Source organism: Schistocerca nitens, chromosome 4, assembly GCF_023898315.1.
Source record: "Schistocerca nitens isolate TAMUIC-IGC-003100 chromosome 4, iqSchNite1.1, whole genome shotgun sequence".
NCBI lineage: Eukaryota > Metazoa > Arthropoda > Insecta > Orthoptera > Acrididae > Schistocerca > Schistocerca nitens.
The window spans coordinates 732734207-733022564 of record NC_064617.1 but is presented as its reverse complement, the minus strand read 5'-3'; the positions used below and the strand labels follow the sequence as shown (position 1 = coordinate 733022564).

Below are 288358 nucleotides of genomic sequence, written 5' to 3'. Positions count from 1 at the left end.
CCCGAGCGGCAGGGACGGGCGGGGGGTGGGTGGGGGAGGGGGGGGGGAGAGAAAGAGAGAGAGAAAGAGAGAGAAAGTGGAAGAGAAACCGAAAGAGAAGAGAAAAAGAAGCAGAATCTCATATTAATGGAAAAAAGAGCTAAAACGTCTGCACTAAACCTCTGGAACATAGATACATCCAGAAAGCAAATGCTGCTACACAGCTGTACTGAACTCCACTGATACAACACAGTTTACGTAATTTATAACTTCACACTAGATAAAACTACAGTATACTGTTGTACTCGGTCTCAGAATCAAAATGTGCTTCCTCATTTATCTGCGCTGTTAGCAGCTAGCGAACTCTAGCATAATTCAAGATTGATAGGGATAGTGCTGCCATTTCACCTAAGGCGTAAAGATTGGGAAGCGGCTATTAATGTCTCAGAAAATGCTTCCTGGGTTTTCATGAGACGCGTCTGCTCGCTGATTCGGGAAGTATGTTGTGGTTGGGTGTTGTGCCCCAGTGTCTCTTGATCAGGCATGCTTGCAGTTCGTAACATTACATTCAACCTGTCGACCTATCACAAGATTCCTCAAAAATTACCGTTTTCGAACGCCTTTATCGCAAATGACCTCTCGCTTTGCTGCAGTAGCTCGCGTATATAAATTCTTGCCTACAGGATGACCTGTCCCCCAGCAACTATACAATGAAATCACATTTCCGTGGACCGACATTTGCATGGACCGATAGTGCTATTTCTCCGCGAGACATAATACACAGAGGCAGTCTTCAAAGGGCGCCACACACCAGGCAGTCTACTTCTACATCTCCATGGCTGCTCTGTAATTCACAGGTAAGTAACTGGCAGGGGGTTCTTCGACCCACCATGAAGCCACTACTTTACCGTTCCGCTCTCGAACAGCGCGCGAGAGAAATGAACACTTAAAGTTTCCCGTGAGAGCTCTGATTTTTCTTATTTTATTACGATGATCATTTCGTGAAAAGATCCTGCTTCAACGGAAAACGCCTTTGTCTTAATGATTATCACCCCAATCCGCGAATCAATGACAGTGGCACTCTCTCCCCTATTTCACGATAATACAAAACGAGCTGCCCTTCTCTGAAGTTTTTCGAAGTCCTGCATAGAAATTTTCCAGAATAGGACGGACAAGTGTAGTGTAGGCAGGCTCTTCAGTAGACCTGCCGCATCTTCTAAGCGTTCTGCCAATAAATACCACTTTTGGTCAGCTTCCCCCACAACATTACTACGTGATCGTTCCAGGTTAATTCATTAGTAATTGTAATCCCTAAGTATTTAGTTGATGTGATGTATTGCGTAACCGAAATTGAGCGGATTCCATTTTGTACTCGTGTGGGGACTACACACTTTTCATTACTTAAAATTAATTGCCACTTTTTCCATCACACACCTATCTTGTCTAAATCATTTTTCAAATATTTTTGATCATCTTATGGTTTTATAAGATGGTAAATGGCAGTATCATCTGCAAACTCAGATTGTTTCAGAACTGTTTACATAGATTAGGAACAGCAGAAGGGCTACAACACTTCATTGGGGAACCGCAGATATAACTTCTGTTTGACTCGTTGACATCAGTTACTACGAACTCTAAATTTTCTGACAGAAAATCCCGAATCTATTCGCACAACTGAGACGATACTCGACGCAAGCAATTTGATCAGAAGTCGCTTGTGAGAAAAGATGACAAAATCTTCTGGAAATCTAAAAATAAGGAATCAATTTGAGATCCCCTATCGATAGCATTCATTACATAATGTGAGTAATGGGCTCGTTGTGTTTCAAAAGAATACTTTTATCTGAATCGATGCTGACTGTTTATCAATAAATCGTTCTTCGAGGTAACTCATAACGTTCAAATGCAGACTGTTCCAAACTCGTACTGAAAGTCGACATTACTGATATGGATCTGTAATTCAGAGGATAAATTCTATTTCCTTTCTTGGGTATTGATGTGACTTGTGCAGCTTTCCAGTCAGATTTCGAAACGGAGTTTCGTTGTGGAAACTATTGGAAGCATCTCTCTCTGAAGTCCGTAGTAAATTTCGAGCTTCAGTAAAATACCGCCAATCTAGGAGATTTTAAGTTCTTGTCATTTGGCATATATTTTCGTTGCTTCTGCAACAGTATTCTCATCTGTTTTACACACCACTGGGTTCAAAAATGGCTCTGAGCACTATGGGACTTAACATCTGAGGTCATCAGTCCCCTAGAACTTAGAACCACTTAAACCTAACTAACCTAAGGACATCACATATATCCATGCCCGAGGCAGGATTCGAACCTGCGACCGTAGCGGTCGCGCAGTTCCCGACTGAAGCGCCTAGAACCGCTCGGCCACAACGGCCGGCCGCACCTCTGGGGATCAGTACCATCTCTTATTACGTTATTTAGGATGTGTCTTTCAACTGCCATCGACATCATTTCTTTGAATTTTAGCCAAATTGGTCTATGCTTACATAGTCAGTTGGGAAGGAGTAGAGACTGCATCTTTGGAAGACGTCAGGCAAATTTGTATCTGATTTTTTTGGATAGATATATTTTTCTTTTAGTTTTGATGGATTTGGATGTTACTGTACTTAGTGTTGCTACTGTGTGGTTATAATTAAACTGACGGTGTTCCGAGTGCAGCAGCGCGGGTTTTATACATCGCAGGGCGCTGGAACACCGTAGGTAGGGCCTACTTTCATTAACCGGTGCGCTCGCGGATTATGCTGAAAAATAATAGTTCCACTTCGTGACACCAGGTGAAAATATGGACCTGTAAGCAGTCAAAATGTCATGTTGTTGCAGGAAAAATGAAGGAACGATCACACACAACGGTAGTTCTGGTAAATATATTAAGATATGGTCACACATTGCAACATAGGTTCAATCGGTCTCCCAACTCAGCAACATGCCGCAACCGTAACATGGCATGATGGCAGTATATCTGATGTAATCAGAGCAATATGTCGTCGTCCAGATACATCCCTGACAGACACAATCTTTCACACCCCCACATCCTGAAGTCACATGAGTTAAGGTCGGGGGATGTGGAAGACCACACACCTTGAAACTGCCCTGAGTTGATGCGGTCGTTACCGAAGATTTCTCGAAACAAATCTTTCACCTGACAAGTGACATATGGTGTCGTCCCATCTTCCATGAAAATAGTGACGTGGACAAAAAAATGGTTCAAATGGCTCTGAGCACTATGGGACTTAACTGCTGTGGTCATCAGTCCCCTAGAACTTAGAACTACTTAAACCTAACTAACCTAAGGACATCACACACATCCATGCCCGAGGCAGGATTCGAACCTGCGACCGTAGCTGTCGCGCGGTTCCGGACTGAGCGCCTAGAACCGCTAGACCACCGCGGCCGGCTGACGTGGACATAGTTACGTTCTTGCAAAGCTAGAATCACATGTTGCACGAGGAGTTACTTATAACGTGCAGGTGTCTGTGTACACCTAAAAGGACTATGAGGTGTCATCTCTTCGAAGAAAAGCGGACTCTTCACTTCTGGTTCTGTCGGCACTATTCTTGCAATTCACGGCTGCTATTCCTGCCGTTTTGATAAATCGACTTTCATTCTTGCCAATAGATATGGCGTTTCTTACGCAAAACTTCAACCTTCTTAACTCTTTACACCACTTAACAAAAGAAATCAACACACGCCGCCAAGCGATAAACAGCATATTGAAGTCAAAACAGAAAACATTTCACATTATGACTGCTTACAGTGTCAATTTTCACCTGGCGGCGGAAAGTGGAACTACTACTTTTTTCACTGTACTCTCTAAGGACATCAATTAACGAACATATCTCTCTACCATGCATATAGCCCGCCCTGCAGCTCTCGGAACACAGTCAGTTTAATTATAACCCTCCAGTACAACGACCTCGTGGTCAATAACCCCTACATCCGTCATGATACTCCCTATCTGCTCAGAATTATTTGTTGCAGTCTCAGTGTAGCGCCATAGAGTGTGGTCATTTAGCTGCTATAGAGGGCACATATACCCAGGACCTATTCATGTTTTCGTTACAAGATATTTGAATAGCCCGTTCATCTGCCAACAGTTACGCCAACAACCACAGGCAGCATACAGCCCCATAATTGTTCGATACATCCGCCAAATAGACAGCATTTGCACATAAACTCGCCGAGAACTATATTTTGGCGGCTGCACGCCGATACTTTGCCGGTTATCACACACTTCCAATTGCCCACAGTTGTGTACAGTGATTGTACAGTTCTCATCTGCAGCCATCATTTGCCAACGAGTTCCAGTCTTCGGCCAGTTATCACTAAGCGTCGAAGATTAGCCAGAATTATAGTCAAAGTGTTTACCCCCAAGATACCGAACTTAAACGCTCTGAACTGCAGTTCATACTGATCTACAATTAGATTTGTTAGTAATTACCTACTGTGTTAGGTTAGATTATATTCAGCACTTTGCATCTGCGTCATGCCTTCTCTGCAAGCGAAAAGTGAGTATATTTTGATGCGATCTATTTTCATAAATGGTTGTTCTTGTTACTCTTGAATTTCTACAGTTATTCTGCTTTAGATATATATTGTCCTGTGTCGTGAGCGTGGTAAACATGCAAGTAGGCGACTTTTCTGTGGTCACGGGACTTCGTAGCTGGTGGTTCAGTATTTGCAGGCGCTCGTGCTATGAGGAGTAGTCAAAGAGAAACGAACACAACAGGACCATGGAATGGTTCCATTCAAAAATAATCACCAAACTGGTTAAGACACTTATCCCACTCGGAGACGAGACGATCAATTCCTGTTTCGTAGTACGAGGTCGGCCGCTGGCGGATCCACAGCCGCACTCACTCCTGCACATCCTCGTCCTAATGAAACATTCAAGCGTGTCTTTTCCATGTCGCTGAAGATGTGAAAATTACACAGTGAAGGATTCGGGCTGAACGGAGAATGTTGCAAGTTTCCCAACGAAACCTTTTAAGCGCATCCTTCGTCCGATTGGCAGTGTGGGGGGTGGGCATTATCGTACAACAGGATGACCCCGTCCGACAACATTCCGACAAGCCGAGAGAAAACGGCTAAGTCAGCAGTGCAAACATCTCGCATCTCTCCCGTCACAGAAATCCGAAACTGTTCACACAAGCTGCGTACGGTCATGATGACTTTTTCAGATGCAGGGGCCCTCTGGTAGTCGAGTTCCTCGACCATGGGACCATAACCAATTCACAGCACTGCGAAGACACTGCATAACCTGACACCCGCCATACCCGCCATAAAGACAAAACGCCCAGGAATGCTGTCAGACGGAATCATCCCTTTGCACGATACCGCAAGCCACCACGCTGCCAATCGGACGAAGGCACCGCTCCAGCTATTTGGTTGGGAGACACTGCAACATCCTCCGTACAGCCCGGATCCTTCAACAGGTGATTTTCACGTCTTTGGAGACCTGAAGAGAGACATGCGAGTACATCGGTTTCAGTCAGACGAGGAAGTGAAAGAGCAGATTCAGCTGTGCATCCGTCAGAAGCCCCCCGTTTTCTGCGAAACAGGAATTGATCGTCTCGTCTCCCAATGGAATAAATGTCTAAAAACGTGTAGTAATTACTGCTGAATGAAACCTTCCATGGTCCTGTTGTGGCGGGTGTCCGGCTTTCATTTGACTGTCACTCATAATACGAGGGTAGATACTTCTCAACTTCGGTTTGACATTGTTCCTGCCACCGATAGTTTGGTAATTGCTAATGCTGTAAGCAAAGGGCTTCTTGACGGCTCGAGAAACAGACGAGCCTTGTACTCCTATATATGACTTTCTACTCGCCGCTCTTCACTTTAAAGAACATATTTAGTGGGAATACCAACTTTTGGACTTGACTGAAGATCAAAGGAGATTCATTCACTCTTTTCACAATTAAGTCAAGATTGTGTTATACAGTGGTGACAGAAATGTTTTGTTTCTACGAGAAGCTGAAATCGTTATCATTCCGCAGACGTACGAGAGCTGGAACTTCAATAGTGGCAAATATTTACTTAAAAATTATAGTAAGTAAATAGGTACATGTGTCGATGTTTTATTATCCTTCAGAGTTATCAGCGGCAGTGAGTATAACGCGTTGCCAGCAATGTGGAAGTCGTTTGTGGTGATGATTCGAGTGGAGACTTCTTTTGCCTGACGAATCTCTGTAACAGTTCTGAAGCGAATGTCATGAAGTGCTTCCTTCAATTTAGGAATTAAGTTAACGTCACTAGGGCTTAACTCTGGAGACGGTGGTGGGCGGTACAGCACTTCCCAGTCCCATCGACCGAACAAATCAGTCACAACTTGCGCCACATGCGCCGGAGCATTGTCTTGCAAAATGATGGGCCAGTCCTGTAGAAAGTGCCCCAGATTCTTTCTCTAAGCTGTTCGTTTTTGGAACAGAGCCTGCAAACAGCTGAGAGAAAATTGCGACGACATTTGCGGTTGGTCCCGTCCACCATTTTGCAGGAAAATCCTCGGGCGCATATGGCACAAGCTGTGACTGATTTGATCGATGGTGCTGGAAATTGTTATACCACCCACCACACTCCCGAGACTGAAGCCCTCGTGACTTCAACTTGATTCCTAACGTGAAGGAAACGCTTCATGGCTTTCACTTCAGAACTGTTTCAGTCGTCAGGAAATAGATGCTCTACACGAACTATCAACACAACTGGCGCTACGAAGGGTATCCTACAATTTCTACATCTTTTGCTACGGCTTATACACAATTCTGCTGACTAATTTGAAGCACAGTACAAATCTGAAACATGTATTCACTTTCTGTCAGTTGTAGATAAATATTTTCCACTATTGAAGATCCAAACTGAGTATGTGTAAAATGGTTCAAATGGCTCTGAGCACTATGGGACTTAACATCTATGGTCATCAGTCCCCTAGAACTTAGAACTACTTAAACCTAACTAACCTAAGGACATCACACAACATCCAGTCATCACGAGGCAGAGAAATATGTGTAAAAGACGTATTCTGATGAGCGTCATAACTTCACGTGCCACAAGAATCTACATTCATTCAATATGCAACTAGCATTTCGTAGTTTTATGGACAGAATGGATAATAATTTCTTCGAGAGGGACGTCAGACCACGACCTAAATTTTTGAAATCATATGGGACTTAACTGCTAAGGTCATCAGCCCCTAAGCTTACACACTACTTAATCTAAATTACCCTAAGGACAAACACACACACCCATGCACGAGGGAGGACTCGAACCTCCGCCGGGACCAGGCACGACCTTCTACATCTGTATCTATAGCTACATGACTACAGCGTAATTCACATCCAAGAGCTTGGCAAGCGGTAAACGGAACCACTTTCAGATTATTTTTCGGCAATTCCACTACTGAATAGCACGTGGGAAAAATGAACACGTAAATCCTTCCACGCGAGCTCTGAATCTTCTTATTTTATTATGATGGTCATTTCTCCCTATGTCGGTGGGTGTCAGCAAAATAATTTGGTGTTCAATGGAGAAGATTATTGATTGAAATTTCGTGAAAATATTTTGCTCTTTGCTTTACTGATTGCCACCCCAACTCGTGTAGTATACGAGTAACCCTTTGTCCCCTATTTCGCGATAATACAAAAGTAGCCGCCCTGTTCTGATGTTTTTGGAGGTCCTCTGTCACTCCTATAGTGTAAGGAACCTGTACCGCACAGCAGTACTACATCTACATCTACATTTATACTTCGCAAGCCACCCAATGGTGTGTGGCGGAAGGCACTTTACGTGCCACTGTCATTACCTCCCTTTCCTGTTCCAGTCGCGTATGGTTCGCGGGAAGAACGACTACCGAAAAGCCTCCGTGCGCTCTCGAATCTCTCTGATTTTACATTCGTGATCTCCTCGGGAGGCATAAGTAGGGGGAAGCAATATATTCGATACCTCATCCAGAAACGCACCCTCTCGAAACCTGGACAGCAAGCTACACCGCGATGCAGAGCGCCTCTCTTGCAGAGTCTGCCACTTGAGTTTGCTAAACATATCCGTAACGCTATCACGCATACCAAATAACCCTGTGACGAAACGCGCCGCTCTTCTTTGGATCTACTCTATCTCCTCCGTCAACCCTACCTGGTACGGATCCCACACTCATGAGCAATATTCAAGTATAGGTCGACTGAGTGTTTTGTAAGCTACCTCCTTTGTTGATGGACTACATTTTCTAAGGACTCTCCCAATGAATCTCAACCTGGTACCCACCTTACCAACAATTAATTTTATATGATTATTCCACTTCAAACCGTTCCGCACGCATACTCCCAGATATTTTACAGAAGTAACTGCTACGAGTGTTTGTTCCGCTATCATATAATAATACAATGAAGGATCCTTCTTTCTATGTATTCGCAATACATTACATTTGTCTATGTTAAGGGACAGTTGCCACTCCCTGCACCAAGTGCCTATCCGCTGCAGATCTTCCTGCATTTCGCTGCAATTTTCTAATGCTGCAACGTCTCTGTATACTGCAGCAACATCCGCGAAAAGCCGCATGGAACTTCCGACACTATCTACTAGGTCATTTATATATATTGTGAAAAGGAATGGTCCCATAACACTCCCCTGTGACACGCCAGAGATTACTTTAACGTCTGTATACGTCTCTCCATTGAGAACAACATGCTGTGTTCTGTTTGCTAAAAACTCTTCAATCCAGCTACACAGCTGGTCTGATATTCCGTAGGCTCTTACTTTGTTTATCAGGTGACAGTGCGGAACTGTATCGAACGCCTTCCGGAAGTCAAGGTAAATCGCATGTACCTGGGAGCCTGTATTCAATATTTTCTGGGTCTCGTGAACAAATAAAGCGAGTTGGGTCTCACACGATCGCTGTTTCCGGAATCCATGTTGATTCCTACAGAGTAGATTCTGGGTTTCCAGAAACGACATGATACGCGAGCAAAAAACATGTTCTAAAATTCTACAACAGATCGACGTCAGAGATATAGGTCTACAGTTTTCCGCATCTGCTCGACGACCGTTCTTGAAGACTGGGACTACCTGTGCTCTTTTCCAATCATTTGGAACCTTCTGTTCCTCTAGAGATTTGCGGTACACGGCTGTTAGAAGGGGGGCAAGTTCTTTCGCGTACTCTGTGTAGAATCGAATTGGTATCCCATCAGGTCCAGTGGACTTTCCTCTGTTGAGTGATTCCAGTTGCTTTTCTATTCCTTGGACACTTATTTCGATGTCAGCGATTTTTTCGTTTGTGCGAGGATTTAGAGAAGGAACTGCAGTGCGGTCTTCCTCTGTGAAACTGCTTTGGAAAAAGGTGTTTAGTATTTCAGCTTTACGCGTGTCATCCTCTGTTTCAATGCCATCATCATCCCGGAGTGTCTGGATATGCTGTTTCGAGCCACTTACTGATTTAACGTAAGACGAGAACTTTCTAGGATTTTCTGTCAAGTCGGTACATAGAATTTTACTTTCGAATTCACTGAACGCTTCACGCATAGCCCTCGTTACGCTAACTTCGACATCGTTTAGCTTCTGTTTGTCTGAGAGGTTTTGGCTGCGTTTAAACTTGCAGTGAAGCTCTCTTTGCTTTCACAGTAGTTTCCTAACTTTGTTGTTGAACCACGGTGGGTTTTTCCCGTCCCTCACAGTTTTACTCGGCACGTACCTGTCTAAAACGCGTTTTACGATTGCCTTGAACTTTTTCCATGAACACTCAGCATTGTCAGTGTCGGAACAGAAATTTTCGTTTTGATCTGTTAGGTAGTCTGAAATCTGCCTCCTATTACTCTTTCTAAACAGATAAACCTTCCTCCTTTTTTTATATTCCTATTTACTTCCATATTCAGGGATGCTGCAACGGCCTTATGATCACTGATTCCCTGTTCTGCGCTTACAGAGTCGAAAAGTTTGGGTCTGTTTGTTACCAGTAGGTCAGAGATGTTATCTCCACGAGTCGGTTCTCTGTTTAATTGCTCGAGGTAATTTTCGGATACTGCACTCAGTGTAATGTCAGTCGATGCTCTGTCCCTACCACCCGTCCTAAACATCTGAGTGTCCCAGTCCTTATCTAGTAAATTGAAATCTCCACCTAAGACTATATTATCATGCTCAGAAAATGTATGTGAAATGTATTCCAGCCACTAATGCTGCTGAGTCGGGAGGTCGGCAAAAGGAGCCAATTATTAACCTAGCTCGGTTGTTGAGTGTAACATCCAACCATAATAATTCACAGGAACTATCCACTTCTACTTCACTACAGGATAAACTACTACTACAGCGACAAACACGCCACCACCGGTTGCATGCAGTTTATCCTTTCTAAACACCGTCTGTGCCTTTGTAAAAATTTCGGCAGAATTTATCTCTGGCTTCAGCCAGCTATCCGTACCTATTTCAGCTTCGGTGCTTTCTATCAGCGCTTGAAGTTCCGGTACTTTACCAATGCAGCTTCGACAGTTTACAATTACAATACCGATTGCTGCTTGGTCCCCGCATGTCCTGACTTTGCCCCGGACCCTTTGAGGCTGTTGCCCTTTCTGTACTTGCCCGAGGCCATCTAACCTAAAAATCGCCCAGTCCACACCACACAACCCCTGCTACCCGTGTAGCCGCCTGCTGTGTGTAGTCGACTCCTGACCTATCCAGCGGAACCCGAAACCCCACCACCCTATGGCGCAAGTCGAGGAATCTGCAGCCCACACGGTCGCAGAACCGTCTCAGCCTCTGATTCAGACCCTCCACTCGGCTCTGTACCAAAGGTCCGCAGTCAGTCCTGTCGACGATGCTGCAGAAGGTGAGCTCTGCTTTCATCCCGCTAGCGAGACTGGCAGTCTTCACCAAATCAGATAGCCGCCGGAAGCCAGAGAGGGTTTCCTCCGGTCCATAGCGACACACATCATTGGTGCCGACATGAGCGACCACCTGCATATGGGTGTACCCGGTACTGCAGAAGAGAATCGACAAGCGTAATGAAGGTAGTTCCTTCCTGGATCCTGTCTCGTGGACGATCATGTTCAACAGGAAATAACTTAGTTGATGAAGCGGTCATCTCAACCAACCGACTTAAATCCTTTATAGTATCTTTGCGACTCCCCCGGAAAGCGTGTTATTATTCCCATTCCTCCATCCCGCACTACTGCCACCCTGGGGTGACATCACTAGCAGATTGGTATTCAGTTCAGGTAACATCTTATAACCCTAACGAAACGTCCAGCAACTTAATGCGCCGCAACAATAGCGATACAAATAGAAAATTTCATCACACATGAGGATGAGCCTTAATACACGGGAGTGAAATTAGGTAGCACTCGAATATATAATTCACACCTCGACGATATAATACAGAAATTAAAATCCCTGTCGAAACTCTCGGGAGCGACACGGGTTTGTGGAGTGAGCAAATGCAGGACTTCATCACTAGCCTTTGTCTACAGCGTGGCTGAATAATACTGTTCGCCAGTCTGGATGGGCAGTGTACACAAGGCCACTTTGGTGCCCCCCCCCCCAATCTACCAGGCTCCCCGCTCCCCGCTCCCCGTGCTAGCAAACACAGAGCCCCTGTAACTAGGCGATTACAGTTAGCCACAAGATCATACAAAAAATTCATAGACAACTCAGATCTTCCTATACACCAAGACCTAGTACCCACAAAAAAAAACTTAAATCCAAATCACGTTTATGGAAAATCGGCGAAGAACTGCAAGGCTTCGGTTAGAAGACAGCTTGCAAAGAACTGTAAGATGTAAGTTGACATAAAAGCCGATACTCCAACAACAAGAACGACGGATTGAACCTCCGGAGGAAATTGTCGACAACTCTGAACCGTGTCAGAACGTGTGTTCGTAGGTGTAAGCGACTATTGAAGAAATGGAGCCTGTAGGACAGTCCTAAGTGAGCGTGTGGTGAAATCCAATCAATGGATCATTTACTTGTGTATGAGGTGCATTATGAGGCTGGTTTGAAGAACATACACAATCTCTCCGACTCAACCACAGTGCGGCCAAGAAATGTATAGTGTTATAAGGACAAATGTGAAGAATATTGTAACTCAGTACGGAGCTATAACATTACTTTAGTCAACAACTTACTTGATTAACGCCATCGAAAATGTCGAACGACTACATAAATAAACATCATATGTACTACAAAATCACAATGAATGCAGCTCACCCACTACAAATCATAGATTCTCGGAATATGAACACATTGTGCAAAAGTTCACGATCCGCGTCTCACAAGAAAGTGCGAGACAGGAATTTGTCTGCTAGTATAACGACTTGATCTAGACAGGACAGTATGCATGCACTGTTGTACAACATTTTTCTTAAATATAACGATGAGTACATTGTAATCGTGACTGATTTGAAGAAGTTCGAGTGACGTAAATTTGTTAAATTTTCTCATGTCCTCTGTGCAGTGATACTTCCGAAATAATGCTCGCAAATTCTTCATTTGTTTACATTGTATCGGTACATGTTGTATCAATAATTCATTAATATTGGTACTGTATATGCAACTACTGAAATGTGCTTTTTCGTAACGATACATGTTTCATTTCATTCTGTTAAAACATCGCCAATAACAGGATTTTCTGGTACTTAAAACTCCTAAAGCGTGCCAATTTAAGCGTGGATTACAACATATATTGCGACTACCGAGTACAAAAAATCGCCAGTTTGTGAATCATTAGCATCCATTATGTCCTAAAACTTGTAGGAAAGAAAACGGAAAAATAATATGTATAGAACATAACAGATTTTAGAACATAACAGATTTTAGAACATAACAGATTTTCAGATCAGTTTAGAAACCACTTGATAAATTCCTACAACCTAGGTGTCCTACTATACTTTAGTGGTAAAACTGAGTAAACTGGAAAATGTTTCGTAATAATCATTCACTTACCATCACTCTTTGCCTTTTAAAGAAAGACAGTGTTAATGAATTGCCTTGAACTGTGTTCATAGCAATTCCTCTTGAAAAACATACTGACTAGAACCTACAACTTTATTGTTATACCAACATCGGCCTGTAACTGATTGTCGCGTTACGTTCGACTGTTTGCCATGTACCTCCTGACCACCACTCTTACAAACGTAGTAAAACCAAGCAGATTTCTACTTATCTACCCCTCTCCTTCACCACTCGTAGTCCTAGCAACACAATGTATTGAAACTTAGAATATTGTCTTTTTAGTGAAAATATAAGTGTATTTGATCTAATGGCACGTTACTGAATCCTACAAGCCATTAATTCTTGTAGCTATTTAGTTTTAGTGTGTGTAATTAGTAAAGCTTGAATATCTTTTTTTCTCAAGTAAGACTCAAAATCTTGAAATTGTTTTTCACAAACATTGGAGGAATGGCCGTCGGTCTCCATTCCTGACATAATTTTATGAACACATTTAAGATGAGCAAATTTTTTATCTTGCTGATATGCAAATAAAATGGAGGAAACATTTATGTTGTGCTCTCTTCACGATAACTAGAAACAAGTGTGAAGTGCTGCAAAGACGGTTAGCCGTGCTATGGTCAACTCAAACAAGCAACACAGCTGTTTGTTTTCTGCTGTGCATGCTCTGATGTGATGTCACCCATTCCAGAACTGTGAGCGCTATGTTGCTCACGGCACGGGTTCATTATTTTTCTTTGAAACTGTGTGTAGCCTATTGTGCAAGTGTAGAGTATTTGTTTCCCGTCTGACCCAAAATCTCAACTTGTCACACGCTAGTAGCATCGACTGTCCATTCACCTACTTGCTCGCAAGGAGTCCTGTATTTAGACAAGCGGTACAGGACCTCTTGTGCATCTGTACTTAAGTTAACAAGGCAGACGTACCTACATATACTCGTATACTACACTGAAGAGCCAAAGAAAATGACACGCATGCCTAATATCGTGTAGGACCCCCGTGAGCACGCAGAAGTCCCGCAACACAACGTGGCATACACTCGACTAATGTCTAAAGTAGAGTTGGATGGAACTGACACCACAAATCCTGCATGGCTGTCCACAGCTCCGTAAGAGTACGAGGGGTTGGAGATCTCTTCTGAGCAGCACGTTGCAAGACATCCGAGATATGCTCAATAATGTTCATGTCAGGGGAGTTTGGTGGCCAGCGGAAGTGCTTAAACTCATAAGGGTGTTACTGGAGCCACACACAAGCAGTTATGGACGTACGGGGTGTCGCATTGTTCTGCTGGAATTGCCAAACTCAGTCGGAATGGACAATGGACACGAATGGATGCAGTTAATCGGACAGAGTGCTTACGTATGTGTCAGAGTCGTATCTAGACGTGTTAGGGGTCTCATATCACACCAACTGCACACGCCCCACACCATGACAGAGCCTCCACCAGCTTGAACAGTCCACTGCTGACATGCAGGGTCCATGGATTCATTAGGTTGTCTGCATACCCGTACACGTCCATCCGATTTATACAATTTGAAACGAGACTCATCCGACCAGGAAACATCTTTCCAGTCATCAACAGTCCAATGTCGGTATTGACGGGCCCAGGCGAGGCGTAAAGCTTTGTGTTGTACAGTCATCAAAGCTATACGAGTGGGCCTTCGGCTCCGAAAGCCCATGTCGATGATGTTTCGTTGAATGGTTCGCACACTGACACTTGCTAATGGTCCAGCACTGAAATCTGCAGCAATTTGCGGAAGGGCTGCACTTCTGTCACGTTGAACGATTGGCTTCGATCTTGCAGGATCTTTTGCCGCCCGCAGCGATGTCGGACATTTGAATGTTTTACCAGATCTCTGATATTCACGGTACACTCGTGAAATGGTCGTACGGGAGAATCCCCACTTTATCACTACCTCGCAGATGCTGTGTCCCATCGCTCGTGAGGCTACTATAACACCTCATTCCTACTCACACAAATCTTGTTAACCTGCCCTTGCAGCAGCAGTAACCGATCTAACAACTGACTTGTTGTCTTATACAGGCATGGCCGACCACAGCGCCATATTGTGCCTGTTTTCATATCTCTGTATTTGAATACGCAAGCCTATACCCGATATCTAGTCATCATACTACTGGTCAGTAAATTTAGACAAATCGTTTATGGAAATATGGCGACCAATCATTAAAAGCATTGGAACAGTCCAAGTCGCATTTTTATTTATTCCTGGTGACCGTTTTCGGTGAATCTTACTTCAGACCAAAATGTGATGAGGTGGCACCCTTGACATCATTGATTGCGTAGTACTCCATATTAGGGAGCTGTCAGCTGGGTAAAATAAACAACTTGTTTTTAGAAATCGGTGTTACTTTACCAAATTTGCAAAGAACGTGGCGACAAGCTGGGTGACAGCTATAGTAACTGGTCCTTGATATGTTGAATTCTGGCACTCGGATGGATTTTAAGTACGAGCAGTTCCCACATATTTTCTGTCGGTGACAGATCTGGACATCTTCCTGGCCGCAGGAGCGTCTGAAACTCACGCAAACATTTCATACAGATTGTACCATGTGTTGTCCTGTTGAAAAACGACACAACGATACAGTCGCGTGAGAGGTAACACGTGAGGATGCAGGATGTCCGTGACGTGCCGCTCTACCATCCGTCACTATCAGCCGTGACCTGAAATCACATGCGATGGCTCCCCGCACTGTGCCTCTCCAAAATAGTGAGAGACCGGAACCTCTCTCAAGTTTTCCGTAGCACATTCTGACGCGATTCTTTGCTGAATACAATAGGACGCCATTCATCAGAAGTCGGTGCTTCCCGCTCACGGCACCACTACAAACGTAGACTTTAGTGTTCTGGAATTAACAGCGGCCCATGCATGGAAAAGTAATTTCCAAGTCCGACTGCTGCAACTCTCCAACCAACCATGTGTGGTGAGACAGAATAATAAATGAAAAGCACCAGTTTGTTTTTGTTCTGCAATATTACTTTTATTGTTAACCGGTTTTCGGCTTACAAGGCCATCTTGAGACATTTGCTGAGTATTATCACCAAAGAAGTTAAATGTTTGCAAACAACATTGGAAGAGAAGTTACACGTCTAGACTGAAGTAGAAACATACAGTAACATCTTTGCAAAGACAAGATCCAGTTATTAGCCAACAGTGGGGTATACAAAATCACCTGTTCTGATTGTGACAAATTTAACATTGGTCAGTCAAGCAGAGACATATCAACTAGGCTGGCTGAACATGAACGCAGCTGGAGGTTGCAGAATTCAGACTCTGCATTTGCTGAGCATGTACTGAGTGAGGGTCACAACTACCAGCCAGTGTCCCATGTACTTCACTTAGCAAACAGAGGCCATAGACTCAACCTGCTGGAAGCCCTTGAAATTAACAAACATCTTGCTCACAGTCCAGATCTCATCCTAAATGACCAGACACAGCTCAACACTTCCCCTCTCCTAAACTTCATGTAATCATTTCTGTTGTTCACTACTTCCCACACTCTCTCTTCCCACATATTGCCATTTTCCTGTATTGATTAAGTTGTTTTGTTTTGTTGAAGTTGTCTTTGTATTCCACATAGACTGTAGTTTCAATAGCTAAGGCTTTCTTTTAACTAGTACTTATATTACTGTCCATGTTTAATACCCCTTGTAGTTGTCTCATCAAATACTGTTCATATTTTACTTTGCACATTTATTTAATGAAAACTGTTACACAGCCACTGCTTTGATTATAATGTTAATGTTAAAATGCAGTTCCAACACAATCTCAAACTGTAGGTTCCCTCAAACACCTCAATTATCCTGCATTTATTTATTTCTGTTTATATTATTGATATTGCTTAAGTTTCTTATGTATTCTGTAGTTACATAGATAATTGTCACTTCTTCTAATTGATTTGTGTATCACTCTCCATGTTACATACCTCCTGATGTAACTTTGTCTAGTACTAATTTTATTTTATTTTATTAGTTTTGTTTATTAATAGAAACTGTTATATAGGCATGCTATTTCTATTTTGTGCTAAAGGTTTTCGTGTTTACTCCATTGTTATTTATTTTTACTTTTTCATTGGAAAGATATTACTTACTGTATGTTTCTACTTCAGTCTAGATGTGTTACTTCTCTTCCAATTTTGTTCGCAAACATTTAACTTCTTTGGTGATAATACTCAGAAAAAGTCTGAAGATGGCCTTGTAAGCTGAAAACCGGTTAACAATAAAAGTAATATTGTAGAACAAAAGCAAACTGGTGCTTTTCATTTAATATAATGTTGTTCTACCAAGAAATGACGGAAGATTCTGTTAACGTGAGACAGAATGTTGCAGAGAGTCCATTACCTTTTCTCGGATGGCAGGCACAGACGTGAAGGGGTGCACAATGCCGTGATCCACCCTTGTGGTGCACAGGCATCAACGGCCTCAACCTTGACCAGGTACGCCTACTTCTCGTTCTCATGCACACGAACACCTGGCCACTGTCATATTCGAATGCCCCACAAATCTGGGTATTGCAAGATTCGACTAGCCATCCATAATGGGGAATGTTTCAAACTTGCTGATAACACTGACTCACACGAGTGTGCGTTATCTCGATGTCCTTCATAGTGATGACTCAACGTCACGCTGTTCACGCCTCTTATACACCCTACCAGGCCTGGTAACAACATTAACCACGAAGAACACTAATGCACTCTAGTGGCCGTTCTAAATGTCACGGAAAATTGCAACTGCGATAATTTAACATCTGCTGACCACGTGTACTTGTACAACGCTACACTGAAATCCGACCGTGACTTCTCGATGCTTGATTTCCTGCTTTTTTTTGAGGCAATATACAACACTTTGTTTGAAATGAAAGTAATACAGCGATACACAAGACGAAGTACCGAGCGAGGTGGCGCAGTGGTTAGACACTGGACTCGCATTCGGGAGGACGACGGTTCAATCCCGCGTCCGGTCATCCTGATTTAGGTTTTCCGTGATTTCCCTAAATCGCTCCAGGCAAATGCCGGGATGGTTCCTTTCAAAGGGCACGGCCGACTTTCTTCCCCATCCTTCCCTAATCCGATGAGACCGATGACCTCGCTGTCTGGTCTCCTTCCCCAAACCAACCAACCAACCAACCAACCACAAGACGAACATGTCGTTGGTAAATGAAGGTCAAGTAAAGCTATCATCATTCCCAAGACACCACAGAGCTTTATTACGCATGGTCCTGTTGGCGACGGAATGCCTTTTGCTTCCTCCGATCTTTGAACTTGTTACACTTATGTTCAGTATCGATTGTATTTCTTCATGTAACTCCCTTGTTTTCTTACACATAATGTAATATCTGTGTTTCATTGTTCTTTGAGTCATCATATACTGTCCAACCTTTAATTCCTTTAGTAGGAGTAACATTATCGGGGACTTTCCAACGCGATAATAACGGGTAGTGTTATAAAGTGAGTTACCCAGCATTTACAGGGATCTACAGTTTTACGTGGACTTCGAACCACAGTACGATTTGACATTTTTCATATCAACAAACGCTGCCAGAGAACTGTCAATATCTGATTCTGTCCATGCCCCTTATATACCTTCCCTGGCCTCATGACAGCACTAAACACAAACATCATTAAACACTCTGGCAGTCGTTCTACCTGTCACAGAGAATTGCAACTCTAATCATACGAGTATATTGGCACATACTCGCCGATGGTGTGTACGTGTACGGAATTACATTGACATCCAAGTATGTCTTCTGAGTATCACTTTTTTTTTGTCACGTGGAGTATTTACTATCTCGAACAACACTTTCCTGACTATGTGGGGTCATCGACAGTTAACAGTCATAAATTTCTCTCAGCATACTAACTGATGCTGCACCATAGATGTACTAGCTCTCTTTGCCAAAAGAAAGCAGCGTATTTGCTTGACTCAGCTTGTGTACTCAGGAGTAAGAGAAGATACCGTTACTATTTAGCGTCTCTTCTCTTTCTCAAAAGACTTTTTAAATAATACTATACTAGACACACAAATATTTTGGAAAGCTTCTTGAATAATTTTATGCAACTTCTTTTCTGCTTATTTAAAATACACATCTTAGTAATCTAACATATAAGTATCTGAATCACTCCTCTATATCTGATCATCAGAACAACACATGAAACTCGGAACATTTTCTGGTTCCTCACGAAGCATAAAGGGCATCAGCCAACAGCTTTACCTTTCCATTGATAAATTTTCTGCATTGTGTCCTAAAAGTTGCGACAACTAAAACCAACGTAATACTCCCATTACAGAAACAAGAAGAAAATTAAACGTCATTTATTTGATTTTAAAGCATTATTTTTTATTTTATTTTTTTTTTTCCTAACGCAGAAACGCCTGTCCCTCCCTTGCATAGCAGTAGGTAATAATTAAAACTGGTTGGATATGGAGTCTCTGCGTCGTCAGATATCAGAGAGACATATCTCAGTTCTACTTTCTTCCGTATAAAACAACTATATTTCAACAATGCAAGCCGCATTTCACTCATTCATGGTGACCGATTTCGGTTAAATCACTTTAGACCAAACTTTGGCTTTAACAATTAGTTCAGAAGTCCTCTCTTGATAGAAATACCATTATACTCTAAGCGGCAGTCACATGAAAACGAGAAGACGAGAAAAAGTAACTAAACTGTTTATTATTTCAAACGTTACCACCATAACTGTTAAAACATTAATCGCACTATGAGAAAAGAAGATCAATGCTTTCTTGGAGAAATATTTGCAGTTTCCTATGGAACCATGTTTGTACCCAGGCGTGCATCTGTTCAGCCGGAGCAGATCGACGGCCACGACTAACTTTCATCGAGACTCCAAAAATAAGATCTAAAAAAAAAAATCGCAACATCTAGAAGGAGGTCTGTGAAAGTTAGTAGGCGTGTATCTACATTTTAAAGTTGATGTCTATTAAAATGTCGCGCCAGTCGCATAAGAGTGGTTGTAGTAGGGTCACTATGAGGATGTAAATCAGGTTTCTTTTAAATACATGCTATAACTGTCGGGGCTGGTAAGTTGATGTTAGTCGAGAAGGCCTTGAATGACAAAGACGCCATTATAAACACCTCATTGAGTTTGAACTCGGTCGTGTAATAGGGCTACAAGAAACTGTATGTTGCTTATGCAGTGCTGGAGAATAACTTGACAGGAATGTAGCCACTGTACACAATTGCTGATAGCAGAGGTCCCAGAATGTAAGGTCTCAAGAATACCAAGCTCCGATCGGACACGTGACACTACTGACAGGGAAGACCACTGTGTTAAGCGGATGGCTCTGGCGCATCGTACTGCATCTGCAGCTGAAACGTGAGCAGCAGCTGGCACCACGGTGACAAAACAAAGTGTAACAAACTGATTACTTCAAGAACAGCTACAATTCAGGCGCCCTATAGCGTGCATACCACTGAACCCAAACTAACGCTATTTACGACTTCAATAATGTCAAGCGAGAGCTCATTGGAGGGCAGGGTGGAGGCCTGTTGTGTTTTTGCTGATAAAAGCTGGTTCTGTCGGTGTTGGTGTTGGTGTTGGTGTTGGTTAGAAGGATGCCAGTCGAGGATCTGCAGCAAACCTATCTGTGTTCTGGAGACACTGGAACTACACTTGGAATTATGGTCTTGGACGCGATTTCGTATGGCAGCAGGAGTACTCTCGTGGTTATCCCACGCACCCTGACTGCAAATTCGTACGTCAGTCTGGCAACTCTAACTGCCGAGCTGCCAATCAGGAACAGCATTCCAGAGGATGTTTTGAACAGGATAACACTCACCCACATACTGCTGTTGTAACCCAACATGCTCTACAGGTTGTCGACATGTTGCCGTGGCCTGCTCGATCGCCAAATCTGTTTCCAGTCGAACACAAATGGGACGTCATGGGATGTTAACTCCAGTGTCAGCCACAAACACCACTAACCGTCCCTGTATTGACCGACCAAGTGCAATAAGAATGGTACTCCATCTCACAAACTGACATCCTGCACCACATCCTGCACATGTACAACACAATGCTAGTCCGTTTGTGTGCTTGCATTCAACATTCTGGCGCTTACTCAGGTTATGAATGCACCAGCATTTTTCATTTGCAAAGACTTACCTCGTGCTTAGATTAACATGAGATTTTGCATCGTTACTCACTCAAATATGTTACCTAGACAAATTTATTCCCGAACTTTCAATACTCCACTTAATTATATTTTGGTGTTATCAGCCTATATAAATCACATTGGGAGAGATCGCGACTTTGTGGAGGATTTGTAAGCGTTTTCCAGCATAACTCCTGCAACGTAGTCGAAACAACTGTAGCAACGCGTGGACGGGCATTATCTTGCAACAGAATGGTGTCGTCCGTCAGTATTCTTGTTGGATGTCACGAAGTGCTTCCGTTTTCGCAAAGCGTCCATGTACTGTTCTGCGTGAATTGTGACGCCGTGTCCCAAAAGACAATGAGCAGTGGGCCCTTTCAGTCAAAGGAAAAGATCATCATCACTTTCCCGGAGCTGGTGTGCCTTCTGTTCCGATTGTGTAGTAGAAGTTTCACTGGGAAGGCCTTACTCTTCCTCCATACAGTCTCGATCTCTCCCCAAGCGATTTCCATATTTTTGTGTCCTGAAGACATTCGTGGCCGTCGATTTGCTTCGAATGCCGCACGGGGTAGCCGCGCATTCTAGGGGGTCCCGTCACAGTCCGTGCGGCTGCCCCCGCTGGAGGTTCGAGTACTCCCTCGCGCATGGGTGTGTGTGTTGTCCATAGCATCAGTTAGTTTAATTTAGATTAAATAGTGTGTAGTCATAGGGACCGATGACCTCAGCAGTTTGGTCCCATAAGACTTTACCACAAATTTCCAATTTCCTTCGGATGAAGAGCTGCACGCTTGCGTATAATCGTGTTTCTGTAGGCAATGGCAAACATTTATCCATGAAGGCTTTGGTCACCTTTTCCTAAAGTAGCATGAATTTTAACACTGATGGCGATTTCATCTGAAATAATATATATATATATATATATATATATATATATATATATACCACAGCATTGTGCATGGCGGAGGGCACTTTGTAATACTAGCCATTTCCTTTCCTGTGCCATTTGCAAATAGAGCGAGGTAAAAAACGACTGCGTAAAAGCTTCTATACGAGCGCCTATTTCTAGCATCTAATATTCGTGACCCTTATGCAAACTGTACTTTGGCGGCAGTAGAATCGTTCTGCAGTCGGCCTCAAATACCGGCTGTCGAAATTTCCGCAATAGTAACCCTAGAAAATCCCTCCACGGATTCCCATTTGAGTTCATGAAGCATTTCTGTAGTACTTGCATCACGATCGAACCTAAATGTCATAAATCTAGCATTACACCTCTGGTTTGCTCGATGTCTTCCCTTAATCGACTTCGTGAGGATCCCAAACCTCCAACAGTTCTCAAAATGTGTCGTAGTAGCGTTCTATAAACCGTCTGCATTGTGGATGGGCTACACCTTCCCAAAATTCTCCCAATAAAATGTAGTTGAGCCTTCACCTTTCATACTACCAAACTGACGTGTTCATCCTATTTCATATCGCTTTGCAACGGTAAGCCTAGATATGTAATCGGTGTGACTCTGCCAATCTGCACCCTACTAAAGCTGTATTTGAACGTTATAGGGTTCTTCTTCCCATTCATCCGCATTGTCTTACATTTTTCTACATAAACACATTGCATACCGGCTGCCGCGCCGCAGTTGTTGTTGCAGTTCCCGGTGATTTTCGTAGAACGCGCGCGATATAAGCGCGCCTTCCTTATTTGACGTAGCTGCAGTTACCAGTGTCTGATCCTCGTGAAACTTGGTAGATTGTCCACGTTCCTGCAATTTCCTTTTGGAACATTTTACACATATATTTTTTGTATCTCTAAGTTTCTGAATACTTTGTACACGTTAAGCAAATCACAATTTATAAGAAGCAAATCTACTTTTTTGTCCATGTATTGGTTTTCTGCATTATCCCACAATACGAAAGTTATCGATCAGTTTTGTCCACGCGTTTTATAAATTTATTGTACATCAGAATACATTTTGGTTTTTGTAAGATTTCCCTTTGTCATGTTCTTTTTTTTCTGTTCGCAACCACGGGCGCATCGTGAATCGTTGTTATCACTCTCACCTCCCTTTTATCTTTCAATAGATGCACCAAAGTGTCATCTTCTCTTCGAAATGCAGTGTGCGATACCACTACCCGAATTTACTGTATTATTATTAGACCATGCGGCGTCGGACTTCCAGATAGCGGCTCTCGCGTGTAATAGGTTTGAATAGACACCATATCGCGATCCTACTACTACACGAAATTTTTGGAATAAATAATAATAATGGCGCGTAATTAGTTTTACGTCTATATTTGATTACTAGTAGCACTGATAATCTCTTTGTTGTGACTGAACAGGGAGCACTTAATTCTGTATGTTTGATATTGCCTAGCAGGAGGCCATTATTCATTTAATACAATACCACAGCCTGAAATCGTTTCACAATACATAAACACACATGATGAACACGAGAACTTGTTTTAGGTTAATGTAAACTACACAAATTGTAATTACTGAATTTAACGTTATTGAAGCTTGCATTGTGCTGGAGGCACAATGAGTACTGTGGTGGCAGCAATTTCCTTGAATGCTTAATTAAAGAACAATATAGATCTGCTTGTCAATATAGGTACTGAAAACACTAATTGAGAATCACATTGCTCGGACGGAACCGAGTAATTTTTGACTGTGGCAATGTACTGAAAAGCCTCTACATCGAGCTGGATAGTAATTAAGGTGGCACAGTACATGGCATCTTCCATCCGTTGCATGAAGCGGCATCTGCTGGCAATTTCGGCGTTAATTCGGACTGTTTTCTCTTGTAATATAGCTACACCGATACTCACGCACCATGACTTTTCATTGACGTTGCAGCACATAGAAATTACTGTATATGGGGTAATAATGAGCTATCTCCTTTAAATAATTGATTACACTCGGGGAATGCAATTTAAACCAGAAATTATTAGTGCCTCCAAACTTTACACATTGTAGAGAACTTGGTTTGACTATTACACAAACTGATTCACAAAATATAAACGTACTGGTAATGACGTTGGTATAACAACCACTGTTCATAATAATACTCTTGTAAGATAACTTCTAGTTCGTTGCTACTGAAGTGAGCTCACCAATGGACCTCATCAGTCATTGAGATCACAATACGCCGTTGGATGCGGCTCCTGGTCCGTTCACACCTCGCCGTTGGTACAAGCAACTCGTCGCAATTAACACAGCATTGCACCATGCAGTGCCATGTACCTCAGAGTGGGAAACCGTACTATTTTGCCGCTCACAACCCATCTTCGTCGAGATATTGCGTCTTACAAGCCTTAGTGTCAATTTAGCTTGTAGCCATACGATAAACGAAGTCCATATCTGTTTTCAGCTCACTTCTAAATGGTCTGTTAGCAACGTTACCGTAGAGCACACCGGTAGTCCCTTTTACGCCATTTAACACTTATCTGCCTCAGAGCTACGCCAAGTTACTTCTACCACCAATATTACGCGCCAACCTGTACACTGTTCTCATTCTCGGGGATTCCCCTCACACCTAAACATTATTTTACATTACGCCAAGTTCTCTATTTACAATTAAATATACCGTAGCATTACACTATTCAATTACAGTCATTTTCATATATTAAAGTAATATTACATTTATATTTTTACTACACGTAACAAGATTATTTAGTTTAATTCTTTTGTTATTTCGCTGTCAGAGTGCAGCACAAGCCAGACGCTGTCTCCTGCATGGCGTTCTTTAGTTTAGCTGCCACCAGGCGGAAGCACTTCTGCTTTGCCTTAGATTCTGGCCCACAGATGGCATAAGCGTCCACTTTCTCTACCGTTGCGCCTTGACTATGCCTGGCATTCACTAGACGGCATGTAGTCACATTACAAGTGCCACCGTTCTTTAGAGATTTGGCTTCTGTTTGTAGACACAGAGGGAGACCTCTGTGAATTCGTATTATACTAAAAACTCTTATTTTCCTTTCTAGAAGTATTTTGGCAATAGCTGTACTGTTGTAATAATTGATAAACTTTGTGCCACATGCCAAGCTGTATATATTTCTAGATTGGAAATATACCCACTTACACTTTCCCAAACCATACGAACAAGCAAACCATATCTGATCAGTTTTTTGGGATTACATGTCCTGAAATGTATCATTGCTTCTTCAACAGAAAGCTCCTGTTCAGGTTTATATACAGCCTGAAATTTATCTAGAAGATAATTTAGCATGAGTTCAGTTTTGTAGAGTTTTCCTCACCGCTCTGTAAGCCATTGAAATGCCATGATTTGCATAACTACTCAAATCAATTTCTACTCATTAGCTTCCCAAAAATGGGTTCTCTATTAGAGGATCTGTTGACCAATAGTCCTTCAAATGATCTTTTCTTATTTACCATATAAAGATAATCATGACCAGAAATTTTTTCAGTTCAACAGCAGTGATATTCGTAAATTTGGGAAACTTGGGAGATTGTATATAATGGTTTTTGCTTTGTTCATAATACAAGTTTCATTGTGTCATCATCTGATCGAACAATTCACCCCCTAGAAATAATTCCAGAGTGCTTATAACGTTGCTGATCTCACTGGGAAGGATTCTTACGAGTGGAGTTGCTCTAAACGTTTCTAAAGTAATGATTTTGTCCAGCTTCAGTCAACTTTCACTTCAGAAGCTTCGTCATCAAAATCGATCACAATTATCGCACTTTAGTTGATTACAGCTGTGTTGTCTTCTTCTTCATTTTCACTACTACTTTCAGTAACATCATTTGAATCACTTGGATCATCAGAACAACTGTCCGCAAACAGTTCAGCAAGAACCTTGCTTTCCATCAACTGCTTTCGTGTCATAAGGCAGAAGACAACAACAACAACAGTACTGGCTATTTCGCGGTACTGATTGTTGGCGGTAAAACGGAAAATAAAAATAAGTTCATACTGTTGTTCACTGCACTGAACCCTCCACTTCATATATAACCTTTAGTGAAACTAAAATAGTTACTGGCATGAGCAACAGGGCTCAGAAAACGCGCGCAGAACGAAAAACGTAAAATTTACGTGATCCGTACACAACAGTTGGACGTGGAAACACGTAAATCTATGTGAGTGGTACGCAGTGTGTTAACTCTACCTGCCATACATCACAGCGACTAAAGATTTTGTCCAGGTCACCTTGTATACTCCAGCAGTCACTCAACGACGACTCCTTCCCGTACACCACAGTGACACCAGCAAACAGCCTCAAATAGCTGCTCAACCTGTCCGTCAAGTCATTTACGCATATACAGAATAAAAGAGATCCTATCGCACTTTTCTTGGGTTTACTGTTGAATACTGACCGTCGATGTCAACGTACTGGGTTCTACTACGTAAAACTCCTCGAGCAACTCACGTAATTGGGAACCTATGCCCTACTCTCGGACGTACAACAGTCCGCAATGGGACACAATGTCAAACGTTTTCGAGAAATCTAAAAACATGGAATCTTCTTGTTGATCTCCATTCATGGCTTGTAGGATATCATGTGGGAAAAGGGCAAGCTGAGTTTCGCACGAGCGATGCTTTCCAAATCCGTGCTGATTTGTGGACAGGAGCTTTTCCCTCTCCAGGAAATTTATTATATTCTAACTCAGAATATGTTGGAGATTTCTGCAGCAAACCGTTGTTAAGGATATTGGTCTACGCTTTTCTTCCAGTTTACTACCCTTTTTTCAATCTGTCCCAATTTCATTTCACTGCCCCTTACTGATCCAATGACAACAAACCGATATGATATCACGAAATGGATTCGCAATTTGTGAATACGTGTTAACGACAGCTGTTTGTCAGACATAAAAATTTGTGCCGAGTAGGGTTTCAAACCCAGATTTCCCACTTATCGCGAGAGGTCGCCTTTACCACTTCGACTGTCCGTCCATGAAATGTGCTAGCATAATATTTGTGGACAATGTGACATACGAAGGTTTGGGTCGGTCGTAGGAGGCGTGCACGGATTGATAAAGAGGTTAAAGCGACCGCTCGCAGTAAGCGTGAAATTCGGTTTCCAGTCTCAGTCCGGCACAATTTTCATTTGTTACAGACAGCTGACGTCAATACGTATTCGCAAATTTCGTTATATTTACAACAGCTGATCGTCAAGAACAGTGTCTTGTCCTTCAGACATGCATGCATTTCTGAGGGACGTTGCAATGTAAAGATACAGAAACTCTTAAAAGACAGACATTGTAACCATCAATCAAAGAGATCAGACCTCTTTGAGGATGTCTATTTTGAAACCGGTGTAGTGACCATGAGGCGATTGTAAGAACGATGATTACCGAACTACAAAAGGCAACTAAAGAAGCAGAAAGATCTGCATGTTCAGCAAACTGGATTCAGAGGCAGCAGTTTTTTAGCGAGGATCTTGTAACATTTAGCTCTAGACAGGAGCGTGTAGAGCATCTGTCGCTTAGGTTTAGAAGAACAGTTTACCGGGAAATGGATAGATATGAACCTAGTAGAACAGTTCATGATCGAAAGCACCTTCCATGGTATGCAGTCACTGTAAAGGATTTCTAAAGAAACGTCGACTACTGCACAATATGTATTTAACATATCATACAAAGATGCCAAATGGAACAAGTTTGTGTGTTTAAGACGAAATTCGTGAACCGTTTAACGCCTAACGCTGCAAATCTTATCGAAAGGCCTTTCACAAAACCCAAAGAAAATCTAATCGTATGTAAGGGCTGTCATTGGCACCAAATTGAGGGTCTAGATACTCATGGATGATATAAGAATCGATATTATGTGCACGATGCAAATACGTAAATGCATGGCTCCATTATGAAATGTTCATTTACAATGGAAACCCTAGTAGTATTGTGTTAATTTAAGTCTTGCACTACCACAGTGGCCCAGAAAATCAATTGAAATTGTTGAACTTAACAACAGGGTGTGGAGGAATCCCTACCATGTTGTGTGCAGGATGTGCTGCTGAGCTAGCATCTTTTATAACCCAAATATATCATCGATCACTCGGACAAAACACTACAACCAGTGGTTTGAAGATAGCACAATAAAAGTAGCAGAAGTGATCCACAGAACTTCATTCATATATTTTTGACATATGCTGTAGAATCCTATATTCAGAGCTCAAAACGTAATGAAGTATCCCGAACAGAATTGCCTTGTCAACCAGAATGGACTTCAAAAACATCGGTGATGCGACACGCAGTTCGTCCTTGTCTCATACGACATCCTTAAAACCACACTTCAAGGTCACAGGTAGCTCCAGTCCTTCTTTACATTCGAAAAGCGTTTGACTCAGTAACTCACCACGATGACGTGGGACAACTGAAAATGAAAGCTGTTATTAATCCGAAGACCGATTTGAACCCCACTGTCTTAGTAGGCAACGTCCTGTTAGAGATGGTGTGCCGTTGCCTTCCTCTGACCCAACTGCCAACATTAGCGTCCCTGTGCATGTAACGAGCAGCCGTTATCCTGGAATACGGCTTGTATGGACATGACCATCGACCTGGTGAGGCAAGAAGAGTGATCCATCCAACAAACTGACACATTTCCATTGATCCACGGTCCAGTCTAGATGGCCACAACCATCTTAAATGACCATGGCATCGAGTCAACATGGGAACATGCAGGAGTCGCATACCCTGGACCCCAGTGTTCAACACTGTGCGCCGAATGATGTGCTCCGAAACACTCGTGACTGCAGCAGCACTGCACTTTGTCGTCAGATCTGCCACAGATCGCAGCCTGTCCCGGTTTACAGAGTATGGAAGCCTCCGGCTGCCCGTTCCGTGACGAGGTGTGGACGCTCTATGCCTTGTCCTCTGCTCATGGTTTCACCGCCCTTCATCCAGTTTCCATAGGTGATCACGACAGTAGCACGCGAACAGTCGATCAGCTTCGCAGTTTACGAAATTTTTGTTTCCAGGCGTCGGCATTAACAATTTCCCTTTTATCAAAGTTGTATATGTCAGCGTATATTTCTGTTTGAAGACCCCATAATCACTAGAGTAAGTCTCCATTCGCCTCTGCTTCATTTACACTGAAGCGACATAGAAACTGGTACAGGCATGCATATTCAAATACAGAGATATGTAAACAGGGGAGACGGCGCTGCGGGCGGCAACTCCTATATAAGACAACAAGTGTCTGGCGCAGTTGTTAGATCGGTTACTGTTCCTGCAATGGCAGGGTTTCAAGATTTAAATGAGACTGAACATGTTGTTCCACTCGGAGCACGAGTGATGGGACACAGCATCTCCGAGGTAGCGATGAAGTGAGGATTTTCCCTTACGAACATCTGATGAGTGTGCCATGCATATCGGGAATCCAATAAAATATTAAATCTCCGACATCACTGCGGCCGGAAAAAGATCCTGCAAGAATGGGACCAACGACGACTGAAGAAAATTGTTCTACGTGACAGAAGTGCAACGCTTTTGCAAATTTCTGCAGATTTCAGTGCTGGGTCAGTAACAAGGGTGTGGTGTGCGTACTGTAAGACCTTCAATACACACACCATCAGATTATTTGCCTTGTCGCTCTAACGAAGTAGGCGAGTGTCAGCAATATGTCTCATGGTCTTATCGTGGCGTGTTTATCTTCTGCCGTTAGGTCAGACGATAGAAATGCCACTTGCAGGCTTAGAGTAGCAGATTGACTTTAAACAGAACTTGATGAATTTTCACATACATTTATTAAAATAATAAGAAGCATAAAAATTACTTAACTTGGTTCTGGATGCTATATACAATTGACATCTGAAGTTCCTTTGGTATTGGTACGTTAATCTTATTCTCACATATATCTCTGATACTTGAAAAAAGTGTCTATTTATCTTCATGGCTGTGTACAGGAATATGGTAATCTTATTAGGCGCAGACTGAAACTTGACTATAGACTGGTGCAGACAAATGCAGACTGGTACTGACTGGTGCAGACCAATGCAGACTGACTAATCGGAGTTCTGTGCACTCGTTATACTACCTCGCGCGTTCATGTATCACTGTGCGAGTGTGATCTGTGAGGAGAAAAGGTTCTACGTTAGCAGCAATCTCATTGGCTGCGTTACATATTAATACGCGGATCGGCGGAAGCAGAATTTGGTCCGTCTCTGTGGCAGCGCCATCTCATAGTGTGGAGACGGACGAGCGCTGCGCCTGTGCTGTTGTGCTTAGCAGGGCACGCTCTAGTGGGAAAGTTGTGTACGCGCTAACTACGCGGAACTATGTACACAACAAAGTGTCAGAATGCGAATCATTCAACGAAACATTATCGATAAGGGCTTTCGGATCCCAAGACCCACTCGTGTACTCTTGATGACTGTACGACACAAATCTTTACGCTTCATCTGGGCCCGTCAACACTGACATTGGACTGTTGATGACTGGAAACATGTTGCCTGGTCATAAGAGTTTAGTTTCAAATTGTATCGAGTGGATGGACACGTACGGGTATGGAGACCATCTAATGAACCTGTGAATCAATGGACCCTGCACGTCAGCAGGGGACTGTCTAAACTGGTGGAGAGTAATGATGTGGGGCGTGTGCAGTTGGAGTGATGCCGGATCCCTGATGCTTCTAGATACGACTCTGAGAAGTGACACATACGTAAGTATCCTGTCTGATCGCCTGCATCCATTCATGTCCATTTTGCATTCCGATGATGTTGGGCAATTCCAGCAGGACATGCCACACTTCCAGAATTGCTACAGAGTTACTCCAGGAACACTCTTCTGAGTTTAAACACTTCCGGTGGCCACCAAACTCCCCATACGTGAACATTATCTAGCATATTTGTAATGCCTTGCAACGTGCTGTTCAGAAGAGACCTCTACCCCTCCTACTCTTACGGATTAGTGGACAGCCCTGTAGGGTTCATGGTGTCAATTCCCTCCAGCACTACTACATGTCTGAAAGAACAGACACCATATCCATATAAGTATACAGCTCTGGCAACACCGGCCATGACCTTCTTCTTCTGTGCGGATGCACACATATTCCCCGAACTCTTACGGGACTTGGTAAGAATGTCTTCCACGAGTTACGAGTGTGTTGGGGTGGGACACTACGAAAGTAGTGTGTCGACATACAAGATGAGAATGTGGGTCTCGCGGTGGCTCAGATGGATAGAGCGTCTGCCAAGTAAGAAGGAGATCCCGGGTTCGAGTCCCGGTCGGGGCACAGATTTTCACCTGTCCCCGTTGATGTATATCAACGCCCATTAGCAACTAAAAGTATTAATACAATTCTAATTTCGTTCTAGATTGCTGCTGGTCATCAATGGTGTCTGTTCTTTCGGACATGTTAGAAAGAACAGATACCATATCTATATAAGTATGAAGCAGTAGAAACTCTCGGTGTGCTGGCGGGCATTATCTTGCTGAAATGTAAGAACAGGACGGCCTCCCACGAAGGGCAGCCAAAAGGGGCGTAAATACAATCAATGTACCTGCTGCGAAATAAAATGCCTTCCCAGACCATCACTCTTGGTTGCCAGGCCGTGTGGTGGGTGACAGTCATTGTGTCCCCCGTTGTTGTCTGGGGCGTGTCCAGAAATGTCTTCGCTTGTCATCGGGACCTGGAATTCCATTGACTGAAGTATAGTTGTCTTCACATATGAAACCCACTTCGAACTGAGCCCCAATAACCAGCAAAGACTTCTCTGGAGACGCCCCGAACAGTTACGAGATCCATATTCACTTAGTGTGATAGGAAAGGAGTTAAGGCAACTTAGTTTGTGAAATAACATCTTGCTAATATTGAGCTCATTACAAATGGAACACTTTCTACGTTTGATGTGGTTAGAGAAGAAAACAAGTCCCAGCCTTATTAAAGAAGTTAGAAAGACATTCACTTGAAGCTAGCAGACAACACAAATCCCAGATCAGGATAGAATTAGAACCCAAGTGCCCACGAATGCGAGTCCAGTATGATAAACACTGCACCACCTCGCTGTGTGGAACAACGAGGGACTTCTCTCTATTGGATTGAGTGCCAAAACCCATTGACTGTCGTTTGTTGAAACAACATGACAGCTCAAGAGAGCTATTACTCTCTTCCCCGACAGGGGGCGCTGACACGAGCTAAAGGGGAAAAAAGTTATCGTCAGTATTTGGTGAGCTAGTTTAAAGTTCCTGACAACAGCACCTTACAACATAAACTCTGGATGACGTTACCAATCTTCCCCTGTCTCTCACACACTGTTTTTTTCCATTTTTTATCTGTTCTTTTGTTTACTTGTTTTTTGTTTAGACTTCCAACTTCCCTTATCATTTTCTCTCCCCCGTCGTGTTCTTCAATGTACATTTTCAAAACATTGTAATTCTTCTTGATTATTTGTTAAAAGAACTAACTAACTGGGCTATCGTCTTTGCGAAATATACTGAGAATAAAAGAAAATAACAACTAGCAAAGACTACAAGAAACACTACTCTTAACATCTTTCCTTTATAGTGATTCTCACTTCAGAACGCTGACAGTTGAAGGTGGTAGGTTGTCGGCTGGTGATATTAAGCTCTTCATATCTCTTGTTGATAGTTCCATAAAATTTCGGGCTTGCAGCCGCATGAATTTCACTTCTTTTTCTGATATTTCGACTGTAAACCGTCCAGTCATCTTCAGAGTGAGCCGATGTGATTGACACTCCAGCACTTGCTCCGTTCTTTTAACCCTCGGAACGCACCACTACGCATGCGGCCACAGATACACAAGGCCCTAGAGACGTTGACCGGCGGCAAAGAGGTAGGACATTTGCATGGAATTAGATCTATCGCTACCCTTCCGATCCACACGGTGATATCGATGTTCCACTGCGATCTGCAGTCGCGACGTCTTTGTGAGTTTATCACAGAAAGTGCGGATACCACGATTTGTCCAAGCTGAAGCCGCTACCTCTATTAATTAAATTCATCGTCAACCGGATTTCAATTGCGTCTTTCGCTACTGAGTCCCAGAAAGATGAAGTCGAGGCTAAAATTTTGACATTATGGTATACCATAGAGCGCCCAGTCTCAATACAGTGGTCTGCTACCGCAGATTTATTGGGTTGTAAGAGCCGGGTTGACCGGCGGTGCTCTGTGCATCTTTCATGGACTACACGTGTTGTCTGTCTGATGTATGAACAGCCACAGCCACAGGGGATCCAGTAAACCCCAGGCTTCCGAATCACAAAAACATCTTTAACGGAACCCAGGAATGCTGCTGCCTTTGGTGGAGGGCGAAAAATCAGTTTAACTTTGTGTTTGCTGATGAACCGTCCTATTTTTCACGATAGGCATCCCACGGAAGGCAAAAAATCCATGGTTTTCAAAATTTCCGTGTGTTGTTTTGCATTCCTTATTCCCACTGTAGTGCCTTACATGTCTGCTGTGGAGAGAACCTGTTAGCTTCAAAAACTCCTCTCAAGTGTAGGAGCTCGTCCTCCAGACTGCTCTCGTCAGCAATGATTGCGCTCTATGCTCCAGAGTCCTGAGCAGACTCACCATCTGCGACGGATGGTGACAGATATTTGCACGTAAATATAAATCCATATTGGTCGGTTTTTGATGTACTGCATGTCTCAAAGAGCCATCATCTTTGCGTCGTACCAAAACATCCAAAAATGGAAGGCATCCATCATTTTCGATTTCCATCGTGAACTGAATTTGTTTGTGGATGGAAGCCAGTTGATTTAAACATTATTTTAGCCTGTCTTCACCATGGACCCATATTACAAAACGTTTTATCTACATACCTCCAAAACACTGTGGGCTTCATGCTAGCAGATTCCATCTACTTCTCCTCAGATCCTCTACAAAAAAGTTGGCCACCAAGAGCGACAAAGTACTACCCATGGCGACACCGTAAGTCTGTTCATAAAATTCGTTACTGAATAAAAAATATGTCTAGGTCAAAGCATATGTCTAGGTTGTTCAGACAAAGCTCAAATCTCTTTATCGAATATTTTGGCAATGAGTAACAATGATTCGATTCTGAAAAAGTAACCTTTGTAAACAACGACGCAAGCCTGGCGTTTGCAAGATCCCCAGTGACTGTGGCCATTCATACATTGGACAGATGACACATACAGTCCATGAGAGACCCGCACAGCACCGCAGGTACACCCAACTCTTACAACTTAATAAATATGCAGTGGCAGAGCACTGAAATGACACTGGCCACTCTAAGGTGTAACATAATGTCGAAATTTTAACCTTAACTTCATCTTTCTGGGACTCAGCAGCGAAAGAAGCAATCCAAATTCTGATAGCGAAGAATTTAGTTAACGGAGGAGATAGCGGCTTCAGTTTGGACAAATTATGGTACCCAGCAGCTTCTGTGATAAATTCACAAACATGTCGCGACTGCGCAGCTCGCAGTGATACATCGATATCAACGAGTGGATCGAGCGTGCAGCCATTGATCTAATTCCATGCATATGGCATACCTCTTTGCCTCCAATCAACGTCTCCGGCGCCTAATGTATCTCTGGCCGCATGCTCAGTGCTGCGGTCCGCGAGTTTAAAAGGACGGAGCAAGTGCTGGAGCGGGGACATCTAGAGGGTTGGATCCCCTCCTTCGAAAGCGTCAGATTGCAAAGCCTGGGCTACTCTCAGGGTGGAATCTCCGTCTTCGAAGATTGTGTGTGTTTGTCTGTGTGCCCGCCGCTTGTTGCTGTCGCTGTTCGTTCGTTCGTTCGTTCGTCCGTCCGTCCGTCCGCCTGCCTGCCTGCCTGCCTGCCTGCCTGCTCGCTGTCCATCGCCGTCGTCGTAACCGCTGCCGCCGCCGCCGCCGCCACCGCCGCCTGCTGTTCGCCGCCGACCATCGCCGACGCCGACGCTGACGCCGCCGCTGCCTGCTGCACGTCCGTCTGTCCGTCGCCGTTCGTCTGCAATGAGTACTCCCACCTCCACCGTCATCTACACCTCCCCCTCCCCTTCTCCCACAGTCACTTCCTGGAGTGCCGCCCCTGGCCTCCCTCCTTCCGCCTCCCCTTCCCTTCCCCCGCTCACACATCCCCCTATATCCTCCCCTGCTGTATACCCACACCTCCACACCCTTCCTCCAGCTTCCACGCCCTCAACAGCTCCCACTCCTACCCCCGCCCTCACGTACGCCTCTGTTGCCGCCTCTGCTGCCGCCCCTCAGGTCGTTGGCTTCCCCTCTCTCACCGACCCCGTCGCTTCGTCTTCTGCATCTCCCGCACGCATCACGTCGCGCCGAGCCCCCATCGCCACCACTGAACCAGCTGCTTCTCCCGGTGCCTCCGCTACGCCACAGGGATCTGCCACCCGCCACCTCCCTCTCCTCCCCGTCCCTCTCCCCTCCTCCCAGCCTCCAGTCTCCAAAAAACCCCAAAAGCGCGTCCTTACCGACTCTGCTCCCGAGACTTCCCACAAAAAATCAACACCACAACCCCCTCCCCCTCCCCCTGCCGTCACCATGGACACCACCCCTCCTCCTGCCACCCATACCTTGGCCCCCACCCTCCACACCTTCGTCCTGTCAACTCCCGATCCTAAGTTCCTCGACGCTCGTACCCTCACCAAGGAAATACGAAAGTACTTACCTGGTGCTCCCATTTCCCAACTCATTCCCCGCAGGGACTCAGTCCTTATCAAGTCCCCGTCCCCATCCTTTCACACAGACCTCCTGCGAAAACTCCCACGAGTTATGTTTGGCCCCCACGCCTCTCTGACACCCTTCCTTTCTGCTTCCACTCCTCGTCAGCCCCAGCCTCCCCGTCGCCCCCCCACCTACACCGCTGTGATCACCAAGCTCAGCCCGGTGATCACAGAGGATGAAGTGTTGGTAGAACTGAACTCCCACCCGGACTTGGAAATCCGCTCTGCCCGCCGTATCCACAATGCCTCTGGTCCCACCTACCTCATGCGGGTATTCTCTGAATCCGCCCCATCCATAGACCATCTCCTCACCCAGGGTGCCCTGATATACCACCGTCGCCACCCTGTTGAATCCTCCAAATCCCCTCCCCAATCCTACCGTTGCCAGCGGTGCCTGATGTACAATGACCACCTGACTCCCAACTGCAAAAACCCCCCCACCTGTCCCCATTGCAAGGCCTCCCACTTTCTTAAAAACTGCCCCAACCTCGCTGCTCCTCCTTCCTGTAATACCTGCAATGGCCCCCATCCCACATACTCCCACAAATGTAAAGCTAAACCCCCTCCAGCCACCCCTGAACTTACGGTCCCAGTTCGTCCCGTCGATCCCCCTGTCCATCCCAACAATTCCCTCCGTCCACCCCCCACGGCCGAGGACATCATCCAGTTCATTACCGTTGTCCTCCAAAACATTCACCCTTTTCAGTGCCCCCACACCTTCCAACAAATATCCCTTGCTGCTCGCTCTGTTTTCCACCTGAACGCCTTCGCCACTTACTCCCACAACCAAGCCCACTTCACCTTCACCCGCCTCGACACCCTAGTTTAAGTCTCTTCCCTTCCCTCTCTTCCCCCCCTCCTTCCCGTCATGGCGCGGCACGAGTCTCGCATCCTCTTCCAGAACATTCGCTCCTTCCGCTCCAACAAATACCTCCTCATGCACACCCTCTCCCACCACCAGGTCGACACCTTCCTCTTGAACGAAACCTTTCTCCAGCCCCACCATTCTATCCGCACCTCCCCCTATATCCTCCACCGCACTGATGCTCCTGGTCCTCGTGCGCAGGGTGGAGTCGCGATTGGCCACCTTAAGCATATCCCTGTCCGGCCACAACCTCTCCTCAATGACCCCACTGAACACCTTATCCTTAGCGTCTTCTTCCCCTCCCTCACCATTACCTGTGCCACCATCTATGTCCGCCCCACTGCTCCTCTTCCTTATGACTTCATCTCACACATTGACCACACCTTCTCCACCTATGTGATTGCCGCCGACCTCAACATCCATAGCCGCACTCCTGCTGCCCTTCGGCGGTGGCATCAGTTCCTCTCCACACTTCAAGGTGACCTTGTTCCTCTTCCCCAGCACACCCAACCTGAAAGTAACACCACCCCCGATGTTGTCATTGCCTCCGCCAACCTCCTTGGGCGTATCACTGTCGCCGTCCTTGACCCCACAGGTAGCAATCACCTCCCTGTCCTCCTCACCATCACGTCTGCAAACCGCCCCCCTCCGGCTCCGCACCCTGCACCCCCTCCCAAGGTCGTCCATGACTATCGCCGTGCCAACTGGGATGCCTACCGGGACTCCATCTCTGCCCAGGTCGAAAGCCACCCTCTTACCTATCACCATCCTGACGACATCAACCACGCCTCGTCCTTCCTTCAGCAGGTAATTACTGACGCCGTGGAGGCCCATGTTCCTACTAAAACCATCCACCCACACCGTCCCACTCTCCCTCCGTGGGCTGTCCTCCTCCTCCGTGAATCCCGCCACCTCTATCGCTCCTTCCTGCGCACTCGTGACAGGGATACACTCCAACGCCACCGGCAAATACAGCGACACGTACGGAACCTTATTACAGCAACGAAACGCCGAGACTGGCGCCAGACCTGCACATGACTCAACGCCACCCTCCCTATCAACTCCTCCAAGTACTGGTCCGCCTTCCATCGTCTTACTGGTTCCCTTTCCGCTCCCCACTACCCCCTTCTCCATAACGATCGCCCACTTCCTGACAACCTCAGTAAGGCCAACCACTTCGCTTCCCACCTTTCCGAGGTCTTCTCCATCCCCGATGATCCCCACTTTGATTATTCTCTTTTCCCCACGGTCATGGAACGTGCCGATACCTCGGTCGCTCCTCTTGCTCCTAGTCTCCAGTACTTGGGGCAGTTGCCCCCCTCCGACATAAACACTCCCATCACAGCACAAGACATTAAACTTATCCTCCGGTCCAAACGCAACACGGCCCCTGGTCACGACTGTGTCACCTACCGTCACCTTCGCGAAAGCCCCTATTCCTTCCTGACTGTCCTCGCCCATCTCTATAATGTCGTCCTCTCTACTGGCTTCTACCCTGACCTGTGGAAGACCTCCCGCATCCTCTTATTCCTCAAACCCAACAAACCCCCTTCTGCCGCCTCTTCCTATCGTCCCATCTGCCTCACCTCCGTCTTCAGTAAGGTCTTTGAATCCATCCTCTCCCGCCATATCCATCAGCACCTTGCTCAACACCACCTCCTCCCCCTTACCCAGTGTGGCTTCCGACCCTCCTTCTCTGCTGACGACCAACTCCTCAACCTTGTTCACCTTCTGTCCCTCCAGCTCAACTCCCGTCGCTCCGCCATTTTTGTTTCCCTTGACCTCCAAAATGCCTATGACCGTGTATGGCATCCCGGTCTCCTCTTTAAACTCCAAACCTACGCCCTGCCTATCAATTTTGTCCGTCTGATCGCTTCCTTCCTCTCGCACTGTCCTTCCTATGTCACCCTCCACAACACCAACTCCCGTATCTTTTATCCCACGGCTGGCGTCCCCCAGGGTTCTGTCCTCTCCCCTCTCCTCTATCTCTTGTATACAGCTGATATGCCCAAGCCACCCCCACCAGTCCACCTTCTCCAGTATGCTGATGACACCGCCTTCCTGGCTCTCTATCCTACCCTTCAACGGTCTCAACGTACCCTCCAAACCCACCTTAACCAGTTCACCACTTGGTGTAACCAGTGGTTCCTCCGTCTCAACCCCTCCAAAACCCAGGCAATCATCATAGGCCGCACCACTCGCTCCTTCCGCCTCCATGATTTCTACCTCACCCTTTATGGTCGTCCTATCCAACTCACCCCCACCCTGAAATACCTTGGCCTCACCCTTGACCGCCACCTCACCTGGACCCCTCATCTCCTGACCATCCAGCAGAAAGCCCATTCCCGCCTCCGCCTTCTGAAACTCCTGTCTGGCCGGACATGGGGCTTGCATCCTTCTACCATCCTCCACACCTACAAATCCCTCATCCGTCCTATCCTCTGTTATGCCAGCGTTGCCTGGATCTCCGCCCCCACCCGCTTTTACAAGGCCCTCCAAATCCTTGAACGCCATGCGCTCCGCCTTGCCTTCCGTATCCGCCTTCCTTCCCCCACACGGCTCCTGTATGAACTGATCCCCTTCCCCCACCTCCTCCTGTTCCTCCAACATCTCCGCATCCTTTACATTGTTCGCAGGCTTGATCCCCCCCACCCTCTGGTTTCCTCCTTCCTCTCCACCCCCCGCCCGTTGCCGCGCCTCTATCGCTGTATCCCTCCCTCTCTCCACCTCCACACCCTCCATCTCCTTCGTCAGGGCAATTTCCAACGCCTCCCCCTCCCGGATGACGAACTTCGCCGTGACATCTACCCTTCCTTCCAACTATAACCTGGCCTTGTTCCCCCCCCCCCACTCCCCAGGGCCCCTTTCCCTCTTTCCTCCTTCTCCCAGAGCGGATTTTCCTCAGTCCCCCCCCCCCCTCCCCTGAGACCCTGCACCCCATACTTGCCTCTCTCCTTCCCACATCCCTCCCTCCCTGGCCCTCCTCCACGCGCCCCCCGGTCACCTCCCCCATCTCTTCCCCTCCCTCCCTTCTTCAGGTCTCCCTCATCTCCTAGCGCCTGGCAGATCCTCTGTGTTGCTCTTCATCAGTGTGCCACATCAGTGTTGTTTAGTACTGTTTCTCGTGTGCGTCAAGAGGTGTGATTTTAATTGTGTCCTGCCTTGAGGTTCGCCGTCAGTGTTACATTATGTGCTATGCCATACGTCGCTACCTTTATGCTCCAGTCATACTGTGCCTCGTGTTCTTTTAACCGTCGCAGTGTGTGGCTTTTTGTGTGTGCTACTTTTAAACAGTTTTTTACCTCCATTTTACAGTCACCCCGTTTTTTGTCTATTGCCTTCCATGATGTTCCCCTTTTTTATATCTATGTTCACCTTATTCTCTCCTTTGCTGTTTTTAAATGTCTTCTATTGTTTTGTTCTATGTCTTTCGGCTGAAGAGCAGCGCCTATGCTGCTGCCAGCCCGCCCCGATGGGGAATTGAAATACAATAAAGGAAAAAAAAAAAAAAAAAAGCTGGAGCGTCAGTCACATCGGCTCATTCTGAACATGGCTGCACGGTATGCAGACGAAATATTAGAAAAAGAACTTATATTCATGTGGCTGCACGCCCGAAATTTTATGGAACAATCACTGTGCCGCGAAAATATGAAAATGCACCTCTTGTTGATACTCTTTGAAGGTTATGTGCTGGTACCAGATTTCAGCCTCTCCCTTCAGTCTGCCACTGTCATCAACAACAGAAAAGCGGTATTAGCTTCAGCATTGATCTATCCTAGCGAAATACGATAAACAATCACACGCAAGCCACAAAATTCATATTTAGTGAAGGTAAAGTGCTCAAAGAAAGAAAGAAAACTTCGATGATACACCTGACCTTACTGTGGGGCGTCATAGCTACCAGTGCCGTACTGCTGCCCTTCTTCTCCTCCAAAATATTCAATACTTGGAACTGACGAGCAGTGAAACAAAGAGAGCATCAGTGCATTTTGTAAGAATGGGTTGCATACATTCACAGGTGCTGCTACTAATGACATCATGGTTTTTCCCTAGCCAGCCTGTGAGTCTCTTCCCCTCCCTCCACCACCACCACCCCACCCCACCTCATCCTTTTCATTCCCCTCTCCCCTGTAAATGGCAGGAAATTTGTAATTTTGGCGTTAAATTCAAAAAATTGTAGGTAATTCATATTCATTGGCAGGAATATCAAATTTTGTGTGTTTACCTTGCGCAGCACCACCACCAGAGGGCACTGTTGGCTCTTGCCATTCCCACCACCGCCCCTCCCCCTACACCACACATCACATCCCCTCCTCCAGTTGTGAGGAAGCTTTAGTCTGAGCTGAGCCATCAGACAGGAATGATGAAAGATTTACCCTGTACTATGTGCTCAGTGGACAAGATGTCTGAGTCTCTCAAGGAATTTAATGTTGATATTAGCTGCAATCATGTAGTTGAAAAATGGTTCAAATGGCTCTGAGCACTATGGGACTTAACATCTGTGGTCATCAGTCCCCTAGAACTTAGAACTACTTAAACCTAACTAACCTAAGGACATCACACACATCCATGCCCAAGGCAGAATTCGAACCTCTGACCATAGCAGTCGCGCGGTTCCGGACTGCGCGCCTAGAACCGCTAGACCACCGTGGCTGGCTCATGTAGTTGATGACTGCACACATACCTATCTATACACTGCTTGGAAAGTGATGATACTGAATGAGAGTATGAACCACTCGAATACACTTAATCAAATAATGAAGATGCAGCAGGATGGGACTAAGTTACACGTTGCAAACTCATGCAGATAAATGTCTGTGCTGGAACTGGAGATGATTCAAGAAAAGCCCAGTCAGTCTTCTGAGGTGTAAGAGGCAAGACATTCACCCACTGCAGCACAGGCATCCTTATTTGCACGGTGTGCTCAATTGAAGAGATATTGGTTACAAACAGAGAGGAGTTCAGTAAGTGCACTTCATACAAGCATGTAACTGAGGACTGCTCCCTCAGCCTCCTACACAAAGACTTGAAAGAAAAGGTAATGGATGAGTGTAGGGTGAATATTTTTCGACAAATAATGGCGATGCAACAGAATGGGTAAATATGCATTTCAAAACTCACTCAGATAGATGATTGTGCTGGAATTGCTATTTTTTCTGAAACTGCTAGAGGTATTTGGGTCTTGAGTGTGTTAGTTCATAATATCACCACCAGAGCACTCATTCACCTGCACCACATCCCTCAGGATGCTCAGTATATATATATATATATATATATATATATATATATATATATATATATATATATATATATACGAGGGCCGTTCAGAAAGTAACCTCCGGTTGATTTAAAAAAATACACCAAGTTAAATAAAAATATTTTAATATATACATCTTACAACTACATCTTTGCACTATTTTTCTACATAGTCTCCATAGCGATTGAGGCACTTATCGTATCTCTTCACAAGCTTTGAAATTCCATCTGCATAAAAATCACCCGCTTGTGCCTGGAGTCAGCCTGTGACCGCATCTTTGAGCTCTTCGTCGTCATCAAACTGCTGTGACCCGAGCCATTTCTTCAAATGCATGAAGAGGTGATAATCACTTGGCGCCAGGTCTGGGCTGTAAGGTGGATGGTTGATGTCCCACTTGAAGGACTCAAGAAGGGCCGTTGTTCTGCGAGCAGAGTGAGGACGGGAGTTATCGTGCAAAAAAACGATACCGGAAGTCAGCATACCACGGCGTTTGTTCTGTATAGCCCGTCGTAACTTTTTTATTGTTTCACAGTACACGTCTTGATTGATGGTCGTACCACGTTCCATGAATTCAACCAACAACACCCCTTTGGCATCCCAAAACACCGTTGCCATCAGTTTTCTGGCAGAAAAATCTTGCGAGGCTTTTCTTGGTTTGGTAGGCGAATTTGAATGTGCCCACATCTTTGATTGTTCTTTTGTCTCAGGGTTCACGTACTTAATCCAGGTTTCGTCACCGGTCACGATTCTGTTTAACAATGGTTCTCCTTCGTCCTCATAACGTGACAGAAAGTCTAATGCAGAGGCCATTCTTTGAGTTTTGTGGTGGTCGGTAAGAATTTTGGGCACCCATCGTGCACAGAACTTACGGTAACCCAATCTTGCTGTCACTATCTCGTACAAGAGAGTCTTAGAAATCTGTGGAAAACCAGTAGACAACTCCGACATTGAGAACGTCGATTTTCACGAACTTTTGCATCAACTGTCTGAACGAGTTCGTCAGTCACCAATGATGGTCTACCACTCCTCTCTTCATCATGAACGTTTTCTCGTCCACTTTTAAATAAACGTACCCATTCACGGACAACTCCTTCACTCATAACTCTTGGCCCATACACGGCACAAAGCTCACGATGAATAGCTGCTGCAGAATATCCTTTGGCTGTAAAAAACCTTATGACAGCACGCACTTCACATTTGGCGGGGTTTTCTATTGCAGCACACATTTCAAACTGCCACAAAAACTAAACTAGCGCAGGTACGACGTTCACTCGACCACGGCTTGATGCCGACTGACCTGTTGAGTACGTGAACGCACAGATGGCGTCGCTACTCCCCCCACAACCCGCACTGTGACCAATCGGAGGTTACTTTCTGAACCGCCCTCGTATATATATAGTGTGTGTGTGTTGTTCCATTTTCTTTGTCTGTATGGATGCTTACTGCGTCTTTGTCTCTGTTCAGTGGTGATCTCTGTGTCCAGAACAGTAGCAACAATGACCACTGGTTTGTTAGTGCCTGGAGTGACCTCCACTGTGTGAAGACAAGCATCGGCATTGCCACCATGGGATACTGTTGCACAATTGGGTAGCATGCTGGATCAGGACAGTGATGTGCTGTTTTGTATACCACTCAGTGACGAATACACTCAGCCTGTTCCTGACTTGTAGAAGCGTGCAGGTGGTCTCACCATACGTGGCACAGGTCAGTACTAGCTGTCAACGTATGATCCATCTCAGAAGATTCTGATGACACTGCAAGAAGAATGAGATGTAAATATTCTAGATGAGAAGCTAGCAATTCCACATAGCACTCTAACGCCTTTCGGTTCAATATACAGTTTCACAACTACAAGTTCAAAGCGTTTAAATACCGGTTTACTAGCAGCTGGAGTAGCCAATGACTAGAATGTGTTGTTAGAAGTTGAAAATGTATCTGAAAATGTTAAAGTGCTGTTTACTGAGCATGAGTGGGATGATGTACTGAAGCCTAGATCAATCAGCAGATGAACACTGAGTATTATCAAACTCATACCTCACCAGACATTAATTGTGTGTCTCTAACTCTCTCAATTACAACAGTGTATTTTGACTCAGCACTCTGTGTGAAATCAGGGAATACAATCATTTATCTGTGACACTCCACTGTTACATACATGTTGGATCTAGGATAGCAAAAACTGAAGAGACAGCTAAATTGTGTTAAAAGTGTTTATAAGGACATTGTAGATTGTCTTCAATAAATAGTGTGCATGTTGACTATTTACACTTATGTATCAACACAGTGCCAAAAGAAACTAAAGGAAATGCTTAAGTTTGAGATATCTTCAAACTGAATTTTACACATACAAGAAACCATTATTTGGCAAATTCTGTACAGGAGAGAAGGTGAAGAATGAACCTGTTGATTTTTCAGATGTATTGAAGCCAATATATATATATATATATATATATATATATATATATATATATATATATATATATATATATATATATATATATATATATAATGCAGCCACAGTAGCTCATCATGTAAGGTCATTACTATAGTGCCTACACATATTATAACAAGCATTCATTTTTCTATAAAAGGCCATTCCACATCATGACCTGATGTAGTTGGTATCATGGCAATGTGGATCAACCATCAGGTCTTTGTTGTAAGTGACTAGTCCTGTGATGGTGTGTAAGAAGACTAGTAGAAGAAGAATAGGATACACCTTCCTGATAACATACGAGCTGTAATTGTGGGTCAATCCAACTGTGGCAAGACAAATGTTCCTATATCTGTACTAACACACCCAGATGGAGTGAGCTTTGAGTATAAGTGTGTATTTTCAAAAACGCTCTTTCAACCCAAGTACCAGCTACTACAAAAGATACTGAAAGGTTTGGATGGTGTAACATACATGACATTCAGTCAAAGTAGTGAAATCGCCCCTTCCAGAAAAAGTAAAGCCAAACACAGTTTTCGTATTCGACGACGTTGCTGTTGAAAACCAAGGTCAATTTCTATGATATTTCTGTTTCGGTCATCATATGGGTATTGACGTGTTTTATTTGAATCATACATACTCCAGCATCCCGAAACAGTTGGTGAGGGATAATGCAAATCTCATTATAGCTTTCGAACAAGACAATTTGGATCTAAAACCCATTTACCAGGCGTGTGTTCGAATCAACATGTCATTCAGTTATTTTATAAAGATATGCACAGATCACTGGAATCACACACAATACAGGTTTCTTGTTACTGATAAATCAAGAAAAGTGAATGACAGTTGATATAAATGGAACTTCCAGGAGTTTCTATACATATAGCTATGAAAACAGTGATGAATATCTTAGTATACATCACACCATGGACACACCAGCCACTCAGCCAGAGAGGATAGGTGTGCATAGACAGATGGTTCAAATGGCTCTGAGCACTATGGGATTTAACTTCTGAGGTCATCAGTTCCCTAGAACGTAGAACTACTTAAACCTAACTAACCTAAGGACATTACACACATCCATGCCCGAGGCAGGATTCGTACCTGCGACTGTAGCGGTCGCTCGGTTCCAGAGTGAAGGGCCTAGAACCGCTCGGCCACTCTGGCCGGCTGCATAGACAGAGAATGTGTCTGTACATAGATGGAAAATTTCAATCTCTCGGATGTAGTGTCATGGAGCTGGAGACGTATGGCCATACCCTTCCGAGACTGATCAGTAAATTGGATCCTAAGGTAAAGAAACTAGAGATGTAAAACCACGTCATTCTGAGAAAGAAAGTAGACGACTTAGCTGTAAAAGTTGATGGACATGAAAGGAAAGTACATGATTTAACTGTAAAGGTTGAGCGAAATATGATAGGGTGCAGCCTGTGAAGCTGCAAGATGTCGACTAAGCATAACGTCATCACTGCATGGAAGGTCATTAGAGAGAAGTTACGCTTGCTGAGGTAAGGACATTGGATCGAGAGCAGACATGGCGAGAGATATTTGAACCAGTTACTGAATTTCAAGATTAGCTCTCAGTGAAATTACACAACGACGACGATGACCCTAAACTTTAAATGAAAAAAAAAATACAAACAGGGATTTGGGAATTACAAAGAAAACCGGATCTATTGAAACTCATTTTCCTAAAACACTCAAAATTAGTAAAATTTTCCCCCAAAAGCTATGGATTCGTATGGTGAAATACTACAATTGACCAGTGTACACAGGAAAACAGGAAACCAATGCAGTGAAAAAATACACAGACATTATAAAATCACCATCGTTAGACGGTCGGTATAACAGTTGTGATGTTATTGACACTCAGCATAAAAGAACCAGAAAACAGTCTCCTCAGTATACGTACTACGACGATCCCAATGAGCTAATAGATCGACTACGACTGCTCACGGCATCAGCTGCTGTGTGCAGTATCGCTCATTCGAACGAGGTTGTCTCAGTAATATCAGAGAGGGCTATAATCGAATGAGGATGGAGACAGTAGTTCGTGAACTGCACAAACCAACACACAAAACACACCCTTGCAGGCATGTTATGATTAAAGGTTTGGATGGCTTATGGCAGGCTCATCTTATGGATATGCGGAATGTTCACATGAGAATAATGGGTTCAAACAAATTTTAATGGTTATTGAAACATACTCCAAATTTTTCTGGGCATTACCTGTTAAAACAAAAAGGAGAGAAATTTAGCAGATGTGTTTGAATATCTGTTGCAGACAGGGGCGAATCATGCCTGGATAACCTCCAAACTGATCACAGAACGTGATGAAGTGGTATGGAATACATCACTACTCAACATTCGCCCCCCTGAAGGCGAGCATCGTGGAACGTCTGAACAGCACAATAAAAGGTCAAATGTGGATACCTTCTAATCTTCGTGGCTCATAGAAATTGACAGATATCCTCCCAGAAATAATTAAGCAGTATAATCGAACCAAACGTGGTACAATAAAATGACACAAATCGTTGTTCGTGATAATGAACTCATGGATACGGTGTATTATATTAAAATGCTGGATCCACGTAAACAGAAATTTGATGTAGGTGATTTGGTATGTGTTTCAAAGCACAAGACACTGTTTGAGAAGTCATACCTCCCAAACTGATCGAGTCAGATATTAACAGTTTCAAAAGTGCAGAGAACAAATCATAGAACTTACGCTGAAATTCCGAGGTGCTTGTGGATGTACTCCTCGTCAGTACAATGCATGTCGAGTGTAACATCGCTACAGACTCTTATCTTAACTACAGATTGTCTCACACAATTTACGAATTCTTCCCCTCAGTGGAAAATCATTGGACTATCTGGAGCTGCGTCCTGTGATCCTGGATAATCAACTTGTCGCTTTACACAGCGAGGAAATCATTTCACAGTTACATCTCAAGCAGAACCAACAGTGACCTTGAACATGCACAGACCCAGAAGCGGTGGCAGCCTTCATCCAACCAGGACCTGCTGGAGGCAGAATCGACAGCCTTTAACTTGCCACTTCTGGCAGCGAACTACAACCAGTCAGGGATCACAGCAGCCTCGAATTGTCAACGAAAACAGAATGGACTTTGGTTTTATACCTAAGTGCAACATGCAGCGCAGCACTTCACAACAGAACAGCAAGGTAATAATACACTCCTGGAAATGGAAAAAAGAACACATTGACACCGGTGTGTCAGACCCACCGTACTTGCTCCGGACACTGCGAGAGGGCTGTACAAGCAATGATCACACGCACGGCACAGCGGATACACCAGGAACCGCGGTGTTGGCCGTCGAATGGCGCTAGCTGCGCAGCATTTGTGCACCGCCGCCGTCAGTGTCAGCCAGTTTGCCGTGGCATACGGAGCTCCATCGCAGTCTTTAACACTGGTAGCATGCCGCGACAGTGTGGACGTGAACCGTATGTGCAGTTGACGGACTTTGAGCGAGGGCGTATAGTGGGCATGCGGGAGGCCGGGTGGACGTACCGCCGAATTGCTCAACACGTGGGGCGTGAGGTCTCCACAGTACATCGATGTTGTCGCCAGTGGTCGGCGGAAGGTGCACGTGCCCGTCGACCTGGGACCGGACCGCAGCGACGCACGGATGCACGCCAAGACCGTAGGATCCTACGCAGTGCCGTAGGGGACCGCACCGCCACTTCCCAGCAAATTAGGGACACTGTTGCTCCTGGGGTATCGGCGAGGACCATTCGCAACCGTCTCCATGAAGCTGGGCTACGGTCCCGCACACCGTTAGGCCGTCTTCCGCTCACGCCCCAACATCGTGCAGCCCGCCTCCAGTGGTGTCGCGACAGGCGTGAATGGAGGGACGAATGGAGACGTGTCGTCTTCAGCGATGAGAGTCGCTTCTGCCTTGGTGCCAATGATGGTCGTATGCGTGTTTGGCGCCGTGCAGGTGAGCGCCACAATCAGGACTGCATACGACCGAGGCACACAGGGCCAACACCCGGCATCATGGTGTGGGGGGCGATCTCCTACACTGGCCGTACACCACTGGTGATCGTCGAGGGGACACTGAACAGTGCACGGTACATCCAAACCGTCATCGAACCCATCGTTCTACCATTCCTAGACCGGCAAGGGAACTTGCTGTTCCAACAGGACAATGCACGTCCGCATGTATCCCGTGCCACCCAACGTGCTCTAGAAGGTGTAAGTCAACTACCCTGGCCAGCAAGATCTCCGGATCTGTCTCCCATTGAGCATGTTTGGGACTGGATGAAGCGTCGTCTCACGCGGTCTGCACGTCCAGCACGAACGCTGGTCCAACTGAGGCGCCAGGTGGAAATGGCATGGCAAGCCGTTCCACAGGACTACATCCAGCATCTCTACGATCGTCTCCATGGGAGAATAGCAGCCTGCATTGCTGCGAAAGGTGGATATACACTGTACTAGTGCCGACATTGTGCATGCTCTGTTGCCTGTGTCTATGTGCCTGTGGTTCTGTCAGTGTGATCATGTGATGTATCTGACCCCAGGAATGTGTCAATAAAGTTTCCCCTTCTTGGGACAATGAATTCACGGTGTTCTTATTTCAATTTCCAGGAGTGTACATGCAAACTACGAGTTTCTTAAATCAGTGAGTCTGAAGCCACGCAATGTCATCACTCGATATAATTAGCCTGGTGGAATATGACGAGAGTATTATAAGCCGGGGATACTTCTCACATTAACCTTATGCACCAATCACGTTTACAGGGTGACAATTGTTAAACTGGATGAAATAAAATCGTCATAGCTTCTGAATGGTTTGCGTTAGAACGTTCAAACTGCACGGTTGGCTGCTGGGCTTGTTGGGAAGTTAGTATGCTCATGCGTCTTGTTGTTGTTGGCCATTTGCACGTGAAAGCGCCTGAGCATACAGTACTTGTGAAGGCCTATTATGCGTGGAATAACACTCCAACTGTGGCTCAAAGGAAGTTTGCGACCGAGTTCAAGCTGAAGACAACCGGTCCAAGTGCGATAACAACCAAGAATTTGATTCGCAAGTCTGAGAGAACGAGTCGAGTTCGTGATTGCAGTGCTACCAATGTCGGTCGTCCAAAAAGGGTGAAAACGCCTGAAAACATCGAGAAGACACACGCTGCGTTTCAAACCAGTTCCAAGAAATGGATCAGACGAACTGCACAACAGATGGGAACCAACCAGGAGGTACTGCGACAAATTGATGTTGAAGGCCTTCTAACAATACCACCACTTGCAAAGTAGGTTAGAAATCAGATTAAGTACAACGTAACTCATTCGGGAACTCGTTCAGTTAACCAGTGGACAGTTCTCCAGCCTTTCTTCATCATCAAATATTAGCTGTAGTTTCTCTGAAGCTTAGAGGGCCGTCTTTCTCTCTGGTTCAAAACGCAGACAGAATGTCAGCACTACTGAATGCCTTGACCCAATAAACTCGATTGTTATTTGTAGCCTTATAGCTACGCTTCCGACACTGTCTTGCCAGGGGAAGGGGGAGGGTGGAGGGGACGTGTGGGTTTCTCACGTTATTTGTCCTGTCAGCTTTTCCTAGCTCACTTTGCACCGAGCACGGGTTTCTAGGCCAGTTAAATTTACTTCTTGTCAGTTTCTCTGTAGCACACAAGTGCTCCGAATAACAAAATGTTGCTTCACTATCTGTCACGCTGAATTGCGGCGTTAATTGTTCTCTCCCCTCGGCTATGACCTTGTCGCAAACTCCGTCTGGTCGGACTGTTTTGGTGTACTGTCAACAATACTGCCCACTGGCTTAGTTGATTAGCACATTGCCCAAGCTGGCCTCTACTGCCTGGCCTCGGCTGGAGTAAAATTTTAAAATTTACAATTCGCTTGCCGAACGTTTTCGGGGAGCAGCAGCAAAATGTAGCATATCACGTATATATCTGTCCCATACGAATGGTGGAGGTTAAATTCTATTAAAACATCGGCAAAAGCAACATAAAGAATTTCGGTACACGAGTTGATAATACCCTAAATGCACTGCCGAAAAGTTATAACAGGGAAGAACACCTTACATCTGGTTTTTTTTTTTTTTTTTTTTTTTTTTTTTTTTTTTTTTTTTTTTTTTTACTGACAACTAAATGATGGCACAAGGCTTAATGTAACTGAACATCAACGGGATTTGCAAACTTTATACTACCCACAACCATAAATAATACTCCACAGCTACGGCCTGAACTAACCTTATTGCGAGATATTAATGGTTAGCGGAGTTTTGGGCCCTTATTACAATAACACATACATCAAAAAAAGTTTTGCATCACCCCGGTTCCCAGAACGCCTGAAGATAAACGTTGACTGTGGATAATGTATCACAGGCACAGTCGCTTTCACTGGTCAGAGATGTCACTAAACCCGCCCAAAGATGTCAACAACCATGAATGAGCAGCGCCTATTACACGGACGGGGTCCGACAGCCGATCACTTCTACTCATTCCACCAGGAAGGAGGTACACGGCTCGTGTTGCCTGTACTTCAACCATGTCTAGAATGTCAATATCACGGTTCGACCGCGTCCGCATTGTTACTTTGTGCCAGAAAGGGCTCTCAACAAGGGAAGTGTCCAGGCTTCTCGGAGTGAACCAAAGCTATTCTTTTCGGACATGGAAGAGATACAGAGAGACAGGAACTGTCGATGACATGCCTCACTCAGGCCACTCAGGCCACCGGAGGGCCACTACTGCAGTGGATGACGGCTACCTACGGATTATGGCCCTGAGGAACCCTGACACCAACGCCACCAGGTTGAATACTGCTTTTCGTGCAGCCACAGAACGTCGTGTTACGACTCAATCTGTGCGCAATAGGTTGCATGATGCGCAACTTCACTCCCGACGTCCATGACGTGGTCTATCTTTGCAACCACGACACCATGCAGCGCGGTACAGATGGGCCCAACAACATGCCGAATGGACCGCTCAGGATTGGCATCATGTTCTCTTCACCTATGAGTGTTGCATATGCCTTCGACCAGACAGTCGTCGGGGACGTGTTTTGAGGCAACCCGGTCAGGCTGAACGCTTTAGAAACACTTTCCAACGAGTGCAGCAAGGTGGAGGTTCCCTGCTGTTTTGGGGTGGCATTATGTGGGGCCGACCTACGCCGCTGATGGTCATGAAAGACGCCGAAATGCTGTGCGATACGTGAATGCCATCCTCCGAGCGACTGTACAACCATATCGGCAGCATATTGGCGAGGCATTCGTCTTCATGGACGATAATTCTCACCCCCATCGTGCACATCTTGTGAATGATTTCCTTCAGGGTAACGACATCGCTCGACTAGAGTGGCCAGCATGTTCTCCAGACATGAACCTTATAGAAGATGCCTGGTATATATTGAAAAGGGCTGTTTATGGACGACGTGACCCTTCAACCACTCTGAGGGATCTACGCCGAGTCGCCGTTGACGAGTGGGACAATATACACCAACAGTGCCTTGAGGAACTTCTGGACAGTATGCCACGACGAATACAGGCATTCATCAATGCAAGAGGGCGTGCAACTGGGTATTAGAGGTACCGGTGTGTACAGAAAGCTGGACCACCACCTCTGAAGGTCTCGCTGTATGGTAGTACCACATGCAATGTGTGGTTTTTCATGAGGAATGAAAAGGGCGGAAACGATGCTTATGTTGATCTCTGTTGTAATTTTCTGTACTGGTTCCGGAACTCTCGGAACCCAGGTGATACAAAACTTTTTTTGATGTGTGTAGTAATAAAATACAGCTCGACTTCTGCTTACACAAGATGTCTGAACTGGATCCTTTCCATGATATCCATGGTCCAATAGCTTACTTACATCATTATAGGAAAAAAGGCGTGATTGCAGCGCGTGTTAATTACAAGGACTAAATCTATTCTTTATAAAGTTTCAGACGACCAATAAGCGATACGACGGAGCATGATTCGATTACAAAAATGAGGATAGTTCCACAAATTTTAGTCGATTACAGTCTATAAACAGTGGTAGCGTATTGATTAAGCTGCGGAGTTAATTTCAAACCTACAGTCGGTCTTCCAGAGTAGCCCTTAACCACTGGGCCGGTTGCTCCCCTTTGCTCAATGTTCCGTCTTCAAATGGCTCTGAGCACTATGCGACTTAACTTCTGAGGTCATCAGTCGCCTAGAACTTAGAACTAATTAAACCTAACTAACCTAATGACATCACACACATACATGCCCGAGGCAGGATTCGAACCTGCGACGGTAGCGGTCACGCGGTTCCAGACTGAAGCGCCTTTAACCGCACGGCCACACCGGCCGGCGGTTCCGTCTTCAAAGACTACATGATGACAGATGTCTTTCCTTCCCTGGAAGCTTCGAAAAAACACAATGGAACCTGGTGCACGCGCTTATCACGCACGACTCTCATAGTACTCAACAAAGTCGAAGGAAACATTGCTCCTTAGTGCTCTCTCTCATTTAGCTGGATGTTTTCTGCACTGTTGTACGCGTTAACGAGGGTACGTCAACACATTAAGAAGTTTTTTCATCAGAGCAAACATAATTACGTTGCCACATTCAGCAGGAAGGAAGAAAATTACACAGGAACGCCCAGCGAGGAAGAACTGCCGTGAACAGCCGGATACAGTCAATGTAGACGCGTGCTGTTGCACTGCAGTTGCTTTACCTTTTCGCCAACTGCTACGTTTCAGTCACACCCAATTAAGTCCTGCTACATGTTTACTGCTGTGTACTTCGTGTTCTCGTACATCATTTTCATTGGCAGCTTTTACTGAGAGCGAACGAGGCAATAAAATATTACAGTGGTAGAAAGAATAAAAAAAAAAGCTTCAGTTTTCCGGTTCATAAAAATAGATTGTGAAACGCGAAGCGTTTCCCTTTATCAATTTCATATTTTAATTTGGAAAGCATTTCAGTGTAACAGCATCTTCGATGATCGCCTAGAAACCATTCGAAAATTGTAAAATAATTAGCCGCTTTTTTGAAACGCCGTAATTATCTCCAATTGCGAAGCAGAACTTTGAAATTTCGTCAAAGATGTCTACAACCTTCTTTTGTAATAGCACCAAATTGTGGCGCTCTGCGACGTCACCCTCGTGCTCCCCAATGTACCAAGAAACAAGGCGTCGAGCCAGCGGGAGTGGCCTAGCGGTTCTAGGCGCTTCAATCTGGAACCGCGCGACCGCTACGGTCGCAGGTTCGAATCCTGCCTCGGGCATGGATGTGTGTGATGTACTTGGGTTAGTTAAGTTTAACTAGTTCTAAGTTCTAGAGGACTGATGACCTCAGATGTTAAGTCCCATAGTGCTCAGAGCCATTTGAACCATTTGAACAAGGTGTCGACAGATGCAAAGGGTAGGCCGCAGTTGAAGTTGATGTGAGGTTTCAGGTAGTATAATGATGTATCGTTGGCACGAAATTTCACCACATTCTGACCAACGCCACTGTAAACGTGTCACACAGTGGTAAGGTCGTCACAACCTCCCCCCGCCCCACTTACCCACATGTCACCCCCTCACTTGACGCCTTTGCGATGGAGATCAGAACCGTGACGCCCAGGGTTGAAATAAAGCTGGTTTCGCATGTATATCAGAATAAAACATTTCAGACACACCACCGCTCAGAATCCACATGAAAAGGCCTCAAGAGGTGGCATAAATAACGTCAATGAGAGCACCAATTCGCTTGTGGCATACACTCCCACATATTTAGCGGTCGAAAATTACAGTTCGCAGTGCGATGAGCAACAGGACGGGGTTCTCGACGCTGCTGAGAACCCCCGGACGATTCAGCCATTCTCTAAGGACATAATGGGCCTGCAACCACACTGAGTATGATCTCACCCTTCTGGAGTGAAGCACAACTGACTTTTTTGCTCTGGTATACAGGATGCAACCACCAGAGACGTTACAAAACCATTTGACGAAATTTGAACTTGATTAGAAGCAGGAAAGGGTGTTTATGCTGTTTCATCACTCATTTTTCAGCCCTCCTCTGCGTGTGCACGGGGGTGGGGAGTGGCGGGGGGCTGAAGGGTACTTAAAAGATCCGCCGCCTGTTCGGCAACACTATCGGTGTCACCTGTGCATATTTATTGGGCACTTACAAAATGTCTCTGTACAGACACCCAGCTACCAGTCCTTGCATGTCAGTGAGGTGAGCAGCCCTTTAGACACCCCTCCAATTTTGCATGCAGCCAGCAGCCAGTATTGTGGACTGGGTTGTCTGTTTCACTAACGGGGAGGGATCGGTGGGGGTATTGGTGGGGGGGATTTTTCGACTGCCCACTAGAGTAGTGCAGGTGGCACCCAGAGTGTTGCAGAACTGAGATGGGAGGAGTATCTTAGAGGGGCCCATTGCCATTCCATTCAAGTACTTTACAATGTCACAACTCATCCCTTCCCCGCCTCTCCCCCCCCCCCCCCCCCTCAGACACACGGCACAGGACGACTGCTTCGGATCATGTACAAATTCCTTCAAATGCTTTTGAACGCTGCCCAGTGTTCCACACTATATACCAAAGCAAAATTTGCGGTCAGGCTATACTCCAGTGGGGTGAAATCACGTTCAATGGGGCTTCGGTCCTACGATGTCCTAAGCGAAGGGTTGGAACTTCCGGGTTTCAGCAGTGCCGAAGGTTGTGGAAAACGACATATTGTCGCTCATAGCAGTGCGAACTGTGTGAGAAAGTTCGTCCCTAGGGAAATGTTGGTCTCATTGACCCCATATACGCCACCTCCTGAAGCCTTTTCGTGTCGATTCTGAGCAGCGGTGTGTCTGAAACTTTTCCCTCGGACATTCATAAGAAACCCATGTGACTACAACGCTGGACATCGTGGTTCTCACCTCCATCGCATGGCGTCAAGAGAAGGGGTGAGATGTGGGTAAACAGGGGTGCGACGACCTTCCCATTGTGTGACACGTCCACATTGGCTTTGAGCAGAATTGTGGTGAAATTTGCTGCCCATATGGCATGATTTATTTACTTTACACCTCACGTGAACTTCTGAGCACTGGCCTTTTTTTTCCGTAAGTGTCGACATCTTGCTGCTTTAAGTGACGCTGAAACAGAGGGTAACGTCACAGGGCTCCACGCTTTGGTACCGTTGCAGAGGAAGGTTGCAAGCACCTCTGAGCCAATTTCAAACTTCTATGTGTCTTAATTTGGGACAGTTACAATATTTCGCATAAGTGACCCTTTAATTTTTTTGCGGAGTGTATAATCGTGAAGAACAATTATGGATGAAAATAAATGCTATTTATTCCAACAGCTCATAGCTAGCTAGAATATCAGGCGTCACGACAGCGTAAGGAGTTCGTAGAAAATTCCGTCTACTGAAGCGACGACATAAAAGGATTGTTCGCCTAATAAGACCACTACAAAGATTTTTACTCTTGAGCGTGATATGCGTCTAGAAAACATAGAGTGAACGGAAATAATTCACGTAGAACTGCTTACAAAAACCAGATTGTTTTCAGCCAGGAGTGAAACACAATGCTAGACCTGGTCGTACAGCTTATTTCCAGCTTTCCAGAGAAGGAAGTGAACCATGTTAAAACACGATAACAGAATTAAGTTTACACGATGCCCAGATATGGCTTTCCTCCATTAAGTTAACTAACGACTGTGGCCACAGGATAGGCATCTGATAGCAAAGTTAAAATAAAAATAAATTTACGAAATCATTAAAAACATCGGGCGCAGAACGATGGGATAAAAGTTAAGAAAAAACGAGAGAGACTGAAACGTAGCGGAAGTTTGTAACTGTCAGCTCAGTCACAGTGCAAAATACAGCAGCTTCTAAGACTCCAAAATATGTAAAAAAATTTAATGTGACCATGATCATTTAAAGGTGATGTCTTTGTTACCGTTGGGATTCTATCACAAAAGATATTGACTTCGCCACGTACAATGCTATAAATGGCAAACACTGATTTGATAAGCATAAACTACACACTGGGGTCGCATTTGGGAGGACGACGGTCCAATCCCGCGTCCGGCCATCCTGATTTAGGTTCTCCGTGATTTCCCTAAATCGCTCCAGGTAAATGCCGGGATGGTTCCTTTGAAAGGACACGGCCGATTTCCTTCCCCATCCTTCCCTAATCCGATGAGACCGATGACCTCGCGGTTTGGTCTCTTCCCCCAAACAACCCCAACCCCCAAACTACACAGTCCAATCACATTAATGTCATCACCTGTCAAGAGCCTGAATAAACTCCTTCTGCAGCGCAGACCACAGCGAAAAGTGCAGGAATAGAATCAATGAGATTCTGGAAGTCACTGTCAGGGATGTGGAACCAGACCGACTCCACTTGAAGGCCTATGGCGCGAACAGCCCGACTGAGGTAGTCCCATAGAGTCTCGATTATGTTTAAATCTGGGGAGTTGGTAGGAAGGCGGTTACGGTAAAGTCATTCTGGCGGTCTTCCAACCGCACACGTACACTGCAAGCTGTGATACACATACACGTTACATTGGTCTGCTGGTAGATGTCATCGTGCCGAGGAAAAACAAACTGTGTAGGGGTGGACATGGTTCCCAAGAATAGATGCATATTTGTGTTGATCCACTGTGTCTTCCAGAATGACAGGATCACTCACGGAAAGCCACGATTATATCCTCTGGACCATAACGCCTCGTCCTCTGTCCTGGACCCTTCTGACGATTGTTAAATAATGCTCACTCTCAGACGTTACATGCCGTGTACTCCAAAGGCCATCTGTCTGGAGGAGCATAAAACGTGGTTCATCTGAAAATGCTACCTGTCGCCACTCAGTGGACGTCCAGTTCAGTATTGGCTTGCAGATTCCAGGCCAATTAACAGCATCAGCATGGGGGCATGAACCAGGCGCCTTCTGCGGAGACCCCTAAGCAGCAATGTTCCCTGAACGGACGTTGAGGACACACTGTTGGTAGCCCTTGATTCATCTGGGCTGTCAGTTGCTCAACAGTTGCAGGCTATTCTCCCGTACACATCTCGGCACCCGTCGTTCAGCCCTGTCATCTACGGCCCAGGTGAACCATAGTTGCTCCAGCGCCGGTTTTGGACAGCACCATTCTGCCACGCACAACATTCTTTAAACACGACGGCATGCGAACTGTTTACTGGCTTAAGCGTTTCGGAAATGCTTCCACCCTTGGCCTGAAAGATAGTGATTTACCGCTTTGGACGTGAGATAAATTGATCCGTTGCCGCAATATGATTACAACTGCACTGTTTTCCCGTTCCGCCGACACGCTTTATATACCCCCCCCCCCCCCCCCCATCTCCTAGTGATACCACATTCTGTCTGTGAGTAGTTATTTCATGTTTACGTCGCACATAGGCGGCGGTCATATTAATTTATATTAATGTGACTGGACGTCTTCCTTGATATTCTCGCCGCCCGGGTTTAGCCGAGCGGTTAGCCGGCATGGTAACTCAGCGTGCTCCGTCAGAGGGTTAGCTGCCCTCTGTAATAAAAAAAAACTGAGTTAATGGAACAACGACGAACTGAAATTGGTGTCTTGTGACGTCCTCCTCGAGCAGATACAACGAACGAAAACGAACAAAATGAGATTTAAAAAAAAAAAAAGCGGTCTAAGGGGGCTGCAGTCGTGGACTATGCGGCTCGTCCCGGCAGAGGTTCGAGTCCTCCCTCGGGCATCGGTGTGTGTGTATGTCCTTAGGATAATTTAGGTTAAGTAGTATGTAAGTTTAGGGACTGATGACCTTAGCAGCTAAGTCCCATAAGATTTCACACACATTCTCAATCGTTGGCTTCGTATATTATGACGTCAATGAAATTAAGAGGCCGTTAGCACATTGCATTCATTCTAACGTGTGTGTGTAAAGGAACTGGAAGGCTTGTTCATGATGTCTGGTATAAAATGCCATTGACAACACTCTGATATAATGTGTACCAAACTCCAGAAGGATTCAACTTATTGTCCTGCACAATAGTGTATGGGTGTCTTGTCAAGCTCTGGTTGATACTGCAAGAGACGTAGTAGTTTCCAATAGCTCTCTCTTGCGAATTGCACAGTAGCTGGGCGTCACCATGTTGTACCGACCCGATGCATAGTAATATATGAGTGACAGCAAAGGGCTGGAAAGGAGCACAGGAGAAACCGGCGGTACGCACCGGCGGGAGCGCTGGCGGGCCACGGCCACGCTCGTCGAACTCCTAATGAGGCGTGGTGGGTGCCTGCTGCCTGCTGCCTGGCCCCGGTGGGTTTGACAAGCGCGGCACGTGACGCCGCATTAGCGATGCCAGGCCACGCAGCGCCACGCGGTGAAACGGCCTACCACCGGACCTCACGGGGCCAGGGGGAGCTTCGGACGGCCGACCTACGCAGCAAGTGTTACTTGCACGAACCGTGTGCCGTTAATGGCTGGCTGGTTTAGAGGGAATGCCAGGCGAGCACGAGTTTGTCACTCCTGAAGAGAGAGACGGGGAAGGTCTAACGCGTACAATGAACAGGGCAGCCGAGGTACAGAGTGTATCAACACTGCACAGGACGAACAATTATTTGCACTGCCCTAGAAGACATCACAATAACACCGCGTAATTTTGCCTCCAGCCTCATTAGAAGTAATAGAAATCACTGACACTCAAATCGTTATAGGCACTGAAAGCTGTCTAAAGCCGAAGATAAGTCCAGCCGAAATTTTTTTGAACAACCTAACGGTGTTCCGAAAGGACAGGCTAAACACAGCTGGCGGTGGCGCGTTTGTTGCTATTAGAAGTAGTTTACCTTGTAACGAAATTCAAGTAGGTAGTTCCTCCGAGTTAGTATAGGCAGAGTTCAGATGGTTCAAATGGCTCTGAGCACTATGGGACTTAACACCTGAGGTCATCAGTCCCCTAGAACTTAGAACTACTTAAACCTAACGAACCTAAGGACATCACGCATCCATGCCCAAGGTAGGATTCGAACCTGCGACTGGAGCAGTTGCGCGGATCCGGACTGAAGCGCCTAGAACCGCTCGGCCACCGCGGCCGGCGGCAGAGGTCATTCTTGGCACCAGAATAAAATAATAATAGGATCCTTTTACCAGCCTCCCAATTCAGATGACACAATTGTTGAAAAGTTCAAAGAAGACTTGAGTTTGATTTCAAATACGTACCCGACTCATACTATTACAATTGTCCGCCCCAGGTAGCTGAGTGGTCAGCGTGACAGAATGTCAATCCCAAGGACCCGGGTTCGATTCTCGGCTGGGTCGGAGATTTTCTCCGCTCGGGGACTGGGTGTTGTCATGTCCTAATCATCATCATTTCATCCCCATCGACGCGCAGGTCGCCGAAGTGCCGTCAACTCGAAAGACCTGCACCAGGCGAACGGTCTACCCGACGGGAGGCCCTAGCCACACGACATTTCATTTCATTTTTACTATTACAATTGGTGGTGACTTCAATTTACCCTCGATATGTTGGCGAAAATACATGTTTAATTCCGGAGGTACGCATAAAACATCATCCGAAATTGTGCTAAACGCATTCTCTGAAAATTATGTCGAGCAGTTAGTTCATGAGCCCATGCGAATAGTAAACATTTGTGAAAACACACTTGACCTCTTAGCAACAAATAATCCTGAGTTAATACCGAGCATCAAAACGGGTGCAGGGATTAGCGAATACAGGGCTGTCGTAGCGAGATTGAATGCTGTAACCCCCAAATCCTCGAAAAATGAACGAAAAGTATACCTATCCAAAAAAAGCAGATAAAAATTCACTTGAAGCCTTCCTCAGAGACAATCTGCACTCCTTCCAAATTAACTACGTAAGTGTAGACCAGATGAGCTCGAATTCAAAGAAAAACTATCGGCAGCAATTGAGAGATTTACACCAAATAAATTAACTAAAGACGGAACTGATCCTCCTTGCTACAGAAAGCGCGTCAGAATGCTGTTGCAGAGACAACGAAAAAAACGTACAAAATTTAAATGGACGCAAAATCCCCAAGATTGGCGATCTTTTACAGACGCTAGAAACTTAGCGCGGCCGTCAATGTGAGTTGCTTATAATAGTTTCCACAGCAAAACTTTGTCTCGAAACCTGACAGAAAATCAAAAGAGATTCTGGTCGTCTGTGAAGTATGCTAGCGGGAGGACACAATCAATGCCTTCTCTGCGCGATAGCAATGGAGATACTATCGAAGACAGTGCGGCCAAAGCAGGGTTACTAAACACAGCTTTACGAAATTCCTTCCCAAAATAAGACGAAGTAAATATTCGAGAATTCGAATTAAGAACACCTGCCAACATGAGTGACGTAGAAGTAGATATCCTCGGAGTAGTGAAGCAACGTAAATCACTTAACAAAAGCAAGTCTTCTGGTCCAAACTGTATACCAATTTGGTTTCTTTCAGAGAATGGTGATGCAATAGCTCCGTACTTAACAATCAGATACGACTGTTCGTTTGACGGAAGATCCGTACCCAACGACGGGAAAGTTGGACAGGTCACACCAATATTCAAGAAAGATAGTAGGAGGAATCCATTAAATTACAGGCCGATATCATTAAGGCGATATGCAGCAGGATTTTGGAACATAAATTGTGTTCGAACATTATGAATTACCTCGCAGAAAACGGTCTATTGACACACAGTGAATATGGATTTAGGAAACATCGTTCTGTGAGACATAACTAGCTCTTTAATCGTACGAAGTGTTGAGTGCTATTGACAAGCGGTTTCAAATTGATTCCATATTTCTGGATTTCCGGAAGGCTTTACCACACAAGCGACTTGTAGTGAAATTGCGGCTTTTGTTATGTGCTGGATTCGTTATTTCCTGTGTGATTGATTACAGTTCGTAGTAATTGAGGGATAGTTATCGAGTAAAACAGAAGTGATTCCTGACGTTCCCCAAGGTAGTTTTATAGGCCCTTTGCTATTCTTTATCTGTATAAACTATTTGGGAAACAATCTGAGCAGACATTTTAGATTGTTTGTAGATGATGCTGTCGTTTATCGACTAGTAAAGTCATCAGAATATCAAAAGAAATTGCAAAACTATTTAGAAAAAATATCTGTATAGTGCGAAAATTGGCAATGTACCCTAAATAACGAAAAGTGGGAGGTCATTCACATGAGTGCTGAAAGAAATCCGTTAAACTTCGATTACACGATAAATCAGTCAACTCTAAAGGCCGTAAATTCAATTAAATATGTAGGAATTACAATTACGAACAACTTAAATTGGAAGGAACACATAGAAAATGTTGTGGGGAAGGCTGACCTGCGCTTTATTCGCAGAACACTTACAAAATGTAACATGTCTACTGAAGAGACTGCCTACACTACGCTTGTCCGTCCTCTTTTCAAATATTTCTTCGCGGTGTGGCATCCTTACCAGACAGGATTGACGGAGTACATCGAACAAGTTCAAAGAAGCGCAGCACGTTTTGTATTATTGCCAAACAGGGGAGAGATTGTCACTGAAATTATACGGGTTTTGGGCTGCACAACATTAAAACGAATGCGTTCTTCGTTGCTGAGGAATGTTTTCACGAAATTATAATCGCCAACTTTCTCCTCCAAATGCGAAAATATTTTGTTGACACCGACCTACATAGGAAGAGACGATCACCATGATAAAATAAGGGAAATCAAAGCTCGCACGAAAAGATATAAGTGTTCGTTCTTTCAGAGCCCTATACGAGATTTGAATAATAGAGAATTGTGATGGTGGTTGGATGAACGCTCTGCCAGGCTCCTAAATGTGATTTGCAGAGTATTCCTGTAGAAGTAGGTGTAATGCCATCATTTCGGTGAGGAGAAGTGTACACAAGTTTCTTCACGAATGCCAACATCCACAGAAGCCACTCATCGATGATCACACAACAGAGGGCTACCAGATTGTTTAAATGTTGTGTCAGGCGGCCATACCTTCGAAAAACTTCCATGTCACCTCACATTTTTATTGATCTACAAATAACTAAAACTGTTGTATAGGGAAATACACACACCCTGAACTCAACCCAAGTTTTATGCAGAAGCAGAAGAAAAGGAAACTGTTGGAAGAGCATTGTAGTTATCGGCAAATCATATAAAGCCACTTGATGCAAGTCGCTGAAAAGCATAGCACGCGATGCCAGGATGCAATACATTTGGAGAGGGGATGCTAGCTCAGCGTCAGCAGCATCAGGCCGAACAGAGTGGCTTAGGACGTCGAGAGTAGTGGACGTAAGCGTGACAACGACGAAAGACATGGGAGTTCTATTGATATAATTAATAATTTTAAACAGAATACTGAGACCGAGTGTGACTCTTGACTAATGAGATTGTCGAGCTAGTTACATTTTCAGAATGATATTTTCACTCTGCAGCGGAGTGTGCGCTGATATGAAACTTCCTGACAGATTAAAACCGTGTGCCGGACCGAAACTCGAACTCGGGACCTATGCCTTTCGCGGGCAAGTGCTCTACCAACTGAGCTACCCAAGCACGACTCACGACCCGTCCTCCTGTGAAGTTAGGAAGGTAGGAGGCGAGGTACTGGCAGAATTTAAGCTGTGAGGACGGGTCGTCAGTCGTGGTTCGGCAGCTCAGTTGGTAGAGCACTTGCCTGCCAAAGGCATAGGCCACGAGTTCGAGTCTCGGTCCAGCACACACCTTTAATCAGTCAGGAAGGTTCATAGTTACGTTTTAATTAAGTTACAGTGTATTGAAATCGATGGCGAGGTTGTATGATAGCAGTTGATGCCGACAATAAATCGGAAATAATAAGAGACAACTTAAAGGGATAATTGTGTGTCTATTATTTAATTTAATCATTTAACCTACGAAATGACGTGAAGAGAAGATGGACACCCTGAAGACGAGCTCGCCGCCATCTTAGAAGTTAACAAAGAGGAAATTGCACACATATGTAGCAGAACTGTACGTAAATCTTATGCTTCTGGCCGCCTATATGAAACCACTATTTGAGATTCTGCGGGAGTTCCATATTTCGAAGTTGAAATGTGGTTAGTAGTGTACGCTGTACGCAGTTTCTGAAGTCTGCAGATCTGACACAGATGTGATTGTTATATCACTCTATAAACTTTATACATAATCTTTATATTTGAGTTTCTAATACAAAATTTATACAGTCTTTGAATTGTACAATATCGGTACATTTGTTAACTAGGCCGATGTTCCATACGTAGAAATGCAACATTTTTGTATCGTAACTTAGCTAACCATGGAATATGAAATGTGTAAGCTTTCTACGTAATTACCCTATACATGAAATACTGAATATTCCTTTTCAAAATCTATATCCTCTTTTAATGTGTCCTTAAGGTATCATATTCAATTGCTATGCAAAACTGACTGTCAGTTGACCCTGCATTGTTCCTGTGAACAATGTCGTGAAACAAAACTTTAATCTTAGTGATTTGCTGAATTGAAAATAAAGAAAATGAATCAAATTCAATTTCAAAAGAAAGTAATTATGTACTTAGTGAAAACTATTTTACTGAAACTTAATACTTCGTTATGAAACTTATTTGACATGAAGTGCAATGTCTGACTTGAAATGTCTACAAAATAAAGCAGTGCTCAACTTGGAAGCAAATAACTGTTTAAGGTTACCTTCAATGTTCACTCTAAATTAATCTGCTTACTTGGCACAACACATAACAATTATAACTACGAACGGTTTGCTCACGAGGATGTAAAGGGAGATCTGCCCTGAAGGAAGAGTAATTTACTTCTTGCCCAGCGTGCTGTTTTGCATCTGTTGTACTGACGTTCTCGAAATAAATTGAAAGAAGCAAACGCAGCAGCTAACGAAAAGTAATCTGATCACCAATACACTTTTCTTTGCTTGTCAGAAATATTCCAGACAGGTTAGTTTATTTCATAAAAATATTATAGGATTGAGTCATAAGGTAGAAGAGCTTCTTGCTTGTTTGGAAGATTTAGATACCTCTGAAAAGATAGACGTCCTGTGCCTGTCTGTGCACCACATAACCACTGGGTTAAATAACTAGATCACTATTGCAGCTTACCCATGCAAAAAAACATGGGAAAAGGAGGTGTTGTTACATACATTGAGACACAACACAGGTTCAAAAAGACTGAGACAAGTAGGTTCTCTAGTGATCAGCACATAGAAGCGTTTGCTTGTAAATTAATGTTGAAAAATAGCTTTTAACTGTAACTGTGTCTATATCCTCACCAGGAAATTTTGAACTATGTTTGATGAATCTAGATTCCTTACTGTGCTATCTATCGGACACCAGCAAGCATTTAATAGACTGCGGTGACGTCAGTGTAGATTTTCTGTGGGATTCTGATAGGAAAAATGATCAAGAAACCTTATTTTTATCCTTCAATTTCATCTCAGTAATTAACTTTCCAATACATGTGGAGAATAACAGTAGGGTCCTAACTGATAAAGTTTTCTTTGATAGAGCTAAAAGCAAGAAAATAACTGTTTACCTGGTAAAAAATGCTGTCTCACTTCATGATGCACAGTCAGGCAGGATAAATAACATGGCGCCTTACAGTATGAATACTCTTCAATGGAAGTAAGTTAGAATAATTAATGACTCCACCACAAATGTTTTTAAGAATAATTAACAGGAGATTATATGGGCCATAATTTATAATTAACCAAATGCTAACATAAAATTTAGCATGATAAATTCATGTCATTACTTGAAAATTGTTTTCAGCATAAGCTAATCAGAAATGACACTAAAGAGTCATGTAAAAAACTGTGGATCACTAGTGGGTTTACGCTATCCTGTGGAAGGAAAAGGAAAATGTATCTTTCGGCAAAAACAAGTAGTGATCCTGCAGTTGTTGTACACTATAAAAACTACTCAACATTACTAAGAATTGCTGTTAAAATATCAAGGAACATTCACATAAAGTCAAAAATCAGTACTTCCAACAACAGACTTACGGCTATATGGAACATAGTGAAACGAGAGACAGAACAAGCAGCCACAAAACAAGACATCACTATTGAACTGAGTGGCCACAAATGAGAGTCACAGGTAGTAAATTTATTTAATAAACATTTCTTAAATATGGTAGAGAGCATAGGCACAAACAGTTCAAGAGCAAAATCATAGCAGTATGCTGAAAACATAGTTTTCATAAAGTTCTGTCATATGAACGTATCACCAACTTCTCCTTCTGAAATTAACAAAATTACATATTCCCTCAAAAATAAAGGCTCATCTTGTTTTGATGGCGTTTCCAATAGAGTATTAAACATTTGTTCCTATAGTAAGTCCAGTGTTATCAGAAATATGCAGTGCATCACTAACTCAATGCATTTTTTCAGCGATACTGAAATATGCCGTTGTTAAATCCGTCCTTAAGAAACGTGATAAGAGAGATGTCAGCAATTACCGACCTGTTTCACTTCTGACATCACTTTACAAAATTTTTGAAAAAGTGATGTATTCTAAAAAGTGTCTCAGCTTAGCAACAATAGAATCCTTAGCAAATCACAGTTTGGGTTTGACAAGGGTTGCTCTGCTGAGAATGGCGTTTACATGTTTACTGACCATATTTTACAATCATGAAATATTAAACCAGCGCTGGTTGGTATTTTCTTCGAGCTCTCTAAGGGATTTGACAGTGTGAATCACAGTATTCTTCTAGATAAATTAATGCTCTGTGAGACTGATGATATAGCTAACCAATGGATAATGTCATATCGAGCCAAAAGAATGCAGGAAGTTGTTCTTAGTAATTTAAGCAATATAGTCTGGGGACTTAATTCTGAAAATGACATATGGGATTACCCCAGTCCTAGCTTAGGCCCACTACTGTTTCTTGTATATGAAAATGATCTTCCATCTAGTATACAACAGGTAGAATTAGTCCCTTTTGCAAATGACAGCAGTACTGTAATCAATCCAAACATACATACAAAAACAGAAGAAATGGTAAACAGAGTTCTTAAAATTATGATTGACTGGTTTTCTATGAATGTCCTCAAACTCAATTTTAAAAAGACACAACATATTCAGTTCTGCACATCTAGAGCTACTACACCAATGATATGTACAACACATGGTGAGGAAATAACAGATTGAGCAGAAACTTCATATTCTTAGAGGTCCAAATTAACGATAATTTAAACTGGAAAAACTCCTGATTCATCCACATGTTTGCTTAGAATCATTGAAAATCTTAGGGAGAGACAAATCAGTAAGTTGGCATATTTTAATTCAGTAATGTCATGTGGACTAATGTTTGGAAGTAACTCATCATTAAGAACGAAAGTTTTCAGAATGCAAAAACATGCCGTAAGAATAATATGTGCTGCCCGCCCATGATCATCTTGTTTAAGGAGTTGGGGATTATTCCCTCAGTTGTAAATAATCCACTACAGTGCAAAAGGAACAATGAGATATATAATTATAGTAACAGAAGGAAAAGTGACATTCATTACTCCACATTAAGATTGTCTTTAGCACAAAAGGGTACACAATGCTGCCAAAAAAAATTTTGATCACTTACCCAGTAATATAAACGTCTGGCAGACAGTAAAGTACAGTTTGATAATAAACTGAAAAAGTTTCTCCATGACAACTTCTCCTATTACATAAATGAATTTCTTATTGCTGGAATGTGTAAAAGGTGGCGGATAGGAATTTCTAACTCACATCTGTATACCATTCTCCCTTTTTGTAAAAAAGAAACATTTATGAATGTTCAGGATGTAACTGTATGTGCAAATTAATTTGCTATGTGAATGTAAAACAACTCGTTCCACAACATTATGATCTATCATGCAAAATGATCCATGTAATTAATTAATTAACTCTATGGCTGTATGTGGCATAAGACGCAAAGCACACAAGGTAAAATATTTTACAACCCTACTAAGAATGATGGAGGAGGGTTTTACTTTAAAGAAAAGTGTTCTTGAAAAATTAAACTCTGGCTATCGTCAAAAAAGACTGTATAAGATTAGAAGACTCTAACAGTTACGAAATTCACTCATTACAAAATTATAGACCTTTACACCAATTGCATTATTTGTGATGTAATGAAAACGGAAAGATCAAATCAACTCTAATCATAAATATTATTGGTCACCTAAGAGGCAAAGATTTACTTCAATTAATAGTTCTGACAAACAAACATTTCACTCTTGTGTGTGCATTACATAAATATATCTGCAAATATTTTCTCCATTCATACAGTCAAGAAAATATCTTTAAAAACAGGGTTTCATCTCTGTGATAAAGTATTCCAAATAATTTCTCCCAAATTCAGAAATATCAGATCTCCTTCTATAAAAATGTACTACATGCTATTATATCTCTAATAAGAACGCCCTAGCACTGTACAACTGACTGGTGACCAAGCACATCACAGATTTCTAACCCACTAAGTCCCAAATTAATTTTTTTTAAATTGAATTTTTTATTCCTTAATTATGATGTACATAGTGTATGAACCACAATAAGTACAAAAATAGCCAAAGAATATTTATACATGCTGATATAATGGCCATCCTCAAAATAGGACGCTGGGATTTAACAGAATACTAGACTGTATTCAAGTCTTAACTATTTATTTCTTGTGAAATGGTACAAAACACTTCACACACAGAGTTACACGACATTTAACACAAATTGTTCTTGGTTTCTCGCTGCATTTAGCTCTTACACATCTTCTTTGCGTGCTTCTTTTGTTATATGACCAATTCCATCAAACCTGATGTCTGGTATCACTCTCAACTGACTTGATGGGTATTCCATTAGATGTCCAATATTCGGTCTTCCAGTGTCCAATTTCAGGTATGCAACTGTAACAGTACGTCTGAAATCCAGTAAATCCTGTGCATTTTTCCCATGTGCTAGTCTGTTGAAGAGCCAAGCATTTATGAGGGCCATTTCCAGCATACGTGTAAATAGGATCCAGTACAATTTTTTACCTCTAATTACCGTCGCATATTTTACAACTAACCAGTCATGGTGGTCAACACCCCCCATGTACGCGTTATACGACTTTAGAACGGCAGGGTGTTGCTCTTGTGTCTTCTTATTTGCTTGTCTACTGTACTGCGTAGCTGCTCCCAAAGGTTCAACTTTGTCAAAATTTGTACCAATTGTAACACATCTGTTGTCGTGCCATCGAACAACTAAGACTTCACCATTCCTGTCGAACTGGTTGTCATAGTTTCCTCGAACTGTCTTTTTCAGTTCGTTGCTGCTCAGTAGTGGACAGTCACCAACTCGATTCTCTCTGACAGTCCCAGTTGCTCGAAAACCCAAATTTCTCAGATGAATGAGAAGATCTCTACTAGTGAAGAAATTGTCAAAGTACACACAATGATTCTCGGGTTTTTCAATGCAGTCAAGCATGTTTAGTACTACTCTTGATCCCAATAGTAGGTCATCCCTTGCAGTATTTTCTGGATCCTTTCCACAGTATAAATCAAATTTGAAACAGTAGCCACTTGCTCCACAGAGAGACCACAACTTATAAGCAAATCTAATAGGCTTGCACTAGCAGAGTTTCATATTCGAACGTGCAGCAATACAAATAGCTGAAATGATAACACCAGGTCCCAGTGTCCTATTTCGAGTTCACCAAATTTTATAACAATGGAAAACAATGAATATAACTCCAATTGAGCTAACAAATCAAGTAGTTTAAAAGACACATTGTTGACTATAAATAATCACAAAAAGATCTAAATTGTCGATAAAGTAAATACCTGTAATAACAAAAAGGGTGCCTTAGTATTCAATAATCAATTAATGGTAGGATTTATTGCTTTTTTAATTTCCTGTAAGCATACATTTGTTAGAAAAAGCATCAACAAATGACATAGTAACAGTTTCAAATTAATAATTTATTGTGTATTTATAAATAAATATGTGCGCTGTCCTCAAAATAGGACACTGGTACTTAATGGGTTAAACACAACGTCATAGATTTTATCCATAGTTCACGCTGGATGCTTGTGTGTCTTTGTCCGAGTATAGTAAAAGCAAAATATTAACAATGGCAGGAAAGGTATAAAAATCTCACCTTATCCCCTGTCCCCCCTCCCTCCCAAAAATCATTCGGTTTTCCTTGGCTGTAATAAGACAAGGAGAACGAAATTTTAAACGAGAAAAGAAATTCAAAGAAATAAATACAATAAGCCAGAATTATGAATAACATTACAGATGTTATGACATAAGGTTACAAAATGCATAATAGAATGCTCTTGTTAGTGTTTTACATATGAGGATTAGTCTTTGCACAGGCAGGAAACACACACAATATTTGCCAAATTCTGTACATTATAGGTAAATACTGTATCGCTTGTAAGCATCGAAGATTTTCTTTGACATCTCATGTCATTAATCCTGTGGTTAGTATGGGACTACAGTTTGATGGTAAATATGTTGCATCACTTAGCATAAATGAAAATTCTGTTTATGACTCTGGACATTAATCCTGTAATTAATGAAGGGAATGTAACCAGCACAATATTGACACAAATCTCGAAGCATTGATGAAGTCATATCAGAGGTAGGCACAGTAAGGCAATTGATAATCCATCACTGACAACACTCTGAAGACTGGTAGTAAATTTATAATCAAATATGATCAGATTCAGGGAAGTACTTTTCCACTGACAATTCATATGTCCATTTGAAGTCTCTTAGATACCTTCAGTGTATGGTATGACGTTATGACAAATGCTCAACAGTCTATTGTTTGTGGCTGTCAGAACCACTAAAATTGACAGTCGATATTTCCTTTAAGTATGGGCAAAAATTAGTTGAATTCCTGCCAACTTCACTGAATTTGTGGTTTTACAATACACTGAAAATAAATTATGAAACTAAAAGTACTGAGATGTGTCGTATTACAAAAATCTGAACACCATATACTGTATTGTCTCTTTAAGGAAAAGTCTATTTGAAATAACCAAAAAATATGAAGCTTTCATCCATATTACAAACATGACCATATTCCTAGCAAATATGTGCAATGGTACAAGAGTGTTGCTTGAAAATGTAAGATGAAGCTTACGTACAGAACATGAGTAATGGAGTCTTATCATAATCAGTATGATCAGAAAGCATCTATATACATAAATAATTTTGCAATATTCCGTGCAAGATACAAAAATAAAGTTTAACAAGTGGAGCAATGGAAACAGCATCAGAATTTATTGTAGCAATGACAAATGTCCTTGGAAATGTACAAGAAAATCTAGTGTGCATATGATAATAGATCTTGTTACCTGATCATTCATAAAATTGCTGTTTACACACAATTACGACTAACATTTAATGCATGGGAACAGTCATAATTAAAATACATACATGGAGAGCTGCATGAAACCAACATGAAAAAAACATGTACCATGTAAGAGCATACCACGCATCAGAAGACAGAATCATCTGAATTGTTAGCAATAAGAAAGGAAAGGGATTGGCTGATTCATGGAAAGCTGCATCCATTGGGGCATTGACAAAGCAGCATGAGGCTTTTGTAAATCTTTTGGCTGCAGTGTTGGATAAAGAAAACGCCAATGGCACTGGACAATAAAACTTCAGTTGCACAACTTTTTGAAGACAGATTCTTTTAGATGAAGTACTACAAAAGTTATTTTAGTTTATCCTTTCATTAATATTTTTTGTAACATCCTGTTTTGTAGGATTTTAATTTGTACACATCTGCTCATTGTAATCGGTCAACACCAAAAATAAATAAATAACTTAAAAATTAATTTTATAAAAAGAAGAATTATAGAACCGTGGATCTTATCACCTTGGGAGAGTTTTTTGGAATAATTAGGGGCAATACCTGAAGAGCGATAGTTCATTTTCTATGGTACGGCAAAAGAGGTGTTGCCAAATAAACAAAAAAAGGAGGTAGCGTCTTTGATTGGTAGTCAAAGCGTCTAGGTTCCGGTTCGGAACCTCGTCACTGCGTAAAGTTTGAATAAAAATCATCAGTAATGGCGGGTGAAGACTTCCGGCAAAAGAAGTCACCCCCATTCAGCCCACATTGTCAAAGAGAGAGGAGGGGCGGACATAAGTTCAGGCAACTCTCTTGCCCTTGGGATCGAAAACTACCCCTAAAAGGCGAAAAAACCAGTAATGATCAACTGCATGGCGATGCAGAAGGCAATGGAAACCACTGCATTAGAGACGCATACTGTGTACCTGCACGACATGTGTCCTGTATTGCAACTCTCATAATGATCTCTTCATTGGCAAAAAATTGTGGGCTAGTCCCCTATTCGACTCTCCAGGAGGGGACTTCCAAGGGAGGATGACCAAGAAAGGGTAGCGTTCTACGAGTTGCGGCGTGGAATGTCAGAAGTTCTAAAGTGGTAGATAAGCTAGGCAATCTGATAAGAGAAATGCAGAAACTCAGTCTACATATAGTGAGTGTCTGTGAAGAGTAATGGAAAAAAGACAAGGACTTCTGGTCAGACAAGTATAGGGTAATATCAGCAGAAACACAAAAAACTTATAACGAGCATGAACAATAAGGAAGAGCAGAGAGTCAGTTACTGTGAACAAGCCATTGATAGGGTTCTTCTCATCAGAATCGACAAAAGTAGTTCAGGTATTCATGCCGTCGTCGCAAGCACAGAACAGAAGATAGAGATATTGTATGAGGTTATTGAACCACTAATTCAGTATGCAAAGGAAGAGTGAAACGCAGTTGTATGGGAAGGCGTAAATGAAAGGGTTGCGGGAGAATATAGGCTTGATAGTAAGAGCGAGAGAGAAGAAAGACTAACTGAGTCCTGCAATAAATATCAGTTAGTAATAGCGAATACTGTGTTCTAGAATCACAAGATCACGACGTGTACTTGGAAAGGCGGGGAGATACAATGCGATTCCAACTTGATTACGTCGTGGTCATACACAGATTTCGAGATCAGATATTGGATTGTAAGGCTCATATAGGAGCTGATATAGACTCAAACCACAATTTAGCAGTGATGAAGGGCAGGCGAAAGTTTAAAGACTAATCGCGAAGGATCAATGAGCAAAGTAGTGGGATACGGAAGTACTGAGGAATGAAGAGATATGCTCGGAGCTCTCTGAGGCTATAGATATTGCAGTAAAGAATAGCTCAGTAGGCTGTTTAGCTGAAGGGGAATAAACATTTATAAAAAGGGCAGTCACAGTAGTGGGACTGAAAAACATAGGTACAAGGGAATTAACTGCGAAGAAACAGTGGATAACACAAGAGAGACTTCAGTGGATCGACTGAAGAAAAAAGTACAAAAATGTGCTGGGAAATTCAGCAGTAGAGAAACACAGGTCACTTAGAAACAAAATAACTAGGAAGTGTAGTGAAGCTAAGGCGAAATGGCTGCATGGTAAATGTGAAGAAATCGAAAAAGAAACGATTGTCATAAGTACTGATTCAGCACACAGAAAAGTTAAAGCATTTGTCGGTGAAATTAAAAGCAACGACGGTAACATTAAGACTGCAATGCAAATCCCACTGTTAAATGCAGATGAAGATCAGGGAACTGTAAAAAATACATTGAAACCACTATGAGGGGAACACCTGTGTGATGACGTAATAGAAGAAGAAAAGGAGATGACAGTGAAGAGACAGGGGATCCAGTATTAGAATTTAAAAGAGCTTTGGACATCTTACAATGAGATAAGGCAAGAATGGGTAGATAACATTCCATCGGAATTTCTACAATCATTGGGAGGGAGTGGCAACAAAACAACTGATCAGGTCGATGCATAGAATATATGAGAGCGGCGCTATAGGCACCTGACTTACGAAAAAATATCATCCACGTAAGTCCCAAGAATGCAAAAGTCACAAGTGCGAGAATTAGCGCACAATCAGATTAACAGCTGAAATGAATAATATACAGAAGAATGGAAAAGAAATCTGAGGGATTTTAGGTGACGATCAGTTTGGCTTAAGGAAAGGTAAAGCCGCGAGAGGGTAGTTCTGACAATTTGGTCTATAATGAAGCAAGACTGAAGAAAAATCAACATATGTTCACAGGATTTGTACACCGTACACTGTATGATGTGATATCACGTCACCAGCACCAGCCATAAGTGTCCCAGAAAATCTGAAGATGGCTTTAACATAAGCCGAAGCCGGTCATAATAAACAAATGTTATTGCGATCTCGACTGTTGCTGTAACCAAAGTATAGCACCATATCGCTGGGCTCCATGGACAATGTTGTCTAAATTTATGAACATTAGGTATGGTAACAGAATATTGTAATACTGATAGCTTATATGTCTGATATTAACTACTGCAATTATTTTTTTTTATTATTTTCTTAGTCGCTTTGACAAATTCCTTCTGTCACAGGCGATGAAGAATTAAGATTGCCTGCGATGGGAGGAACATTGACCTATCACAGAGTGTGCCACAATCAGAGTTACAGTTCCATGGACTGCACATCGAAAATGGTTAAGAAATTGTGTAGTATCAAGTTATGCTGTGCAAGGACAAATACAGAATATATTGGTAGCAATGTGTTGTCTCCATCGTACAAAGAGCTTCCTACTGAAGACCTTGCTGAAGTGAATTTTATAAGCATTTCAATCGGCACCAGCAATAATAAATCTACTAAATTACTTCCTCTCATTATCAGCTATTTCAAACCTGAAAGAGGGGTACATGTAAAGTTGTTAGATTTTCCTTCTGTCGAAAATGAAACATCAGATGTCTTACCACAGCGTGTACAGCATGTTCTACAGGCCCACAATTTGGAGTCAAAATTTCTGTGTCTCTCAGCTGAAAATACAAATACATACACCAAAAAAAGTTTTGCATCACCCCGGTTCCCAGAACGCCTGAAGATAAACGTTGACTGTGGATAATGTATCACAGACACACTCCCTTTCACTGGTCAGAGATGTCACTAAACCCGCCCAAAGATATCAACAACCATGCATGAGCAGCGCCTATTAGACGGACGGGGTCCGACAGCCGATCAGTTCTAGGAGGTACACGGCTCGTGTTGCCTGTACCTCAACCATGTCTAGAATGTCAATATCACGGTTCGACCGCGTCCGCATTGTTACTTTGTGCCAGAAAGGGATCTCAACAAGGGAAGTGTCCAGGCTTTTCGGAGTGAACCAAAGCGATGTTTTTCGGACATGGAAGAGATACAGAGAGACAGGAACTGTCGATGACATGCCTCACTCAGGCCACCGGAAGGCTACTACTGCAGTGGAGACGGCTACCTACGGATTATGGTTCGGAGGAATCCTGACAGCAACGCCATCATGTTGAATAATGCTTTTCATGCAGCCACAGAACGTCGTGTTACGACTCAAACTGTGCGCAATAGGCTGCATAATGCGCAGATTCATTCCCGACATCCATGGCGAGGTCTATCTTTACAACCACGACACCATGCAGCGCGGTACAGATGGGCCCAATAACATGCCGAATGGACCGCTCAGGATTGGCATCGCGTTCTCTGCGCCGATGAGTGTTGCATATGCCTTCAACCAGACAATCGTCGAAGACGTGTTTGGAGGCAACCCGGTCAGGATGAACGCCTTAGACACACTGTCCAGCAAGTGCAGCAAGGTGGAGGTTCCCTGCTGTTTTGGGGTGGCATTATGTGAGGCCGACGTACGCCGCTGGTGGTCATGGAAGACGCCGTAACGGCTGTACGATACGTGAATGCCATCCTCCGAGCGATAGTGTAACCATATCGGCAACATATTGGCGAGGCATTCGTCCTCATGGCCGACAATTCGCACTCCCATTGTGCACATCTTGTGAATGACTTCCTTCAGGATAACGACATCGCTCGACTAGAGTGGCTAGCATGTTCCCCAGTTATGAACCCTATCGAACATGCCTGGGATAGACTGAAAAGGACTGTTTATGGACGACGTGACCCACCAGCCACTCTGAGGCATCTACGCCAGATCGCCGTTGAGGAGAGGAGCTATCTGTACCAATAGTGCCTTGACGAACTTGTGGATTGTACGTCACTACGAATACAGGTATGCATCAATGCAAGAGGACGTGCTACTGGGTATTAGAGGTACCGGTTCGTACAGCAGTCTGGACCACCACCTCTGAAGGTCTCGCTGTATGGTGGTACAACGTGCAATGTGTGGTTTTCATGAGCAATAAAAAGGGCGGAAATGATGCTTATGTTGATCTCTATTCCAATTTTCTGTAGAGATTCCGGAACTCTCGGAACCGAGGCTATGCAAAATATTTTTTGATGTGTATAGTTTGTTTGGTGGGTGTAGGAGAGGAGGTAAGGAATTTGTCTTCAGCAAATTAAAAGTAAGTCTGAAAAAGTCTCATGTAGAGATTGGTTGCATGGCACATATAGTTCACAGCAGCGGAGAAACGGCAGTAAACAAGTTACCAATTGATTTAGAAAACAATACGTGTAAAATTTATAAGTATTTCCATTTATGCCAGTGTTAGGGTGGAATGACTACAGGAATTCTGTGAATTTGTGGATACTAAATTTCAGCAAGCACTGGCTTACAGCAGTACAAGGTGGTTAGCGTTCCTGCCTACACTGGAGAGGATTGTGAAATTGTGTGCTACTTTAAAATTATTTTTCCTGTCAGAATCAGGGTGCCTGCTGCTTTGCACTCATTTTTCAGTAACTAGGAATCAGAATCATGGATATGGTTTGTGCTGTGTACAGTCGGCTAAATATCTTTCAAAAATCCATTCCTGAAACTGAATGTCAGAATACTTGTGTTGCAGACGTTTTAGGTTGTTATGAGCTACTAAAAACAAAGATAAGAAATAGGAGAGATAATAATTTTTTGAGTGTCCAAGTTAAATCCATGTTACTAAAATTGTATGAGTGTGATCGGCTAGCTCAAAATAGATTTCATTCATTTGTAAATATGTTCTACAGTACAGTGTATGACTACCTAGTTTCAGGGGGTCAGAAATTTCCACATTACATCGACTTCCGCTGGTCTACTTTGAAATCAAAACCAAAATGACCAGATGTGGAGGCCAGTATTTTAACAACACAAGACATAAGTAACGTAATCCTTGACTGTTCACTGCTGTTTGATGAATTTTGTATTGCTGAAACAATTATAGTAGAAAATTTGTGTGTATGGAATGCTTCAAATGGTTCAAATGGCTCTGAGCACTATGGGACTTACCAGCTAAGGTCATCAGTCCCCTAGAACTTAGAACTACTTAAACCTAACTAACCTAAGGACATGACACACATCCATGCCCGAGGCAGGATTCGAACCTGCGACCGTAGCAGTCTCGCGGTTACGGACTGAAGCGCCTAGAACCGCACGACCACCGCGGCCGGCTATGGAATGCTAACAGTATAGTAGTACAGGATATATGTGTGAAAATTTTCAAAGTATTCAAGCAGGAAAACATCGCAATAACAATCCTTCAAAAGGTTCTAGAATTTATTCTTTGCCTTACAGGTTCAAATGCACCCATAGAACGTTTTTTTTTTTTTTTCAAAAATGGATAAGTACTGGTCATGTGAAAAGACCACTATTTTGGAATCTATGATTGCAAATTCTTCATGCTATAATGTAATTTCACTTTTCTACGGACGGAAATGCATGACAGATTTTTGCGTCTCAGAAAGATTTGTGAAAATATTCACTTCTGTGCAAAATATGTAAATAAGCAAACTTGAATGACTGCAAGAGGTTTGTTCTATGCGTGAAAATTTTGGATGCCTGAAGCAAATCGACGGCCAAGAATGTCGTTCTTCAGGTTTCCAAAAATATGGAAATCGCTTGAGGAGAGATCGAAATTCTGTAGAGGATGCGTAAGGGCTTCGCTGCGAGAGCAGACATTATCCTGCAACAGAATTATGCCGTCCGTCAACATTCCTAGGTTTTCGGACTTCATGGCGGGCTTCAGTTTTTGCAAGTGTCCGCGTATCTCTGTGCGTTAATTGTGACACCCTGCTCCCGAAATTCAATGAGCAGCGAACCCTTCATCCCAAAGAAAAAGGTCATTATGATTTTCCCAGACCTGGCGTGCCTGTTATTTTGACAACGCTGCAGAAGTTTCGCTGAGAAAAGTATTTTTGGAACCTGTGAAAGACATTCATGGCCGTCGCAAATCATTTTTCCTTCAAGGCATTGATCGTCTCCTATTACAGTTGGATGAATTTATTCTCAGTTATGGCGATTATTTTTGAAATAATAAACAGTTTTCTTACTTTTTACCTTCTGTCCCTTTTTCATTTCGCTGCCCCTTATACATCAGATGCATTTCTTACCAAATACAAAATTGTAATCCACGAAGTCTTGATAATATACTGAAATATGAAATTTATGTTTACATGTACAGACCATTGTCTTGAGTTGATGATGATGATGATGATGAAGTCCCATACTCCGTGACGGAGCGTAGGGGAACGATGCGGGAGACCTGCGCCGCCGTACTAGGCAAGGTCCTAATGGAAGTGGTTTGCCATTGCCTTCCTCCGACCGTAATGGGGATGAATGATGATGGTGAAGAAGACGCAACAACACCCAGTCATCTCGAGGCAGGAAAAATCCCTGACCCGTCGGGAATCGAACCCGGGACTCCGTGCTCGGGAAGCGAGAACGCTACCGCGAGACCACGAGCAGCGGACTATGATTACAAATCTGGCAGCCTATTCACACACATTCAGGTTTTTCAGGATATGTGTGCGCAGTTACAGTTGACAACAAAAAGTAGACATACAACTGAGTATTTTAGTACAAATTTTTTCTCGAATTTAGGAACTGAGAATGATTTATTGATGGGCTTTCGCTCTCCTTTTCCTTCCTGAGAGAGTCCCTGTCATTCGTTACATTACCGCAAACTAAAATAAGGTGGTCGATAGTTCAGATTCGACCATTACATGTTCACAGTGCATCATCAGTTATTATGAAACATTTATAACAGGCTTTATGTTTTACATGTACGGTTAACATAGCTATTATGTTCGTGATACTGGTAGTTTAAGCCTTAAACGTTGGTGGACCGTAGGAAAGTGGAATTTTGTTTCTTCCGTTTTTATTTCTTTGCGATTCAGTTTGCTTTCTAATTCTTCTCTTAATTTTTCTTTATTGCATGTAGATGTATTTGGCTATAGCTTCATATTTTCAGTGGTTGGGCTGCTCTCTTAGTCAGATTATCCACTGGGTCATTCCACGACACTTCTGGTAAGCTTAATCCATCTTAAATCTATCTGCCAGTTCTGCGTCTGCAGCTTTCTTATATTGCACTGTCTTCATTCAATCAAGATGTTATGATTCTTTGGATTTCGTAGTGAACCCAATATTCACTATAGCAGACATATTTGTCTAGTGAGAATCAGAGACTGTACTGATGTTTAAAATGTTCTCATTTGTTGTTGGTTTCCGTTGCACTTTTTTAAATACATAAGATTTTTCATTCACTCAGTATCATCTTCAGATCTCACTAGTTGCTTCAGCAACCCATCTTATATATTCAGAACCTCATACTAGTACTCTGATATGAGGTTCTGAAAAGACAAGACGGGTTGCTGATGCAACTTCATAGTTCTAATACTCTAATGTGAGGTTCTGAATGGATAAGACTGGTTGCTGACGCAACTACTTAGATCTGAAGATGATCCTGAGGGATCGAAACATGTCATCTACCTAAAAATGTGCAATCCAGGCTGAACGATAAATGATAATTATCCTAAAGAACCTAACGTTATCCACCGATTCGGGTTACAGCTACTCTATCAAAATTCATTACGTTATTCATTAACTCAAGCACGTTTAGACTGGCACGTGCCGCTCGTAGCCGCGTGGTCTGGGGCGCCATGACATGGTTCGCGTGGCTCCCCCCCCCCCCCACCCCGTTGGAGGTTCGAGTCCTCCCTCGGGCATGGGTGTGTGCGTTGTCCTTAGCATAAGTTAGTTTAAGTTCGATTGACCTCAACAGTTTGGTCACACAGGAACTTACCACAATTTCCAAAAAATGTTACGTTGTTCTGATTACTTGAGAATACATTACGTAATTTGATCTGTACTTCGTGAGTAACTACGGAAAGAATGATATAACCTATCCTAGCAAGTCAGAAGAACAGGACATGAAGCCCTCCTGCAAGTAGGTTAAGAAGTCTGAATTTGTTGTAAATGGATACATGATGTAATAATTCTCGTTGTTTGTGAATTACGCAGAGCACAGAAATATTTCCCAGAAGACTGTTCACTTCCTCATGCCTCCCCTCCACCGTTCGCATCATCGCCCCCGCGTTACTGGAATATTATTTGGATGGAATGATCTCAAAGTACAACATTTCAGTTACGTGAAAACATTAGAACACCATTAACGGAAAGGAAACATACTTGAGGCGTTCACTATGTATTGGCTGGTTCAAATGGCTCTGAGCACTATGGGACTTAACAGCTATGGTCATCAGTCCCCTAGAACTTAGAACTACTTAAACCTAACTAACCTAAGGACAGCACACAACACCCAGCCATCACGAGGCAGAGAAAATCCCTGACCCCGCCGGGAATCGAACCCGGGAACCCGGGCGTGGGAAGCGAGAACGCTACCGCACGACCACGAGATGCGGGCCACTATGTATTGCAACATTATTTTTTTCTGAACGCCGGTTGGTTTTATTCATGATTCCAGTTCACCATATTATTCCCCATTAATTTCCCTTCAAAACCCTGTTTTTCAACATGGTCTCCGTTCAATCGACGGCCGTACGCCACCTTGTGGGTGGGCGCGAATGTCCGCATGGTACCACTCTAGTGGTCGACGCCGGAGCCACAGTCTCGCTGCATCAGTATCCTCCCCATCATCCACGTACTGCTTCCCGCGGAGTCCATCCTACATTGGGCCAAACAAATGAAAGTTGGAAAACGCGAGATCCGAGCTGTTGGGTGGATGAGGAAGAACAGTCCAATGAAGTTTTGTGAGCACCTCTGGGATGCGCAGACTTGTGTGAGGCCAGTTACGCAGCGAGTTGTTTTATCGTGATCCATCGATCGGCTCGAATGAGAGTGTCCGTAAGTCCATACACTGCAGGAGTCACAGCTGTGTGCGGCAGGCCGACACGCGAGAGATCGGGCAGGTTTGCCTGACATTGTTGCGATGAAGATAGACGCCTCGCCCAACGACTTACCATCTTTTGCTCACTGCCAAATCTCCGTAGACATTCCACAAGTGCCTGCAAATACCTGCAGTGCTTTGGTTTTCCACCAAAAGAAACTCAATGGCAGCTACCTGCTTGCAACACACCTCTGTTACAGACGCCATTTTGAATGTTACTTATAGCGCGATAATCTATCGAAGCTTCATGAAACTATAGGGGCTGGAGTGGGAATATTCCACGATGTCCCACAACAAATTCCGCATTTTTCACTGGAAACTGGACAAGAAAAGAAGTGTTGCATTACTCACTGAACGCCCTTTGCAGATGGCAGAATTACACCAGTGACAAAGTAGTAGACCGTACAAATAACATATGGTGGCTAAGGAACTGTCATGAATCATATAATTGGTAGAATTCTTCAAAATTATAAAATATAAATCGAAAATCATCAGAGCATAAAAACCTAAATACAAGCCCACCATAATGGCAGAAACCGATTAAGACTTCAGAAAAATTAACGACCACAAAAAATTCAAAGAAAATTATTAAAATTACTAAGCCTTCCGTTTATGCTTCAAATGTCCACACAGAACACTGTAAATAAAAAAATAAGAAATTTAAAACTTCTCGCACAGAGTTTTCAAAACCTAATAAATTGCGAAATTTCCAAAGATCAACTCACTTTTAAAAAACACTCGCCATATTCTGTCGCAGAACCTCTCATAATGGAAGAAATCAAATAACCCTAACTCGACAAATAATAAGAGGAATAACTGCCAAATAGTGAGTCGATGTGTACTAGCTCTGATTTTTCAAGAAATGTTACAGCACATCTTTTGTGGTAAGAAAATCTCCAAAGTGTGGAAGTGTATGTTAATTCAGTCACTTGATAATAAAGGGGATAAATGAGATACAAAAAGTTAGAGAGATCCTTATTTTCAGTCAGCTATAAAGTCCTCTTTACAGCCCTTCCTAATTAGAAAAAGAGCAGACCGATTAATTGGAGAATATCACACGGGCTATGATTTAAAAATAGATCGCGTGCAGAAGAAATCCTCCAAATTCGCAAAATGAGACAAACAGTAATTATAGTTGTTAATTTCAAAAAGGCATATGATTCCAAAGATTTCTTCTTCTTCTTCTGTATCCGGATGCACCAATTATATCTTCCCTTCCCAGTACTTAGCAACGTAGTTTGCTTTGTCATTGACTTTCAAAATATCATCTTTAGTGCATGTTATAGACATATCTGGGCAAATCAGTAGGTGGTCCAAGTCCTGTATTGCTCCGCATTCACACCTATCGCTATCACTGTAACCCCATTTAAATAGGTTTGATTTGCACCCAGTTACTCCAGTGCGCAGCCGGTTTAATGACCTCCAAGTTGTAAAAGGTAGTTGAAATCCTGCAGATCCCTCCTCAAGTAGTTCCATTGTGGAGTGTGGCACCATTTCTTCCCAAAGAGATAGCCGCCTTGCGACGGGCTTGGTGGCGAGCTCTTCAGTAGTTTCAATGAAACTCCTGCGGGATTTCAGCCGGACACGTTGTTTTCGGTGCATATGCATCGGGTGTCGAGGATCATTGTTTTGTTTTGATCTTTCGATCTCGGCGGCTACTTGTCTGCGGATAGTGGGTGGTGCTATGCCTATGATGGGATAAATGATGTCTGCAGGAGTTGCTTTGAGCACCAAAACCAAAGATGGCAAAATTCCAAAGATAAACCGAGCGATGTGGTTCAGTGGTTAGCACAATGGACTCGCATTCGGGAGGACGACTGTTCAAATCCGAGTCCGGCCATGCTGATTTAGATTTTCTGTGATTTCCCTAAACCGTTTCAGGCAAATGCAGGGATGGTTCCTTCGAAAGGGCACGGCCGATTTCCTTCCCCATCCTTCCCTAATCCGAGATTGTGCCCCGTCTCTAATGACCTCGTTGTCGACGGGACGTTAAACACTAATCTCCTCCTCTATTCCAAAGACAGAAGGAAACGCACTACAGCAATTCGAATTTGAGAAAGGAAGAGAGAGACAGAACAGTGCTCAAACATACTCTGACCAACACGAAGTCAAAAGTTAAGTTTATAAAACTTTCTGAGCCGAAATCAAAACAGAGGCCATGTAATGGAAAGAAAAGTACTTTGGTTATTACTTTTCAGTTTAGTTCTGGAAAAACTGATCAGGAAATAGAAAACTGAAACGAAATTTAAAAATTTTGGCAGAAGTCTTAAAAATATAATCCGCTTTCATTGTTTAAGTTTGCTGATAACACTACAATATTTTCCAACAACAGACAAGAAGCAATACGATCTGCAGAGAAATAGCAGCAAAAACTCATCTCCAAACTTTATATCTGAAAAGATCCACTATATGATAGGGAGCACAATTATCAGTATTCAACAGTAGGTCTTTAAACACCAAAGTCGACAAAATCTTCCAACTAAAAAAGTTCAAATACGTCAGAGAAATTATTAAACCGACAGGCCTGAATTGACAAAAAAAAGTATTTACGAACTTGCAGCGTGCTGCAGATGAAAAATAGGCCCACAACTTGTTTTACAATTGAAATAAATGATTATAGCTCTGCCATATGTAGCACTGAGAAGCATCTTTTTTGTTTCATGGTGGTGAATGGCTTTCAAATAAATAAGAAAATTTAAAACTTCTCCCATGATAAATTTATACAGACCAGGCACATATCTGCAATACAATTATAGTACGTTAATATACATGCGAGGTATACAAATTTCACATGGTAATTTAGTTTTCACGAGTTGCCATACTAGTTACATACCGTATCGTAAGTGTGACAATACAGGCGGTAGCCTATGTAGAAAAACCGTCCCTGCAGCGATGATCAAAGCGGCACTATGGCCGACTCAACAAAAGTAAATACACCTCATAGGACGGACACTAGAGAACTAGTGTGCAGTGACACCAGTGGTTACCACGTAATACCCTAGAGACCACTGACAGAGGCGCGCGTCGAAGACAAAACTTTTACAGACTGGACAATACATCGTTTTTCTTTCATTGACTTAATACTGATTTAAAAACCATACAATGCCAAAAATTATTTTTGTAATACCAGTCTTTGGTCTCCAGTGGGTCGAATTAAACTGAACTGCTAAAGTTACGCCAAGACATGACGTCAAGTGCAGAAGACGCTACAGTTTTATGAGCTACGCTAGTTATACTGTTATTCATTACACATAATTTATATCCAATCCGTGAAAATTTACATGACCCTACCACAACTCGAAACCATATAGTGCGGCAGCCCCCGCTCCAAAAATAAATTAACCTGCCAATTTACAAGAAGAATGTCCTCTAAGCAGATCCTATAATTAGGCGTCTGACGGAGAAGAGAAATGTCTTGCTTTCATATAAAACGCAATAAAATAGTTTTACATACAGTGACAAACAATTATATTTAATTATAATAACCTAAAGCCAGAAAGTGCGGCATTGTGCTCAAAGACTAGAAAATAGAATCAGCAAATCACCCACAGAAAAGCCATTTACTCATACTCACTGCTGCTAGCATTCCTATCTAAAATATGTCTCTATCATAATGTACAATTATAGCAGTGCTTCTCATCTACGAATATAAACTGTATATGTATGTATTTTTCCAAGTGTGCTTTGTAATGGTTTATTTCACATTTTGTACTACATGTTGATTAACATGCTACTAAAACATATGAAAGTAAAATAAGTAGAGTGCCTGGTTAGATGTAAGAGAGGGCCTGAAGGTCCCAATCTTGCCAGGTTAAATAAATAAATAAATAAAATGACTATCGATTTATATAGTTCTACTTATAGTTTTTTTTACAAACCAAATCCATAGCACAACTAATGCGACAGTACTTCCAATATCGAAAACTTGCTTTCTACAGATTAAATCTCTTACTATACAACTCAACTTAGATCCTCAGTGAAAACTGGTGCGAGAGCACACCCCCTGCATTAAAACGAAATTAAGTTACGATAAAACTGTCGATTGGCAAAACCAGATAAATAAGCAAAAATTGTACTGTTTAAAAATCTTTAAAATACGTTATACAAATAACAATTCCTTTCTTAATGCTGATTAAACTACTTATTGTGCGGCTAAACTTCTCCATGGAAGCGGCGCTTTAGCAAGCGCAGTATTGCATAGCATCGTTTGCATACAGTTCCATACGCTTGTCTTAAGTAGCTAGAAACACACCAAAGTACTCTTGCGCTGCAACAGACATTGACGCCACATGTAGTTGACACTACAGTGTCAGAGACTAAGCTCAGTAGTCACACTATTGTACATACTCAGAGCGAACCCTGCGAATGGAACTGCACACCTCAACAAGAACCAGAAAGTTCACTGCAACATTCTTCGTGGTCGCACATTCTTCTACATTTTCATGATGAGTATCTACTGATCACTAGCGTCTTCCAAAAAGACAATAGCGGTGTTTGTACTACTGCTTCCGCTTCAACGAGGGGCAAGTGGAGGAAGCATAAGGATAACGAGGCGAAGTTAGTCTTGCAGGATTATGTAAACTATTATTTGAAGTTATTCAGCGAACTCGCTCACTTTTTGCCATAAAGTAGAAAAAGAAATTTTTCTCTTGCTTTCACTGTTTCTTCCTGATCTTCTTCACAGTCTCTAAAACTCTCTTCAAAGCATCGAGATATTTAATCATCCTCTGACTAAATAATGCAGATGCGGTATCACATTCAATAATGCCATAGAAAATTAATATGTGGACCGCTACAGTTTTGTCCAAATGAATACAATGTTATTAGGAGTACACAGGCTAATTAAGATGACCATAGGATCAACATATTAAACTAACACTATTATCGAGTCACGCAATGGCAAGAGGTGAGAGCTGTTGTTATGATCACGCTATCCGCATCCTCCTTAGCTTGTTCACATACCATATTTACTTTTGTGTGTTTTTCCATGAGCCTGGATATCTTCGGACGCTGTGGGCACTATTACGAGTACTTCAGTGAATGCTACCCTAATAGATTTTTTCTTAGAACTTATCTTGCACGTTCCTCTCCTTTTATACGTGTATCACCGACTTCAGTGGAGCAGCAATCAAAAACTATAATAGCATTTCCCATGTGTTTAGACTTTATATACATTATGTAATACTGCAAAAATTATGTAGATGCGTGTCCATGGTGTCTCATGTCCCAGTGCAGACAAACCTAACAATCAATAACGCACAGTGTGTTAGAGATATATGTGCAGACATTTTTATCGCTGACTGAAGACAGTCTACTGAACAACATTACATAAGTATTTACTTCATTTACCGACTAATAATTATAGTCATTAGGTGTAACATGTTTTTAGTTTGGTTAGTACTTCCAAGTACGTACTTGTGGCAAGAGCAAGCCATTAATGCTTATTTCTCCCTGGGCAGGAGGTTAGAAAACGTGGACACAAGGTTTTATGTACTGAAAGGTGCAGCTACGACAGTGCAGAAATCATCTTGCAGGAAACTACGTTATATTTTTGCGGGAAGACTGTGAGATGCAGGGAAGAAACAACTAACCCACTGAAATGGGTATATACCAATCATCACGATGTCTGCACTACCCTGCATCTGGTTCAAAAAATGGCTCTGAGCACTATGGGACTTAACAGCTATGGTCATCAGTCCCCTAGAACTTAGAACTACTTAAACCTAACTAACCTAAGGACATCACACAACACCCAGCCATCACGAGGCAGAGAAAATCCCTGACCCCGCCGGGAATCGAACCCGGGAATCCAGGCGTGGGAATCGAGAACGCTACCGCACGACCACGAGATGCGGGCCCCTGCATCTGGTATCGTCAGCTTCACATTTTATTTATAAGGCTCAAAAGAACACTGAAATCTTTATTTAAGATCTTTCTTCATCCCACTGATGAAAGAAACTGGTATAGGCCGGGGTATTAAATACAGAAACAGGTAAACAGACAGAATACGGCGCTGCGGTTGGCAACCTCATATATAAGACAAGTGTCTGGCGCAGTTGTTAGATCAGTTACTGCTGTTACAATGGCAGGTTATCATGATTTAAGTGAGCTTGAGCGTGGTGTTATAATCGGCGCACTAGTGACGGGACACAGCATCTCCGAGATAGCGATGAAGTGGGATTTTCCCGTACGACCGTTTCACGAATGTACCGTGAATATCAGGAATCCGTTAAAACATCGAATCTCCGATATCTCTGCGGCCGGAAAAAGATCCTGCAAGAACTGGACCAACGACCACTGAAGAGAATCGTTAAACGTGACAGAAGCGCCACCCTTCCGCAAATTGCTGCAGATTTCAATGCTGGGTCATCGACAAGTGTCAGCGTACGAACCGTTCAACGAAACATCATCGATATAGTCTTTCTGAGCCGAAGGCCCACTCGTGTACCCTTGATGACTGCATGACACAAAGTTTTATGCTTCGCCTGGGCCCGTCAACAACGCCATTAGACCGTTGATGAGTGGAAACATGTTGCCTGGTCGGCCGAGGCTCGTTTCAAAAAGTACGATCAGATGTACGTGTACAAGTATGAATCCATGGACCCTGCATCTCAGCAGAGGACTATTCGAGCTCGTGGAGTTTCTGTAATGGTGCAGGGCGTGTGCAGTCAGAGTTATATGGGACCCCTGATACGTCTAAATACAATCCTAACCGGTGACACGTACGTAAGCATCCTGTCTGATCGCCTGCATCCATTCATGTCCATTGTGCATTCCGGCGGACTTGGGCAATTCCAGCGAGGCAATCGACACCCCACACGTCCAGAATTGCTACAGAATGTCTCCAGGAACACTCTTCTGAGTTTAAACACTTCCACTGACCACCAAACTCCCCAGACATGAACAATATTGAGCATATCTGGAATGTATTGCAACGTGCTGTTCAGGCGAGATCTCCTCCTCTCGTACTCTTACGGATTTATGGACAGCCCTGCAGGGTTCATGGTGTCAGTTCCCTCCAGCACTACTTCAGACATTAGTCGAGTCCATGCCATTTCGTGTTGCAGCACTTCTGCATGGTCACAGGAGCCTTACACGATATTACCGTAGACAGGTATACCAGTTTCTTTGGCTCTTCAGTGACCCGCCGCTGTGGCCGAGCGGTTCTAGGCGCAGCCGTTTGAACCACTTTGGCCCTTCAGTGTTTATTACTAAGCGACAGAAAGTGGTGGCACTGGTCACAGACTGAGAATTGTTCCAACTCTTCAACTGACTGTTTAAAAAGATGATTCGTTAGAAAGGTAGCTGGACTGACGACTATTACTTTTTCTTCAATTTGTTTAGCGCTATTCGCAGCTGGAAGACGCTGTACTGTAACACTCCATTTGAATTTTATTGCCAGGAAGTTACCTTTTGTATAGTTTCCTATATTTTCTTTGACTCAATTGATTTACATTAAATTGAAATGCACGTACTCACCACCCTCAGTCTTCTTACGGGATTCGGTAATGTTCTTTAATTCCCGTTTACCGACTTCCCTGTCATTAATGTTTTGTGAAACCATCCAACAACTTATTCACATTATACTATCTCCGACAAAAGAAATTCGCAGCGACCACTTCCATGGTCAACACTACAGAGCCAGTGGGATAGGGATTGAACAACCCAGCATTCAGCAGCGGAAAATCGGTTCTTCACGCTCCTGGGCGCTTCGCACAGGACCTCTCAGACCGCTTTGGTTCAGACATACGCACTTCCTACCGTGTAGTGACGTCATCAGCGAGCGCTAAGTGGCATCAGCCTGCTCAAGGACGGTGAAAGTACGCAACGCGTGCTTGCCGCTAAACGGGAAATGCCCAGACTTGGGCGGCGCCTGCTTTCACTAGAGCAAAGTATTGCTGGATGTGCGCTGATCGATACGTTGGGAGAACCGTGAACAGCATGTCTGCAGCAAAGGGAAGCAGCAATCGCGCGTCAGACTTCCACCCAGTGAGAGGCTATCTGGTGGCCGCATAGGTATTATTATTCATAGCAGAGAAGGAATACGAAATAAAAGAAGTTTTCAGTATGATTTTGCGACAAAACGCATATACACGCCGAAACAGTTCTGTTGCTTCGAATCTTTTTCTGTAGTATAACCAACATCGTAACTATTCATCAGCGATGCCTACATCCTCCTTGTTTTGTTTAGATAGTTATGTTGGTACTCGCATTGTTCTGGGATATAATAAGACTAAAACACTAAGCTGAAAAATTGGTATTATTCACGGAAATTTTAGGGCATGTTCAAAACAAATACTGTTTATGTTAGAAAATATGTCAAATGATAAGAAAACTCGATGTCAAACACCTAAAAATTAAGAAAAGAATGCCATTGGAATGAGAGGGTGCAGGTCGTTGCTATATCGAAAAAAACATATATCTCTGTACAGACTACATTAGCGTATCAAAATATATACTACTCGTATACTAGCCCAAAATTACTAATACAAGCAGGAATTAACTTTATTTCCCGAAGACATGCTGACACTGTGATAAATTGCTTTCTTCAGGCAGATGCTACCATCTACTGGGAACATGCAGAAACAAATGAAAATGATACGCAAAAAGCACAAGGTATGTGCTACAACAGGGCAAAGCGAGTTTAGTTCATTCCCCGAACTATAAAGAAATAAAAGTTCGATGTAGCACATGTGCTACATAAGCACTGGGGAGGACAGTTGACAGTGAGTCTTGGTTGGTTGGTTGGTTAGTTGTTTGAGGTTTAAGGGACCAAACAGCGAGGTCATCAGTCCCTTGTTTCAAATATACTCCATTCTGCTAACGGGACATCTCAGAAAAGTCAGAACAATAAAACGGAAAAAGGGAAAAAACGTAAAAGGGCAGTCACGTTGTCATTGGTAAAAACAAATGAGGGAAGTCGGCAAGAGAACGAACCCAACACTATGCTGAAGCAGCATAGGCAAGACCACCTGTGACTTAAAAGGTACAACTGCTATAATGCAGAAAATACGTATGGGAATAAAAAGACTAACCAAGCCTTAAAAAAGGGTAAAAAAGAGTAAAAGGGGAAGAAAAGAGGATTCCGGTCAGGGAGGTGAATCGGGAATCTCTAAACACTGCCTACAGTGGGAGACACCCAAACACTCACCGCCCTGCCCCAACACCAGAGAGATTAAAAACCTTAAAACTGAGAATAAAAACCACTCTCCCGGAGGAAACCGAGAACCAGAGAGACCATCCGGGAATCGTCAGCCAACATCAAATGTAAAGTGTGGGGGAGTCTGTACTTAGCACGCAGAACCAAAAGAAGGGGGCATTCAACCAAAATGTGGGCCACTGACTGGAAGGCTCCACAACCACATAGCGGGGGTGGCTCATCACGCAAAAGAAAACCATGGGTCAGCCTGGTATGACCAATGCGGAGACGACACAGTGTGGTCGAGTCCTTTCGGGAGAGGCGAAAGGAAGAACGCCATGGGCCTGGTGTCACCTTAATTGCACGAAGTTTATTAGACAGTGGAGCAGCCTCCCAAGAATTGGCCCATGACTGCGCGAAGTGGGATTTGATGTGAAGCCGTAAATCCGCTGCAGGAGGGGTTACAGGAAACGGGGGGTAAGTAACTGCTCCCCCAGCCAAACGATCAGCGAGCTCATTTCCCGGGATACCCACATGGCCAGGGACCCATAGGAAGTCAATGGAACAAGCAGCACGGTGAATATCAGCGAGATGGTCATGGATGGCAGAGACCAAGGGATGGCGCGAAAAACACTGGTCAATAGCAAGAAGGCCACTCATCGAGTCCGTACATAACAAAACGCGGTTGTGTTGGGATTGTTTAATAAAGGTAAGGGCCCGGGAAATTGCCATCAATTCCGCAGTAAACACCCCACATGTAGGTGGCAGCAGATGATTTTCCGTTCCAACAGAGGACGTGAAGGCATACCCAACATGATCAGCAGATTTAGAGCCATCAGTGTAAAAAACAACAGCATCCCGAAACTCCCATAAAATTTGGCGGAAAAAGGAACGGAACACCACCGGGGGGATGGAATCTTTCGGGCCGCGGCGGAGATCCATCCGAATTCGAGGCCGAGGAACTAACCAAGGAGGGGTGGAGGGGAGGGAGCGAGGAAGACAGGACAAAGAAGGAAGCTGAAAATCACGGTAAAGAGACGCAAGGCGCAGCCCAACCGGTAAACCCGCCCGAGGGCGCGAGTCGGGTGGGCGACGTCCATGGTCTGGGAACAGGATAGAATAGGAAGGATGAGAGGGAGAAGAACGGATAGTGAGGGCATAAGACACCAGAAGCTGGGACCGCCGAACAGAAAGGGGGGGGGGGGGGGGATCCCAGCTTCAACCAGGAGACTATCAACAGGGCTAGTAGGGAAGGCACCGGTGGCCAAACGGATACCACGATGGTGGACTGGATCCAGCACGTGCAGTGTGGAAGGAGCAGCTGAACCATAAACTTGACAACCATAGTCCAAACGAGACAGAACTAGAGCACGATAAATTCGGAGGAGGAGGGAACGGTCCGCACCCCAAGAGGAGTGGGCAAGGAAGCGAAGGACATTAAGTTTACAGAAACATCCTACCTTCAGGAGTCGGATATGGGGCAGCCAAGTGAGCTTGTTGTCGAAAAGAAGACCCAGGAAACGAAACTGTGAAACCACAGGTAATCGTTGTGCAGCGAGATAGAGCTCTGGATCAGGGTGGACCGTAGTACGGCGACAGAAGTGGACCACCCGCGATTTTAAAGGAGAGAATTGAAACCCGTGTGAGAGGGTCCATGCAGAGGCACGCCGTATAGCCACCTGGAGCTGCCGTTCTGCAGATGCCATCGAGGAGGAACTAACCCAAATGCAGAAATCATCCACATACAGGGCAGGGGCGACCAAGGGACCGACAGAGGCCACAAGTCCATTGATAGCAATGAGGAAAAGAAGGACACTCAAGACAGAACCCTGTGGGATGCCCGTCTCCTGGGTCCGTGGAGAACTAAAAGCAGTACCAACCCGAACTCTGAATGACCGATGGATCAGGAACTGGCGGATAAAAGTCGGGAGTGGGCCCCGAAGACCCCACTGATGAAGGGTTAGTAAGATGTGATAGCGCCAGGCCGTGTCATAGGCCTTGCGAAGGTCAAAAAACACTGCAACCAAATGGCGGCGCTGGGAAAAAGCCTGCCGAACTGCGGATTCCAAGCGAAGTAAATGATCGATTGGAGATCGTCCCTCTCGAAAGCCACACTGGTAAGGGGACAATAGATCCCGAGATTCGAGGACCCAAGTGAGCCGACGGGCTACCATCCGTTCAAGTAACTTACAAACAACATTGGTCAAACTAATTGGCCGATAGCTGTCAACAGATAGGGGGTTCTTACCAGGCTTAAGGACAGGAACCACAATGCTATCCCTCCACTGAGAAGGGAAGTCACCCTGGAGCCAGATACGGTTAAACACCCGAAGAAGATGTTGCCGTTGTGGAGCACTGAGATGTTGAAGCAGTTGGTTATGAATGGAATCTGGGCCAGGGGCCGTATCATGAGAAGAAGATAGAGCAGAAAGAAATTCCCATTCAGTAAAAGGTTCGTTATAAGATTCTGACTCACAAGTGGTGAAACATAAGGTGAGAGCTTCAGCCTGCTGTTTTTGATGAAGGAAAGCAGCGGGATAGGAGGCTGACGCCGATGCCACTGCAAAATGGGTCGCAAGATGTTCGGCGATAACTAATGGGTCCGTACAAATGCCATCTGGGAGGTGAAGGCCTGGTAGGGTGGACTGCCGATGGCAACCTTGGAGAGAACGAAGTGTAGCCCATACCCGTGACAGAGGGACAGTGGAACCAAGGGAAGAAACGAATCGTTCCCAACATATCCGCTTGCTCCGTTTGATTAAATAACGGGCTTTAGCGCGAAGCCGTTTAAAAGTAGTAAGGCTGGCTACGGATGGGTGCCTCTTGAAGTGTTGCAAAGCTCGACGGCGATCACGGATGGCAATGGCAATGGCCGGACTCCACCACGGGACTTGCCGGTGACGAAATAGTCCAGATGAGCGCGGGACAGCAACGTTAGCAGCGCGAACAATCGCGTCAGACACGTCACGTAGGACGTCATCAATACAACCCGACAAAGAGGGAGAAAACTCGACCTGTGCAGTGTATAGAGGCCAATCGGCGCGGTGGAAAGACCAACGAGGTAACCTGTCCATCGGGGAGCGCGAAGGGAGCGTGATAATCAACGGGAAATGGTCACTATCACAAAGGTCGTCGTGTGGCGACCAGTGTAATGAAGGGAGGAGAGAGGGAGAAGAAAGAGAAAGATCAATGGCAGAAAAGATACCATGACCAGCACTGAAATGAGTAGGGGAGCCATCATTAAGAAGGCACAGGTCGTGGTCTGCAATAAATTGGTCTATAAGAAGACCTCGTCTAGATGGAAAGGCACTGCCCCACAAAGGATGATGAGCATTAAAATCCCCAAGGAGGAGGAAGGGAGGAGGAAGTTGCTGAAGAAGGGTGGTTAAGGCAGCAGGTGTAAGAGCCCTGTCAGGAGGAAGATAAAGATTGCAAACGGTGACTGCAGAGTCTAAGTGGACCCTAACAGCAACCGCTTCCAATGTAGTTTGGAGAGGAATCCACGTGCTAGCAATGTCTGTACGGACCAACGTACAAACGCCACCAGAAGCCCGCAAGGGTCCGACCCGATTTCGACAGAAAACACGGTACCCACGGAGGGTCGGTGAGTGAGCATCAGTAAAATGAGATTCCTGGAGAACCACACAAGCTGCAGAGTAGGACGAAAGAAGGGATTGCAATTCCGGAAGGTGTCGATAGTAGCCATTACAATTCCATTGGAGAACCACAGAACGATGGTTTAAATGAGGGCTGAACACGCTAAATCCAGTCATACTGCCGGGTCCCCACCCGTCACAGACAAGGAGGGGGCGACATCCATAAACGACAGGTCAGAATCCAGTTGTGAAGTCGGGGAAGGGACCTCCGGTGACACCAGAGGCTCTTTGTCCCGGGACTTATGTTTCTTCTTCTTTTCAGGCTGAGATCGAGGAGGGCTGTGTGGCATAAAGGAGCCAGCTGCAGCAAGATCAGGAACAGAAAGAGACCGGGCGACCTGGGGGCCGACAGACCGCGGCTCTCGCGGTCGCCGCGCGGCAGCAGACCTTTGACCTGGAAGGTGCCGGGAAGGGGCATCCCGGGAGAGGCGCCCTTGACCGGCAGACGCCGAAGGAGTGGGACACTTCTCCGGCTGGGGAGGGGGAGCAGCACCCAGAGGAGAAGGTGTGGGAGCCGCAGGGGAGGGGGGGAGGAGTGGGGTCCGGGATGGGGGTAAGGAAGGGGGGGGGAAGGGGGGAAGATGTAACCAAGGCGTAACTTGATGTCATGGACACAGGGTGCAGTCGTGCATATTTCTTACGGGCCTCTGTGTAGCTTAAACGTTCGAGGGACTTATACTCTTGTATCTTTTTTTCTTTCTTGTATACTGGGCAATCTGGTGAACGTGGAGAATGACTACCACGACAATTTACACATACAGGAGGGGGAACACAGGGACGCCCCTCATGGAGTGGACGTCCACAGTCACCACAGAGAGGGTCCTGGGAACAGCGAGAAGACATGTGGCCAAAACGCAAGCACTTAAAACACCGCATAGGAGGTGGGATGTACGGCTTCACATCACAGCGATAGACCATAATCTTAACTTTCTCAGGAAGGGTATCCCCTTCAAAGGCCAGGATAAAGGCACCAGTATCAATACGGTTATCTTTAGGACCCTTCTGAACACGCCGAACAAAGTGAACACCCCGCCGAGCGAGATTGTCCCGAAGTTCCTCATCAGTTTGAAGGATGAGGTCCCTGTGGAAAATCACACCTTGTACCATATTTAGAGACTGGTGAGGGGTAATAGACACAGGAATTGTGCCAAGATGGGTACAGGCACGAAGGGCCGCAGATTGGGCAGCTGAAGTAGTTTTAATCAGCAACGAACCTGACCGCATCTTGCTCAGGGAGTCCACTTCGCCAAACTTGTCTTCAATGTGTTCCACAAAGAATAAAGGCTTGACACTGGTGAAAGTATCTCCATCAGTCCTGGTGCAAACTAGATAACGGGGGAAAGGTTTTGCCCCTAGACGACGGGCCTGACCCTCTTCCCAGGGGGTAGCCATGGAAGGGAAGGCCGAATGGGCAAGAGAAGCAGCACTTGAGGAATCAGTACCACGCAGAGAGACGGCCGCAGAACGGCCAGAGTTTTGGACCCGTATGCGTTTCATCTGCATAGCGTCTGCCCTGATACCACCCACTCCGATCAGGGGCTCTCCTCACGGGCGCCACCCAGCCACAGCAAGGGCCGTCTGGCACGGCGGCCATTGCCGGGAGTTCCGATGCTCCAGGATGACGAGCAACCACTCCAAGGCATGCATGAGGAGGTCACAGCTCAGGTATCAGAAGTGTGATCCCTGTGTGTTCAGGGGGCTCAACCAAAAGGGTACATAGCGACCCCACCACACGGGCTGGCTACCGTGCTGGCTATGCACCCTAGCATCAGACCACGACGTGAAAGAAAAGGTGGAATATACTAGGAGGGCGCACGTCGGAGACACTAGGTAAGGTGCTCTTCCCCAAATGGCTCACACTACGGAAGAGAAATTTTGGAATGGAGGTCAAACCCCAGAGGGGGACCAAGGAATGCCAAAAAGAGGAGATAAGTACGCAACAAAGCCGGAGAGTAAAACCAACAGAACCAGGAGGATAGCGGGGCCAACATAAGCAAGGACACCAATAGAGAGAGAGGAGAGGGCGAGGGGAAAGGAGTATGGAGGGGAAAGGAGGGGAAGGGAAAGGAAATGCAGCCCGGGAGAGAAAGAAGGCTGCAATGGCTCGGGGCCCCGTGCTCGCCACGCACGTATCCACAAAAGAGTTGTGGACCCCCTGGGGGGGACAGTGAGTCTTCACTTGAACAGACGTTGCGGATACGTCTGTGAGTTAACTCAGGACGTATTCGCATAATCTGATTATCAGGAGTCTAACCACACTGTAACGTCTCTTGTGACCAACGAAAGACAAGTGAAGAAAATTCCGTCCAACGTTAGGATAAGACATGATTACCTCTGAATCGACCTAGGCAGAAATAGGCAGCAGAGATGCCCACAGGACAATCAGAAAATTTTGAAAAGGTGCCTGATGTCACACTGGTACGTAACGAAGAAGGCGTACTGATAATGGGATATACAGAGTATTGCCCATGGGCCATCACTTAATTAATCAGATTCAAAGACAGAAAAATGTTTACTTATCGTCGAATTTATAAATGTCTTTTATAAGAGGGGTGACATCGTTTGCCGCAAAAGTGATACAAAGCTGTTAACATTCAATATGCACTCTAAGAAGAAGCAGAAAGGGGAAAAAAAAGAAAAAGCTTCGCGCAGGAATGATCCTATTGGGACAAAAGTGGTAAGTCGGATGCAGATGCATAAACAAATGATTATAGCTTCAGAAAAACTGGATGATTTATTCAAGAGAAAGAGCTTACATATTGAGCGAGTGAATAACACGTTGGTTCACGTCTCGCACTTATGCAGACTGTTATTCGGCTTGACTTGTTTTGACAGAGTTGTTGGATGTCTTCCTGAGGGATTCCCAGCCAAATTCTGTCCAATTAGCGCTCTAGACCGTCACAATCCCGAGCCGGGAGGGGGGGGGGGGGGGGGTTCAAACCTAGAATGCTCCAGACGTTCTCAGTTGAGGAGATATCTGGCTACCTTGATGGCAAATGCAGGGCTTGGTAAGCACGAAGATAATCAGTAGATACTCTCACGGTGTGCAGCCGGAAATTATATTTCTGAAATGGAAGCCCAGGATGGCTTGCCATGAAATACGCGCAACAAAACGAAGAGTAGAAGATTGTGGCCGTACTGCTGTGCAGTAAGAAAGTAGCGGAAGACACCTAAAGTGATCCTATTTTGAAAAGAAATACTATCTCAGATCACTCTTGGTGCTCGAATCGTATAGTGAGTGACTGTCGGGTTGGAATTCTATTGCTGTCCGCAGCATCTCCAGACACGTCTTCGAAGGTCATCGGGCCTAAGTTCGAAGCGGGATTATTTACTAAAGACCATTACGCTGCAATCAATGAGATTCCAGACCGAAAACGTGTCGGAGAAGCTCCAGACAGTGGTGGGATACCGTCCTGACTGTCGCCTGCCATACGCCTACAACCATGACTGATGGTGTGGGGCACCATTTCTTTTCATAGCAGAGTCCCTTTGGTCGTCATCCGCGGTACCCTTACAGCACGGCGGTACGTCAACGATATTCTACGTCCCGTTTTGTTGCCATGGAAAGCCATCATGGGCTTACGATTCAGCAAAATGATGCCCAACCGCACACTGCGAGAGTTTGTAGAGCTTGTATTTGTAATTGCCAAACCCTACTTGTCCAGCAAGGTCGTTGGATCTCTACCCAACTGCGAACGTCTGGAACTTTATGAGCAGAGTTCGCCCACCACCTCGGGATTTTGACTATCTAACACGCCAATTGCACAAAATTCGGTGTGCTATCTCTCAGGAGGACATTCAGCAACTCTATCAGTCAGCAACATACCGAATAACTGCTTGCATAAGGCCAAGAAGTGGGCCAGCGCGTTACTGACTTCCTCAATTTGTGAAGTCCTTGCTCTTGAATAAATCATCTATTTTTTATGAAACTGTAATCATTCGTTTATCTGTATGTACATCACATCTATTTCCGTCCAATTCGAATATTTCCTTCGTTTTCCGTCGTGTTTTTATTTTTTTTCCTTACACTGCATTTTTGTAGGTACACTCAGCAGCATACGTGTATAGTGTCTGCGAAACATGTTGCGAGTAGAGTTATTAGTAGAGAAGTAATAAATTAAAACGTTATGCATGATCAAGCAGTTTCTCACGCATCTCAGTATTAGACATCATATCTCCTGAACTATGTGTCATACAATGATATATTTTTATGGATACATTCAGCAGCATATGTGGATACTGTCTACGAAATATGTCGCGTATAGAGTTTGTAGCAAATAAGTAATAAATTAAAACTCATGGATGATGTGGTACCTACTCTCACATCTCAGTATTTGACGTCAGATCTCCTGAACTATGCGTGGTACAATGACATATCATTCAGAAGATGTGAAGGAGGTGCTCGACGTGATGGGCAAAAATGAAGCAGCAAGTATGCTGCAGTTAGTACTGACAATCGGAAGAGTGTCCACAGTAAATTAATGTTTATTAACACCTATTTCAGTAAACTCTCAGGCGCAAACAAGCTCTTGGAGGAAAAAGAAATGCCTGTACCTTCCGCCCTGCAGGTATTAAAAACAGCTGTCGCTGAGACATAAGAGGAGAAATACGGAAGCGTAACAAAATTGAGAAAGTTCATGTAAGGAATCCATGTTAAATGTTCCTTGTAGATGTCAAAAATGTGCTACAAAGAAAATCTGAAAAACAGGTTGATGCTGATTCTGTAAGTGACATAGCCTCTTTTCGGTACAATCAAATGGTTCAAATGGTTTTGAGCACTGTGGGACGTAACTTCTGAGGTCATCAGTCCCCTAGAACTTAGAACTACTTAAACCTAACTAAACTAATGACATCACACACATCCATGCACGTGGCAGGATTCGAACCTGCGACCGTAGCGGTCGCGCCGTTCCAGACTGTAGTGCCTAGAACCGCACGGCCACTCCGGCCGGCTTTTCGGTACAGTCCCTAACTTCCTGCGAAGGAGAGAGATTGTTCTCTCCATTTAAAAACATTATTAGTGACAGAAGGAAATCGTTTATTCTAGATAACTGTGAAAAATATTTAACTGTTTGTTGTAATAAAAACAGCGAATTCTAGAATAGATTCGGAGAGAGGGAGGGAGAGACAGTTATAGATATTAATTTTGTAAGAGACTGAATTTAAGAATAAATTTAGAGTTTCATTACTTCATCAAGGTTAATAAATGTGAAAAATATGAAGTAATGTGTCTTATTTTCATGCTTATTCTAAAGTTTTTATAGCATATGTACCAGATTTTTGTGCATAGAGGCATATTTTATATTTTCGTACTCCATAGTGCAAACAAATCCAGTTCTAAAGTTACTTAACAATCATCGGACACTGCCATTTGGATCTTACTTTTGAAAAAAACTGTTCATCATTCTCTTTGTGCTCGTTGTCACTGTCATCATCTCATACAATCTGTGATACCATTAGGTGGGAAGATGTAACGGAAAATGACGGAGAGAAAAGAGAGAGAGACCATGCGGGTACGATATTCATTCCATTCGTCTCTGTTATTATTTCCTGAATCAACACTGCAATCAGCATATTTTTCTTTCCACCCCGTACAATTTCCTTTCCATCCTTCTTTACAACTGCATAATTTTTTAAAACTTATTCATCGTTGTCAACAAACATAGACATCGGTGACAGTAAGGTGTTTCTTTTTTCTTCCACTCCGATTTTTGCCAGGCGTGAACATTCACAATGCTACAGTCGTTGTACTCTTTCCAAAACGCCGATTCTATTCCTTTACATTTCTTAAAAGTAGCTATTATTTAATAATACCTTAGTTTCTTGGGCTTATACACCTGACAAGAAGTCATAAATCATAGACTGAAAGAAAAGGAAGTATAGAGGTGAAATAAACTGCTTGTGAGAACAAAGACAGAGAAGGAAGGAAGTTACGATAAAATATTTTAGATTCATGCTCCCATCTAAACTTATTTCGGCGTAATTTCCTTCCTTCTCTGTTTTATTCTCATGGCCAGTTTACATCACCTCTATACTGTCTTCTCTTTCAACCTATTAGCTACGACTTTTTGTCAGGTATTTATTTTAAGCCCTATAATACAGAGAAAGAAAGGTAATATTAACAATCTGCATATTGAACAAGCAGTAAACCGTAACTAAAGAACAATTTGGGGTAGGGATTGAAGCTCAGGGAGAAGAAATAAAAACTTTGAGGTTTGCCAATGACACTGTAATTCTGTCACAGACAGCAAAGGACTTGGTAGAGCAGTTGAACGAAATGGGCAGTGTTTGGAAGCAGGATATAATATGAACATCAACGAAAGCAAAACAAGGATAATGGAATGTTGTTGTTGTTGTGGTCTTCAGTCCTGAGACTGGTTTGATGCAGCTCTCCATGCCACTCTATCCTGTGCAGGCTTCTTCATCTCCCAGTACCTACTGCAACCTACATCCTTCTGAATCTGCTTAGTGTATTGATCTCTTGGTCTCCCTCTACGATTTTTACCCTCCACGCTGCCCTCCAGTGCTAAATTTGTGATCCCTTGATGCCTCAAAACATGTCCTACCAACCGATCCCTCTTCTAGTCAAGTTGTGCCACAAAATTCTCAACTCCCCAATCCTATTCAATACCTCCTCATTAGTTACGTGATCTACCCACCTTATCTTCAGCATTCTTCTGTAGCACCACATTTCGAATGCTTCTATTCTCTTCTTGTCCAAACTATTTATGGTCCATGTTTCACTTCCATACATGGCTACACTCCATACAAATACTTTCAGAAACGACTTCCTCACACTTAAATCTATACTCGATGTTAACACATTACTCTTCTTCAGAAACGCTTTCCTTGCCATTGCCAGTCTACATTTTATATCCTCTCTACTTCGACCATCATCAGTTATTTTGCTCCCCAAATAGCAAAACTCCTTTACTACTTTAAATGTCTCATTTCCTAATCTAATTCCCTCAACATCACCCGATTTAATTCGACTACATTCCATTATCCTTGTTTTGATTTTTTTTATGTTCATCTTATATCCTCCTTTCGAGACACTGTACATTCCGTTCAACTGCTCTTCCAAGTCCTTTGCTGTCTCTGACAGAATTAAAATGTCATCGGCGAACCTCAAAGTTTTTATTTCTTCTCCATGGATTTCAATACCTACTCCAAATTTTTCTTTTGTTTCCTTTACTGCTTGCTCAATATACAGATTGAATAACATCAGCTGTCTCAGTCCCTTCACAACCACTGCTTCCCTTTCATGACCCTCGACTCTTATAACTGCCATCTGGTTTATGTACAAATTGTAAATAGCCTTTCGCTCCCTGTATTTTACCCCTGCCACCTTCAGAATTTGAAAAAAGAGTATTCCAGTCAGCATTGTCAAAAGCTTTCTCTAAGTCTACAAATGCTAGAAACGTAGGTTTGCTTTTCCTTAATCTATTTTCTAAGATAAGTCGTAGAGTCAGTATTGCCTCATATGTTCCAACATTTCTACGGAATCCAAACTGATCTTCCCCGAGGTCGGCTTCTACCAGTTTTTCCATTCGTCTGTAAATAATTCGCGTTAGTGTTTTACAGCTGTGACTTATTAAACTGATAGTTCGGTAATTTTCACATCTGTCAACACCTGCTTTCTTTGGGATTGGAATTATTATATTCTTCTTGAAGTCTGTGGGTATTTCGCCTGTCTCATACATCTTGCTCACCAGATGGCAGAGTTTAGTCAGGACTGGCTCTCCCAAGGCCTTCAGTAGTTCTAATGGAATGTTGTCTACTCCCGGGGAATTGTTTCGACTCAGGTCTTTCAGTGCTCTGTCAAACTCTTCACGCAGTATCTTATCTCCCATTTCATCTTCATCTACATTCTCTTCCATTTCCATAATATTGTCCTCAAGTACATTGCCCTTGTATAAACCCTCTATATACTCCTTCCATCTTTCTGCCTTCCCTTCTTTACTTAGAACTGGGTTGCCATCTGAGCTCTTGATATTCATACAAGTGGTTCTCTTCTCTCCAAAGGTCTCTTTAATTTTCCTGTAGGCAGTATCTATCTTACCCCTAGTGAGACAAGCCTCTACATCCTTACATTTGTCCTCTAGCCATCCCTGCTTAGCCATTTTGCACTTCCTGTCGATTCATTTTTGAGACGTTTGTATTCCTTTTTGCCTGCTTCATTTACTGCATTTTTATATTTTCTCCTTTCATCAATTAAATTCAATATTTCTTCTGTTACCCAAGGATTTCTATTAGCCCTCGTCTTTTTACCTACTTGATCCTCTGCTGCCTTCACTACTTCATCCCTCAGAGCTACCCATTCTTCTTCTACTGTATTTCTTTCCCCCATTCCTGTCAATTGTTCCCTTATGTTCTCCCTGAAACTCTGTACAACCTCTGGTTCTTTCAGTTTATCCAGGTCCCATCTCTTTAAATTCCCACCTTTTTGCAGTTTCTTCAGTTTCAATCTGCAGTTCATAACCAATAGATTGTGGTCAGAATCCACATCTGCCCCTGGAAATGTCTTACAATTTAAAACCTGGTTCCTAAATCTCTGTCTTACCATTATATAATCTATCTGATACCTTTTAGTATCTCCAGGATTCTTCCATGTATACAACCTTCTTTTATGATTCTTGAACCAAGTGTTAGCTATGATTAAGTTATGCTCTGTGCAAAATTCTACAAGGCGGCTTCCTCTTTCATATCTTCCCCCCAATCCATATTCACGTACTATGTTTCCTTCTCTCCCTTTTCCTACTGACGAATTCCAGTCACCCATGACTATTAAATTTTCGTCGCCCTTCACTAACTGAATAATTTCTTTTATCTCGTCATACATTTCATCAATTTCTTCATCATCTGCAGAGCTAGTTGGCATATAAACCTGTACTACTGTAGTAGGCATGGGCTTTGTGTCTATCTTGGCCACAATAATGCGTTCACTATGCTGTTTGTAGTTGCTAACCCGCACTCCTATTTTTTTATTCATTATTAAACCTACTCCTGCATTACCCCTATTTGATTTTGTATTTATAACCCTGTAATCACCTGACCAAAAGTCTTGTTCCTCCTGCCACCGAACTTCACTAATTCCCACTATATCTAACTTTAACCTATCCATTTCCCTTTTTAAATTTTCTAACCTACCTGCCCGATTAAGGGATCTGACATTCCACGCTCCGATCCGTAGAATGCCAGTTTTCTTTCTCCTGATAACGACGTCCTCTTGAGTAGTCCCCGCCCGGAGATCCGAATGGGGGACTATTTTACCTCCGGAATATTTTACCCAAGAGTACACCATCATCATTTAATCATACAGTAAAGCTGCATGTAAGGAATGTAGGCTAATTAAATAAGGGGATGCTAATCGAATAAGATTATGAAAAGAGCCACTTAAAGTACGTAGATGAGTTTTGCTATTTGGGCAAAGAAGTAACTGATGATGTCCGAAGTATAGAGAATATAAAATATTGACTGGCAATGGCAAGAAAAGCATTTATGAAGAAGAAAAGTCTGTTAACATCGAGCATAAACTTAAGTGTTAGAAAGTACTTTCTGAAGGTGATAGTGTAGCCATGTATGGAAGTGAATCATGGACGATAAACACTTTAGATAAAAAGAGAACAGAAGCTTTCGAAATGTGGTGCTACAGAAGAATGATGAAGAATAGATGAGTAGATTGCGAAACTAATGAGGATGTACTGTACAGAAGTGGGAGGACCCAAAGTTTGTGGCACAACTTGATCAAAAGGAGGGACCGGCGGATAGGACACGATCTGAGACATCAGCGGATCAGCAGTTTAGTATTAGAGGAAACTGGGAGTGGTGGCCAGGTTATAATCGTAGAGGGAGACCAAGAGATCAATACAGTAAGCAGATTGAGAAAGATATAGGTTGCAGTAGTTATTTTGAGATGAAGAGGCGCACACAGGATAGAGTAGGATGGTGAGCTGCAGCAAATCAGTCTTCGGACTGAATACCACAACAACAACAGCAGGAGCAGGTAATGCCGAAACTTTTTGAAAATGATGATTTTACGATTTCTCAGGACATGACTTGTCAGCTTCCGGTAAATGAAAAACAAACTACGCATCCTTTATTCGAATAAGTTCATGCAAAAGGTGAAGGAAGAACAGAAAAACTAATTCAACCGCTGCTGAGAAAGATATTCAACAAGGTGGGGCAGTGTTTTGTGTTGATTGTACTGAAAAAAAATGGTCAAGTGCGAGTAGGACTCGCTCTCTTAGGGTTCCGTACAATTAATTGTACATAAAGATAGGCCATCAATCCCAGAAATCTAGAATCTCTATGACTTTTGTCTGTTATCATCATCGATACTGGAAAGATAAAGGTCCCAGGAATTCCAATATTTTCGAGAATATTTTAACTTTAAATTTTAAGTCTAAATTTTTTGGGTAATTTCGTATTTGTTGTTGTAATTCCTGAGAAACAGAATCTTAACAGGTGTACAAATTGACAGTCGCATAACAAATGACAAAAAGCAGGTTTTTTTCTTGTGATGTAATTACAAATTAACAATTTTCTGATTTTTTTCCCTTGCTTATACTGCGAATCCTTCCTTCTTACCAATTTTCATGATTCTAAGCCAATGGGCAGTACACTATAGGTTTGGCCCTTCCCGGTTAGCCATGCGGTCTAACGCACTGCTATCCGGCCGGGAAGGCTGCCGGTCTCCGGCACGAATCCGCCCGGCGGATCAGTGTCGAGGTCCGGTGTGCCGGCCAGCCTGAGGCTGGTTTTTAAGGCGGTTTTCCATCTGCCTCGGCGAATGTGGGCTGGTTCCCCGTGTTCCGCCTCAGTTACACTATGTCATCGATTGCTGCGCAAACACTTTCTCCACGTACGCGTACACCATAATTACACTACCAGCCAAACATTGGGGTTACACTCGTCTGGTGTGAGACGTTCCCAGAGAGGGGGTGGAGGGGGGGGGGTCCACTGGGGGCGGAACCACACAATATTCCTGGGTTCGGTGTGGGGTGGTCGTGGGGTGAGTGGACTGCTGTAGCCTGTTGTCGGGTTGTGAACCACTGAGAACTACGTCGGGACCAAGCCTCTCCGTCGTTTCTAGGTCCCCAGTTCCATACAGTACAATACAATACGCTATAGGCTTTGAAAAGTGAGTTTGGGAGTATCAAACATACCTTACATAAATGACGATATCATTTGGTTGCATTAACTTAGAAATTTAAATTTTTTGAACCGCCAGGGAACCGTCGACCTTAGTAAATAACACAAATTTCAACTTCCATGAGGAAACGGGGTCTTAAATGTCGAACAGAGTGACAGTCGCATAGCAATGACCAAACAGTTTTATTTCATGTGATATAATTACAATTTAACAGTTTTCGGCTCACTTACTTTACTTTTATGTGAAACCTTGCTTCTTGCCAAATTTCATGGTTCTAGGCCAGCGGAAAGTAGCTAATAGGTTTTGATGAGTGTGTTTGGGAGTGTCAAAATTTGTGGAGTAAATTGTCATATCTTTTGATTCTATTGACTTAGAAGCTTATATGTCTTACGTCACCAAGGGACTGTCAACCTTAGTATGAGACATAAATTTCAACTTGTTCAACAAGTTCCTGAGATAAAGAAGTCTGAACAGACGGACAGATAGTCGGTCGTATAGACGGACAGCAAAGCGATCCTATAAGCGTTCCGTTTGAATTGATTGATCAAAAATTTACATGAAAGATGTGCACATCGATTCCCTGTGGAGTAGTTCTTACAGCTCATTTTAGTGTTTCTAATGTATGTGCTGACTGCCCAGGAAACGCCCCTACCTTTGCCACTTTTTTTCTTCTCATTTAAATATTAATTTATCTTGCGGAATTTTTTCTACTAGGTCTTTGTATACAACTCCTTCTTCAGGTATATTACATTCTCTTTATAAATAGCACTAGCCTATCGATATAGCCTGAAGTTAAAGATGATATTGACTATGGTAGTAAGTACGGTACTTCTTTGAAGTTTGGAAGGTTGGACACGGGCACAGGCGGAAGTAAAGTCGTGTGGGTGGCTCCTGTGTCGCGCCTGGATACCTCAGTCGGTAGTCTGCTCTCAAAAAGGAAAGGTCCCGGGTTCGAGTCCCAGTCCAGCACACAGTTTTAATCTACCACGATGTTTCTTGATGCTACAGTTTTAATATTCATTCACATTCAATTCTTGTTATTACAGTGATAACAGGGACAGAAAGAGCGACACTAGAACAGTCAAGTGGTCCACCGCGTTTTGAAACATATATAAACTATACTCAACAGGATCACGGTTTCATAATGGACCATGGGTAGTGAGATGGCTAGGCTCTGATTTCATTGAACACCTTTGCTACAAGTTCATGACACGGAACTCCTCTGAGTTTGCCGCCCGTCTACAGTGACACTGATTCATTTGCATTTGTGTTGCGGTACAACACTATCGACGGCGTGAAACGATGCATATGGGCAGAGAAAGTTATGTGCGCCCCGCACACCGTTACTTCCGGTCAGGTGGACGACATATTGAACAGCCTGAGCTGCGTTACTGTACACTAACCTTTAACTGCAACAAGTTCAGAACAAGTTGGTTCCTCCATTTATCACAAGATAGCAAGTAAGTCTGCAGTTGTTCCTTTAAACAAATTAACACCTATAACCTATCTCCGTTCTGAAGATATCTGTCATGCAACGCATTTCCTCAGCTGTCATTCATCTCACACTATGTAAGAGCGCCGCTATAGAATGAAAAAATCGGCGAGATACGAGTGGGATCCACCCACTGAAATTTTCGTACAAACTTAATTATCTGTTTACATAGTTCAACCATTCTGGGAATCGAGAATGCTGACCATTTTTGCCTCTTATCGAGATTGATACTGGAAAGATATCAGTCCCAAGGAGACCCAGATTTTAGAATGTTTTAGTTTCAATAAAATAAATGCGACATAAAATCATGCAGGACTCAGGCGACCATATTTACTTGTAGTAATAGCTCCTGTATATCTAATTATGGGTAAATTCCGAAACACTTCATTTGAACAATAAAGTCATTTCTTGTCTGACGTTTGACTCTTACCACTGCCATCCAGTCAGGATGAACGCAAAACATAAACACCATAGAACCTCACACACACTATAGCACATACGGAAACACAAAACATTAACACTCATGACATGAACAACAGAAAGAAAAGGAACACTTTAACACACAAAGAAAAATCAACACACAGGATGGCAAATATAGTGAAGAAACGGGGATTGCGCATTGCTTACAGAACGAGAAACACACTTCGAGCATATTTGCAACTACCAACAGATAAACCAGATAAATACCAACGACCAGGTATATACCAGTTTTTTATGCCAAGTATAAGGGATGAGAGGCAGGAATTTCAAAACTACGTACAAAGAACATGTAAGAAGCAGGAGGCATGTAAAAAATTCATTCTACATCTGCTGAACACCTGATGAATATCAGCCATCCAACATGGAACAAACCATGATAACTATTAGAGTGCACAATCACAGCAAAAGAACTTCTGTCATTGCAGGAAAACATTCTGATACAAAGAGACCTTTCAATGAAAAAGAAAGTAATTAATGAGGAAATCAAAATAAGCAGTAACTTACTGATCATGTTAGTCACTAAAACGGTAACAAACAGAAATCTAAAATTTAAACAAAATAAATAAATAATTAATATTTCCCTTCCCCCTTCTGTCTCTCTCTCTCTCTCACGCACGCACGCACGCACGCACGCACACACACACACACACACACACACACACACACACACACACACACACACATAAACCACAAAAAACACACACACACACACACACACACAGATATCCACTCACATAAAGTATAAGTCATAAAAAAACCGAAACGTTCTGACAAGGAACGACACATTCACGAAGAACAAGATACACACACACAAACACGAAAGAAATGCAAAATATGAAACTACATACAGTACAAACAAACGACGAAAGATAAACACACAGCAATAGTTGACAGCGCTACACATTGTAAATACACATATGTTGATAGCACAATGAAAGGTTCAAGTGTTGTGTTGTAACAAATGTGGGTGCAAGAGAGCGCCAGAAATCAGCCAGTTAGAATATGGTGACAGACTGAACACATCTCAAGGATCACACATGGTCTAACGAAACTGGAAATGGTAAGTAACAAAAGTTGTTTCTGAATCTGAAAAACAAGAGGAAAACTTGAGAAAAAGTAACATAGCAACTTAGCTACACATAATATATTTATTATACATATTAAAAGAAACATATATTACGGGCCACTGAAGATGCTTCATAAATAAAAGAAGTGAAACGAGTATGGCAAAAAACAAACTGCCTTTCATTTGTTGCAAAAACGCAACATGCCTCCATATATTTAAAGCAACTAAGGGACGACTGAAAACGGACAAAATGACGATAATACAGCCACGTCAGGCATCTCCCGACAATTTATCCAACAGTGTCAAGAATATCCATCTCAGACTCCTTAAGACCCTTCAAGACATCAGATTCAACCAGACTTGCAAAATAAGTTATGTAATTCCACGTTATAGTAATGTGAAGGTCAGAACCAACTCTTTGGTAGCACAAAGAACGAAATCATTTGCAGAAAAGACATGATAAAAAACAAAACCATATAGATTTACTCCAAGAAATTCATGGTTAATAGAATGTTATATCATGCAAATCCCGAATTCTCTATATTTATTAACAGTCAACTGCGATGATCAACATAATACAGAAAACTGAACACATCACACCAAAAACGCTGGAATGTACACAGAACAAACATAAACCAAAAATCAGAACACTGACTAACAGAAATAGCCAGGGAGAAAAACATGAAAAAGTACAGCACACCCGCCACCACAAATTTCAACCAAAACTAATAAACCTCGCAGATACAGAGTTGACAGCTATTAGAGAAAGGGCTCAAACACAGCAGGAGTACAAAAGCAGGCTACAACTGTATAGAAAATCTGATTGTGAAAACAGAAAGCATTCTGACAGAGGAAGAGAAACAAAAAAATAACATTGTGAATTTTGGGCTAATACAATAACTTGTGAAAAAAGAAATAAACAATATAATCACCATGTCAAAGAAAGAGCAAAACAGAAAACTTCAAACACAAAACAACACTTCTACGTAATTAAAGGAAATACTACAATCTAACAATATCATAGTGATAAGAGCTGATAAAGGGAAGTGCACAGTACTCATCAATATAGAACGATACATGGATAAAAACCAAAGATTTTTTCTCCTCTAACAATATCACACAACTGATATCTGATCCAACAAGACATTTACAGACGTACATAAAAAAATGGTTCAAATGGCTCTGAGCACTATGGGACTCAACTGCTATGGTCATAAGTCCCCTAGAACTTAGAACTACTTAAACCTAACTAACCTAAGGACAGCACACAACACCCAGCCATCACGAGGCAGAAAAAAATCCCTGACCCCGCCGGGAATCGAACCCGGGAAGAGACGTACATAAAAAAGACATCAAACATATAGTCACAGACAAACAAAACACTAGATCACACAGAAGAACACAAAAAACCAACACTCAGGAGCAAACTCAACGTTGACAAACTCCTTATTACGTTGAGGACAGTTATTAATTTCATGAATGCATCATATTACCATCTGGGAAAACACCTGAACAGAAAAGAAGAACAGCAGGACAGTGAAAAATTCAAATGAACTCATAACACAAATAAAAGACTTACACATTCCACAAACAGTATCACACATCTCTTTTGACATAGAGAACATGTACCCTTGATACCCATGATGGACATAATGAAACAACTGAATAAAACCTACTCACATACAACACACTACCAGCAGACACTATTACTGAAATAACCAAAACCCTTAAAGCAACCACATCCCCAAATTACTTCAAACACAAAAAGGCATTTTACCTACGAAAAGATGGACTACGGATCCCCAGTATCAAGAACATTGGCAAGCATATTCATCATTCACAATGAAGACACGATTTTCGATACAGTCATCACAAAGGAAGGAGACAGAATGGTTTACTGGTACTGTGGGTGACATAATCTGTATGGTAGATTAACCAATCGAGAAAATAGATCTACATCTACATCTACATTCATACTCCGCAAGCCACCCAACGGTGTGTGGCGGAGGGCACTTTACGTGCCACTGTCATTACCTCCCTTTCCTGTTCCAGTCGCGTATGGTTCGCGGGAAGAACGACTGTCTGAAAGCCTCCGTGCGCGCTCTAATCTCTCTAATTTTACATTCGTGATCTCCTCGGGAGGTATAAGTAGGGGGAAGCAATATACTCGATACCTCATCCAGAAACGCACCCTCTCGAAACCTGGCGAGCAAGCTACACCGCGATGCAGAGCGCCTCTCTTGCAGTCTGCCACTTGAGTTTATTAAACATCTCCGTAACGCTATCACGGTTACCAAATAACCCTGTGACGAAACGCGCCGCTCTTCTTTGGATCTTCTCTATCTCCTCCGTCAACCCGATCTGGTACGGATCCCACACTGATGAGCAATACTCAAGTATAGGTCGAACGAGTGTTTTGTAAGCCACCTCCTTTGTTGCTGGACTACATTTTCTAAGCACTCTCCCAATGAATCTCAACCTGGTACCCGCCTTACCAACAATTAATTTTATATGATCATTCCACTTCAAACCGTTCCGCACGCATACTCCCAGATATTTTACAGAAGTAACTGCTACCAGTGTTTGTTCCGCTATCATATAATCATACAATAAAGGATCCTTCTTTCTATGTATTCGCAATACATTACATTTGTCTATGTTAAGGGACAGTTGCCACTCCCTGCACCAAGTGCCTATCCGCTGCAGATCTTCCTGCATTTCGCTACAATTTTCTAATGCTGCAACTTCTCTGTATACTACAGCATCATCCGCGAAAAGCCGCATGGAACTTCCGACACTATCTACTAGGTCATTTATATATATTGTGAAAAGCAATGGTCCCATAACACTCCCCCGTGGCACGCCAGAGGTTACCTTAACGTCTGTAGACGTCTCTCCATTGATAACAACATGCTGTGTTCTGTTTGCTAAAAAATCTTCAATCCAGCCACACAGCTGGTCTGATATTCCGTAGGCTCTTACTTTGTTTATCAGGCGACAGTGCAGAACTGTATCGAACGCCTTCCGGAAGTCAAGAAAAATAGCATCTACCTGGGAGCCTGTATCTAATATTTTCTGGGTCTCATGAACAAATAACGCGAGTTGGGTCTCACACGATCGCTGTTTCCGGAATCCATGTTGATTCCTACATAGTAGATTCTGGGTTTCCAAAAACGACATGATACTCGAGCAAAAAACATGTTCTAAAATTCTACAACAGATCGACGTCAGAGATATAGGTCTATAGTTTTGCGCATCTGCTCGACGACCCTTCTTGAAGGCTGGGACTACCTGTGCTCTTTTCCAATCATTTGGAACCCTCTGTTCCTCTAGAGACTTGCGGTACACGGCTGTTAGAAGGGGGGCAAGTTCTTTCGCGTACTCTGTGTAGAATCGAATTGGTATGCCGTCAGGTCCAGTGGACTTTCCTCTGTTGAGTGATTCCAGTTGCTTTTCTATTCCTTGGACACTTATTTCGATGTCAGCCATTTTTTTCGTTTGTGCGAGGATTTAGAGAAGGAACTGCAGTGCGGTCTTCCTCTGTGAAACAGCTTTGGAAAAAGGTGTTTAGTATTTCAGCTTTACGCGTGTCATCCTCTGTTTCAATGCCATCATCATCCCGGAGTGTCTGGATATGCTGTTTCGAGCCACTTACTGATTTAACGTAAGACCAGAACTTCCTAGGATTTTCTGTCAAGTCTGTACATAGAATTTTACTTTCGAATTCACTGAACGCTTCTCGCATAGCCCTCCTTACGCTAACTTTGACATCGCTTAGCTTCTGTTTGTCTGAGAGGTTTTGGCTGCATTTAAACTTGGAGTGAAGCTCTCTTTGCTTTCGCAGTAGTTTCCTAACTTTGTTGTTGTACCACGGTGGGTTTTTCCCGTCCCTCACAGTTTTACTCGGCACGTACCTGTCTAAAACGCATTTTACGATTGCCTTGAACTTTTTCCATAAACACTCAACATTGTCAGTGTCGGAACAGAAATTTTCGTTTTGATCTGTTAGGTGGTCTGAAATCTGCCTTCTATTACTCTTGCTAAACAGATAAACCTTCCTCCCTTTTTTTATATTCCTATTAACTTCCATATTCAGGGATGCTACAACGGCCTTATGATCACTGATTCCCTGTTCTGCACTTACAGAGTCGAAAAGTTCGGGTCTGTTTGTTATCAGTAGGTCCAAGATGTTATCTCCACGAGTCGGTTCTCTGTTTAATTGCTCGAGGTAATTTTCGGATAGTGCACTCAGTATAATGTCACTCGATGCTCCGTCCCTACCACCCGTCCTAAACATCTGAGTGTCCCAGTCTATATCTGGTAAATTGAAATCTCCACCTAAGACTATAACATGCTGAGGAAATTTATGCGCAATGTATTCCAAATTTTCTCTCAGTTGTTCTGCCACTAACGCTGCTGAGTCGGGAGGTCGGTAAAAGGAGCCAATTATTAACCCAGCTCGGTTGTTGAGTGTAACCTCCACCCATAATAATTCACAGGAACTATCCACTTCTACTTCACTACAGGATAAAGTACTACTAACAGCGACAAACACTCCACCACCGGTTGCATGCAATCTATCCTTCCTGAACACCGTCTGTACCTCTGTAAAAATTTCGGCAGAATTTATCTCTGGCTTAAGCCAGCTCTCTGTACCTATAACGATTTCAGCTTCGGTGCTTTCTATCAGCGCTTGAAGTTCCGGTACTTTACCAACGCAGCTTCGACAGTTTACAATTACAATACCGATTGCTGCTTGGTCCCCGCATGTCCTGACTTTGCTCCGCACCCTTTGAGGCTGTTGCCCTTTCTGTACTTGCCCGAGGCCACCTAACCTAAAAAACCGCCCAGTCCACGCCACACAACCCCTGCTACCCTTGTAGCCGCTTGCTGCGTGTAGTGGACTCCTGACCTATCCAGCGGAACCCGAAACCCCACCACCCTATGGCGCAAGTCGAGGAATCTGCAGCCCACATGGTCGCAGAACCGTCTCAGCCTCTGATTCAGACCCTCCACTCGGCTCTGTACCAAAGGTCCGCAGTCAGTCCTGTCGACGATGCTGCAGATGGTGAGCTCTGCTTTCATCCCGCTAGCTGCGTGTAGTGGACTCCTGACCTATCCAGCGGAACCCGAAACCCCACCACCCTATGGCGCAAGTCGAGGAATCTGCAGCCCACATGGTCGCAGAACCGTCTCAGCCTCTGATTCAGACCCTCCACTCGGCTCTGTACCAAAGGTCCGCAGTCAGTCCTGTCGACGATGCTGCAGATGGTGAGCTCTGCTTTCATCCCGCTAGCGAGACTGGCAGTCTTCACCAAATCAGATAGCCGTCGGAAGCCAGAGAGGATTTCCTCCGATCCATAGCGACACACATCATTGGTGCCGACATGAGCGACCACCTGCAGATGGGTGCACCCTGTACCCTTCATGGCATCCGGAAGGACCCTTTCCACATCTGGAATGACTCCCCCCGGTATGCACACGGAGTGCACATTGGTTTTCTTCCCCTCTCTTGCTGCCATTTCTCTAAGGGGCCCCATTACGCGCCTGACGTTGGAGCTCCCAACTACCAGTAAGCCCACCCTCTGCGACCGCCCGGATCTTGCAGACTGAGGGGCAACCTCTGGAACAGGACAAGCAGCCATGTCAGGCCGAAGATCAGTATCAGCCTGAGACAGAACCTGAAACCGGTTCGTCAGACAAACTGGAGAGGCCTTCCGTTCAGCCCTCCGGAATGTCTTTCGCCCCCTGCCACACCTTGAGACTACCTCCCACTCTACCACAGGTGAGGGATCAGCCTCAATGCGGGCAGTATGCCGGGCAACCACAGTCTTAGTCCGATCGGGGGATGCGTGGGACGAGCTGGCCGTCCCCGACAAACCCCCATCCGGACCCCCACAGTGATGCCCATTGGCAACAGCCTCAAGCTGTGTGACCGAAGCCAACACTGCCTGAAGCTGGGAGCGAAGGGATGCCAACTCAGCCTGCATCCGACCACAGCAGTTGCAGTCCCTATCCATGCTAAAAACTGTTTTGCAAAGAACGTCTGAACTAACCTACAGAGAGCGCAAACAAATCGACAAAATTTAAACGGTTATTAAAATACAAGATTGCCTAGTAAATGCAGTAATGCTGCTACTAACGCACTGCTGACACACTGCTCGGCAGTGGAAGGAGACTACGCGATTTTACACTATTCAGGTACTAAAACGCAATGCTACAACTCGCAAATACTATAATACGCCCGAAATTTATGTATCAAACAATGCAAGTACCAAAAACACTCAAAGAAATTAAGAATTAAACTATGTAAGAAATGAGTGAGCTAGGAGTATACGACTTGCTGCTGCAGCTGCTTATCCAACGGCGGCAGGGAGCACACTGACTGTGACCAACCGACACTGGCCGTTCAAAACAAAAACAAAAGACAAACGACTACGCGAATTTACACTATTCAGGTACTAGAACGCGATGCTACAACTCTCAAATACTATAATACGCCCGAAATTTATGTATCAAACAATGCAAGTACCAAAAACACGCAAAGAAATTAAGAATTAAACTATGTAAGAAATGAGTGAGCTAGGAGTATACGACTTGCTGCTGCAGCTGCTTATCCAACGGCGGCAGGGAGCACACTGACTGTGACCAACCGACACTGGCCGTTAAAAACAAAAGACAAACGACTACGCGAATTTACACTATTCAGGTACTACAACGCGATGCTACAACTCTCAAATACTATAATACGCCCGAAATATATGTATCAAACAATGCAAGTACCAAAAACACGCAAAGAAATTAAGAATTAAACTATGTAAGAAATGAGTGAGCTAGGAGTATACGACTTGCTGCTGCAGCTGCTTATCCAACGGCGGCAGGGAGCACACTTGATACAGACTTCAAAGGTAATCATAAAGACACTCAGTTTCCCATGGAAAAATAAATGCAAAAGAAATAAGATTTCTTGATTATAACAATAAAGAGAGACAGAATAAACACACTTTTGACATCTTCAGAAAGCCTACAGCCACAGATACAGTTATACATACTTCATCCACCCGCTCACAAAATTTAAAATTAGTGGCCATATGACACATATTACAGACAAAATAATATCCCCCAACGCAGATAAAACTATGAGAAAGAATTACAAACAACACAACTCATAGCCACAAAAAATCATTACAACACCCATATAGTAGAAAGACTAAACAAAACAATCAGAGCACGACTAAAGAAAAGTGAAAACAAGCAGGGCACACTAACACCAAAGAAATCCAAATAAGGTACACCACACACGCAAACACAAAACAGTAACGCTCATGACATGACTAATGAAAAGAAATGGTACTCGTTAACATACAAACACAAATCAAAACACAGTATAGCAAATATACTAAATAAATGGGGATTTCACATTCCTCACAGAATAAGAAACACACTTCAATCACATTTACAAACAACAACATACAAACCAGATAAATACCAAGGGGCAGGTATATACAAGATAGAATGCTAAGAATCTGAATCAGTATATCTGGGATGCCAGGCGAGAATTTCAAAACTACATATAAAGAATATATAAGAATCTGGACGCATGAAAATAGCCATGCTACCTTTGGTGAGTACTTGATGGAACGTACACATGAACCAGCCAAAAAGGAACGAGACATAAAAGTTATTAGCGTACATAGACACATAAAAATCCTTACATTACAGGAAAAAATTCATATACAAAACTAGTTGGGAAAGGGGCGCACAAAACGCAATTTTTACATCAAGTTGATATGCAAATTAATTAAATTGATAAATTAATTACCCACATCCGCCACACCCCAAGATGACGTCATGGGTTTTTCTTCGCCATCATGTGTATCTCCACCCATCCTCCCTCCCCATCCCTCCACCTCACCCGTCCAACTACCCTATTCGTGGGAATTTTAGTTTTGGTTGGAAATTCTTTGTGCCAACGCTATGATAACATCGCACAACCCCCCCCCCCCGCCCCCCGAAGAATAGTCGGGAAATTGAAAATAGCGATGCCCTTTCCAAGACTTGAACTGTTCATTCTGGATGGAGAGCCCAAGTCCACCACCCAACACATGGTAACTGTCCAGATGCTGGAGAGCAAGGTTAGGTTAGTGTACTTTAGTTATTTTGGTTGGGAAACTGAAGTAAACATTGGTCCTAATTATGTAATTCATCATAAATATTGGCCCTAATTACACAACTATATGCGTAGTGCTATATAAGGAGTGCCTAAAAAGCAATACAGTTCAAAAATTGACGATGCCATACAACTGGTATTATCCTTCTGGTGAAAAATTTCGCAGTACCTCTCTGAACAAGTGACAGACATACTGAAACCCTACCTTTCACTTACAAGTTGATGGGAAAAAGGCTGGAGTTGGAGGTACTATCTCCATTTTATTGAAAGGAAATATGTTCAACTGACAAGATACTGGTGTTGGACAGAGAGGAGTTTAATGAGTGTATTAGCTGTAAATCTACAGCTGAGTACTGTACCTATCACTGTCTGAAGTCAGAGTTCCCTACAGACGCCTGCTCGACTTTCACCCTAGAGATCAGGTAATCAAAGCCAATACACGCTACCACTACTGATGGCAAATGCTTCACTGCTCTAATTACACGCCACATGCGGTAGCCATGCTGTCTAAGGCGCCTTGCCATAGCTCGTGCGGCTACCCCCGTCGGAAGTTCGAGTCCACCCTCGGGCATGGATGTGTGTGTTGTCGTTAATGTAAGTAAGTTCAAGATAGATTAATTAGTAGACTCTCTTTCAAATTCTGAAGGTGGCAGGAGGAAAATACAGGAAGCGAAAGGCTATTTACAATTTGTACAGAAATCAGATGTCAGTTATAAGAGTGGAGGGACATGAAAGGGAAGCAGTGGTTGGGAAGGGAGAGAGATAGGGTTGTAGTCTCTTCCCGATGTTATTCAATCTGTATATTGAACATGCAGTAAAGGAAAAAAAAAGAAAAATTCGGAATAGGAATTAAAATCCATGGAGAAGAAATAAAAACTGTGAGGTTTGCTGATGACATTGTAATTCTGTCAGAGACAGCAAAGGACCTGGAAGAGCAGCTGAACGGAATGGACAATGTCTCGAAAGGAGGGTATAAGATGAACATCAACAAAAGCAAAACGAGGATAATGGAATGTAGTCGAATTAAATCGGGTGATGCAGAGGGAATTAGATTAGGAAATGAGACACTTAAAGTAGAAAAGGAGTTTTGCTATTTGGGGAGCAAAATAACTGATGATGGTCGAAGTAGAGAGTATATAAAATGTAGACTAGCAATGGCAAGGAAAGCGTTTGTGAAGAAGAGAAATTTGTTAACATCGAATATAGATTTAAGTGTCAGGAAGTCGTTTCTGAAAGTATTTGTGTGGAGTGTAGCCATGAAGTGAAATATGGACGATAAATAGTTTAGACAAGAAGAGAATAGAAGCTTTCGAAATGTGGTGCTACAGAAGAATGCTGAAGATTAGATGGGTAGATCACATAAGTAATGAGGAGGTATTGAACAGAATTGGGGAGAAGAGGAGTTTGTGGCACAACTTGACTAGAAGAAGGGATCGGTTGGTAGGACATGTTCTGAGGCATCAAGGGATCACAAATTTAGCATTGGAGGGCAGCGTGGAGGATAAAAATCGTAGAGGGAGACCAAGAGATGAATACACTAAGCAGATTCAGAAGGATGTAGGCTGCAGTAGGTACTGGGAGATGAAGAAGCTTGCACATGATAGAGTAGCATGGAGAGCTGCATCAAACCAGTCTCAGGACTGAAGACCACAACAACAACAACAATTAGTATGTAAGCCTAGGGACCAATGACCTTAGCAGTTTGGTCCCATAGGTACTTACCACAAATGTCCAAAATGTTCTAATTACGCACTGACATAGTCGTGAAAAAAACCAGCAGTCATGAGTGAGTCTTAATACAACAAATGTACTGGGGTAAACCATCGCCCCAAAAGATTGCAGATGGGTGGCAGCTGAACTCGGGTTCTTCTCAATGTAAGGCCGAGAACTAGTGGAATTGTAGGTACTCCTACCTGGTCACATCCCTCCCCCTACCGCTCTCCTTACATCCCTCAATTTTCAAACAGTCAACTGCTACCGAACGCCTTGTGGTTCTTCTGTGGTCTACTGCCCTTCCACAGGTGGACAAATGGTACCCAGCTCGCTTTGAGACAACAGTCCTTCGCCAACACAAAAGGATGTAAATCCAACTAAACAATGAGATGAATAAGGGTAGACCCAAGTGCATCTTGTTTGTTTGAAATGTAGTAGCACCACCTCGTCCCACACGCCGCTCCCTGGTCAGTGTAGAGCTGCCTAGAGCAAACAAACACCCTGCCCCTGCAAGTGCTTGCAATTCTAAATGTGAAAGCGCAGCACTGTAGTAACTGTATTCCATGTCAATGCATCTCTTATGATTGAGCTGATTGAGCACCTATTAAAAAGGAAAACACAATCGTGAAGATAACAGATGTCCTCTTTCCACGAAAATAGTTGCAGTCTTTTTTTTTTTTTTTTAGTTGAACGAGAAAAATCGATATAGCTTTTACGTTCAACTGCTGGATTGCAGGATACAATTATACAATTCCCATCTCATTATTTCGCGACATCAAACAAAGTGGAAAAAAACTATAGCACTGCTGCCTATCACAGCTCACGAGATTTCAGAGGTCTATAAGCAACCACCGTGCATCCTACTGTTTTCTTGTGGAAACTATCCACAGAATGTTCTCGTTATTTCGAAAGCATCATTGGAGTAAAGAAACAGCGAGAATTTAAACTCCAAAGCGAAACATCTGTGTTAAGCAATTTCTTTCAGTTGATGGACAGATTACACGACCTGAGACCATCTCTTGTGTTCAGATGAGGGTCTGTAAATAAACTGTCATGCACATGTGTGTTAAAAACATTTCAGACACGAAAAATAACACTACAAAATAAGGCCTCTCACGCTGTTTGCTCAATGTCAGAAAAACCATAATCATTTCACATTCAATAACCAGAAGCTATAATTCAAGAGGAAATTGCTGTTATGTAACTGTGGTAGGTCTCGTTTTACCAGTGCGATGCTATATCACACTGGCGTTAATGAAACACATTGTGGAAGCCTATCTTGTAATAAAACCTCCTATAAGATTTAACATGTCTATCTCGTTCAATACATTGCAACCAGTTACCTGTCTGCATGCTTACATTTGAAATTTTTGCTCCATAACTTCCCTCAACAATATTGGCTGTAAGGTTTCTATCATACAACAAACAATCATTTGGAATACCAGAAGATTCCTGCAACCTAGTTTAGTAAATAGTTTGATTATCACAGGCTGTTTTACACAATCTATTCACATGTCGGAAAAAATACCGTCATTTTGAGGTTCCACAACAAGCTACAATTCAAGTGGTGTCTACTTTACAATTAGTGGTTATGAAGTATGAAGTAACATAGGACTTTTAGGAACACCTATTTTAAAACACACAGTCGTGACGGCAGTAATAAAAACAGTCATCATTCCACAATAATAGATACATCCAATTAATGTTAGTTTTATCAGCAAAATCGATGTAGTTTTGAGAAAACTATACACATGCAAACTTTAATGAGTTATACCCACTCTGTATCACAGAAACTACTACAAGATTTTACTGCGTCTCTCTATCTCTCTCTCTCTCTTCCGATATACTGAAACAAATACCATTTGGGTGATAACAACGAACATATTACATATACATATACTGCTCCACTGGCTCTGGATGCCAGTCGTCGAGTCACTGTATGGAAGGAAGACCACATGCCAAATGTTCAAATGTTCAAATGCGTGGGAAATCTTATGGGACTTAACTGCTAAGGTCATCAGCCCCTAAGCTTACACACTACTTAACCTAAATTACCCTAAGGACCAACACACACACCCATGCCCGAGGGAGGACTCGAACCTCGGCCGGGGCCAGCTACTCAGTCCATGACTGCAGCGCCTGAGACCGCTCGACTAATCCTGCGCGGCGACCATATGCCACAGACTATCAATCACAAGAGAGGGCTCCTGTATTGTTCCTTAATAATCAGCTTAATGCATTGTTTTTTTCAGCTGTAACACATCCAACCAGTGTACGACTACTGCTTTGTCCATCGCCATACACTTCATTTTTCTACCATCACTTCGAGGTCTGAGTCAGTTGCTAAACTGACATTAACGCGTTTAGATCCATTGGTTGTCTCAGAAAGCTAAACCTCACATGGTGTAAACTATGCAGCTCCCACAACAAGCAGGGTGGTGGAAATAAAACACAGAGGCGATGTTTACCATTGACAAAAACGTGGAAGACGTCGCAGCATATAAAAACTGGAAGAGTTTGCAGCATTGTAGAGCGTCTCCAACAGCTATCCAAATGAGATGACCTATACAGTTCATGTCATCTTCCACAGCGACGGGGTAGCGGATGTCTCGGCGTTCCTTTTCGAATAGCAGTCTTATACATGATTACTGGTGTTGAACATTGGTGGAGAGTGCTGTTCACAACATGTGCATGTTAGTAGAAATAAAAAGAGGCACTGTTTGTTATCTTATTGGTGAAAAAACAACAAAAGCATTTGGAGAGCTTCACAATATTTGGATATAGGATGAGCCTATAGAATGGAGGAACGCTTCCAAACAACTGTCTGAGGGTGATGACCACTACATTTAAACCAATGCTCCACAGCAACAAGTGGCAGATGTTCGGTGTTCCACCAGGGCTCTCTCCATCTCAGCCAAGTGGTTTCAGTCAATCATTATGTAGTAATCAACAGCATACCAGTGGACGGATGGTTTAGGACAGACACCGTTGATAGCGGATGATGTACTGTAATATGCACCACATTTGATAGTGTGATCAATTTTAGCAATTTCACAAGTTGTTCCCCAATTTCAAAGCCAGCCATTGACACAGCAGATTGCTTTCCAATTGCTCTATCATCGCTTAATTATTCCTCCACTACTTTGCAAGAACCATATACTAGTTTGTGAATGCTGATAGGTGACTATGCAGTACGTCCATTTGAGCTATACACCACAGCATACCAGACAGCGTCCTATACTGATGCAGTTATGCTAGCCACGTATTGCCGGCGCATTGATCATACTGCAGAATTTACGATTACGCGTGGCCATCTTTACCTGTGTGGATGGGCATCACAGATTATTGTCACGCTCGTAGGATGAAGTCGGAGGTTGACAAATCCTTCCCGTATTGTCCTTGATCAATCCTTCTTGCAACACGGCCGCCAATGTAATCTGCAATTAACCTGAGGTATGAGGTGCTACACCCACATTCCATGTCTCGTGAAGGAACAGGGTTAGTTGTGTCCATGGCTTCTGTTCATTGAAGACTGTTGCTCTCCAATCTTACCCACAGCACCCATCCAAATGCGCAAGATCTCTCCAGATGCGCGCACGTCGAGGAATGCAGCAGCTTGTAAAGGTGTATTCTAGAGATGAGAGTGTTGCCATGATATAATGGACGGTTAAGAAGAAACATGTGGTTTATACATGATGGAGACCCAGACAGATGGAATTTGAAACATTTCATGTGAATCAACTGGGCTATCAATTCTGAAGCATTACTCCACTGTGTGGAGTCAGTACCAGGAACGTAGCAGCGTAAGGCAAGTGATCATAGAGCATAAACGCACACCAATTCCCCGCATTTCATGGCAGTTTTTCTGTAATATTATGTATTCTTAGTCAATTTACGGAATTTTGTAAGTTTTTTCGCGATTTTACATATATGGTGGTATTTTCCTCAATTTTACGTGTTCCCCATCAAACTGACGTAATTATACCAGGTTTCAATCGCTTCTTGATTTTTTATATATTTTTCTATACGTATATTGTCATACTTCTGTCATGCCCAACCGTCCTTTGATCTTATACGAGTATGTTTGCTTATCCTATACACCAGCCTACCAAAAAATCCTAAGAATTCCCCTGTTTCAGACGATATACCTGCATTCCTTTTTGCATACGAAAAGCATGAAAAGTATAGTAACACTCGCCTCGTACCTAGATGAGACTCAACCAATGGTGCAGATTGGAATCTCGTAGTCTGGTAAGAAATCCATGTACTGCTATGACACATCAAAGAGCTTGTCTGCAGACTCATGTAGTGATGCACTTCATGGAAACTCAAGGTCTGGCACAGTTCTACACTTTCATCTGACTCCCACTCTACCATGTAGAGATGTGCTACAGGGAGCTGACGTCTGTACAGAGTCGATGTCTGCTGCTGCTCTGATATTTTTTCCCATTTACACCTTCCATCTCTGATATTTCCCCACAACAATTTCAGGACATCTAAAAACTGTAGATATCGGGTATTTTTTATGATAGTAGTAAGTTATTCGTTAGTCGATAGTGTGTCAACTGCACTAAGAAAACTGGAACATAAGAGTTTCCCATCTCCTTAGTTACAGAGTGTGCACCCCCAGCAACGTAGCAACGTAATTTATAGACGAACATTAGAAAGTTATGCATTCGAACCTTAATTGTCCGCCTCTGAGAATTCTGCACAAATGCATTTAGAGACTATGCAAGCATATTATCAATCGCAAAGTCCAGATTTCAATCGCTTGTACGTTATTTTCAACAGAGCTACAGCCACACAAATAGCGAAAACCTCTTCTCAAAACGATTCTGTAGGGTATGTAAGCACATTTAAACTGATCCTGCTAAAGAGCATAACTTCTTCGATGCAAGTTATATTACCGATATTTCGTAACAATATTCTCAAGATTCTCCAGTAATAACAACAAACCAAGGCATCCTGCTGCGGCTATTAAATCTCCTTTCATATTCTTGAAGATCCATTCGATTGCACATAATCATCCCAGTTTCATTGTTTTGTGTGCTAGATGTCGGTTGGAAGAATTGTGACAGTCCTTCATGAGTACTGTGATACAGAACAGTTCATTAGTTGGACGGTATAGTACTGTACTCGAATGCGCCCAGTCACCAACCAAATATTCTACAGATGCAATGCATTTGCTCTATTTTTTGTATTTCTATGTCCAGATCCACCACGCATTATATCCGGAACGGTGTCTAGAGAATAATCCACAATGCAGTATGTCCAGGATAAGATTCGGAGGTGGATCCACCAGTGAGAGGACTGGTTTTTGTTTATGGCTGTCATCCATGGAACCAGATAGACATACAGAAAAAAAAGCAGATGCACTGCATCTGTAAAATTTATGGTTGTGAGCGATTAGGTTCATTCGAGTACAGTGCTATAATTTACTGTCTCGTTAATGTGCTGTTCTATCTTGTGCATGAGAATAATAATCATGAAGGACTGTTTCCTTCCATCCAATGGATATCTAGCACACAAAATAGCGGAGTTGGAATGATCATGTGCAATCATCTGGACATTTAAGAGTGTATAACGAGGTGTCACAGGCGCAGCAAGATGCCTTGGTTTGTTGCTATTACGGGAGAATCAGACAATATTGTTACGAAATATTGGTAATATAACTTGCATCGAAGAAATTATGCTCTTCAGTACGAAGAATTTCAACGTGCTTACAGCCCCTATAGAAGCGTTTTGAGAAGAGCTTTCTGATATTTTTGGGGCAGTAGCTCTGTTGAAAATAACGTACAAGCAGTTGAAATCAGGGATTTGCGATTGGTAATATGCGTGCATAGTCTCTCTATGTACGTGTGCAGAGCTACATCGGTGGTTGCAATTTGAATGCATAACTTTCTATCTGTCCGTATATAAATTACGACGCTCGGGGCGTGCACTCTATAGCTATGTGGACGAGAAATTCTCATGTTCCAGGATGCTAAATGCAGTTGACACAGTCAACAAATAAAATATTTATTACTAGGATAAGATACCCGATACGTACAGTTTGTAGATGCCCTTAAATGGTTGTGGAGAAGTATCAGAGTTGGAAGGTGTAAACAAAAGTAGCGAAGCTCATCTGGTAAGCAATAAGAGCATATACTTACGGGAAATAAATATTAGAACAGCAGCAGATATCAATTCTGAACACACGTCAACTGCCTGTACCACATCCCCACACGGTAGAGTGGGAGTCAGATGAACATGCAGAACTGTTGAGTGACATGGCTGTTGAGTTTCCATCACGTGCATCGCTACTTGAGTCTGTGGACAAACTCTCTGATGTGTCACAGCAGTACACAGATTTGATTCCAGACTATGAGTTTCCAATCTGCACCATTCGTTGAATCGCATCTGGGTTCAAAGAGAGTGATACTATACTTTTCATGATACATTATGTTAGAGAAAAAGTACCATGAAATGCAGGGAATTGAGGTGGTTTGGGGTTACCTGGACACTGCAGATCTAGAAAAGCTTAAAAATTATGCTCTGGCTGCATTCACCTTTAACCCTCCCCCTCTAAACTACGTGGGTTTTCGTAACACATACTTCAACAAAGGCGACTTAAGTATTACACAGAAATGCTACATTAGGGCAGGCAAAACATATGTATCCCAATCCATATCTGTGTTCTCACACATGAAGTCGAATTACGCTTGGTTCTCACAAACCAATTTATTCCTCGAGTATTATGAAGAAGAATTAATGCGTTTTTCAGGCTTAAGCCCTTCCCTAGAGTGTTCTGTAGGAGAGTGCAACGATGCCACATACATCACCATTAACAGTGTGAGGTGGGTGTACTCAAGAGACATGGTGTTGGGCAAAAATTCCAATCCTACACATGAGCAAAATTACCTAACATCAAATGAGGGCTACCTTGTGCCCGGAGAATACTACCAGAGCTGTGATGATGCAGCTGTAAATAGCAACAAGATGTTACATCTCCTTTGGCTACTGACCGTAGTGCTTACTCCCTCATAAGAAGTTGCTGGTGCTTCATGTGCATTTTCATGCAGCAGTGCGTGAGTAGCGTCTCATTTTATCAGCTATCGAAAATATTCATGTCGGTTCTTCTTCGCTCTGTTTCCTAGTGACATGGCTGAATCGAACAAAACCAATACTACTACTACTAATAACAACCACGACTGATGCAGGAGTTGTGATTGAGGATATCTACGTTCACGACTTAAAAGGACGTATAAAATCCATTAATTTCATAAGACACAGAACAGTAGTCTCTGTACTTTGTTCTGGTTGGTTTATAAGCAGCTTCACTGGCGGATATACATTGACGAAAGTGTAGAAGGAAGTATTTTGTTATTTTAAAGCTTGTCATCATAGTGATTGGTGTACAAAACTAGCGAAGTGGTTGTCCACATGACTAATACTTTGGAAACCATATGGCTTCAACAATGTAGCAATTTTGGGTGCAGAACTATGTAACCATATGAGTGTGTGTTTATGGTCTATGAACATTTGTCTTGTGCCGGTACCTTCCTGCCAGCCAGTGTGGCCGAGCGGTTCTAGGCGCTTCAGTCCGGAACCGCGCTGCTGCTACGGACGCAGGTTCGAATCCTGCCTCGGGCATGGATGTGTGTGATGTCCTTAGGTTAGTTAGGTTTAAGTAGTTCTAAGTTCTAGGGGACTGATGACCTCAGATGTTAAGTCCCATAGAGCTCAGAGCCATTTGAACCATTTTTGGGAAGGGAGAGCGGTTTGGAGGTGGGAGAGGCGGGGCTGAGGAAAACACATTACGTCATCCTGGTATGCGCACCTGTGACGTTATCCAGGGTTGGGGGGGGGGGGGAGGGTGGGCGTTGGTGGGGGCAGTTAATAGATCAATTTAATTTATTTGCGTATCGATCTGGTATCAAAATTGCAATCTTTCCCCACTTACCCTAATACTTACAAAGGGCCTTTTCAATTAAAAGGAAAGTAAATAATGAGCAAATGAATATAAGGAGTAACTGAAACATAAACACAGTAAATAATTAATGAATCTTCCCCTTTCCCTTCTCTCTCTCTCTCTCTCTCTCTCTCTCTCTCTCTCTCTATCTATCTGTCTCTGTCACACACACAAACAGATATCTACCCACATAAAGAATAAAATAACCAAAAAGTTGAAACTCTCTCACAAGGATCGACACATTCACACATAACAAAATACTCACACAGACAAACACATGCACACACATATAAAAAAATGAAAAATATCAAACCAAAACCAAATACAAACAAAAGACGAAAGATAAACGGACAGTGAGAGTTGATAACAGTAAAAACTGTACACACTTGTTAATCACGTAATGAGAAGCGCAAGTGATGAGTTGTAATAAATGTGGGTCGGAGAAAATCGTAAATCGGGCAGCTGGAGTATGGTGATACAATTAACACATCTCCAGGATCACACACTTAGACTAGCAACGTTGGAAATCGTAAGTAACATCAAGCGATAATTTAACCTCATGTAGCTCGCGCTACGAAAGTTGTTTCTAATCTGGAAGACAAGAAAAAAACCTGACAAATCATAACAACATGTCTGTAGCTTCTACACAATACATTTATTGTATATATTAAAGGAAACATGTATTCCAGGACACTGAAGAAGCTTCATGAATAAAAGAAACGAAAGACGTATAGAAAAAAAACTGCCTTTCATTTAGACGCAAAAATGGAACATACCTCCAAGAAATTTAATGAGTGAGTTTGCAAGTGTCAAAATATGTGACCTAAATGACCGTAGCTTTTGGTTGCCGTGACTTAGAAGCTTACATTTACTACACAGCCACTTTGATATGCGAAATTAATTTCAACTTCATATGTATAACCGTTCCTGAGAAAAGGGTTTTGAACAGACGGACAAACAGACGGAAAACAAAACAATTCTTGCAGACTGAGGCACGGAAACCTAAAATTATGCAATCTACAGTCGAAGACTTGTCTCACAAAACCATGTTGCAATTTCGCTGACATGCACTTCGTTCCATTGTTCAAGTCACTGAAACTCTATGTCAGGATGGTAATTGTGTTTTTCATATACACTCCTGGAAATTGAAATAAGAACACCGTGAATTCATTGTCCCAGGAAGGGGAAACTTTATTGACACATTCCTGGGGTCAGATACATCACGTGATCACACTGCCAGAACCACAGGCACATAGACACAGGCAACAGAGCATGCACAATGTCGGCACTAGTACAGTGTATATCCACCTTTCGCAGCAATGCAGGCTGCTATTCTCCCATGGAGACGATCGTAGAGATGCTGGATGTAGTCCTGTGGAACGGCTTGCCATGCCATTTCCACCTGGCGCCTCAGTTGGACCAGCGTTCGTGCTGGACGTGCAGACCGCGTGAGACGACGCTTCATCCAGTCCCAAACATGCTCAATGGGGGACAGATCCGGAGATCTTGCTGGCCAGGGTAGTTGACTTACACCTTCTAGAGCACGTTGGGTGGCACGGGATACATGCGGACGTGCATTGTCCTGTTGGAACAGCAAGTTCCCTTGCCGGTCTAGGAATGGTAGAACGATGGGTTCGATGACGGTTTGGATGTACCGTGCACTATTCAGTGTCCCCTCGACGATCACCAGTGGTGTACGGCCAGTGTAGGAGATCGCTCCCCACACCATGATGCCGGGTGTTGGCCCTGTGTGCCTCGGTCGTATGCAGTCCTGATTGTGGCGCTCACCTGCACGGCGCCAAACACGCATACGACCATCATTGGCACCAAGGCAGATGCGACTCTCATCGCTGAAGACGACACGTCTCCATTCGTCCCTCCATTCACGCCTGTCGCGACACCACTGGAGGCGGGCTGCACGATGTTGGGGCGTGAGCGGAAGACGGCCTAACGGTGTGCGGGACCGTAGCCCAGCGTCATGGAGACGGTTGCGAATGGTCCTCGCCGATACCCCAGGAGCAACAGTGTCCCTAATTTGCTGGGAAGTGGCGGTGCGGTCCCCTACGGCACTGCGTAGGATCCTACGGTCTTGGCGTGCATCCGTGCGTCGCTGCGGTCCGGTCCCAGGTCGACGGGCACGTGCACCTTCCGCCGACCACTGGCGACAACATCGATGTACTGTGGAGACCTCACGCCCCACGTGTTGAGCAATTCGGCGGTACGTCCACCCGGCATCCCGCATGCCCACTATACGCCCTCGCTCAAAGTCCGTCAACTTCACATACGGTTCACGTCCACGCAGTCGCGGCATGCTACCAGTGTTAAAGACTGCGATGGAGCTCCGTATGCCACGGCAAACTGGCTGACACTGACGGCAGCGGTGCACAAATGCTGCGCAGCTAGCGCCATTCGACGGCCAACACCGCGGTTCCTGGTGTGTCCGCTGTGCCGTGCGTGTGATCATTGCTTGTACAGCCCTCTCGCAGTGTCCGGAGCAAGTATGGTGGGTCTGACACACCGGTGTCAATGTGTTCTTTTTTCCATTTCCAGGAGTGTATTTGAGTTCACGGAGGAAGGTTTGGAAGAATGGAGGTTTATATGTTGCTGATGAGGTTTTAATGGTCTGAATTTAGTTCCTCGGATGTCGTGGCACGTTACTCGTAGTATGAAGAAAAATTTTCGAAGATTCTGCCCTAAAAACTGATTTTTTCAGTTTTTTAATATTAGGCTTTAGTTTGATATTTTTCATCTTTTATGTGTGTGTGCCTGTGTTTGTCTGTGTGAGTATGGCTTGCGTGCCTCAGCGATACAGATGGCCATACCGTAGGTGCAACCACAACGGAGGGGTATCTGTTGAGAGGCCAGACAAACGTGTGGTTCCTGAAGAGGGGCAGCAGCCTTTTCAGTAGTTGCAGGGGCAACAGTCTGGATGATTCACTGATCTAGCCTTGTAACATTAACCAAAACGGCCTTGCTGTGCTGGTACTGCGAACGGCTGAAAGCAAGGGGAAACTACAGCCGTAATCTTTCCCGAGGGCATGCAGCTTTACTGTATGGTTAAATGATGATGGCGTCCTCTTGGGTAAAATATTCCGGAGGTAAAATAGTCCCCCATTCGGATCTCCGGGGGAGACTACTCAGGAGGACGTTGTTATCAGGAGAAAGAAAACTGGCGTTCTGCGGATCGGAGCGTGGAATGTCAGATCCCTTAATAGGGCAGGTAGGTTAGAAAATTTAAAAACGGAAATGGATAGGTTAAAGTTAGATATAGTGGGAATTAGTGAAGTTCGGTGGCAGGATGAACAAGAGTTTTGATCAGGTGAATACACGGTTATAAATACAAAATCAAATAGGGGTATTGCAGGAGTAGCTTTAATAATGAATAAAAAAATGGGAGTGCGGGTAAGCCACTACAAACAGCATAGTCAACGCATTATTGTGGCCAAGATAGACACGAAACTCACGCCTATTACAGTAGTAGAAGTTTATATACCAACTAGCTCTGCAAATGATGAAGGAATTGATGAAATGTATGAGTAGATAAAAGAAATTATTCAGGTAGTGAAGGGAGACGAAAATTTAATAGTCATTGGTGACTGGAATTCGAGAGTAGGAAAAGGGAGAGAAGGAAACATAGTACGTGAATATGGATTGGGGCTAAGAAATGAAATAGGAAGCCGTCTGGTAGAATTTTGCTCAAAGCGTAACTTAATCATAGCTAACACTTGGTTCAAGAATCATAAAAAAAGGTTGTATACATGAAGGAATCCTGGAGATACTAAAAGGTATCAGATAGATTATATAATGGTAAGACAGAGACTTAGGAACCAGGTTTTAAAGTGTAAGACATTTCCAGGGGCAGATCAGGACTCTGACCACAATCTATTGGTTATGAGCTGTAGATTAAAACTGAAGAAACTGCAAAAAGATGGGAATTTAAGGAGATGGGACCTGGATAAACTGAATAAACCAGAGGTTGTACAGAGTTTCAGGGAGAGCCTAAGGGAACAATTGACAGGAATGGGGGAAAGAAATATAATAGAGGAAGAATGGGTAGCTCTGAGGGATGAAGTTGTGGTTCAAAAATGGTTCAAATGGTTCAAATGGCTCTGAGCACTATGGGACTTAACAGCTATGGTCATCAGTCCCCTAGAACTTAGAACTACTTAAACCTAACTAACCTAAGGACATCACACAACACCCAGCCATCACGAGGCAGAGAAAATCCCTGACCCCGCCGGGAATCGAACCCGGGAACCCGGGCGTGGGAAGCGAGAACGCTACCGCACGACCACGAGATGCGGGCATGAAGTTGTGAAGGCAGCAGAGGATAAAGTAGGTAAAAAGACGAGGGCTAATAGAAATTCTTGGGAAACAGAAGAAATATTGAATTTAATTGATGAAAGGAGAAAATAAAAAACGCAGTAAATGAATCAGGCAAAAAGCTATACAAACGTTTCAAAAATGAATCGACAGGAAGTGCAAAATGGCTAAGCAGGGGTGCCTAGAGGAAAAATGTAAGGATGTAGAGGCTTATCTCACTAGGGGTAAGATAGATACTGTCTACAGGAAAATTAAAGAGACCTTTGGAGAAAAGAGAGCCACTTGTATGAATATCAAGAGCTCAGATGGAAACCCAGTTCGAAGCAAAGAAGGGAAAGCAGAACGTGGAAGGAGTATATAGAGGGTCTATACAAGGGCGATGTCTTTGAGGTAAATATTATGGAAATGGAAGAGGATGTAGATGAAGATGAAATGGGAGATACGATACTGCGTGAAGAGTTTGACAGAGCACTGAAAGACCTGAGTCGAAACAAGGCCCCGGGAGTAGACAACATTCCATTGGAAGTACTGACGGCCTTGGGAGAGCCAGTCCTGACTAAACTCTATCATCTGGTGAGCAAGATGTATGAGACAGGCGAAATACCCTCAGACTTCAAGAAGATTATAATAATTCCATTCCCAAAGAAAGCAGGTGTTGGCAGATGTGAAAATTACCGAACTATCAGTTTAATAAGTTCAAATGGTTCAAATGGCTCTGAGCACTATGGGACTCAACTGCTGAGGTCATTAGTCCCCTATAACTTAGAACTAGTTAAACCTAACTAACCTAAGGACAACACAAACATCCATGCCCGAGGCAGGATTCGAACCTGCGACCGTAGCGGTCTTGCGGTTCCAGACTGCAGCGCCTTTAACCGCACGGCCACTTCGGCCGGCTAGTTTAATAAGTCACAGCTGTAAAATACTAACGCGAATTCTTTACAGACGAATGGAAAAACCCGTAGAAGCCGACCTCTGGGAAGATCAGTTTCGATTCCGTAGAAATGTTGGAACATATGAGGCAATACTGACCCTACGACTTATCTTAGAAAATAGATTAAGGAAAGGCAAACCTACGTTTCTAGCATTTGTAGACTTAGAGAAAGCTTTTGACAATGTTGACTGGAATACGCTCTTTCAAATTCTGAAGGTGGCAGGGGTAAAATACAGGGAACGAAAGGGTATTTACAATTTGTACAGAAACCAGATGGCAGTTATAAGAGTCGAGGGACATGAAAGGGAAGCAGCGGTTGGGAAGGGAGTGAGACACGGTTATGGCGGAACTATGAGATCCTGAAGATGAATGCAGCATACCTCCAGGACCTGGAATGGCGTCAGATTATCGCCGCCACGTGGGCGGATTGCAAACGACGTCTTCCGCGATACCCTTCGACGTTGGCGTGGTGGACGGAATGTGCAAAACAAGCATTCCAGCAGGTGCTAATATAATATGGGAAGGATATCGCTGTGTGGCATCGTCATCCTTTGGATATTTATTACGCAGTGCTTCACGAACTTGCATCCCAACCTCCGACATCAGACCAACATATGGCAAGCCGCCGAATTAAAGACAAAATATTGTTCCATATGTGGTGTCACCGCCAGTCATCACACTTGCTAGGTGATAGCCTTTGAATCGGCCGCGGTCCGTTAGTATACGTCGGACCCGCGTGTCACCACTATCAGTGATTGCAGACCGAGCGCCGCCACACGGCAGGTCTAGTCTAGAGAGACTCCCTAGCACTCACCCCAGTTGTACAGCCGAGTTTGCTAGCGATGGTTCACTGCCTACATACGCTCTCATTTGCAGAGACGACAGTTTAGCATAGCTTTCAGCTACGTCATTTGCTACGACCTAGCAAGGCGCCATATTCAGTTACTATATGTCTTCTGAACAGATAATATTGTGAATCATGTACCGTCAAGAGCGACGTTCATCATTAATGGATTAAAGTTAAATATCAAACTACTTCCGTCCGCTTTCTGAATTCTAATTCCTTGTCATGTTCGAGACCTCACGTCAGTACAGTTCTTCCCTCCTCACACCAGCCTGTGTGAGCTAAAACGCGTGCATTTCGGCCTCCTCTAGTAACACGGTGTTGGCTCTTCAGCCAACACAACACCATACGTGGCGAAAACTGGGACGGGTCGTCGTACGGTCACGGCGTCAAGACCGAGCGAGCGGCGAAATCTCATGGTGCTCATTGTGCTCGAAAGCTGTCAACGTCAACGACCTCACTCTGTCAGATGGTTGATTCTTAACGACCCAAGCGGATATTCTGAAGCCCTTTGCAGAAAATTATCGACAATTTTTCCAGGAAGAGAATATAGAGGAAGGCTACGATAACGGCATTTTACGGCTCGTCACACACCATCGACGACACAGCAGTATCGGAGCAGCGGAAATTACGCAGGACGACGCTGAGGTTGTGCCAGATAAGGTTGCGCTTTGCAAGTCGCCTGGGCCAGATGGACTGCTCTGGAATCCTATCAGACTTCCCCCGCTTCCTGGTGATGCCACGTTGAACCACCATATACCGAGAGCCAGTATCCTCTCCACCCGTTTTTGCATGCCACCTGCTTTCGTAGATGGACTACTCGTCCTGATATACAAGCCTTCAAGAGGTCAGACGATCGAGGACTACTACCCAATTATAATGTTAAATTCGGACTCTAAGTTCTTCACCTGGATCCTGCAGCAGCACCCATAGAGAAGGTTCTGCCACTAATCTTCTCACTGGAGCGAATGAAACAGGAAGGAGAGAGAAACATCCAAACGGCCACTGGTGAATGTAGGGATTTGATAGCTCTCGCCACATCCTGTTGACTTCGAGCTGCTGTGATCTCAGTTCATTTTGACCACGCTTCCGCAAGAGTGTACCCCAAGTTTCTTACGTCACTACTGGCCTGCATGGACTTCCCACCTGACTTCCTCAATGTGGTTTTCGCGTCGTTACATGGAGCATCATCCCATGTATTGGTAAATGGACATACAGTGGGACCCTTGCCAATATGGCATTTGGTTCGACAAGCATGCCCTCTCTCCACGATTTATAACACGTTCAGACTAGACCCACTCATTGGAGGTCTGAAACCCAGACTCTCGGGGATTTCATTGAGGGACCATAGTTTCCACTGCAGAGCGTTTGCTGATGACCTTTTACTACTGGGCTGATCATGCCTCCATTCTTGTATGGGTCAAGTGATGAATTGGTGGCAAGAAACCACATGACAGTCGGTAGCAATACATGCTGGGATGGTGTTCCAGGAGGGTTGCATTGTGCCCTTGTGACAGGTGGATGTGATAAGATATTTTGGAATTACATTCACACGGGATGTGTGTTGCACAGCTACTATGAGTTATAGAAAACTATTGCAGGCGATGCACACAGATGTTCACCAGAACCTACTTGGATGCATCGATCAACTACAGTGTGTTGAGTATCTTGATCTTCACATGGCTATCACATGGATTCACATGGCTCTGACTCTCCTAATACTGACACCGATGGTATGCAGAATACAGGTGACGTTTGGATCCTATCTTGCTTCTGGATTCCTATTTAAAGTTCACTTCGATATCCTCACCCTCCCTCTGCGTGAAGGCAGACTGGAACTTATAAATATAGAGCGGGGGCTGCAGTCTTATATTTGTGCACAATGGTGAAACTTTGGACCTGTCAACATACTTTGCTTATGGGCTGTCTGTTTGGGGAACTGATGCCAGATTCCACCCTGTTACCTGTTATGACTGCCCACATCGCTCCCTCTCTTTCCCACATCTCGGCATTTACGCTGTAATATAATTACATGAATCCCGATGTCGCCACCATTTGGGCTCTGAAGGTGATAGACATTTATCATTCACTGCTGAGGTCCATTCCTAGTCATGTGATCGAGAATAAAATCCCTGCCACGCTATAGCCTGCGGTGTGGAGAGCAGTCCAACAGCACTTCCCTCCTACAGCATATAAACAACGTGGCACCATGTAGTCAATCGGAAATATGTGATGAGACACAGGTTGAATGCTATTGGGCTGACTGGCTTCCCCTCTGCCAGCAGTGCTGCTTCCCGGATAATGGCGAACCCAGTTTAACATGTGGATCAGCGTTTGACATATGGATGCTGGTACAGAAGATTCTCGCTTTCTGCCTCGACCCGCTCCTCCCGTGCCTGGAGGATACTTCCTTCCCAACCGCGAAACTCATGTACATACTATTTATTCCGAGATGATGAGAAGATGGTTCTTGACCATTTTTAGTATATCTGACACAATCATGAAACACTTGAGTGAACTCCTCGCTATCAATAACTCTTCGGAAATTATTTGTGCAATGTCTTCGTAAAACCCTCGCTGACCCCTCCCTAAGCTGGCGAGTACCTAGGAGGGGACGACTCCTGTAATGGACCTTGACACAAGGTGAAATATTTATCTATTTGGTACCAATGAACATAGACCGCAGGTGGCAAGAGTGTGTGGGATGGCGAGTAGGATTTTGCAATATCGTTAATTATAGCAGTTTCCATTTTGTTATTTGTTCTTTGATGGTTTGAGTTCACAAATCTGTTGGAAGACAGACACACGAAGTAAGTGAGCTTCAATTTTATTTCGTGTTGATGTGATTTAATGATATTTAAATTGTTTACAATGTCTTCTCTCCGGCAGAAACAATTTGTATTAAAATGATATCCCATATTTTGAAGTCGAAGAAAAAAAATTCGGAGGGGGCGGTTCAGCGACGGGAAGAGGGAGACATCGTGACCAGCCCTCGGGTTTCGACCCCTGCCTACCCGTCTCCACCAGCCTGCAGCTGACCATTCCACTTCCTTATAAAAAGGAAGAAAACGGTTAAGATGACAGCTCTTTTAAATTTGGAAATATGTGTTCGAGTATCGGTCCGGCACAAAATTTTCAACGTTCGCCTTTGAATTTTTGCAATTCCCATTTCTAGCTGACATTGAAACGTCCCTTGAAGTATTAATAATTACGGTTGTTGTATCAAAAATACTGGTGTCATTTCTGCCGGATATGACCGACAAAACAAACACCACACGTACAAAGTATTTAGTGAGATGTTATGCGGCCTTCTAGTGCTGCTGCCTATCCAGCTACTTCATCATTTCTATTACTGACGTCAGTAATTCAAACCTGTAGCTGCGACGATTAGCATATGTTTCCTTTCTAATGCCCGCCTTAATGTCCTCTGAAATGGATCACATATGTTAGGTCAGCTTTCACTGATGGCCGTACTAGCGTTTTGTCAACCAATTCTGTCGTGTGGAAATTGCAGTTTATCTGCAATACACTAATTAATCGAGCTCTACCATGTACTTCATCCATGTTAGAAGTTAAATGATCGCCTCTTAAAACATCCCTTCTCGTTTAACAGCTCTAACACAAAGTATCACTCGTAATTATGAACTACTTCTGAGGCAATACGTCCGACAATAATGAATGAACATTAGGGAAGTCTTGTGTACAGAGTTTTCCGAAATTTATGATCAAAATTATGTAAATTGTATATTTGAGGTAAAGAGAGTATGGCCCGCCGGAGTGGCCGAGCGGTTCTAGGAGCTACAGTCTGTTGTGTATTTTTTCTTCCTTCTCATGCTGCGTCATTTCGTGATTTTCGGAAAAATTCTCCAGAGCATATTTGCTTTTGCTTCTGTTTTTGTAGTCTCGAGATGTCACATCCGAAAGATATGGAACGGGCTGAAAATCTTCAATTACTTTCAATGTCGCCTCGAAGGCAGGCAAGTAGAAACTGATTCGTAAAACGCACAGACTCCAGTACGTAGCGTAACTTTGCAGCATGTTTCCCATTTCGATGCGGAACCTGAGACTTGCGACTTTTGAATCGCGACAGCCGTGGAACGAAAGAAAAATGTCGCAGAAAAGCCCTGAAACTTGTTCCGTGACTCGTGTTCTGCGACTTTGTCGTTAGGTGTGTGGTGTAAGAGGCTTTAGGAAAAACAAGGTACTCCACTAGGTCAAACAGTAGTCAGGTCTTGAACTGATGTTTCCTGCTGTACCTGTTGCAGGTGTTGCGTCATGCAGGACGTTGGTAACCCTGGGTCGGTTGCCTACTGGTCCACCTTGACGTCTTTGGGCTACTTTTCTCCGACCTCAGGTGAAGGTCAGAAGTTACGGATGTCAATGGACTTTTACAAAAACTTGTAGCTTCGGCTACCACTGTAGCTAATGGTTTTTCACACCAGCAGGTAGTTTTGGAGATTAAATATTTGGGATAAACTTGTTTTATCCGCCACGCAGGTGTGACAGTGTCGTAAAGACCAGTCCAGTACGAGCCTCAGTATGAGGTTGTTTTGGTATAAGTCCTTATCTATTGTTATAAGAACCTCAGCATAAGACTTATACCACTACTTATGCAGAAATTATGTCATCTACTATTTAAGATGCAAGATTCATATGTATTGTTGGAAATCCTGTCTCGTACTGTAATCCTCCACATGTAGTCTGACACTTGTCAATAAAGGCCTACGTTTTTACAGGCATTTACTCAAGGTATGGGTCACCTACTATTCAAGACGTGTGTCACCTCTAACAAGAGATCTAAGTATCAAATTTTTAACACCACGATTTAGTCATCTGGTAATTGAGGTGACATTAACCATCGCCCGAGGTCTATGTTCCATATAAACAGGCATTTAAGGTTTAAATTCTACACAAAAGTTTCAAAATATAGATTACACTTTACTTGTGATTTACATCACCCATCAGTCGATGTCTAGGTTTCATGTTGTCTATCACCTGAGGTCTAAATGGTTCAAATGGCTCTGAGCACTATGGGACTCAACTGCTGTGGTCATAAGTCCCCTAGAACTTAGAACTACTTAAACCTAACTAACCTAAGGACAGCACACAACACCCAGCCATCACGAGGCAGAGAAAATCCCTGACCCCGCCGGGAATCGAACCCGGGAACCCGGGCGTGGGAAGCGAGAACGCTACCACACGACCACGAGATGCGGGGCCCTGAGGTCTAAGTCTCACGTTTGTATCATATGGCTATTGAGATTTATTGAACCTATCACTTAAGGTTGTTGGCTTGACGTCATGTTACAAGGTGTAAGATCAAATTTATTTTGGGTTTTTGCTGAAACTCTCTGCTAACAAATAAACAGAGTGTACGTGCCAAGCCGGCCGGTGTGGCCGAGCGGTTCCAGGTTCTTCAGTCTGGAACCGCGCGACCGCTACGGTCGCAGGTTCGAATCCTGCCTCGGGCATGGATGTGTGTGATGTCCTTGGGTTAGTTAGGTTTAAGTAGTTCTAAGTTCTAGGAGACTTATGACCTCAGATGTTAAGTTCCATAGTTCTCAGAGCCATTTGAAGCATTTTTATTTTGTCCATGCCGATTTCACTCTCTCATATGTTAAACACTACCGTCAACAGCTAGATACATTCAGTGGTATGACCACTTGTCTACATTTGCCAAACCGAGATCATTCTGCAGGATCAATCGTTTATAACATACAGAAGTTCTCTACACCTCTTTCCAGCGTTTTTCATACCTTTATTGTTTTTGCAGGTCTACATATACTAATAACATCATCTACAATTTATCACATAGCATAATGTTTCCAAATTTCTGCTCTATTATGATTCTCTAGATTGATTCCTTTCTCAGTTGCAATTCAGATAAATACACTATATTTAATTCCCGTAATACTAAGGTCGACATAAGACATTCTTTCAGGTTCTGTATCTATGTTGCTTTTCAGAGAATGGACACCATGTCATTACCATATATTTGTTACTGTAATCTTTGACTACACAGAAGAACATCTGTAACCTATTAGGTATGGTCACTTTGTATTTGTTTCAAATGATCTCTTTGACAATCATTTAATATTTGTATCTTGGTTATTTATTAAATGTGAAGTTCTCACCAAGTATTCATTGTAGTAATTGCGACAATATACACCACCTTTATATGAATTATATTCAGACAGACTCTTATGTTTATTCTACATTTGGTTGTGTCTGTTTCATGAAAATATATTTTTGATACATTGAAATATACTGCGTAAATACTACGTTTTTAGAAACCTGTTTTTCATTTCCCCGATTCTGGATGGTTTTCTGTACATATTTTATATTTGCCTCCTTTTTGTACCTTGTTGTTTTCCCTTGTGAAGGTGGTTGTTATAACTGAAACCGGTAGAGAATAAATACATAGTGCTGCAGCTGATGGTACAAATATGGTTTTTTCACGATATACTTGCGCCCCCGTTTTGTTTTTCTACCGAAATTCGACAGCTGAAAGTGCGGGGCAAAGCGTTGGAAGCTAGACATCATCTTACAATGTTCATAACAAATGGTTCCTCACTTTGTACAGTGGAACTGGTGATAATCTGTCACAAAAATGACAACGGACTGTAATTTCTACAATTGTTCCAGAGCATAACATCTACTGCGAGCCTTAGCTATCTGAATCCGACAGCAGACGATATCTCACACGCTCTTGATTACGTTCGTGTCAACTAAAAACTAGTGTGCAAAACCTTAGCATAACGGGAAAAAAATTGGAAATTTGAAAGATGAGTAACCACTGTGAATGAATATCAGCTTTTCCACCAACATCTGGAATTGTGCTGTTCGTATGAGATACACTCCTGGAAATTGAAATAAGAACACCGTGAATTCATTGTCCCAGGAAGGGGAAACTTTATTGACACATTCCTGGGGTCAGATACATCACATGATCACACTGCCAGAACCACAGGCACATAGACACAGGCAACAGAGCATGCACAATGTCGGCACTAGTACAGTGTATATCCACCTTTCGCAGCAATGCAGGCTGCTATTCTCCCATGGAGACGATCGTAGAAATGCTGGATGTAGTCCTGTGGAACGGCTTGCCATGCCATTTCCACCTGGCGCCTCAGTTGGACCAGCGTTCGTGCTGGACGTGCAGACCGCGTGAGACGACGCTTCATCCAGTCCCAAACATGCTCAATGGGGGACAGATCCGGAGATCTTGCTGGCCAGGGTAGTTGACTTACACCTTCTAGAGCACGTTGGGTGGCACAGGATACATGCGGACGTGCATTGTCCTGTTGGAACAGCAAGTTCCCTTGCCGGTCTAGGAATGGTAGAACGATGGGTTCGATGACGGTTTGGATGTACCGTGCACTATTCAGTGTCCCCTCGACGATCACCAGTGGTGTACGGCCAGTGTAGGAGATCGCTCCCCACACCATGATGCCGGGTGTTGGCCCTGTGTGCCTCGGTCGTATGCAGTCCTGATTGTGGCGCTCACCTGCACGGCGCCAAACACGCATACGACCATCATTGGCACCAAGGCAGAAGCGACTCTCATCGCTGAAGACGACACGTCTCCATTCGTCCCTCCATTCACGCCTGTCGCGACACCACTGGAGGTGGGCTGCACGATGTTGGGGCGTGAGCGGAAGACGGCCTAACGGTGTGCGGGACCGTAGCCCAACTTCATGGAGACGGTTGCGAATGGTCCTCGCCGATACCCCAGGAGCAACAGTGTCCGTAATTTGCTGGGAAGTGGCGGTGCGGTCCCCTACGGCACTGCGTAGGATCCTACGGTCTTGGCGTGCATCCGTGCGTCGCTGCGGTCCGGTCCCAGGTCGACGGGCACGTGCACCTTCCGCCGACCACTGGCGACAACATCGATGTACTGTGGAGACCTCACGCCCCACGTGTTGAGCAATTCGGCGGTACGTCCACCCGGCCTCCCGCATGCCCACTATACGCCCTCGCTCAAAGTCCGTCAACTGCACATACGGTTCACGTCCACGCTGTCGCGGCATGCTACCAGTGTTAAAGACTGCGATGGAGCTCCGTATGCGACGGCAAACTGGCTGACACTGACGGCGGCGGTGCACAAATGCTGCGCAGCTAGCGCCATTCGACGGCCAACACCGCGGTTCCTGGTGTGTCCGCTGTGCCGTGCGTGTGATCATTGCTTGTACAGCCCTCTCGCAGTGTCCGGAGCAAGTATGGTGGGTCTGACACACCGGTGTCAATGTGTTCTTTTTTCCATTTCCAGGAGTGTATTATATATTCCCCGCGACTAATAAAGACGTGGTGCAAAGTGGTGCATCAGGCACACACTGTCTCTTACCTATTTTCAGTTATATTATGAGTAAAACGCAGTGTCATTTGAAGTTCTCACTATGAAATTGAGGAGTAACGCAACAAAGACTCAGTGTGGAGAATGTATTGAACAACAGATAATTGAACACCTTGAAGTACGTCAGATGAAATCAACAGCGTCAGTAGCATTGACTATGTCGCAAAATGTCGTCTCATGGCTTTAGTGACAATTCCGAGAAAAAGGAACTGTTCGTGTGGGGGAAGTACACGGTTCAAGAGCAATAACTACACAACGGGATCGATATTTAGCCATAAAGGCACGACGAATTGCAACTATGTCAGGAAGACAGTTGTCCACATGCACTACAGCTGCAGATTCCCCTCAGACTGTCTCGATGCCAAACGTCCAGCGGGACTTCTTATTGCGCCCTTAATAACTCCGGGACTGGCCAATAAATGAGTGCATGAATGAAGTAGACACAGATGAGTGCCGCTCTTGCTTGTGCAGCTACCCAGCTATTACTCACTCATCTGAAGAAAACGTCGATCTGATACAAATAGTGGAAAATGACGACGCTCTTGTGGAGAGGCATCTTGTTAAGTGGATTAACGAAGCTAAAACTCTTCATCGATGGCTGGAAGAATACTGTTAGCGTCAAGACGTACAGAGATGAGACACTCAAATCTCATGTGTGCCTTAGCAGAACTACATCTAGTCCAGACTTCCACTTCGTAAGCATGCATCTGCAACAAACAGTTGCGGTGATTGAATTTCTCGCAGGTGACTACATCCGTAGCCTGAAGTAGACAGCGACGTCTTAATACCTGAATTCTGTAGCCTGTATAACACATGAGTGGGATCGAAACTACAGTGAATTAGACGCAATTAAGGCCCTTCCATATCTCTGCTCAGCTGCATAATAGAAACGACATCGATCGCAACAGAGCTGTTGAACAACCTAATAGCGAGGAGGCATGCATGTGTGTCAGCTTGGGATCACCATAACTTCTGTCACTAATTTGTTTCTACGGATGAGATTATCTGGCTTTGTTAGTCTCTTTTTGAAAAAAGTGTCTGCAGAATCGAATTTGGAAGTCTTAGAATTAAATGTTTTTAACGCTGTTGCATGTCATGTTCTCCATCATCGAGCTTTAATTTCCTATTACCTTTCTACGCCCTGTTTAGGATACAACATTTGTGGATTACGCTCTACTTCAGGAGACTACTATCGAGATCACCTGTAGTGAATACACTATGTGATCAAAAGTATCCGGACACCCTCAAAAACATACGTTTTTCATATGAGGTGCATTGTGCTGCCACCTACCGCCAGGTACTCCATATCAATGACCTTAGTAGTCACTAGACATCATGAGAGAGCAGAATGGGTCGCTCCGCGAAACTCAAGGACTTCGAACGTGGTCAGGTGATTGGGTGTCACTTGTGTCATACGTCTGTTCGCAAGATTTCCACACTCCTAAACATACCTAGGTCCACTGTTTTCGATGTAATAGTGAAGTGGAAACGTGAAGAGACACGTACACCACAAAAGCGTGCAGACCGACCTTGTCTGTTGACTGACAGAGACCACCGACAGTTGAAGAGGGTCGTAATGTGTGATACGCAGACATCTTTCCACACCATCACACAGGAATTCCAAACTGCATCAGGATCCACTGCAAGTACTATGACAGGCGGAAGGTGAAAACTTGGATTTCATGGTGGAGTGGCTGCTCGTAAGCCACACATCACGCCGGCAAATGCCAAAAGACGCCTCGCTTGGTGTAAGGAGCGTAATAATTGGACGATTTAACAGTGGAAAAACGTTGTGTGGAGTGACGAATAACGGTACACAATGTAGCGATCCAATGGCAGGGTGTGTGTATGGCGAATGCCCGGTGAACGTCATCTGCCAGCGTGTGTAATGCCAACAGTAAAATTCGGAGGGGGTGGTGTTATGGAGTGGTCGTGTTTTTCATTGTTTTTCATGGAGAGGGCTTGCACACATTGTTGTTTTGCGTGGCACTATCACAGCACAGGCCTACATTGATGTTTTACGCACCTTCTTGCTTCCCACTGTTGTAGAGAAACTCGGGGATATCGATTGCATCTTTCAACACGGTCGATCACCTGTTCTTAAAGCCTGTGGAGGAGTGGTTACACGACAATAACATCCCTGGCCTGCACATAGTCCTGACTTGAATGCTATAGAACACCTTTCGGATGTTTTGGAACGCCGACTTCGTGCCAGGCGTCACCGACATCGACACCTCTCCTCAGGGCAGCACTCCGTGAAGAATGGGTTGCCATTCCCCAAGATACCTTCCAGCACCTGACTGAACGTATGCCTGCGAGACTGGAAGCTGTCATCAAGGCTAAGGGTGGGAGAACACCATATTGAATTCCAGCATTATCGATGGAGGGCGCCACAAACTTGTAAGTCATTTTAAGCCAGGTATCCGGATACTTATGACCACATAGTGTGTCATCAGCCATTCGACTTCCAGTACTCATAACAACCTCCTCCCGGATTCACTTTAGCGGACATAATGGTCTTCTCTAAGCATTATGGGTTTCCGGCAATGCGTCCACGTTGATGCTGCATGTTATACAATGTTACCTCCCAGTGTTCAATACCTTATCTTCAGGAATAGTGTAAAGACTAGACCACTTGGTGTCACATCAGTATAGAGGAGGCGGGAAGTGTTGTGTTGTCAGCAGAAAAGCAGAATGGGTCGGTCAGGAGATCTCAGCGATCTCGAACATGGAGTGGTCGTCAGATGTGATATAAGTAACATATCCATCAGCTTCACTTCAACCCTTCTAAAGCTGCCCAACTCCACGGTTGGTGACATAAAATGGAAACACGGACGAACAGCACAGCTAAACTAAGACTACAGCTAAACCAAACTCAGGCAGACCTCAAGTCGTGACAGACAGGGACCGTCGAAAATTGACAGAGGTAGGTGTGAGATCACATGAAATTAGCGGATGGAATCACTTGTGCTACCACCGGTCCAGCTGTGCGTAGAGAATTAAAAAGAATGAGGTAAAATGTTGGAGCTCCTCCTCATAAGTCACACATTTCTGTAGTCAGTGCTAAGTGACACTCGAGGTGGCGCAAAGAGCGAAGCCACAGGAGAGTGGCAGTCCAATGGAAGAGTTTGTGTTCGGCGGACGACGAGAACGTTACCTGTCACAAAGTGTAGCGCCAACAACAAATTACGGAGGAGGTGGTGGTGTGGTATGGGGGTATCTTTAGCGGTTAGGGTGCGGCTTCGTTATTACAATTCAGAAAATGCTAAATGTGGAAGGATATGAATACATCTTACAATATTGTGTTCTGCGTTCAGTAGAGGAAGAGTTCGTAACGGTATGACGGTACACCAGGTCATAGAGCAGCACTGGAAAGCAATAATTGGTGGACAGTAACATTCCTGACATTAGCTGTCCTGCCCAGAGTCCCGAGCTCCACCCATTCGAACACCCTTGCGATAAGTTCGAGCATCGACTTCGCTCCAGATCTCAGTATCCAACATCACTACTTTCTGTTTTCGGCTCTACTACATCTACATGGATACTCTGCAAATCACGTTTAAGTGCCTTCACAATTCTCTATTATTCCAATCTCGTATAGCGCGCGGAAAGAATGATCACCTATACCCTTCCGTACGAGCTCTGATTTCCCTTATCGTGGTGATCGTTCCATCGTATGTTGGTCGGTGTTAAAAAATATTTTCGCATTCGGAGGACAAAGTTGGTGATCATAATTTCGGGAGAAGATTCCGCCGCAACGGAAAACGCCTTTCTTTTAACAATATCCAGACCAAACCGTGTATCATTTCAGTGACACTCTCTCCCACATTTCGCGATAATACAAAACGTGCTGCCCTTCTTTGACCTTTTCCGATGTACTCCGTCAATCCTATCTGGTAAGGATCTCACACTGCGCAGCAGTACTCTAAAAGAGGACGGACAAGCGTAGTGTAGGTAGTAGGTAGTCGGTCTGTTACATTTTCTAAGTGTCCTGCCAATAAAACGCAGTCTTTGGTTAGCCTTCCCCACAACATTTTCTATTATGTTCCTGCAGTTTAAGTTGTTCGTAATTGTAATTCCTCGGTATTTAGTTGAATTTACGGCCTTTAGATTTGACTGGCTTAGCCTATCGTGTAACCGAAGTTGAACGAATTCCTTTTGGCACTCATGTGGATGACCTCACACTTTTCGTTATTTAGGGTCAACTGCCAACTTTCGCACCATTCAGATATCTTTTCTAAATGGTTTTGCAATTTGTTTTGATCTTCTGATGATGGTTCAAATGGCTCTGAGCACTATGGGACTTAACAGCTATGGTCATCAGTCCCCTAGAACTTAGAACTACTTAAACCTAACTAACCTAAGGACAACACACAACACCCAGTCATCACGAGGCAGAGAAAATCCCTGACCCCGCCGGGAATCGAACCCGGGACCCAGTGCTCGGGAAGCGAGAACGCTACCGCGAGACCACGAGCTGCGGACGATCTTCTGATCACTTTATTAGTCGACAAACTACAGCGTCACCTGCAAAACAGCCAAAGGCGGCTGCTCAGATTGTCTCCCAAATCGTTTATATAGATAAGTAACAACAAAGGGCCTTTAACACTACCTTGGGGAACGCCAGAAATCAGTTCTGCTTCACTCGATGACTTTCCGTCAATTACTACGAACTGTGACCTCTCTGACAGGAAGTCACAAATACAGTCACAATAACTGAGACGATATTCCATAAGCAAACGATTTCACGACAAGCCGGTTGTGTGGTACAGTGTCGAAATCCAGAAATACGGAATCGATCTGAAATCCCTTGTCAATAGCACTCAACACTTCATGCGAATAAAGAGCTAGTTGTGTTTCACAAGAAAAAATAAAATGTGTGTGAAATCTCATGGGACTTAACTGCTAAGGTCATCAGTTCCTAAGCTTACACACTACTTAACCTAAATTATCCTAAGGACAAACGCACGCACCCATGCCCGAGCGAGGACTCGAACCTCCGCCGGGACCGTTTCACAAGAACCACGTTTTATAAACCTATGTTGACTGTGTGTCAATAGACCGCTTTCTTCGAGGTAATCCTTAATGTTCGAGTGTTCGAGCACAATACATGTTCCAGAATCCTGCTGCATCTCGACGTTAATGATACTGGCCTGTAATTTAGTGGATTACTCCTACTACCTTTCTTGAATATTGGTGTGACCTATACAGCTTTCCAGTCTTTGGGTACGGATCTTTCATCGAGCGAACGGTTGTATATGATTGTTTAGTATGGAGCTAATGCATCAGCATACTCCTAATTGGTATACAGTCTGGAACAGAAGACTTGCTTTTATTAAGTGACTTAAGTTACTTCACTACTTCGAGGATATTTGCTTCTAGGTTACTCATGTTGGCAGCTGTTGATTCGAATTCTGGAATATTTACTTCTTCTTCTTTTGTGAAGAAATTTCGGAAGGCTGTGTTTAGTAACTCTGCTTTGGCAGCATTGTCTTCGATAGTATCTCCATTGCTATCGCCCAGAGAAGACATTGATCGTTTCTTGCCGCTAACATACTTCACATACGACCAGAATCTCTTTGAGTTTTCTGCCAGGTTTCGAGACAAGGTTTCGTTGTGAAACTGTTATAAGCATCTCGCATTGAAGTCCGCGCTAAATTTCGAACTTCTGTAAGAGATCGCCAATTTTGAGGATTTTGCGTCTGTTTAAATTTGGCATGTTTGTTTCGTTGTTTCTGCAACACGGTTCTGACCCGTTTTGTGTACCAAGGAGGATCAGCTCCGTCGTTTGTTAATTTATTTGGCATAAATCTCTCAATTGCTGCCGATACTATTTCTTTGAATTCAAGCCACATTTGGTCTACACTTATATTATTAATTTGGAAGAAGTAGAGATTGTCTCTCAGGAAGGCGTGAAGTGAATTTTTATCTGCTTTTTTGAATAGGTGTATTTTTCCTTTATTTTTGGAAGATTTGTGCGTTACAATATTCAATCTCCCTACGACAGCCCTGTGTTCACTAATCCCTGTATCCGTTTTGACGCTCATTATTAACTCAGGATTATTTGTTGTAAGAGGTCAAGCGTCTTCACAACCGTTTACTATTCGCGTGGGCTCATGAGCTGACTGCTCGAAATAAATTTCTGATAATGCGTTTAGCACAATTTGTGATGATGTTTTATGCGTACCTCCGGAATTAAAAATGTATTTTCGCCAACATATCGAGAGTAAATTAAAGTCACCAACAAATATAATCGTACAAGTCAGGTAAGTGTTTGAAATCAAACTCAAGTTTTCTTTGAACCTTTCAGCAATTGTATCATCTGAATTCAGAGGCCGGAAAAATGGTCTAATTATTATTTTATTCCGGTGCTAAGAATGACCTCTGCCTATACTAACTCGTAACCGTGTTTAGCCTATCCTTTCGGAACACCGCATCCATTTTAGGAGGTAGTTTATGTTCCGCCTACATCAATTTCACTTCCATTAGTATCATGATTACATTTTTGTCTCCCGTCTTATCCGACGTCTATTTATTCATTTTCCTGTCTCTGCACAGAGGGCTGAGCAACATTAAATTTTGAATGATCTTGTCACTGAAAGGCCATATTTTACTCCCATAAGTGGTAATCGGCAATAAAAACTGATTTCAAACTTTACATCTCGGAAAATCAGAAAATTAGTTTTGAAAACTTAATTTAACTTATCACAATCAATCTGTGGCATTTCTATGTTGCTTCTGTTTATTTAGATTTCTGTCCGCCCAATCTTCAACGTTCGCAGGCACAAAAAGAAAACGTTTCCACACTTCGTTGTTTCATTGTACAACATACCTTGTTCTATTTAGTTTTTCCGTTCTGTGTTGACTTTTATCTGTACTAGATGCAAACACTATTATGTCATCAGAAAAACCTAGGCGATCTACAAATGCTTTGCTAACGCTCATTTGCCCTCAGTTTTCCCTTTTTAGAGATCTGAAAACTTCTTCGACAACTGAGAAAAGTTTCAAGAAATGGCATTTCCTTCCCTTTTAGTTCGCAATTTTCCACTATCCTGGTCAATCGTCATGAAATTTGTAGCGTTGACATGTAGATTCTTCAGTAAACTTATTGAAGTAATACCGAGTTTCTTTAAGGTTAATAGTACACACTGTGTTGCTATTGAGTCGAAGTCTTCCTTCGAACCTATTAATCTCACATAAAGTAGTCATTCTCTTATGTAGCAACGATAACGCCATCAGCTGTATATAGTGGTTTTATCCATACGCAATCGCTTTCGATGTCGCGATACACCATCTTCAGGCCCCTGTGACTCTGGGTGATCACTAGCAGCAATCATCATCATATTTTCTGAGTCATCACTCTTCTGACTGGTTTGATACAGCATGCCGTGGATTTCTCTCCCGCGCCAAACTCTTCATCTCAGAACAGCACTGCATCATACATCCTCAATTATTTGATGGTGCATTCCAATCTCTGTCTTCTTCTACAGTTTTTACCCTCTACTGCTCCATCTAGTACCATGGAAGTTATTCCCTGATGTCTTAACAGATGTCCTATCATCCTGTTCCTTGTCCTTGTCAGTGTTTTCCACATATTCCATTCATCTCCGATTTTGTGTAGAACCACCTCATTCCTTACCTTATCAGCCCACCTAATTTTTAACATTCGTCTCTAGCACCATATCTCACGTGTTTCGATTCTCTTCTGTTCCGGTTTTCCCACAGTCCATGTTTCACTACCATACAATGCTGTGCTTTAAATGTACATTCTCAGAAATTTCTTCCTCAGGTTAAGGCCTATGTTTGATACTAGCAGATTTATCTTGGCCAGGAATGTCCTTTTTGCCAATGCTTATCTACATTTGGTTGAAATGGCTCTGAGCACTATGGGACTTAACTTCTGAGGTCATCAGTCCCCTAGAACTTAAAACTACTTAAACCTAACTAACCTAAGGACATTTTTTTTCTTCATGTCCTCCTTGCTCTGAGCGTCATTGATTATTTTGCCGCCTAGGTAGTGGAATTTTCCTAAACTTCGTGCTCTTCTTGACATCAGTCCTAACGTTAAGTTTCTTGTTGTTCTCATTTCTGATACTTCTCATTACTTTCGTCTTTCTTCGATTTACTCTCAAACTATACTCTGTACTCATTAAACTGTTCATTTCATTCAGAAGATCATGTAATTTTTCTTCACTTTCAGTGACGACAGCAATGTCATCCACGAATCTTATCTTTCATATCCTTTCACCTTGAATTTTAATTCCACTCCTGAACCTTTCTTTTGTTTCCATCATTGCTTCTCCTATGCGTAGACTGAATGGTATGGGCGAAAGACTACAAGCCGGCCGGTGTGGCCGAGTGGTTCTAGGCGCTTCAGTCTGGAACCGCGCGACCGCTACGGTCGCAGGTTCGAATCCTGCCTCGGGCATGGATGTGTGTGATGTCCTTTTAAGTAGTTCTAAGTTATAGGGGACTGATGAACTCAGATGTTAAGTCCCATAGTGCTCAGAGCCATTTTTTTTAAAGACTTCATCCGCGGGCGGTGGACTTTTGCGACTGGAGCGCCGACATTTATATCTCAACTATCATTGTCAGTATTGGTTTACTGTCGATTCTGATGAGAACAACCCTATCAGTGAACTGTGCTGCTGTTGATGATACCCTACAATCACTAACCCCCACTAGATGTAGATTGAGCCTTTGCATTTCGCTTTTCGGATTTTCTAGCTTTGCATGGGGGCTTAATTAAAATATAATGCAAATAATTTTAATTTTTTGATTTAGTAGCTGTCTGTTCGATTACGAAGTCTCGTAAACGGTTGGCCCTGACTAGTATTATTACGCAATCTGACTGCATAGAACAATAACAAGGAATGAAATGAAAATTTTCATTAACACAATTAATTAATTAAGTCCCCAGCAACTATAAAACCTACGAAATCAAAGCACAAGTATAACTGTTCTGTGTGTGGAAGTATGACTCAACGTACGCATCTGGCACGGTTCTTCTTCAACAACACAAGAAATTTTAAATATCATTTATACTGAATTAATTAAAGAAAATAAAAATACCATAATTACTCAAGAGAACCAGAATTACACTCTAATCCAAGAACACAAGCCAGATGCTTTGTTGACTGAACCTGTAATGACGCATTATTTAAAACATGGAAATAATGAAAAATAAATCAAGTTTCGTTACCTTCATATATTGACCAAAATCACTCTAATCATTACAATATATCTCCACACCGACTCGCTATTACTACATCTCAACAAGAACTTTTCAGTATCACATCTCAGCAAGTACTCCCTACTAGCACATCTGAACACGAACTGACTACTACGAGTCCTCGACAAGCACTGCCCACTACGAGTTCTCAATAATCACTGCCAGTGGAGGCGGCGGAACAATGCTCTCTAGCGATCTCTGGCGCTGTGGCTCAGTGTAGCCACCTTTCATATGCCCTTCCTCCACGGCTAGAATTTGATGGTATTTTTGCCAGCATTGGTGGTGAAAATACCACCAAATTCGTCAAAAAAATACAGACAAAAATAAAAGATAATATTAATACGTAAATATCATATAACTAGATAAAATTTTGGCTTTGCACTGACCTTTCAATAACCTATTATATAGAATACAGTAAGCAATACAAATTCTTTCATACATGTGACTTTACATAACAGTTTACACAAGTATTATGTGGTTAAACAGTTCAATCAATAGCGTCAGCAATGACGAATATGTGCAGATAAGAGTCTCATAACTTTTCACAAACAGTAATACACAAAAAAAATCAGTTTATACAAATATTCACATAAACGCTTTCCATAGCTCAAGAATAAGCAGTTGACAGTTCCAGCAGTAGCACCCAGCAATGGTCAACAGGTGCAAAAACCAACAAGTGACATTTTTTCAATAGAAACAGTCCATCAGTGGCACCCAGTAATGTTGAATAGGTGCAGACACCAACAAGTAACACCATTTCAGTATAAGCAGTTCCATTAGTGGCACCAGCAATGTTGAGCAGATGCACACAGCAACAGGTGACATCTTTTCAGTAGAAGCAGTCCATCAGTGGCACCCAGCAATGTTGAGCAGGTGCAGACACCAACAAGTAACACCATTTCAGTATAAGCAGTTCCATTAGTGGCACCAGCAATGTTGAGCAGATGCACACAGCAACAGGTGACATCTTTTCAGTAGAAGCAATGTTGAGCAGGTGCAGACACCGACAAGTAACACCATTTCAGTAGAAGCAGTCCATCAGTGGCACCCAGTAATGTTGACCAGGTGCAGACAGCAAGAAGCAACATCATTTCAGTAGAAGCAGTCCATCAGTGGTACCCAGCAATGTTGAGCAGGTACACACAGCAACAAGTCACATTTCTCAGCAGAAGCAGTTCCATAAAATTCAGTATCACTGATCACACTGTTCATCAGAGTTTATAAGCAGAAATTAAACATGTCCTAGTGGCACCAATCATGTAGAAAAGGTACAAGTAACAGTCCATAATTTTTACAATCGCTGATCACACAGTTCATCAGCAGAAATTAAACATGACTAAATGTCACACATCATGTTGAAAAGTGCAGCACCATCACTAATCAGACAGTTCAGGCATGAACAATAGTTTGAATACACATACAATGCTTTTACACTAAACATACAAATCATAACAAACACACAAATGATATCAGATAATTGTCCTATTAACTATTACAATACACAAATACCAGTAAACCTATAACATTTATGGGTGTCAGTGCAAGCCACTACCAACAAATAAAATAATATTTAGGAGATAGGTGGGTAGGATTAGGAAAGGAAAACACACAAAACACACTCACTCATCTTTCATCCACATTAAGTACTACTGTGTAATTGAATAGTGTTAACTGTGTAAATGTAACTCTGTCCAAGATTTGATGTTCATCATGTGTACCAAGTAGTAGTGGCAGCAATGTATAACAGTCAATAATAGTTAAGTCAACGTCATAGTCATCATGTCTAGACCAATGTTTGCCAAGCCAGATCAAAATGTACGGTTGCTGAACAACTGTCAGTGAGCCAAGATATGCAAATACTTCCTCTCTTCAAAAAAAAATGTATACTGCTTATTGATTTAACAAAGTGTGTGTATAGGCAATCTTCTTTCTACTTGAGTGTTCTAGTCTGCCATCTTCATCCTCCTTGTTCCATATGGACCAACAAAAAAAAAAAAAATATGCTCCTCACTTACTTTACCTCTTATCCACCAAAACTCCAATAATCATCAGCATAATCTCAATACTTCACTAATACCTCTTCAATACGTCGATACATATAAACCTTATCATCAATATCATTTACCTTACCTCTTGTCCACGAAAACTCCAATAATCATCACTTAATCTTAATACTTCAATAATACCTCTTCACTACGTCGATATATATAAACCTCAGCACCAATATCATTTCACTTCCATAACAACTCTTTCCTCTAGTCAGTCTCCTCGAACAAGTACAGACAAAATCCTTGTGCAACTTCAATTCATCATCCCATACAATCCGAAGACACAGTGTCTACACACAACCTCTGTGTAATCCATCTGACCCAAATTTTCTACTCATTATAAATTGTAAGATACATTTTGGTTCCTTGTCCATCATTAAATAAAAGAAATGCATACATGACCTCTAACAGACTTAGTTCGAATAACTCTCAGTAATTAAGTACGATTACGGAGTGTGAATGATCATAATATTTCACAGTGTGAACACCACTTCAAGACTTATGGCAAACAGAAGCAAACATGTGGAGTATTTCTTGTGTTAAATGTCACTTCCTATTTCAATTGCTCACGAAAAACGCAGTGTAATAACTGTCAATGGTCTAAACCTAGTTTTGGTATGTCATGTCGTTAGCTTCCTTCCTATTAGCATACATTTATACAGCTTTCATAAAACCTCCAGCTCATGTGACTTCTATGAAGTTTCTTGTGCTAATGTCGTTTATGTCGAATTACTGCAGTTCATTTTCTTATCTTAAAAATATAAGGCACTGAGCGTAAGCAAAACATGCAATAGCGAGTAAATATACCAGTAGCGAACAGAATGTCAACAAGTGGATGCAGCACAATTCTTACAACAAGGCTCTGCCAAGCGAACAATCTATAATTAATACCACAGTGTAACCTAAACTCTATGTTCGTACACTGTACATCATCATTGCTATATTCTAAATTGAAGAGTAGTTATGACAACAAAACAGAAATGTGTAAATATGCAATCCATACACACAGCAGCAAACATATATCTTACGTAATAAACAAGTCATTAGCATCATATCAGCATAAGCAAATAAATGTTTATATGTAATCTTAATAAGTAAACATGAAGGCGCAACCAGAGATATCACAAAGTGTAACCTACATACATAACCATATCAGCACAATTAATCAGGTGACAATTACAATTTAAATAAATAAGCACAGCAGGCACATAATTAAAAAATATGACATCAGTGAAAAAGCAGTGCAGCCAAGCAATGCATAATATATACAAATAACAACCCTGTTCATTAGTCAATCATTGTCAAAATCAGTTAATGTGCGCAAGCACGTCGCTTCACTAGTAAATTCATAGAACATGAAATTTAGCACAAAGTATGAATCACGTAATCGCGAGCAGCAAATTACGTCTAAAGTACGTACCTAAGTGTAAATATGTTACCTGAAAAATAAACTTAATTAATCGTTACCTTTTTGATTTTTTACTTTTTTTTTTTAAATTACATTCTTCCTGAAAATTTCTCGATAGCAAGTCCTCTTAACGTCGGACACACACAGAATTTACCTGAAGTTCTTAAATATTTTATACAACCGTATCCTGAAAAATACTGAGCGTTAATAACATAATTTATAAAGTCACCATAGCTTTGTACTGAATTTAATCCGAGAAATTAGACTGAGTATTTGTTTACGTCTGTCAGTGCCTTCGCACTGAGCGCTCGATCAGCTGTAGGCGCGTGACGTAGGAAGCGATTGTTTGCGGTCAACGACTGCCTCGTGCGCCGCGCAGACTTCACTGTTGCTTTGAGTATCTGCCGCCGCCGGAACACGGCGCGGTATCCTTGTACTCTCCGCATGTTTACATGTAGCTGTTAGTTTCTCTAAAGTATGTCATTCCACAAAAATTTTTACGTTCGATATATGATGCATTCCCTTAGAGCTTCGAGCTTTAAGAGTTTCTACTTCAACAGTGTTATCATGTATAATTTTGCGAATTCTATATGGACCGTTATAAAGCAGAAAAAATTTGCGACACAAGCCTTTTCCTTTATGAGACAAACGGTGGGACTTAATTAACACCTTCTGGCCAACTGACAAGATTTTTAAACGACCAGGACGTTTCGCTGATTTCTCTCTTCTAGCAGCCGCCAATGCAATATTTCGTAGAGCCAGGTTGACAACTTCAGAATGCCGCTGTTTCCGTGAAGGCGGAAAAGGAACGATTTCAGAAATGCGATTTGTTGGTACTTAATTTTTTAATATCAATAGAGGCGGTAAAGAAGTTGAGTCATTTGGAAGTTCATTCAGAATGTTTTGAAAAATATGAAGATACTGATCCCAAGTTCTGTGATTCTGATGACAATAAAGACGGCACAATTTATTGATTTCCTTCATCCATCTCTCTGAAGCATTAGATTGAGGGTGAAAAAGTGAAATAAAAAATGGTTTAATCTTACGACGCCGTAGAGTACGAAGCCAAATTTTAGAGCGAAACTGTGATCCATTATCTGATATAACCTTATCAACATGACCAACTTCTTTAAGAAAATGTTTGATGAAAGCGTTAGATACTGAACGAGCTGTTGCTTTGCATAAAGGTGTAAAACACACATATTTTGATGTCAATTCCACTGCTACAAAAATGTACGCAAAACCATTAGTAGATCGAACCACTGGACCGAACAAATCAACTGCAGCCATCTCCTTTAATTTCGCTGGAATGATAGGAAACAACGGTGCTCTGTGAGAAATAGTTGGCGGCTTAGCCTGTTGACATAATTTGCATTTGGCAAGAACAGAACGAATACGTTTTTCCATATTACTGAAGTAGCAATTTTCTCGTAATTTATGAAAGCATTTTCTGGGACCAAAGTGCGCATAACTGAAATGTGTAAACGAGGTGTGGCCAAATTGTCCAATCTAACAAAGCGTCTAAGAAAATTACAAACACCAAGTAAACTACGAACATCACGTTTTGTGGTAGGAACAGCATAATTACGAATAGCGTCTAGCTTCTCTGGATCAGGAAGAATAACTTCTGTAGAAATAATGTGACCGAGAAATTTCACCTGAGAACGACCAAATTCAGATTTTTCCAAGTTCTCTGTAATGCCAACTCTTGCAAAAATACGTAATAAGTAATCCAAAATTTTGTTGTGCTCACTCCAAGAACGTTTAGCAATAAGAATATCGTCAACATATGAAGTAATATTGTCACGAAGATAAACAGGTAAGATTTCGTTTAAATTACGAATGAATGCTGCAGAAAATATAGTAAGTCCAAACGGTAATTTCCAAAGTCACTTTTGGGTAAAATCGTCATATCCAGTTAATCTTTACCTACTGTTTAGACAGATGGATAGTAGAAGAGTTGTTTTTATAGATGCAAAGAATAGTGAAAGAGTAGGCAGCGGTGCAGAAAACTAAAAGGGAAATAGCACCACTACAGCTCGGGGCCCTATGCTCGCTACGGCACATATTCACTTAGTGTAGTGAATCCCCTGAGGACATTAATAGCTGCACATAAATTTCAGTTTGTGACTTAGTGGCACATCTGGCGGAAGTGCGTACGTAAATTGATCTAACCATGAACATGGATGTATGTCATTCTTAGAATTGCGGAAGATCTTAAATTTCCGAACAGTCAAGAAGTGTTTACAGTCAAAGTTTTCGCCTCGTGGCAACAAAGACCTACCGCGTCTGTCCCAGTCCGAATGTCGATTATTGTCAAGTTCGCGCGCTTGGCGCTCTCTTGTTGCATCCCGTAAATAAAACAAATTACTTTTTTCAAACCACTCTGCTATTTGTGATTCTAAATTTCTTTTGCTGTCTTTTCCTACGATTTCGCCTTCAATTTGTTCGACTTGATTTCGTAATGCCTCAACTTCCCTTTTAACGCGTTCATTAAATTTTCCCTGATTTTCAACATGCTTATTTATGTTCTGATACTCTTCGGTTTCTGCAAATGGCAATGGTGCTGTATCATCTGAATCTCTGTCCCCATGTAAACTAAGATTTGTCAATTTATCTGAAATCTCCTCAACTCTTTCCGATAAGTCACCTATTTTTTCTTTCTGTTTATTTACGTCTTCCGTAAGTGTCGCGACTCGGGTTTCAGTGTTGACACATTTGGTAGTTAACTGTTCATATTGTTGTGTTAGATTATTTATTCTGTCATTTGGTACGGATTCCTCGATTCTCTCAAATATTTCTTTCTTATCGTGTGCACGTTGTAAATTTAACTCTGAAAATTTTTGTACTATCACGCGATCTCTTTCTTCCTGTTCTCTATCCTGTTCCCTTTGTCTAATCTCTACTGCAATTAATCTATTATTGTGAGAATTCAAAATCGGTTGTACTTCTTCTCTGATTTCTTTCTTTAACTCATCTTTCATATTTTTGAAACATGTCCCTATTCGTGAGTCTAACCGTGTTTCCATTGTTTCCAACTCTGTTTCTAAACGTGTTGCCACTGTTTTTAATTCAGATCCTAACCGAGTTTCCATTGTTCCCATCCGTGTTTCCATTTGTGAGTCTAACCGTGTTGCCAAAGTTCCCATCTCTGTTTTTAATTCAGATCGTAACTGTGATCCCAAATTTAATATTGCACTCATCAACTGTTCCGTATGATCTGGTTCGAAATTCTTTTCGCCCCTAACATTTCTCGCAAAACCAGTTTCCTTCGTCATAGCTGTAAAACTATCTGTGTTCGATACTATTACAGAATCTTCTGTCGTTAATCTCTTATTCTGTGAATTTTCTGATTGAGAAAAATTTTGAAATGGTTCCGGACTATTTTCCCGACTTATTACATTGTTTTCCACTTCATTATCCATCATACTGTTTTCCTCTGTTGGCGAGTTCGCCATGTTAACAATTTCGTCATTTTCACTATCCATCATTTTTGCCTTTTTCATTGATCGCGTGATCATTTACAAAATATACAAAACTCGTCACTATAAAAAAAATTACACACAATGACACTTTATCATCAACAATATCATTCACACGAGATGTTTCCCTCAAACACGATCATCGAACAATTGAAATAATTGCACTAATTGTCAAACCCGTAGACAAGACAACAGAAATGAAATTTTGCAAAAAAAAAAAAAAAAAAAAAAAAAATACCATTAGAAGAATGACAATTACCAAATCTACACATGCAATATAGACTACAATTACTAAACTACAAATTACTACAACAATCCTACTGTCTACTATTTCTACAATCAGAAGATTCCAAGGGACGATCCGAAGCAGCGGTCGCCACGTGCATGGGGGCTTAATTAAAATAAAATGCAAATAATTTTAATTTTTTGTAGCTGTTTGTCCGATTACGAAGTCTCGTAAACGGTTGGCCCTGACTAGTATTATTACGCAATCTGACTGCATAGAACAATAACAAGGAATGAAATGGAAATTTTCATTAACACAATTAATTAATTAAGTCCCCAGCAACTATAAAACCTACGAAATCAAAGCACAAGTATAACTGTTCTGTGTGTGGAAGTATGACTCAACGTACGCATCTGGCACGGTTCTTCTTCAACAACACAAGAAATTTTAAATATCATTTATACTGAATTAATTAAAGAAAATAAAAATACCATAATTACTCAAGAGAACCAGAATTACACTCTAATCCAAGAACACAAGCCAGATGCTTTGTTGACTGAACCTGTAATGACGCATTATTTAAAACATGGAAATAATGAAAAATAAATCAAGTTTCGTTACCTTCATATATTGACCAAAATCACTCTAATCATTACAATATATCTCCACACCGACTCGCTATTACCACATCTCAACAAGAACTTTTCAGTATCACATCTCAGCAAGTACTCCCTACTAGCACATCTGAACACGAACTGATTACTACGAGTCCTCGACAAGCACTGCCCACTACGAGTTCTCAATAATCACTGCCAGTGGAGGCGGCGGAACAATGCTCTCTAGCGATCTCTGGCGCTGTGGCTCAGTGTAGCCACCTTTCAGCTTCCCTACCAAATTCAAACTTCTGACATTTCACGTCCCGACTTGTAGAACTTTATCCTTTCGTTGATTATTCAGTCTTTTTCTCATGGTCACTTCTCCCTTGGCAGTCTACTCTCGGAGATCCTAATGGGAACTAATCCGGAATCTTCTGCCAGTGGAGAGATCATCATTACACTTTTTCAATTAAAGGTCACATGTCATATGGATACACATTATGTGTCTTTAATGCAGTGGTCATTGTCTTCTACGTCATCATGGTATTGATCATTGCTGATTCTTCCACTCTTAGGGGCAGTCTCCAGCCACAGGGGCAAGAGAGTGCCCTGAACTTCTGTCCGCTCCTCCGACCTCTTTGATTAGACGGTTGGTAGAACGAGGGTGACTTTTTATACCGGAAGTCTTCGGCCGCCAATGCTGATAATTATTCAAAATTTAAGTTAAGAGGTGGCGGTTTTCGAACCAGGGACCGAGGAAGTCTTGATTACAGCTAGTCCAGTGGTTCTGAGCACTACGGGACTTAACATCTGAGGTCATCAGTCCGCTAGACTTAGAACTACTGTAAACCTAACTAACCTAAGGACAGCACACACATCCATGCTCGAGGCAGGATTCGAACCTGCGACCGGAGCAGCAGCGCGGTTCCGGACTAAAGAGCCTAGAACCGCTCGGCCACAACGGCCGGCACTACTCGTAATGGCGGACTCAGCGCCACCGGAAATGCCAAAGCCAGATTGGCAATTGACAGCATTATTATTATTATCTTTAAATAAATTTCACTTGGAGGGAGAGGTATTTTTTTAAAGGAAACATAAGATACTTTTAATTAAGAATATATTGCAACCTTAGAGAGAGAGAACAAGCGAAAAACAGAGAACAAGCGATAAACAGAGCATAAACAGGGGCGAGCAAAAAGGCCCTTGTGTACACATATGTTACACTTGAAGTTCATGCTTTCATGGAATGTACTGAAATGCTGTATTCTTTATCTTTTTTAGATTAATGAAAATTATTTACGATATTTGTCACAGAATATTATCATACTCGACCAAATGACTTAAAATATTACAGGCATTATTTTCTCTTTTTATATTTCATTCATATCGGTTGAATAAATCGCGTCGTACACTAGATAGGCTTCCAGTAGACGCCATAGGCGGGAGACGCATTTCGTCCTGCATAAACTACTGAACTTCATGCGCTTTGGGTCGTTCGTGATCCAAAGGAAACGTTAACTTAATCGTGTCTTGGCGATAGGAAAACGCCATGATGGGTGATGAATTCAGACATGAACCCAAGCCACTACGCAGAAGTAAACAAACGCGCGCTCGATCGAAAGCAGCACACCAGGCGTGACGCACACAAGGCGTGTTCGCCTCGTCACTGCCGAATGCAGACTGACGACGTAGGCATGTGTACCTGAACTATCATCGTTGGTGTTGGTTTGCTGTCAATTCTGATGAGAACAACCGCATCACTGAACTATTCACAGTAACACACTGTCTGCCCTACTTTCCTGTTCATAAAGTACCCTTCTTCTGTAATACCATTTTCTGCTGCTGTTGATATTAGCCTATACTCATCTAACCAGAAATCCTTTTGTTCTTTCCACTTCGCTTCACTACCTCCCCACTATATGTAGAGCGAGCTTTTGCATTTCCCTTTTACGGATTTTTTACCTTCTCTACCGAATTCAAGCTTCTGACATTCCAAGCCCCGACTCGTAGAACGTTATCCTTTTATTGGTTATTCAATCTTTTCCTCATGGCCACTTCCCACTTGGCAACCCACTCCCGGAGATCTGAATCGGAACCATTCCGGAACCTTTCGCCGATAGAGAGATCACATTACACTTTTTCAATCACAGGCCACATGTCATATGGAAACAAATTATGTGTCTTTAGTGCAGTGGTTTCCATTGCCTTCTGCATCCTCATGCTGTTGATCATTGCTGATTCTTCCGCCTTTAGGGGCAGTTCCAACACGAGGGCAAGAAAGTGCCAGGAAACCTTGTCCCAACCTCCGCCCTCTTTAATAAGACCATTGTCAGAAAGAGGGGGACTTGCCGGAAGTCTTCGGCCGCCAAGAGGTGACTGGTTTCGAACCCAGGGTCGAGGACGTTTTGATTACTAATGAAAAGCGCTATCCCTAGACCACAGGTGCCTACTGTCAAAGATTCAAACTATCAACTATTCAACTAAGCTTCTTATCATTTATGGTGTGTACAGTGGCAGTATATTAGCTTTGCCACCGCACACATCATAGGCGATAAGAAGCTGCGTGTACGGTGGCAGAATTGATGTAATGCCACTGCACATACCATACGCGCTAAGAACCTCCGGTTTGGCGGATGTCGATGTTTTGGATCTGCTACAGAGAGTACAGTGATGATTCCTGATATCAAGGTGGTCACACAGAGTCACAGGGGAAAGGGGGTGGGGGGTTGAAGGTAGTGTATTGTAACACCGAAACCAGTTCCGTATGTATAAAACCGTTATATAGATGTGTGTATAGAACTGGGGACCTAGAAACGACGGAGAGGCTTCGTCCCCGCCGTAGCCTTCAGTGGTTCACAGCACAACAGGCTACAGCAGTCCACTCACCCCACCGCAGCCCCACATCGAACCCAGAGTTATTGTGCGGTTCGGCATCCAGTGGACCCCCCCCCCCCCCCCCACTTACCCCCGGGAACGTCTCATTCCTGACAAGTGTAACTCCAGTTTTTGCGTGGTACAGTAATTGTAGTGTACGCCTTCGTGGAGACAGTGTTTGCGCATCAATCGCCGACATAGTATAACTTAGGCGGAATAAGGGGAAGCATTCGCAGAGGCAGATGAAAAACCGCCTTAAAAACCATCCACAGACTGGCCCGCACACCGGACCCTGACACTAATCCGCCGGGCGGAGAAAGCGGCAATTTGTATTCCTTACTACCTGCTATAATTTCAGTCTGAACCTTAGAAAAGATCCCCTGCACTATATCCGTTCCTTTTTTAATTTGAAATTAATTGTTTCTTTTTTTATGTAGTTGGTGACAACTTTAGTGAATATCTCCTGCATTGTAAAGAGTGAATTGACAGGTCTTCACTGCCCCCTTCCTTATGTCGAACGATACTTACGGCTTTGTTTCATATTAATGCGAACTGTCTTTCTCTGCATACATTCTGCAAACAACTTTGTAAGTTGTTTTCGGTAACAATTTTATTTTAGCTTCGATTATTCCTGTTGAAACACCATCTCTCCAGGCGTGTTTTCTTTCTTCATAAATCGAATGGCTTTGGTTTTACTTCCATAATATCATTAATTGCGTTATTAAGTTCCTGTGTTTCAGGTTCATTTTCATTGAATTTTACAAACATTGATAGAAATTTGTGTGTAGAATTTTCTCTCTGTTGTTAATTATTAATTCATCTATCTTCTTAAGTGGTTAATACGATGTATAGGGACTGGACAAAATATAAAAAAAACACGAGAAATGCATACCTGGATGTAAACGCAGGTGTTAACCAAGCCTGCAAATTGTGCTGTTCTATTTTACCACGAACGGCACACGTGCAGCGCCCTAACAAGTTGCAAACGTCAGGCGTGTTGAAAACAGAGTTCTGTATAGCTACGACTGTATTATCTCAAATCTACGCCGAACGTGAGCAAACTGGGTGTTTGTATGGTGAGTATTTCCGTAACCAAGGTAGCCGAAGTGTTCCGTGTTTCAAGAGGCACCGTGTCGAAGCATTGTTCCGCTTGTAGGGAAAGCCGAAACCGTCACACGCTAAGTCACAACGCAGACGAAAACGAAGAGGATTCTTATGAAAAATAAGACAACCGAAGTCACTGCATAAGGGAATGTCGTGCTCAAGAACCCTGTCAGCACCAAGGCTACACGAACGGACCTCCTTAAACAAGAAATTGCAAGGCGAGCTAGAATTTCAAAACCCCTCAATGACGTAAGTGCTCGAAGCAGGAGAACGTGGTGCTGAAGCCAGAAACCTAGACTATGAAGCAATGGTCACTTTGCCGGACGAGTCTTGTTGTACACTATATCCAGCTTCTGGCCGAATTTAAGTACTAAGAGTGAAACATGACGAAGGTTCTGTGAAGACTTGGGCAGCCATATTGTGGCATTCCATGCGTAAGTTCGCAATTCTGACAAGGACTACGTGATCATTTTGGCTGATCAGATCTGTTCACCAGTGGTGATGCCGTTCTCCAAGAGGACAGAGCCCTTGTTCACGCAGCTCTCATTGACCGGGACTGGCTTTGCCAGCACGATGACGCATCTCGCCTGGCTACTACAGTTACCATATCTCACTATTATTAAGCCTTCGCGTTCAAATTTGAAAAGAAGAGTGTCCGATCGCCGTCCACTTGCATCACCCTCACCCAAACTGCCACTGTTTTGCGGTAATATTAGTATGGGACGGCCTTAAAAACCATACTGAACATGTATTTATTCACTCCGAGGAGGTTGGAACCTGTTTTGAATGGCGAGGGTTTTTCTAGACCGTGATAGGTACAGTCACGTGTTGCGTTTTTTGTTGTTTCCATACTACAGTGCACCCCTTCAATACTCCCTGCAATTTTCATTTTCTAAGACGATTGATTTAATATGGTGTACTTTCCTATTACTGAACTATAATCTCCGTCTCTGCGTTCGTTTGTCTCTTTATAGTTATTTTGCTGCCCATATAGGAAACTCATCAACTACATTTAGTGGCTCATTTCCTAATCTAATTTTATCGACATCACATGATTAATTTAGGCTGTATTCCATTACCTTTGTTTCACTTCCATTCCGAAGATATAAATTTGGTAATAAAGTTTTCTGCATCCAAATACTCACAGAAAATATTTCAGTGACTAAATCGCTTCGACTTGTCATTCTGTCTGCTGTTAGCAACCTAACATACACTACTGGCCATTAAAATTGCTACTCCAAGAAGAAATGCAGATGATAAACGGGTATTCATTGGACAAATATGTTATACTAGAACTGAAATGTGATTACATTTTCAAGCAATTTGGGTGCATAGATCCTCAGAAATCAGTACCCAGAACAGCCACCTTTGGCCGTAATAACGGCCTTGATACGCCTGGGCATTGAGTCAAACAGAGCTTGGATGGCGTGTACAGGTACAGCTGCCCATGCAGCTTCAACACGATACGAAACTTTATCGAGAGCAGACACTGGCGTATTGTGACGAACCAGTTGCTCGGCCACCATTGACCAGACGATTTCAATTGGTGAGAGATCTGGAGAATGTGCTGGCCATGGCAGCAGTCGAACATTTTCTGTATCCAGAAAGGCCCGTACAGGACCTGCAACATGCGGTCGTGCATTATCCTGCTGAAATGTAGGGTTTCGCAGGGATCGAATGAAGGGTAGAGCCACGGGTCGTAACACATCTGAAATGTAACGTCCACTGTTCAAAGTGACGTCAATGCGAACAAGAGGTGACCGAGACGTGTAACCAATGGCACCCCATACCATCACGCCGCGTGGCGATAACGAATACACGCTTCAAATGTGCGTTCACCGCGATGTTGCCAAACACGGATGCGACAATCATGATGCTGTAAACAGAACCTGGATTCATCTGAATAAATAACGTTTTGCCATTCGTGCACCCAGGTTCGTCGTTGAGTACACCATCGCAGGCTCTCCTGTCCGTGATGCAGCGTCAAGGGTAACCGCAGCCACGGTCTCCGAGCTGATAGTCCATGCTGGTGCAAACGTCGTCAAATTGTTCGTGCAGATGATTGTCTTGCAAACGTCCCCATCTCTTGACTCACTGATCGAGACGTGGCTGTACGATCCGTTACAGCCATGAAGATAAGATGCCTGTCATCTCGACTGCTAGTGATACGAGGCCGTTGGGATCCAGCACGGCGTTCCGTATTACCCTCCTGAACCCACGGATTCCATATTCTGCTAACAATCATTGTATGTCGACCAACGCGAGCAGCTATGTCGCGATACGATAAACCGCAATCGCAACAGGCTACAATCCAACCTTTATCAAAGTCGGAAACGTGATGGTACGCATGAGGCATCACAAATACGTTTCACCAGCCAACGCCTGTTTGTGTATGAGAAATCGGTTGGAACCTTACCTCATGTCAGCAAGTTTTAGGTGTCGCCACTGGCGCCAACCTTGTGTGAAAGCTCTGGAAAGCTAATCATTTGCCTATCACAGCATCTTCTTCCTGTCGGTTAAATTTCGCGTCTGTAGCACGTCATCTTCGTGGTGTAGCAATTTTAATGGCCAGCAGTGTATTTGGTGACCGCCAACATATGCACATCATTCATCCACCGCTGAATATTATTTCGAGAAAACAGAATAACTGCACGTAAGTCACACTTGCGTGCAGTTACGTAAGTCACACTTCTTCCCCCATGAACCATGGACCTTGCCGTTGGTGGGGAGGCTTGCGTGCCTCAGCGATACAGATGGCCATACCGTAGGTGCAACCACAACGGAGGGGTATCTGTTGAGAGGCCAGACAAACATGTGGTTCCTGAAGAGGGGCATCAGCCTTTTCAGAAGTTGCAGTGGCAACAGTCTGGATGATTGACTGATCTGGCCTTGTAACATTAACCAAAACGGCCTTGCTGTGCTGGTACTGCGAACGGCTGAAAGCAAGGGGAAACTACAGCCGTAATTTTTCCCGAGGACATGCAGCTTTACTGTATGATTAAATGATGATGGCGTCCTCTTGAGTAAAATATTCCGGAGGTAAAATAGTCCCCCATTCGGATCTCCGGGCGGGGACTACTCAAGAGGACGTCGTTATCAGGAGAAAGAAAACTGGCATTCTACCGATCGGAGCGTGGAATGTCAGATCCCTTAATCGGGCAGGTAGGTTAGAAAATTTAAAAAGGGAAATGGATAGGTTAAAGTTAGATATAGTGGGAATTAGTGAAGTTCGGTGGCAGGAGGAACAAGACTTTTGATCAGGTGATTACAGGGTTGAAAAATTCAAAATCAAATAGGGGTAATGCAGGAGTAGGTTTAATAATGAATAAAAAAAAATAGGAGTGCGGGTTAGCTACTACAAACAGCATAGTGAACGCATTATTGTGGCCAAGATAGACACAAAGCCCATGCCTACTACAGTAGTACAAGTTTATATGCCAACTAGCTCTGCAGATGATGAACAAATTGATGAAATGTATGACGTGATAAAAGAAATTATTCAGGTAGTGAAGGGAGACGAAAATTTAATAGTCATGGGTGACTGGAATTCGTCAGTAGGAAAAGGGAGAGAAGGAAACATAGCAGGTGAATATGGATTGGGAGGAAGAAATGAAAGAGGAAGCCGCCTTGTAGAATTTTGCACAGAGCATAACTTAATCATAGCTAACACTTGGTTCAAGAAACATAAAAGAAGGTTGTATACCTGGAAGAATCCTGGAGATACTAAAAGGTATCAGATAGATTATATAATGGTAAGACAGAGATTTAGGAACCAGGTTTTAAATTGTAAGACATTTCCAGGGGCAGATGTGGATTCTGACCACAATCTATTGGTTATGAACTGCAGATTGAAACTGAAGAAACTGCAAAAAGGTGGGAATTTAAGGAGATGGAACCTGGATAAACTGAAAGAACCAGAGGTTGTAGAGAGTTTCAGGGAGAGCATAAGGGAAAAATTGACAGGAATGGGGGAAAGAAATACAGTAGAAGAAGAATGGGTAGCTCTGAGGGATGAAGTAGTGAAGGCAGCAGACGATCAAGTAGGTAAAAGGACGAGGGCTAATAGAAATCCTTGGGTAACAGAAGAAATATTGAATTTAATTGATGAAAGGAGAAAATACAAAAACGCGGTAAATGAAGCAGGCGAAAAGCTATACAAACGTCTCAAAAATGAGATCGACAGGAAGTGCAACATGGCTAAGTAGGGATGCCTAGAGGAAAAATGTAAGGATATAGAGGCTTATCTCACTATGGGTAAGATAGATACTGTCTACAGGAAAATTAAAGAGACCTTTGGAGAAAAGAGAACCACTTGTATGAATATCAAGAGCTCAGATGGAAACCCAGTTCTAAGCAAAGAAGGGAAGGCAGAAAGGTGGAAGGAGTATATAGAGGGTTTATACAAGGGCGATGTACTTGAGAACAATATTATGGAAATGGAAGAGGATGTAGATGAAGATGAAATGGGAGATAAGATACTGCGTGAAGAGTTTGACAGAGCACTGAAAGACCTGAGTCGAAACAAGGCCCTGGGAGTAGACAACATTCCATTAGAACTACTGATGGCCTTTGGAGAGCCAGTCATGACAAACCTCTACCATATGGTGAGCAAGATGTATGAGACAGGCGAAATACCCACAGACTTCAAGAAGAATATAATAATTCCAATCCCAAAGTAAGCAGGTGTTGACAGATGTGAAAATTACCGAACTATCAGTTTAATAAGTCACAGCTGCAAAATACTAACGCGAATTCTTTACAGACGAATGGAAAAACTGGTAGAAGCGGACCTCGGGGAAGATCAGTTTGGATTCCGTAGAAATGTTGGAACACGTGAGGCAATACTAACCTTACGACTTATCTTAGAAGAAAGATTAAGAAAAGGCATCCCTACGTTTGTAGCATTTGTAGACTTAGAGAAAGCTTTTGACAACGTTAACTGGAATACTCTCTTTCAAATTCTGAATGTGGCAGGGGTAAAATACAAGGAGCGAAAGGCTATTTACAATTTGTACAGAAACCAGATGGCAGTTATAAGAGTCGAGGGGCATGAAAGGGAAGCAGTGATTGGGAAAGGAGTGAGACAGGGTTGTAGCCTCTCCCCGATGTTATTCAATCTGTATATTGAGCAAGCAGTAAAGGAAACAAAAGAAAAATTCGGAGTAGGTATTAAAATTCATGGAGAAGAAGTAAAAACTTTGAAGTTCGCCGATGACATTGTAATTCTGTCAGAGACAGCAAAGGACTTGGAAGAGCAGTTGAACGGAATGGATAGCGTCTTGAAAGGAGGATATAAGATGAACATCAACAAAAGCAAAACGAGGATAATGGAATGTAGTCTAATTAAATCGGGTGATGCTGAGGGGATTAGATTAGGAAATGAGACACTTAAAGTAGTAAAGGAGTATTGCCATTTAGGGAGTAAAATAACTGATGATGGTCGAAGTAGAGAGGATATAAAATCTAGACTGGCAATGGCAAGGAAATCGTTTCTCAAGAAGAGAAATTTGTTAACATCGAGTATTGATTTAAGTGTCAGGAAGTCGTTTCTGAAAGTATTTGTATGGAGTGTAGCCATGTATGGAAGTGAAACATGGACGATAACCTGTTTGGACAAGAAGAGAATAGAAGCTTTCGAAATGTGGTGCTACAGAAGAATGCTGAAGATAGGGTGGGTAGATCACGTAACTAAGTAGGAGGTATTGAATAGGATTGGGGAGAAGAGAAGCTTGTGGCACTACTTGACTAGAAGAAGGGATCGGTTGGTAGGACACGTTTTGAGGCATCAAGGGATCACAAATTTAGCATTGGAGGGCAGCGTGGAGGGTAAAAATCGTAGAGGGAGACCAAGAGATGAATACACTAAGCAGATTCAGAAGGATGTAGGTTGCAGTAGGTACTGGGAGATGAAGAAGCTTGCACAGGATAGAGTAGCATGGAGAGCTGCATCAAACTAGTCTCAGGACTGAAGACCACTACAACAAGTCACACTTCGTAGTGTTCTCGAGTACCGTGTGCGCGGTTATTCATTCACATCAACTTTTGAGTAGTGGGTACTGTGAGTCGTTGGTATCAGTTGCAATACGGCTTTGCGTGCTTCGGCCGTACAAACTCTTGCTTTTTTTCTTGCACCAGGTTTCTGGTTTCAGACTGTCGCGGCTTAAGAAAACAGCGTGTTTGAGACACTGGCTGACTTGGAACGAAGAGACAGAGCTCCGCCTTACCGCCGCGGAGGCTGGCAAGCAGCCACTGGAAGGTCTGAGGAAGGCACCGGAGGCTCGGCGCGCGCAGTGCATACCCAGCGACGGGCAGCACTTTCGCTGCAGCCGCTTCCAGCAGTCGACTTTCACGCGCCGCAGCTGGTGGGCGGTGGGGGGCGGGGGGCGGCAGGTGGGGGCGGAGCCCGAGGCGTCGTGGCGCGCGTCCCGGCGCCAGTAGGCGTAGCGGCAAGCCGCCGGATACATCGCCAACGCAGTCGCCTAGCAACGACTACCGCGACGACGCTCGCGCTCCGCAGAGGTGAGTGACGCTCCGTGCCCATTGTTGCCCCCAAGTGTCTGCCAGCAGCGCAGTTATCTCTGGTGCTCAGTCTCCTTACAGACATACTGCCTCTACAGGCTTTTGGGATAACATCTGCTGGCCGTTTACAGCTTTGTTTGTCCACCTCGAGATCTCAGCCAAGAAATTATAGTTTACTTTTCTAGATATACATATAGAGCTACCAGGCCGTACTCAGTGCGTGGTGAGACAGGCTCCCGCCAAGGGCGTAGACAGAGAGAATGTACAAAAATTGACCGAAAAAAAAGAAACCAAAAGGAAAAAACGGTTAAAGAATTAACCTATGATGTTCTTGTACCCCTCATGTTCCCATCTTCTGCCTACAAGAAGAAACCTTTCCTCAATCTGCGACATAAAACGCACGCTGTTGTCCCAGTATCATTTGTACTCAATCATGTCGTCCAAGCAGACTACTAGCGAGCACAGTCTATCGCTAAAGTGGTTTATGTGACAACAATCCGCTTTGTTGACACAGCCGACGTCTAGGCAGCTCGCTACGTTCACCAACGGAGTTTAAGCGTTATATCTCTACGGTGGAGTAGGATCTGAAAGGTCGGCGAGTGCAAGGCGAAGAAAACTTGCTATTTGACCGAAAGCTACGAGTTTTTCTGATTTCTGCTGTCTGAGGACTGCTGCTAAACTTAACACGATAGGTGTTTTGTCTCTAAGACCGCGAGAGAATTTTCGAACACGCCCTCCAAGGTCAATTCTGGCGGAATGCTTAACATCCACCCCAATCTCCCCCCCCCCCCCCAACTCGCTAATACTACAATATTTCATCATTGGCTGCATTATCGCCTTCTTTGTAGTTGCTGCCCTTCGGGACTTTCTTGACGGCGCCTCATGAACTACACTTGTTCACTTTTTTCAGTATACTACAAAATATGTTCACAGGAAGCTAAATTTTAACTATCCTAAGACCGATAAAATTTATAGACGATGGTTCAGGAAGGTATCAGTAATTTATATCAAGAAATAGACGAAAAAAGACGACGATTTTGCAGTAACCTGTGATCACAATTCTGCCAATGTAAAGAAGATCATTCAAAAAACTTAGGGACGATGGCGATTGGCACCTTCCTTTTTCTCCAATAAAATACTTACAGTGTTAATTAAAACTGAATGTATCCTGAGTGGTGGTAAACATAAATGTTGATCCCACCACTGAACGTCAATTTTTCAGACATTATTTTTGTAGTGCAAATTTTTGCGTGCAAATTTAAACCCTGGAGTTTTGTTTTGAGTAAAAATTTACTTTCTGCAGAGGTACTATAATTTTCCAGAATGCAAACTTCAGTTCTCTAATACTTCGTTTATGTGTACTGTTCAAAAAACCTCAAAATGAATGTGCTTTTTTGTGATAAAGAGTAAAATACTGTAGCCGTTATTTTATACAATGAAACCAACAAGGAGTATTTAAACAGCAGTTAAACAATTGTAAAAATAAATGTAGTATAAATTAAAATTTTCTAAATACTTATGCCTGAAATCTCGGTTTAAGTATAGAGGCCCCACACACCAAAGACGCCAACTTTCCAAAACTTCTGTGAGTGCATATCAACGGCGGAATGTAGTGTATGTTTCCTGGGGAGTCTCGATATTTTTTGAAATGAACACTGCCTGCGTCATAAAGATCTATGGTGTGATAAAGTAAAATATGCCGGTACTATAAGCATATGTTGAGACTGCCCTAGCTCAGTCAGTAACACAACTGACTTAAAAGCAACAGAAATGAGATCAAACTCGGACTCAAATGTACTTGACGAAACCACAGACCCAGATGCGTAACGTAAGCGATACGGACCCGCCTGCAAAAATTCTGCCCCCTAAGAAAAAATGTATAACCTATCATTAACTAACGTAACTTTCGCTACAGCAGGCAGAAATAGAAATTTAATGCAGTATGTTGTAAAATCCCATGTAATATAAACAGAGATCATTTGTTTACTATATTCAAAGTATAAACAAAAATTATTAATACTGTTAAATCTTATTAAAAATTAAATACATTGTAGTGATTGGCAGTTAATATCAATAAGCATATGCCTATGGTTCTATCTATGGTGTGATTGATTTGTTCTTGTAAAACCTCAGTGTACTCACCTTGACCTCTAGAGAAACTGGACCACACGGCACACTTTCTGTTCAAAAAATGGCTCTGAGCACAATGGGACTTAACTGCTGAGGTCATCAGTCTCCTAGAACTTAGAACTACTTAAACCTAACTAACCTAAGGACATCACACACATCCATGCCCGAGGCAGGATTCGAACCTGCAACCGTAGCGGTCGCGCAGTTCCAGACTATAGAACCGCTCGGCCACCCCGGCCGGCCACACATTCAGTAATGGAAGGTATTGATTATTTCACTGGCATCAATGGATCACTTTGGATACTGTGGAAGCTGAATTCACTAACCCTCTCTTGGGCCACAAGATTCCACAGATAGTTCTTTATAAGTATGAGCATCAAAAATAAGTGTTCAGCTGAAGAAACAGTAACAGGAATTGTTAAAGACAGGTAGTATTTTGTGCAGTAATCTGGAACGCTACAGCTACGATTGAATTCTCTGTTACTAACAGTTTTGTTAATCAACTACCGATGTTAATTAGGAATTTCTTTATTCAGAGCTTTTTTGGTCTGGGAATTTACTGGATACACCCTTGTCATATTCATTTTGAAGAACGCACTGTGAATGCACTGTGAATCCCTTCGTCGGAAGCAGAATTTATACATTATGGGAAAATAATGATTAACATTATGCATATCCTCAATTTTGCTCTTCTGCATGGCTACAATGATGTCAAAACAGCAATTAAAATGTCCCATTTCTTTGACAAAAATGTAGCTAATGACACTGCTTCTTAAAAATTGTGTCGATAGCAAGATAAATTATCAGCTGCATCTGAAGAAGAGAACGCGTTTTATCAAGCCGTACATTTTCCAATTGCATAATTTGAGATTCTAAATTGCAAATTCGATTGCAGCGCTGTCTGAAAAATTAATTCACAATTCTCTAATTGCTTTTTCAAAACAACAGCTTGCTCTCTTTCTTCCCTTTACTTGTATGTCAATATTATTTTTTGTGGAGTCTGGAAGTAGCCTAATAGACACAAGCATAACAAAGGGCTTTTACAGACTAGTATCTCGAACGTGTTGGGCCAAGCTTTTTAAGGTACAAAAAGATACCAGAAGTTTCCATCTTTAGTTCTTTGGCTGACGAGAAGATACAGCGTTTCTACTGCGTTGTAAAAGGACCTGACAGTCAGTGGCAGTACTGAGCGACTTCATTCTTCTTTCCAGAAGAAATCATTCTTATATCGAGAAATCAAAACATTGGTGGGAACATTGTCTGCAATTTTAGCCTCACAAAGAGACATATTTTTTGAGTTGTGGAATGAAACCATTGGGAAAGTGGAGGAACTTACCACTGATGAACCAGTTTGGCCTAGAAAAAGGAAGATACCAAAACGCTGCAACAAAGGTAGTCATTCTCATGCGCATCAACCGCCGGAGGAAATGTACAGACAAATATTTTTTGAAATAATTGATGTTATTGTGGATTCGCTAAATCGAAGATTTGACTCAAAGATTTTGGAACTTATTCGCAACCTGATGCTTTTGATATCGGTCAACTGTGTGCTGATCAAAACCTGCAGTTATATGGTTGAACAATGAACAAATAGAGCTGTCGACTCCAACAGAGTAATCCTACTTTATAATCATTTTAAATGTCCACTTACAGGGTGTTTCAAAAATGACCGGTATATTTGAAACGGCAATAAAAACTAAACGAGCAGCGATAGAAATACACCGTTTGTTGCAATATGCTTGGGACAACAGTACATTTTCAGGCGGACAAACTTTCGAAATTACAGTAGTTACAATTTTCAACAACAGATGGCGCTGCAAGTGATGTGAAAGATATAGACGACAACGCAGTCTGTGGGTGCGCCATTCTGTACGTCGTCTTTCTGCTGTAAGCGTGTGCTGTTCACAACGTGCAAGTGTGCTGTGGACAACATGGTTTATTCCTTAGAACAGAGGATTTTTCTGGTGTTGGAATTCCACCGCCTAGAACACAGTGTTGTTGCAACAAAACGAAGTTTTCAACGGAGGTTTAATGTAACCAAAGGACCGAAAAGCGATACAATAAAGGATCTGTTTGAAAAATTTCAACGGACTGGGAACGTGACGGATGAACGTGCTGGGCGACCGCGTACGGCAACCACAGAGGGCAACGCGCAGCTAGTGCAGCAGGTGATCCAACAGCGGCCTCGGGTTTCCGTTCGCCGTGTTGCAGCTGCGGTCCAAATGACGCCAACGTCCACGTATCGTCTCATGCGCCAGAGTTTACACCTCTATCCATACAAAATTCAAACGCGGCAACCCCTCAGCGCCGCTACCATTGCTGCACGAGAGACATTCGCTAACGATATAGTGCACAGGATTGATGACGGCGATATGCATGTGGGCAGCATTTGGTTTACTGACGAAGCTTATTTTTACCTTGACGGCTTCGTCAATAAACAGAACTGGCGCATATGGGGAACCGAAAAGCCCCATGTTGCAATTCCATCGTCCCTGCATCCTCAAAAAGTACTGGTCTGGGCCGCCATTTCTTCCAAAGGAATCATTGGCCCATTTTTCAGATCCGAAACGATTACTGCATCACGCTATCTGGACATTCTTCGTGAATTTGTGGCGGTACAAACTGCCTTAGACGACACTGCGAACACCTCGTGGTTTATGCAAGATGGTGCCCGGCCACATCGCACGGCCGACGTCTTTAATTTCCTGAATGAATATTTCGATGATCGTGTGATTGCTTTGGGCTATCCGAAACATACAGGAGGCGGCGTGGATTGGCCTCCCTATTCGCCAGACATGATCCCCTGTGATTTCTTTCTGTGAGGACACTTGAAAGACCAGGTGTACCGCCAGAATCCAGAAACAATTGAACAGCTGAAGCAGTACATCTCATCTGCATGTGAAGCCATTCCGCCAGATACGTTGTCAAAGGTTTCGGGTAATTTCATTCAGAGACTACGCCATATTATTGCTACGCATGGTGGATATGTGGAAAATATCGTACTATTGAGTTTCCCAGACCGCAGCGCCATCTGTTGTTGACAATTGTAACTACTGTAATTTCGAAAGTTTGTCTGCCTGAAAATGTACTGTTGTCCCAAGCATATTGCAACAAACGGTGTATTTCTATCGCTGCTCGTTTAGTTTGTATTGCCGTTTCAAATATACCGGTCATTTTTGAAACACCCTTTACAATGTTCGCGCCATCGTAACATTGACTACGACAGTATTTTATGTCAAGGAATAAACATGTTATGACATCCTCGACGACTTCAAACAGTCTCCTAGAAGTTGTTGAAGCTACTTCATAGAAGCCCACAAACACATTTTAAACTTGAAGATTTTATCGACATATCCGGAAAGACAGATAACTGTTCCTTCACTGATATGTCGAAAGTCTCATCTACAAGCTAACGCAAAAAACATGTTGAGTTACCACACATGTAGAAGCAAACCACCAATAACCCTTTACGAGACGAAGAATTTTTGTAAAGTGATTTCATTTCTCAATGCTTTTTCTTAGTCATTAAGCTTTAAATGTTACTAGAAAAATAAGAAAAAAATTCTCCATTTCAAAATCTTGCGGGCAGGGGCGACGTGCGGGGCCACCGTTACGATCATGAGGGTCAGGTAAATACTAATACAAAATTCTTTAGGGAGCACAAAATTTATTGTACTTGCAATAATGTACATTACTTAACTCTGAAGACTAACATTTTCTATACCTGTTTTAAATGAAAATCATCTGCATTTTTAGTTGGGAGATACATGAAAGTCCATAAAACATGTCTTGTACTCCGACAGGCACAATTGTACATTACTCTTTTCACATCGCGTTTTGCTGCGACTTTTGCATGGCTCGTAATTGCAAGTATGTGGTGCTGGAATATCATCAGCACTTGGGAAATGTTCATATCCATCACAACACTTATCACTGCATCGAAGTTTAGCAAGTGGATTAAGGAATTTAGACATTTCGGCTACAGGAAATTCGTCATCATCTTGTTCAGTCTCACCGTCACTTAAGACTCTTCTGTCCGCAAGCAGTCCTTCTGCTACCTGGGAACATATAATAATATCAAATAACATTTGTGTAAACATAAAATAATTTGGTGTTGAAAATTATCCTTTGCCTCTAATGTGAAGTGTAGTAAATCTTTCTGTACTTTTCTTGGAATGTTATCGTCTTTGATGCTTCTCCTGTATTGGTTCCATGCATTTACCACAGCGAGGTCCAAAAAGTGCATAATTACTTTCCATGTCCATTTTTTACTTCTGAATCAGCTTCTATAGCGTTTCATCAGCTGGTCACAAACATCGACTCCAACTAGCTTTTTGGTCGTATTTGTTCACCACAGAAAGACAATCGACTTCAATGTGTTTGTTTTCAGTTTTGGGTCAGTCGGTGCAGAGCCACAGCAGTTTGAAGCCATGGATAATTTTTTGCTATCTTTCCACTCTACAATTACTAAATCATGGTTCCGAGCAACATGTTGCTTTGTCCATGAACCATCTTGGAGAGAGGCAATCCTTTTATTCTGCTGGCCACAATTGTTCCACTTCCATAGAGCTTCATATCAGTCAATTGCTGCAATAAAGTCAGTGACGTGAAGTATCTGTCAAAGTGGACGAAGCTTTCTTGAGATGAAGTTTGTGCCAACCTTAATATCACAGATGGGACTCATCCAAACCCCTTAGTTCGTAGAGGAGTTGAACCACACTGATATATTTCAAAGTCTAACACAGGGCCAACGGATGTAGTAAGCACAAAATTCTTTAGTCTAACTGGTCGGTCTGTTTATTACAGACTGGCTCAGTGGACAGTGACCTTTAAATGGTACCACTTGTTCATCAATTGAGTATGTTGCATGGCCTCGTGGAAGACTCGGTCACGCATTTCTTACTACATCAAGAACTGGCTGTACTTTCCACAATTTGTTATTATTACCTGGGGAAGAGGAAACAGCAATCATATGAAAAGCATTTATGAGTGCCAGAAATCTGTCTCTTGACATGATTGTTGAAATTGAAGTATAACCATATAGAATGCTCCAGTACAAACTCAATCGAAGAAATCAGATGCAATCCATACTCAGGTTGACAGCTATAAAATTACTAAGTTCATTTACATCTGAGCTTTTTCCATGCTTCCACACATTTCACTGATTAGTATGTACTTCAGCAATCTTAAAGAATTAAGGATCTGGAAACTAAAAAGAAAATTGATTTGAAAACAGCACAAAATATATCAAGGAAATCAAGAGACAAAATGTGTATTATACCTGTATAAAAATCCACCGGTCCTTAGTGATGCTTACGTTTAAATAAATTTTTCTTCGACACTTTTTCTCCTGATAACTTTGTAGAGAATTAACTTTTATGAGAGTTTCTGCTTTTGGTTGATTATTATTCCTTCAAGATTCTGATACATTTTCAACTGGTATTTCATTTGTACCAGAATCGGAACTCGATGCAGAAATGTTCTCTAGCTCAAACAAAGTTTCAGAATCGTCTTCACTGATTACTTCTAAATCTGATCCATCAAGCAACTTCAATATATCTTCCTCAGTAAGTCCACTGATTATCTAAAAATGTTCCAATTCATTACATCATGTATAATTTCGAGACAGTGGTGTTTAATTAACTGTATTTGGAAGTATATACAAGTAATTCCATAGAAGATTATAATATTGCATTGATCAGCATGCAAGGATGCAAAAAAATATTTTGTTGAACATAACTAACCTCATAAAGGAAGAATGCAAAAACGCCTAACCCTCACGAATGTGATAGTGGAGACATTTTCAAACACCACAGGCGCAATAACCACGCAAAACGGATATTTCGAAAATATGCAAATACTTTGAGATGTCCAGACACAGCCTGAATCCAAGCGATTTTACAGAATTATAAACTAACACAACTGCTACAGAAAAGACGCAGCCACTACATCTCACGCAACGATACAGCAAGACAACCAAGCATAACAACATCGCAAAATGGACGAACCTGCGATCTAGTGGCCTCCTGTAATATTATATGAATTACAGTTTCTTTCTGGAATCACATTCAATCTCCAGGGGGAAAAAATCATGTAGTCGTACCTAACCCTCCTGGTCGCGAGCGTAAGAGCGTAAAGGAATAGGTATCTCTATTACGTCCCAAGATACAATGTTTTACGCTATTGTACGTTTAACCTCAGCATTCTTTATATCTGAAGCACTCATTTTCTCTTGCTGTATGTCTAGTTAGTATGTTTATGTACAATCAGCACTGATATCAACACATTTTTTGAGACTCAGTATAGGCTCAACATTTTTTCTGCTCTCTCATCTGATTTATTACCATCTCTTGAATCTCATTCTCTTCACTAACGATTTTCCCGTCGCTGATTACTATCACATTAGAAATAAAGGTACATCACTTGGCAAGAACATGTAGTCTAGGGGTATCCTCTTCGACTATTACCCAAAACGATTTTGGTCCTGGCGTCGAATCCCACTAATGATTCAATTTTAAATAAAAATTATCAGCTTTGCCATCAGAAGACTTCTGGCATAAGAAGCTACCCTCATTCTGCCAACGGCTTTGTCAAAGAGGACGGAGGACGGACAAAGTTTCAGGGCACTCCCTTGCCCTTTGGGTGGGAGACTGCCGCTAAAGAGGGAAGAATCAGCAATAATCAACGGTATGAGGATGCAGAAGGCAATGGAAACTACTGCACAAAAGACACATAGTGTGTATCCACAGAACATGTGGCCTGTAACTGAAAAAGTGTCATGAAGATCTCTCCACTGGCAAAAACTTCCGGAATAGTTCCCATTCGGATTTCCGTGAGGCGATCTTGAGAAAAAGATTGAAGAATCACGGATAACGTTCTACGAGTCGGGGCTTGGAATGTCAGGAGTTTTTAATATCAAAAGGAGCAGTAAATGATATAATGACGGTAGGATTCGTTATGAATACGAAGGTAGGGCAGAGAGTGTATTACTGTGAACAGTTCAGTGGTAAGGTGGTTGTGATCCGAACTGACAGCGACCCAACACCGACAACACTAGTTCAGGTATACATGCCGACGTCGCAAGCTGAAGATGAAGAGATAGAGAAAATATACAAGGATATTGAAACAGTATTACCCTACGTAAAGGGAGATGAAAATCTAATAGGCAAGGAGAATTGAAATGCAGTTGTAACGGAAAGAGTAGATGAAAGGCTTACGCGAGGATGTGGGCTTGGCACTAGGAGTGAGAGAGGAGAAAGACTAATTGCCTTATGCAATAAATTTTAGGTAGTAATAGCGTATACTCTGTTCAAGAATCACAATAGGAGGAGATATACTTGGAAAAGGCCGGGAGAGATGGGAAGATTCCAGTTAGATTGCATCACGATCATACAGAGATTCCGAAATCATATACTGGATTGTAAAGCATACCTGGGAGCAGACAGAGACTCAGATTATAATATAGTAGTGATGAAGAATATGCTAAAGTTTAAGAGATTAGTCAGGAGTAATCAGTACTCAAATAAGTGTGACACAGAAGTGCTAAGGAATAAAGAGGTACGCTTGAAGTTCTCTAAGGCTATATATACTGCGATAAGGAATAGCTCAGCAGGCAGTTCAGTTGAAGAGGAATAGACATCTTTAAAAACAGCAATCACAGAAGTTGGAAAGAAAAAAATAGGTACTACAAAAGCTGGAAAGAAAAACATTGGTTCAAATAAGGTAACTGTGAAGAAACCATAGGTAAGAGAAGATATACTTCAGTTGATATATGAAAGAAGGAAGTACAAAAATGTTCTGGTAAAACTCAGAAATACAGAACTACAAGTCGTTTAGGAATGAAATAAATAGGACGTGCAACCTAGCTACATGCAAAAAGTACATGAAAAATGTGAAGAAATCTAAAAAGAAATGACTGTCGGAAGGATTGACTCAGCAAATAGAAAATTCAAAACAACCTTTGTCGAAATTAAAAGCAAGGTTGGTAATATTAAGAGCACGGTGTGAATTCCACTGTTAAATACAGGAGAGAGAGCGGATAGTTGTAAAGAGTACATTGAAGGCCTCTAAGAGGGGAAGACTTGTCTGGTGATATAGAAGAAGAAACAGGCGTCTGCATAGAAGAGATAGGAGACCCAGTATTGGGACCAGAATTTTAAAAAGCTTTTGAAGACTTAAGATCTAATGAGGCAGAAGAGAGAGACAATATTTCACCATAACTTCTAAAGTCATTGAAGGAAGTGGCAACAAAACGACTATTAACTTTGATATGTTGAATATGTGAGTATGGCGATATACCATCTGACGTCCGTGGATTGAGAGTAAATAGAAGAAACACGAGAGTAACGAGAAGTAGCAGAACTGAGAACATCTGGATATTTTATTTCAGGATTAATGGTCTCGAAGTTAAGGAATTCTGCTACCTAGGTAGCAAAATAGCCACGATGGACGGGTCAATGACATCAAAAGCAGACTAGCACTAGCAAAATGGGCATTCCTGGACAAGAGAAGTCTACTAATACCAAACATGGGCCTCAATTTGAGGAAGAAATTTCTGAGAATGTACGTTTCGAGCACTGCATTGTGTGGTAGTGAAACATGGACTGTAGGAAAAGTAGAACAGAAGAGATTTGAAGCATTTGAAATTTGGTGCTACAGACGAATGTTGAAAATTGGATGGACTGGTAAGGTAAGGAAGTGGAAGTTCTGCGCAGATCCAAACAGATGGAACAATTCCTTTGCTTCCCACCCACTATACTGCAAGGAAATTCTGTCCAACAGCTTTGTTCCTGAATTATTTCAAAGAGACTGACGTCTTACAGCGTCAGTAATATTTCGCTATGGATTTAAGTTGACTGTGAGAGGACTTTTCCTGTCTCTAACAATAGTTTGCTTGATGAAGAAGTTGTTTCTAAATGTTTCTTCGGTTTTAAGAGTTATGGGAAGGGGAGGGGGTTTATATGTTTTCACTCATTGTGACTTACTATTAGGTATGACTAGTAAGCTACCCAAGTGGTTCCACGTTCTAAACATAAAACAGATTCGAAATGTAGCGTCTGTGTATACCTCCCTTACTTACCTCACCAAATCGTCAGAGGATACGACTGTGTCACAGAAAATGAGACGTTACGTGGGATATATCGGTTCTTGACTCGGGTACATGGAACGATTCAAAGCATAGGACGTTCCAAAGCGTTGTTATCGTCCTAGAGTAATAGGTTTAACAAAGTCAAAAGAAAAAGACGTCAACAGATGGCAAGTGCTTAATCTCTTTAACCTCCCTTCGCAGACAATATTGGGAGGGATGTTACGCCCGTATCTTTCACCAAGACTAAACCGGCATTGTTTGTAGTAAATACTTTCATGTAACAGATAAAGTGAAACGACGATACTTCCTTTTTATTCTTAAGGTTATATTTGGCTAAACATATTATCACAGCATAAACTCGTGTATGCCAGACTGCTCGTGAAATATTTCTACCACATACTGTATATTATAATTTCGACCTAATATACAAGCATCACTTCGCTTTGGGTCCAGTGACCTTGTTCGCGAGCCATGCCTCGTCCTCAACAGACCTTTTGTATACTCGTCATTGCCCTTTTGGAGTAAGGGAATTCGGCAGCCCACTATGCGGCATTAGACAGGGCGATATTGAGCACTGAAAATCCATAATAGCGAGCGTTATCCTGTTGGAAAACACCGCCTGGAATCCTTTTCCTGAATGGCAGTACAGCAGGCCGAATCACCAGCCTGACGTACAAGTTTGCAGTCAGAGTACTTGGAATAGCCACGTTAGTGCTCCTGCTGCCGTACAAAATGGCACCCCAAACCGTAACTCCAGGTGTAGGTCCAATGTGTCTAGCACGCAGACATTTTGGCAGCAGGCCCCCAGCTGGCCTCTTTCTAATCAACACATTGCCATCACTGGCACCAAGGCAGAATCAGCTTTGATTAGAAAACACAACAGACCTCCTCTCTACCCTCTAATGAACTCCCGCTTCACACCACTGAAGTCGCGAATTGCGGTAGTTCGGGATTAGTGGAATGCACGCTACACGACGTCTGTCACGGATCTATCCTTGAAGTAACCGATTCGTAGCAGTTCGTTCCGTCATTGTGGTGACAATTGCTGCTCATATTGGTGATGTAGACGCAGTACGGTGCACCAGGGCCATATGCCGAACACTATGGTCTTCCCTCTTGGTTTTGCCACTTGTCCGTCTGGATCCCGGTCTTCTCGCGCCCGCATATTCCCATGACCATCGCTGCCAGCAATCACGTAGTACAATTACTGTATTCCTGTCAAGTTTTTCTGCAGTATCGCAGAAGGAACATCCATCTTCTGGTAGCCCTGTAACACGACCTCGCTCGAACTCAGTGAGGCCGGCCGTGGTGGCCGAGCGGTTCTAGGTGCTGCAGTCGGGAACTGCACAACTGCTACGGTCCCAGGCTCGAATCTTGCCTCGGGCATGAATGTGTGTGATGTCCTTAGGTTAGTTAGGTTTAAGTAGTTCTAAGTTCTAGGGGACTGATGACCTCAGACTTTAAGTCCCATAGTGCTCGGAGCCATCTGAGCCATTTTTAAACTCAGTGAGGTGTATATAATAGCTTCTTTGTCGCCTTGAAGACATTCTTGACTAATATCAACTCACCATGTCCAGTCTCAATGTAACTAACGCTCAAGACCATTACAACGTGTATTTGAAGCAAACCTGATTTGTAGTCTCATAATGGCAGTACTAGCGCCACTCTTACGCGATGGAGCGAAATCTGGATGGACATCATCTTTTAAATGGAGAAACACGCCTACCGACTTTCGTTTATATCGCACACCTCCTTCTTGATGTTGCGATTTTTGTTGGTCAATGTATTTTCTAAGTCAGGCCGCAACACGTCCGTTTGGATCACAAAATATATGAGGCGAGCAAGGTGGTGAATTGTTAGCACAATGAGCTAGCGTTCGAAAGATCATCGGTTCAAATTCCCGTTCAGCCTTCCAGATGCAGATCTTCCGTGGTTCCCCAAAATCGTTTAAGGAAAATGCCGGGATTTTCCCTGTTAATAATGATACGACCGATTTTCTTCCCTACTCTTCTTCCCCAATTCTAGTTTGCTTCCGTCTCTGATTACCTAGTTTTGAAGTGAAAACCTAATCTTCTGTCCAAATCTATCCACAAATAACCCGCTGTGGCGCAGTGTCTGTCCTTGTTCATTAGGTTATGCGCCAGTCCAATCACGACTGCCCCACTTATTACGTTGTCTCGGAAGTTCACTAGCAGTATTATGTTTCAATTAAGCCAGAATTACACATAATTACGGTACAATCGTAGGTGTATTGATTTGTCGAAGTGTTACTTACGCAGACAGAAAACAACTTGCGCCCTCAAAGCGAGGGTAACGTTTCTCGAACAGCAGAAGGCGTGGCGTGCCAATGCGGTACGGCCGGCCGGTCAGAAGCAGTGAAAGTCGTCGTTGTCGCCAAACTACGCTGCGGGCCGTAACGGCCTCAGGAATGCAGCATCTGGACAGATACACACACTGTGCGTGGAACGGCGCTGCCACCGACTTCACAGTTAACTGTGCACGCACGCGTGTTCGAATGTGTGTTGCGCGCGAGAGAGTGTGTATATATTTATATGTGTGTGTGTGTGTATGGTTTGTTAATGGCTAGTCTCTTATGTATTCTTGACATGAGCTGGATAACGCATTTACCAACATAGGGGCTGGAATGGACGAGGTTAGATATCTAAAATTGATCAGTGCCAAAACTTGTTAGGTTTGACTCTCAAATAACCACAGTTAACTGTGCACGCACATGTGTTCGAATGTATTTTATTTTTGAATAATAAAAATGTTAGTGCATACTCACGACAAACAAATTTCATTCTAAAATTATCAATTGAAATCTCTATCGGTAGTAAGGTAGTAATAACAATAAATAAATTCATTCTTTAACTACTGTGACAGTTACTATTTTCGGATTCTTAGATTGTTATCAGATGACAACAGAGTGTTATAACGCTAGATAAATTTTCCGAATTTCTTTATATCCATGTGCGAGTCAATTGTCACCCGATGATGCAGGCTTCGGCTGACGAAAATCGGTTAGTGAGTAAATGAAAACGTCGTAGATGTCAAAAACGTGTTTCTTTTTTCTCTTCATCCTAAAAATTTAAATCTAGTTGATACCCCAAGAATCTGAAAATTATGCAAAAAATAAAATTACCTAGTTTATTAAGTAGCATCCTCTATTACTTCACGTCCACCTTAAATCTTTTTAGCTTTCCATACCTACTCTATCTAAAGCTATTCATTGCTTTGTTTGTTCATACAGTTTTTTCATCTCTACTGTCCCTTCCGCTGTGAAACCATGTGATCAAAAGTATCCGGACACCCATAAAAACATACGTTTTTCATATTAGGTGCATTTTGCTGCCACTTAATGCCAGGTACTCCATGTCAGCGACCTCAGTAGTCATTACACACCGTGGGAGAGCAGAAAGGGGCGCTCCGCGGAACTCACGGACCTCGAACTTGGTCAAGTGATGGGGTGTCGCTTGTGTCATACGTCTGTATGCGAGACTTTCACACTCCTAAACATCCCTAGGTCCACTGTTTCCGATGTGATAGTGAAGTGGAAACGTGAAGGGACTCGTACAGCAATAAAACGTACAGGCTGACCTTGTCTGTTGCTTGACAGAGACCGACCATAGTTGAAGAGAGTCGTAATGTCTAATAGACATCTATCCAGACCATCACACAGGAATTCCAAACTGCATCAGGATCCACTGCAAGTACTAAGGCAGTTAGGCGGGAGATGAGAAAACTGGGATTTCATGGTCGAGTGGCTGCTCATAAGCCACACATCATGCGGTAAATGCCAAACGACGCCTCGCTTGGTGTAAGAAGCGTAAATATTGGACGACTGAACAGTGGAAAAAAGTTGTGTGGAGGACGAATCACGACACAATGTGGCGGTCCGATGGCCGGGTTTGGGTATGGCAAATGCCTGGTGAACGTCATCTGCCAGCGTGTGTAGTGCCAACATAAAATTCGGAGGCGGAGTTGTTATGGTGAGGTCGTGGTTTTCATGGAGAGGGCTTGCAACCCTTGTTGTTTTGCTTGTCAGTATCACAGCATAGGCCTACACTGATGTTTTAAGCACCTTCTTGCTTCCCCTGTTGTAGAGCAACTCGGGGATATTTATTGCATCTTTCAACACGATCGACCACCTGTTCATAATTCACGGCCTGTGTCGGAGTGGTTACACGACAATAACATCCCTGTAATGGATTGGCCTGCACAGGGTCCTGACCTGAATCCTATAGAAGACCTTTGGGATGTTTTGGAACATCGACTTCGTGCCGGGCCTCATCGACATCGACACCTCTCCTCAGTGTAGCACTCCGTGAAGAATGGGCTGCCATTCCCCAAGAAACCTTCCAGCACATGATTGAGTGTATGCCTGTGAGAGTGGAAGCTATCATCAAGGCTTAGGGTGGGCCGACGCAATATTGAATTCCAGAATTACCGATGGAGGACACCACGAACTTGTAAGTCATCTTCAACCAGGTGTCCGGATGTGTTTGATCACATAGTGTATATCTTGGTGTCTTTAGACATGCCCCATTAGCTTTTGCTTGTGCTCATAAACATTTATGTTACCCAGTGTAACTCACTTCAGTAGTTCAGTAAAGGTTGCAAATATTTTTCGTTTATACTTTGCACATTACCAGTTTCGGCCATTGCCGACCATCAAAATGAAACCGTACTTACTGCTAATGCGTGATATGAAAACTCAATAGAAACAAGAGTATCATGGAAAATCGTGGTGGATAATACGATGTCAGATGACGTGCTGTATATCCTCACAGTGACATGCTTACGTTGCCAATAGTTACAAACAAGTTCTGACGTTATGTTGACAAGACCCTCATTTAAAGGGCACCGTACGAGACGGCGCATTCTTCAGCGCAGTGAACACGCATACTGGAGGGATCTCGTTGACTGAAGTACAACTGCCTTCAGTGATGAGTCCTATTCCGAAAAAAACCTCGATGACCAGCGAAGAGGTGTCTGGAGACGCCCCAGAGATGGGATTCTGCCTGATTATTCCTCACTATACGGCTCGACAACCAGGAGTGATGGTCTGGGGTGCTATTTCTTTTCATAGCGGGACTTCTTTGGTTGCACCGCACAGCAAAGCTGTAAGTGGACGATACTCTACGTCCCGTTTTGTTGCTCTTCATAGAGAGCCAACCTGGGCTTACATTCCGCCAAGATAATGCCCGCCCCCACTAGGCGAGAGTTTCTACTGCTTATCTATGTTTTTGCCAAACATTAACTTGGCCAGCTAGGTCACCGGATCTCTTCCCAATTGAGAATGTTTGGAGCATTGTGGGCAGGGCCCTCACGCCAGCTCGGTATTTTGACCATCTGACGCGTCTATTGGACAGAATTTGCTACAGGACGAACGTTCTATTGACTTGCTTAATTTGTAAATCTCTTTCTCTTGAATAATCATCCAGTTTTTTCTGAAATTGTAATCGGTTGTTTGTTACATCACATTCACTGATTTCCGTTCCATTCCGATAATTACTTCGTGGTGCGTCGTTTTTTTTTATTTATTTATTTTTTCTTAGAGTGTAGTACAAGCTTCCTTTAAATTACGGATAAGTATTGTTGGTAGTTCATTTCTCTATATTTTTCGTGGATGTTTTGGTACTTGTGTCACTGTTCTCGCCGGAGTGCAACATATCACTAGGCAGAGGTGGAATTCCACTTTTTCTTAGTAAGCACGGAAATAAGAAGAAATGCAAAAGTCACAAAATCATCAGTAGTGTATATTTTACTCATGACAATAAAATGAAATCCTGTCAGAATCTGAAGATTTGTAAAATATGGAAAATTTAAATAACTGCAAATAGACAGAAGTCTTAAATGACCGCTGCCTCTAACGTAAATCTTACGTCTCGTTTTGAGACTTTGTCTTTCTATTGCCACTTCATTTCTTTTGTCAGTTTAAGTTATTTTCAAACTCTTTCTCTGGTACCACATTCCAAAGGTTTCCAGTGTGTTCTTTGCAGGATTTTGCACAGTCACGTTTTACCTTCGTACAACGCTGTGCTGCGACGTGAAACGTGATGCCAGTAGACTCTCCTACTGGATATAACTTTCTCCTCATTCTAGATAACAAAAAGAGACGAAAATTACGGTTTAACGTCCGTCGACAACAAAAGGACATTAGAAACAGAGCACATGTTCGGATTGGAACAGTATATGCACCCCTCAAAAATTATCGATGGTGGCATACTGGGGCCATCTATTCCTGGATGTCGTGAATTCCCAAGTGCTGCAACAGTCAAGTCCTCGAATGAAGCACTTGAAAATTCACGACGTGAGTTGACTGCAACAGTCAAGTCTTCGAATGAAGCACTTAAAAATTCACGACATCCAGAAACAGATGGCCCCAGTGTTCCAATATCGATAAATTTTGAGAGGTGCATATGGGGCCCGCAGAGAACATATTGGATTGCCGAAACGTAGCGAAAATATAAAATAACTTCTCAATTGGCACTACTCTTTGTCGAATATCTTTATTAAAAATTAAAGACGTAGATTTGTTCCCCAATCTCCCGCTGTGTCTGTAACGAAAGCGTCACCTTTCTCATTCCCTTCACGGAAAATTCCTATGTTTCTTCCAGTACGTCTTCCACAATTTAAATGTTTAAGCAGTTGCTCTTCACTGTTCTATTACATTTAATAAGACTCTTCAATGTTTTTATGCTTAATCGATATTTTGTTCTTAGCCTTTCTCATTCAACAGCTTTTTACTCTATATCTTGGTCAAGAAAGACAAGGTCTGGTAATTTTTCCCTTTGCACCTTGATTCCTATTTTCAAGTTTTCTTTCACGTATTTCATTCCTTCTTTGACATTCAGTTTAAACAGAAGAGGGTGTTAACTGAAACTTTGCATTACTCCCTTCTTTCTTTTTTTCTGTCTTTCATTTTATCCCAATTGTTCTTGGATGTCTTCAGATATATTTCCATATGCTGTGCCTCCAGAAACGTCATTATCGTATCTTTGGTTCCATAACTAGTCCTTCCGTCACTAAGCGCTACATCAGAACTGCTTCTGTAATATCTTTACCTGTCATTCAATATTTCTTTCTGTTCTTCCCTTCTAGACACTAATTAGCAACACTGAAATATCATATGTATCGTCCGAATGTTATTTTAATTATTTCCTTGCCTGAATTAATACTCTTCACTCTCTTCAGTAATAACGATTGTAGCGAAAGGATAATGTATGTCCAAATGTGGACGAAAATGAATACACGTCAGAAACAGATTCTCACCGCGTAGTCGTTTGAAATGATGCAGCGATCTCATCGTTCAGTAACAGAAGAAGAAGTCAAACATAGTCACAAAGTCAATTTTCGCAAATATTACATTTGGTTGGTTTATAAATATTCCATTCTTTTCCTCGTTGAGCTTTTCTTTGTGACCAGAAAAGATCCTAACTTCCAATTTGCTTTAACTAAGCATTTCCCATAGAAATTGTTCTCGAGCGAGACGCCTGATGTGGTGAAATTCCCACAATATTTCATCTGCGTAACTGACCGGCATCTTCAAGGGCTACGAACTCACAGTTTAGCTGAAACTGAAGCCCCCTATTTATGCCAGTCTAAGTAGGAAAAGCGTATGCTTGAATGAACCAAAATCTGTGGTCACTAGCGAAGATTTTCTGATCGGTAGCGGGAAAGACTGCTACGCCACCTCTCGTATGATAAACCAGGAGCTTCGGCGCATATGGCTGGGACCCGGGCTCCAACCTAGCTGCAGCATAAATTTTGAAAAAAATCCTACAGCACTGGCAGCCGAAGAGTTCCGACATAAGAAGTCACCCTCGTTCTGCCAACGGCATTATCAAAGAGGGCGGAGCAGCGAACAAAGCATCATGACAACCTATTGCGTTTCGGATTGGAAAGTATCACAAGAAGACAGAACAGTGATGTATTCAAGTCTTGTAATATGTTTCCGCAGAACATGTGGCCTGTAACTGAAAAAGTGTCATAATGATCTCTCCGTTGACAAACGGTTCCGGATTAGACCCCTCCGAATAACATTCTACGAGTCGGTTGGAGCGTGGAATATCAGGAGTTTGAACATGGCAGGAAAGCAAGAAAATCTGAAAAAGAAAATTGAAGGGCTGATTCTGGATATGATGCGGCTCAGTGAAATGAAATCGAAAAATAAGGATTTCTGATCGAATGAGTGTAAGGTAAATTCGACAGCAGCAGAGAGTAGAATGAGGGGAGTACAATATGTTATGAATAGGAAAGTAGAGCAGAGTGAGTAGCTTTGAATAGTTAGGTGATAGGGCTTTTCTCATCAAAATTGGCTTCAAACCAACACTAACGACAATACTCCATGCATACCTCCCGACGTCACAAGCGTGACGTGGAAAGACAGAACAGGTGTGAAGACATTGGACTGGTGATTCAGTATGTAAAGGGAGATGATAACCCATTAATTGTGTGTAATTGGAATGCTGCAGTATGGGAAGTAACAGAACACAGAGCTGTGGAAGAATACGACCTTAGTAGTAGGAATGAGACAGGAGAAAGACTAATTGATTTCTGCAATAACTTTCAGAGAGTAATAGCGAATAAATTGTTCAAAAATCACAAGAGGAGATGATTTACCTGGAAAATGCCTATAGACGTGGGAAAATACAAGTTGGATTGCATCATGGTCACACAAAGACTTTGAAATCAGGTGGCGTACCCAGTATCATGTATAGGCTCAGATAACAATTTAGTAATGACGTAGAGCAGACTAAAGTTGAGGGCAGTTGTCCAGAAGAATCAAGCTGCATGGAAGTGAGATGCTGAAGTATTAAGTAATGATGACATCCGTTTGCAGTTTGCTAAAGATGTGGAAATTGCGATATGGAATATCACAGTAGGCAATTCAGTCCAAGAGGATTTCTCTGAAAAGTGCAATCACAGATGTTGGGCAGCTGGACATACGTACAGGGTAGATATTGCAGAAAAACCTTGGCTAACAGGAGAAATACTTCAAATGATCCAAGAAAGAAGAGAGTACACAGGGAACGGCCGGAATACAGAAATATGAATCGCCTACGATTGAAATAAAAAGTAAGTGCAGGAAAGCCAAGACCAAATGGCCTCAGGAAAAGGGAAATAGAAAAAAAAATGCTTCAAATGGTTCTGAGCACTATGCGACTTAACTTCTGAGGTCATCAGTCGCCTAGAACTTAGAACTAATTAAACGTAACTAACCTAAGCACATCACACACATCCATGCCCGAGACAGATTCGAACCTGCGACCGTAGCGGTCGCTCGGTTCCAGACAGTAGCGCCTAGAAACGCACGGCCACTCCGGCCGGCAGAGAAATAGAAAAAGATATGATCGACGGAAGGACTTTCAGCCAACAGAACAGTCAAAACAGCTCTCGGTGAAATTAAAAGCAAGTGTATCAACATTAAGAGTGCAGTAATAATTCCACTGTTAAACGCAAAGAAGAGCGCGGATAGGTGGAAAAAAACGTTGAAGGCTTCCACAAGAGGGAAGGCTTATCTGGTGAATTAATGGATGAAGGAATGTGAATCTAAATGGAAGGTATAGGATACCCAGTTTTAGAGGGCAGACATTAAATGAGCTTTGGTAGACTTGCAAATAATGCAAGGGGAATGAATAACATTCTACAATTATTGTGGGAAGTGTCAATCAAACGACTAATCATATTGGTACGTAGAATCTACACTACGTGATCAAACGTATCCGGACACCCCCGCCCCCCAAAAAAATACGTTTCTCATATAAAGTACATTGTACTGCCAACTTATGCCAGGTATTCCATATCGGCGACCTCAGTAGTCATTACACATTGTGAGAGGGCAGAGTGGGGCGCTCCGCGGAACTCATGGACTTCAATCGTTGTCAGGTGATTGAGCATCACTTGTGTAATACGTCTGTAAACGAGATTTCCACACTCCTAAACATCCCTAGATCCACTGTTTCCGATGTGAGAGTGAAGTGGAAACGTGAAGGGACACGTACAGCTCAAAAGCGTGCAGGCCGACCTCGTTTGTTGACTGACAGAGACCGCCGACAGTTGAAGAAGGTCCTAATGTGTAATAAGAAGACATCTGTCCAGACCATCACACAGGAATTCCAAATTCCATCAGGATCCACTGCAAGTACTAAGACAGTTAGGCGGGAGGTAAAAAGTTTGGTTCCATGGTAGAGCGGCTGCTCATAAGCTACACATCATTCCGGTAAATGCCAAACGACGCCTCGCTTGGTGTAAGGAGCGTAATCATTGGACGATTGAACAGTGGAAAAACACTGGTGGAGTGACGAATCACGGTGCACATTGTGGCGATCCGATGGCAGGGTGTGCGTATGGCGAATGCCCTGTGAACGTCGTCTGCCAGCGTGTTTAGTGCCAACACGAAATTCGGGGGCGGTGGTGTTATGGTGAGGTCATGTTTCTCACGGAGGGGGCTTGCACCCTTTGTTGTTTTGCGCGGCACTATCACAGCACAGGCCTACATTGATTTTTTAAGCACCTTGTTGCTTCCCACTGTTGAAGAGCAATTCGGGGATGATGACTGCATCTTTCAACACGATCAAGCACCTGTTCTTAATGCACGGCCTGTGTCGGAGTGGTTACACGACAATAACATCCCTGTAATGGACTGGCCTGCACAGAGTCCTGACCTGAATCTTATAGAACACCTTTGGGATGTTTTGGAACGCCAACTTTGTGCCAGGTTTCACCGACCAACATCGATACCTCTCCTCAGTGGAGCACTCCGTGTAGAATGGGCTGCCATTCCCCAATAAACCTTCCAGCACCTGACAACGTGTGCCTGCGAGAGTGGAAGCTGTCATCAAGGCTAAGGATGGGCCTACACCATATTGAATTCCAGTATTACCGATGGAGTGCGCCAGGAACTTGTAAGTCATTTTCAGCCAGGTGTCCGAATACTTTTGATCACAGTGTATGAGACTACAGACATACCATCAGACTCCAAGATAAATAGTATCCACGAACTGCCGAAGAAAGCATGGGAAGATAAATGCGTGGACTGTCGCACAATCTGCTTAACGTCTCATGCATACGAGTTGCTGAGAAGGGCAATATATAAAACAATGGAACACGAAATCTAGAACTTATCAGATGACGATTAGTTTTGCTTTAGAAAACGTAAAGGCGTCAGCGAGAGGCAGTCTTGATGTCAAATCAAGGCACCTTCATACACTATATGTTCAAAAGTATCCGGACAACCCTATGTATTGTGGAATTAACCACTAGAGGTCACGAGAGGCGGACACGACAGTGTAAAACGAAACGGAAAGTATTATGTTTCCAGTACGTAATCAGTAAGAGTAGAATGGCTCGGTCAAGAGAGGTCAGTGACTTCAAACATGGAGTAGTCACTGGATGTCAAGTGATTAACAAATTCGTCAGAGACTTCACAACCCTCCTAAGACCGACCTCATCGACTGTTGGTGATGTGACTATGAAGTGGAAACGCGAAGGAACAACCTGAGCTAAAGCAACACCAGGCAGATCTCATGAACTGAGGGGCAAGGACCGTCGAGCTTTGCGGAGTGTGGTGCAACGAAATCAGCGTAAGGAGTCACTCGTGAGTTCCAGAGTGGTACCAGCAGTCCAAGAGCGCAATGGCAGTAGGAAATTAAAAAGAATGGGGTGCACTGGTCGAGCAGCTCCTCATGGGCCACAAATTTCTGTAGTCAACGCTAAGCGACGCTTGAGGAGTAGAGCGTGACTTCACTGGGAAGTGAGTGACTGGAAATGAGTGATTTGGAGTCATGAACGACGCTACTCCGCGTGGCAGTCCTATGGAACGATTTAGATATGAACTCGGCGAATGCAGGATAGTCCAAAAAGTGAAGTACAGGGGAGGTTGTGTTGCGGTTTGGGGCTGTCTTTAGTGGTTAGGGTGTAGTCCCCTTATTCGTAAATGCCGAAGTATATGAATATGTATTACAGCATTGCGTACTGTGTACTGTAAAGGAACACCTCGGAGGGGATGTTTGCATCATCATGACAATGCCATCTGTCATAAAGCAGCATCCGTGAGGAAATGGTTTGAGGACAGTAACAATCCAAAAAATGGACTGGTGTGCCCGGATAGCCGAACTGAACCCAATGGAACACCTTCTTTGGGATGGGTTGGAGCCTCGACTTCGCTCCAGATCCCAGCGACGAAAATCACTACTTTCTCTGGTTTCAGTTCTTGAGGAATAATGGTATCCCATTCCTGCACAAACATTGAGAAAAATAATTGATGGTTCTCCCAACAGAGATCAAGCCGTCGTGACGGCGAAGTGGGGACAAACGCAATATAAAAGTAAAACAATAGGTGTCCAGGTAGTTTTGATCAGATAATGCAGACTTTGACGAATTATAAAAAGTATTCGTCAATGTAGTGTGACAGAAGATGTTTGAAATTCTCTGAAAAATAGGTGTAAACTGCAGGGAAAGGTGGGATATAATACGTAGAAGATCCAAGAGAGAACAATTAGAGCAGAAGACCAATAATGAATTGGTCAGATTAAAAGTGGTGAAGCGCAGGGTTGCAGTCTTTTACCCCTACTTTTCAATCTATTCATTGAAGAAGCAAGGACCAAAAAAAAGTTCAATAACGGGACTGAAATCCAAGGTAAAACGATATCAGTGACAAGATTCGCTGCTGATATTGCCATCCTCGGCGAAAATGAAAAATAATTACAGGACATGTTGAATGGAATGAACATAGTAATGAGTACAGAACATGTACTGACAGTAAACCGAAGAAAGACGGAAGTAATGACGAATAGAAGAAACGAGGTTAGTGATTAATTAACATCAAACATTGTGACCCTGAAGTAGACGAAGTTGAGGAATTCTGCTACCATGTAAACAAAATAACACATGAGGAACGAAGCAAGGAGGAAATGAAAAGCAGACTAGCACAGGTAAAGAGGACATTTCTGGAAAAGAATAAGTCTACTTGTATCAGACTTCGTCCTTAAATTGAAGAAAAAATTTGTAGAATGTGGAGCACAGCGTGTATGGTGGTAAATCGTGGACTGTGGGAACGACAGGAATGAAGAGAATCGAAGAGTTTGAAACTTGGAGCTATAAAAAGGAGGTTGTAATTTACTGTAAATGGACTGTTAAGACAACGAACGAATGCGGGGACACTCCGCAGAATCGACGAAGATGGGTTAATGGGACCTGTGTTAGGACATGAGGGAATAGCTCCCATGGCACTACTGTGAGCTCTAGAGGATAAAAACCGCAAATGGAAGACAGAGATTGGAATACATGAAACAGATAATTGAGGACTTAGGTTGCAAGTCGTTGTCTGAGATGAATAGACTAGTACAGTAGAGGAATTCGCGGCGGAGCGCATCAAACCAGTTGATTCAAAAAACGAGATTGTCTGCCTAAATTGCGCAAGACATTATCCTACATTTATACCAGTATCTACGAAACACTTTCGTCGTGAATTGTAGATCAATTTTCTTCTTAGTGTTTCTTCTTTCTCGAGTTTGTTGAACATCACACAACTTCTAAAATTTGATAAGTTTTGAAACTGCATCGCGACTTTTTGTTTCAAGTTCTCATTCTGAACCGAACAACTACTGAAACGTTAGTTGACAAATACTGTCACTGAATGTATCCTGCGATCGTTTTTATTTCTTGTAATATCGCTCTGTGAAGTATCACTTCAGAGGTTAACTTCGTACGGAAAGTGTGCATAAAACATGTCTCAGTATTTCATCTCCAGGCTTGACGGAAAGCATTCTGTTATTGTATCTAAAAGACTGCATTACAGAAATCCAGAAAAGTTCAACGTGGTATCCTTTGTTTTCTTTTCGTCTTCTTCCAGACTTCATAGCGGGTTTCCAACATTAAGAAGAAAAGTGTTGCATAGGATGACACAGCAAAGCCAAAGGTCTGATGGTGGATTCAGACTTTCACCTCGTAGCGGAACGTTCACTGACAGCTGCGAGACGTTGACACTGTGTACAACGTGACCAAAGACGTCACTCTTATAATCCACACGGATCATCCACAGAATTGGAACAAGGCACTAGTTGGATGTTGATCCCTATACTCGTACATTATTTTTCAATTAATGTGAGTCCTTTTGATTTACAGTTCGTCACTAAAACAACATTTTCATTCTAGAAACCAGATGGCATTGGAACCTGGGATAACACTTCCACATCAGTCCTTGTCATTGATTTTGACATCCTTTGACTTTCAGATGTAAGAGATGAGAACAGAATATCACTATTCCGTGAACGTAACACGAGGGTAGTCTGAAAAGTTCTCGCAACGGTATAGAAATAAATGACTCACCGAAGTGAAACTTCTTTTTATTTTTCAGTGTAGTCTAAATGTATAATATTGCGTTCGATCAAGCAATTTTCCAATGGCTTCATCCCATCTAGAAATTTAGACTCCTCAAGCCTGCAAAAATACCCGTCAACTTCAGCTGTCAGTTCTTCGTTTGAAGAGAATCTCCATCCACTGCGTAAATTTTTGGTCTTGGGGAAGAGATGGAAGTTTGATGGAGCCAAATCAAGGGGAATAATGTGATTATGGCAACAACTAGTAATTTAGTTCATGTATTTTTGCTATACCAATGACACCTGTGTGGGCTCGCATTGTCTTGATAAAAACTTTCTTCCTTGCCAAAACTGGCTTTCTTCACATATCGTTTGCTGTAGTTTGTCCAGTAGGTTATCATAGTATTGTCCTGTAATTGTTTGACTAAAGGGAAGATCATCTTCAGCAGAATCCCTGTCGTTTGACAGGAAACTGAGACCATGGCTTTTCCGACCGATCGTATTGCCTTCGCTTTCTGTGAGGGTGGTGAATCAGCATTTTCCCACTTCTTTGATTGTTGTTTCCTCTCTGGGAACATAAGTGGTTCCTAGTTTCATCTGATCTCACAAACCGGTGAAAAAAAACTTGTTGGTTGTCCTGAAAACAGACCAAACATTGTTCCGACACTTCCATTCCCATTCATTTCTGACACTGCGTTATGAGCCACGGCACCCGCATTGCAGATAATTTTCTCGTAGCCAGTTCCGCTATTAAAATGTAATATGTCCGTTCAGATGACTTCCATACAGCTTCAGAAATTTCTCGAACTTTCTGTCGGCGATCCTCCATGACCGTCTTATTCGCTTACGCAATAATTTCTGGGGTAGTGGCATTTTTTGGGCGAGGACTGTACGTATCATCATCTAAGCTGACGCTACCCAATTTAAGCTCCTTTGTGCACTTGGCAACATTGAGCATGAACGAGCAGATCCCGCATTGTTTACTGAATATGAGCTTTGCTTTCACATCTTTCTTTACGGAGTATTTAATCACTGCTCGAAGCTTGATCTTTTACATCTTCGTAAACCACTATAAAACATCATCAGAGAGACGTCCGCACCACAGATCTCTAGAGAGTCATGTGTTTACACATTACGGATAACCTACTGTTATACGGACACCTTGTTGCGCTAGCGCTAACATCATGTGGTGATCCCGCGAACTTAACTACACTCTTAACTGCGGATACAAATATATCTCTGCCCCTATCTCCTAGCTGCAAATGTTGGTTGGACTGCACGAGTTACTACAGATACAATAGCGTTATTACTCGCATTTTCGCCTTGCAGGTACTTCTGACGAGAGCAAGTGCCTGCGAGGCAAATTTTCCACAGGACTCCACACTTCAGCGAACTTCTTGAAATGTTTCATTGGCGTATTCGAGGCGGCATTCTTTTCCACGATCCTCACTGCGCTCGGCATCACCTTCACCTATAGCATCGTGAATTTAGGCTTATCTTGCCTCTGACTGAGATACAACCACACTGACATTTCACCACACAGCAAAGGAGATTCTTATAGGGGTAGTTGATAAATTTTAGCAGTTAAATCACATAATTAGTACAAGCAACAGTGAGATTTTTTTTCCATGATGTGTTTCGTCGATAGCCATCGTCAGATCATAGTAAAATTTCAAGTATAGATGTAGTGTCTCAAATCAACAACCGTACAGTACGTCTCCGTGATGTGTTAGTGTATGGCACTCATCTCTGTAATGTGCAATACCATTGTTGACATGATACATCGTATCTGCGCTTCAAGTTTTATTCCGATTTGACGACGGCTATGACTGGAACCCATCGTAGAGTAATGAACACATTCCTGTTTACACAAATTAGTGTGTTAACACATTAAAATTGTCAGTAATAATAATCTAGCGTATCAGTTACTAAGCTTTTACGAAACAGATTCATTCATTCACTTGTTTAGCGATGTGTCTGAAATTAAGTTGACATTTTTCCACTTAGACGGTAATATTGATTAAGTTCTTCTAAATTACGCTACTAATTTTGTCTTAAAAAGACACAAATAATTTTTGCCTACAAAGCTGGTGGCATAGAAAAGGCCAGTAAACTCACACGCACAGCAGGCGTTCCTGATGCTTTACTAAGTAAAGTAGACGTGCTACTATGCGTGATGACTTAAACGGTGCACGTAAAGCGGGAAGTAACTGCGTCCAGAAATGAAGCAATTTATTAATTTGTATTTCGGCTCGTTGGCTCCTTCATTGACGATCAGTGAGTAATTTGGAGATAAAATCAGCAAAACAGCACTTTGTCGCTGTACCTACATTTGCGCTACTACATGTTAAACCTGTCTGATAATTTAAAGTTCGTCATTAAAATCTGACACTCCTATCGCTCCTTAGAGTACGCCTCACAGCCACAGCCCTCAGCTTCAGCCTGGCGGTGCATTTCTCCTGCAGTTCCTCCGACTCTCTAACGATGATGCACTAGCACCTCCGGGAGAAAGGATCCGGTTTCGATTTCTGAGAAGGCACACGGTTTTACTGTCAGATGAGCCAGCGCCAGCGTACACGTCGCTGGAGACCTGGATTTTCCTTCCAAATTGTTACAGCTAGGACAACGTGTCGTAGAGGATCAAGTACTAGCCAGAATTTTGGAAGATTTGCGATCAACGAAGGCACAAAGGACAGACGACTTTCAATCGAAATTTCTAAGACCATTGTGGTAAGTTTGTTTAAAGAATGTAAGAAAATTGAGGCATACCATCCGACTTCTGGAAAAATATCGTCCACACAATCCCGAAGATATCAGAGGCGTATAACAAGAGTACTGTCGATCAATCGGCTTAACAGCTCATGCGCCCAAGTTACTAACAAGAATTATGTAGAGAAGCATAGGAAAGAAAATTGAAGATCTATTAGATGACGATCAGTTTGACATTCTGGAAGGTAAATACACGAGAGAAACATTTTTGAAGTTGCACTTGATAATGGTGGAAAGACTTGGGAGAAATCAAGACACATTCATCGGATACGTCGACCTGAAAAAAGTGTTCAACAACATAAAATGGTATAGGACGTTTAAAATTGACAGAAAAACAGTATGATTACAGGGAAAGACTGGCAACATACAAAGTGTACAAGAACCAATAAGAATGAAGTGCTCGGCTTAGAAAGGGTACAAGAAACGGATATAGCCTTTTGCCCGTACTGTTAAATCTACACATCGAAGAAGCAATGACGGAATTGAAAGAAACGTTCGGAGTGGGATCACAGTTTACTGTGAAAGAATATTCATGACATTTCTATCCCCACCGAGTGTGCAAAACACTTATAGGATCCACCAAAGGAATTAACAATCTACTGAGTGTCGCTATGAACTGAGTGCATATCGAAGAAAGACGAAAGCAGAAATGAGATTTTGTGCTAAATCTAACATGAAAATTGGAGACAACGTAGTAGACGAAAGAATTTTGCTACATAGGAAGCAAAATAACACATGACGGTCCAAACAATTAGGACATGAAATGCAATCTAGCCCAAGCAAATAAAGCAATCCTCCCTAATAGAAGTCTGTTGGTTTCACATATAGGCCTTAACATGAAGAACAAATACCTGAGAATGTACGTCTGGAACATAGCATTGTATGGAAGTAATACATGAACAGTGAGGAAAACGGAAAAGAAGGCTATCGAACTGTTTTAGATATCGTTACTGAAGGATGCTAGATTGATAGAATAAAATTTGAAGAGGTTCTCCACATAATGAGCGAGAGGAGAAACGTGTAAAAAATATTGACAAAAGAAGGGACAAAATGATATGATACGCGTCGTTAAGAGAGCAGAGAATAACTTCTATGGTATTAGAGAGAGCTCCAGCGGGAAAAAACTTTAGGGTAAAACAGAGATTGATTTTCCTTTTCGAGTAGTACCTCGCTCTAAGATTTCCATGTACAAACAGGGGTGAAAAATATAACTTCATGGTAGATGATAAATATATACTGCATTTGGTCTCAAAGTCAGTCCTTGCTTTGACTTGCAGTGTTCTTAACGAATGAGCCAGCCAGGTAACGCTCATGACCGGCTCACAGCTTCATCTGGACGGTACTTGGCATCTCTCCTAGTTCCCCAGAGCGGTACACAGTAAGATGTTCTATAAGTGCGTATACTGTGCAGCCTCTCGCGAAAGTTATTTGACGGTGAAACATGAGCGTCTGCGGCAGTTAGGCGTGACTCTTATTCAAAGTTACGTTCTCTCCCTTACTTCCATCTATTTGCTGGACTTCATCAGTCTCTTAAGTTACTTCTGTGGCCACCGGTTCTTACTGCTGATGCTACGACCAAATCAACTGCATTGTTCACATTATTCACACAGCTCCATGTCGTGTATGTCCTTTTGTAAAAATTTCATAAAACCTGTTTGTTAGCAGTCAGCAATCAACATTTTCAATTGATCCCTTGTAGCTAATATGGTACAACATCGTGTAGTACAATAACTGTGTCTCTTTTTATTACCCTGCATCCGCAGTCACTAAGCAACAGGGAAAAATAGGTTTCTTTTACATATTAGTATATGTATTTTTTTTACATATTAGTATGACTCCACTGCATCGTAGAAGGCTGCCCAGAAAAAGCAAATGGTAACTTTTCTGAGAATATGATAAAGAGCTGGATTATTTTCATTTTTAGAGACGTTTACAGCATGTCGTAAGCCCATTAGGTATTCTGCAGTGCACTCACCTCTAAAGTGGCTCTCAGAAGCCGTTGCGTCTGCGAGGAATTAGACCCAACGCACTACAGCAATGTGCATTAGGAAACTGTTTCGTATTCTCTTCCTCAAGGTAAATAGTATATGGTTTTATAAATATTTTAGTTGTTTTTTGCTACGTCTTAATAATACAATGTTTAACTGAAACTACGGATGAAACAGGTATGGTGACTACTTCATAAAAGATACATAGGATTATGATGTAAGTGAAGCTAGAAAATGAGAAACAGTTCTCTCTTTTTATTGAGAGAAGTTCGCATTAACTGATCATTACTCTAAATAACTACCTATTCAGGTCTTTCTCATGCCACAAGATATAAACGAATAGATTATTGTCTCTCTGAACCTAGTGCTAACGATTTTTACACTGTCGCTAAGAGAGCTTCATTTCTTCTCATCGATATACCTTCACTTCTTAATGATGCCCACCCCCGGTAGCTGAATGGTCAGCATGACTGATTGTCAGTCCTCTGTGCCCGGGTTCGATTCCCGGCTGGGTCGGGGAATTTTCTCCGCCCAGGGACTGGGTGCTGTGCTGTACTCATCATCATCCTCCTCGACTGCAGGTCGCCGAAGTGGAGTCAGATTGAAGGATCGGCACCCGGCGAACGGTCTGCCCGACGGGAGGCCCTAGCCATGCGGTAAATTAAAAAAAAAATAAAAATAAAACATTCTTAATGATAATCAAACCTTATAGTTTGTACTGTGTTATTCAAACATGATCTTTGAAAGAAATCACGGTTACTGTTTTTTTGATGCCCTGTGGCCTGTATCGGTGGGAGGGAGTAAAGTACGAGAGCTGTTCGGAAAGTAAGATCCGATCGGTCGCGAAATGGAAACCATAGTGAAAATCAAAAATCTTTTACTTGTAACAGTTTGCTTCAACTTCCAGCTACTTCTCTACATAGTTGTCGTTCCGACTTTCCAATACCCTCGTCATAGCAGACCGTCGTCAATGCTTTCCGCCACTTCTCTACACCGGCCTGCGTTTCGTTGTCTTGCCCAGCTGTTGTCTTCATAGCAAGCGGTTCATGTGACCAGAGATGAACATCATATAGAGCCAAGTCCGCGCTGTTTGATGGGTGATCAAACACTTCCCATCGAAAACGCTGCAGCGGCGTCCTAATTGCCCCTGCAGTGTGCAGAACTGTCATGAAGAAGGAAGTATATGACAGGTACGTTATGTGAGCTTGCACGAAATCAGGCGAAACTTCACAGCAGTACTCACATTTGGCGCGAGACACTACTGTTGTAGGCATCTTTACGCGCTCTTTGTGTGCTCAGAACCGAAAACAGCGACGTGATGTTATCGACAGACATACTAATGGCCGGCCGGAGGGGGGGGGGGGGGGGGGGGAGCGGTTCTAGGCACTACAGTCTGGAACTGCGCGACCGCTACGGTCGCAGGTTCGAATCCTGCCTCGGGCATGGATGTGTGTGGTGTCCTTAGATTAATTAGGTTTAAGTAGTTCTGAGTTCTAGGGGACTGATGACCTCAGAAGTTAACTCCCGTAGTGCTCAGAGCCATTTGAACCATTTGAAGCCATACTAAAGACATTGACAAACACCTTTGTGCAAAGTTTCATTGGATTTTCACTGTGTTCCCACCACGCGATATATCGGACTTTACTTTCAGAATAGCCCTTGTATCATCGAGAAATGAGCTTTTTGGAGCACTCATTGCAAAAATTGCTTAAATGGTTCAAATGGCTCTGAGCACAATGGGAGTTAACTTCTGAGGTCATCAGTCCCCTAGAACTTAGAACTACTTAAACCTAACTAACCTAAGGAGAGCACACACATCCATGCCCGAGGCAGGATTCGAACCTGCGACCGTAGCGGTCGCTCGGTTCCAGACTGTAGCACCTAGAGCCGCTCGGCCACTCCGGAATGGCTTAAATCTTCCCGATATTGGCAACTAATAATTTTTCGAAAACTTACTTACTATGTTATTACACCTGTGTCGAATATTAGCAAGTATTATCAAGCATTACAAGCGACTTCAGTTTTATGAGGCATCAGCATTTCCCAAATTCTGCGTTTATCCACTTCCTCCAGTTGATACGGATATTATCACTGGCCAATCGTCAGTCACTACTTTTAATACTTGGTACCACAAAGACGATGAATTTGCTCCAGTGAGAGTGTTCTTCCACTCATTGTACATTAAAATGTTTCTACTTCATATAACTAAACTAATATCGCAAGACTTACTTCATAAATATTTACTTTAAACAGTGCATTTAGTTAATGACACGACTTGGTAGGCAGTTTGGTGAACATGACAACTGGCACTTCGCGTACTTAATGACTTTTGTAACTGTCAGGCTACTGATGGTATTACAGTTCTGTATCCAGTGCAGAAAGTAAATTAGCCCAGGTAAAAGGAGACTTATTTATTGTAACTCATAAACACATTAACAGTCCGCCCCCAGTAGCTGAGTGATCAGCGTGACAGAATGTCAATTCTAAGGGTCCTGGTTCGATTTCCGGCTGGGTCGGAGACTTTCTCCGCTCAGGGACTGGGTTTTGTGTTGTCCTAATCATCATCATTTCATCCCCATCGACGCGCAAGTCGCCGAAGTGGCGTCAAATCGAAAGACTTACACACGCGATCGGTATATCCAACGGAAGGCCCTAGTCACACGACATTTACATTTAACACGTTAACAGCCAACCCTGGTTACATACTTAATCTGCACAGACTGAACGCTGAGTTCTATAACTTCCAATAGTAAACACCTGCCACAGACTAAGTCAATGCGCTATGGGTTGTGGCGGTTCCAGTACTTGCGAGGTGTTTGTGGTATGGAGTATCCCAGCATGGTGGATGCTAGCTCCAAATTCTGCCGACTAACTACGTTAAAGGCAACTGACTGAACATCGTGTCCTTAACTCGCTGCAGATTGAGGACGCTCGTCAAAGATTGTCCAGCAGACTGCTGGGCCGATGGTTATATCATCAAGCGCACTGCTATCACTGGCTGGTGAAGATCACGCGATCCTCGTGCGTTGGCTCTGCAAGTGGAAAGATGGAGTCATGGCATCTGATTGGTGGATGTGGTCGGTGTGGTTGTAGTGCGACAGCTATGGGCAGCCTGTGGGAATAACCACTGACACGCACACTGCTCACTGCCCCTGGCCTCGCAGAACGCTGCTACGATGGAAGAAAGGCCTACTCAGCAAGGTTAGAGCGTGGCACACAACATTCCTCCTCCCTCAAGAGAGAGAGAGAGGACAATCCTCTTCTCGTTGGGCTGCTACTGTTGTTGATGGACGAGTCCATCTCCATCCTGACCTCCTCGCTGACGCCACAGGTATCTGCTTCCATTGGTTCAAGCTACGGTAGGGCGATGGCTTTGTTAGGCTGCTGTGATGTTGGAGCCCTTGTTCCCACTCCAGAGAAGATGTGTTGCCAGTGCTAAAATTCCTGGAAAGAAGAACCTACTCGACACGTGGTAAGAGTTGATTTACATGTTTTTTGGGTGGGTCCCTCCAGTAAATACGACGTACATTGCATTGCCCAGACAACAAACCACTGTTAACACATCTTCGAAGCATTCAACATATCCTACTTAGATACTCACTCGCAGGTTGCATTTCTGTAAGAAGAGAGAAACATTAGTAAGACGTCCTCCAACGTACAGCGAGCCACGAGATTTTTGGTTTGTTCCCTGAATGTCCAAACAAAGCTTTCGGCGACCCCTTTCAATCAGGAATGAAACCGTGCTGCTGAGGTGCTGGATCCCATACACCATACAAAAAGACTCAGACTCTTCACTCGTGAATTGGGTGCCGGTGTCTGTCACTATAGCGAGAGGAAGATTCTTCGCAGCGAAAATCTGACTGTCCACTGTTGCGTGAACTCGCTGCATACTGAAAGTGGCCGCTGAAGACTGATTACTGCAGACTGCTCGCCAAAGACTGTGTAACATTTTTGATCTTCACTCTCGTAATTTAAGTGACTTTGTCTTGTCACCTTTCTAATCTCTTCCAAATTAAAACACATGTGACGAGAGGATATAACAACAATACAAACTCTAACTAGCATTCTATAACACGCCAACTGCCTTATCAGGATTCTTCGGTCCAACTGGGCTGCGTAGATCAAGTGCATACTTGACCTTTCTTCGTGTTTCTGCAAATTTGAAGTTCGATCGCACCATCCACATGTGTCAGAGTTAACTGACTTTTCCACAAGACAGCTAACTGCATGCCACAGCCTGTGACTTCCGAGTACGAAAGTCCTCTGAAAGTAATACTCTAGGTAAGTGGTTATCCTCGCATATAAACTACATACGAAGCTGGTAAACTCATAGCAAGTTGTACATGCCCAGTGTCCTCCAATTTCGTATGTGTATATTTTTTACAGCACTGGCATAAAATACTACCTGCTTCGGTCAGAATTCACGGTGCTCTCGAGAGCGTAACTTTTGCCTCTCTGTCGGAAACTACCTATACAGAAGACCAATTACTTGCCTCAGAAGGCACAATAATAATCTCCTACCGTCTACTCCATTTGAAACTGTGTGCCTCCCATGTGGGCCTTAATACCATTACCAGGATAGTTTTGGGAATGCACACTCGGCAACGAACACAAAATGACTAAAATCTTTCCCTGTCGCCACCAAAGTGTCATCAGCGTCCCTAATTACACAATACTGAGACAGCCGCAGCGTAACAGTACAGGCAACCAATTGCAAGATAGCAATGGCGTCACGACTAGTGAAAGCTTCGCGCATTGTCTGGCATCGTCTAAGCCTGTGCGTATTGCAAAATCAAAAACACTTACAGGCATCAATCAAATGCGATTCCTAAGCGGCTTCACTATTGATCATGTTATTTATATAGGATACGCACAGACAAAGCCTATTTTGCCATAAATGCGGAACCCTCTCGCTATTCGTCCGCACACATCATACCCCAGCCGCGTTCTTCTCGAACAATGTTCCGTCCTCCTGTCTTCTGCCCCACCGGAGTGAAAATAACATCACCCTAACACCTTTAATAATTGTGAATGCTTTTGATGTTAGAATACATTCCGTCTTACATCCAAGTGAGACGCTTGCAGAAATCTGCAAAAATCTTAAGTCTCTCCTAACCATTACAATCCTTAACATTCTCAGGCCCTACATTTTATATTACTACGGACTCGTCCTACCGTTGATAAAGAAGGGGTGTCCGCTTCTGCAAACTACTCAGAATTTTTTTGTTTAGGACACATTTCGTACTCGTCCGCCAGCCTTCGAATCTTCCACACGCCATGGCTTCAACTGCGCACTGATGACTCGCGTTTCTGGGCCAACACCCCCTAATGGCGGCACTAGTGGCGCCTGTTCACTTAGCGCACTCATGACCAGCTTCATTAGAGCATAAATCTCATTGTGAGCCACTACTCGGATCGTGTTGCGGTTTGCACCTCCATTAATCTAATAAAATTCTCTATGCGTCTGGATATGTTTTTACTTGCTCATGATTTCTTTAATTATTTTAAATTACCCAATCGTGGACAAGGACAACCATGAGTGTGGATGGTGGACACCCATAGCACTGTCACGTCTCGACCGTCCTGCCGGGCTACGCATTGTGTCACCATGTACAATGCCATACCAAGTCTGTGCAATTGCCTGCTGCAGTTGGAGACCACACAATCTTTGCCTGATAGCTCTGCAAGAGGAACAATGTCATCGTTGCGTCTGATTGGTACCTGTGGTATTACAAAGTAGTCTGACCGCTGCATGCAATTCGTGAACCACCACTGAATATCACGTTGCTCCTGGTGTTGCCTTGGTGTATTCTATGCTGAACACAACTATGATGATGGAGGGGAAGTCTACCTGGAAGGGATAGTATAGTGGGGCATATCGGTGACTAATATAAAATGAACAAAAGAACAGAAGCATGTACAAGTGACAGTTGCTGATAATAATTTTGTACCTGACAGCAAGGAACCATCATTTAATCTGATCTAATGGTATTTGTGACTTGAAGATGATCACTTGACTGAAACTGGTTCTCCGTAAGTAAATAAACATGATAGCAAGGCTTGGTGGTTTCGTGTTGCAATTCCTTATCTCTTTATTTCTGGAGCTTTCAGTCAGCAAGATTTTGCAATAATACTGCACTGCATTTTTATTCAGTGATCCAGAATTCCAGTACTCCAAATCTCTTCAGGTGACGCTCGAATGGCTCCTTAAACAACCCCATAGCTAATTGTGTCCCTCTTCCTAATCTGCCTGAGCTAGTGCTTCGTAACTAAGTTACTGTCTGTTGTTTGCCCGACAGCAACAACCCCTCAGTTGGAGGAGCTAGATGACCACACGACTTAGGCAATTTAAAATTTCATTTGTGTGGGTCAATGTGAATTGTGAATGAAAATATGGTCTATATATGATGTACTATTCTCATTACCTGTGCGATTGGCCAATTTCAACCTTTGGTTATTTTCAAGCACGTGTCTTAAGCTTCCAGCTTAAGATACGTACTTGAAAATTACGAAAGGTTAAAATTATCCAGTCGCATAGATAATAAAAAGAATACAGCCTACCTGGACTATGTTTTCGTTCTCAAAATTTGGGCAATGTTGCCGCCTTATAAAGCCAAGTCGGCGAGTTATAACTGCCCCTCAGGTATGCGTATAAGATTTAAATGTGCTGATACTTTTACATCATGCGCAAATTACAATTTAACTTTTCAAATATGTTAGCTTTGAAATTCTTGCCTACCCAGTCACCTAAATTCTTGAACATTAGTTACTGATGTGTTTCCAAATACACTGGTTGGCAAAAAAAAATCTTCACGAGTTGAGACGGTATGTGACGGTATTTCAGTGATTACAAAATCGAGTCAAATTTACAAAGAACTTGGCAGTAAGAGGCCACATATCAGTATGAGGTTGCACCCTCTCCGGCCTGGACGCAAGAACTAAGCGGTTGGGAAGCATTGGGCCATATTATCAACTCCTGAGGTAAGATGGCCCACAAAAGTTGCAACTGGTCGTTGATAACTGTATAATAGTACTGGGACAGAGTTGATGTCGGAGCTGTTCCCACACATGTTCTATTGGGGACAGAGCTGAGGATCTTACTGGTGGCGGGAGTACCTCAACATCACTCATACAGTATACAGAGTCAATGTCGCGTGAAAGGTAACACATGACGCAGGACGTCCATAATGTTAAGTTGCGAAGTCGGAGTTTCCTCAATCACTACTAGCTACAGTGGAAGTCGTACCCGATAACTCGCCGCACAAAGTCGCCGGGAGTAACATCTCTGCGACTCTCCAATTCAGTGGAGGCAGGGGACCTCTCCCCACGTTACCGCTATACTCGTCATGGTTATCCAGGGCGGTCATGAACTGCAATTCATCGTTAAACACAGTGCGACATCATTTATTGCAGTACATGTTTCCTGGTCACCTCCACACTCTTTTATGTTTGGCGACGACGGCAGCCTATGCATGGTACGGTAATTCCCTTGTCTGGCTCCTACTAGTCTCTGACCAGTGGTGTGGGATGACTTCAAATGTTACAGGCAGTGCATTACTTGTCGATGTGCTTTGTGATACGGTGATCCTCCCTTGTGGTAGCCAGATGTGCCTGCCCTCACATTCACATACTGGCCAACGCGGGACCACTCTCAAATCCAATGGCCGCTCGGGATTAGCCGAGCGGTCTATGGCGCTGCAGTCATGGACTGTGCGGCTGGTCCCGGCGGAGGTTCGAGTCCTCCCTCGGGCATGGGTGTGTGTGTGTTTGTCCTTAGGATAATTTAGGTTAAGTAGTGTGTAAGCTTAGGGACTGATGACCTTAGCAGTTAAGTCCCATAAGATTTCACACACATTTGAACATTTTTTTTTTTTTCAGATCCAATGTTCCACAAACCTGAATACTGCGTGAATAAACCATCTGGCCTAGTGGACAACCTTGAGGGCTGATAATGCTGTTTCACACGATTACGTGGCACCTCCCTGTTCTTCACACTGATCGTTCCCTATTTGATGCTGTCCCGGGTTCGATTCCCAGCCAGGTTGGGGATTTTTCTTTTCCTAGGGATTGGGTGTTTGTGTTGTCCTCATAATCATCATCATTCGTGACAGTGACTAGATTGGACTGTGAAAAAAAAAATAGACTGTGTTAAAATTGGGACTTTGTTCGGGCGCTGTTGACCGCACATTTGAGCACCATTCGAACCAAACATCATCATCATCAACTATTTGATGCTAGTACCATGGAAGTCATTCCCTCATGTCTTAACAGATGTCCAATCATTCTGTCCCTTCTCCCTATCAGTGTTTTCCACATATTCCTTTCCTCTCCGATTCTGCGTAGAACCTCCTCATTTCCTACCTTATAAGTCCACCTAATTTTCAACATTCGTCCATAGCACCACATCTCAAATGCTTCGACTCTATTCTGTTCCGGTTTTCCCACAGTACATGTTTCACTACCACACCATGCTGTACTCCAAACGTACATTCTCAGAAACTTATTCCTCAAATTAAGGCCGATAATTGATATTAGTAGACTTCTCTAGACCAGGAATGCCTTTTTTGCCATAGCTAGTCTGTTTGTGATGTACTCCTTGCACCGTCCGTCATTGGCTATTTTACTGACTAGGTAGCAGAATTCCTTAACGTAATCTACTTCGTGACCATCAATCCTGATGTTAAATTTCTCGCTGTTCTCGTTTCTACTACTTCTCATTACCTTCGTCTTTCTTCGATTTACTTTCAATCCATGCTGTGTACTGATTAGACTATTCATTCCGTTCAGCAGATCATGTAATTCTTCTTCACTTTCACTCAGGATAGCAATGTCATCAGCGAATCGTATCATTGGTATCCTTTCACGTTGAATTTTAATTCCACTCCTGAACCTTTCTTTGATTTCCATCATTGCTTCCTCGTTGTACAGATTGAACAGTAGGGTCGAAAGGCTACATCCTTGTCCTACATCCTTTTTAATACGAGCACCATTTTGCACCATTTTGCACCATTTTACATTGTCGAACGGTTTTTCCAGGTCACAAATCCTATGAACGTGTCTTGATTTTTCTTCAGTCTTGCTTCCATTATTAACCGCAACGTCAGACTTGCCTCTCTCTCGTGCCTGTACTTTTTCTGAAGCCAAATTTGCACTAAGATTCACAATTGTTCAATAGTAGCAGTATGTATGCCGTGGTCATACAACGCTGACTGGAACATGCCTCAGCATTCATTCCAGTATTATGTATTTATTGACTTCATATCTGGATAGAAACAAGAGACGTATGACCACTTACAAGTAAATTTTTATAATGATCATGAGGTTGAAATTCGCCAGCAGTAAATAAAACTATTAAATAGAATTACAGGCAGCATCCACAGCTACATATACGATGTGAAACTGAAGGTACTTTGTGTACCATTATCACATCCCCCTTTCCTGTTCCAGTCACGAATCGTTCGCGGGAAGAGTAATTGTTTGTAAGCCTCCACGTGGGCTCGAAACTCTCAGTAATGGTCTTTTCGCAGGATATACGTGAAGGAATCAGTATCTCAGCTGATTTTTCTAGAATCGCACGCCCTCGGAACTTCAACAGTAAATCCGACCATGATCCAAAACGTCTCTCGTTCCACGTCTGCCGCTAGAGTTGACTGAGCATCTTCAACTGAGCACCTTCACGACATTTTCTTTCTGCCTGTATGAACCTGTAACGAAATGCATATTCAAATACTGGTCGAACGAGTATTCTGTAAGGTACCTGCTTCCTAAGGATTCTTCCAGTGAATTAGTTTGGCATTTGTCTTACCTGCGATTAGCTTAGCTTTATCTGGTCTTTCCACTTTAATTCCCTCCGTGGGCATATTTTATATATGTTATTGCTTCCACTGATTGTTCTGCAATCGTTTAATCAAACAATAATGGGCTTTTCTGCCTATTCACGCGCAGTGCGCAATACATTACACCAATCTGTGTTGAGGATTAACTGCCAAGCTCTGCACCTAGTGTCGATCCTCTGCTGCTTTTCCTGCATTTCGCTGAAATTTTCTTGTGTTGCGGCTTCTCTATATATGGAGTGATTCACGAAGATAGGCAAATATTTTAATATGTTATTCCACAAGAAAAACTAAAGGAAAAAGTTCATATAAACATAGGTCCGCAAATGTTTACTTATTGACTTACGGCTAATAATAGATTTTGCCTGAAATTTAGCACCTTCGCTAATACCAAGCCATCGCAAAACTGTACGAGGTTAATGTCAAGCACGATTTCCATTTATTTCGTTGTTATTGGTCTCGTGACTCTCAACGTGTATCTGCAGTAGTTTTCCAGAAAATCCAGGGAAGAAAAGATTATTATACAAGTAAATTTGTTTACTTTCCATTAAGAATGAAGAAACGTTAATGTCATTGTTGGCAACCGTTAGTGAGTTATTTCAGTCCTTTCCTAACCTTGAGATGAGTTAGTTTTCTGCAGTGTTCAGTGAAAGAACACAATAACAACAGTGTATTTAAGTGAAACCACGTAGTAACTGTTGTAGTTTGTAGATTATTTATGAAATAGGGATGCCTTTCAAATTTACGGCAGAGGAATACGCCGATATGGTGTTTATTTATGGCAAATGTAATTGTAATGCTATGGCTGGCGAATATCGCATAAGTTATCCAACTCGGAGGATTCCGAATGCACGAACAATTAGCGGAGTATTTAGAATGTTACGGGAGACTGGTTCTCTACATAGCGTTCATAGTCAGTACGAGCGCTCGATACGTGAAGACGATGATAAAGATATTATGGATGCTGTTCAACGTAGCCAAGGTACCAATGCACGACGTATCTCTCAACGATAAGGCATTTCACAACCTAAAGTACGGCGTACACTGAAGTTCAATAATCTGTATCCTTACCACAAACAAAAGGTGCATCATTTACATCCGAGAGATCTTGTCCTTCGCTTGGAGTTGTGCAACTGGTTAAGTACTAATCGGCAGTTACACAAATACATTTTATTTACTGATGAAGCACAGTTTACTCGAGATGGTGTAAACAATTTACGTAAAGAGCACTTATGGTCTGAAGCAAACCCACATGCAACAGTGGAACGCAATTTCCAGCAGCGATTTAGCAAAAATGGGTGGTGTGGTGTAATCAACACACACTTTATTGGACCATTCATTTTCCCAGGACGTCTAACTGGCGAGACGTACTTACAGTTCCTTCAAGAATAAATGCCCCTCTTGCTCGAAGATGTTCCACTTGCTACGCGATTGCCATTGTAGTTTCAACATGACGGCGTGCCTCCACATTTCACCAACACCGTTACTACACATTTAAATGAATATTTTCCCCAGAAATGGATTGGTCGTGGTGCTACACGTCTATAGCCACCCAGATCGCCCGATTTAACACCAATGGATTTTTGTGTATGGGACAGATGAAAGACATGGTTTATGAGGACAAAGTCAATACATGTGAGGTATTATTTGCTCGCATTATGAATGCAACAGACGAAATTAAGAACGACTCTGTGAAACTGAAATGAGCAACAAAATCTGTTCATACTCGTGGAGTTAAATGCACTGAACTCGGTGGAGACATTTTTGAACATTTATTGTGAATGTATTGTGAAGCTGTATGTACCCTGTACAACTTCCTTAACACTGAGCTTTGTTTTTTGTGGTTTAACATGAATTCACGTGTGCTGTGGTATTAGTAAAAGCAGGTTATATGACACATTCATAGAGTTTCAGTTAACGTTATTACCATCATTTTTCCAAACTTAAATTCTCTACAACTTCTGTTGAAAACTTTGTGCAATTGTCTGGAACTTAAAAAACAAATTGCGCCAAGTAGTTGATAAATGAAAAATTTTACGAAATTATGTCTTTGCTTCTCTGGATATTCCGAAAAACTACTGCAGATACGCGTCTGAGACATGCTTTATTAGATTCACCAGATCAATAACAACAAAATAAATGGAAATCGTGCTTTACTTCGTATAGTTTTGCGTTGGCTTCATATTAGCGAAGTTGCTAAATCTCAGGCAAAATCTTTTATTAGCTGTAACTCCGTAACTAAACATTTGCGGACCTACGTTTATATGGGCTGTTGCACATCCTCGTCGACAGGCATCATAGACCCTTCAAGGCCTTTTTGACGGGACCGAAGGCATGACAGTCGCATAGGGAAGAGATCAGTACTATAAAGTGGGTGCTCAAGTGTCTGCCACTTGTCTGTAATGGATGAGGCTGGCCTCCCAGATCGACTGGCGCCTTATGTCGAACCGCGACCTGCAATGAACTTGGCGCCCCATTCCACATCGGTGGTTTTCGATAGGCATTCTGCTCCAAACATATTCTTCACTCTCCAATGATCTAGTGACTAGCGTTGCTACCTCTGGATCATGGGGTCGCGAGTTCGATTCCCGGCCGGGTTGGTGATTTTCTCTGCCCGAGGACTAGGTGTTTGTGTTGTCCTCATCATTCCATCATCATTCATGAAAATGGCTAGATGGGACTGTGTACAGATTCGACATATGTACGTGTGCTGATGACTGCGCAGTTGAGCGCCCCACAAACCAATCTTCATCAACTCTCCATTGAACATCTGCCGGTTTTGTCCTTCAGTAGCCAAGAACAACAGCAGTTCGAGCCTTTTGGACGCATTTGGTAATAACGTCACCATAGTTCATGTTTCCGCATTTACGGAACGCTCGTCGTAAAAGCACGAATGCCACACTAATCCCTTGTGTGCATATCGGAGTCATGCTACTTTTCATTTAAGCTGCAGCAAGGCTTTCAAATGGGAACTTTTTCTTGTGAAAACAATCCATTGCGGTACATTTGAAGTTGCATGTGAAGACTTCTCTCCTTTGAGAATGGCATGCTATGTTCTGTTTGATAGAAATTCTTAATTCCAGTCACGCAGTTGGACTGCTAATCCGAAAACTCGTGTTATGTTTTTAGGCAGCTAGTCGGAACTGTACCGATGGGTAAGTTGAGGAACACGGCATCATCTGGGTGACAGTAACTTCCACTTTCTGGTTCTCATAGACGAAGAGAGCGGAATTAGTTTCACACGATCGTCGTTTTCGAAACCCGTTTTGATTCCTACAGTGGAGATTTTCGGCGTTCAGAATTATCGTAATAGGCGAGTAAAAAACATATTGCAAAATTTTACAACAGACTGACGTCTGAGATAAAGTCCAATAGTTTTGTGTGTCTGTTCTGCCACCCTTCTTGGAAACGGGAGTGAAATGCGCTTCTTTTCCCAAATCTCTAGGAACGCTTCACTCTTCCAGCGATGTAAGGTACACTGGTGCTCCTGCTTCCTCTCTGTGGAACTGTACTGGTATCGCGTGATGTCCAGTGGCCTTTCCTCTGTCAAGCGATTTCAGTTACTTTCCTACCACATCGTCTCTTATTTCACTATCCGTTATTTTCATCTTCGTGCGACTATTTAAAGAAACTGCAGTGCGCTTTTCCTCAGTGACAAAGTTTTGGAAAAAGGCGTACTGCATTTCGACCTTCTCTCTGTCACCCTCCTTTTCGATGCCATTCTTTTCACAGAATGTTGCGATAGATGGCTTCGATCCGTTCACCGATGTACAGCGTGGTTGTAATTAAACTTTCGCTAGTTGAGATTGTGCAGTCCTAAAGCATCGACTGCCCAACGACCAACGCGACCCGCGAAACAGCATCAAGAAGACGCTGACCCGCCCTCCAGTGGAAAGAGCGGGCAGCGCCACACCCCCAGGGAGACAAGAATTCAGCACCCCCTGTCAGCGCTAACTTAACCAGCCGCGCATCACTGGTTGGGGCCGAGATCGGTCGCAGACTTCGAGAGCGTCAGTACTGAGCAATAGGAAGACGATACTTAGCCTGCGAGTAGTAATAGTGTGTAAAAGTAATTCCACGTACGAGGCACGGGAAGCACATGAAGCCATCTTACGAGGTTGACTCAAATGAAAACCTTAAATATTTTTTTAAATATTATTTATTGTGCAGAAGTGGTACAAAGCTATATCACTTTTCAACATAATCTCTCCCACGCTCAATGCAAGTCCTCTAGCGCTCACAAAGAGCGTAAATTCATTGAGAAAAAAATTCTTTTGGTAGTCCGCGCAACCACTCATGCGCCGCGTGGCGTACCTCTTCCTCAGAACGGAATTTCTTTCCTCCCATTGCGTCTTTTAGTAGTCCAAACATATGGAAATCACTTGGGGCAAGGTGTGGTGAGTATGGTGGATGAGGAAGACACTCAAAATGCAGGTCTGTGATTCTTGCAACTGTTGTTCGGGCAGTGTGGGGCCTTGAATTGTCAAATTGCAAAAGGACACCTGCTGACAGCAATCCACGTAGCTTTGATTTCATTGCAGGCCGCAGATGACTTTTTAGGAGATCTGTGTATAATGCACTGGTGACAGTGGTCCCTCTAGGGATGTAATGCTCCAAAATGACGCCGTTTTCGTCCCAAAAGAGAGTCACCATAACCTTCCTGCTGATGGTTCTATTCAAAATTACTTTAGTTTTGGTGATGAGGAATGGCGCCATTCCTTGCTCGCTCTCTTCGTTTCCGGTTGGTGGAAGTGAACCCAGGTTTCGTCCCCAGTAACGATTCTTGCAAGGAAGCCATCACCTTCTCGTTCAAAGCACCGAAGAAGTTCTCCACAAGCATCAACACGTCGTTCTCTCATTTCAGGAGTCAGCTGCCGTGGCACTCATCTTGCAGACACTTTGTGAAACTGGAGCACAGCATGCACAATGTGGTGTGCTGACCCATGACTAATCTGTAAACTGCTGCAATGTCATTCAGTGTCATTCGGCGGTTTTACTTCACTATGGCTTCAACTGCAGCAATGTTCTGTGGAGTCACAACTCGTTGTGCCTGACCTGGACGAGGCGCATCTTTCACTGAAGACACACCATTTGCAAACTTCCTACTCCATTTGTAGACTTGCTGCTGTGACAAACCTGCATCACCGTACTGAACCTACATTGGTCTATGAATTTCAGTAGGTTTCACACTTTCACTACGCAAAAACCGAATAACAGAGCGCTGTTCTTCCCTGGTCCAAGTCGCAAGTGGGGCTGCCATCTTTATACTGAAAATGCATCTGCACTATGCTGCCACCCACAGGCCATTCTTCACGCTGTTTGTAGCACGCTCACCAACTTACAGGATAACGGCGTGAAATTTCGATTTGTTATTACAAATTTAAGGTTTTCATTTGACTCACCCTCGTGTAACGAGAACTTATGTTTCTTTCCTTTTTAGAAATAAAGTGTTCTATTAATCTCCAAGTGTTATGTACAGATCATTTTGGATTCCTGCCACTGGCCATCGTAACTTCACTCCTTCCTTTTTTGTGTCGGTGCTGACTCCCAGAGTAGCCAACACAACAGAGAGGACCTCCATGAAGGAGTACTCGAAGGGCCTGTGTGAGAGAAATAATTAACAAACCACTAAAAGGAACACATATTAATTTCCGCATGAGAGGGTACCATTTGGTAATTGCGTACCATGTTTACGTTCCAGGTTAGAAACGCTGCCCAGTGTGACGACCACTTAAACTTCCTAACGGTGGACTGTGGAATGTTCAGCTGTCATGACACAGTTCGTGTGCTTTGACACGGTACCACACAAGCGGCTCGTAGTGAAATTGCGTGCTTATGGAATATCGTCTCAGTTATATGACTGGATTTGTGATTTCCTGTCAGAGAGGTCACAGTTCATAGTAATTGACGGAAAGTCATCGACTAGAACAGAAGTGATTTCTGAAGTTCCCCAAGGTAGTGTTATAGGCCCTTTGCTGTTCTTTATATAAACGATTTGGGAGACAATCTGAGCAGCCGTCTTAGATTGTTTGCAGATGACACTGTCGTTTATCGACTAATAAAATCGTCAAAACTCAAAACAAACTGCGAAACGATCTAGAAAAGATATCTGAATGGTACGAAAAGTGTCAGTTGACCTTAAATAACGAAAAGTGTGAGCTCATCCACATGAGTGCTAAAAGGAACTCATTAAACTTAAGTTACACGATAAATCAGTCTAATCTAAAAGCCGTAAATTCAACTAAATACCTAGGTATTACAATTACGAACAACTTAAATTGGAAGGAACACACAGAAAATGTTGTGGGGGAGGCTAACCAAAGACTGCGTTTTATTTGCAGGACACTTAAAATATGTAACAGACCTACTACGCTTGTCCGTCCTCTTTTAGAATACTGCTGCGCGGTGTGGGATCCTTACTAGACAGGACTGACGGAGTACATCGAAAAAGTTCAAAGAAAGGCAGCACGTTTTGTATTATAGCGAAATATGGGAGAGAGTGTCACAGAAATGATACAGGATTTGGGCTGGACATCATTAAAAGAAAGGCGTTTTTCGTTGTGACGTAATCTTCTCACCAAATTCCAATCACCAACTTTCTCCTCCGAATGCGAAAATATTTTGTTGACACCGACCTACATAGAGAGGAACGATCACCACGATAAAATAAGGGCAATCAGAGCTCGTACGGAAAGATATAGGTGTTCATTCTTTCCGCTCGCTGTACGAGATTGGAATAATAGAGAATTGTGAAGGTGGTTCGATGAACCCTCTGCCAGGCACTTAAATGTGATTTGCAGAGTATGCATGTAGATGTAGATGTAGTTGTAGAAGATCACACAAGGCGACCATCATTCTCAGCCATAGTAACACTAACTTCTTCAACAATTTGCGGCGTAGTTGGCCGTCGGCCTCTTGCAGGAGTTATTCGCAAATCGCCAGTTAATTCGAACTTCTGAATCATTTCTTCAAACCCGTTGTGGAAAGACGACCTGTCCGTAATCTTTTAATGCTGCGAAGAGCAGCTGCTCTGTTGCTGCTTTCTTGTCAAAACTGCTTTACGAGTAATGCTATAATGCACGCTGATGCTTGCGTTTCAACCCTACATTGCCGTACCAATACCCATGCCTCACGGCAAGTCATGATACTAACGCTATTAACAATTCAAATGCTGCAGCACACAGTCTGAACATCATTCCTATAAAGTCGGGTACCCATATGGTACAACAGAATTTTCCGTCTACACTGGCTCAAATAGCTAAAGTTTAATTATAATAACCCTGCAACAGAATACCTAACCTTCTTAGAAATTTCTGTCAAGCCGGTGGACAGACTTTTACTTTCAAATTGAACGATTCACGCATGGATCTCCTTTCACTAATTTTCACTGTCGACATTTCATTCTGCAGATGCTGGTTGTCCATATTCGCAATTGCGAATACGTTTAGTGTCTTTCACAACGGCTGTAGTCTCTGAAGTACCTGTTCCTTTTGGACATGCATGCGGTTTACAGGCACGGCAAATCGTTCATTGTTTGTTTTTTTGTGAAGCTTTGACTACCTTTGAATTTGCAGTGAAGTTCTTATCGCTTTCGTGGGAGCTTACTAAGACGGCTGTCGAACGATGGCGGGTCTTACTCACCTCTCACAACCTGTCTTCATTTAACCAGTATCTAATGGCTGTCTACTCCCTTATGGAGAAACCAAACCCTGTATGTTTCTAAAAACACTTACGCTGTACATGAGATGTGTAGCAAAAGATGATACACACAACGGGCGCTCCTCGGTGGCCTGTGATTAGCAAACCATACCTTACGCAGGTGCGAAAACAGAGGGACCGACAGCAGTAGTAGTCCGGCTGCGTCTTACGCAAGTGGAAGCCGGCAGAATGAGGTAACAGCGCCCACGCTTATGTAGAAAGTAGCGTGGATTTCGCGTCCGAAAGCACGCGCTGCCGCCGCTCCGGATGGCTCTCAACTCGCAGATCTCTATCGGCTCCGGCGCCCGATTCCTGCCGAAGCGCTCTTCCAGAATTATTAGAGCCCCAAGAAGCAGCCGGTTCCTCTACCGTCTCTCTTGCGTAACAAGAGGCTAACTTCTTCCGCAATTCGAAGTACAGAACAGCCCCGTAACCACCTCTCTACGTATTAGCGGACAACAACCTGCCGCTCGAATTACACACTGTCAAGTGGACAACTTTATATGCTATTCTATGGACAAGTTGACCTTTACTTGCTGCGTACCCGCTGTAACGGGAGAGAGGAGTTCTGGCTCTGACTAAGAACATGAAAGGACTTTTAGACTCACTAGTATCTCTAGTTTGCAACACAGGAAGTATCACAATTGCATTTTTATCTTCTACCTCTACTTATAACCTTTTAATTCCAATCGGTTATTCCTTTCTTTCAAACTAAATCGGGTGATGCTGATGGAGTAACACTAGGATTTTGATACGGTTTTCCCTAACAGACAGTCTGGCGAGGCAGGTTTGTGTGTATCTAAAATATAAAAACGGTCTTCTACGTGTTCCTAAGCCAATCATCCCGTGCGAAGGTTTTGTGGGAGTAAGAACCACATACCACTTACATTGGAGGGGATGATAAGCGGTTGACTTGAGGCTTAACTCAGGAACTCTAGAGCAATTCAATCAATTTTTTTGGATACACGTCACTTATTATTTGTGTAATTATGACATAAAAATATTGGGGGGGGGGGGGGTATATACCCCAGCCACTCCTAAGGTGGGAGCGAAGTTGAGAAGGTGTGACATGCAAAACGATTCTATAACTATCAATATTAATAACAAACCCATAGTTTTCGGGATTGCTGCAGTTGTTGGTAACAGCCACGATGAAGTTTCATCCCTAGGGTTGATGGAGGACTGGGGGTGCAAAGATAGTGACGTATCAGTATATCTCCGTAACGCCTGAAGGAATTTTTACCAAGACAGTCACATATCTAACTTGCTATCTGAAAAAATTTACAGTGACGGTCAGACAACCCTAGCACCACTTGGTTAAGGATTTGGGTTCGAAAATCGTAACATAAAATCATAATTCTGGAGAAATTTAAACCACATTTGGCAGATACATAACTCATTGGCTGTATAAAATTATTGCTACTTCTAGGTGGTGAGGAAGAGAAGGCGTGACGTGTAGAAACGTCCGACAACGACCTGATGGTATTTATTTCTTTCCTATAACTAGTTAACTTGAAATACTTTGAAAGTATGAAGCGCAATGTCCCTTATTTGCCTCACGAGTGGGACAGCCGAAAAATTTATTTGTTTCTGTAGAATACAGAAGGACGAAAAATATTGCATATCCCAAAGCACTGTAATGACGTTTTTCAAATTTAATTTAATGCAGAAAAAATCATTTTCTTTTAAAATAATTGTCTGTTAATTATTTTGTCCCACATGCCGGACGCAGCTAATAATTTATAAACACATTACTGGATGTCGTAGTGGAATAGCTACCAGAGTGCCATCTGTGACACCCCTTAGTAGGGAATGCTCACAGACAGAAGGCCCGCTGTGGTGAAAACCTGTGAAGCAAGCAGGCAACATGCCACAGAGAGGAACTCGTGCTTCCTACAGCCAACTGAGCGAGGTTCAAACGGGTAAAATTGCGGCCTCCCAAGTGGCGGGATGGTCCTATCGGAAAATAAAGTTGGACGTGCTGCATCAGTTGTGCAATGATTCTGGTATCATTAGCTACCTGAACATTCTCACAACCGTAGACGAGGTTCTGGACGTCAACGCAGCACAGCGGCTCGCCCGGATCGTCGTATTGTAAGAGCAGCAGTGGCAGATCGTACAGCTACCAGAGCACGGATAAGAGGGCGTGTGAGCCCAGACATGTCAACACGAACTAGTGCGAACCAGTTATCAGCAGTGGAACTATGGACACACACATATAGCCCGTCTTCCACTGACGCCACAGCATCAAAATCCGCTTCTCGACTGGTGCCAGCAGAGGGTCATTTGGAAAATGTAATGGCGCGCCGTTGCAGATGAAAGCAGATTCTGCCTGTTCGCATGTGACGGTCGTTTGCCCGTACGACGTAGACCTAGTGAGCACTGTCTGGTAGAGTGCTTTCGTCCATGGTGCCATCGCAGGCCGTATCCTGTGGTGGGATAAGTTAATACTCTCGTCAGCCTTTGGTTTTTCTGGAGGAGACGCTAACCAGAGCTCGGAACGTGCAGAATGTTGTTAGACTCGTTCTTCTGCCAGTCTTGCAACAGGAAGGTGATATGTTGTTCCAACAGGATAACGCTCGCCCACACACTGCCCGTGAAACTCAACGTGCTCTGCAAGCCGTGCAGCAACTTTCCTGCTCAGCACGATCTCCGGACTTGCCTCCAATCAAAAACTGGTTCAAATGGCTCTGAGCACTATGGGACTAAACATCTGAGGTCATCAGTCCGCAAGAACTTAGAACTACTTAAACCGTACTAACCTAAGGACATCACACACATCCATGCCCGAGGCAGGAGTCGAACCTGCGACCGTAGCAGTCGCGCGGTTCCGAACTGAAGCGCCTAGAACCGCTCGGCCACCGCGCCCGGCTGCGTTCAATCGAGCACATATGAGATATGATGTGACTCGTACGATTCGTCAACCTACAACTCTTACGGGGCTACGCGAACAGGTCGAGCAGGCGTGGCATAACGCATCCCAGGACGGTATTCGCCATCTGTACGACAGACTGGATGCCAGAGTGATCGCCTGCATTGCCGCCCGTGGAAACTGCTCCAAGTACCGACATGGATGTTTCAGTATGGGTCGATCCTGGTACCTCAGTACCCTTTGTGCTATTTAATTGTAAATGTAGTCATTTCGTGTACTCCGTATGCACTGTTGCACCAATAATCCTTAAGGGATTTTGATAGATTAATCCAGGAGCAGGAGATTAGTGTTTGACGTCTCGTTGACAACGAGGACATTAGAGAAAGAGCACAAGCTCGACTGAGGGAGGGACGGGAAGGAAATCAGCCCTACCCTTTCAAAGGAACCATTCTGACATTTGCCTTAAGCGATTTAGGGAAATCATGGTAAATCCAAATGTGGATGGCCGGACGCGGGTCTGAACCAGCACCCTCCTCAATGCAAGTCCAGTGCGCTAACCGCTGCGCTACCTCTATCGATCAAAAAAATCATTTTAGCAGAGCGTGGGATTAGTCCACGTGAAAGACTTTTTTGTGCACTGAGTGTCCCAGAAATATTAACACAGCCTTCAAGGGGCTGTAGGGGATGTCTTGAGGAAAAATCGAGAACAGGAACCCGTGTTCTGTAGCGTCATCCAATGACGTTACAGAGTATCAAAGTTATAGGCGCCGGCGCTTACCACTAGGCCAACCCTTTGGCACCAAATGTGACTTTGTACGCAGTCGGACTATAGGCATAGCGTCTCGCAAAGTTTTTTGTTATTCACTGATCGCGACTGATTGCCACGATCGCCAGTGGAGAAGATGGATCTAGCTGCTGCGTACAAAGGCCTTGTCTCTCACGAATTCGGTGCTCTGTTGACTCGATGCATGATGGTTTCGGACGCAGGATTCCGTGTGCACTTTATTTTTCTCCTGTGTACCGAAAACACTGGACACTTTAGGGGGTTCCAAGGAAGAAGCAAACTGAGAATGGAAACATATAATTCTAGATGTGACTTTTTCCCATATTACCAGTAAAACAAAGTTCTTGTGGAATTACACGTTTCTAAACTGATTGATATCCAAAATGCATACTACGAAATGCGAGGGCCGTACTTGGTAGAATTCGGGGAAGGAATATATTCTCTACAAAAGAAATATAGGGTGTTTATAAATTAATATCGGGGTTTTAACGCTTTATAATATTTATCATATTAAACTTACAGTTATAAATGATATGTCAAATGAAAGAGCAACTCAAACAACTTTACCACGAACCTTATAAATGAAACTTCCTGGCAGATTAAAACTATGTGCCGGACCGAGACTCGAACTCGGGACCTTTGCCTTTCGCGGGCAAGTGCTCTACTGGCAGAAGTAAAGGTGTGAGGACGGGGCGTGACTCGTGCTTGGGTAGCTCAGTTGGTAGAGCACTTGCCCGCGAAAGGCAAAGGTCCCGAGTTCGAGTCTCGGTCCGGCACACAGTTTTAATCTGCCAGGAAGTTTCACATCAGCGCACACTCCGCTGCAGAGTGAAAATCTCATTCTGGAACCTTATAAATGTTCAATGTGAGCACCGTTTGTCACACGGCCCACATCAAGTCTGTAGCCGAGTTCTTCCCAAACGTTGATAAGTGTGTCTTTAGTGATTCTAGCAACAGCTGCTTCAATCAGGTTTATTAATTCAGGAAGGTCTTCTGATAGCAGAGGCTCGTACACACGATCCTTGATGAAGCTCCAAAGGAAAAAATCGCATGGCGTTAGGTCGGGTGAACGTGGAGGCCATGCAAAGCAAGCCCTGTCATTGGGCCCCTTGCGGCCTATCCAGCGCTTGGGGACAGTGAAGTTCAACCAATCGCGTATTTCGCTATGCCAGTGAACATTTATAAGGTTCTTGGTAAAACTGTTTTAGTTGTTCTTTAATTTGACATGACATTTACCACTGTAAGTTTAATATAATAAATATTATAAAGCGTCAAAACCCCGATATTCATTTATAAACACCCTGCATAAATATTTTACAAGACACTAGTAAAGTGGAGCATGTGGCTGGAATTACTATCGAGAAAGAAAACTTCATCTGATCAGTCTTCCTTAGAAATGTACTGTCGAACTACTTTTAAAATTCCGAAAACTTATATTAACAAATAACAGCCACACGTTATTGCACTGTATACTACAGTAAAATTACGAGTATTATAAACACTGAGCAGATCCAAAGGCTTATCTCTAATAACATTTATGCAAGGGACTTAACGTCCCATGGATAATGAAATAAATAGAATTGGAGAACGCGGTTGGTTAGGACAAGAATGGGGAAGGAAACAGGTCGTTTCTTTTTGCAGACAGATACACCGAAATCAGGATGGCTGGATGGAGGTCTTGAGGAACGGTATGCACTTTAGACGCCATATTTACTGGACATTTTTTCTTGTTTCGGTCCATGCTACTACCGTTCAAAATATCGATATCAAAAAGCTTGCAGTAGAATAGATTTGTTTCACAGTATCGAAGATGAAGTGCTCATAGTTCTTAAGGTATGTATTTTAGAGCATATGTTTACTAGACTTTTATTGCTTTGAATTATCGTTCTTGTTGTGTCTCTGAACATTGGTCATTCCTACCGGGATACCCTGTGTAACGACATTCCTCCGACCTTTGAAGTGACTTACCAGCCAGTTTCCGAGTGACCTACAGTTCAACGTGGACTACAAACCACGATGAAACTCAGCGTGTTTCATATCAACAATCAGCATTTTTCCAGAAGTGATAAATTACATTTAAAAACCCAAGCACTGATTACAATTAGAACCCCAGTCCTTTGGATCTTTACTGTGGAACTTTCTCACTGAGGCACTGGACCTAAATTATGTTTTCGGGCAACTTTTTGAAGAACGCCCTTCTTCTCGAGTTCAGAACTATTTCCAGTACTGATACAAAGCCTCGTATTCTGGAAAGAAATATCGGGGAAACGGTAAGGTGCTTTTATATAAGAAACTGAATTACAAAGCACCGTTCTCGTCAGCGGAATCCCAGTGTTGCGTTGTTAATAACGGATACGAGTTTTTCCTGCACAGAGACACGCTTTCTGAATCGACATTTCACGTACCTGCGTGAGAGTTCAGAGTACATTCTGTTCCAGTGCTAATATTTTGGTGTAAATTTTACAGAAGGAAGCAGCTCCAGGAAAGTGTTACCTCATTCACGGAAATGTAACCTATGGATAGGGCTTAATTTGGGGCGGAATGTAGTTCCGGCACCCCCCAGGAAATGTTTTTTGAACTCACTGATACAAGTCGGCACCGGAGATTTAAAATAGTACACGTGTATTAGACTACAACGCATCCATAATTTGTCACTGCACCAGCACCACTCAACGTAACAGTGGATGACCAGCGATGAGGGGGTGGGGGCTTTGGGCGAGATACTCTCTCTCTCTCTCTCTCTCTCTCTCTGTGTGTGTGTGTGTGTGTGTGTGTGTGTGTGTGTGTGTGTGTGTGTATTCCGGCACCTAAAATTTTAGAAATTAACCACTGTCTATGAGCACTCTTTAATTAGGCCCTGCTACACGATCAGTAAGCCCACAACATTTTAAAATTTACTCTACCCCCAGTCTTTGCTCTTCTATAACGATTTGGTGAATAAGGATAATAGCATATTGCATATGATACACTAAAAGACAAACAGGGAACTTAATAATGAGTTGAAAAGGTTTGGTGAAGGGCAAACTAATGTACACATTTACAAAAATTTACGTTTATAAAATGCATTAGAGAAGCAAACGTGACACTACACTAACACTGAATATTTGGAGAAACTCGTATCCGATGTGGTTGGTTCAAATGGCTCTGAGCACTATGGGACTTAACATCTGAGGTCATCAGTTCCCTAGAACTTAGAACTACTTAAACCTAACTAACCTAAGGACATCACACACATCCATGACCGACGCAAGATTCGAACCTGCGACCGTAGCGGTCGCGCGGTTCCAGACTGAAGTGCCTAGAACCGCTCGGTCACAACGGCCGGCTCCGATTTGGTTTAGTTGAGTTTGTGCAAAGTATTGTGCGTCGTTTGGTAAGTGAGAAAGACCGAAATAACTACAGAGGTTGGACAAATATTGTTAAACGCCACGATAAATGCATACTTGAACAAAAATGCAGATGCTACCGAAGTTTATAAGTTTCGCTGTTGTATTTGACCACAAACTGTGCTTGCCCAATATCCACAATACGTTGCAAGTGTCAGAACAGTGTTCTGCATGAGTGCACTATGTTGGAGCTAAGTGAACTCGAACGCGGGCAAATTGTTGGAGATGGTATGGTGGGTTCTTCCGTAACCAAGGTAGCCGACGTGTTTCGTGTTTCAATAGGTACCGTATCGAAGGTTTATGCCGTATGCCACAGAAAGCGGAGAAAACATCATCCGCTAAGTCACAACGCGGACGAAAGTGTATGTTGAGTGATAGTGACGGAGGGACACTGAAGAGAATTGTGACGAAAACTAAGACGACGACATATGCGAAAGTCAGTGCAGAACTGAAGAACTGATCGTAACACTCGCGAACCCTGTCAGCACCAAAACCACACGAAGGGCGCTAAAGGAGCAGGGAATCGCAGGGCAAGGTAGAATTCCAAAACCACTCATCAGTAATGCAAATGCCCTAACAGGAGAAAGGGGTGTCGAAGCAAAAAGAAACTGGACTATGGAACAATGCAAGGAAGTCATTTCTTCGGATGAGTCTTGTTGCACACTCTTTCCAACTTCTGGACGACTTTATGTCCAAGGAGTGAAACATGGCGGGGCTTCAGTGATGATTTGGGCAGCCATATCGTGGTATTTACGGGCCCCATTGGTACCCTGCAAGGTCGAATTACTGTCACGTCTTATGTGACCACTTATGATGATCAGGTCCATCCCGTGATACAATGTTTGTTCATCAATGGTGTTGATGTGCTTCAAGAAGACAGTGCCGTTGTCCAAAGAGCTCACATCGTCCAGGACTCGTTTGGTGAGTAAGAAGATGAATTGTCACGTCACCCCTGGGCACTATACTCACCAGATCTTAATATTAATGAGCTTTTGTTTTGTAGTTTGGAGAGAAGGCTGCATGATCGCTCTCCAGCTCGATCATCATTAGGTGGTTCCTGAGGCCGATGACGGTGAAGTTCGGAAAGTGAATGGCTATCTACAGAGACAAGTTCATAGTGTCTTAAACTTATCTGATATGCGTACAATATTCCAGAAAGCAATTGAGATCGTAAACGTAATACAGGCAACATTCAATGATGTGTAACTAAAGGCTTCAAAGACTAAGAAGAGACTGGCTAGCAAGAGCCGGGCAGCGGTATTTACCGGCACACTCTAGTCGGCGGTCTGTTCCACGTGGCATGCTGGCGGTGACGGCTGTGCTTCACACGGGAGCAAGCCGCGACCGCAGTACATAGCCCTAGTATCTCTGACGCGTTCTCCCTATCGATGCTAGCGCTGGGTGCAGAATCTGAATCACTGATGGACACTAAAGTGAGCAGCACTCACTTGTTCCAATCGGAGCCCCTGAATGTCATGCCTCCGTATGTGCTCTAATTCAGTGACATTATTCACATGATCCCTAAGCGAGATCTACACTGCTTGACCAAAAAGAAAAAAACGAAAAAAAGTAAAGCAACTTGATGACACGGTCGGATGTCAATCTAATTTCGTACATTGACTCACCATCTGGCGCACATAAATGTTTAGAGCTTCAATGTTGTTTGGCAGGCAGCACAACCAGCAGCGTGCGTAAGTGCTGTTCGTGTTTAGTGCTGTTACCAGACCTGGTAGACTACACAGGGAGATTCTTACTAGCGTTTAAGAACCCCTAAAGTGACGTAGATGGCGCTGAGACAACTAATTTAATGAAAAACACGTGGGACCGCAAATGCCGTGTCAACAGATGACTGCGTCGCCGTACGTGCAGCGATTGCCTTTGTCGATCCTACCCTTCCGGTAGGGGGAAGTGCTACACATCGCTCCGCTAGATTACTGTTTTCGAACACCTTTTGTAAATGTGATCGGCTGTAAATGTAGATCTTAAAAAATTATTGTGCTTGCTGTAACCAAGCAAAATCTGTACTAACATTGTGCTTCTTTCCTTTTTTCCGTTCTTTCTTTGTTTACAGATTTTATTTAATAAACAACACATAAGTCATTTACTGGTAGCGATTCAGACATATCCTGATAGAACGTATGTGGAACCGAAAGCTTATATTTATTTACGTGTGACGCAGTATGGTAGGTTATTGTCGTACGGTACTGCAATCAAGCAGCAGAGACCGCGAGACGGGTAAAAAAATAACAAATCTTAAATCAATGTAAACACATAATTCTCTAACGCAAAGAAAGAAATATTGCCTGCCCCACACAAGACCAGAACCCTGGCCGGCCGAAGTGGCCGTGCGGTTAAAGGCACTGCAGTCTGGAACCGCAAGACCGCTACGGTCGCAGGTTCGAATCCTGCCTCGGGCATGGATGTTTGTGATGTCCTTGGGTTAGTTAGGTTTAACTAGTTCTAAGTTCTAGGGGACTAATGACCTCAGCAGTTGAGTCCCATAGTGCTCAGAGCCTTTTGAACCAGAACCCTGAGCCCGAGCCCGAAATTCGCGCACCGGCGTGAATTCTCGGCTTGGGTTGGGACGATTAGATGTGACACACCGATAGAATACACCGTTGCCCGTGCGGCGAGGTACGTCATCTGGTGGCATAGCATGTTCAACACTTATCATCCTCTTTTGGGGTATTCCCCTAAATTTGCAGCCCCATGCTCTTATATTAAATTGTTTGTCTCAGTTTTATCTAGGTCGCTTAGGGGTCTTTTAAACTCTACTAACAATCACCCCGTATAAGGGACGTGAACAGTGTCAGATGGTGAGTGGTCACTGAAGGACATGGAGAGGCCGCGTATTCGTATGAGACAAACTTATCTACATCTGTCAGAATCTGATAGGATCTTCGACCTGGGCCTCCATTTGGTCGACTGGTCGAATCGTTCGGTATCCAAATTTGTGGGAGACTCGGATGTGATGATAGCCTGGTCTTGGACTGCATGGAAACACCGTCAAGGTTCCAGTGGTACACATCTGACAATCACAAGACATGATCGTCATAGCGTGCACCAAACACATCGTAACTCCTTCACATCTACATCTGTCATGTGACATCAAGTAGTGGACGCCTTGTAACATTCTGTGTCATTTCGAAGCAATGGTCAGAGACTAGTATCCGACTGACTAGGGAACTAACGGCTGCCGTTAACACGACAGCACAAATTTCTAGGTTTGGACTGGAGTCCTGACGGGGAAGCAAGGACTGCTGATGAATGGCGTCGCATTGTGTTCAGCTTCGAATCGCGATTCTGGTCTACCTCAGACGACAAGTATTGCTGCGACCTGTGGGGAGGCCCAATTATTCTAATGTTCTGGAAAGACACAGCAGTATTACTCCCGCCGTCATGGTGTGACAAGTGGTAGTGATTAACTGAGGGCTTAACGGTATGTCTCGGACATCCTGTGTCCTCATATGTTACCTCTCATGCCACAGAATCGCAGCGCCATTTTTCAACAGGATAATGCTTGTCCATACTAGGCGCTTATCTATATCAGCTGCCTGTGTGAGGCTGAGGTACTCGCGTGGCCAGAGAGGTCCCCAGATATGGATATGCCCTGATAGAACATGTGCGGGACCATAAATGGCGTGAACTTCGTCGCAGGACCAGTATCCAGAATATCAGGTACGAGTTACAACAGTTGTGGGCCATCAGGAGTCAGGAGAGGATACAACGGCCTTATGACAGCCTTCCCAAACCAACCAATGCGTGCAGCTGGGTCAGAGCGGGTGCAGTGTCATATTGACAAGTGGGTTCGTATTGTCCAACTTCTTTGTAAATTTTAGTCGATTGTGTAATCACCAAAACATCACATACCCTGTCAGCTCGTGAAATTTCATTTCGTTTCGTCCGCCCCTATTGAGTGCTCCACTTTCTTTGTCATGCAGTACACCTTCCTTAATTTTCCAATTTTATTGCTGCCACTTGAGGTTCGTAGATTTGGTAAAACATTCGTCTGTTTCTTTCTTTTATAGCAAAAGTGTATAATACATTTGAGCCATACTACACAACAACAATATTCAAACTTGAAAGGGGCGAGGCATATGTGGTTTCTAAAAATCACATATCATCCCCTTGCTGGGAAGAAGTGTTGTAATAATGAGTACTCACGAACCTTCAAACCTCTTGGAGAGTTCTTAATAGTCTGATTTTAACTTCAAGCAGTGCAAAGAGGAATATTTAAAAGGCTACACTATTTGTAGATTCCATCCTGAAAATTGATTCTTGCAGTTAAACGAAAAGATTTCTACGGAAGTTTCAAGTACTTCTTCAAGTGTCTGACAGAACATGTTTTGTAGCTTTTCTGCTACATTCGGCTTCCGTCATAGGTCCTATCTTTGACTGACACTCTTGAGGTCCCCATTAGTGCAGGATATCTTACAAGGGAAGCAAGCACCACAACGAATCACCGATTTTACTCACACTTCCCTTTTTAGATAATTTCTGCCAAGCAAGAGTAACGGCGAACATTGTAAATTACGAATAAAAAATTCAAATCATGTTAACCAAGCAAAATTAAAATAAACAAATAGATAAATAAATAAATGGACAACCAGGTAGAATCGAAACAGGGCAGTCTCAGGCTGTGTTAGCTTGATCGATTTCCTTTTTTTCAGTCGCCAGGCAAAGATGCGTATCAAAAAGCGTAAAGGAATCTATTTTATTTTAGCTATAAAGTGTAACCAGTGTCCCCGATAACAGTCACCCAACCCTTTCAAGGGAATATCATTGTGAGAAAAAGATATTATTCTGTTAGTCTACTGATGCAGTCGTTACAATATAGCCTACGTGATTGTTCAGTTTCATACCTCCAATTGCACTGTTGCTCTCGTGTATTGTAGGAAGGGTAATCAACACGTCTAAAAAAATCATGCAGAAACTTGGAGATGGTGTTAGCCCTTCTATGAATATTAGCTCTTCAATACGAGATATCTTTCCCAGCGATGGATGACATGACGTAACCTGAATGTAGAAGTTTGCATTTTGGCTGTTCAGAACACGTGTCACTTCGAAAACCTGCAATTGACACCTAAATGCCTGGCAGAGAGTTCGTCGAATATCTTCGTCTACATCTAAATAATTACTCCGCAAACCACCTTTCGGTGCATGGTGGAGGGCACCTCGTACTACTATTAGTCATTTCCACTCCTGTTCCACCCGGAAACAGAACGAGGGAGAAACGACAGTCTAAAAGCCTCAAGGCCTCCGTATGAGCCCTAATTTCTCGCATCTTATCTCGATGGTCCTTACGCGAAATGTGCGTTGGCGGCAGTAGGATCGTTCTGCTGTCGGCCTCAATTGTCGGTTCTCTAAATTTGGGCAATAATGCCTCGTGGAAAGAGCATCGTCTTCCGTAAAGGGATTCCCATTTTGAGTTCACGAAGCTTTGGCGAAAAATTGCGTGTTAGTCGAACGTATCGGTTACAAATCTGGCAGCATACCTCTGAATTGCTTCGATATCTTCCTTTAATCTGACGTGGTGGGGATCCCAAACACGCGCACACTAATCCAGAATGGGTCGCACTAGCGTTCTATATCCTGTCTCCTTCATAGATGTGTTACGCTTTCCTAAAATTGTCCCAATAAACGGAAGTAGAACATTCTCCTTCCCAACTGCCAGCCTGAGGATCTCATTCCATTCTATATCATTTTACGACGTTACGCCTAGATATTTACTGGTACATTAATACCCGGTAAAACCACCAGAATGTTGAATGCAAACGTGCAGACGTACATGCATTGTGTCATACATGTTCCGGATGTCAGTTTGTTGGATGTAGTTCCATGCCTGTTGCTCGTGGGCGGTCAGTTAGGGACGGTTAATAATGGTTGTCGACGACTCTGGAGTTATCGTCCGATGATGTCCTATCTACATCTACATCTACATCTACATTTATACTCCGCAAGCCACCCAATGGTGTGTGGCGGATGGCACTTTACGTGCCACTCTCATTTCCTCCCTTTCCTGTTCCAGTCGCGTATGGTTCGCGGGAAGAACGACTGCCGGAAAGCCTCCGTGCGAGCTCGAATCTCTCTTAATTTTACATTCGTGATCTCCTCGGGAGATATAAGTAGGGGGAAGTAATATATTCGATACCTCATCCAGAAACGCACCCTCTCGAAACCTGGACAGCAAGCTACAACGCGATGCAGAGCGCCTCGCTTGCAGTCTGCCACTTGTGTTTGCTAAACATATCCGTAACGCCATCAAGCTTACCAAATAACCCTGTGACGAAACGCGCCGCTCTTCTTTGTAACTTCTCTATCTCCTCTGTCAACTCGGCCTGGTACGGATGCCACACTGATGAGCAATACTCAAGTATAGGTCGAACGAGTGTTTGTAAGCCACCTCCTTTGTTGATGGACTACATTTTCTAAGGACTCTCTCAATGACTCTCAACCTGGCACCCGCCCTACCAACAATTAATTTTATATGATCATTCCACTTCAAATCATTCCGTACACATACTACCAGATATTTTACAGAAGTAACTGCTACCAGTGTTTTTTCCGGTATCATATAATAATACAATAAAGGATCCTTCTCTCTATGTATTCGCAATACATTACATTTGTCTATGTTAAGGGTCAGTTGCCACTCCCTGCACCAAGTGCCTATCTTCTGCAGATCTTCCTGCATTTCGCTGCAATTTTTTAATGTTGTAATTTCTCTGTATACTACAGCATCATCCGCGAAAAGCCGCATGGAACTTCCGACATTATCTACTAGGTCATTTATATGTATTGTGAAAAACAATGGTCCCATAACACTCTCCTGTGGCACGCCAGAGGTTACTTTAACGTCTGCAGACGTCTCTACATTGAGAACGACATGCTGTGTTCTATTTGCTAAAAACTCTTCAATCCAGCCACACAGCTGGCCTGATATTCCGTAGGCTCTTACTTTGTTTATCAGGAGACAGTGCGGAACTGTATCGAACACCTTCCGGAAGTCAAGGAAAATGGCATCTACCTGTGAGCCTGAATCTCATATTTTCTGGGTCTCATGAACAAATAAAGCGAGTTGGGTGTCACACGATCGCTGTTTCCGGAGTCCATGTTGATTCCTACAGAGTAGATTCTGGGTTTCCAGAAACGACATGATACGCGAGCAAAAATCATGTTCTAAAATTCTACAACAGATCGATGTCAGAGATGTAGGCCTATAGTTTTTCGCATCTGCTCGACGACCCTTCTTGAAAACTGGGACTACCTGTGCTCCTTTCCAATCATTTGGAACCTTCCGGTAATCTAGAGACTTGCGGTACACGGCTGTTAGAAGGGGGGCAAGTTCTTCCGCGTACTCTGTGTAGAATCAAATTGGTATCCCGTCAGGTCCAGTGGACTTTCCTTTGTTGAGTGATTTTAGTTTCTTTTCTATTCCTTGGTCACTTATTTCGATGTCAGCCATTTTTTCGTTTGTGCGAGGATTTAGAGAAGGTACTGCAGTGCGGTCTTCCTTTGTGAAACAGCTCTGGAGAAAGGTGTTTAGTATTTCAGCTTTACGCGTATCATCCTCTGTTTCAATGCCATAATCATCCCAGAGTTTCTGAATATGCTGTTTCGATCCATTTACTGACTTGACGTAAGACCAGCTGTGCTCGATTGCAGACAGATCTGGTAACCGAGCAGGCCGAGGCAGCATGTCGTCAAACTGGGGTCCTTTGGCCGCAAGCGGCCCGAATCAAGTATTCGTGCGGCCCGCCGTTCTGAGCCGTATTTTATAACAATACTAGGGCTCCGCACCGGCTTCGCAGTGGTTGCTCTGAGTAAATACTGCCAATCGACTTGTCAGCCGTATCCGTAATTTTGTTTGCGGGACACTGCGTAGAGTTATGAATAAAAGTCGGAGAAGAACGTCACATAAAGGAATATTATCACTTGCATATTGTAAATTAAACAATTTCAGCCGCAAACGCCGTTTGCCGCACGTACTGCAGCGCCTTAAGGTGTGAGTGGACTGCCAGACAGCAACCTGTTAACAATGCGAGCCGTGCATCCGATGGCGTTCATTTGGCCGGGAGGTTGCGCCAGACCGCTGTGAGTATCAGCATCCCTACAGTACACTGGTTCCTGCGATTAGCCCGTCAACTCTAACAGAAGTGAGCAGAGGACTCCAGTTTATACACTGATAAACCAAAACATTATAACTACTGTCCCGACGATGGATGCCTCGTGGTGGCGTTGCAGGCACGTGACGCGGTATGTAAGCTGACAGACACGGACGAGGGATCACGCTAGAGAAGGTATGGGCTGTAAATGAAGAAATCCAGTGAGATAAGCGACTTTGAGAAAGGGCACGTTATTGTTACGCAGAGCATGTGAACGAGTATCTCGGAAACGGCGGAGCTGGTCGAATGTCAAGTGCAACTGTCGTGAGCATCTACGGAAAGAGGTACAAGGACAGTGAAACTACGACTAGGTGCCAAATGGTTGGACCTCCACGACTCTTCACAGAACGTGGGGTTCCGATACTTGTCTGTTCCGTAAAGTAGGATAGACGACGATCTGTGGCATCGCTGCCGAAAGAGCACAATGCTGTTGTACGCATATGTGTTTCGGAGCATGCCGTTCATCGTACATTGTTGAACATGGATCACCCCTACGTGTTCACACGTTGACCTAACTACATCGTCAATTACGATTGCAGTAAGCACGGGACTATCGGTATTCGACCGTCGATCAGTAGAAAGTGTCAGCTCTCCGGATGAATCACATTTGTGCTACACTAGGTCTATGGCCGTCTCCACAAACACCGTCATCGAAGTGAAAAGCTGCTCGAAACGTACAGAGCGCCGCGGACGGAGGCTTGTGGGAGCAGTATTATGCTATAGGAGATGTTCTCCTGGGCTTGCATGTAACCTATGGTAGTAATCGAAGACACCCTGACAGCTGCGAACGACCTGTATCCCTTCATGCTTGATGACTTCCCCGACGGCTATGTCATCTTTCAGCAGTATAACAGTCCGTATCTCGGAGCCAGAACCGTACCACGGTCCTTTGAGGAGCATTATAGCGAACTCACGTTGATGTCTCGGCCACCAAATTCGCCTGACGTAAGTGCTATGGAATCCAATCGGGCACCATTACTACATACACAAATCACCGGCCCGTTACTTAAGCGAATTACATGACCTGTGTGATGAAATCTAATGACACTTACCGCCACAAACCTACCAACAAACTGCCGAGTCCTGATACGCAGAATCAGTGATGTATTTTGTTCTAAATACGGACAAACAGGCTATTAAGCAGGTGGTCATAATGTTTGGCTTGTCGACGTATACGTAGAGAAGAGAAGAGATGCATATAGCAGCCGTATCCAAATTTATACAGACAGAGAAACGCAGTGGGGGACTTTAATTTATAACATGTATAGAAGGAGAATGTATGCATATTTGTATAGATTTAAGTAATATTAATAATTTCGTGTGGCTCAGTGTCCTGGTGCAGATATTTCAATTGGACGTCACTTCGGCGCTTGCGTCCCCCTACCCACTTAGCCAACTGGGGAAAGGCGAACTACTGCTGAACGTGGAATCAGAAACGCGTTTCAGTTATGGCGATTCCACACCATAATTGGTCCTGCTCCGACCAGGACTTCATCCGGCGACCTTCCGGTTGTCAGTTACGCAATAGACCACAGGCCAGATGCGGATTCTGCTCAAGTTTCGCAGCTGTCAGGAGCTTCGGCGGCTGTACCGATAAATTGCAAAGCTGTAATTTTCACAGCGGTGGCGGAATTCAATTCACAATAGTCCAGCCAATTTCCACGAATTATTTATAAATTTTAGACACGAACCTTCCTCGTGAAACAGACTATCTTTCAGTCAAAACTGGAACAAAATTCCTGCAGTAGTTTCTGAGATTTACCCGTGCATACGATAGAAGTAACAGGGAAATTTACATATATATGAAGCTTGAAATTTGACTCAAATGTTCATCCGTGATAGTGCAAAAGTATGGCACCATGCTAATTCATCCTCGGTTTCGCCAGAGATTGAAACGACAATGTGTCGATACAATCGAAAAAAAAAGGTCACAGCTCAGAAGTTCGTGAGAGGTTTAAGAGGGGTTAATGACGTCACATTGGCACCAGATTTCACCACAACTCTGCCCAACACCAGTGCGGATGTGTCACTTGATGAGAAGGTCGCCACAAGCTTCTTACCGACATTTCACTTCTTCTTTTGACGCCCTGCGATGGTTGTCAGGAAGTTTCATATCAGCGCACACTCCGCTGCAGAGGGAAAATTTCATTCCAGAAATTTGTGAGCGTGTCTCGTGTTGCATAATGCATCCACATATAAGTATAATTACTGTTATTAATCAGTTAATAATACGCTCGCAAAGACAACATTTCGTCATTCAGTTACTATGTCACAATTTCGGGATGGCTGAGGGAGACAGCAGTGTAGAATAGAGAACTGTCATCTCGAACAGTTCCCAATGATGTCAACTTTAATGATAAAAGTAAGCGGCAAACCTATTATTTCATTATTATATACAGTCTATGGTCGATCATTACATATTAATTTGTGCATGTTACCTATTAGCAATAAGATCCATATATATGCGGCCCGAGATGCCGCCCACAATGTCATTATTGGCTCTCGCGCAAAAACAAATTTGACGAAAAAGTGTGTAGAACGTGTTGGGTTTTGCACAGCAAGCGAATTACCAGACTGACGTACGAATTTACAGTAAGGGTTCATAGGATAATCACAAGAGTGCTCACACTGTGATACGAAATCGCACCCCAGGCCTAAGTTCAAGGGCAGGCCCACTGCTGCAGAAGCATTACGATGCGCCAGAGTGATACGCCGAATATAATGGTCTTCCCCCTCGGCTGTGCCACGTGGCCATTCTGAGCACGGTCTCCTTGCGATCATACGTTCCCGAGACCACCGCTGCCAGTAATCATGTGCAGTGGCTATATTGCTGCCAAGTCTTTCTGCAATTTCGCGGAAGGAACATCCAGCTTCTCGTACCCCTATTACAAGACTTTTTCAAATTCAGGGAGCTGTTGGCGTCTTCGTTGGCTTAAAGGCATTCTTGACTAAGATGGATTTACTACGTCCAATCTCAAACGCTCGAGACCATAACTGTGCGTAGTTAAAAGAAACCTGATTTGCGTCCTCCTATGCGGGTGGTGCGAAATTTTAAAATAATCTTTAATATGTAGAAACAGGCCTCCCAACTTTCGTTTATTTGGCATTACTCCTACTTGGTATTTTTTTTCCATCAGTGTATTTGACCGCACTGGAAGCGTCTGTGCCACCTGGCCACTGTGTCATACGGTCGTTGTACACTTCGACTGCACCATCTCAGCATGGATTGTTGTTGCGCTATTCCCCTTCAAACGTAGAAAACGAATTACCGCACGACATTCTACCTCATCAACGTCTGCACCTTTTTTTGGCTCCTGATGACGATGATTAATGGTTTAAGGCGTTAAACGATGAGGTTATCAGCGCCCTTGCTTCAAATATGTGCGAGCGAGGGTGGTGAACATCGATTAAGGAATAAAAAACATTTGCGAACTGAGTTGTATCCTCACACAGGTGTTGAAAATGCAACCCTGATATTGTGAAATTCATAAAATACCAACTTGAAATTCGGATAAGACACAGCAGAATTACTAGATAAACTCAGGTATAAAATACTAGTGCAGACACAGTTAAGAAGGGACAGATTACTGGGGAAGAAGAAAGGGACGCATTACTGTGTCTGACAGATTACTGTGTCTGGGTGACCGATCCGTTCTCAGACACCTTAAAATTTAAGACTCTATATTTTTGAATGATGTCCTGACAACACACAAAATCTTAAAACAGAAACCACATTCGCCTCATCATCAGTCTAAATACAGGGCAGGTCCTATGGGAGACCCAGAATCGCCCTTCCTTCATCATATAAATCACACTCATTTAAAATATCTCGTATCGGCAACTGAGTTCCACATCTGTGACCCACTAGGGGCGCCTCGTGGAAAGCCATGTGTCAATAGGCAATGTCCCACTTTAACCCTTGTAAGATCTACTTCATCAGATTGTCGTGGTCGGAAGAAGGCAAGCTACGGTCGCATTAAACGTTTTCCTGGACGCAGCTTATTACTCCTCACATCCGGCTACTTAACCTCCCATTAGCACAAGTTCTTCTGGAATACGAGTGTTATACGAGCCTGCAGATGAACTAAACAATGATCAGAAGGTGAAGAGAACAAGCCTTCTTGGCAGCGAGTTCATTTACCCGGACCCTTATGTGCCCTGGAACCAGCAGAAAATTATTTACTTTGCCTGTCTTTGCAAGGGAAGGAGAGTGTCCTGCACTTCTTGCACTATCATGTCTCCTGTGTCTATCTGACCAGTAACAAGAAGGGCAATTTGGAATCAGAGCAGATGAAAGTTAAATCTAACTTTGGCTCAGAAAGGGGTAAATTATGCTGCCACAAAAGTCTTTGGCCACTTACCTAATAGCATCAAAAGTCTGACATATAGCCATATAGCATTTAAAAGGAAATTAAAAGAATTTATGAATGGCAACTCCTTCTACTCATTAGATGAGTTTTTGGATATAGTAAGTGGGTAATTTCCCCACCCCCACCCCAAAAAAGTATTAAGTGTCATGTAATATTTTGTGTAACGTAAATTCTTTTATTTACCTGACACGTTCCACATCATTACGAAGTGTCATATTCATGATCTATGGAACAAGAACTAATCTACTCTAATCTAATCTAATCTTGCCAAGATGCCGTCTCATCTGTTCTAGTGTCCTGAGGATACCAGACAATTGCGCGTAATTAACTGAAAACTGCTCTCGGAGCCCTATCTTAAATACATTGTCGGGAAACACGACAAAGCTTCTGACGAAACACCCCTGCTTTCACCCATCTGTAAACACAAATTAAATACCGTAAATATAGACGGAGATTTCGTCAAGATTAATTTTTAAAATATAATCTAGCGTGTAATTCTTCTTACAAGGTCGTGCTACGGTACGGTGGTGTGGGAATTTTAATTCCTAGACCACCGTACCTGCTGGAGCACTTCCTGGAGCACCACATCTCAAATGCCTCCATTCTCTTCTGTTCCGGTATTCGCACAGTCCGTGTCTCACTGCCATGCAATACTGCTCTCCAAACGTACATCTCAGAAATTTCTTCCTCAAATTAAGACCTACGTTTGAAACTAGTAGCCTTCTCTTGGCTAGGAATGCCGTTTTTAGCAGCCTTAGACTGTTTTTTATGTCCTCCTTGCTACGTCCGTGATGGCTAATTTTGTTACCTAGTTAGCAGAATTCATCAACTTCATCAACTTCCTAATCACCAGTTGTGACATTAAGTTTCTCGCTGTTCCCATTTCCGCTACTTCTCATTACTTTCGTTTTTCTTGATTTACTTTCAATCCATATTCTGCATTTATTAGACTTTACATCCCATGCAACAGGTACTTTAATTCCTCTTCACTTTCACTGAGCATAGCAATGTCATCAGCGGATCTTAACATTGATCTCCCTCCCTTTACCTTTTTTCTATTTCCATCATTGTTTCTTCGAAGTATAGATTGAACAGAAGGGGCCAAAGACTACATCCCTGTCTTGCGCCCTTTTTAATAAGTGCACTTCATTCTTGGTCTCCCACTCGTATTCTTCCTTCTTGGTTGTTGTTCATATTGCATGTTACCTGTCTTGGCTCTGAGCACTATGGGACTTAACATCTATGGTCATCAGTCCCCTAGAACTTAGAGCTACTTAAACCTAACTAACCTAAGGACATCACACAACACCCAGCCATCACGAGGCAGAGAAAATCCCTGACCCCGCCGGGAATCGAACCCGGGAACCCGGGCGTGGGAAGCGAGAACGCTACCGCACGACCACGAGATGCGGGCTACCTGTCTTCCCTTTGTTGTTGTTGCGGTCGTCTTGAGCCCAAAGACTGGTTTGATGCAACTGTCCATCTGACTCTATCCTGTTCAAGACTCTTCATCTCCGAGAAACTACTGCAACCTTCATCCTTGTGAATCAGCTTACTGTATTCATCTCTAGCTCTCCCTCTACGACTTTTAGTTCTACCCCCCTCCCCTACGCTTTCCTCCAGTACTAAATTGGTGATCCCTTTATGTCTCAGAATGTGTCCTACCAAACGATCCCTTCTTCTAAGTCAGATTGCGCCACGAAATTCTTTTCTCTCTAATTCTATTCACTAGCTCCATATTAATCATGTGATCTACCCGTCTAATCTTCAGCATTCTTCTGATGCACCGCGTTTCACAAGCTTCTATTTTTTCCTGTCTAAACTGTTTAGCGTTCATGTTTCACTTCCATACATGGCTACACTCCTTACAAGTACTTTCAGAAATGACTTCTAGACACGATGTCCTCTTTCAGCGAAGGAGCGGCGAGTACGCACGCATCCGGGACGTGTCGGGCTGCACTTTATTTACAAGTAACACGGGAGGCTCCGGTCGCCCGTGGCTGTCACGCGATGAAGGATGTCTGCCCCAGTTCCAGTTTTACTTGGCCTAAGTGCCTTGTTCCAAATGGCCTGTAAGCGTTACGTCACATCCGTCTCTGCCGTCAAACGCCACTAGCACCGCAAACACTGTCCGACCAAAAAACTACAGTCGCTGCCTGAACTAACGACTATAAACAATACATGTACATTCGAGCAATCAGTTGTGAGCAGGTATTTTCAAGTAGTGGACGTGCGGCCGTAGTATGTCAACGTTGTCGTATCATAAATCGCAACGGAACAAGACCACTAAATCAAGTGTTCAAGACATTCACCAGAATGTTCTTCAGAAGAGAACAGTGTGTGCAGCGTTTGTCCCTCATAACTCGACTCCCGAACAAAAACAATGACTCGCGGACTCCTGCAGAGACCTCACTGAAATGCAAAATTTTTCTGCAGCTTAGTCGAGCAACCTTGGCAACGTGTGGGAAAGCTGTACGACCATAGATGTCGCCGTGCTTCGTTCCAGGAAAATTGTCTAAAAAGTAGGGTGCCCAGAGCCCTTTTTTACACAATCAGTAAAATGTTGAGCGCGTTGGAACTTATTATTCGTCGTAATCAATATGCTTGTCCTCTTTTAGGGTTAGGTTCATCGGTAACACCAATGTCTTGAACACTTGATTTAGTGATGTTGCTCCGCTGCGATTTGTGACACGACAACGTTGACACACTAGTGCCGCACGTCCACTACTTGTCCGTCTGTCTGTCTGACTGACTGTCACAAATAGTTTTCCTCAGGAACGGGTAGACGTCTCAAGCTGAAATTTATGTCACATATTAAGACCTATGATCCCTTGGCGGTGTAAAAAATTGATGCTTGTAAGTCAGTGCCGTCTAAATATACTGCCATTTATGTCACATATTTTGATACTGGAAACTCACTCACCAATACCTACAGTGTTCTTCACGTTGACCTACAATCATGAAAATTGGCAAGAAGCAAGGTTTCACATTACAACATTCATTAAGTTTGTATGTACCCCACGGTGCCTTAGTACTAATCGCACTTATCCGGATTCTTTTCGTTTTTTTGCCGGTACACCAAGGATTTAATGTCTACATTCACATACAGATTCCTCAAGCCATTATGTTTCACTCACAAATGGAGCAAGGGAAAAGCGACTGTCTTTTTCCAAACGAACTCTGAATTCTCTTGTCTTGTAGATCCTTATGTGACATGTATGATGGTGGCAGTGGGATTTTTCTGCAGTCTGTCGAAAATGCCGGCTCTCTAAACTTTCTCAATATTTATATGTGGCCTCCTTTGTAGATGAGTTGCCCTTTCCTAGAATTCTCTTGATAAACCGAACTAGACCGTTCGACTTCCCTGCTGCCGACTTGTAATCGTCCCCTTTCATGTCAGTTTGCAACGTCGTACCTACATATTTAATCGACATGACTGTGTCATGCAGCACAGCACTACTATAGAGCAATTTGCCATTCATTACACGAAACAGAAATTCTATGCAAGTCATCTCGCATCTTCCTTCACTCACTCAAAATGGTTCAAATGGCTCTGATCACTATGGGACTTAACATCTATGGTCATCAGTCCCCTAGAACTTAGAACTACTTAACCCTAACTAACCTAAGGACAGCACACAACACCCAGTCATCACGAGGCAGAGAAAATCCCTGACCCCGCCGGGATCACTCACTCACCGACGACACTGACCCGTTCATTTGCAGATTGCTGCTCACCCTTTCCGTGAGGTCGTTTATGTGTATAGAGAAGAAGAGCTGGCTGGGGCACTCCTGACGGTACCCTTGTTTCTGACGAACACTCGCCGTCCAGGACAACGTATTGGCCTCTCTTACTAAAAACTGTTCGAGTCACTCGTATCTGAGAACCTATTCCGTATGCTCGGATATTCGTTAACATCACAGACCGTCTGCATAGAATAAATCTGTGTCAAACGCTGTAACAACACTACGGTACCAATCTGTCTGTTGTTGAATCGCCGGCCGCGGTGGTCTAGCGGTTCTGGCGCTGCAGTCCGGAGCCGCGGGTCTGCTACGGTCGCAGGTTCGAATCCTGCCTCGGGCATGGGTGTGTGTGATGTCCTTAGGTTAGTTAGGTTTAAGTAGTTCTAAGTTCTAGGGGACTTATGACCTAAGATGTTGAGTCCCATAGTGCTCAGAGCCATTTGAACCATTTTGTTGTTGAATCAGCCATTCAAGGGTTTCTTCGATGTCACAAAGAGATGGACGTGTCCACGTGTGGAGGCTCCGAGGAGAACGAACGTAGCCAGATTGCATTCGCCGTGTTGGAGTCCCAGCACGTGGCGTGATGGTGTCGAGTGCCATTAGGTACACAGCATAATCATCTTTGGTTTGCATATCAAGTAATATAGACGGCAGGCGCTACATTTCTGATGTTTTAATGAAAGAGGCAATGTCCTACCTTTGAAGTTTCTGTGACTTTATCTTCCAAGACGATGACGCAAGACTTCATGGTGCCAGTTGTGTCCCGATCTACCTCGATCTAGAGGGTGTTCGACTGTTAGTCTGGCTAGCACCTTTTCAAGAGAAAGACGTACGTTTATCTGAGTACATCTTTCATTAAAGTGTATCGTATGAATGAGATACGGTATTTCATCCTTTTTAAATGGCATCTTTATCTTGTTCCATTCGCACCAAAGTCTAAAAGAATTGATCTGTTGAGTATGTGCCCTATTTTATCCTAACTTTCCCTTTACCATCAGCAGCCGCTATTTCATGAACACTCCCTTTCTGGCATGAAATTCATTCTGTTAGTTTGGCTGTGGGCTAAGGCGAATTTTCTGCTCTCTCAGAGCTTAGAAACGGAGGGCTTAACCGTTGGACTGCACAGGAAAACAACAGGAGGGAGGCTTTAAGAGCAAGGAGAGTAATGTTGGCAGAGGGCTCTAGGCCTCTCTGTCTTGGACTACGTGACTTGGAGCGCGTAAGAGGAAAGATCTTTCCCTCCACATTCGTGGGTGTTTTTCCAATGGTTGCTGGAATTCCCAGTAGCAGCTTCAAGATCTTTCTAGAAAATCTGTCAGTTAAAACGGGCGAGCAAGGGCTCCGTAAGGCGCGCTTTTGACTCGAGCCGACTGGACGGTTGTGTTCCCCTTAATTTATATCTAAAAATTCAGCCAATGAGTAGAAGGAGTTGTCATCTAGAAATTCTTTTAACTTATTTTTAAATGTTAGTTGGCTATCTGTCAGTCTTTTGATGCTGTTTGGTAGGTGACCAAAGACTTTTGTGGCAGGATAATTTACCCCTTTCTGTGCCAAAGTCAGATTTAACCCTGCATAGTGAAGATCATCCTTTCTCCTGGTGTTATAGCTATGCACACTGCTATTACTTTTGAACTGGGCTGGATTATTAACAACAAATTTCATAAGTGAATATATATACTGTGAGGTTACTGTGAGGATCCCTAGATCCTTAAATAGATGTCTGCAGGATGACCGTGGGTGGGCTCCAGCAATTATTCTGATTACACGTTTTTGAGCAATGAATACTTTTCTACTCAACGATGAATTACCCCAGAATATGATGCCATACGAAAGCAGTGAATGAAAGTAGGCATAGTAAGCTAATTTACTGAGATTCTTATCACCAAAATTTGCAATAACCCTAATAGCATACGTAGCTGAACTCAGACGTTTCAGCAGACCATCAATGTGTTGCTTCCAGTTTAACCTCTCATCAATGGACCCACCTAAAAATTTTGAAAATTCTACCTTAGCTACAGACTTCTGTTCAAACTCTATATTTATTACTGGAGTTGTGCCATTTACTGTACGGAACTGTAGGTACTGTGTTTTATCAAAATTTAAAGAGAGTCCGTTTGCTGAGAACCACTGAATAATTTAGCGAAAAACATCATTTACAATTACATCACTTAGTTCTTGGTTTTTGGATGTTGTTACTATACTTGTATCATCAGCAAAAAGAACTAACTTTGCATCTTCATCAATGTGGAATGGTAAGTCATTAATGTGTATCAAGAACAGTAAAGGACCTAAGACCGAACCCTGTGGGACCCCGTACTTGATAGCGCCCCAGTTTGAGGAATCAGCTGTTGTTTTAACATTACATTTAACATTACATTGAGCAGCAGCTGTACCACGAGGCAGTGACGGTGCGACGCAGTGCAACTGCTTGCTGACGTAGAGATAGGTTGCGATCAGGGCTTGTTAGTAGTCACAATTATGTGTGGCAGACTCTTTCCAAATTGGTGAAATCTTTGTCGCGTTTGTCGTAAGCTAAATTTCTCACATCGCCCTGTTTTAGGTTGACCAGTCTGTCGTTCTCTTGCACCAACAACTGTAACCAACATTAATTTCTCTCTCGATCTGCCCTTGTCCCGTGTAAATCGGTTAACGAAATTGTAAGTTTATCAGCACTGCGAATCTCTGCGAATGAGCAATAGCAACTTTCTCTCTTGTTCTTTGCCCTCAACAACGCTTATCACTGTTGCAGCATACTGGATCACGAACAAGCTTATAACATCCTCTCCCTTGTTCCCACAGAGGTACCCTCCCAAGCTGATTACTTCGTCTGTTAAGTTATTTTCAAGCCTTCATTTCGTAAGTGATAGTAATATTTAAGAACATTGCTTGATACCAAGAGCAAGCAAAAGTAACTGTTAATAAATCCAAAAGTTTGAGTTCAGTCTTTTAGTTCAAGCATCCGCGGACATTTTCCGATGCATCAGGCGCTAGATTAAGAGATACATGAGGTATGGCTGAATACTGTGTTTGTCTCCATAAGCCCACACTGAGCTGCTTGTGTCCTTTGAATTAGATTAAAGAGATTGTTTTCAGGGCAGAAGTTCAACCCACAGTAATTTAGCTAACCATGGTTTGGCCACTGCGTTTATGATGAATGACACCTTCATCAGTGACACCATCATTAGTAGATGTGTAAAATGGCAATAGAAATTAGTGGTTAAGTTTATTACTGTCACATTTTCCCTTATTTTCAACCAAAAATACAAATTAAGATCATTAGTGTACCATCAGATCTTTCCATGCTGTCTAACTTAAAATCACAGCTGGCACTTTATACCACATCACCCACTGAAAATATCTGGTCACGAAGACTTACACGCCTGTCTAGCCAACCCCTATTATTTTTTGAGCTTTGCTGTAGTGTTGAAACAATGTGGAGTGCTCTACCCATTTATTTCTTCCGTGCAAAGTTCAGCGTGATGGTGGCCGTGCGGTTAAAGGCGCTGCAGCCTGGAACCGCAAGACTGCTACGGTCGCAGGTTCGAATCCTGCCTCGGGCATGGATGTTTGTGATGTCCTTAGGTTAGTTAGGTTTAACTAGTTCTAAGTTCTAGGGGACTAATGCCCTCAGCAGTTGAGTCCCATAGTGCTCAGAGCCATTCAGCGTGATGCTCAGCCGGTTTAGATTCATTCTTATTGACAGAAGTTGAAGCTCTGTCTGCTTAAGTTCGCAGCCCGTAACAACCGTATCACCTACAAGACTAATCATGTATTCTTCTACAGTGTATGCGCGTAAGAATTAAAATGTTATTTTCTGTCCTCGTGGTGTTTCAACTTCAATTGTCAGCTGTGTATGTTCATTAGGATATATTGCGATGTACTGAATAAGAACTTTTTCAAAATAAGCTGTATCGAATCTATCGTGTCTTTGCGATGCATTACTTGAGATCAATTACGCTCCCAATTTTAATTAACAGCTTAGACCTTTATACCACCCGTTAGTGGGTAATCTTTCCCCCGCCAACTGAGCGATGAAACAGTTGCCGATGTGTCTACGTCTCTAGTCGTCTCACTTGTATGAAAAGGGAACGGGTTTTGGTTCAATGGCTTCGCGCACGTTCGCCGGTCGGCTAACGCCCGTTCCCGTTTAAGAAGGCGCAGGTAGCTGGCACAAGGACATACCTCCAAGAACCACTCTCTGAGGCGAGAAAGCCACGCAGCCACACCGATGCAGAACTTTCCAGATGGGCGACTGATAGACTTGATCCATTATTTAATTCAAGCAAACCCGTTTTGAAACAAATAAAGCCTCAATGCCCTGGCAAAGAACATAATTAAATTAAGAACGACTTACAGGGACAGTCATAGAGGTGACGCATTACGAGAAAAGTCTGTGGCTTGATTTGCTTGTAGAGAGGCGTCTACTGTACCATTTAACAGTCACTATCTCCTTAGTTCGCTTTCTTGGACGCCTTTTTTCTTATAAGTGTCACTTAACTCAGCAGTTAGTCCGTGACATCAGCTATTCTCGTTGTTGTGTCCCTAGAACTAAAAATGATATTCCCGAATCTATTCTCAACGACAATAAAGTCAATCATAAAATGAAACCAGTTTTCAAAATCCATATCGACTTAGTTGGTTGTCTCTCCGAAAGCTCATATTACATTGTAAAATTAGTTTGCCAAGTATCTTTAATAAAAGATGTTTTATAAAATCTTTAACTGTGTAGTCTGGTACTTTCATCAGTCTTTAATATGATTTTGAATGTGGTTTTAGCTTTTATGAAAGATCTGTCAAAAATCTTTGACGTGTAATACGGGACTTAAGGTCGTCAGGCGCTATTTCCCTAGTACAAAAACAGATTTTCGCAATTTTGTTTTGGAAATATGTAGAAGCACTGTGCCCGAACAAATTCTAAACATTGCGTGCTTCATGTGATGTTCATTGTCGGCGGAAAGCATCAGTTTGTTTCTCGTTACAAACAAAATATTTTTTTTTTTAAAGCGGAATTTTATGTCCCCAAAAACTAGACTACAGCGACATTAACAGGAACAGCAAAACACTGAAAATAACCAGGACTCTTGCGCCGATTGCGGCATGTAATAGAGGGAAAGCGCCGAGAGGGCTAGGCTAGCACACGAAACGAGTCGAACAAGGAAGATGTGGCGAAAACACATCTAGAGATATGATGAATGCTAAGGCACATATCGTTAAAACTAAAATTTCGCTACACAAATATGGGACCACTCCATTCAGACGTGAAAACCAGAAGAAAAATTTTATCCTAGCACCAAAAAATAATGCAATAATTTGGCTAAAAGGAAACTTGGCACATTTCACAACCATAAAAGGCAAAGAAATTATCATTGTAGACTTCCCGACATACATGGAAGAGGAACTTAAAAGATTTCGACGATTGACAAAAGATAAAATCAAATTTGAAAACTAAATGGAAGTTCTTTGTTCTAAAGAACAACAGAAGTTGCAGAGAAAAATGCATGAAGTCCAGTACACACAGGCAAACGAGCTGCACAAGTAGTAGAAGGTGTACTCCAGTAATTTCCAAGCTGAATTGTGAATGTGTTACAACGTAAATAAATTATAAATTCAGTTTTGTTTTTTGTTATGGTAATTAAATTGTTTGAAAATTTTTAAATAAAATTATGGAAGAAAATTAGCACATAAAATTCCATTTTGATTAATATTATATTTTTAAAGAGGAAGAAACTGACGTTTTCTATTGACACTGGACGTCGCAAGAAACACGAAACGGACATTATTTCAAAATGGTTCAAATGGCTCTGAGCACTATGGGACTTAACATCTGTGGTCATCAGTCCCCAAGAACTTAGAACTACTTAAACCTAAGGACATTACACACATCCATGCCCGAGGCAGGATTCGAACCTGCGACCGTAGCGGTCACGCGGTTCCTGACTGAAGCGCCTAGAACCGCACGGCCTCACCGGCCGACGGACGTTATTTATTTGTGCTGGTTGCATCTCCACATTGCAAAAATGCGGGAACATCAAAGAAAATGCGTTAGTGTAGAGAGCCAATACATGCCTCTGAAATGAAAGAAATATTCGAGATTGTAGACAATAACAGTAAAAATATTCTGAAACGCAAGTTCAGTTGATGAAACAGTGTGTCTGGAGATCTTAACTGGGAAAACAAGATTTTCTTGTGTTTAGTAGCCTGTTTTAAAATCGCCTGTCTTTCGTTCCTTACTGTTTGAGAGAAATTATCAAAGATGACTTTGTCTTCGCTCCGTGTGGCGATTGTAGAAGCTTTTATCATTTTCGGATCCCTGTCTTCAGTGAAATTTGTGCTTGAATAGCAGCACTGTTTATCCATCTACAAAAATTACCACATACAATATCCTATGAACACAAACAAGCTCTTGCAGTTTACTTGTGCGTACAATAAAACCAGCTACATTGCTCAGTGAAGGTAAGGTTCCGTAAGAACAATATCGGCTCCCATTTCGTCACTCGACTAAGCTTCTTGCGATGGTATTGTGAAAGCGAAACATGTGTAAAGTTGAAATAGAATGCTCTTTCAGTTTTACAACCAACAGATTATGAAAGGAAGCAGTGCTTTATTCCCAGCAAGTGAGGATAAGATGGGTTTAACACAAAACTAGGAGGTTATTTGGTGTGGACTTTTTGTAGAACCAAGTGTTGCTTACGAGCATTACACCGAGAATGCACGGCAATAATAAGCAGACAAAAAAAATACTGTTGAATAAGAAAATGGAAAGTTTAATAAATGAAGTACCTGTGCTCTGCACCACACACACGTTCTCGTGTGACTAAGTCGCACAATGCAACAGAAGTGAAATTAAAGAACCTCTTGGAATATAGGGTGAAGTACGTTGAATAACGTACGAATAGCTCAGTGTGATGGCGGACACGGAAATAAAATAAGAAGATAGATCAGTACATTTAATTTTTTATGCTGGAAAAATAAAAAAGTATACATTAAAATGCCAAAATATTTTGTTTCTATATTAAAAAACTGTAAACACTTACGTTAAAAATCGCTCATCAGTCATGCTGATGCCGTTGAGGACTGAAACAATTCGCTGTTTCAGTGAATTACGAAAACTTTCTCTAAGTTTCCCATCACAAACCGATGTCGATTGTCTCGAAACAATCCAACATACCGGGAGAAGGACCTTTCAGTATCACGTGATGATAGTCTCGCATATTTCATCAAAGGAATGTCACTGTCACACACATTTTCAATTTCCCCAACGTCTACTTTCCCTTGACAATTTTGCACATAGTACGAAATCCACTATTTTTTTCGGACACACTTTCAAATTGCTGTTTAGTAGCTTCCAATTTCGGACCCTTGAGCTACATTGCTCCACTATTTTTTTCGGACACACTTTCAAATTGCTGTTTAGTAGCTTCCAATTTCGGACCCTTGAGTGAATTAATTTTTTTCTCAGTGTCATGCACTTCATTAACTTTCTCACTTAACACGCTTGTTGATGCTTCTACTCTTTTTGATAGAGTGAAACAAAACACCCAAATTTGCAGAAATGTAATACAATTCATATTTTATTGTATTGTAGTTGAATAAGTTCTGAAGAATGTCAATTGAAGAAGCATCATCCTTACTTTGTTCATTAATCACTGATTTAAAATTTTCAAAGTTGTTTGTATAATACAAACAAATAAATTCTTGTTAGCGCTTTCACAGACAACTTTTTACCATTTGAGGTCAATTTGTTCACTTTAGGATATAATGTACGTATTTGCTCATATATTCTTTGGCTGTGTACATCATATGTGGGAAGCTGACAGAAAAGGCTTTAGCTGCCTTCTTCATAAGTGGAGCAGCATCCGCCAGTAAAAGTAAAACACTATCAGATGTCACCACATTCAATCATAACAACTGCAGAGATTCATTGAATAAGTGAGGCATTTTTACATGATTCGATGCTGATATCTCTTTACACGCTAATAAAAAACACCGCTGGGAAACCATTGCCTCTTTTTCTAGCATACCTACCATAACATTCCACACTTTCATACTGCTAGAGTCTGGTGATTCGTCAGTGCTTACCAGTTGTTGTTTTTTTTTTATTTTCGTGTTCTGCTCTGAACTTTCTTGGCATTTGTTCGTAACAGCCAGACACATACAATTTTATTAATGTTGGTTCCTCTAGAGTTTCGAAATTCGTGTATTTCGGAAGATAATTTCTGAGCGGTGGACTTTTCAGTTTATGTAATGGAATATCACACGAAAGAAAAGTGTTGCAAAATCTACACCGCATGCGGAACTTTTTGAAGCTAGGGTATGTGAAGAGAAAGCTATTTCAACTAAAAGAAATTGTCTGGAAGTTGTACTTGAAGCGACCGTTCTATGCTTACTATCTGCTAAATGCTACAAGAATTGAGATCGCTGGTCTGCATTTACTGATTTCTTACTTTTTTGACGCAATAGGGTTTCTCCATCACTTGTAAAGATGCCACTAAATTCAGCAGCATATTGTTGCAATTGAGAGCGAACATTTTACTTTATTTTTGGCATTCTATCGCCAGTCACTTCACTTGAGATACTGTACTGTATAAACGCTCTGCTCTAAACAAGACGAGGGCAATGAATGAAGACTGTAGTGTACATTGCCTCAACCGACCACATCATAAATAAGGGCCGGCCGCGGTGGTCTCGCTGTTCTAGGCGCGCAGTCCGGAACCTTGCGACTGCTACGGTCGCAGGTTCGAATCCTGCCTCGGGCATGGATGTGTGTAATGTCCTTAGGTTAGTTAGGTTTAAGTAGTTCTAAGTTCTAGGGGACTAATGACCACAGCAGTTGAGTCCCATAGTGCTCAGAGCCATTGAGCCATAAATAAGGTCTTTCCATTTCAGACAGCGAGGCAACATGTGTAGTGGAGGTCACTCACGTAGTACGCTACGAATGAAGATCATTCAAACAGCATTCTCATAATACGACAATGCACGAGATTTTGTTGTTAAATTTAAAAATTATATTTCGTTCATCATATTAAATGCTTCGAAAAAACCAATTATTATTATAGTTTTTAATTATTTAAATAATGAAATCTGCACCAGTTACGTAATTTTTGCTACTTAACTACGCAGAAAAAAATTATCGACTGGTGCGGTTTTCATTATTTAAATCCTTAAAAATTATAACAAAGAAAAGTGACAAATTATGTGTTTTTAGCAAAATTATTTAAAATGTTTATCTACATAAAAATATGTATCTTTATGTGAAATAGAATTTCGACTGAAGTGGGCTGTTTCCAGAATTTCTGACTTAGTTACAGCTTTTTATCTGTAAGCGGAATATATATATTACTGGCCATTAAAATTGCTACACCAAGAAGAAATGCAGATGATAAACGGGTATTCATTGGACAAATATATTATACTAGAACTGACATGTGATTACATTTTCACGCAATTTGGGTGCATAGATCCTGAGAAATCAGTACCCAGAACAACCACCTGTGGCCGTAATAACTGCCTTGATACGTCTGGGAATTGAGTCAAACAGAGCTTGGATGGCGTGTACAGATACAGCTGCCCACGCAGCTTCCACAAGATACCACACTTCATCAAGAGTAGTGACTGGCGTATTGTGACGAGCCAGTTGCTCGGCCACCATTGACCAGATGTTTTCAATTGGTGAGAGAGCTGGAGAATGTGCTGGCCAGGGCAGCAGTCGAACACTTTCTGTATCCAGGAAGGCCGTACAGGACCTGCAACATGCGGTCGTGCATTATCCTGCTGAAATGTAGGGTTTCGCAGGAATCGAATGAAGGGTAAAGCCACGAGTCGTAACACATTTGAAATGTAACGTCCACTGTTCAAAGTGCCGTCAATGCGAACAAGAGGTGACCGAGACGTGTAACCAATGACACCCCATACCATCACGCCGGGTGATACACCAGTATGGCAATGACGAATACAAGCTTCCAATGTGCGTTCACCGCGATGTCGCCAAACACGGATGCGACCATCATGATGCTGTAAACAGAACCTGGATTCATCCGAAAAAATGACGTTTTGCCAGTCGCGCACCCAGGTTCGTCGTCGAGTACACCATCGCAGGCACTCCTGTCTGTGATGTAGCGTCAAGGGTAACTGCAGCCATGGTCTCCGAGCTGATAGTCCATGCTGCTGCAAATGTCGTCGAACAGTTCGTGCAGATGGTTGTTGTCTTGCAAACGTCCCCATCTGCTGACTCATGGATCTAGACGTGGCTGCACGGGCTTTACAGCCATGCGGATAAGATGCCTGTCATCTCGACTGCTAGTGATACGAGGCCGTTGTCATCCAGCACGGCGGTCCGTATTACCCTGCTGAACCCACCGATTCCATATTCTGCTAACAGTCATTGGATCTCGACCAACGCGAGCAGCAATGTCGCGATACAATAAACCGCAATCACGATACGCTACAATCCGACCTTTATCAAAGTCGGTAACGTGATGGTACGCATTTCTCCTCCTTACACGAGGCATCACAACAACGTTTCACCAGACAACGCCGGTCAACTGCCGTTTGTGTATGAGAAATCGGTTGGAAACTTTCCTCATGTCAGCACGTTGTAGGTATCGCCACCGGGGCTAACCTTGTGTGAATGCTCTGAAAAGCTAATCATTTGCATATCATAGCATCTTCTTCCTGTCGGTTAAATTTCGCGTCTGTAGCACGTCATCTTCGTGGTGTAGCAATTTTAATGGCCAGTAGTGTATATATAAATATATCCTTCGCTACCGATCACAAAAGGGAATTGAGATAAATGTGGAATTTTTATCCATAAGCCTTGATGTAAAAATAAGACAGGTTCCATCCCACTTCCAAATAGAGATGGTATCCGCTTTTCCGTTTCTTTGCCTTTTTGGATAATTACTCGGTTATTGGAAATGTTAAATCACAAAGCTTATTGATCATTCGTAATAATTTTTGACCGTTTGACCGTACTTGGATTTAATCTGATATCGTCCATTAGCAGCTCCAGACTGATTCAGTAGAACCTACTCAAGCAACTCAAGAGTATTTAAGAACATATTTTAAATTTAACCGTTGTCTGAAAGTGTAACAATAAAACAGATCAAATTACCTAGCAACAAAACGTAACAAGTGATATTGCAGCTCAAGAGCGCGAAGTATTCGTGTAAGTAATGATAGTGGGACTCCGTCAAGGCTAGGAGGAAAGTAATGAATGTAGCAGCTGCTATATCTCAGGTGTTGGGAAGGGAAAACAAACGAATAGAGTTGGAGTACGCGGAAATGTGTAGTTGTAAAAACAGCGTAGAAATCACAAGACTTAGAACAATACATCAAGAACTACATGATTACTCTGCAATTTACGCTTAAGTGTTTGGCAGGAGAATCACTGAAACAGTTGCAGACTATTTCTCTGTCGTTCCACTCTCGAACAGCACATAAGAAAAATGAACACCTAAATCTGATTTGTCCTATCATTATGGTCGTTTCTCCCCACGCTGCTGGGAGTCTCGCCTCAACGAAAAACTACTTTGTTTCAATTATTGCCACACTATCTCGCTCATTATATCCGTAACGCTCTCTCCTTTCCTTCGTGATAAAAGAAAACGAGCTGCCCTTCTTCTTTCAGTCGTATGTGACAACAATCTCTTACCGCGCGGCAGTACTCCATAAGAGGATAGAAAAGCGAAGTGTAGACAGTCTGCTTTGCAGAGTTTTGCATATTCCAAAAGTTGTTCCAATAAGACGTAGTCTTTCGCTCGCTTTTCCCACAACATTTAAATTCTTTGTAACTGTTATCCGTAGGTATTTAGTTGAACCGACAGACTTTAAGTTCCGTGATTAGCAGTGGAACCGAAATTTAACAGAATTTTTTAGTACTCACGTGGAGGGTCTCGCACTTTTGATATTCGGGATTAATTGCCACTTTAGCATCAAGCAGATATCTTGGCACCGTTTGCGGTGGTGTCAAGGCTGTAGGGCCTGGACCGACGAGGAGTGCGGTCTCGTGTTCTTCTCGGATGAGAGCAGATGAAGTCTGAGTAACGATTCTGGACGCACCCTCAATGCCGAAAAGTGGGAATACGCAGTGCATCCAGGAACACTGCCGAATATGATTGTTTTGTGTTATGGAGTAGGGAGGCATAATTTTGCATAGGCGTACTGTCCTCCAAATCCTTGAACACAATATACTCACTGGTCAACGTTGTTGTGACACTACATTCATTTTCCCTTTATTAAGATGACAATGCGCAACCCCGTCGGACATCACAGGTGGAGGATCTCGTGGACCAAGATGATATTCGGCTAATGGACCGGCCTGCCCATTTCCCGTACTTAAATCCCATCTAGCACGTGTAGGATGCGGTGGGGAGACGTGTTGTAGCCTATCCAAGTGCACTCATGACCAACCGGCAGCTGGGTGAAGGAATAGAACGCTCTACCCCATGGACCCCTCACCAACTTTGTAGACTGCATGCGAGCACGTTGCAGAGCATGTATTGCTCTCCGTGGTGATCACACACCCTATTAAAAACTGTGTCTAGCCAATTATAATGCCCAGTGGATCATCATACATGGCAGTGACGTCAGTACAATTATGGTCTTTGAATAAAAGTGTCATTTCTATTCGTCTCATTGTGTATGCCTTTCAGTTACGCCCCTCGGGGTAACCGCGCAGTCTCGGGCATCTTGTCACGGTCCGTGCGGCTTCCCATGTCGGAGGTTCGTGTCTTCCCTCGGGCATGGATGTGTGTGTTGTCCATGTTGTTGTTGTTGTGGTCTTCAGTCCTGAGACTGGTTTGATGCAGCTCTCCATGCTACTCTATCCTGTGCAAGCTTCTTCATCTCCCAGTACCTACTGCAACCTACATCCTTCTGAATCTGCTTAGTGTATTCATCTCTTGGTCTCCCTCTACGATTTTTACCCTCCACGCTGCCCTCCAATGCTAAATTTGTGATCCCTTGATGCCTCAAAACATGTCCTACCAACCGATCCCTTCTTCTAGTCAAGTTGTGCCACAAACTTCTCTTCTCCCCAATCCTATTCAATACCTCCTCATTAGTTACGTGATCTACCCACCTTATCTTCAGCATTCTTCTGTAGCACCACATTTCCAAAGCTTCTATTCTCTTCTTGTCCAAACTGGTTATCGTCCATGTTTCACTTCCATACATGGCTACACTCCATACAAATACTTTCAGAAACGACTTCCTGACACTTAAATCTATACTCGATGTTAACAAATTTCACTTCTTCAGAAACGATTTCCTTGCCATTGCCAGTCTACATTTTATATCCTCTCTACTTCGACCATCATCAGTCATTTTACTCCCTAAATAGCAAAACTCCTTTACTACTTTAAGTGTCTCATTTCCTAATCTAATCCCCTCAGCATCACCCGATTTAATTTGACTACATTCCATTATCCTCGTTTTGCTTTTGTTGATGTTCATCTTATATCCTCCTTTCAAGACACTGTCCATTCCGTTCAACTGCTCTTCCAAGTCCTTTGCTGTCTCTGACAATGTCATCGGCGAACCTCAAAGTTTTTATTTCCTCTCCATGAATTTTAATACCTACTCCGAATTTTTCTTTTGTTTCCTTTACTGCTTGCTCAATATACAGATTGAATAACATCGGGGAGAGGCTACAACCCTGTCTCACTCCTTTCCCAACCACTGCTTCCCTTTCATGCCCCTCGACTCTTATAACTGCCATCTGGTTTCTGTACAAATTGTAAATAGCCTTTCGCTCCCGGTATTTTACCCCTGCCACCTTCAGAATTTGAAAGAGAGTATTCCAGTTAACGTTGTCAAAAGCTTTCTCTAAGTCTACAAATGCTAGAAACGTAGGTTTGCCTTTTCTTATTCTTTCTTCTAAGATAAGTCGTAAGGTTAGTATTGCCTCACGTGTTCCAACATTTCTACGGAATCCAAACTGATCTTCCCCGAGGTCCGCTTCTACCAGTTTTTCCATTCGTCTGTAAAGAATTCGCGTTAGTATTTTGCAGCTGTGACTTATTAAACTGATAGTTCGGTAATTTTCACATCTCTCAACACCTGCTTTCTTTGGGATTGGAATTATTATATTCTTCTTGAAGTCTGTGGGTATTTCGCCTGTCTCATACATCTTGCTCACCAGATGGTAGAGTTTTGTCATGACTGGCTCTCCCAAGGCCATCAGTAGTTCCAATGGAATGTTGTCTACTCCCGGGGCCTTGTTTCGACTCAGGTCTTTCAGTGCTCTGTCAAACTCTTCACGCAGTATCTTATCTCCCATTTCATCTTCATCTACATCCTCTTCCACTTCCATAATACTGTCCTCAAGTACATCGCCCTTGTATAAACCCTCTATATACTCCTTCCACCTTTCTGCCTTCCCTTCTTTGCTTAGAACTGGGTTGCCATCTGAGCTCTTGATATTCATACAAGTGGTTCTCTTATCTCCAAAGGTCTCTTTAATTTTCCTGTAGGCAGTATCTATCTTACCCCTAGTGAGACAAGCCTCTACATCCTTACATTTGTCCTCTAGCCATCCCTGCTTAGCCATTTTGCACTTTCTGTCGATCTCATTTTTGAGACGTTTGTATTCCCTTTTGCCTGCTTCATTTACTGCATTTTTATATTTTCTCCTTTCATCAATTAAATTCAATATTTCTTCTGTTACCCAAGGATTACTATTAGCACTCGTCTTTTTACCTACTTGATCCTCTGCTGCCTTCACTACTTCATCCCTCAGAGCTACCCATTCTTCTTCTACTGTATTTCTTTCCCCCATTCCTGTCAATTGTTCCCTTATGCTCTCCCTGAAACTCTCTACAATCTCTGGTTCTTTCAGTTTATCCAGGTCCCATCTCCTTAAATTCCCACCTTTTTGCAGTTTCTTCAGTTTCAATCTGCAGTTCATAACCAATAGATTGTGGTCAGAATCCACATCTGCCCCTGGAAATGTCTTACAATTTAATACCTGGTTCCTAAATCTCTGTCTTACCATTATATAATCTATCTGATACCTATTAGTATCTCCAGGATTCTTCCAGGTATACAACCTTCTTTTATGATTCTTGAACCAAGTGTTAGCTATGATTAAGTTATGCTCTGTGCAAAATTCTATAAGGCGGCTTCCTCTTTCATTTCTTCCCCCCAATCCATATTCACCTACTATGTTTCCTTCTCTCCCTTTTCCTACTGACGAGTTCCAGTCACCCATGACTATTAAATTTTCGTCTCCCTTCACTACCTGAATAATTTCTTTTATCTCGTCATACATTTCATCTATTTCTTCATCATCTGCAGAGCTAGTTGGCATATAAACTTGTACTACTGTAGTAGGCATGGGCTTTGTGTCTATCTTGGCCACAATAATGCGTTCACTATGCTGTTTGTAGTAGCTAACCCGCACTCCTATTTTTTTATTCATTATTAAACCTACTCCTGCATTACCCCTATTTGATTTTGTATTTATAACCCTGTAATCACCTGACCAAAAGTCTTGTTCCTCCTGCAACCGAACTTCACTAATTCCCACTATATCTAACTTTAACCTATCCATTTCCCTTTTTAAATTTTCTAACCTACCTGCCCGATTAAGGGATCTGACATTCCACGCTCCGATCCGTAGAATGCCAGTTTTCTTTCTCCTGATAACGACGTCCTCTTGAGTAGTCCCCGCCCGGATATCCGAATGGGGGACTATTTTACCTCCGGAATATTTTACCCAAGAGGCCGCCATCATCATTTAATCATACAGTAAAGCTGCATGTCCTCGGGAAAAATTACGGCTGTAGTTTCCCCTTGCTTTCAGCTGTTCGCAGTACCAGCACAGCAAGGCCGTTTTGGTTAATGTTACAAGGCCAGATCAGTCAATCATCCAGACTGTTGCCCCTGCAACTACTGAAAAGGCTGCTGCCCCTCTTCAGGAACCACATGTTTGTCTGGCCTCTCAACAGATACCCCTCCGTTGTGGTTGCACCTACGGTACGGCCATCTGTATCGCTGAGGCACGCAAGCCTCCCCGCCAACGGCAAGGTCCATGGTTCATGGGGGAAGGTGTTGTCCATAGCTTAAGTTATTTTAAGTCAGATTAAGTAGTGTGTAGGCTTAGGGACCGATGACCTCAGGAGCACGGTCCAATAAGACCTTACCACAAATTTACAATTTTTCCTTTCAGTTACATTCTGTACTACACTGTGGTAGTTCTTTCTATGTATGGTCTAATAGCTAATAGCTAAAAGAAGTTGAGACATCCATTTTCCATCACAGGCGGATATCCAACGACTCCAGCCAGTTAATTGCTGCAGGTGTTACGTCTACGATGGAATTACACAGGACAACGAATACGACTGTGGAATCTACACTAGAGCCAAAACATGTTCAAATGTTTGTGAAATCTTATGGGAGTTAGCTGCTAAGGTCATCAGTCCCTAAGCTTACACACTACTTAACCTAAATTATCCTAAGGACGAACACACACACCCACGCCCGAAGGAGTACTCGAACCTCCGCCGGGACCAGCCGCACAGTACACTAGAGCACATATTGCTCTTTTACAGTACAAAACGTAATAACGGACTGTATTTCGACACTTTGTGCTCGTTGCTAATGAAGTGACCGTCTTTATACCGCTCCCGTATTAATGTTTGTACAGCTACACGACGCTGCGGCCTGTGGAACATCCTATACATGGTTAGGAGCATGCATCACCTTGCAGTCTGCTGCCACCATTTTGTTTTTTGCTACTCATTTACGATTTTCATTCGACTCTTACTCGTCAGTTGGTCGGTAACTTAAAATACAGCGCAAGCAAACTACTTGACTACTGCAGCCTTCTATCCTAGTGCCTTACCGGCGACACTCAGCTCACCAAATAGTGTATAAATAAAACTCCTGTTCCTGGTAATACTATCACAACTCAACCAGTCGCTAATCCTCCTGGTACGCACAGGAGCGCCACCCAGAGAAAGTGGTGCGCATTTCGCAAAGTAAACAGGTTCTCGGAACATCTGACGGAGTCCTTCCTTACGTAACTGTGTATAAGCGTTGTGGGACGACCATAGAGAGCCATAGGCAACGGAATTAGAACGATATTTCTTCTTCTTGCATGCTGCTGCTTCGTTGCATCTTATGCTATACCTAGATTTCGATCCTTCCTTTTTCCGATGCAAAGCTAGGTTGTGGAGCAAGTACAGATTGACTCGCGTTGTCTCTTGGTGCACGTCTGATGTATGTATAGATGTATTTTTATCGATTCAAAGGAATCCATTTAATTAAGGACTGAGTTTACTGACAATCGAATTCATAACAATATCTTAGTACCAACCCATTACCTGTAGGTGATGTGTGGAATGTACAGTTCTGTGTTGTGGGTGACTGTGAAGGGTGCTTGCGTAGTGTTTGTTATTATGAAATCGACGGAAGCCGGAAAATGAAACTTGGTGCGTACACATACACGACCACTCTCATTTATCATCCAGGAGTCCACAGTAGTATCAGATGACGGACTAATCGCTCCACCAGTATCTTACGCTCTCACGCTACAGACGATAAAAATGCCAAACTGTCACGACAGAGCAAAGGCAACAGCGCCTAGCAGCTCCTCACTCGGAAATACGTTTTTAAGGCCAGGTCTTGTAACGCTTCTACTACTGTTCTCGACTACAAAATATAATCAAGGCTTAGTTTCTAAGCTGCATGTTATGCCGAAATGACGCGTATACTGAAATGTGTTAAAAGTTGTTGGAGAACAGTAAACTTTTACTTTCCTTTTGTATCGCAGGTCTCATCGAAAATTCATTGTAAACATTCCTGGACTCATTTAAATTTTTATTTGGATTGGTGCATAATTCTTAGCGTTTTTCCTTAAATTTAATAAACACTACAGATACACATAACAGAGACTTTAGTCATCAATAATAAATTCTCCTTCACTATTTACAATTCTGCCAACGCTAGGGTAACTTTTAGATTCCGTGACTCTAGAAACCAGTGGTTTCGAGGCGAAGAACTCGTCGAGCCATGATCGGAGCGCATTTTCCGGGAACGAAGGTTGCATGGTAGAGAGTGGAAAAGATGAAAAACTGTGGGTGCAAGATCAGGTGAGTAAGGTGTGTGTGGAATGACTTCCTTAACCAACTCCTGTGTAGCGTTGTTTATCAGTCTAGCAAAATGTGCGAGGGCGTTATCGTGGAGTAGCCTCACTTTACGCAGTCTCCCTGGCCGTTGCTCTTGCACTACGTCTGCAAGGCGCCTCAGTTGACAAGAAATGTCAGCAGTGATGGTTACACCTCGGAGAAGCAGTTCGAAGAACGCCACGCCACCGCTGTCCCACTACATGAATAACATTATCTTTTGTGGACGCGCGCCGGTCTTTGTACTGGGAGCTGCTGCCATTTTTGGGCTCAACCATTCTTTTCTTTTCCTTGTGTCAGTATAAAGAAGCCATTTGTTGTCACCAGTAACAACACAGCATAGGAATGGTCCGTGTTGTTCAAGAGCCAATTGATGACCAGTAAGCAAAGATGCTGGCCAACCGCAGATTTTTTTGTGATTTTGCTTTAAAGCACGCGGTACCCACACGTACGATTTTTTAACCTTCCCCATTGCATACAAATGCCGCTCAGTGGTGGAATGACCACAGTTCATCACATCTGCCAGTTTACGAGTACGCTGACGTGGATCATTGAAAAAAAGAATGTGTTTAAATGATCTTCATCAGACCCAGAAGTTTTCCTGGACATGGAGTGACATTAATGTCAAAACGATTCTCCTTAAAACGAGAAAAACGTATGTATTGGGAAGCTATAGACATACAGAAACACCACAATAATTTTAATAGAAAAGAGGAAGGCTTGAAGTTAGACAAGATATGGCTGTCGACTTTGCACCAACGTAGTAACAATCGATTACCTTCAATCGAGAATAATGACGTTAGTCAGAGATAGACTTACAGTCGGGCCCATGTGACGTATGGTGGCGCCCTCTATGCACTCTATATGAACGGCCTCTAAGGCCTAGCAGCCAGTCGTTGACTCACCTCGGACGACGCTGACCGCAGTTGGCAACAAAACGTCAGGAAGAAGAAGTTTTATAGATAGACCACGGCCTCTCAGCCCGGGAGTTTTAACTAATGAAGATGCCGGCCGTGAAATCCTAAGCTTTATGATTAGACGCCTCTACGGGGAGGATATGTAGGCTATGGTACGACGACTGGAGGGTATGCGTAAGAAGAAAGCACAACAATTTTGTACGCTCACTTTTTTGCTACGTTGCCGTGACACCGGGACAGTTCCGAAGTTTTTGAAGGTGAGAAGACTGTTCCACTCGACGCAAGCTAACCGTATCTACTCCAGTATGCAAGTGGCGATGCTACGAGAGCAGATTCATCAGACACGTCGAGGACTGGCGGTAACTAGTCAACTGATAAATCTCCATTTATTTATTAGCAATGGAATGCAGTTTTGTGATTGGTATAAGGTGGACAGGCTAACATTTAGATCTATGGAACTAAGTGCAGAAGTGACTTCTGATAGGCAGAAGAAGAAGTTCGAGAATTTACAGAAGGGCAGACAGGAAACACCAGTTACAGATGATGCCTGTGTTGTTATTAATCTGTTAGGGAGGGAATTATCTACGGAAAAAGTTTCTGTTCTCTCGAAAGGAGGAAATTTTGCAACTACTCCATCGAAGATTCCTACGGAGGATATTATAGCTAATACTGAGGCGGGGATTCGGCAGTTATCACCACATTCTGCTGATGAGATAAGGATGGAAGCAGCCAGGATACTAGGTAAAGCTAAGCCACCTAGCAGTAGTTTATCTCAAGGAGAAAGGAAGGCGTTACGGGAGAGCCGTGTCGACAGGAATATTATTGTACTTACTGCTGATAAGGGTAATGCTACCGTTGTGATGAAGAGTGAGAACTACCATAGGAAGATCAGTGACCTTTTAGATTCTAACACTTATAAAAAGCTTCAAAAGGACCTACAACGAAAGTGTTAGGAGCTACCAATCGATTAATAAAGATGTCTTCCATTCCTACAGAGGATAAAAAACATCTGTGTAAAATGGAAACTTACCCTCCTTGGTTATATGGACTACCAAATACACTTGAGACCGATAGTGAGTGTTATTGGATAGCCTACTCAAGAGTTGGCTAGACATCTCGCCTCCTTCCAACAACCGCATTTTGGTAAAACTGATTATCACATTAAAAATTCTGTGCACTTTATTGAAAAACTGAAGGAGAATACTGTCAGCCCAGGTGATATCCTTGTTGGTTTTGATGTGGTAGCGCTGTTTACCATGGTTCCTATTGATGGAGCTCTTTCATACATGATAGGTTTCCCACGGATATAGTAGCTCTATTTAGACATTGACTGTCCACGACTTATTTCCCGTTTGATAATGAGTTTTACAAACAAACCGAAGGATTGACCATGGGCAGCCCTCTGAGACAATCTGTTGCTAATCTATTCATGGAACTTTTTGAACAGCAGGCGCTGCAGTCTGCCAGTAAAAGCCCTTTGAAGTGGTATCAGTATGTGGATGGCACTTTTGTGGTATGGAATCACAGTAATAGGAATTGTATTTTTTCTTGGTGAACCTAAATAGTATTAATCCAAAGATACAATTTACTGCGGAGAAAGAGAGCAATGGACAACTAAATTTTTTGGATGTATCTGTATTTAAGCGGGTAGATGGGAGTCTAGGGCATAAATTGTATAGAAAAGATACACACACCGACCATTATCTCCACAAAGATAGGGATCATCATCCCAGGCAGAAGAGAGATGTCATTAAAACATTGGTGGACAGAGCTAATAATATCTGTGAGACAGTTTATTTGCAAGATAAACTAAATCGTTTGCAGAAGGCTTATAAGGTAAATGGATATGCTGACAAAGAGATAGATCGAGCATTTCATCCCAGAAGAAGTGTCTGAGAACATTCACCAACAACAACAGTCAGCTGGAAAAGTTCTTCTCCAATTTATTCGCAATATTACGGACCATATTGGGGAAGTTCTGGCCAAGTTTCAAGTTGAAACAATCTTTAGACCCACCAAGAAGGTTAATGAGTGTTTAAAATCGGCGACAGACGTACGACACCCCTTAGCAACTCCTGGGGTGTATAATTTTCCTTGTAGTTGTGGGAAGGTTTATATTGGAACAACGAAAAAAAGTGTTAATACCCACTTAACCGGACACGGAAGGAACTGTCGACTAGGACATGCCGACAAATCAGTTGTAGCGGAACATGTTTTTAAAGACGGTGATCATGAAATAAAATTTAATGAGACGAGCGTGCTAGCCAGGACATATCATTATGCACATGAGTATAGGGGAGCTATAGAGATTCAGGAACACCACAATAATTTTAATAGAAAAGAGGAAGGCTTGAAGTTAGACAAGATATGGCGGTCGACTTTGCACCAACGATGAGACAGTGGAATGCATTCAATCGAGAACAATGACGTTAGTCAGTGAAAGACTTACAGTCGTCCCCCCTGACGTATGGTGGTGCCCTCTATGCGCTCTATATAAACGGAACCTCCAAGGGCCAGCACCCAGTCGCTGACTCACCTCGTACGATGCTGACCGCAGTTGGCAACAAAACGTCAGGAAGAAGAAGTTTTATAGATAGACCACGGCCTCTCAGCCCGGGAGTTTTAACCAATAAATGTTCAACATCATTATCCCCATACACGGCGCAAATGTTTCTGGTTCCCTACGCTGCTATGACCCCCTTATTTCACTTAAACAGAAGAATATGTCGGAAATATTCCGATTTCCCCATTTTGCGCTCCTTCATAGCGTCCACACCTCCACTCACTATCTCCACATGAAAAAATGACACTACGAAAACTCAAATAGCAACAGTAAACTACAAATAAGAAAATACAATCGATAAATAAACCCATTGCAGCTGGAATCCCAACACGCAAAACGATAACGCTACGAACTTACGCACCAACCTAAAACTATACGTGGAAAACCGGTGATTCTGGTAACTTAATTATTCTTTCTTTTTCTTTAAACACACCAATTTATTCACTTAGGTACAATGTCATTACATAATGTCTGCCTCAGATAAACGCTAGCAGGTAGCTTCTTTGTTTGTACTGATACAGCTCCACACTTATAAAACTGCAACGATTCAACACAAGGCACTTTGAAGACATAGCTAACAGACAAAGCTAGTAAGTTCATGAAGTGAAATAAATCTTCACAATATTACGATTCCACAGTGAGGTAAATGGAATAAATGTGGTTAGCTCTTTTGTTTGGATTGACAAAACAGACGTACAAGTCTTATTTATATAAAAATTACTCCAAAAAGGAATTAACGATAATGAGATTGAATCACATGTCTCAAAAATAAATAAAGAAAATAAAAAGAAGTCATAAATAGATCGACACCACATCGTTGTAACTAACGAAGAGACAGAATGAACCTTCATATCACTGGAAACATTACAGTCCGTCATAGAGGAAAGATTGGAAACTATTTCGGCTCAGTTCTACGAACGTTCGCGTCAGCTTTGAACTGCAAGACAGAAACAAAGCTGCCGCCGCGCCGAGAAAAAGACGTAATTCCTCCCTAGCAGCCGAACGAACTAGCAAACCCAAGTAACATCTTGATTACTAAAGCCAAAGTATTTCACGTCACGCTCTTTAATACTTAATCTGTGGTTTGGCAGAATCGCAGGAAATTCTGTACTAGATAAAATGCCTGTAACCAAGATTCCAGGAGGAATGTAAGCGCCTCTCCCCCATCCCCCACCCCTCCTCTCACCGCCATTCTTGTTAGTGGTGGTGGTATAGTGTGTGTGTGTGTGTGTGTGTGTGTGTGTGTGTTTGTGTGTTTGTGTGTGTTACTTTCCAGAGCAAGTTCTATCGTATGCTTTAGCTACAAATGAGTCAGTCTGAACGTTCCACTTCGCTTCCTCAAACATTTGTATTATGTGACGAACGTTAAGAAATGGATTCGCATTTTCCGAATCCAGACTGACATCAGCTGTTTTCGACACATGAAAATTTGCGAAAGATCGGGACTCGAATCCGAATTTCCCGCTCATTGCGAGCGGTCGCCTGAACCACTTAGGCTATCCACGCACGCCTCCAGGACCGATCTAAATTTCTATACGTCGCGGAGTCCACAATTACGCTCACACATTTCGTTATTCCCGTGCAGGGAGCGAAAAATATTTTATCATCAAGCCCGTCCAGGCATGGATACATTGCTGATGACTACAATTGCTGTGTTTATATACACACACAGTACACTGTAATCGTCAGTAATGTATTATGTGACAGATTCTATTCGCGACTCGCCTGTCGACAAATGATGCAACATATTTTTACGTTTCATCAAATGCACCACTTCACATCTTTCTACACAACTAGCAAATCGCCAGTTTCTGTATCAATTTGCATACGTGCTTGTGCGAAAGAACTTTGCTCGTAATTCGGAATAACACAGGCACTGCAACATCGTATTTAACCGTCGACACCGGGCAAGCGACTTTCAAGTAAAATGTCTCCCTTGTGCGAGAATATACATAATGGATGTACACATGCAGGTTGTAGACACATGGCTGACGACATATGGAGATTTGAGTCTGGTCGCGAGTCATGCTCGGATAGCCAGATGGTAAGGCGACCGCTAGTGATAAGCGAGAAATCAGGGTTCGGGTCCCGCCGGGCACTAATTTTCATTGTGGTCATTTCATTATACAGCCGACGATTGTTCATATCCGCAGCTGCGAATATATTTCATGTAAAATCAGTTTTGTTCCCTGTTATGTCCAGTATTGACAATAAAGCGATATAAAACATTTATTTTGATTCCTGTATGTTGTTTGTTGTAAGAGGACATGCGTAAAATAATCACCGCACATTTAAGGAAACTATTCAGCGAAAACAAAAGGGCCACAACTAGGCTGGGACGACCGGACTACGCCCCAAAGATGAGGTGTCTCTGAAAAGAAAAAAAATAGGGAAAGATTAGTCCAAAAATAAAATAGGAAGGAAAAGTGGAAAATTTATTAAAATCGATCAGTCAAGGGAGTTCTTTACCTGTGTTAAAATTACAAAAGATCCTTTTGGAAATCAGTCTATCACAAAGAACTGCGAATCATTTACGTGCTTTACCCAGGCCAAATGGTCAATTCACACTAACATATGAACATCTGTATAACCACACAGACGAGATGTGAACAGATGTTTCGACCAAATCTATGACGGAGTATCTGGCATGAGTGGCTTATAGAATGATGTGAAAAAAGGAATTCAGTCTACATTTAAATTTAGGACTCAAAGGCGCTGTAAAGGCTGAAATACAAATCAGGAAACATCCCTGTACTTCGAAAGGATTGAGCACACTACATAGCTTTTAATCGTAGCTTCCCAACAGTTTGTTCTAAGAAGATCTAATAAAAAGTATTTAGCAATACTTTGCAGGATGTATTGCAGCACCCACCACTTACAAAATTAAATTTCTCAGTTGATTATTGGCTTATTAATGTGTCCCCTGAAGACTACAGTGTGAGTGGAGAACTTGCTTGTTAATGAGCTTAATTTTTCTCTTATGTTTACGTGTTACATCTGGAGACGAGTCTAGTGGTCGATAGGAGTATCCGATTATAAGTTTATGCCCACCACTGATTCTGAGTCTTTCCCAGACAATCTCACATGTTGTCCCAGTTTCTTTCTAGATGGATTTGAGTTTCTTGGCCTAATACACTGCCCCTGTTTACCATTAACCTACCCTTTCGATGTAGGTTTAAATTTTCCCCCAAACTTTTCCCTATTAATGTTATGTTTTAAGCAGCCTTCTGTACCTAGTATTATGTGATCTGTACTGCTTTTTAGGGATGGTTCGTACTTAGGCTCATTATTGCGAATTTTTCGACAGTTGATCACCAGGACTTTAATATTATCGTGTGGAGGAAGCATTTATTTCTATCTTATACTGACACTTCCAGGTCCCCTACAACTGTTGTTATCTGAAATGGATGGCGAGTCACCTAATCTTTATATAAAAAAAAACCTTGAGAGCATCCCATAAACAGTCAACTCGTAGCAGCCTGAGGTGTGTAGTGAGCATTTTCCACATTTCCACAGTTCTCAGTCCTATGGTACAAGTCCAGAAAGTAGCAGCCTAGTTTCTCACAGAACCTTCGAAGTCTATGGTCGAATCCTTGCACAGTACTGAAAAGCAACGGGGGTAGGGGGTCAGTTTTGGGGAAAATTCTGCGTATTGTGAGTTTCGTTGCAACTCTGTAAGCAAGGCTGCGGTTTTCAGGCTTCTCTGCCAATCACTGGGATCATCCAACACCGTTTATTCCAACGTGTGCCATAATCTGCAGATGACTATACGCTGTTCCCCTCAGTGGCTGCTGGAATAGCCTCTTCAATATGTTGATGAGTCCCACAGACAAACACTCTTCGCCCAGTGTTACTTTCCAGCCCTTGGTGCCGTTTTCCTAAGGCCTACCATTACTCGTCATATGTTTGTACTACCGACTATTAATGGACGCCTACCCTTTTGTGTCTGCCTCCCCTGGCTCACTGGCTCAGTTACAGTAAGACAGTACCTCGAACATGTTGATGAGGGATATGAGTGGGAGCTTTAACATCCTGAATTCTCCCTGGGCCTTTTCTCCCCGCTACAGTCTGGAACCACGCGACCGCTACGGTCGCAGGTTCGAATACTGCCTCGGGCATGGATGTGTTTGGTGTCCTTAGGTTAGTAAGGCTTACGTAGTTCTAAGTTCTAGGGGGCTGATGACCTCAGATGTTAAGTTCCATAGTGCTCAGAGCCATTTGAACCATTTTTGAACCTTGTCTCCCTTCTGCAGGGCGCCTAGCCCCACCAATAACACGCCACTCCAGGTAAGTGGACGAGTAGAGGGCTTCGTATAGAGAAGACAGGACCCACAGGAGATACATTTGATATCTCTGGCACACGACTCTTGGGAGTCCTCCCAAAAGATCCACTTCCAGCACTTCCAATCGTTTGGCAGTCCTAAGGACTATTTCCATCTCATTACTAACATGAACTAACTCATCCCATGTTCGAGAACAGCATTCATAGTGGGATAGCATTGTGGCCAACGCCTTTTTTTACAGAACAGTGAACAAATAACTTTAGAAATAACTCTGCTGATTTTCTTTTAATCCCTGGATCTTTTATGCCAAAAGTATTGCTAATTCTCTGTAAGAATTGAAGCAATTAGTACACAAGACGAGATTTCTACAGAAAAACCTGAATAAAATTTTTCTAATTTCCTGAAACTTTTTTGAGGTAATAGTCGCTAACAATCTTTAAAATAGCCTTTATTTGCAATAAATGCTGACAGTACACGTTTCTGTTGAAAGGAAAAGCTATATGTAATACGATATGTTAGTTATAATACATGCTACGGTAACTAATCAGAAACGCCGATTTAATAAGAAATATGTTATGCACAACGCTCTAGTCTGTACCTTCCGAAAATTCTCAAAAACGTAATAAATATTCGCTCAAACAAAGTTGACACCCGGTGTGGTGGCTGGTGTGAGCGACTGTAATGGGAAATGCATTTATGGTATCTCCCATTAGCCACCGCGCTGAGCTTCAACTTTGTTTGCGCATATAATACTTTTATTCACGTTGATGTGCAGTACAATTCTGGATGAACATTACTTTGAAAAGGCATAAGCTACTACCGCTAAAACTGAATAAAGCATAAATGTTGATTACAGCTGATGCTATAGCACAAAATACATTTTTCACGGCTCTCAGTGGACGAAAATACACAATATGCTACGACATTCGCACGAATTTAGATAAAATCGACTGGAGAAGCACATTCTTAAATTTTACGTGAAGTTTTTGAATTTACGTTTTCAAGGCGAATTTATCTGAAACACGTGACATTATTCAGACACTAAAAATACTGGAAGTCGGCTTATACGCGAGCATAAAGTAAATAACATGCAAGTTCCACGGATTTTGTCATTAGCTGGCTTCATGACAGCTTTTATATTAGCATGACGAAGTTGGACACTGCAGCGTCAATACCGTGTACCTAACAAAAACGATATAAAATATGGAACAGAACAAAGCGCATCTTCCGCTTGGAGCAACTAAAAGCCCAATATGTTCCGATAACATCCGTCTGACTGAGGTTTTCTGGTTTCCTTTGCTCATTTTGTGTAGAAGGAGCTGTTTCTTACAATGGTACTTGCTATTATTTGTGTACCATGGAAAACCTTTATCATCTGTCTAACTTGCTAGATTAGGTAACGTTTTTCTTGGGAACGTCCACTATTTGGCTGTCAAGAGGACAACACGTGGAACTTCCTATGACTATAACAGTAGTATATTATCGAAAGAACTTTTACAAACCCCGATAACTTCTGTTAGATGTAAACGCTATTAGTGGCACTAAAATTAGTCTCCGGACACTCATGACCGAGACAGGAAAGGAAATCTTATCAAATGTTCCTTTACAAGAGAAGACTGAGGAGTGATCGTTTAGTTCTCCAACCATAGCAAAGATGAGTAAGATAGGCTACGTATTAGTGTTGAGAAACAGCTGAACTCGTTAAAACTGAACAAGGCTCCAAGACCTGATGGAATCTGTGTTGTCTGTACTCTATATTAAAGATAATATTTCAGAATTTATTGCCAGAAGGGAAATACACGAACACAACACCAGGGCTAACGGTAATTTAGACATACCGCGCCACAGATTAGCAAGAACAGGAAATTCCCACAAAGTTAACCCACTCAAAATGTTCAATGAACTGCCAGTTCATGTTCAGTTTATGGATACAAATTCTTTTAAAATTAAGTGGTACAGCTGGCTGTCAGATCATCCATTCTATGACATTAAAGAATTCTTTGAGATGCCTGAGGAGAATATAAGCATTTAAAAGTTGTATGTAGTTAAACATATTATTTTGTGCTGTGGTTAATCGTGTGTAATTACAAAGTTTATACTATAAACAATAAAATACCATATTGTATTAGATTATAAGATAGCTTGTTGCGTTAACTTTTAAAAGCTATCCTTTGTAATTTGGTACACTGCCATGCTTCAAATGTATTCTATAATGTATTGACAGAAGTTTATTTTATTATTCTGTATGTACTAGTACATCTTGTATGACGAAGCCAATATCATTGTAAAATGATCTACGGTGCATAAAATTCTTGATTCTTGATTGATTCTTGATATATCGAAATGGCGACTGAGATAACCCTCAAAACCATAATTTATTGCGGATCTCTCAAAAAGAGAAACCATACGCAGTAATTGGAACAAAGCACAGTTCCCATTCACCTACAAGAAGGGCAGCAGAAATGATCCATCAAACTACCATCCAGTATCCTTGATCCATTTTCTGTCAAATTGTAGAACATATTCTGAGCTCATATGTAACAAGGTGTTTCGAACAAAATGATCTCCTTCACGCCACCCAGCAAGGATTCCAAAAACACTGATCATGTGAAACCCAACTCACACTTGCTCACATGACATCCTGAGAACCATGGATCAAGGCAATCATATAGAAGCAGTATTTGTCCACTTCTCTTAGAGGTATTTGACTCAGAACCACATATGTGCCTATTATCAAAAGTTTTTTGGAACATGAAATGATCATATGGCGTTGACGGCCAGGAGTCCCCACCCCACCTGGGAAAGTTTGGCCATCAAGTTGCATCTTTTCAGTTGATGCCACATTGGGCAACCTGCATGTTGATGATGATGAAATGATGATGAGGACAACACAACACCCAGTTCCCAAGCAGAGAAAATCTCTGACCCAGCGGAGAATCGAATCCTGGCCTGCTGCATGGCAGTCAGGCATGCTTCCCACCCAAATAAGGGGCTGTACATTGAAAGTACAATCACAGGTAGTACCTAGCGAAATATGTAACTCAACTGAGGATATCTTGCTGGAGAGAATGCAGCATTTTATTTTGAGTGGAGAATCATCAACAGACTTAAAAGGAGTTCCAGGTGTACCCCCAGAAAGTGTGGTGAGACCCTTGTTGTTTACACAGGTGTCTGCTATGGGGCAGGGGGTGGGGTAGTTCCCTCCTGCTGGAATCTGGTGTACTGACTATTCATTTGTTTAATAATTCTGACGCATTTCTAGAAATGACTGTGGCTCAATAGATTTTGCAGTGCTGAGTGCCAATGGAATATTGTGGGTTTAGCAATCACAAAATTGCTTGGCAACCTTCAGGGAATTTTTTCCAATGGTGGCCACATTAGGACATTCAGATTAATCATTGATTCAATTTGAAAATTTTTGCTGGACCAGGAATTGAACCCAGCTGCTCCACTTCTCTAGAACGGTTGCCTTAACCACCTCAGCCATCCGGACATCCTCCTCAGCCAGCCCAGATTCCCAACACTTCATTAAGCTTTTATTGTCTCAGTCGAATAAACAAAAAACAAAACAAAAATAGAAGACTCATAGATAATCCAAGAAATCCATTAAAATGATTAGATGTGAAGCTTCATAAGGAAACAGTGTTACAGACGGCATCAAAATTAAAAAAGTTTTTCTTTACATTCATTTCCTGGTCAATTTTGAGAAGTATGCCTCAGTGCTATTCTTTGTTAGTTATATTTGTTGAAATTGTAAGTTCTGTTTCTCTCCCAATTTCAGATTTTTAATTTTCAGTATTATTCATATAGGAATAAAAATCTTTGTATGAATTTTTTCTTGCTTTAATTTTAACTCATTAGATACAATGGATTTAATCTTAAATAGATGATATACCAAGTTATACTCAAAAATTATTCCATTCCAAATTAGTGTGTGGTACAGCAACATTCCATTGTCAATATTTAACAAACCGTCATAGGTTGCAGAATGTTCTTTATTAACTTAAGAATAGCACATTTCACTCAGCTAGGACATCATCATATTATGTTTAAAAATCAGCAATTTTCTGCCAAAAATCATCCATCAAGAAGGCATGATACTGCATAAAAGATGCTAAATGGCAACTTCATGTAGGCAACGACAGGCATAGCAGCACGGAACAGGACCTTGCATGCAAACTGTAAACAAAACTGTATACTACAATGGTCCCAGAGGCCTGTCCTTATTCACATAGTATTCTGTGCCGCTATACTTGTATTCACTTCCATGTGGTTGCTTTTTAGTACATTTTATGCAGTATCATGCCTTCTTGACACATGATTTTTGGTAGAAAATTTCTGACGTTTAACATAGCCTGATGATGCCCTATCCAGGTGAAACACATTGTTCTTAAGTTAATAAAGAACATTCTGCAATCTACAACTGTTTTTAAATTTCATTTCATTTATTATCATCCTTTTCATCATTTACATGATATAGGAAATAATTAAAATACACTTTGCATACCCCAATAGAATATGCTTACCTATTAGGAATCAAAGTAATTTACCTTCAAAAAATAATTGGTGAACCACTATAACTACTTTATTTCCTGGATATTTCATTCTTGGAGCATGATGTCTTTAAACACACCAAATCAGCTACCAGTACATCAGTAACAGTAATTTAAAATTGGGTAAAACTCTGAGGAAACCCACTGCAGTTCATGTTGTATATTAATGGCTTTTGGATTGGATTGTTTGGGGGAAGAGACCAAACAGTGAGGTCATCAGTCTCATTGGATTAGGGAAGGATGGGGAAGGAAGTCAGCCGTGCCCTTTCAAAGGAACCATCCCGGCATTTGCCCGGAGCGATTTAGGGAAATCACAGAACACCTAAATCAGGATGGCCGGACGAGGGATTGAACCATCATCCTCCCGAATGCGAGTCCAGTGTGCTAACCACTGTGCCACCTCGCTCGGTATTAATGGCTTTGCAACCAACATTAATAGTAACATCAAACTTCTCTACATGATGTAGTTATCTGTAATGAAATGGTACCTGCTATCTGAAAAGTATTGCACAAATATTCAGTCACATCTTGATGAGATTTTGAGGTGGTGCAAAGATAGGCAACTCACTGTAAATGCTCAGAAACGTAAAACTGTGCAGTTTACAAAACAAACAAATTATGTTATGATTACAGTATCAATGGTTTCCAATTAGAATAAATTAATTCATAGATATGCCTGGGTGAAATTGGAGGGATATAAAAAGGAATGATCACATAAGCTCAGTTGAAAATAAAGCAAATAGCAGACTGTGGTTCATTGGTAGAATATTAGGGAGATGCAGTTTGTCTACAAAGCAGACTATGCACAAAACATTTGCTTGACTCAGCCTAGAATACTGCACAAGTTTCATGTTTTCATATTTCTAGTAACACTTTAAAATCCAATTTCTTTGCTCCAAGGACAAGTTTCCAGCTATTTTGTTATCTACATTCCATTACTGGCAACAGAAAATATACAAAAGAAAAATAAATGAATGGCTACACACACTAGTCATGAGAGCACCAAATAAACACTAGTGGATCACATTATCTTTAATACCCCCTCAGTTATTTAAGTTCAAACAGTGTAAACCCCTAATGTGTTCATTTAATTTCACATTCCACTACAGTGTTGACCTCAGGTATTTGTATGGCATGACTAACTCCAGTTAATTTTCTCAGAAGCCAATAAAACATTGAAAATTACCAAACATTCCATGTATTTATTTTGAACATGTAACTATATTAACTCATTAAATCATTTATAAGACATATTTCCATTTTATTACAGATGATGGATAACATGCATGTCTGTGTGTTGTGCCTGAGCATTTACTTCTGTTTTGTGTCATCAGTTCCAATACAAAACAATGATCTCACATTGGAACCTAGAATTGATGAACAAAAACAACAGCTGATACAAAATAAAATAAAAAGAAGCCAGGTAAGAACTAACTGTGCTAAGTTGATGCATATAATAGATTATTACTCAAATGTTCATTATATTATCTCTTGACTTGCATACTCTTATATTAACAAACCAGTTTTCAAAAAAATATATCATGAATGAAAACTTATTTCTTAATAGAATCTTCAATGCTACACAACACTTACTTTGTTGTTTACCTTATTTGACTGAGAATTCACTGTAAGAAAGTGTAAAACTCTGACAAAACAGATAATACCGTTGTTTATCTTCAGGAGTAAAAATTCCAGTACTGCTTAAAAGAAAATAAAAGAATTATTCCTAGTTTTTGGAACAGTTTCCTGTGTCATCATGAAGGAAATAGGAATGAGATGGAATTTTTTTGAAATAGGCACCAACTACTAAGAACCTAGGATAAGAGATGCACACCTGTTCTGAGGATAAGGGGAGACAATTATGAAAGGGGAGAAGTCAGCGTGGCTGGGAGTAGAAGGCAATACACTGGTAAGCAATGTGCCAACTTTAGTGCTCAGATAATAGGACAGTTTGAGAAGTAAAGATGTACTGAGGGAAAGATAAATGAGAAGTAGAATAATTAGTGCCATTTAGAACCAAAAACAAAGCAGAAAAAGAAATGGAGAAAAACCAGGAAGACAGAGGGAAAAATGAAAACAAAATACAAAGAAGAAGAAAGAGAAAGGGAAGAGAAATATAGGAAAAAATAAATAAGGAAATGCAGTTAATGAAAAAATATAAGCAAATAAATGAGTGGGTTAAGGTTGGATTTTTGGAGGGTGGGTGGCTTGCAAGATACAAGGATACTTTGGAGTGCAAGTTCCTATCTCCAGAGCTCAGGAGGATATGAATGACTCATGCCATATAGCAGACACTAATGTCTCTTGCATCGTACTGTGGAACATGCTCAGCATCTGAATGCTGGATGCCCTCAAGGTAAACAAATCTCCTGTGTTGCATCAGGCACTCAAACAGTTCAGTGGTCAGGACTCCTATATGAAAAGCCCTGAAATGAATACACATTAGTTGGCAAATAACATGTTTATTTTCACACGTTGTTCTTCTTTTACATTATTGTATTTACCACTGGGGAGGCTGTAGTGAGTTTTTGGTGGTTCAGTTCATTTGGCAGATTTAACAGCTAGAATTACTTCAGGGTAGGGACCTCAGGTAGGGATGATAGACTAGGAAGAATAACATATGGTTGGACAAGGTTTTTACAAAAGTTTGGAGCAAGATGGAAGATGGCAGTTGGTGGTATATTCTCACATCTTGCTGATTCTTGGACTTAACCCTTATTAACAAACTCCCCATCCTTACTTCTCAATCTGTCTGAATTTGGCATAGGGTTTATCATAGTATAATCTTTAACCTCCTACTCTTTATGGTCTCCCTTGAACTCACAACAGCATAGTAATTCTGATAATTGGGTCTGAGTGACATGAACTGTCTTTCCCAAACTTCCCAAACAATCAATCTTCTCTCCCTGAGGGAGAAAGTACCTGTTCCAAAATATAGAAATATATCAACAAAAATAATCAATTTTTGAAAATATAATGTAACAGGACAGATAAAAAATCTTATCAACAAGCAGCAGCAAGAGAACACACATATAAAAGGTACTACATATGTGAGCTTTCAGAGCCAGTGGCTCCTTCTTCTGGCAGAAGGGTTGAAGGAGAAGGAAGAAGGGTGAAGGAAAAGGATTGGTGAGGTTTGGGAAACAGGGTAGAGTTTGGAAAAGTCACCCAGAACCCCAGGTCATGGGAGACTTACCTGATGGATGAGAAGGAAAGACTGATCCTTTTTATGTGTCAATTAGTGTATATATTCACAGTATAAAATCTTACATCCTGTAGCTAAGTACTGACAGACATTCTGTTTCATTATTTAATTTTTCAGATTTATTAAAATGTTGGTATTCCATAAATCCTATCATGAAGGACAGCTCTTGGAATGTGATATGTCAAGTTATACATAAACAGGCTGAAGCAAAAATTTCAGCCTACTTCTATAAAGAATAAGTGACTTTTGTGAATTAATTATACTTTTTATTTTTCTGAAGTGTGATTAAATGTGTAACTGGGGGTCAGACTTCAGATCCAAAGGTGTGGGATTCAGTCATTGGTCCGTGTGTGTGTGTGTGTGTGTGTGTGTGTGTGTGTAGAAAAGAAGTTTCTTTTGAATGAGCTATTGCCCTTCCTTTTATATTACTCATCTAGTGTTTTTGTCTAGTACTTCTGTTAAGCATTTTTCTAACTTCACCAATTTCAGGATGTGGTATCAGTGGTTTATGTACTAGAAAAGTTGCTTTTTGATATGATGAAAGAAAAAACAGTCTTGGTTGCATTGGCACAACACCTTTATTGACACATTTCATCCTTCTTGAGCATCATACAGAAAAAAAGAAAGAAAATACTCATCAGGATATGATCCTATCCTGCACAGCACTACTGGAAGTTAAAAGATTTACTAGAGAACTTACTGTAATATACTGGAAATTTTGTATTTGTCACAGTTGTGTGGACATGCTAAAGTACACTGCTGTACAAACAAATGAAGAGTGTTTACCTACAATAGTGTTACCAGTAAAATGGTTATAATAAGAATAGTAACACCAAACATAATGTCTTACCTACTTCATCATAGCAGCTTAGTGGGTAATCCAAGTTAGTATATGTGGCAGCTACTTGACCATCAAAGAAGGGCAGCACTGCCTGCCCTAAATAACAGATACTGATATAAAGTGCCATCATACATTAACCCCATTACTTGAATTCAGATCTATGCTTCCTTTTTCAAAAGTAAAGATTTGCAGTCAGTATAGGAAGTTTTATCAATTTCTGACAGTAGGTCTGAAGTAATGTTAAGAAGCCATGCAATGTGCTGTCAACTGACAGAGGAACATTATGCTTTGCAGTTTAACTTGTAATTCTGACTGGAATGAGTTATTGCGTACTGTACAGATTATGCTATATGGTTTCAAGACCTGTGAGTGTGACCTTAAGTCAGATCTGCTTTTTCAACTGACTCCAGTGTATTTAAGGAAAGGACTGCAGTGAGAGTAACAATTTTCTTGTGAGCATCCCTGCACCATAGCTCTCAATAGCTGGATCGTAGGTACATACGGAGGTCCCTACAGGTGTGGTGAATGCAAATTTTGCAGTATACAGGATTATTACAAATGGTTGAAGCGATTTCACAGCTCTACATTAACTTTATTATTTGAGATATTTTCACAATGCTTTGCACACACATACAAAAACTCATAAAGTTTTTTTAGGCATTCACAAATGTTTGATATGTGCCCCTTTAGTGATTCGGCAGACATCAAACCGATAATCAATTTCCTCCCACACTCGGGGCAGCATGTCCCCATCAATGAGTTCGAAAACATCGTTGATGCGAGCTCGCAGTTCTGGCATGTTTCTTGGTAGAGGAGGTTTAAACACTGAATCTTTCACATAACCCCACAGAAAGAAATTGCATGGGGTTAAGTCGGGAGAGCGTGGAGGCCATGACATGAATTGCTGATCATGATCTCCACCACGACCGATCCATCGGTTTTCCAATCTCCTGTGTAAGAAATGCCGAACATCATGATGAAAGTGCGGTGGAGCACCATCCTGTTGAAAGATGAAGTCGGTCTCCAGTTGTGGCATGAGGCAATTTCCCAGCATGTCCAGATACACGTGTCCTGTAACATTTTTTTCGCAGAAGAAAAAGAGGCCATAAACTTTAAACCGTGAGACTGCACAAAATACGTTAACTTTTGGTGAATTGCGAATTTGTTGCACGAATGCATGAGGATTCTCTACCACCCAGATTCGCACATTATGTCTGTTCACTTCACCATTAAGAAAAAATGTTGCTTTATCACTGAAAACAAGTTTCGCACTGAACGCATCCTCTTCCATGAGCTGTTGCAACCACGCCGAAAATTCAAAGCGTTTGACTTTGTCATCGGGTGTCAGGGCTTGTAGCAATTGTAAACGGCAAGGCTTCTGCTTTAGCCTTTTCCGTAAGATTTTCCAAACTGTTGGCTGTGGTACGTTTAGCTCCCTGCCTGCTTTATTCGTCGACTTCTGTGGGCTACCCGTGAAACTTGCCCGCACGCGTTCAACTGTTTCTTCGCTCACTGCAGGCCGACCCGTTGATTTCCCCTTACAGAGGCATCCAGAAGCTTTAAACTGTGCATACCATCGCCGAATGGAGTTAGCAGTTGGTGGATCTTTGTTGAACTTCGTCCTGAAGTGTCGTTGCACTGTTATGACGGACTGATGTGAGTGCCTTTCAAGCATGACATACGCTTTCTCGGCTCCTTTTTGCCTCACTGCGCTCTCGAGCACTCTGGTGGCAGAAACCTGAAGTGCGGCTTCAGCCGAACAAAACTTTATGAGTTTTTCTACGCATCTGCAGTGTGTCGTGACCATATGTCAATGAATGGAGCTACAGTGAATTTATGAAATCGCTTCAATCATTTGCCCTGTATTACAGTAAACCCTCTAGGAAATCTTTTAACTTCCAATATAGCTCTGCAGGACAGGACCATACCTTGATGAACACTATTTTACTTTTGTTATAGATATTCTGATGATGCACTATAAGGGCAAAACATGTCAATAGAAGTATTGTCTCCACTGCAATGAAGACTCTTTTCCTTTCAAAATATTACCTATGGTTGCTGTACCAAATACACCATGGAGAAGGAGGAACTGCATTTGACATGACCTTTACCATTAATCAGGATTTACATCCCCAAGTCCAAAATTGTCGTAACTTATAGTAGTCCCTAAAAATATATTCTTTTAATTTATTTTTTTATGTCTGAGGAGCTCCAATTTGCTACCGTGTGTTTATTGGACCCTGTTAAAGAACTTTGCACTAGAATATAAGATTCCGTTCTAACACCTAGCAAGGTACAGAAGCCTACACCCAAATTATTTTTAAATGTGAATATCATTATGCATTCTAAATTTACCCTTATTATTTGCCCGTAATACCATTAAGGAGTAAAACATGTTGACATACAAATGTACAAATCCCAAGTTCCTGAAGAGACTTCAGCAGGATGCTTGGTCACTACTGCATGCTTCTGTAGAATAAATAGTATTTCCCCTTGTTGAATTGCTCTAAAGAGTTATTCTAAAGGACAGTATCAGCTGAAAGTACACTAAATACACTAGCAATTCTATTTTCAGGGTAACGGACAGAATATTTAAGTATAAATAAAAAAGAACTGAGCTTCTCATTAAATTTACACAAGCGCAGGTGTCACCTCAGTTTGTTATACACCTGAATGTGTGGGAATTCTACACACAGAATTTCATTGAGAGTATGCCTATTATTCTCTATTTCTGATATCTGTAAGTCAATTTTATTTGTCTGCAATTGCATTAGATAAGCTCTTATAATATTCAGAATTAAGATGACTGCTGTGAACCACATGGCAACCAGTTCCACTCTTCTCCTTACCATATCAATACATGCATATTATCAGCAAACATCTCAATTTTTGAAATTAATCCTCAAATACCTTTCATAAATCACTTAGGCCTATATGTCTCAAGAATATGAGAGGACAAATTAGGGGTTGGTATGTTGATAGACACACAAACAAACACAAACACACACACAAAATTCAAGCTTTCGCATGATGATGTGACTTACCAAATGAAAGTGCTGGCAGGTCGACAGACACACAAACAAATATATATATATATATATATATATATATATATATATATATATATATATATATATATATATATATATATATATATATATATAAAAAAAAACCTAATTTGTCGACTCTTAACTCCAAATGTTTTAGTTTCCCTTGTCACGGTCTCAGAAAATGGAAACAGAGTATTTATTAAAATATAAGTTAATTTCAAAATGCCATGATTGCTTTAGTAGATCATGCATTCAGAATTCAGATTACAAGTTTCAGCAAACTATGTTGCAGTTTATGGATCTTATGCACTACACTTCAAAGGATGCTCTGCTAAAGTGATCATGGCATTCTGAAATTTGCTTTTGTTTCCATTTCAATCTAGATCACATCCAGAGTGGAATACTTTCAATTGTTTATTTATTTAATTATTTATTTATTTATTCATCCATAAACAAATTTCTTTGTATGGATGTCGTCATTATACATACATATGTACATTATTTTGTCACATAAGATCATGAAATACAAGCTATATATAATAAATTCAATATATAAATATGTACATTACCCCTTAACTGCTCTAGTGGGGTCCCGGAGAATCCCAGACGATTGAATACAATACATAGTACGTGAATGGAACAACAGATGGCACCTGTGTTCTTGGTAATCCTCAGTGAAGTACTTCCTTTTAACGCGAAGTGTTGAATGCGGCCGGCCGCGGTGGTCTCGCGGTTCTAGGCGCGCAGTCCGGAACCGTGCGACTGCTACGGTCGCAGGTTCAAATCCTGCCTTGGGCATGGATGTTTGTGATGTCCTTAGGTTAGTTAGGTTTAAGTAGTTCTAAGTTCTAGGGGACTAATGACCACAGCAGTTGAGTCCCATAGTGCTCAGAGCCATTTGAACCATTTTGTTGAATGCGGTGTTTCCAGTATTATTGTGTGAGATAAAGAAAAAGTGGTCTCAGAATACCCTACCAGAGTATTAACGTAAGTTGTTTTTGATTATCCCAATTAGTGTTTTACGCAACTGAAATCTTAGAGTACTTCAAAAACAGCACACTTTCGATGATATCGTTAATTGTTAAGGTTATGTGAGTATGAATGCATTATTTTCCAGAATGGCATCATTGAAGTCATTAGCAGATGATGAGTTGGAAAGAATAGTGAATGATCCTGCATTTTTGCAATCTGATGAGGAAACCACAGCAGATGAGGATGAATTTATACTAAGTGATCATGATTCCACCTCTGAAGCTACATCAGAAAGTAGCTGTGAAGAATCAGATGAAGAGGCGTGTATTAGACCTTCCACTGACAAATATTTTTTTGGAAAAAAGCAGTGCTACAAGTGCTCAAAAGAAGCTCCTCCTATGACTCGTACCCGTGCTCACAATATAGTTAGTCATCTTCCAGGTGGTAAACGTGAAGCAAAAATGATTGATTCAACTGACATATTATCTGCTTGGGAACTGTTCATTAGTGAAGATTTATTGCAACTAATACTCACCAATACAAATGTCAAGATACATGACATGTCAAAAAAAAACCAACAGAGCTCCTAAGCCAGCATTCATAAAGACGCTAGATATAATAGAACTGAGAGCATTTCTGGGTCTGCTTTATTTATCTGGAGTAATGAAATCCAATCACAAAAATGTTGTTGGACTTTTTGCTAATGATGGAACTGGTCGTGATGTGTTTCGAGCCACTATGAGCGTTCAGAGATTTTTATTCATTTTGTCTTGTTTGCGATTCGATTGTGCTGCTACAAGGAAGGCTGATGACAGACTTGCAGATATTAGAGATGTGTGGGAACTCTTTATAGACAAATGTCAAAAGTATTATACTACAGGAGCATATGTGACAATCGATGAAATGTTAGTACCCTTTCGTGGTAGATGCAAATTTCGCATGTATAGGCCCCAGGAAGCCAGCCAAATACAGCCTCAAAGTTATGTGCCTTTGTGACTCACGAACATTCTATTTATGCAATGCATTTGTTTACATAGGAAAAGGGGCAAATAAAAGTACATTATCAATCCAACACAGGATGTTTTGAAATTAATAACACTAATTGAGGGAAGCAATAGACATGTGACAGTAGACAATTGGTTCATGTCACTTGAACTCTGTGATCAACTAGAAGCCAAAAAGTTGACTGTCTTACGCACTCTAAAGCAAAATAAACCGCAGATCCCAGAAGAATTCAAACCAAACAGAAAGTGCCCAGTAGAATCTGCATTATTTGGGCATAACGAAGGAAAGACAATTTATTCTTATGTTCCTCAGAAAGGTCGAGCTGTTGTGTTGCTTTCATCTATCCATCACAATCAGAAAATCAGTACTCAATAGAAAAAACCTGAAATGATCATTGATTACAATGCCACAAAAGGAGGAGTGGATGCACTGGACCAAATGTGCGCCAACTATTTGTTATCACGGCGAACACACAGATGGCCAATGTCTGTATTTTATGCCATTCTAAACATAGTAGGAGTCAATGCTGCTGTCTTGCTTCAGTGCACCAAACAACTTGATAAAACAAATGATATAAAAAGAAGAGAATTGCTACAAAAGCTTGGAATGGATTTAGTAAAGCCCCATATACAACGTCGAGATGTCCAACCTCTTTCTCGTGAACTGAGAGACGTTGTTAAACTTGGTGGTACTCCTCTTGCCTCAACATCTTCAGAGACAGAACCCATGAGGAAAGGAAGATGCTACATGTGCGCAAGAAATGTGGACAAGAAAACCAAATAGTGTGTGAAAAATGCTGAAAACATGTTTGCCCCAACCACAGATTTTCAGTGTGCCAAAATTGTTTGTAATCATATCTCAAATATGTTAAAAGGTTTATAATATTCAGTGATAAAAGTTCAATTAAAAATAAAATTTCCTTAAATTACAGTTTCATTTTTCTTATTGGGGTACTCCGAGATGCCACTAGTGTATGAGCATTTCACTAGAGTAGTTAAGGGTTACACACACAATTTATCATTGAATTCCATAATGCAGAAGAACCTGCTTGTATACAGGGTAGTTATTCTTGTCCAGCTGAATTTGTGGTAGCACAGTTTCAGTAGCAATAATATGATCATACTATCTTAAACTGAATTAATACATATGCTTTTTAAAGGGCAGTGTGCTGTTTCACCATACATAGTAGTTTATCTGCCTCAAATAATTAAGATACGGTATATGATTTTGATTAGTTATAGAAGTATATCAGATTTCCTAATAAAGAGGATGTTAATGTTGCAGAGCATTGTTGGTGATCTACTAACATCTCTGGGTAAGAATTTTGCACCTCAAGATCCAGAGATGGCAAAGTTTGAATCAGACAGCCAGTCCAAGAAAATGTTTTCTGCAGTTCAGTCATTCCTTATCAATGTATTGAAGGTATACATACATATAATATATATTAACAACTTTTACAGTAAAGCTAATTTATGAAATACCTTTCTTGTTAAAATAAATTGAAGTTATTGGGAAGTCTTGAAATTATTAGGTAATCTTATAAACACACAAAATGTGGCAAAGGGCTTTCAGTGAGGAATCAGGTTGATTGACAAGAGTGAAGGTTCAAAATCTGTACTCCACAATTTATGATGTGTTTGTGCAGTCAAGATGCACCATTTAGAAGTGCCTCATAATAATATAAAAGGTACAAATCTTCACACTGAAACCACTATCATACAACGTGGCTGAAAGCCTCTATATTGTTAAAGTTATAAAGAAGAGTATTCAGCTGAGTTGTTGATTCCATTTTTATGCACAATATTTTTAGATCAACTGAGTGTTGTTATCAAGTGCTGCAACAGTGTTGGTTTGCACATTCACTGGCTGGTTGGAGATCAGGCACTTATATTGTGCATATAAATGGAAATCAATAAGTCAGTTGAACACCTAAATGCATACCATTAATCAATCTTGCCAATAAATCCTGAGAGATTATAGAAGATTTTTTTAATGAAATTTTAAGCAATTTTCCATAAATGGGTTTAACCCTAAATTTTGAAAAAAACAGTTGTCAGAAACAGAATGCTTTCAGTTAACGTAGTGTACCAATGACAAATAATAATAAGAGTAGAATGGTTTAATTATATTAATGCATGGTTTCTGTTCATTTGAACATGTCTGAAAAACAGACACCATGTAAAAACTGCAACTGTAACTGAAGGTGGAGGGGAGAGAAAGGAAAGGAAAGGAAAGAGGAGGAAATGGTATCAGCTGCATTGGAACTTAATGGAGAATCAGCAGCAATGAGTGAAAATTTGTGTTGGACAGGGACATCAACCTGCGATCTCTTGCTTACTAGACAGTTGCATTAACCACTGTGCCACCCAATCACAGTATTTATAGATAATGCATGGACTATCTTCACATCTTCCCCGGCCATCCCATCTAGCACCATCTATCCCGGTCAGGCATGCATTTTTGCTCAAAATTGCTGATTCCACATAAAGCCCAAATACAGCTGATATAATTACTTCCTTTTCTTTTCTACCCTCAACTTTCAATTTACAGAATGTTTTAAGTTTTGAGTTTGCATATCGGTGAAAAGTCAAAGAAGATATTCTAAAAAATTTAGGTTCATCTATTTTTATTACCCTTCTTCAAAAACATTCTTTATTCTCAGCAGTGTCAAAACTGATTCCCCACATTCAAGAATACTATGCTAACAAAAGGAGACAAATGTCAAGTAAGAGGCAAAAATAATTTCCTCATACCTCTATCACAGTTTCCAGTCTAGATCATAATTTGTTTTCCATGCTTCTAAAATGACAGTTTCTGGCCTTAAGCTATCACCAGATGTTTTGAATGACACAAAATTTACAATTACCATCTTTCAAGAAATATAAATAAAACATAGAAAAATAATAGTGAATCATAACCCCTCAGCAAAAATCTTCTGATACAAAGTATATCATCACTGGTGAAGAGTTCTCGGGCTTCCAGCCAGGTAGTAGTGTCTTCAAACTGCGACGTTTCAACAAGTGACATACTCATCATCTTCTGGCGAAGTGCCAAAACTTTGTGGATGCTGGTCCCTTTATGCCCGTGGTGTGCCTCCCACTACCTGGCTGTGGGAGGCTGGATCCAGAGGAGCCAGTGGGTGGGGTGGAGGGGGAAGCGGGGGTGCCGTTTGTGTCTCCGTCAGAGCATTCCGATTGCGTCTCGCAAGCTGGATAGTTCTTGGTGTGTTCACAGCATATTGTGGCTAATGCTGCATTTCAGGTCATGCTAAGCTGATAACCTTCATCCTTGTTCACAAGATTCTTGTGGACCCATATTTCTATCAATTCTTTAATGAAGCTGTCCCAATAGCTCCCAGCTCAGCACAGCAGCCTAGTGTTCTTGAAATCAAAGGTGTGATTTTCTTTAATGCTATGTTCAGCTGTAGCAGATTTCTCTGTCTGACCAAGTCGGATGTGTCTGATGTGTTCCTCGCCCATTTTCGAGATGCAGCGCTGCGTTTGTCCAATGTATTCACAGGCAATGCAATATATGCCAGGTGTGTTGAGTTTGAGTGGGTCTTTAGCTGAGCCCAGCAGCTCTTTCATCTTCAGCGGTGGTTGGAAGGTAGTATTTATGTTTGATTTTCTCAGTGGCCTCCCAATTTTGGCTGACTGGGGCCCCAAATATGGCAGAAAGGTGAGTCTCTTGTTATCTTCCTCTTCTTTTTCTTCCTGCTCCTGAAATTTGTCAGCCTGTCTCTTCTTGAAGGCCCAACCAATTTGTGTTTCACTGTACCCATTTTTCCAAAATACCTCTCTTAGGTGGTGTAATTCATCTGAGAGGCTTTCTTTGTCACAAATGACGCACGGCCTATGTACCAAAGTCGTCAGTACTGACTGGCATTGTGCCAGATGGTGGCAGCTGGTTGCATGGAGGTACAGGTCTGTGTGCATCTTCTTTCTATATACTGAATGGCCCAGCATGCCATCCGCCTTCTTCCTAATCAGTATCTCCAGGAATGGAATACAGCTATTCTCCTCTACTTCCATCATGAAGATGAAATTCTCATGTATGCTGTTTATGTGGTCCATAAGAAGTGCCTTGGTTTAGGTGAACAGTTTGTAGTGCCACCTCCTCAAAATGTTCCATATAAAGATTTGTCATCCCTGGAGCTAGGGGAGATCCCATGGCCACTCCACTTGTTCATAATTCTCTCCATTGCACTTGAAGTAGGTGGTCATAAACGCATATTCAAAGAGCTTCACTGTTTCAGGCTCAAAGTGCTGATTAAGGAGTGCCAAGGCATCTTGTATAGGTACTTTCCTGAACAAGGAGGTGATGTTGAAGCTCACGAGTAGGTCATCTCTCTGTATTCGGATGTTCTTCAGTATTCTCATGAAATCTGTGGAGTTTTTCACATGATGACTGCAGTGTCCCTCCAGTGGTTTTACAGTGTCACCAGTCCATAACTGTGTGAGTTGATAGTGCCCAGAATCATCCATAGAGGTACCCCTTCTTTGTGAATCTTCGGCAATCCATGCAGGCACGGTGTCGTTGGTGCTCTGAGATACAGTTGTTTCTTCACTGCCTCTGGTAGATCTGAGTCCTTCAGTAGCACCACGGTTTTCCTGGTCATTGTTGAGGTAGGGTCCTTGTTGAGTTTCCTGTAGGCTGGGTCTTGCAGCAGAGAGCAGATTTTCTGTTGGTAGTCGACCATGCAAATCAGCACCATCGCATTTCCCTTGTCTGCTGGGAGCACCCTGGTGTCAGCATCATCCCTCAGTGCATGGATAATCCCCACGCAGTACTGTTGGCTTTCAGGAGTTGTGACTTGTCAATGATCCTGCAGGTCTCCCTTTGGATCTATTCAGCTTGATCCTTGGGTAGGCCCTGAATTGCTGCCTCTACGCTGCTGATGATGTCCTGTTCTGGTATAGTCATTGGTACAGGTGCAAAGTTCAACCCTTTAGTGAGGACAGATGTTGTGGCTGCATCTAGCACCATATCTGTCAAATTTACAATAGTTCTGGTGCTATTTGTCACCTTCTGGGTCGACTGATGAGTATGTCACTCATTCAAACATCACAGTTTGAAGACACCACCACCTGGCTGGATGCCTGAAAACTCTTCACCAGCTGTATACACCGGGAAAGTATACATTCACATTTATATCATCACTGTTACACCATGTATATTGAGGAGGTAGGTTTACAAGTGCTCAAGTTATATGCACAGAGACACACATTTATGTATAATGTATTGTTTTAGAAGAACAAAAGCAAACACTGGGTTTCAAATCAACCTTAATGAGGAACAGCAATAAGTAAAATTACATATGTGAAATGGTACATGGAAGAGACAAAGAAACTAGTACTCTTACCTAATATTATTTAGGGGCCACCAGGACAATGCAGAAGTGCCACAACATGATGTGGCATAGACCTGACTAATGTCTGAAGTAGTGCTGGAGGGAACTGACATCATGAATCCTGTAGGGCTGTCCATAAATCCTTAAGAGTATGAGGGGGTGGAGATCTCTTCTGAACAGCACGTTGCAAGGCATCCCAGATATACTCAATAATGATCATATCTGGGTAGTTGAGTGGCCAGTGGAAGTGTTTAAACTCAGAAGAGTGTTCCTGGAGCCACTCTGTAGCAATTCTGGATGTGCCGGGAGTCACATTGTCCTGTTGGAAGTTCCCAGGTGATCAGACAGGATGCTTATGTACATGTCACCTGTCAGAGTCATATTTAGATATATCAGAGGTCCCATATCATTCCAACTACACACATTGTGCACCATTACAGAGCCTTCACCAGCCTGAACAGTCCCCTGCTGACATGCTGCATCCATGGATTCATGAGGTTATTTGAATACCCTTAAATGAGACTTGTCCAATCAGGCAACATGTTCCCTGTCGTCAACAGTCCAATGTCAGTGTTGATGGGTCCAGGTGAGGCGTAAAGTTTAGCGTCATGCAACCATCAAGGGTACATGAGTGAGCCTTCAGCTCCCTAAGCCCATATCAACGATATTTCATTGAATGGTTCACTTGTTGACACTTGTTGATGGCCCAGCATTGAACTCTGCAGCAAAATGCAGAACAGTTGCACTTCTGTCACATTGAACGATTCTCTTCAGTCATCATTGGTCCTATTCTTGCAGGATTTTTTTCTGGCAACAGCGACGTCAGAGATTTGATGTTTCAATGGATTCCTGATATTCGCAGTACACTCATGAAATGGTTGTATGGGAAAATCCCCACTTCATCGTTACCTCAGAGATGCTTTGTCCCATGTGCTGACTACAACATCACATTCTAACTCACTTAAATCTTGATAACTTGCCATTGTAGCAGCAGTAACTGATCTAACAACTGTCCCAGACACTTGTTGTCTTATATAGGCATTGCTGACCACAGCACTGTATTCTACCTATTTACATATCTCTTTACTTGAATACGCTTGCTTATACCAGTTTCTTTGGTGCTTCATTGTATGAGTAGAGTGGTGTCAGTGTGTGTGTGTGTGTGTGTGTGTGTGTGTGTGTGTGCGCGTGTGTGTGTGTGTGTGTGTGTGTGTGTGTGTGTGTTTGACAAAGTGTCACTGTTTTTGCTTATAAGAAATACAAAAAATTGTTTCCATATTTTATTACCTACATTTTACATGTTGTATGCCCCTTTATAAGATACTTGTCCACAATTTACAAAGTAGTGAAAGAATGAGTTATTGTTATTACAAATGGAAAATATTATACTGTAATTAGATCTGAAATTTGTTTTTAATGAAGGAAAAATGTGGGTTCCAGAGTGTGTAAGATACAGTGTCGCCATTGTCATATACATTACATTGATCAGACTGAATGGAAATTTGCTGCTTAATTTAAGGAATATAAATGTAAACAAAACTAGAGTGCTTTCAGTATTGATGTGGCTACAAATAAACAGGCATGCAATGCCAAATGATCATCTGTCAATTGTAGTAGGGAAATGTAAACACATAGCTTCAGCAGAAAACAATTATGTTTACTTGATATCCCAAAATTTTGTATTTGGAAGCAAACATGAGCAGAAAGTGAGCCTCAACTAAGAGACTAATAATCAGACATTTACTAAACACTCTGAGCTGTACTGATTGAGGCTGCTGGACTATATATGCTGCTTGCTGTTATCATCCAACCAACACAACAACACCAAAAAGATACCATGGAGGAATTCACAAGATGATATTAGCAGAATCATAAAGTCATTTGCATTCAAATTCATAATTTTTTACTTTGTCTTAGAAGTAGTGTAAATCTGTAACAGCACTTTTAATATTGGTGTCCACTCAGTATATTTAAACAGTTTCATTTAGTTCTCACTATTATGTCTCTAGATAACACCTAACATATTCATTTAGTTTTACTTTGTTTTTGTTATGTTTAATCAGAAATTTTAAACATTAATGTTTTCATGCCAATTTTATCATCCTGGCTGAAGTATACAGGGTGGTTGGAAACAGTCTGGAAAGCTTGTTAGGGTGTGCTGAGACATAATTGTTGTCAGTTGTTTGCATAGCATAGATGATAGTCTACATCTACATTTCTACTCCGCAAGCCACCCAACGGTGTGTGGCGGAGGGCACTTTACGTGCCACTGTCATTACCTCCCTTTCCTGTTCCACCCTTAGACTTCAATTTATTATGAAAAATATTTGAGCTATTTGCTAAGTAAACAATTTTTAATCATATCAGATTTATCTCAAGGCATAAAATAATATTACAGTACTCTGAACTTTCTTACAGCCTCAACCCATAGTTGATACCATAACAGAAGAAGAAAAGTATGGGAATGATGGTGAAAAATTTGCAAGAGTTGGCAGAACTTTGGTAGGAGGAGCCGAGACACTTACTAATTTCTTTGCATCTGTAGTTGATGTAAGTAGTTTTCATTGTTCTATTTCCACTAAACTATAGAAGGATATTTCCTTGCTAAGAAAAACGATTTTTATAGGGGAACAGTAACATAAAACATTTATTTTGTGGATCTATGTTACTTACTTAATTAACAGACTTCTTTTTTAACAGGTGCCAATGAATGTGTTGAAAGGATTCACCAGAAAGGCTTCAACTGTACTAAGTGGAATTGGGACAAAGCTTGTAGGACTATAAGACTGTGTCATATATCTGTTGTTGATGCACTAAGAGTTCACAATATATATAATTTAACCAAAGGCTGTCATGTCACATATCATATACTGATCATACTGTCATGTGAAACATATCTGTACAAACTGCTGTAAGAGATACATGGACAAACAAATGTTAGAATTATGATTCTTTTTGGGAAAATGTTATCAGATGTAAAATATGGTCCTTCATTTCAGTCACAAAAAAAAACTGAATGAATGTTTGTGTAATCAAATGACTGAAAGAGTAACTACCTGAGAATATTAAGTTGACGAGTCATATAGTACAGAGGGAAATGGAAAGGTGGTTTCCAAGTGTATGTCCTCTGAGACAGAATTATGGTTTTCATGCTACTCATTTGTAACTGCTGTCATCTTCCTACTTCTTTTGCTTTGTCTATAACTCCTCAAAAAAATGTTCAGTTACAAAAGACTGAGAATCAAGAGTTTGTCTTTTGTGTTTATATTTTATACGTCATGATTCCAACAGTGATTTATACAGAATTTCTAACAAGTTGCGAATGTTGTTACTTATGTCATTACAATTTAAATTTTAAAATTTAATGTACAAATGCAATGTATAGTAGTTTTAATATATTTATGACTTACAGTATTAAAAAAATTGTTTAACACTGAGACTGTTTTTATTTTCTTCTGTTAATTACTGAGTTCCTGAAATAATTAAAAATATGGTAATGGAGACTGCAAACTCACTCTCTACTGCTGCCATCTCACTGTGTTTACTGTGTGTCACTTTTCCCTGAGTTTATTATGACTGTTTCTCAATTTCACTAAGATTTCTTTTCAAGACACAACTCTGCAGGACCAGAGTATCCACATTTTGAAAAACAAATAGAGAAACAGTCTTAACACTGTAAAAGACAAACAGCACCAGTAAAATGGTTAACTAACTTCATGAAAATTAGAGGTTGTAGCTATCTACACTGATAAACAAGAACATTACAGTCACTGACCTACTATTGGCATAAACCCATACGGGTGACGTAATGATCACCTGGCGAAGAATGACTGCTAATCAGACACATGCATTGTGCAATGTAATATCAGTGAGTGTGTTGTCCATGTGTAGAATGGGAAAGGAATGCAATACATCTGGGTTTGACCGAGGGCAGATTGCGATGGCCCAGAGGCTCAGCATGCACATCTCAGAAACTGCACAACTTGTTGGGTGTTTTAGGAGTGCTGTGGTGAATGCCTTCAACATGTGGCAAAATCAAGGGGAAACCACGCCCAGGCATCATGGGGTTGGGCTGCCACTCCTCAGAACAGATGTCAGATATTGTAGGCTGGGAATATTGGTAAAACAGGACAGGCAGCAAACTGTGGTGGAATTGACATCAGACTTTAATGGTGGGCAGAATACAAGTATATCTGGTTACACAGTGCACCAACCACTCCTACTAATAAGCCTCTTTAGCCAATGACCCACTCATGTGCCAATGTTAACAAATGGCATCAGTAACTATGACAGAAATGAGCATTTGACCATCAGCACTGGACATTGGAGCAGAGGCAGACTGTTGCATGGTCAGATGAATTCTAATACCTTCTTCATCATGCTAATGGGAGGGAGTGAATTCATCATCTTCTAGGGGAACAGCTCCTTGACACCTGTACTGCAGGACAGAGACAAGCTGATGGTGGCTCGCATGGGCATACATTGGTCCAGTGGGCATCCATGGGTCCATTAGAGCTTCTGCAAGGCACCATGTGGGTGAAAGAGTATTGTACACTGGTTACTGAGCACACACATCCCTTCATGACATAATGTTTCCTGATTGCAGTGGCGTTTTTCAACAAGATAATGCACCATGTCACAATGCCAGGAATGTAATGGAGGGGTTTAAGGAACACAATAGTGAGTTCCAATTGATGAGCTGGCCCCTCAACTCACCAGATGTGAACCTGATCAAAAACCTAGGGGATGTGCTTGAACATGGTGTCAGAACTGATCACACCCCCACCCCAGAATTTACAGGAATTAGGTGGCTTATGTGTGCAGATGTGCTACCAGCTCCCTCTAGTGACCTACCAAGGCCTCATTGCTCCCATGTCATGATGCATTGCCACTGTTATCAATGCCAAAGGTGGACATACCAGCTATTAGGTATGTAAGCAGAGCAGACAAGGATGGGGGATCACCCTACAAAGATATGGGCTGAAAATGGAGAAATCCATTTAGATGTGTGACTTTGACAAAGGGCAGATTATTATTACTCAGAGCCTGTGAATGAGTACCTCAAAACTGGTGAAGCTGATCAAACATTCGCCTGTTCCTGTTGTGAGCATCTATGGAGAAGACAGTGTAACTACCACAAGTGCTAAATGGTTGGATGTTCATGACTCTTCACAGAACGTAAGGTTCAGAGACTATCCTGCTCTGTAAAGTGGGATAGATGGTGATCTGTGACATCTGTGTCAGAGGAGCACAATGCTGGTGCATGCAGAAGTGTTCTGGAGCACACTGTACATCACACATCATTGAACATGGAGCTCCACATTAGACCACCCCTATGTGTTCACTGTTGACCCAATAATGTTATCAGTTA

The 288358-nt window shown here is 42.6% G+C and overlaps 2 protein-coding genes across 3 annotated transcripts; one reads left to right on the top strand and one right to left on the bottom strand.

Moving 5' to 3' along the window:
• Positions 1–67841: 67841 nt before the first annotated feature.
• On the bottom strand, positions 67842–166917 carry LOC126252539 (piggyBac transposable element-derived protein 3-like). Its single transcript, XM_049953435.1, has 2 exons — positions 166678–166917; positions 67842–68600 (listed from the first exon to the last, which is right to left on the bottom strand). Exons 1-2 carry the CDS (start codon positions 166915–166917, stop codon positions 67842–67844), a joined length of 999 nt encoding a protein of 332 aa, XP_049809392.1.
• Positions 166872–286324, top strand: LOC126251948 (uncharacterized). 2 transcript variants are annotated; one of them, XM_049952712.1, is made up of 5 exons: positions 166872–166972; positions 269835–269987; positions 278922–279059; positions 285406–285537; positions 285688–286324. In XM_049952712.1, exons 2-5 carry the CDS (start codon positions 269835–269837, stop codon positions 285769–285771), a joined length of 507 nt encoding a protein of 168 aa, XP_049808669.1. In that variant the 5' UTR covers positions 166872–166972; the 3' UTR covers positions 285772–286324. The 2 variants fall into 2 exon arrangements, with proteins under 2 accessions (XP_049808669.1, XP_049808670.1); XM_049952713.1 differs by having other exon boundaries at positions 166896–166972; positions 269838–269987.
• Positions 286325–288358: the final 2034 nt, after the last annotated feature.

Excerpts from the sequence above, each read along its gene's own strand:
- LOC126252539 (XM_049953435.1), bottom strand. The coding sequence starts at position 166,917 with ATGTATCCGGCGGCTTGCCGCTACGCCTACTGGCGCCGGGACGCGCGC. Across the intron at positions 68,601-166,677 it reads GCTTGCCAGCCTCCGCGGCG|GATCCAGAAAATACTGCAAG; the intron begins GTAAGGCGGAGC and ends TACTGTGGAAAG.
- LOC126251948 (XM_049952712.1), top strand. The coding sequence starts at position 269,835 with ATGATGGATAACATGCATGTCTGTGTGTTGTGCCTGAGCATTTACTTC. Across the intron at positions 279,060-285,405 it reads TCCTTATCAATGTATTGAAG|CCTCAACCCATAGTTGATAC; the intron begins GTATACATACAT and ends ACTTTCTTACAG. Across the intron at positions 285,538-285,687 it reads TCTTTGCATCTGTAGTTGAT|GTGCCAATGAATGTGTTGAA; the intron begins GTAAGTAGTTTT and ends CTTTTTTAACAG.